Source organism: Scardinius erythrophthalmus (genome assembly GCF_964197995.2).
Source record: "Scardinius erythrophthalmus genome assembly, chromosome: 14".
Taxonomy (NCBI): domain Eukaryota; kingdom Metazoa; phylum Chordata; class Actinopteri; order Cypriniformes; family Leuciscidae; genus Scardinius; species Scardinius erythrophthalmus.
Genome location: NC_138234.1, coordinates 33,288,849 through 33,573,647, shown reverse-complemented (window position 1 = coordinate 33,573,647; position 284,799 = coordinate 33,288,849). Strand labels below are relative to the sequence as shown.

The following is a 284,799-nucleotide window of genomic DNA, read 5'->3' as shown; positions in this document are numbered from 1 at the left end:
TAGGATTTGAGCGTGCCGTACGCCAACGTCCATATTGATAAATCTCAAAGTCACCGTGGTTTTGGGTGTACGCCAGGTGTACGCTGGAAATTTGGTGTACGCACCTTTGATAAATGAGGGCCACTGTGTTTATTTTTGCTTTTGTCTTTGCATGCAGTGTTGGGGAAGCCATTTTGAAATTTAAATCAAGCTAATCATCATTTAAAATAGATCGTTTAAACTGAGTGAACAAGAAATCACAACCCTTTTAACTTTCATGGCGTCACATACAATATAAACACGTAAACACAAAACTGACGAAACTTAGAGTGGGATTTGATTTTATACATCAGGAACTAAATTATTCATGAAAAAAAGGTTAGAGACTGGGAGTTTAAGCATAATCCGTCGTCAGAGGAATTACAGAGATTTTTACATTTCTGCACTTCTTTACATTTGAATGAAATGTTGCAAAACTGTATTTTATTTATTCTTATTTCATTATATTAAGAAAGTGAATATGAGAATTTTTGACATTGGCTTTAGGTTATAATAAAACTACCTCTTTGGTTGCAAAATAACTAGCTACACTATCAGAATAGTATTATTTATCTGACAAAAAACAATGGCATTCTTAAAAAATTGATAGCATTAAACCATAAACTGATCAAATACAGCAATTAAAGTAGAGACAACATCCTAATTCAAATAAGATAATTAAATACACATAAAATCAGAAGAAATGAAATATTTCTATTGCTATAATTCAACAAAATAAGACATTAAATGTCAAGCATAGTGATAACACAAGTTAGTAATTATTTACTAATTAAATTAAATTAAATTAATTATCTGAATGAACCTTCCAAACGGTACTAGAAAGAAGACATTTTAATGCGTTTAATAACTGTTGTCTCGCTCAAGCATAAAACAAGAATTTGAAAACCTCATCAATTATGATGCCTATATCGATAACTATAATGATAACTATATTGGCGTCCACACCAACGGACGATTAAGCTTGGTTTATTATAAGCGCACGCTACCGTTATCTTCATAAGTTTCATGCTAAACCTCTTTAAAGTACAGTTGGATTCTGATTGGCTGTCAATGTTTTTACCGTTCACCAGCTGGAAAAATCGTTCTGAAAGCAATTCCAACAACATTGTACTTTTGTATCAGTTTAGACATCGCTATTCTCATAGAATTTGAATGATTATTAAAACTTTATAGTTATTGTTATTGCCATAGCTGTCGTACTTGATGTGAACAGACTTTACGCTAATAAATGTTGTTTTATTAGTAGTTGCGACTTTTAGTTAGTTTTGAACAAAGCCTTTGTTCTCGAGAACCTAGTTAATGCAACTGTTTGTACGCACCATTTTTCAGTTTCTGATTGAGGCCGGTGTCGGACAGCGAGCGCATGTGTCCCCTCGAGCTCCGCCCTGTGGCTCGCGGAGCCTCTGAGAAAGAGCTGCGGCGTGGAGGGGGCGGAGCCACAGGAGTGTGGGCGTCGGCCTGAGTGCCCATGTGTTCGCTGCTCTGCGTGGAGCTCGACGAGTCACTGCGTTTGTGCTTCCCCAGATTACCAATAGCCAAATATTCAGGCCCGTCGTCCAAATCCGCTTCCACACAATCCCGGAGGATCTCGGGCGGAGCGGGCGAGGCGGGTTCGGTGAGGGAGATCTGGGGGGTTCCTGCGTCCTGATGTCCTGTCCCGCACACCCATGGGGCACCCGGAGCACTGATGGACGGAGCAACATCTTCAACACAAACAAAGAGATTCACTGTGATTTTGAGGAATGGTCAAATTCGTTCACCGCAAGCATTGCTAACAGCCCACCTTCCATTCCCAGTTTTCCTCGCCAAACAACGGACTGTTTTCTGTCCGGGACATTTTTGAGTGTAAACAAGGCAAGCATTTAGTGTGGTAATGGAGGCACAGAGCGGCCTGTTGTTCTAGCTGTGAATCTGCTGACCTGAGCTGGTCTTGGAGAGGGGGGTGCTGGGAATCTCTGCGAGGCAGCTCTGGGACGAGGCGAGTCTTCGGGGTTGGGAGACGTCCGCTGGCCTCCAGCTTCCTACGGCCCCGGGCAGCAAACACAGACTCTGGCTCTTCAGCAAACACAACGGAGGAGACTCTTTCAAATGTGAGAGCTTGAAAAACACAAGAGACAGAAGACATTGACATACACTGAACAAAATTATAAACGCAACACTTTTGTTTTTGCCCCTATTTTTCATGAGCTGAACTCAAAGATCTAAGACTTTTTCTATGTACACAAAAAGCCTATTTCTCTCAAATATTGTTCACAAATCTGTCTAAATCTGTGTTAGTGAGCACTTCTTCTGTGCCGAGATAATCCATCCACCTCACAGGTGTAGCATATCAAGATGCTGATTAGACAGCATGATTATTGCACAGGTGTGCCTTAGGCTGGCCACAATAAAAAGCCACTCAGGCATACAGTATAAAATTGTTGATGGTTTAACTAACTTGAACTAACTGGCTCAGCATAATTCTCTTCAAACTGATGCGCCCACATTACAGTGGTTTAGCTGAAAGAGAAAAATGACTGTAGATTTCATTTCATTTATTTTATTTATAAAGTACAATTAAAACAACGTAATGTTGACCAATGTGCTGTACAGTCACACAATAAAATTACATAAATAAAATGTACTTTCAGACACAACAATGACTAACAAACATCTGTTAAGAGCCTCTTGCCAATTAACCTACTGAACCAAACGCTAGGCCTAATTCTAGCAAATGTAATTTCAGGTTTCGTTTAAAATAACCTAAAGAGGGAGGGAGTCCAAGATGTACAAGATGAAGAAAGATTGCGCTCATGCTAACATAGCGTCCCTTCTGGCGACACTGAGAATGCAACAGAGTTTTGTTGAACTAGGCACTGCGGTCTGACAAATTGAACAAACTGAAGCAAACTTCAAATCATGCATAATCGGTTGCAGCCAGAATGTGAACATTTCACAGCGCAAAAACACGATTTGTTTAAAGAAATTCTTAGTATAGTGTTGTGAATATGTTTTAAAGACGTGATGAAACGGAAGTAGTGACAGATCTTTTCTTCAGTTTTGTGACGCACATCCCAAGTGAAATGGATTATTAAAACAGGAAAATGTAGGGCGGGTGTTTGACTATCCACTGTTGTTGATATGTAGGCTATCAAAACTGAAGGCAGATGAACATGAGCTTAAAGGGGCGTGGCTTATCAGACTAAGGGGCCTTTTACGCAGCACCATTTTCAACTAAAAATGGAAAACTTTTTATGCGTTTTGGCCATTCATTTACACACCAGCGACGATTGATGGCCTGAAAATGCAAACCTTCGAAAACAGGTTTCAAAGTGCAATTTTAACGTTTCTTTACAAAGTGACATTGCCAACTACTGGCCACATACTGTAAAAGGACCAGTTTTTACATTTTGATTAAACCTTGAAAGGTTTTCTTTTTTTTAACAAAAATTAAACATACATTGTTGAAACACTCACAATAAAATCTATAACATATAGATATATAACTATCTTTATATGTCGCATTAGACCAAATAATATGTTCAAAATATGACCTGAATAATTGTTCTCAATAAACATGAAATCCAATAAACACACGTTGGTATACCAAAAGATTTCTGTCTGAAGAATTTTCTTTTTCTCCAAATGACTTAATTTCTTATTGGACACATTGATCTTACATCAACTTTCTCTGAACGGCAGTGAGATTATGGACCCTTTCCTATAAAACAAACACAAACACTGACTGTTGCTAATCCTACAAATGCACAAATATTATGGTATAATATGAAAACCTTTCTCAGCTTATTACAAAAGCTTTATATGGACTTTGGCCTCTATGAATCCAAACAAATTCATTCCAACTAGTGGATGAAATCCAAAACCATTGTTTGTTTGCTCAAGCAAAGTTATATATTACACTGCAGAGTCTCAAGTTTGTCAGTGCGAAAAAGGTGTCCTGAACTCTCAATCGTTGCTGTATTACAGCCAACATACGTTTAACATCTAATTAAACATTTAATCACACTGTTTTTCTTCAAGTCTAAAGTCAATTGTTTACAAGTTGAGTCAGTATTGATTTGTGACTTAAGGGCAATTTGATTTATATTCTCAGACACGAGTTTCCATCCCAGGTAGGAAAATGTGTTTAATAAAGAGAAGAACAAATATTTATCTTCTTTGTTACGCTTAATTACATCATCTAGATTCAGTGGTTCCCAAACTGGAGTATGCGTACAAGATGCTGAATTTTGCCGTTCATTTAATTCAACCCTGTCTTAAAATAACATGAGCATTTATTTCTAACAGGCATATTACTACATATATACTTACTATAGTAATAACAGTAAATTATGCATAATTACAACTAACCCTAAACCAAACCCTAACTGTAACACTATAGTAAGTACATGTAGTTAATATCACTCAGTCATTACTTATTCAAATAATTATAAAATAAAGTGTAACTAAAATGCATCTGAAAATCAATTTAAAGGGGCAAATATTGTCCCTTATTTTCCCCTGGTGTATCATTGTATCATTGCATCCATTAAAACTCATCTTCGATCACTAAATATTACATATTTAAAAGTTTGTCTTTGAAAACAAAAATCTTCATGCCTTAAAATAGCTTGAATGTAACTCTACACCCTTGCCTCATTTAGTATGCGAGGTTCTATGAATATGTAAATGAGCCCCGCCTCCACTCACTCACAGATCCACTCATTGACGATCACTAGTTTGTGACGTCAGAAACACCAGCGATTTCAAAGCGTGTTTTTGAGACTGTCTTTGGTTCACTGCAGTTTTAAAGGGAAAATACTCAGCAATGGTGTCGACTTATGAATTTGCACATGGTTTGTCTTAAAGCATATTAAAAACACCACATAGACATATAAACAACATTAAAAGCTTGATTTTCACCAGGTGTGACTGCAGTCTAAGTGGAAGAGACGGGGGACGCAGAAGGATGTGAAATGCCACTGTAACGAGTTTGGAAACCATTGCTCTAAATGCACATGCCTTTGAACAGAAGAATATAAAAAGTAAATGTAAAATGTCTGACCCTGACGGTGTCTATGAGAGCCAGCAGCCGAGGGTTATTCTGCTCCACCGCCTCCAGGCACTGGAACATGGCAGACACGTGCGGTTCACTCAACAGGAAGGCCACATCTACAGAAGATGACAATCATCAGTGCTATCATCAGAACCAAACCACACAAGTGATAATGATGTTTGGCAGATGCTGAGATACCATTGTAGAATTTCTGTGTGTTTGCCTTGTGTTGCAGCAGTGGTTTGAGCTGGGCTGATAAGATGTGACCTTGGAGACTGTGCAAAAGCCAACGCTCAGCTTTAAAACCCTCGCCGACGCTCTGAACGCCACTGCTCAGCACCGGCTCCAACTGACTGAACTGCACAGGAAGAGAGTCAGGCGTCACTGAAGATGTCAAAAATACCATTAAGAGCCTTATCAAGTGGGAAATATCCTTTGGATTGACGAATACCTGTTCTACGTGCCGGGCGAGATGAGGGCAAAGATACCGCACACACCACACGAAACGCCAGTAGTCTTTCTGTTTATAGTAAAGCTGCAAAACAAAATAATCAAGTTAGATCTTGCACCACAGTGTAATTATTCATACGTTAACAAAATTTATTTGGGAATTTCTGTTAATTTAAGTCAAAGCTGTTATAAAGATGAAAAACTGACATTAAAATAAAAAAACAATATAGGGAGGAAAAGACTATTGCAACATCCATTTCATGTTAACTTCCAAAAAAAAAAATTAAAAATCATGGATGAATCATTCACAATAAGTTCAATAACATGCATTCAGAAAAAAGGATACAGTGAATTCCAATTTCATGCCAACTTTAAGTAAATAAAAACTATTAGAGATGGAGGTTTCATGTTGTTAATCTATAAACTAATCTAATCTTCTTCCAGGTTGGAAAGGTCACAGAGGCCATTTCTAATCTAATGACAAAAAAGTAAGAAACATTCTTCCTCGTTTGATCCGCCACAGAGATATTCAGTGTCTAACAGTTCCAGGTAAATGAGGCTGTGGTTTTAGGACACAGTCCTGGGGTTTCCGCAGGACTTTCATGAAACACAGAGACATTTCTATCTTGTTTTTACAACACCTGTTCTTGTTTGAGGCCATGGCCCAGGATGTTGTTCATGTCCTTATGCAGGCGCTGAAGACCCCCATAGCGGGACCACACATTAGGGTTGTTGGTCGACAGCAGCCCTTCAACAGTCGTCTTTAGATTCGACAGAAGTTTCCAGTGTTCCCATCTGAAATGACACATATGTAAATTGCTACTACATAGGCTTATTTATAAACACATAGCATGCCTCACACTGCAATACTATTGTCACAAGAGTGTTGTGAAAAAGAAGTGCCCTTAATGTATTGAACTGTATTGAACAGATACGAATGCCTAAAAGGCATTTTTGTTCACTTTTAAAAGTACTACATAATTGATACTATAGTAAATTTATTAGTGATTTTGTGCTGATTTTATTAAAGTATTGTAAAAAACTGCTTAACAGAGTGGACAAGCTGATAACAGGGTGGACAGAATGATAACAGGGTGGGGACAAATTATAACAGGGTGGAGACAAATTATAACAGGGTGCAGAAAACATATAATAGGGTGGAAAAATGATAATAGGGTGGAAAAAAATTATAACAGAGATTCACAATGCATCGATTTATTGTCCCAGCCCTATAACAGAGTGGACAAAATTATAGAAGGGTGGACAAAATGATAACAGGGTGAAAAAAATTATAATAGGGTGGTAAAAATGATAACACAGGTTCACGATGCATCAATTTATTGTCCCAGCCATATAACAGAGTGGACAAAATGATAAAAAGGTGGAGAAATGATAACAGGGTGGAAAAAATGATAACAGAGATTCACAATGCATCGATTTAATGTCCCAGCCCTATAACAGAGTGGACAAAATGATAAAAGGGTGGGGAAATGATAAAAGGGTGGAAAAAATGATAACAGAGATTCACAATGCATCGATTTAATGTCCCAGCCCTATAACAGAGTGGACAAAATGATAAAAGGGTGGGGAAATGATAACAGGGTGGAAAAAATGATAACAGAGATTCACAATGCATCGATTTAATGTCCCAGCTCTATAACAGAGTGGACAAAATGATAAAAGGGTGGGGAAATGATAACAGGGTGGAAAAAATGATAACAGAGATTCACAATGCATCGATTTAATGTCCCAGCTCTATAACAGTGAACAAAATTATAAAAGGGTGGACAAAATGATAACAGGGTGAAAAAATGTATAATAGGGTGGAAAAAATTATAACAGGGTGGTAAAAATGATAACACAGGTTCACGATGCATCGATTTAATGTCCCAGCCCTATAACAGAGTGGACAAAATGATAATAGGGTGGGTAAAATAAGAACAGGGTGGAGACAAATTATAACAGGGTGGACAAAATGATAACAGGGTGCAGAAAACATATAATAGGGTGGAAAAATGATAACAGGGGGAAAAAAATTATAACAGAGATTCACGATGCATCGATTTATTGCCCCAGCCCTATAACAGAGTGGACAAAATTATAAAAGGGTGGACAAAATGATAACAGGGTGAAAAAAATTATAATAGGGTGGAAAAAATTATAACAGGGTGGTAAAAATGATAACACAGGTTCACGATGCATCAATTTATTGTCCCAGCTCTATAACAGAGTGGACAAAATGATAAAAGGGTGGGGAAATGATAACAGGGTGGAAAAAATGATAACAGAGATTCACAATGCATCGATTTAATGTCCCAGCCCTATAACAGAGTGAACAAAATTATAAAAGGGTGGACAAAATGATAACAGGGTGAAAAAATGTATAATAGGGTGGAAAAAATTATAACAGGGTGGTAAAAATGATAACACAGGTTCACGATGCATCGATTTAATGTCCCAGCCCTATGACAGAGTGGACAAAAAGATAAAAGGGTGGGTAAAATGATAACAGGGTGGAAAAAATTATAATAGGGTGGAAAAAAATTATAACAGAGATTCACGATGCATCGATTGATTGTCCCAGCTCTATAACAGAGTGGACAAAATGATAAAAGGGAGGGGGAAATGATAACAGGGTGGACAAGTGGTATAAAGATTGGAAGAATTTGATGATTTCCTATCGCTCAAGTACAACCAGTTACAATTTTCCTTTATTTTGAACTGGATTTAGATTAAAAACTATGGAAAAAAGAAATGCATTGCATTAACCGTGTTTGCATTTTAATACATTGTATTTTTAGGACCTGCATTTTTATGGGCTGAAATTCAACATGGTTGTATATTTAAGCTGTGAATATTTCAATTCCTAACATTTCATACACATTTTCATTATTAAAAAATAAGGGACTGTCTCTAAAGTTACAAACTGATGTGAAATGTTGAATTTTCGGTCGAATTTGAACCAATGAATTTGTGGAAGCAAAATAAAATGGACTGAAAATTGCCTAGTTGAAAATTAGAAGGAGTATTTGGAAGTGAAATCTGAATATGGATTATTGAATTTTTAATAATGAAAATGTGTGTGAAATGTTTGGAATTGAAATATTCACAGCTTAAATATACAACCATGTTCATGCAAGCACGGTTAATGCAAAGCATGTTTTTCAAGTTGTACAATTCAACAAAAGCTTTTTTGTTTCAAAAACATTTGCCATTATTTTACTTCCATGGGAAACAATATGTAAAACATTGCCAACGAAATTTAAATGCACTTCTTCAACTTTAAACATAAATTACACAATCACTATGTTCACTCTGTCTCTCTCTCTGTTGGCTCTTCTTCTGACATAAAATCAGCCAATGAGCAAAAACAAGCTAACACAGAAGGTGTTAGCTTGTTTATGATTAAATAATAATTATGATTAAATAATATTATAGTAAAAATATTATTTTTCTACTAACTTTTTTCATATTTCCCTTAACAGGATGGACGTACTAAGGTTGACCACATACAATTTAAAAGATAAAATTGGCAAAATCTAAAATATTTTTACTATAACACATTTTAATTTTATTGCAATAAACCTGCAATTAAGTGTCAAAAAACATTGCATTCAGTTCGCACTTAAGTATGTATATTTTTTTTTAAATACATTATTTCCATAATAAGTACTCTTGAAGTGTAATTGTTTTTTAAAATGTTTCATCAGGTTATTATGAGTCAAAATAACAAGAGTTTCTGTTATGTCATATCATATGAGTGTGAGTTTTTGGAGGCTCGTCGTGCAAATAACTTTGGAAAAATAACAGCATAAAATTTAATTTCGCGGTTACGTCTGCGATTTAACAGCTAATTGTGAGCGAGTCACAAGACTGTTGTTGTCATATGTTGTTTTTAAGTCGGTCTGCTGAAAACTGCTAGAACATACGATGCTGAATCGCACTATGAAGAGGGTCTGCCTCATTAATATTAATTAGGTCACGCTCCAACACTTGCGGGAGCGTCTCCCATTGGTTGATTCTGCAGAACTGACTGCCGCCACTTACTAATATCCACAGTTCAGCCAATCAGATGATAGCATTGATGAATAGCGTCTCGTGACGTGATTAATATTCAAAAGGGACGTCTATACCATAGTAGGATTTACAACTTCACTAGCCGGCTAGCTCATATGAAAGCTGCAATCGATAGCTTTCTCAGCAAACAAGATTGTTATTTCTCATATATCAGTTAAATGTTCTTAAATATATATATAAACAGGAGTAAGAGGGGCTAAAACTGCTTAGTTAAGCACAATAATCTCCAAAACTAAAGCTGTGGGTCTAGCTGTCAAACTCTGGACTACTGTACATTTCAAGCGTTTTTGTTTACCTGCGCTCTCCATCTTCCGCCTCCACGGATATGTCCATCTCCACCCCAGGGAAAGGCTCGATGTGGAGTTTAGGTCAGATTTAAGCGCTGAAAGTGTCCGGACAGGTAGTAGGTGTTTCCACTGGGCGTCCTGCACCATAACAAGATAGGCGGATGTGACGACAGAGATGAGCATTCTTGAAATAGCGGAAGCAGATCATCTTTTCAAAATAAAAGTGAAATGGAGGATGCACTATTTTGGTACATTTGAATGTCAATGTCAGGGTTCCTCATTTATGAACCCTTCGTGGTTCAGCTTCCTGCACAACTAGTTTGATAAGCTTTTGAATATAACCTTATATATATATGACAAATTATGGCTATTTGAGAAATGGCCCATATATTATTTATAACCTCGGTAAATGTAAACACCAGAAAAAAAATATTTACTAACAATTGAAAATAACTAAACAACTAAAATTCTGAATATGACTTGAAATAAATATACAGAACTAGTGAAATTTCCATCTAAACTAATACAATATTATTCTATGTGGAAGCCATATTTTATCTCCAGCAAAGAGAAACCAAGAAAAATCAAAACTTTAAAAAAGAACTTGAAACAGTTTTTCAACTTGTTACTCTGTTGTTACTCTGATGATGTTGTTATTGGTTTTTTATTGTGGCTTGTTATCTGTCTAATCCTGCTATCTGACCCTATCTTGACTAGGTCTCACTTGTAAAAGAGGTTTTAACCTCAATGTGACTTTCCTACTTAAATAAAGGTTTAATAAAAAATAAAAATAAAAATAATAATAATAATAATTAATTTTTCAAATTGGTTGTTCAAACAAATATTTGATATTGTCTCATGTGGACCACACGGTGGCGCTGTTCAACAATATTTTCTAAATGGTCTTAGGCGTGTTTATGTCAGTAACTTCAGCACGGACACTGAACTACAACAGGATATATTCCACGAGTCATGTCAAGCTGACACATGAAAATCAAGACATTTTAAGGCTCTTTGCACTGACAGTTAGAGCCAAGGGCAGGATATTTCCATTTCGCTTCTGGAGGTACAATTTATGTTAGGATTGTGCAAGCTGCAACCAGTCACTACATCAGACTATAATATAATATAATATAATATAATATAATATAATATAATATAATATAATATAATATAATGTAATATAATATAATATAATATAATATAATATAATATAATATAATATAATATAATATAATATAATACAGTAGTCAACATTTGAAGTGGATCAAAACCTTTCATCAAAGTTATTCATGAATTTTGAACAATACCCGTTCTTGACTTATGACAATTTTGATGAACTTTTTTGTTGCAGTTACGACCTGAAGCAGTTACACTTCGGGTGTGCATTATTTTCTATTATACAACGGATAGTTCCAGTCCTTGATTCTGATTGGTTGAGCCGTGTTCGAAGCCGTTGTAAATTACTCAACAAACATACATCTGTGACCGCATTACATTAGTATTACTGCGCAACTGGGATTCTTTGTTGCTGCATGTGTTGCTTAGCAACCTCTTTGGAACTACATTGCCTGGCGGAGGAATAAATAACGTTATATTTTTTTGTTGCTGGTGTTTATTTTATGAATAAAATAAATATTAAAATGAATATTTTTATGGAGTAACAGTTTTATAAAAGCAATAAGCTTAACTCCGCTCTGCGTCGTGCCTAACAACGCCACTTAGCTGTTCTAAATCCACTGTAAAACACGGCGTCAAGGGCTTATTGCTTAAATAATTAAACGAACCGCAGTCAATTATTCCGCTTATACTACGGTTTCCACAACTCAAAACATTGTTCGGGTGTATTTCAAGAAATGTCAGGTTTTGTCCTTTAAACGCTCTTGTGTGTGGGACTAATTCCCGTAGGACTAATTTCTGTACAGCCTGGCATCACCATCCACTGGCCTGGCATGAACTAATACGGTGTTTCTTCTTGTTTTTGCAGATCCGTGTGAACGGGATCGATTTGACAACGCTGTCTCTGCACGCGAAAATCGCGAACGAAAAACTTTTCTATTTTTAAAACAGTTGACACCCTGAGGGGCTGTTTACACAACACTTTACACAACACTTTTTTTCAACTAAAAACTGAGAACACTTTATGCGTTTTGGCTGTTCATTTACACGACAACAGCGTTTTGGCGGCATGAAAAAGCAAACTTTGGAAACGGGTTTCAAAGTGCAAGTTTTTGAAACCGATACTGTTAGTGTCTCCGTGTAAACTACCAAAACATGAATTTGCGAAAACGGTGATGTCATGCACATGTGTATTAGTGTTCATTCTATAGTTACATAGCGTTTCTTTACAAAATGACTTCGCCAACCTACTGACATAGCATGAATAATACAGCGCTTTTAAGTCGTTTTCATGCGGTGATCGTTTTGACAACGTTTTCATCTATAAAAATAATATTTTTTTAGTTTTTAGTACATTGTTGTCGTGTTAACGCACCCTAAAATTCATTTTCATTTGCCGCGTTTTTGGAACTCCAAAACTAAACGCTCCAAAACGCGCGAGATTCTTTTTCTGTACTTTTCATTTATCATTTAAAACAATATAATTATTTGTGTGTGTGTGTGTGTGTGTGTGTGTGTGTGTGTGTGTGTGAAACTCATCTTTAAAAAGTTAGCAATTCATGTCAGTTAATATGCATATTAAAACCAAAGTCTAACATCATGCAGGACAAACATTCTAAGTAAATCCTTTAGTGAATGGTTGGCTTGTAAAGGTAGGTGTGTGTGTGTGTGTGTGTGTGTGTGTGTGTGTGTGTGTGTGAGAGAGTGAGTGTGTGAGAGATGCACAAGAATATTAGAAAACATTTAAAATAGTCTAGTTCTCAATGGAACAGTAATTTATTTCTGACAGAAAACTAAACGTTTCAAAACAGCACATTACAAGGGTATTAAGATATTCTCAAAGGCTCAGTGATCAAGTACAATACATTTTGCTTGTATACTACATTTCCTTCAACAAAAAAAAGAAAACCAAGCAAACCTAACAAAAAAAAAAAAAAAAAAGTCAGACCAATGTCTTCTGTTTGGCTCAAACTGGGCAACAAGAGTAAAATAAAACATAAACCAGATCGCTGCATCAATAGTGCAAGAGGCACAAAAGACATTATAAACAAAGGACATATGCCTTATAGGTACATGACTTTAAATGATATCTGTGAACTGCAAACACTTTTGCGGCTTTTATTTATGATGACGACTGATTCTTTTGAAAGAACAGTAATCAGTGTAAACTACACCTGGGAATATAAATCGTAATTTATTTTGTACATTTTCTGCAATGTAATAAACATTTGTCTGTATATCAAGTTGTACAACAACACCATGCAAATGAAAACAGATGGCTCAAATATTTTTGTTTGCGCGTTGCAGGGACTTTTCACTTTCCAAGAGACCAAACATCGTTCACAGACTGCTTAAGTTATTTTAATGAAGAAGAGAAGAAAAAAAAAAAAAGCATGAGGTAAGAAAATGGTCTGATAGATCGTGTGCAGAACATGCTAATCAGCAACAAAGGATTGTTTGACGTGACGAAGTAAAAAATAAAAATGCGAGCGAGAAAATGTGCGAAGCAAAACGAATGTACACAGCTTTTCTTCTTTGGTTACAAATATGATCAAATTCACAGCTTCTTCCCCTCCCAATCCCAATCCCAATCCCAGATTTGATAAAGAATGTTTCAGAATTGAAAACCGGAATTTAAGTCCTCAGGGAAAGTATATAATAAAATCCAACAGAAAAAAATACTTGATAACTGATGCTCACCTGTACAACTGGCTATACTTATAATACTTTACAATCTATACACATGTACATTCACACCCCCAAACCAATTCACCTGTACAGGACTTGTGTGCATCAGCGACGTTGTTGAAATCACCTTTAGTGTTGGAACTGTGCCATGGGGACATTATTGCCTAAAACTTATTATCTTACATTTCAGAAACCCAAAGAAAGTTTCTATATATATATATATATATTTATTTATATATAATAGACCTCTGTTACATTGTTCAATTTACATTATGAAAATAGCAGCCCTCTAATAAATATATGCAAACAGTAAAACTAAACAGACGAAAGGACTTAATCATGCACGCCGGCTCTGGAAAACACACCAATCTCCCAAGCTTTTCCATGCTAGTTACCCTCCATCACTTCCAGTGTTAGCTTCCAGCTAACTCTCCATTTTACCGAACTCTCTCCCAATCGCCTGCACCAAACGGCAATCTTAAGAGCCGAACCAAATTTGCTTCTCCCAAAATGATTGTCTAATACTGGGAAAGCCAAGGAGCAAGGATAGTCGAAGCATGGCTCTCCGCAAGTGGCAAACGAAAAAAATCTCCTTTGCAGGTTTTTTTGTTGAGTTTTTATGCAAGTCTCCAGAGCCCTGTGAAGGTCTTCACGCCGTGGACACGTTGGGTTGCGGGGGCAAGGCCACGAGGTCGCCTCCTTCCTGCAGGACTGCGTTGGCTGGCGTCTGTTGGGGAGAAGTGCTTCCGGGGACGTTGTTCTGGGAGGTGAGCTGAGTCAACTGCTCCGTGTTGGCCAGGGACTTTAATACTGCGTTCTCCCTCTCCAGGACCGAGTTCCTCTCGTAGAGCTCCTTGATCTGCTCCTTCAAGACCTCCACCTCCTCGCGCACCGCGTACATTAGATGGCTTTTCACGAGGTCCTGGAGAGAAGAGCAGGACCGTGATTAGGAGCGCGCTTCGGATGAGAGCGCTTGGAAATGTACTTTTTTGTTTCTTATGGATTTGAAAAGCTTTTCAGCCAAAAATTAAAAATGATCCCATGATTTACTCTCCCTCAAGCCTCATCCCAGGTGTGCATGACTTTCATCTTTCAGCCAAACTCAATATGAGTCATATTAAGTAATATCCTGGCTCTTCCAAGCTTTATAATGGGAGTTTTTGAAGCCCAAAAGAGGGCTTAAATATGTTATGAAGTTGTAAATGTGGATATTTTTTACACAAATGCATGGCTGTGCTTCAGAAGGCCTTTATTAACCATGGATGTGCTTTTTTGGGTTTCAAAATCTCAGGTACCATTCACTGCCATTATAAAGCTTGGAAGAGACAGGATATTTTTTGATATAACTCTGATTATGTTCGGCTTAAAAGAAGAAATATATATATATATATATATATATATATATATATATATATATATATATATATATATATATATATATATATATATATATATATTAAGGGTGTCACGATTCTCCAAATCCTCGATTCGATTACATTTTCGATTCTAAAGTCACGGTTCGATTCGATTCTCGATTTGTTTGACTGTAAAAAAATTGCATCACAATAAGTGTATTGTGATTGTCACTAACATTTTAGTAACTAAACTGAATTTTATTAGGTTTAGTGACAACATGTTACAATGTTTACATGGTACAATTTCTGGAAAGCTACGCTTTTTTTATTATTTCAGTTCAATTCAATTATTGTGATTTGATTTAATATTGACTCATTTGGATAAATATTAGGTAGGCTACACAATAGGCTTAATTTGTCTCAAAAAAAAAAAAAAAAACTCACCTAATGCTGTAAACATACAGAGAGCCCTATCAGCTGGTAGTAGGCTATTATGCAAGGTAAAAAAAAATGCGTTTTTGCGTTTAACTTTATTTAATGATATAAGTAAAAAATATAATATGTAATACAGAACACATATTTAGCTAAATACTCTCTATAGCTATTTTTTTCTTGCCAACTACGTGCTTAGACTATATTATGGTCATTAAATGGCTTTCCTGAGGTAAATGTGACATAATTGTTCTCCAGCTATGTTATTGACCTCTTCACGCTGACGAAAAACACTGATTGATCGATATTATGTATGAGTAATAAACATTTCGGTAAGTTGTACTGTATCTTTTAACAGTGTTCATGTTTTTCTTTACTATTAGCTAGAGATCGATCATCGCATCTTCACGTGCGCTAGGGACCTGTCACGTAACATTTACAAGCGCCAAAACGGTATTTATTGTTTGAATTTTGTATTAAAATTGACAGAATCTGAGGGCTGAGATTCCTCTTTGCGTTGCGATTTTTCTGTGCGTGAGAGCGTGTGAAAAGTGTCAAATGCGTGTGTCTCACGGTGAATGCGTGAGAGTTTGCAGCTCGACTCGCTGCACTTCAACACGTGGGTTTTGGTTTTTTTTCGCTTCGGAAGCCGAGCTGACGTGACATGGGGGCGTGACAGCATCGACGATTCCATTTTTTTGATTCGATAATCGAGATTGAGCATTAATTTCGATCGATTTCGATTTAAAATAGAAATCGTGACACCCTTAATATATATATATATATATATATATATATATATATATATATATATATATATATATATATATATATATATATATATATATATATATATATATATATATATATTATATATAATCATAATCATTACATTTTGGGGAGTCGCATCACATGACCTTACAACCTGAACTAACCTTGCCTTGTCATGAAAACGTCAAATCATCTGAGATTTGTTGAACTTGACGCCGTCATGAAGGTCTTCAGGGGGTCATAAATTATCATCTCCTGACAAGTATTTTATTGACGTTTCTTTCCTTTATGCCTCAAGTAAAATAACATATATATATATATATATATATATATAAAAAAGAACTAAAATACTCACCATAGCTTGCTCTATTTTGTTATCGATGGCCACAACACTGGCACCAGAGGCACTGCAGGACAAAAACAAAAGACAATGCTTTAGATAAAGAAGAAACGAGTTTGCATTGGTGATCTCAATCTCAAGTCCTGTCAAGCAAGTTACAGCATATCAGTTTAATCACACTTCTAACGAACTGCCAACTATTCATGTGCAATAACTCAGAATTGTAAATCTAGATGACATTTCCTTGTTGTGCTTATCAGCACGTATCCTATAAAACCATACATTCAGTGGTACAAGATAAAAATCAGGGAATGCACACACATGTCATCGCTATACTCCATTGCCCATTAAGAAACATATTCAGAATTTGTGCATAAATAATGGAGTTATGAAGGTGTGATACTATATATATACCAGCAGACAGCTGATATCCAGCAAAATTCTCATTGTTCCTGATGTTTACAACACATTTAAGTCCCCCTTTGGTGAAAATAGTTTTTAAAATGTATATGTAGTGTTTTTAATATGCTTTAAGACAAAACATGTGCAAATTCATAAGCCTATACCATTGCAGAGTATTTTCTCCTTAAAACTGCAGTGAAAAACACGGTTTGAAATCGCTGGTGTTTCTGACTGGTGTCATCGACTGTATAATTCACTCTTCCACTTCTTCTGGATCAGTTTCTGGTTCAGACATACACTGTATAAGTCTGAATTAAACCAGTATTCCCACTTGCCACTGAGCAGCGTTTACTACAGTAAAGTGGGTCAGGTATTCGGAGCTGGTGTGAGTGCTTGGAGGAGTTTAATTTGCATATTCATGATTACACCTATACTGAATGAAGCAAGGGTTTAGAGTTACATTCAAGCTATTTCAAGGCATGAATGTTTTTTTTTGTTTTTTTTCACATTTAAATGTAATTTTGGTGATCAAATATTAAATTATTTACTAGAGGGACTTTAATTTAACTGCTGTTGTCTTATTTACCATACCTGGCACCATATTTACCATTTTTATAAATACATGTTAAATAACGTTTATGTTGGCAAAACAAAAGAGTGACCGAATTTAAAATAAAAAAATATTTAAAATAAAATTAAAAACGCTTCAATGTTGTTGTTAGCCTTTCAGACACGTGTTCTTGCTTTCAATCTACGCTAACTTCATCACTGAAGACGCGCGGCACATCATGTGTCATGAGCATTGCGTTAAAACAAGTTAAAACTGTCCAACTTTACACTTTAACTTCGAGTAGTTTTTATTTATTTTTTGCGATGGTCTTGAGTCTTGATTGCAATGCGCTGCGTGAGATCTAGTTTATTCAAAAACGTCAAGGCTTAAATGTAAGTTTTAAATAAATATACTAGTCTTAAGCAGCACGAGCACGTGTTTTAGTATAAGTTAAGCGTACAACTTTCAATACAAGCTTTTAGATGTGTTCATGAGTGCAATTAGTTCACGCTGCGTACGTGACATTCCCCTCATTCCACAATAAACCCAACATGCACGAGTCTAATATAATAATCATATTACATAGATACACCTTTCTCACAACTATGTTCTTTTACGTAGACATACAACTCAAATAAGTATAAAAAGTAAGTGTATCTTCGGAAAAAGCCACCCGAAGCACAAACACATCTCAGCAATAACTCAAGAGTCTACCTATATAAAACATCGCGCGATTTAATTCCGTTATGAAATCATAACATTTACCTGCATCGTGCCCTGTATGATACAAGTCTGGCGGAGTAAGTAGGAGAGGATCCGGGGGAGTACGGTAGACAATAGCTCATTTTGCAGCGCATGTTGGTGATCAGTTAGTCTCAGATGCAGAAGTGTGTGTTAGTAGTGAAGGCGCTCCTCAGGATTTAAGGGATCTGTGGTCTCGGGGAGGGGGCGTGGCTTCGGAGAGGGGCGGAGTCACACGTCTTCAGCACGTTCCACGCGTTTTGGTGTTTTTGGAACGCTGTCGCGCATGCGCAGAAGCGCCGCTTCAGTTTATGCCTGAACTCGCTCCTCTCTATCCTGCTTTCTTCATCGCGATTGTTTTATTAAACAAGATGTATATTGCACACAAACCATACAGATGACTTTTCAATGCATTTTAAGTAAAAACATTTAAACATCTTACAGTAGAAACATGAAGATTTAAGGGGAAAAAAAGAAAACTTTTATTTTCAGTACATATGCTTAAATATGTTTAAAAAGGAAAAGTAGATCTGCATCTCTATTTACACAGATGGTTAACATGCACAAACCTGAAATACATTTCAATTTGGTTTAAAGGTGAATAAACAGCATTCCTCGAATCTTACACTCATAACAGAATATAAACAGACACAAAAGGGTCATTTTCCTGGGATTCGGTGCCTTTTGTGTCCCCGTAAAGATCATGATCGTACTGCTTTCAAATGTTGAACAATATTAATGTTAAAGCTGTTTTAGTCATAAATAACACCATTTGAACTCCAAGCATATTGAAGTTGAACATGAGACATTTAGCAGCATTTTGAACCACCATATCAGCATTTCTCCTCGGTCCACCCTGTTATTTTTGAACACTTTCTCTATAAATTAAAGTATAAAAAAAAAATGTAATGACATTATATCATAAAGCTGTCATCACTTCTTTTGGAGGGAAATCAACTTGGGCGAGTGAGTGAGATCCTCGATAATTTTAACAGTCTATTTCTACCAATTTATCTTTCAAATTTGATGTGGCCAACTTTAGTACGTCCACCCTGTTAAGGGAAATATGAAAAAGTTAGTAGAAAAATCATAATTTTAATATAAAAATATTTTATCATATTTAATAAACCTATGTTAGCTTGTTTTTGCTCATTGGCTGATTTTAGGTCAGAATGTCCACCCTGTTAAATCAGAGAGAGAGAGAGAGAGAGAGAGAGAGACACAGAGAGTGAACTTATGTTTAAAGTGTAAGTAATGCATTTAAAGTTATTTGTCAAAGTTTTAATATTGTTTCCCATCTAAGTCCAGTTCAAAATAAAGTAAAATGGTAACTGGTTGTCCATAAGAAATCATCCGTCCATCCATCCTTTATACCACTTGTCCACCCCTGTTAAGCCATTTTTTTTTTTTTTTTTTTTTACAATAATTGTATAAAATCAGCACAAAAAAAACTAATATTTCAGTGACAATGAACATTTACAAGAGTATCAATATTTGTATTACATTAAAAAGTTAACCTTATGCTTCAATGCTTTTCATTTGTTATTTTTCTAACAGGGTGGACATTTTTGTTTAATAAATGGTTACATTTTATTTGAATATTTTTTCAAATGCTTTACATCACCCTATCATGACTAAACAAAAATTTCTTTATGATGGCCAAAAGGCACCGAATACCAGGAATGACCCAAAAAAACATGGAATATAAACAATGTTTTTCAATCAAATGTATCTGTACAGTGCATTCAAGGACGAGGACCACGAGAAGTCACCAGTCTCCAATTTAATTGAGTGCCCTCAGTGCTCCTACAAACAAGCTGAAGACTTTTCTGGTACACGACGTGCTTTCTAGGACTCATCCCGGAGTCAACTCCGACAGTAACAGCACCCTGATCAGAGAACTGGACCACAGGCACGTAAAACACACACATGCATGCAAACCCGAACATGCACACAATAAAGGCGTTTCCCAAAGTGCATCAAGTGCCTTTAACTTTCACAATCCTGTGCAACTAAAGCCAGCACGTTCCTTCAGGCTGTAAACTGCTGTCAAGCTTATCTCAGTCTACAAGAATCCTCCATTAAATGGCCGACGGTGATTAGAACCATTCATGTGTAAATCCTAATTTCATGAATGCATTAGCATTAGAGCAGGGACATCACTTCTGCTCTAAAGTTAAAGTGTGAAAGCTGCAATTAACCCCAAGTCGTCTCTGGTGGCCACTGCGTCTTTGTTGCCAAGAAGACTGGCTGCGTATGAATACTGCGTGTTAGTCTATATATACACCAACTGACTATATAAACCTTTCTAAATTTGGAGTTGTTTACCCAAATACGACCTTTAGGAAAGACTGTCCGGATTGTACACAATTACACAAGTTTCCACAAGATCCAGAGGTCTACTTTCTAGGAAACGAATCAAATAAATGCCTCATGCCTCAATCTCACTGAATTTGCACTATAGCTGTTGCCATAAAATGCAGTGGCTTAACTTGGAAGTCAGATCCCTAATCTTTCAAAAACTAAGTGGATATTCAAGTTTTTTTTTTTTTTTTTTTTTTTAAGTCATGAATTTATTTAAAAATACATACATGTTAAAATATTGAATGCCTCTGATGATTATATGGATTCACAACCTCTGGCACTTGATTAACAGACGCAAGTTGTTAAGAATTATTTGTACACTTTTTTTGCTGAGTTAGTTAGTATGAATTAGTGGTCGACCGATATATCGCCAAGGCCGATATTTTAACATTTTTCAAAGTTTTCCTGATTGGCCGATGTGTTGGAAGTGAGACTTTTATTTTGACGGCGCTCCAGACTTTTATTTTGACTGGCGGGTAAATTTGTGGCAATAGCCAACAATACATCATTGCATGGGTCAAAATTATCGATTTTTATTTTATGCCAAAAATCATTAGGATATTAAATAAAGATCCTGTTCCATTAAGATATTTAATAAATGTCCAATCGTAAATATGTAAAACATGTATTTGTGTGAGTGAATGCAGAACAGTTGCGAATAAATGGACAACTTTAAAGGAGATTTTCTCAATGTTTCGATTTTTTTGCACCCTCAGATTCCAGATTTTTAAATAGTTGTATCTCGACCAAATATTGTCCTATCCTAACAAACCATACATCAAAGGAAAGCTTATTTAATCAGTTTCCATATGATGTATACATCTCAATTAAAAAAAATTGACCCATTTTTGGTCCAGGGTCACATATCGGCTTTATATCGGCCACCCTGCTCTCTAAGATATCGGTCGGCCACTAGTATGAATGAGCATAACACACCTGTAAGTCTTGGGATCATGTAGTTCTTGCAACATCAATAGACATGACATCATCTTATCTCATTCTCAGCGCCCTGTTTTACACCGTAAGGTTTATGAGTGTGATGTAGTAGATTATATCTACATGTTGCATCGTGACTAACAAACACAACTTGAATTCCAGTCTGTTCCAGCTAACTTCCTCCTGTATAAATGACTACACTGGGGAAATTCAGGAGAAAAGACTCTGAAATTAGTAATAAAAACAAACAAGGATGTATGTGGAGAGGAACACGTACAAACAATTATTCTGAACTCAAAGGGAATTCATATAAAAATATATATATATTTCCATCTCAAGTCCAAACTTGTTTTTTAAATTTGTTTCCTCATGTTTTAATGCCACTCAAACTTTATTGCCAATTTCCATGGAGATCAACAAGTTGAAATACTATAGAAGAGCAATTTAAAAATGTATATAAGGTATTAAAAGTTCGCTTTGGACTATAATGGACTCAGGGTTGACGCGGTTCCTTCAGAGTGTTTGCTAAATAATATTTGCTAAAAATGAATATTTTAAGAGAACTTAACCCTCAAATCTACCAACATTTGTTGACCCCAGCAACAGAAACCCCCAGAATGTGATTCCTTCCTTCCTTTTGTAGCAATCATGTGCTAATGATATGATTAGTAAAAATATGTTAGCTGGACATTTGGTGCCAAGGACAAAAACAGTGAAATTAGTTTTATTGTCTATTATATTATAATTATCTTAAATAATAATAAATAAAGAATAAAAATAAGTTCATGTTTTATGAATTCAACTGTAGACTCATACTTCAATAATTTTTATTTTATTTTTTGTTTAAAAAGTTTGTTTCAATAAACCATATGTTCAACCAAAAAAACCCTATCTGTTTTCATTCATTTAAGGGTCACTGTAGCTGATGATTATAATAAAATGATTGTTTAATACAATATACCGTGAAACTCTCATACCGTTACAACCCTAAGTTAAAGCTATCTTTTTTTGTTTTATCAGCATTAATGACAGACACATATTAGGCTGCTGTCACTTTAAGAGCTAGTGCACGTTATACTGTTGTGCGTTCTTTATCAGCTGCTTATTTAAGACATTGGCCTAACCGACTGTGTTTACAGGGATACTCGCATATATTCATTTAATCAAAAATTCGCGGTTTCGATTTCGATTTTGCCGGGATTCAGGATGTTTGCTAACAGCTATTTCCAACTTCTTTTTATCCCTAAACGAAGAACGAAAAAGACCTCTGCTGTGAGTATATCAGGGCTTTTAAACATCACCGTTTCAGCCAGTTATTTTAGCCCTTCAAAAATACTTTTGTTGCCAAAATTTGCATGCATCTCTACGAGAAACTTTTAACTTGAGCACTTGGCATTTCAGAATGGCCTGTGGTGCGTGAGATGCTGCAAACAAGAAATAAAGATGCAAGTGCAACAGTCAAGCATATAAATATGAGTGTTAGGCCTATATAGGTATATAACAGTGTATAAGCATATATTTACATAGAAATACAATGGAAAAGCAGCGGAGTCAAATGAGAAACCGCGGTTTGAAATGCCGTGCAGTCGTTCAGAGGGTCTCTTCCCCTGTAAGGCATGTGAAGTTTATGTAATTCCTTCAGCTTTAAATCAAAGCCATGAGAGATTCATCCTCAACACCCATTTGCTGTAAACAAGTCCAGAGTCTTGAGAGACGCCGCTAATTAACTCGTTGAGCTGTTGCATAATGTTTTGGGACAGGACACAGCTGGCCTAGAATCAGTGACCTCCTACCGCTGGTGGACTCATGTGGATCAGCCAATGGTCCTGTTACGCCTCCATCCACACGCTCTACAACAGGCGCCTCCTGCTGTTTGCCGATGTGCATATAGTAGCTTAGTTAAAGCTTATTTAAATCTGCAAGCATTCATTGTTTAATGGGGACAATTAGGATAGATATGCTGATGAGTCTCAACACTATGAAAACACTTTTTCAACTGAATAGTCATTTACTCACCTTAAGTTGTTTCAAATCTGTATGAATTTCTTTCTTCTATTGAAGACAAAAGGAAGAGATTTTGAAGAATGCTGGTAACCAGACAGTTGATGAACCCCACTGTAATAAGTAGGAACTTATAACCCAACTTCCATAGTAGGAAAAACTATACCATCAACTGTTTGGTTACCGATACTTTTCAAAATATCTTCCTTTGTCTTAAATAGAAGAAATAAATTCATACAGATTTGAAATAACTTAGGGTGAGTAAATGAGGACAGAATTTTCATTTTGAAGTGAAATATTTCTTCAATGAATCAATCTAACATTGAATCATTTTGCTTGTCAAACTGTCCGACAACCCCATACACTTAGTCAGCTGTCAACAGTGCAAAAGGCAAATGTCAAGGGTAGTGACGTAAAGGCCAAGTATGGAATTTGTACATACTTGGAATTTCTACTCTGCATTTAACCCATACAAGTGCACACACACATTAGGGAGCAGTGAGTAGTGAACACACACACACACACAAGGAGCAGTGGGCAGCCATTCATAAAGTCAAGTGCACATACTCAATGCCAAGCACATGGTGTCCAAAAGAGGGGCTCTTAAAGGGGTATTTCACCGCTGTAAAGATGAATGTGTATTTAAATTGAGTCATTTATGTAGAAGAAATGTGAAATCATTTTAGAAGTTGGTGCCTTCTAGACTGAGAAAAGCCAGAAAATGTATTTTTTGGCTCATGTGGATGAACGACAACAACTCCCAGAATGCACTTGCCACGCCTACCGGCCACGCCTACCGGTTACAGAGGGCAGTATCGGAAGAAATGATACAACTAGGCTACTAGTCGACTGGAAACTGAAAAGACGCCGTTTTATCGTTATTTTTTACAGTCAACTCAACTTCTAAGAATACACTGATTTTATTGAAGCAAAAACCAATCTTAAGTAAAATCCTTTTCTTTAATAAAAATTGGATGTAGACTCTGGATTTGCTGTGAAGTATACAGCTTGTTTCTGTCAAGGTCTCCCAACAGCATATATCCCAGTTGAGAAATTGGCTATTTGCAGGATATTTTTTTTTACTTTGATTACATAACACAGTTCAAAGTTCTGTCATTAACCAAGGCTGGCTATTTTTAGAAGTAAATGCACAATTGAACTTTACCTGTTGGATAAAGCAGCTTCTTGATCTACTTCGGACAAGCTATAGAAACTAGTTCATATCTTTGCTCTGTTGGTTTCTTTTATGCAAAAATAAATAAATAATTAAATTACCAAAATTAAACAATGTCTTATTTGAACTCTGACTTTTAAGTGGTCAGCAATGTGCTTCAATTAGCCAGTCAATGCAGTTTCCTAGGACATCCGAGAGAAAAAAGGTCAAACCAATTCAATTATTCATCAGGTCCAACTGATTGCATAATCTGAATTAGTAAGGAAATCTTTACAAAAAGAGAAATGGGGGGTAAACATGCAGGATCACCAAAAAAAAAGTAGCTTCTGTTGAACCAAAACAGCGATATTTGGCAAACTGTCCAAATTGCTCTTTTCACTACAAAATAAGTAGACTGATAACATGTCAGGGTAAAATAAAGCACCATAAGAAGTTGAGTTATGGAAGATTTTCAGTAAATCACTGACTAGATTCATTGCATGGAGAAGGGCAGCTTGAACTTTCTGCAAAATATCTTTTTGTCTGGCAATCAAAGATTAGATTTTATTTATTTGGGTGAACAATCCCCTCAAAATAACTATTCAGGTCACACTTCAGATTAGGGTCCAATTTTCTCTATTAACTTTTGCCTCAAACTCCTAATTACTGCTTTTTATTGGTTAGTAAGGTTGTTAAGTTTAGGTATTGGTGGATTAAGTGATGCAGAATATGGTCATGCAGAATAAGACATTAATATGTGCTTTATAATTACTAATAAAAAGCTAATATGTATAGTAATATGCATTCTAACAAGCAACTAGTTAATAGTGAGAATTGGACCCTAAACTAAAGTGTTACCAATATTCTACATTCATTTGCAAATATAGGCTATTTTAATTCTGGAACAGCGATGACTCACAGATATAACTGGCGGAATCAGAATCACTAATAACTAATTATACAAAAAATGTAATGGCACTTGATGCAAACACATGAGTAATGAGTAAAAATGCAAATATTCTCAAACAAAAGCATTTTCATGGAAACTGCCTGTAACTAAAAGCCCTGGAGTGTTTTGACGAAGATAAAAGAGCAGGATAAATATTCAAATAAGACTTATCGCACGCTTCGCTTGTACCATAAATACTGTCAGAGAGACGTCAAACTAATGACAAGCATCAAACACACGAAACCTGTCCTAATGATTTATAAAAATTATTCTCATACTTTTCCTAAAAGTGCTGCAACCACCAACAAAGCTGTTAAATTGTTTTATAGTTTTGCATACAATATGTCAATTTGGTTCATCTAATTACAGACATGAAAACTGGTCAGGGGTAAAAAAAAAAAAAAGAAAAAAAAAAAGGCAAGAAGGATACGGCATATATATATATATATATATATATATATATATATATATATATATATATATATATATTACACATTTTAAAAAACAAGGTTACCAAAGTGCTGCATAAAGAATATATAGAAAATATAATAACACATATAAAATAATAAAACATAAAATATGGGGGCCATTTTAACGTATGGAGGCAAGAATTTACACAAAACTAGGGCTGCAACAAACAATTACTTTGATAATCGATTAATCTAACGATTATTGGAACGATTAATCGACTAATCGTCAATTATTTCGCTGACTAATCAGTAAGTTCGGAACGATTATTCAGCCTTTTCAATTAGTTAAAACACTGAGTTATACATATTCTAACTATAATATAAAAAAAGAAAATCACTTCAGCTTTTGAAATGGTTGTTTTAATGAACTTTGAGCAACTAAACAGGTCATTCTCTTTAAGTTTTCAGATTTCTGTCCAACTCAAATCACACACAAATGCATGCAAATTTAACATTGGTTAAATATTCGGTTCTCTTTCAATAGAAAAAAATAAACAAAAAAAATTATCAGCTGCATTACAGACAAACTTAAGGCCCTTTCACACTGGATGCGTAACGAAAAAGCGAATAGTTCGTGTGCGAATAGTTCGCGTCAAAACCCATCACATGAGCCGCGTAAACACGGTCTCTATCTCTATCTTTGACGATTAGCTTTCTATCCCAAATGTAGTTTAGCCTGCTAGCCTACACAGCACAGGACTATACAACAACTAAAACTATCACACAACATACTCACAGTCGTGATAACCGAGTTGGTTAGCAATGCTACGCCACACAATCATTGTCCTTGTAGTATATGATTGGCTGAAGTCTTTTCTGTCGCCGCAAAAGGAAAAAAAAAATCGACATCGAAACGGAAAAAAAAAAGTCGTTTTTTCGCCGCAGCACATTCGCGTTCGGTGTGAAAGCACTCATTACACAAACAGCTGATCAAAAAATAAAACCATCGCGCAAATTATTCGTGCGTAAAAATCGCATCCAGTGTGAAAGGGCCTTTAAACTGCAAACAATTATTATAAGAACACAATTTAAAAAAAATTGACAGCTGAGCTGACAGAGACATTCTCATTCACCTTTTAATTTACAGTATAAAAAAATAACTGACATGATATTGTTCATAACATCTCTTTTTGTAAGTCTTCATGAATATGGAACAAAATACAAGCAAGTGATAAGACTGTAATAACTAATAGTTATAATAATAAAAACAGCCCTGACTCCTAAGCTCGATCAAGCTTTATTCTATGCAAAAATAATCATCACATTACTGTAATTATATTATTATTGTTAATATTATTGCTATTATTAGTAGTATTGCATTCTCTAAAAAGAGATTTACTGCTAGTTATTTACGTTAGCTCCAGCTGGAGAACATTCACCTCTCACCGGCTCGTCTCGTGCCGGGTTTTTCCTCTTTAAGTGCTTTAACATGCATGTTGTGCTCCCACGAAAAGCAAGTTACGCTTTGCATGTATTGCACACGACAGTTTGGGATTAAAACTGGGACAGGGGGGGATTAAAAAAAAAAAAAAAAAACTTGACCAAAACCACTTATTTTTGTCGAATAAATGAGAAGACAACACATTACAGACTGTTTTTACGAGCGCTCATGCTTACGGTTGCTAGATTTCAATAATTTAAACCCCAGTCAGAGCTTTTCTGTTAAAAGAGCATGTTTTCTACCCGGTCTTTTCAATAACTGGCAACCATAGCTTTATATATATATATATATATATTAGGGGTTGCACGACTACTGATTTCTGCTAGTCGATTTCTTATCAAAACAATACTCGAGTTACTCGACTACTCGTCGTTCATGCTACTGTAAATGAAATAGCTAGATCTTATCAATAAACATTTATTAATTCATAGCCTAATGCAACAATTACATAAGTAAACTCTCAAAACATTATAATTATGACATTTCATTTTTAAATTTTCATGTACAAGTCTAAAGCCAAATAAATAGCCGTTCTTGCCTTTCATTTCAGACGTCTGCTTCTAGGGGCCGTTCACATATCGCGTCTTTTCCGCGTTCAAGGTCATTATTTCAAATGTAGGCGCGCGGCGAGCGCGCTCATAATGAAAGAAACATGGTGCGCTAGTTTTTCCAGGCGGGTTTTTCCTTCTCATCTCCAGAAATATATCTAGTAGTAAAGCTAATGCAAGGGCTAGAAATAAATGAATCCTTTGCTGAATGATACTTCCTCGTCGTCATCATGGAGAGCGCAAACTAAGATGGAATGTTTATCAAGATGTACTTATCCAGCCTATTCCAATGCCATTCCAAACAAATTGATTAAATCTATCAACCAAATTAATCTAAACTTCATTTGGAGAAACAGACCACATTATTTGAAGAAAAGCGATATGGTTAAAGACACTAAGGAAGGAGGACTAAAAGTTATTGATTTTGACTGCCTTAATGGAACCTTAAAAATAAATTGGTTAAAATCTTGGATCAAACACAGCAACTCCTTTTGGTATTGTATTCCAATGACCTTATTCATGAAAATTGGGGGATTAGAATTTCTTCTTAGAGCGGACTTTAGTGTTAACAAACTACCTATATCATTGTCAGAGTTTCACAAACAAATACTTTTGTATTGGAAAATGTTATACGTACATAACTTCTCACCCCACACATCTGTACTCTGGAACAACAGATATATTTTGCACCGCAACAGATCTCTGTTCTTTGAGGATTGGTATGGGAGAAATGTATGGTCTATGGCCGACTTAATGGATACCAACGGACATTTTTTAAATTATGAACAATTTTGCATCAAACATAATTTCAAACCCTTAAATTCAGACTTTACTAAATTACATAAAGCACTACCCAAAGGATTTGTCCTTCTAACAAGAAACATTTTGGCATATTACCCGATACAACCACAATTGGCCCCACTATCAATTCAAGGGATCTTTGTTTTGGATAAGCAATGCACCAATCACTTTATTAGAAATTGTTTTATTGATTTTCTTTATCCTAATATGCAAAATAAAAATAACATACTACAAAAATTTGATAAAGTGTCAATCATTAAACTAAGAACAGTGTATCTAACACTCCCTATACCTCCTAAAGTGAAAGAAACACATTTCAAAGTAATGAACAACATTTACCCCTCTAAAGAATTACTGAGACTTCGCTTTGGTATAGATGATAATACATGTACATTTTGTGAAATTGATGTCGAAACTACGAACCATGTGTTTTTCTCATGTAATGTGATACAGATATTTTGGTGTGATATACATAAATGGGTTAAGCAACAGATATCTTCATTCCCATCCTCTATCTCCTGTGATGATATAACATTTGGTTTGATATTACAAAGCAAGGGTGATGAGCTCTGTACTAATACAATTGTATGTCTAGCTAAATTCTTTATTCACAAATGTAGAATTGTAAAATCATCTCCAAATTTGTTGTTTTTTTAAATGAATTTAAGCTGTATATGAAATCCTTAAAAACTCTGAAAAGTCCTAAAGCACAAAAAATATATGATACCCTAAAACACTTCCCAACTGAGGTTAATAGCTGAACAATGACTGAATTCTCCCCTTATGTTGTTTTTTTTTTTTTTTTTTTTTTTTTTTTTATTATTATTTATTTTTATTTGAATGTCTCATCCTCATTCTTGTTACTAAGACTACATATATATTTACTGTTTGTATTGAGAGCTGCTCCCTCTGGCTATATTTTTGTTGTATCTTATTCTGAAGAAACTGATTTTATGCAGCCATGTTTGTTTGTAATTCTTGAAATTTTCAATAAAAAAAAAAAAAAAAAAAAAAAAAAAATCATGGAGAGCGCAGTTTGGTTGCATAGCGACGACAGACGCCGCAGGAGCGCAAGCGCTTGTAGGAGACAGCGGCACAGCCACGCGCGCTTTACACACGTTTTTAGACGCAATATGTGAACGGCCTCTTGCAGAGTTGGCCAATTACAATATTTTTGTCATCCTTGATGAAATTCTTCCACACATCTGACGTGTGTTGTCTGTTGGTGACGTTCGACATTTTTAATTCATTTATGGTTAATGGACGCTCGAGTAGTCGATTGTTTCCGACAGCGTCGAATAGTGGTTGAAGTAGTCGATCTATCGACTACTCGACTAGTCTATGCAAGCCCTAATATATATATATATATATATATATATATATATATATATATATATATATATATATATATATATATATATATATATATATATATATATTCATTCTAAATGATCTGGATGAAGCGCGGATGATCTGAAAACACAGACAAGTAAGGCTACGTATACATTAATCCGGATACATTTGAAAACGGCGTTTTCGTTTATAAACGCTCTCCGTCCACACTAGCGTTTTCAGGCATTTTCGGACGTTTCAGTGTGGATGAGAAACTTTTGAAAAACGCCTGAAAACGCTAAATTCACCTTTACTGCGCATGCGTAAAACCCCACAAAAGATCACTGATGTGATTCAGATGGAAAAATAAATGAAGTTCTCGCGCAATTCTTCTGACGGGATCATTTTATTTAGTAAAATATCTCCCCATTCACTGATGCGGTCCAGGTCGCACGCAGTCACCATATGTTTGGTCTAAAACGCTAAAACTGCTCTCATGTATTGCCGCAGGACAGCAAATGTGAGTAAATTCCGTCATCTTTGCAGGACTGTGATATGAAGAGTGTGCAATGTAGAATTATGTTTAGCAACAGTGTTAAAGTGAACAGCACATAACAGGCACAATACCGGTATAAACATGAACATCTATTGGTGCAATATACTAAATTTACGTCATCGTTTTTAAATTGATTTACATTTACTACAACGCAAAAACGCAGTTTTCAAATGTATCCACTTTGGAGTGCGTTTTCACAAAGCTTCGTTTTCATTAATAAAAACGCCGTCTCAGTGTGGACGGAAGGCCAAAACAGAGAGAAAAATATACGTTTTCAAATCTTGAAATCCGCGATCTTCATTTAAGATTTTCATTGAAAAGATTCTCACGACCCCCCACCAAATATTTTTTCATCGGATTTGCACAAATCAAGTAGGTGACACATTTTGACCCAAAACGGCGAATTTCGCCGAAAGGTGAGGAGTTTTCATGCCTGTAATTATGAAAACTCTGCAGAAATTCAGGTGAGTCACAGCACAATAAATCAGTCATTCAGACCTGCTTACAAATGCATACGGGTCACAAAACAAAAGGCCTTAGATTTTTGTTCAGGGCAATGGCTTGACTAGTGTAAACGGTTGAACACTGCGCTTCTGTGGGGACAGGAGCGAACATGTAGCAAATATCAAAAATCTGACATGAATACCATACCATCCTTCCCGCCAGAGTTATGAGTCACGCTAATGTTCAATCTCTCTGGCTCGCTGTCAGCACAACCCTCCCTTTGATCAAGAACCAACGACTTCTCAATCATAATCAAATGTCAATTTGTGCCTTTGAGGTTTAAGAAAGCCCAGTACTCAATGTACTTTAAAACCACATAAAAAAACAAATATATCAAAAAGAAAGAGAAATAGATCAACAAATGACACATTTTAATCAGACATTTACCAAGGACTCTTAGAGCCAATTACTAATCTGTTCAGGAGCTTAATTAAGGATGGGAAAGACTACATGACTTTAAGTCTGAACAGATTTTAAAACACTAGGCATCATACACTTGCACACTTTTTTAATGTTACAGAGGAAAAACGAGCAAGGATCACACACACTACCAGACTTTCAGGTCGTTCCGAATGCAACAAACTCATGCAAAATAGTTGGTAGTAAATGCATGAAAAATGGTGTTGAAAAATTCTCCAATTGGATGGAGACTGAAATAAATCTGTCCAACATACCAATCGTGATTTTCAATTAAACCTGTCAAGTCAAATATGCTAGCTCTGACATTTGGGAACTAGCGTAGACTCGCCCAGACTGTAAATCAGGGCAAAAATGTGGGCAAAAGTTGTGTATTCTGGGCTTTACTGAGGATACACATCACATATATCTCACATAGGCATTATTTGTCATATAGGTTATATTATATTTAAAATCTTATCAAACTAGTTCTGCCGGAAACTGAACCATGAATGAGGAACCCTGACATAGAGATGTGAAGTAACGTCATACATCCAAAGGTTGAGAAAATGTTTGCTGCAACACACTCCGGTCCACTTGATTTCTTACCGACACAGGTCAACCTAAATCACTCAAACATCTTCTTGATCAGTCCTTTCTTGTGTGTATGACGAGTGCCTTTAAAGATGCCAAAGCAAAACCTGTCAACAATGGACCATTTTCACATTTCCAGGGCTCTCAGAAGTGGAAGGAGTCATATTTGGGGTAGACTAGTGGTATAGGATTATCTATCAACAATGCTTGCTGGGTTCAAACATGCCACGATCGCGGTTATAATTTGGAAGTGACTGTCTCTTAATTTATCATGATATGATGGCTTACATTTCATTTTGTTGGTGTTGCGCGTCATACATTTTGCAACCCGGCCAGTTATCACCATATTCCACTGAAATTGAGCATTTATGTGTAATGAGGATTTGCATTTGATCACATTTTGCTTTAGTTTGGTGATAACTCTCACACTAACTGTGCTGTTTGCTTGTTGCATTTCTTGTCAAGGGTAGCAACTCGTGAAGTATTCAGTCATGAAAATACTCAGGCCCTGGAATGCTCAGGTAAGATGATGTCAAATTAAAACCTCCTTCTGTACGTGCTGTCTTGTCTTTGCTCAATTTAGCTTTTTATTCCCGTACACTGAAGTGTTGTCAAAAGTACCGACTTTTACCAAAATTTAGAAAATGAGACGATACCAGCATTTTGAGCGCTGTTGAACGGATTCTTAAACACCTGGTTGACCTTTGTGTTCACGTGCTCAACGTGTCTGTGATTGGCTACAATGGTCAACGTTTTCAAAGCAGGCGTCTATCAGCGGATCCCTAATATATCCACTGATGGACGGATCTGCTGATAGATGCCGCTTTCTATCGTTCCTGTGTGTATCTGTGTAAGCGCTCGGTGAAGAGCGTCAAGGACAACATGTTTTTGAAGCATTGATCATTGTAGCCAATCAGAGACATAGGCTATGTTGAGCGGGTGAATTTAATGGCCAATCAGAGACATATGTTGAGCGGGTGAACACAATGGCCAATCAGAGACATATGTGTTGAGCATGTGAACACAACGGCCAATCAGAGACATATGTTGAGCGGGTGAACACAAGGCCAATCACAGACATATGTGTTGAGCATGTTAGTCAGGTCCCAAAATAGATAAATAGCCCTGGATAAGATGCAGTAGGCATTTTTGAGGAAAAGTACTTCAAGTGTTGTTTCTATATGATTTTTAGGTGCTGAATCCATTTCTGCCGTATAACAAGTTGTAAACATCACTGTTTTGGCATAAACAATAAAAACAAAATGGCTGCCAAAAAAAAAAAGTTTTAATGCATTTGTTGCAGTTTAAACATTAAACATTAGAACTAAAACTATGCATTCTCAGAATATTAAAACATGTAAACAATGAAAAAACAACATTAACATGAAAGGGATAGTTTTTAATGGCTGCTGGAATTATGCCAAGGTACACTGGGAAGCATATATCAGTGGAAATATGCAATTATGCCCAGCCCGAAGGGGGGGACTTGGAATACACATGACCCCAGGGGGCTGCATATTGAGAATCACTGGGGTGTCCAGCTGCAGGTGGAATATTTCAAACCCAGGGGTGGCAAGGTAGCTTGCCGAGGGAAAGACACATGCTCAGAGAGGCTTACAGTGGACTACACACGTGGGGGTTGCCCAGAGGCCGTGTTAGGTGTCGCCCAGCCTGCAGATCTACATATGTCTGTTGGCGAGGCGCCATGCGCTAGAGCCCAAGAGGATGCCACACTCCGGGTGGAGCAGGCCGTCACATCAAGGGGGCATGGTCGACCTTGCTGCTGGTAAGCCAAAGCAATGGTGTCCACTATCCAGTGAGACAACCTTTGCTTGGAGAGAGCCTTTCCCTTCAGCTTCCCACCATGACAGACAAAGAGCTGGTCTGAAGTCCTGAAACAATGCATCCTGTCTATGTAAGTATGGAGGGTGCGTACTGGACAGAGCTGTGCCAAGGCTGGGTCTGCGTCCTCCAAGGGCAGCGCTTGCAGGTTCACCACCTGGTCTCGAAAGGGTGTGGTGGGAACCTTGGGCACATATCCAGGCCGGGGTCTCAGGATCACGTAAGAGTTAGCCGGTCCAAATTCCAGGCACGCTTCGTCACCCGAAAATGCCTGCAGGTCCCCTACCCTCTTGATGGAGGCCAATGCAACCAGGAGCACTGTTTTCATTGACAGGAACTTAAGCTCCACTGATTGCAGAGGCTCAAAGGGAGCACTCTGCAGGGCAGTTAAAACCACAGAGAGGTCCAAAGAGGGAACGAGAGGAGGGCGAGGAGGATTCAGTCTCCTCGCTCCTCTCAGGAAACTGATGATCAGGTCGTGCTTTCCAATGCACTTACCATCAACTGCATCATGATGTGTGGCAATGGCGGCACCATACACTTTCAGGGTGGAGGGAGACAACCTTCGCTCCAACCCTTCTTGCAAGAAGGAAAGCACGACACTGATCGGGCCTTTCGTGGGTTCTTTAAGTTTAGAAGAACACCAGTTGACAAAGAGGTTCCACTTCAACGCATAGGCATGTCTCGTGGACGATGCTCTAGTCTAGCGGAAGTGATGGTAGCCACCACCGCTGGTGGTAGGGTACTCAAACCTGCCTCGTCCCATCCAGGAACCACACATGGAGGTTTCAAAGATCGGGACGAGGGTGCCATAGGGTGCCCCGTCCCTGAGAAAGCAGGTTCTTTCTCAGAGGAATTGGCCAGGGAGGTGCTGTCGCGAAGAGTACTAGTTCTTGGAACCAGGTGCGGTTGAGCCAATACGGGGCAACCAAAATTACCTGCTCCTCGTCCTCCCTGATCTTGCGCAAAGTCTACGTAAGAAGGCTCACTGGGGGAAAACGCATACTTGCAGAGGCCCCGCGGCCAGCTGTGCGCCAGTGCATCCGTGCCGAGCGTGCCCTCGGTCAGGGAATAAAACAGGTCACAGTGGCAAGAGTCGTGGGAGGCAAACAGATCTACCTGTGCGTCCCCGAACTGATCCCAAATCAGATGAACCGACTGGGGATGGAGTCCCCATTCTCCAGCGAGAGGCCGAAACCGAGACATATCAGCTGCACGGTTCAGGTCTCCTGGGATATAAATGGCTCGAAGCGACCTCAGATGCTTCTGACTCAATATGAGGAGGTGGCAGGCGAGTTGCGACATACGGCGGGAGCGCAGACCACCTTGTCGGTTGATGTACGCTACTGTGGCGGTATTGTCTGATCGGACTAATACGTGCTGACCCCTGAGCAACGCACAGAAGCAGTGCAGGGTGAGACGTACAGCCAGCAACTCGAGGCAATTGACATGCCAAAGGCGCTGGGGTCTTGTCCAGGAGCCTGCGGCAGCATGTCCATTGCACATGGCGCCATAGCCCATTATGGAGGCATCTGTTGATACAACAACATGCCAGGAAACTCGTTCTATGGGCACTCCAGCCCATAGAAAACTGAGGTTCGTCCACGGGGTGAAGGTCTGAAGGCAGTCACTGGGACTCGGAGCGTGCCTTGTTGCCATGCCCACCTCGGGACTTGATCGCGAAGCCAAAGCTGAAGCGGTCTCATATGAAGCAAGACGAGCGACGTTACTGCGGCTGCGGATGCCATATGCCCCAGGAGCCTCTGAAATAGTTTCAGTGGAAACGCACTCTTGCCCTCGAACTGACGAAGGCAAATTAGCAGTGACTGCGCGCGCACGCACATGGCGACCGAGTCGATTTCCATACCGAGAAAAGAGATCCTCTGCACGGAGCAGAGTTTGCTCTTCTCCCAGTTGACTCGAAGGCCCAGACAAGCTAGGTGCCGCAGCACTAGGTCCCTGTGTTCGCAAACCTTGTCTCGAGAGTGAGCTAGGATCAGCCAGTCGTCGAGAGGAACAAGGGCTGCCTCGACAACCTTTGTGAAGACGCGAAGAGACAGGGCTAGCCCGAAAGGGGGAACCGCGCACTGGTATGCCTGCCCCTCGAATTATATATATATATATATATATATACTGGTATGCCTCATTTGCATATGTAAACATGACATTTCAGAAAACTTGTAATACAAAAAATGTCTGTCTCTATGTAAGTGAAAAACTGGAAAGGTTTTATGGTGATATCTATAACTTAAAATTTTTACCCTATCCACCTGTAGTGTTTTGGCTTTGAATAATGCACCTATTGTTTCAATGACAATTACAAGAAAATGGGACCCTTATTTCAATGTTATACGATGGATCCTTATTCAGGAGACATTGAACTTTCTAAAAATGTGGTATAACAACTTTTCCTCAAAAATGCCTACAGGGTTACACAATCTTGAAGATTCGGACCTGACTATGTGAACACAACGGCCAATCACAGACATATATGTTGAGCATGTGAACACAATGGCCAATCACAGACATATGTGTTGAGCATGTGAACACAACGGCCAATCAGAGACGTATGTTGAGCGGGTGAACGCAATGGCCAATCAGAGACATGTATGTTGAGCGGGTGAACACAACGGCCAATCACAGACATATATTGAGCGGGTGAACAAGGCCAATCAGAGACATGTGTTGAGCATGTGAACACAACGGCCAATCACAGACATAAGTGTTGAGCATGTGAACACAATGGCCAATCAGAGACATATGTGTTGAGCATGTGAACACAACGGCCAATCAGAGACATATGTTGAGCGGGTGAACACAATGGCCAATCAGAGACATGTGTTGAGCATGTGAACACAACGGCCAATCACAGACATAAGTGTTGAGCATGTGAACACAATGGCCAATCACAGACATATGTGTTGAGCATGTGAACACAACGGCCAATCACAGACATAAGTGTTGAGCATGTGAACACAACGGCCAATCACAGACATATGTGTTGAGCATGTGAACACAACGGCCAATCAGAGACGTATGTTGAGCGGGTGAACGCAATGGCCAATCAGAGACATGTATGTTGAGCGGGTGAACACAACGGCCAATCACAGACATAAGTGTTGAGCATGTGAACACAACGGCCAATCAGAGACATATGTGTTGAGCATGTGAACACAACGGCCAATCAGAGACATATGTGTTGAGCATGTGAACACAACGGCCAATCAGAGACTATGTTGAGCGGGTGAACACAACGGCCAAATCACAGATATATATGAAGAGTTCGGTTGCAAAACGCGATAAACGCCATTTTTTGACATTTGGATTTTATTATTGGAAATCACTGTTCAGATGTACCTTAATCTATGTGTGAATTGCTGCCATTAATAAGATTTAAAAATGTACATTTTAAGCCTACTACAAAATGTATTTTTTCACAAAACGCGATATCCGCCAGCCCAGTTTCTTTACAAAGTGCGATATAACGGTTAGGCTATAGAACGTTCAGGATGCTGCGCGAGCTCAGGATGTCAAGCGAGGAGAGAGTCACCGCCGGTGAAGTGCTCCGAGTTTGCTCAGTGATTTAACGATAATATCAAAACATAAAACACATATTTTTAAAAAGAGGATTCAATAGGCTACCTAAAAAACGTTTACCATTTAATTGTTTATACTGTAGGCGGCGAGCTGTCAGTCACGTAGGCTACGTCACTGATCAACAGCTGTCTGTCAGTCAGAGAATCAAAGCTTCAGAGTCAAGCTAACGTTATGGATCTGATCATACAGGTTTGGTTTTCAGCAGCGGTGTGGAAGGAGCCTCCACTCTTTCTGTAACAAGCTACAAGTCGTTTATCTAACTAACTTAATCTTACTTATCTAAATTGTAACCAATCACAAATAGTCCGAAGCTGTTTAAGGATGGTTGAAACGATAAACATCCTGCAGTTTGTTTGCTCTGACAGCTCAGCTAGCCAGGCAGCGCAAGGTTTTTTTTTTTTTTTTTTTTTTTTTTTAATGCCCACTGTCCCTATGTGAAACACAAGCATACAGACGTCCGTACGTTGTTATCCGACCTTTTCATTCAGGGACTGCCCTGGATTACTGGCACACGCCAGAGTCACATTATGTTTATTATGGCATTATGTTTTTGAATATTATGAATATTTACGATTAATTGATAAATTATTGTTAATTTTCCCACTGATGATCCAAAAGATTTCTTCAATGGTATTACAGTAGTAGAATATAGCCTATGGTGGATATATAGGAAAAAAAAAAATGTTATGTTGTGTATGTTCTGGCCAAAACTAACTCAGAATCTTATTATTATTAATCAATCTTTGTATATACTATTCCATATATTTATGATGTATTTTTTTTAACCAATTTAAGATGTTTAACAATGTTAAGATAAATATGTTGCATTTTGGCATGGTTTTTGACTTATTTATGAACTATTTATGGACATAAAATTAAATAATAAATATCCTGGATTTGAAGAATATTGTGTCCATGGCCTTCACTGAGCTCAAGTAATAGTTTAATGTACAAAAAATTGTGAATGAACTTGACTGTTGATGTCTTAAATAATAATGTCAAATAACCAACATTTCTCAAAATGAATATATCTCGTTTTGCAACGAAACTCTTCATATGTTGAGCATGTGAACACAACGGCCAATCAGAGACACATATGTTGAGCGGGTGAACACAACGGCCAATCGCAGACATATATGTTGAGCATGTGAACACAACGGCCAATCAGAGACCTATATGTTGAGCATGTGAACACAACGGCCAATCAGAGACCTATATGTTGAGCATGTGAACAACGGCCAATCAGAGACATATGTTGAGCGGGTGAACACAACGGCCAATCACAGACATATATTGAACATGTGAACACAACGGCCAATCAGAGACATATGTTGAGCAGGTGAACGCAATGGCCAATCAGATACATACATGTTGAGTGCATCAACACAATGGCCAATAACAGACATGTTGAGCGCGTAAACACAATAGCCAATCAGAGTCGTTTAAGAATCCGTTCAACAGCGCTCAAAATGCTTGAGGGAAATGCTGGTAACGTCACATTTTTAAAATGTCAGTACCGACTTGGTACCGAAGTCGATTCTTTTTACAACACTAGCGCACTGACTAATTTGCTAAACTGAACAGCCAATCAGAGTGATCTCTCTCACCAATGCTGATTCAACATGCTGAACCGGGCGAACTCCCGCTGACATGAGCCGAGTCGACGTGTGGAACACACCACAAAAACTAGCCCAACAGATGCTCATCGACGGCTGACCACGCTTGGTGCGTCACGGCCCTTTGACTTGAGCCTGAAACCACTTCAAGAAATGCCATGCTCACTCCATGCACACTCACGGCTGTCAAGAGTGCAATGTGATAGATACACACAGCGATCATACCCATCACTGATGGCCTTTGACCTGCCGATTGGAAAGGCTTGATAGAAAGCTGTGGAGGGGTTCCTTGCAGATAAAAAAAAGAAAAAGAAAGAGAGAGAGAAATATGATAAGTGATAAGGTAAAGTATAAATGTCAAAGGTTTTTAGGGGAAAGATCAAAACCAATTTGCTTTTTTAAAGCAAGAATGCCCCAGGGGCTTTCGAGACAAAGTTGAAATGAATGGCCATTCATATCTCAGAGTGAAAAACAGCACTGGCGTCGGAGCCACCAGAAAAAGCCCTGAAGGTTTCAGTTCAGCATGAATATGCCAAACAGAAAAAGCCAGAACAGCCTTCGAGTGAGAGACATGGATCCCGAAAACAAATGATCGCATTGATTAACGGCCAAGTTTATACAGCCTAACTAAAATGAGATTAATTCGATTTACTTTGGTCGATCATGCAACACACTGAATGTTACAAAGTGGCCATTATCCTGTGACCGGCAATGTCTTGAATCCTTTATTGATTTTCTTTTAATCAGGCTTCACTGGTATAAAAGTCCAAGACGTATGGAAAATTATAAAATCTAAAGCATCCATAAAACAAATCTGTTTAAATATGGTCTAGGACCAAACTTTTGGTCTAGAATACAACACTTAATAATTTAACATTTATAGTTACAAAAAAAGCTGTCGTATAGCAGCCACTAACTCAATAAAGTCTAGATAGAAACTATAATTTGTTTTTGGGAACAAAAAAGGTTCAGAAAAGTTTGTTTTGCATGGTTAACTAAACTGGGTTAAGAAAAAAGGGTGAACAACATCATACCTCATAATTAATACATTACCTTTTAATAATAATAAATAATAAAAACACCTTGCACATCATTGATAGGCCAAGACAGGCAAAACTTAGCCAAACTTCACATTTTGGAGCCAATTTTGAAGAAGAACCTGTGGATTTACTTAATTATGAAATTATGTTAAATGGAGATGCTACACTCTAATTGATACATGAAAGTGATTTTGCCAATTTAGAGCAATTTAGGCTAAATGAATAAATGTACTGATTAATAATATATGAACGTGCAAATGGAGGGGGGAGGCATTTTGCAAATGATTAGCGTGCAAATTGTTATCAATAACCAATATCAAACCAAATCAAAAAGTTAAAGGCTACAGCTTAAAAATTGAGGCACTTACAAATTATAGAAGAAACGAGAAAAAAAAAAAAAAAAAAGGACTTCATGGATTTGTGCTCAAATTCTGTTGAAATCGGCAAAGTTTCCATGTGTGCTGGAAAGAGTTGCATAAATTAGCGCCAAAAACAGACACAAATGCAGTAACACCAGGAAACTAGAAACCCTAAATGGATTATTAGTGAAATTCGCTCAAATTGTGCACAAAACAAACGCTCATGGAAATATTCTTTGATGTTTCCATCAAAAGATGACGAGTGACGGGTGGAATTGGCCTCAGGAAAGTGAAGCTGATAGAGGATTACAAAGAAACAGGTTTCTGCACACAGAGTAATAACTCTATAGCGCTAAAGACAATTAATTTATAGAAACATCTCAAAGTTAATTCAAGGAAGTGGGTTAAAACAAATACTCTGATTTGTTTTTCAGGATGTCAGCTAATCAACTGATATTAAAATAAAAGTGTCCATAACAGGGAGCCATAGAAATATAACCCCTCACAACCTAAATTAGCTTGAAACAAATAAAGGGACGAAGGTATAAACAGAGGAAGTGTTGTTAATGATAAATTTAAATTCACTTTATTAGTAACACTTCCTCATACTTGGAAAATCACAGAGTAACGTCCGGATTTTCACGTTTTTTTTCATCTATCTCATAAGAAACTAAATATATTCCAGTTCATTGAGAGAACTTGCAAATCCAAATTGCTGCTTCTCCTTTATCGGGCCAGTGTGAGCCAGGGCTAACAACATGCTGGACGGGTCAATGTCCTCGGATCTTGAGCACAGAGCCCAAAATCGATATTAATTAAAAAAAATTGTCCTTGCTTGTAGATGCGGTTGACAGAAGTTAGCCACTTTCATTCCAACAGAGGATGAAATGTGTCATTACCTATGAGTGTTGAGTGTCGTAATATCCCAAGTGGACATGTGGAAGAGACGTGCGACTGAAAGCACTGGAAAGCCCTCGCACTGCTCATATACTGAGAGAGATATAAGACAATAGAGCTGCACGATTCATCTTTAAAAGACTGTGATCTCCATTCAAACACCCACGCGATCTTTCAATCCGTCTGTCTATTAAACTTTGATAAAATCATATCATTCGAAGCTGTGTTGGCGCAGACCCAGAGCGAGTCGTCATGAAACCGTCTTTTCAACCTCATAGTATCATTATTTCTGTGATGCAATAGTTCAAATTATCACAGTAGTGGATAAAACTTCAAATATGAACACTGATGACTACGATAGCCATGAGAATCAGCTTTTGATAGAAACTTGGTGCTTAAAATAACGCATTTATCGATTACATTGTTTCGGCACCAAGTGGCGATAAGTGACTTTGTTGTTGAATCATTTATTCAAGAGAATGTAGTATTGTATGATGCTTCTGAAATAAAAGTCAGAAAGATTAATTGTTTTTGTAAATATGACTCATCTTATACATCATGTACAGTCTGTATAAGGGTAAGATTTAACTTTTCCCGATGGTCTAGTGTTAAAAAAATTGCAATATCTAAATCGCAATACTTGTAGAATCGCAATTCTTAAAAAAAAAATAATGAAAATAATAATAATAATAATAATAATAATAATAATAATAATAATAATTCGCAATACATATCATATCGGCACGCAAGTATCGGTGTTCTGTTCTTAATAACAAATTATAGCAAAAATGTAAATAAGCATTAAGTTTCCGTTTCAGAAGATAAAAGTGCTTTTCTTTTAGTCAGCATTTTAGTATTCTGTGTTTCAGTAATATGCATTATTTCTTATGTGTTTCTATTTGGGTCATGTCACTTTAAGATCGCGCTACTCTAAATGTCCTTTTGCATGATCCTTAGTTGGGAAGTGAACACTCACGCGTTTCGGCAGTTTGTTCGAGTGTGCAAAATTCACGGAGCTTCTATCATTTCTGTCTTCTCATTTCTGACGTAGCATCGTCGGTATGTATATTTTGTTTTGTGAGATTATTCGGGAAGTATTATTAGTTATTTTTGACTATTTTAAGTTTGTTAGTGTAATTTGAGGATGGTTTGAATGCACGTCGGCTATGTAGGCCTATATGCAAGCGCTCACGTGTTCGCTCACGTGTACTACGAGCTGCACAGTCAAGGTGCTATTATGTCCTATATGTAGTTCATATGTATTTCTTATTAGTTTTAAAATGAGTACAAACGAAATACAACAGTAATTGTACAAATTTTCCTTTATTCATGTGTAATTTGTCATTGCTCTTTTGTGTGTTGCAGTTTCACTATTTTCCTTGCAACTCCATTAAACCTGTGGAATTAAGAATTAGTCTTCAGAGTCTTGGTGTTGGGCTGTCAGGATATTAAGCAGACATATCAAGGACGGCACAATCGGTATAGTATATAATCGGGAGATAGGTGTATCGTCCCTGCCCTAAAAACTAGCTAGATCTCAAAATGAACATGACAGAACAGAACGCTTACAATAAACAAAACAAAATAATCCAGTGACAGTGATTTGTATCAGATTGCACATGCTGAATCAAACTAGTATTTGTCATTTCACATAAAAAGAGAAAATGCCTAGTCAGTTGCACCTGCTTCCATTTATTTGCGATCACAGGAATGCACAAAGCAACTCCATTAAGGTTGGGAATCCAAAGGCTAACACATTTTTTTTTTTTTTATATTGATCAAATATATGTTTGTCACATTTCTTTAGAAAGAGCGTTCTGAGGAAGTTAGCACAATCTCTCCCGTCTCACTATACTGTTCTCCTTTCAGCCAGAGCAACAGAGGGAGCTCACGAGCAGAAAACACAAGTTATACGAGTTAACCGCAGCATAACAAAGGCACAGAGAAGAGACTGATTAAATATGAAACCTAATAAAATACACGACTATAATCATACATGATTTGTCTACGATCTTCAAGTAGTCTCTCTCTGGTATTTTCCATAATGGTTAGCATAAGTAGCCTTTAGCTCGCTGAAAAATCGTTTATAATGTCTTAAATGTTGAAGTTAGCTGGTAGCCTGGTATGATGATGACATGGGAACTGAGCAGCGGTGTTGACCCTCTCCTGACTCAGGTAAACACCGCCTCTGGTCATGACCTCTCCTCAAGCCCCAGTTGGCCCGCTTTGGACCAAAGTATTCGGCGGGACCAGGCCACTGACCCAGAGGATGCCCCGGAAGTGACAGTGGAAACGCGACAGGCCCTGGTACGCACTAGCGCACCCGCTTTTGGCCCGACAGGGGAAACACGGCTATTGTGTCATGTTGCCTTCAATTACATTTTTTCAAAAATAATATTTTTACAGTGTAAATCAAATTTATATATGCAACGAAATTCAGTATTTTAAGTCCACCAAAGTGTGTTTAGCCAGCTGACAAGGCCTAGCCGTGAGCGCTTGAGAGCGTTTTGACAACGCAGCATTTTCTTTATTTAAGACGCTTTGCTTGCTATGATACCGAATATCCACAGAAGTGTTAATAGTATCTCATTTCAATCTATAGTTTCAATGTAAAGTATTTGCTCTGGCTCTTGTTTTAAATGATTTTGTCCCGTTATCATGCTTATTGTTGTCCTCTGTGGACGTTGTACTAGCAGAATGTGGCGATTGGTCGGTGTGGTATTAGTCCCGCCCCTCCTCCACTCTTTTACCTAAAGTTGAACAATCTTCAACTCTCGGCAACCGGTAATTCGCTCAGAGCCTCGTTGCGCTCCTGGCGTTTTAAAAACGCGGCGCTCCCATTGAAAACAACTGGAAGAATACGCCAGCCGCGAGAAAAAAACACAGGGCCTTAAATTGAAACTTAATCACACATTTGGATGTTTATCAGGCAAGAAGAAATTTCTCAAAACAAAAATCAGTTTTTAATCTCTGCCGTTTAATCTACAGCCTTCTAGAGTTTGGGGTCCTGATATCCTAATGACAGAAATCTCGCAAGTCCACTAAAAAAAGAAGTGGGCACACAGTCTAAATGTGTGTAAATTTACATTTCAAAATGTTTCGCATAAGGCAGCGAATCTTTGGAAGACTTTATGAGTCAGTTACAGTCTCAGCTGTGAGGTCAATGTGCAAGAGCACACCTTCCAAAACACGGAGGCATAATGGCATAGTATATATACCAACAAACCCATGACTGTCAGAGAGCCGGCGACGGGGCTGACTCACCTCGACATTACTGTGAGGAATAAGACATCAGCACCACACCTGCGATTCAAATGAACAAATAAACTAGTAACTAGTAATGACTACTGCCATTTCTCAAACAGGTGCAAAGCACAACAGCATGGAAATACGCCAGACCACACTCATTCTTCACAATCAACAAACTGCTAACTGATAATGACGGCACTCATGAGTCAGGTAAGTGTAGTTGCACAACCCTTGGCAGATAAAATCTACAACCACACAGGATTAAAAGAATAATAAACTCTCTTTTAAGTGAGAGAGACAAAAGTCTGTACTAGCTGCTCAAACTCATTCAAAGTTGAGCTATTCTGAACCCTGTAGCAAATCCTGAGGCGTTCACCATTGCTTCAACCATTTTAACAAGTCAATAAAATGATTCATATCTTCATATCTGTTAAAAGGTCACTTCCTTTTTCTTATGCTGTTAATAGGGGAACAGAAAGTGATGAGTGAAAGTCAAAATTATCAAGGGCCATTTCCTGGGTGTTTACTGGAGGAGGATATGCAAGAAGACCGTGACATCTCGCATCTTCATCAGTTAATGCAATAATCTTCAGTATCCATAAAAAAAGATGAACTAGTGAAACGCTGGTGTCTCTCGGTCTAAAAGGCAAGAGAACAGATTATTTGGAGCAAATTCCCCTTTTAATAGCAGACCTAAAATTAAGCTTTACACACATCCTCCAAAATACCAAGTAAAAAGGTAGTTTCCAGAAATCCTGGTGAATATAGGCTAACTGCCCATTTATGAGTGTGTGTGTGTGTGTGTGTGCATTTAAGACAAATAAAGAGGAAAAGCATATGAACTTCCATCAATGATGGTACACAGGCATTTTGAAAACTTACACTTCCTTTAAACACTTACTGTCTTTCCTTAAACCTCGAATTTATTTGCCGCCCACTGTGCAATATTTCCGAGCATTCTCAAAATAACACACAGTTCCTGCAGCTCTTTCTGCATCTTTGTTCCCTAATCTGAGCTGCACAAAAGTTAAAGTCAATGCAATCCAAAATAAAAGCCAATAGTACTGCGTTATAGTAGTAGTATTAATTTAGTTTGATTAAAATCAGCATAAAGTACAACACACATTAAAATGAGAACAGCACTTAAGAAATCTACTTTAAATTTTAGATAAATGGTTTAAATTAAAGGATTAGTTATCTTCAGAATTAAAATTCTGATAATTTACTCACTCCAATGTCATCCAAGATGTTCATGTCTTTCTTTCTTCAGTCGAAAAGAAATTAAGGTTGTTGAGGAAAACATTCCAGGATTATCAACGATTATCAACGGTTATCAACGATTATCAACAGGTTGAAGGTCCAAATTGCAGTTTCAGTGAAGCTTCAAAGGCTCTACACGATCCCAGCCGAGGAATGAGTCTGATCTAGTCATTTAAAAAAAAAAAAAAAAACACATTTATATACTTTTTAACCACAAATGCTTTTGCACGTTCGCTTTGTAAACACTAGGTCGGTACTTCCACCTACGTCCCGCTTGACCTTTCAATGTGTTTACGTAATGTGTGGCGTATCACAGCAAGTGCAAGGCAGGCATTTGTGGTTAAAAAAGTATATAAATGTTATTTTTTTTAGAAAATGAACGATGGTTTGTCTAGATAAAACCCTTATTCCTCGGCTGGAGCCCCTTGAAGCTGCATTTTGGACCTTCAACCAGTTGGACCCCATTGAAGTCCACTATATGGAGAAAAATCTTGAAACGTTTTCCTCAAAAACCTTAATTTCTTTTTGACTGAAGAAAGAAAAACAGACATGAATATCTTGTATGACGTTGGGGTGAGTAAATTATCAGGAAATTTTAATTCTGAAGTGAACTACTCCTTTAATTGTCATTCAAATCAAACGATAATGGAAATATTAAATGGCCTTATGCAAAGAAAATGTGTAGGCTACAATTTGACCTAAACCTGAGTATGTTACATGTTATCGACCTCTGAATTGTCCTCAAAAGCCTGTCAGGAATGGGGATGGCGTGTTGCGCAGCATCAGCACAGAATGTACAGATTTCTCCTGGATTCCTACCAACCGCTGACAGTAAACAACATCCATTAGCAGCATAACATCATGCAGATGTTACACATTTGAAGGCCTTATCAGTGCTTGTGCATAGACTGGGTCGCAGCTTCTGCACATCACAAGATAGGAAACACATGCTAACATCACCTAATCAGACTGAAAAAACAGCTCAACTTCTGCTGGCAAGCGCATGAGGAGGAAACAGTGGCATTGAAAACAAATCTTTAGGAACTGGACAGTATCGTTGCCACGATATCAAAAATTACAGCTTCGATAAGATACCCGACTAAAATAGCGCGATTACCAATGCTGAATCAATACCACAGCAAAAAACTAAAACTACAGAACAAGTAATTGAATAATATGACAACTTAAATTTCATTGTATCATAATCATAATATCAATCACATTCGCAAACCTTTCACAATTCTGCACCGGTTAGGCTAGGTGATATGACCAAAACGTTATATATTTTTTACGTAATTTTAAATCACAATATAGTTATTTTATTTTTTTCTTCAAATATATTTCAAATGATCTTTTACCTTTAAAGGGTTAGTTCACCCAAAAATTAAAATTCTGTCAGTAATTACTCACCCTCATGTTGTTCCAACCGCGTAAGACCTTCGTTCATCTTCGGAACACAAATATAGATATTTTTGATGAAATCTGAGTGCTGTCTCACTCCTCCATAGGCTTCTATGTGACCGAAACTTGCTGGCCCAGAAAAGTTATTAAAGAGATCGTTAATATAGTCCAAGTAACTACAGTGGCTCAATCTTAAGTATATCAAGCGACGAGAATACTTTTTGTGCGCAAAAACAAACAAAAATAACGACTTTATTCCACTATTCATTTCCTTCTCTCTGGGCCTCGTAGTGTTTTTGCGCTGCGCGTCTGTGTTGCACGTCATCACGCATCACACACATGACAAGCGTCGACCAATAGTGAGCCTACGTGGTGACGTGTAACACAGACGCGCTGCGCAAAAACACTACGCGAACCAACTAGAGGTCGAGAGAGAAGGAAATGAATAGTGGAATAAAGTCGTTATTTTTGTTTGTTTTTGCGCACAAAAAGTATTCTCGTCGCTTGATATACTTAAGATTAAGCCACTGTAGTTACTTGGACTATATTAACGATCTCTTTAATAACTTTTCTGGGCCAGCAAGTTTCGGTCACATAGAAGCCTATGGAGGAGTGAGACATGGCTCAGATTTCATCAAAAATATCTATATTTGTGTTCCGAAGATGAACGAAGGTCTTACGCGGTTGGAACAACATGAGGGTGAGTAGATCTATTTAACAGTAGCATTAAGAAATTAAAATGTAAAAAAAAACACACAGAAGGCACTCTGGCAATTTTACGGCAATTACCCGAGAATCAACGCGCTGTGTGAAAGGGGCTTAAATCACAGACAGCAGCAGGTTCATTAGGCTGCCGTCTCTTTACAGGGATACTCCACTTTTTTTGGAAACAGACTCATTTTGAGTTTTACCGTTTTCGAATCCATTCAGCCGATCTCCGGGTCTGGCAGTACCACTTTTAGCATAGCATAGATCATTGAATCGGACAAGACCATTAGCGTCTCTCTCAAAAAAATGACCAAAGATGTAACTACAGAAGAGTCAAGTTTTAAATAGGAAAAATATCGAAACTCTTTGGTCATTTTTTTTAGAAAGATGCTAATGGTCCTGTCCAATTCAATGATGTATGCTAAGCTATGCTAAAAGTGGTACCGCCAGACCCGGAGATCGGCTGAATGGATTCGAAAACGGTAACACTCAACTGTCAAATCTGGGGGAGTTGTAAAATGAGCTTATTTCCAAAAAAAGTGGAGTATCTCTTTAAGACCTGACGCAAGGATCCAATACATTAGAACTAGGGATGATCGGAAATCGGGCCCAATCACGTGGTTTCAGACTTGATCGGAATCGGACGTTACCTCCCGATCAGGACTCGGATATATATGTATATATATTCTCATTATTTTTTTAACACATCTATAGTTATGCAGTGGCACAGAGTTACGCCGGTTTCGCACTGCACGCGTTAGCAGAGCGTAAGCAGCGCAGGAGCAGTGCGTATGTTGAGCAGGAGCAGGACACGCGCGTTTTGCTTCCACACTGGCAGCGTTTGTCACGCGCGGCTGAACCGCGGGTTGTGTGCAGACAGAGTACTCTATAATGGATACGTTGGCATTGCTTTATTTCGTTTTCAAATACATTAAAGAGAAAAGACTTGTCAAGAAGCTTATTTTAATAATAATTTTATTTATATAACTTTTGGTTCATCTTTGTTTTTATTGTTCTGGCAACAAGTTTGTTTTTATACATTTGTTTTCTTTTTAAATTGCTGTTGGTCATTTGATCGACTGTTTAAAACACAATAGATATCATCAATGCACTTTTTGGATAAAACTGCGGTGTATTTTGGCCATGATCAACGCATTGTCACTTTAATTCAGCTCAAGCGGCGCAGCAAAAATAGACTCGGCGCCGAAACGATCGCAGCACTGCTGCTTCTGCTCCTGCTACGCGCTGCCGCGCCGCCTCTGCGTGCGGTGTGAATGCTCTAATCCAGGGGTGGGCAAACTTTTTGGCTCAAGGGCGACACTGGGTTTTAAAAATTTGACAGAGGGCCGGCCCAGTAGCAGATTATGAAACACGATCTCATGAAAGTGCGTATCTATACCACAAATTTTATTTCTCGTGCCATTTATATGCCAAAAAGGTTTTTTTTTTTTTTTTTTTTTTGCGTGCATGCTACACACTGTAAACCCCTTGGTTAGGATTAGGGGTGTGGAGTGCGTGCCTATTACACGCCATAAAGTGCATATCATATGCACGCGAAAACATATTATGCACTACAAATACAATTCGTGGTATTCACACTTTCATAAGATCGGGCTGAGCAAACAGACAATGTTGTGGCAATGTCTGTGCGAAATTCAACAACTGAGAGACGACATTCTGACAATACATTTTTTTATGCTAGATATCCCCCATTTAGCATGTTATGTTTTGATGTTAATTTTTAAAGATGTTAGATAATTATAGCCTATACTTTTTAAATATTGTTTATCCTTATTATTATTTAATGGCCTAACAGTAAATTAGAAACAAAACATCTGCAAGTGTACACTTAGAAGAGTAAAAATTACAGGTTACATTAATTCAACTTTATTACAACTGAATGGCAATTTGCACTTCCAAAAGTCATACATTTGTGGAAATAAACGAATATACAAATTTATTTTAAGAATAATAAAATAAAACATAAAAGGCAAAGGGAGATCAGAACATTTAATGAAAAAAAAAAACGGGTTCTGTACATGGCAGACAGGGGAGCGTAGTCGAAAGCCGGGCGATAAAGGTCGGTAAACGGAATCGGGCAGGATACATCCACAAATCCAGAGGAGCAAAGAAACTAAATAGCAGACAAATCAAAGGAAAAACTAAGGTGTGCAAGCGGTTACCAAACATTTTTTTCTCATTGAGTTTCCAAAAAAGGAAAAAACATTAACGTGCAACAAGTCTATGCGCTTAAGTCGCTGTCTGTTTGGTTTCCATGGTGACGCGTCATTGCTTGTTACGTGACACACCTCAGCCACAACAGCTCTGAATGACTAATGATCTGCTTTTATGTCATTTTTCCTTTTTTACATTTGTTAGCTATGGCATGCAATATCTGATATTCCGATTGTCAAATATATGCAACGCAATATATATATATATAACGCAAAGTATTGCAAGAAAAAAGGCAAAATTAATGCGATCTTAAGACAATTTTTTTAAATAGGCTACTCGGCGGGCCGGATTAAACAGCCTAACGGGCCGCATGTGGCCCGCGGGCCGTAGTTTGCCCACCCCTGCTCTAATCTGTGTGAACATGAGCGCCGGAAAAAATACGCGCTGCTTACGCTCTGCTAACGCGTGCAGTGTGAAACCGGCGAGTGCAGTTCCTAAAAGCACATTACTGGCTCTGCAAACACTGTGGCACTTTTATTTTTTTATTTGTTCACATGCCTGCTGGGTATTTTAAGTTGAGGTGCTATTTGTTTATATATTAGACTTTTTTTATATTTACTGTTGCACTCCAAAAGTGAAGAATTTATGTTATTTATTACTTGATTGTTCAAGCTACCTCACAGAAGTGCTCTGTTTGTTAACAGAGTTGTTGAATGTTAAAATAAGGTGAATTAAATAAAAAATAAGGAACATCCTGGATCTGTTTATCGCTCTTCTTTATTCTTTTTTTTATGTATTATAGAAGTATCGGATCGGGACTCGGTATCGGTAGATACTCAAAATCAAATGACTCGGAGGCAAAAAAAACCTGATCGGGACATCCCTAATTAGAACACACCTGATTTCTTTCTAAACCGTTTATGTTTATAGACATACCCGACTGTGTTTGTGGATACTCGCCAGGATGCGTATTTTAACATATTTTTGACCATTCAAGTGCAATAATAATTGAAAGAGAACCGAATTCACGATCACATGCTGTCTGAAAGGCAGCTTTCTGCGTGTGCTCCAGGCCTGAGCCCATAGCGCTTTAACCGCAATAACCGTTTTAAACATCAAACACGTCCCGCTCTTTACTTTCTCATGTGGCTCTTATTATTTAGACCGGTTTGTACCGTTTTTAATAGCAGGGCATCAACACAACAACTGTCCATAAGTGGACAGTGCATTGGGTAAATTTGATGTGAATTTTTTTTTTCTTTCACAAGGTCATTTGAGTCAGAAACTAATACTTTCCAAATGTTTTACCAATGAAAAGGTGACTGTAACCACAGGCAGCCCTGTATAAGCAAGTGTAAAGTGGTTTGCTGGACGGAAAACTAAGTGCAAACAGTTGATGCTAGGTGTTTCCTCTGAGCTATTCATGCAAAGAACGTTTAAACCAGCTAGTCAAGTTGAATTTTCAATTCCCCTTCACAAAGTCTCACAATGTTTTCTTCATTTCTATTCAGTGAAACAAATGAAGATTAGAAGCCATTGAAACCGTCATTGTTCTGAACTCAACTGACTTTCATTGTACAGACAAAATAGTTCCTATAATATTTTCTTTTGTGTTATGCAGAAGAAAGAAAAGACAAACACACCTGAAACAAGGTGATCAGGATTACTTCACTACTATATCTAGTGTAAAATAGGCTTATGGTATTTAGCTCTAAACGTCTGGTATTACATGATTTGAGTTTGTAAATAAATAAATAAATAAATACGAGCAGCGCTTCACAAACCTGTCCTGGAAACCTTTTTGGATGTCAATGCAATGTAAATGAGCTGCTGATTTTAATTGGGTCAGGTGAGCAAAGTTAAGCACATCCAAAATATATATATATATATATATATATATATATATATACATATACATATATATATATATATATATATATATATATATATATATATATATATATATATATAAAGAAAAACGGTAACACTTTACAATAAGGTTCATTAGTTAATGTATTAACTAACATGAACTAACAATGAGCAATACATTTGTTACAGTATTTATTAATCTTTGTTAATATTAGTTAATACAACCTTTGATTTTATTAATGTATTAGTAATGTTATAATTAATATTAAATAATATTAATAAATGCTGTAGAATTATTGGTCGTTCTTAGTTCATGTTAACTAAGGTAGTTACTACTGAACCTTATTGTAAAGTGTTACCAAAACACACACACACACACACACACACAAAAAAAACTCCACCTAGGACAAAATTAACTCCTGCAACAGGACATGCTTTCAAGTTATTCCAAAGTAAATATTAAACTAATAGTAAATAATGTAACACCTGCAAGAGCGGCAATAAAATGTGGTTTACTTGACCATTTAGAATTTTCTCTTGCAACTAATGTCAATAAAACTTGAGCAACATGAAGCATAAAGGTTTACCTGTCCTCATCCCCATCAATGTGAATAGCTATTCCAAACAGGCTGTTGACAGCAGGCGTGGGAAGCTGCAATCCCTCGGGATTCAGGGGTCTGATGGCATCTCTTCCCAGGAGAACCGAGCTCTGGAGCAGCAGCTCAGTCCTCCTCTGGTTCTCACCGGCCGGGCCGACGCCACCGGGAAGCTGGCTAAAGATAGAGGGGTTCGTCTGAGCCCCCAGTCCCGCTGCCGAACCGCTCGGGACTCCCTGAGGCTGGTTCTGCTGGGGCGGTACAACAGGGACCGGGGGCTGTTTTGGCATGCTCTGGGGGGTATTAGAGGCACTAGGCAGAACAACAGGCACATTTTGCACACCAGGGACCACAGCATGAGTTACTGCTGGCTGAACGAGCGGCACTGGTGCCTGTGAACCCGCAGATGTGGCTGATACGGTCCCTAGAGCGCCGCTGATGTTGGACTGGGGTAAAAGCCCCTGAACATCCACCGGCTGAGGAACTAATCCCAGCACATGAGTGCTTCCCGCTGCGGGAGTCAGGACCGGTGACGGGCCCTGGGTCACTGAAGAGCCAAGAGGCTGATTCTGTAACCTATAGTCAGCCTGGTTAGACGGGATAACAGTCTGAAGCATCTGGCCAGGTTTCTGTGCCTGTTTACCAGGGTAAAATGTCTGTGGTTGAGCTGTAGAAGGCATGCTGGGAGATTTAGCATGGGCATCCCCGAAAAGGTTCTGGGCTACAAGCCCTAATCCCTGCTGCAAAATCCCAAAAGTTTGCTTTTGAAGCTCCACAGGAGGGTTTGATAGTGAAGATACGTAACCACTGTCCGTATGCGGTTCTGTGAGCGCATTATACGCCGCCACCGAACCTCCTAGGCCGTCTCGGTCCGCGCTGTGGTCCGCAGTGACGGCGTGTTGTTTAGCGTTATCCGCAGTCCGAGCAGACGAGGAAGCATCCGTATCCCGCTCATAAAACTCAGTGCAAGTCCACCTACCTCGTTTAAAGGGTTCACCTGTACCATGATCCAATTTGATGACCCTGAAACGGGAACTGCAACCACTTACTGTAGCAGAACTGCTAACTGATGTTGATGACGCCTGGGACGCGCTGTTAGATGCAACTGAAGGTGAAGTCTGGGATGGGCTCATTTGGCCTGCTGTCCCACTGACTGCACGGACATTTGGGTTTACGTGAACCGCACTTGTATTACGGGAGCCAGGTAACGTTACGGCACCATCTTGCGCGCTCGCGGTTTCAGCGTCATTATGTAGCGGTTCGTCCGTCAAACTGACGTCACACGCCTCCGGCTCGAAATCGCCACCTTTGGACATGTCGTACATCTCAGAGGAGGACATGTCCTCAGTTCTGGACTCGTCCGGGTCGTCCAAACTCTCGGTGTCGTCCGTGATGCTGTTCGCCGCCACCTGCGCCTGCGTTACGCTCGTGATCTGGAAACAGCTCTTCTTTTTCGACGGCATTTTAGACATTTTGAAGCGCGTGAAGTGTGTCACTTCGACTTCGACACGTCAGACTAAAGCGTACAGCTCCAAGTTAAACGTAGTAACTCCTCTTAAATGAAAATGTCATGTAATTTTCAGTTAGCGTCACGCGCTAACTCAAGCTTCCCTCCGAGCTCCCGTCAGCGCGCGTGCGTCCTCATCGCGGCATTTTTAGTACTTTTAATCCGTTAAATTGAAACTCACGAAGCTCCAAACACAATGACAGCTTAATTCCAGGTGTGTTTAATCCCTCCAAGCCCGTCTCCGTGTTATCCGAGGCCTAAATGAAGGCCATGTCCGGGTGTGAGAGTTTCCCTCAGGCCGCTCGCGCGAATGAAACTCCAGTCGCTGGACACACTCGACTCTGAGGCGCCTTCAGTTATCAACACTCCCCCGTCTTCAAAAGCACATATCCTCCACGAAACACACTGAATATACATCTTGACACATGATAACACATGTTTACCATCCGCTTCTGGCGTTGATACAGTCTGTGGAGGGTAGACTGGGTGTGTTTGTGTGTCTGTCGAGCTAACGGCTGCTCTCTCTCTGCTGCTGTACACAAGATGGCTAACGCTACGTAGCGCACGCGCGGGACTATGGGTGGACTGCGCACAGGCGTGCGTAAGTGCGTCGGGAATACCGATCGCTACGCATTATTCTTGTTTTCTTGTCAAAATAAATGTCAGGGGGAATCAGCCGGCATAAATACTTTTTCCACCACATCCCAAAACCTTTTATTACACCTTTTCTTTGATAAAGTATCTGAATAATTGCTTTTTCTCATTTGTACAGTGATTTAAACCAGTACTGCAATATAATATAATATAATATATAATATAATATAATATAATATAATATAATATAATATAATATAATATAATATAACATAACATAACATAACATAACATAACATAATATAATATAATATAATATAACATAATATAATATAATATAATATAATATAATATAATATAATACAATATAATATAATAATTAGTGTTCTGTGAACAGTGTTTCAAATATGCACTGCAAATATTATAATATAATATAAAATCATATTATAGTAAAAACAAATCTGCACTGAAAATATAATATAATATAACATAATATAATATAACATAATATAATCAAATAAATATAATATAATATAATATAATATAATATAATATAATATAATATAATATAATATAATTAATATAATATAATATAATATAATATAATATAATATAATATAATATAATAATTAGTATTCTGTTAACAGTGTTTCAAATATGCACATATTATAATATAATATAAAATCATATTATAGTAAAAAAAAAATCTGCACAAATATAATAATATAATACAAAAATCAATATAATATAATATAATACAATACAATATAATAATTATTGTTCTGTGAACAGTGTTAAAAATCTGCACTGCAAATATAAAATAGGCCTAATATAATATAATATAGTGTAATGTAATATGATTTATATTATATTACGTTATGTTTTTTAAATGTTTTTAAACGTATATATAAAATTATATTATATTATATTTCAATATTTTGATTGTTTTGCTATTTACATATCTTACATTTCTGCCTTTTCTTCTGTAAAAAGGGTCATTTATTTTAGTTGTATAAATTCTGAGTCATACACAGGGGGATTTAGGTGGTTTATGTAAATTTGGTAAGCCAGATAGGACATCAAAATAGGTTTTCCGTAAGTTCTGCTGAAAACATAAATAATTTTTTTATTACTTCACTTTTAATAGACATTGAAGTAACCATTGCAGACCTGAGGACACGATTTCCAAAAAAAGAATGCAAATATATTAACTGATGTTATTCCATCTTGTTGCAGATTTATTTATTTTTGCCCAGTCATTCTTCAAGCATTTAAATCATGTTACGAAATACAACTTCGTCTTTGTTTCGCCTTTGGGGAAAAGTTCACGCAGGGGGCGAGAAGGAATGCAGCGAGTGCAGACAGAAACATATTTGCTGGAGTTTGTTTATTAGTTCAGCTCATTATTTTAGGCATGAGTCTATTCCAATAAGCAGAGGAGGCTGTGTTTGTTTTGCCTTTAAGTTTGACCATCCTCTCCGCTTCCCGATCCAAACACCGGTGGAAAGCGAGCGACACACTGAAAGAAACACTTGACAAGCTTTTTTTACATGAGAAGACGCAGATGTAGCTTTCTCAAAACTCCTTTCTAGAGTAAATAGTTGACTTAACGGTGAATCCTGATGTTTATAAAAGTTACAAAATATCAACAAAAGTTGCTTGGGAATTCGGTGTCACTCAGAAGTTACACAACAAGTGACTGTTTATTGTCTCTGCCTCCGTCCCGTGGTGAACGGGACACGCTTGTTGTTTTAGCTGGCTGTCCAAGTTCTCAAACGAGTTTGCATTTAGCCACACGAGGGCTTTGAGTCAAGCGTCTGAAGCAGGTGCTATTTGTCACGACGTCCAGACATACAGACTGTCTTTGTCTGCACTGCGGTCTCGTCCGGTTCATACAGCTTTTCCGAGATATGCAAAAAAAAAAAAAAAAAAAAAAAAAAAAAAAAGATAAAAAAAAAAAAGGTTTGAAGGGAATTTCTCTAAATTAAAATCTTAATGGGAAGTTGTTTTATTCACTGTGAAAATAAAATTTTGCTGTCTTAAATTTTTAAGTACCATTATTACATGGTTTGGTTGAATTCCAATGTAGGATGCGGTGTGTTATTTCATGATAACAGACCGCTGCGAACACACCGTTGCCATGAAAAATAGAGCGTTGCTATGGACGCGGAACGGACTATTTTCTTTAGCGGAAGTAATACAATCGTTTTTAAATCAATAAACTCCTTTTTAAATCAATATTTTGTGTCAAATTATTTATTTATTTTGTAGGTAGCCATGTAATAAGTGGGATAATGTATAGCCAGGCGGTTGTTATAGTGAATAACAACCCCTTCAGGCTGATTCAAGACCCCTCCGCAAACCGCCTCGCTACATTATCCCTTACTCAACTTAGATGTTTGAGTCATTTCAACTTAAATTACATGACTTTAAAAAATTTGTTTAATCTTGTATAACAAAAAAGTTGTCAAAACAAAATTCAATTTTGATCAAATTTTGATGAATTGACAACATGTGTTGTCATAACTTACTGATAATTTCATCAGTGTGACAACAGGCTGGTTCATTCTGGCTCGGAGAAGTTCGGAGAAATCTGGATGACAGCGTCGGGGTTTTTGACTTGTGTCAGGGAGTTTTTTTCAAAGGTGATGAGAGTGTTTGGTTAGTTTTAGGCCAAAGTTCTGTGGTTGTACATGGAAAGTGAACATCCTGTATATCTACTGAAACCAGACGTGGTTTTTGAGGAGTCCAAGTCAAATTTCATGTCTTTCAAGGCCAAGTCTCAAATCTCTTTTGATGATAGTGTTTTGCTTGCAGGTTAGTTTTACAATCTACAAAAATAACATTTTCTTGTTCATTTCCTGTAAAGTCACAACTTGATTCCAAGTCTGGACTTTCAAATGCACAGTATCAGCAGTAAAACAATAAAAACATTTTAACTAAATCCCACATCTTTGGAAAGGTTCATTGAACTTAGTGAGGAGGAATTCCCTGATTTATGATTTATGGAATTAAGTCAAAGAAACAAATCAATTAATTCTTGAAACTGCTGACACTTGCATATATATATATATATACAGTGCTGCTTGAAAGTTTGTAAACCCCTTGCAGAATCTGTGAAAATGTGTATAGTTTTAACAAAATAAAAGAGATCATACAAAATGCATGTTATTTTTCATTTAGTACTGTCCTGAATAAGATATTTTACATAAAAGATGTTTACATATAGTCCACAAGACACAAAGATAGCTGAATTTATATAAAAATTACCCCGTTGATAAGTTTATGAACCCTTGATTCACAATACTGTGTGTCATTACCTGGAAATTCTTCAGTTTTCCAGCATCTTTTGCATATTTGAATCCTTTCCAGTAGCCAAAAGCAGAGGGGTGAAAACTTTTTGCATCTGAAGATCAATGTAAATTGTATTCAATTTGTATTCCGGGAAACAAGCAGCTTCTGTTGCTTCCAACGGGCTGTATACTAAATGAAAAAAAAAAAATACATTATATTTAAACAAAGTAAGAAAAATGTGGACTCTTCATCCTGTTCAAAAGTTTTCACCCCCGGCTCTTCATGCATTGTTTCCACCTGGAGCATCAGTGACTGAAGATATGATCTCAAAATCATACAGTCACGGCAGGAAAGGGTTCAAATATGCAAAAGATGCTGGAAAACTGAAGAATTTTATAATTCATTTAAAAATTATAATACATTTTTATAAACGTTTTGTCTTGTGGACTATATGTAAATATATATATATATATTTAAAATATCTTATTCAGGACAGTACTGAATAAAAAATAACACGCATTTTGTATGATCCCTCTTATTTTGTTAAAATTATTCCCATTTTCACAGATTCTGCAAGGGGTTCACAAACTTTCAGGCAGCACTGTATATATATAAAAACTAAAACTCTCAGTAACTACACAATTTCCAGTTAAACCTAAATTTAGTTAATAGTTTAAAACACTTAGCCTAATTCAAGGCTGTTTTAAAATAGATTGTATTTGTGAATTATATTTTCTGAACTAAAATGACAAAATCATCATATTTTTGTTGTAGCTGTTAAATCCAATCCCACTGACAATAAACTCAACAATATAATATTGAAGAAACACTTGAACTACAGTTTCAATACGAGGGAATGTTTAAAAAATAGGCCTACATGTCAAGCTTTGAATGTTATTATGTTACTTATTAATTATTAAAATTATTATTATTATTTTTTAGAAAACTTTTTTTATATTTGGTATTATATTTTTGCTCTATTAATGAGCAGAAACCCATAACTCTGGTTTAATGGCAGGTTCAGTGGTGTAAATCAAGACAATTATAAGATGTCTTGGCAATAACTCTGAAATCCCTCAACATAGATCATATATGAGTTTACTGTTGCTAATCTGCACATTTCATGTAGTTATGCCAGCTTCATTCACAAGAGGTCGCTAGCGCAGACACAACTGAGCATCACTTTGTGTTTGAGAAAGCGTGGATATGGTCCCCATTCTGTTGACTGTGAGTAACTTTGCAACTACATGTCAACTAACTAACTTGTAATTAAATTGTATTACATTTTAAAATACTCCTAATCAGACTACAGTTATTTTTTTTATTGATTAGGCTGTATGTTATTTTCACAATGGCAGTAAATTATTCATAATTAATTTATTCTTCCGACTACTTCTAGTTTATATTTTAAATGTTCCTTTCTAAAATGTCCACTGCTTATATGCGTTCAGAAGGTTTTACAGGTTTGTGGAATCACACACACACACACACACACACACACACCATCAGACACTGGTCATGTGACTATCACTGAAAACTGAGTCGCACAGCATTGGATCACTGGATCAACATTTCACGTTTAACAAGTGTTTTCTCAACATTGAATATCTAGTCAGCTCCACATTAATTATTACTTGAATTATCTCTCAGTGAACCATTTACCCATGTATTACATGCCTTTGGGAGGAGTTTGCGTCTTTCAAACACATTAAAATCTTCAAAACATAGGTCTAATTCCTATATTAACATGCAATGCAAGGGATTCCCCAACTTTTCTGTCAGCAGCAATATATTTACTTGAAGAAACCCCAGAGATTTGAAGATAATAAGTTAGGTCAATAATAATAATAAAAACGAAGTTCGCGGTTCTCTGATGGCGGTTAATGGACACGTGACATGCAAGTAAACAATTTTTATTTTATTTTTTAGTTAATGTTTTATTTTGATTGTTTATTTTAAAATTATTTATTTGAATGTTTATGATTGAATTACTTAATAGCTTTTCATTAAACTTACAAACGTTCCATCACGAACCCCAGTCTGTAATGATAATAGTACGCTAATATTTAATGCACTTCATATTGTTGATACCAAAGAATGCAATATATATATTTTTTAGGGCTGTCAAACGATTAATCGCGATTAATCGCATCCAAAATAAAAGTTTGTGTTTACATAATTTATGTCTGTGTACGGAGTATAATTATTTTCTATATATAAATACACACACATGCATATATATATTTAAGAAAATGTGTTATTTAAATATAAAATATTTATATATAATATAAATATATATATACACACAGTATATGCATGCAAATATTTCTTAAATATTTACATGCATATGTGTGTATTTATATATAGAAAATAATTATACACCGTACACACACACATGTATTTGTATTTTATATGCCACAAGTTTATCTATTCAAATCAATGGGATAAATGAGTTAGGTCAAAAGTAATCTAAAAGTATACACGTTACCTAAAATGAGTGATCTAGATCGCATACTAACTACATTTTTTGTGTGTAATTTGCATATAATCAGTAAAGGACTACAATGTGTAAATAATCTACCAGCACTGGACTAGTAAAACGTTTTTTTTTTTTCAGAAGAGGCTTTGTTTAAAAGAATAACACACATAGCCCTTTATGGAAAATATCAGCTACTTTGTATATAAATATTTGCTTATGCATGTGTTCAAGCCTCTGGGAAATTATACTGCATTTGAATCGCTGCTTTAATAATCTTTACTTTGTCCCAGGCAATAACAGACCGATTCAAATATGAAATTAAGACAATTAAAAAAAAATTAATAAACATAAGCAGCTCCATCTACTATAGGGCGTACTAAAAATATAATTAAAATAAAATGTAGGTCCATAAAACGGACTCTGACTAATTGTGTCGTTACAGGATTCGCTCACAAGAGGTCGTAAGAGGCCATTATATTTGTGACAACATTTCAGAGCAATTCTGTTTTTTCACGTCTCACGTTTCATAAGCTTTACTTGTCAGTCTTTGATGTTATAAAGACGTAGAGCCAGCCAGAAATGATGTTAATGAACTCTATTGTTAATAAAATCTCTTCCACTATCCACATGTGTTTCATCCATCCTAACCAGATGTATTCCCCAGCTGTGTTGCCACTCAGATTGAAGCTCATATGTCTTGATTTCACGCTGAATATCAGTAGTGAGTCGGTGAGGCGTGTCTCTGCTGAATCACCGCGGTCACGAGGACAGGGCGCTGGCTGAGGAGCTCTGTAAACAAACCTGTTTGAAGGAAAAGACCCGAAAAGGTCATAAAAAGGCAAGCTAGGTTTACTGCCAACTGTAATACAATTAAATTAGGCATGAAACATAAGTTGATAGTATTTTCTTCCCTATTGTAACGTGTATACGAGTGAAAATTCTTCGCGAACAAGTATAAATGTAGGGAGGGACCACTGATCGATCTTTTAAATACTTAAATAATAATAATAATAATAATAATAATAATAATAATAATAAAGTACATTAACAACAATTATCATGAGGGAGGGAAAGTTATGGGGCCTTTTCACGGACTGTGATGACGCGTTTTAACGGTCATCAGCATCGTAGCCTAAATCCTGCGAAGTTTCCTATATTTTAATTTAAAAAAAAATGTATGTACATTTATAACACTATAGTTTGTATTATTTTACATTTTTATCTAATTAAAAAAACTAGTTAACGCTGCTGTGTGTGTGTGTTAGCGGTTAGCGGCTGTGGGAGTTTGACATCTTTTTCTCTTCCGGCTGCCATTATCAATCTCTCTGTATGTTTTTATTTTATTTAGTTTTTTACTCTTTTTGAAAGTTGTGAAAACACTATTGTGGAGTTTTATTTGGCTAATTAAGTAAATTGGATCACACAAAAAACTAAATAATAATATTTATTTAATGTAGTCTCTCATAGAAGTTTAACACAACTACAACGACTTCCGCTTCTGAGAACCCTGAAAATGTGAAAACGTGTCTATTTTGATTAAAGACTACGAGGACACATTAATAAAAAAAAAAAAAAACAAAAAAAAAACGATGTGCATATATATATATAAGAATCTACAGTTTTGATTTCACGGTGACTTTATAAGTAGTAGCCTAGTCCAAGCATCATGTTACTGTTTTCAGTATTTAAATAATATATTACACACATTAACTAACTTTCTCATACACAACGTGCCTTCTAAACACATTCGTCCAATCAGAGAAAGTATCAATCCGCGCACATGGCTTTGTCCTACTGGACCGCAGTGAGTCTAATAAGGGAGCCTACGCGGAGGGATATTTGAGGGACTACACCCAGAGTGCCGTACAGCCGGGACTCTTTACTGCTCAAACTCACATTAGAGAAGGGGGCGTGCAGGACAGGACGGGACTCTCTCTCTCTCACTCACAAATATACGGTAACCGCAAACTGAGGCCGCACAAGACTGTCAGTCCCGTCTTTTCAGAGCAAGTGTCGTGTGGGAGCGTTTGAAACCAGAAGGCGAACATGTCGTGGCAGAGCTACGTGGATAACCTGATGTCGGATGGCAGCTGCCAGGACTCCGCCATTGTTGGGTGCAACTCAGACTCAAAATACGTGTGGGCAGCCTTTGAAAAGGGGACGTTCATAAACATCACGGTAAATAAGTGTTATTAACACAACAGCTCTCTTTCTGCTGCATATGTAACGTTAGTCATTGACTGAAAACTGTGGCTGTGTTTCAGTCTGCCTCCCCAGACAGGGCTCGCAACGTGCCTCTAAACTGCTGTTTAGCTGGAGCTAAAGCGCAGAAATGCCGCTTAATATAACACGCATCAGACGCGGTTTATTTTACATCGCGTAAGTTAGAATAACGTGCGATTTTAACGAGTTGGTTTAAAAACGCGCCGAAATAAACCGTTTGTTAGAAATCCAGGGCCTGATTAGCTTGAGTGGGAATGAAAGGCTGGACAAAAGCAAATTGAACACCAGATGTTTAATTTGGAGATAATTTTTCATTAAGTATGAGTTTTTTTTTGTGTTTTATTTTATTTTTTATTTAGGCTAAATCCTGTCACTACATCATCGAGGTTAAATTGATCTATTCGTCGAGAAAACGCGAAATACAGGACAAAAACCGAGTGTCGCGCGTTAGAAGTTAAGGTTGAGGCGGTTTGAAGTTAAAGAAATGCGTTTTGCAGTTATAAAGAGGGAGGTGTTGTTAGTGCAAACAGGCCGATCAGCTCCTAGGATCACCAGACTGCGTTCTTGCACTTGTGTACGGGAACACACGGGTCATTCAGCCGCGGAATGTGCGTAAAGTCCTTCGTGAATCCGGGATCCTCGCAGTACCTGCCAGTCCAAGATGGCGCTCAATAAACGGGTGTTAATTCATCTAATAACAGGCTTATTTACACACCGTCCTGTGATTTCCCCAGCGTAATGGACCGCATTCAATGGCCGCTTATAAGGTTAAAATATGTAAAGATTCGTTTTACGTTGGTTAACAGGTTTAAGGGATCGCTCAAAAATAAAAAAAATAAATCTTTTAAATCAATATCTTACACTCATGTCGTTCCAGACATGTAAGGCTCGCTTTCTTCTGCACAATTCATTATAGTTTGTAGAATGTTGGTAACCAAATAGTTTAGGTGGCCATTGACTTTCATTGAATGGATTCTACATAAATTTATCAGAATAACATCTTTTATCTTAAACAGAAGAAAGCCAGTCATACAGGTTTGGAACAACATGGTGAATGATTGATGACATAATTTTCATGTTGGGCGAACTATAGTATGCAATAACAGATAGATGTATGTGTGTGTATAAAAAAAAAATATATATAGACACACACACACTCACTCACTCATGACATTTATTCAGATTCAGGTCTTTTGCGGGCTTCATTAAATTTTAATAGAGCTGTTTTACTCCAGATGCCTTCAAATGAGCCACCAAAGTTGATCATAACCGATGTCTATCGCGTATGCATATTATTGAAATCTAAAAGTTTTATTTTTCTTCTAATCACTAATATTCGGATATTAATACCCTGATAGCACAAGTACATCTCTGAGATGTCTGCATTTACATCTTTAAGATGTAGGCCTATTTTTTTTTTTTTTTAGAGTTTGCTCATCTGCAATAGGACATTTCCTATTGTGTAAGGTGTCATATCTGAGACATTTAGAAGATGTCTGTAAGATGTTTAAGATTTGTAAAACAGTTTTTTCTAAGACATTTAACAGGTGTTTTTACACCGCAGATGCTTTCCAGATGAACAGATCTTTATCAGACTTCTTGCTCACGTACCTGTGCTATCTGGGTGTGGAATGAAATGGCGATAATAAAAAGAACGAGCTAGGCTGGCTGATTACCTTAAAAGTCCATTTAGATCAACGTCGTTTCCTAAGTAGCTGTTAACACTTTCTCTGACAAGCGGATGCGACGAGACCTGTTTTCCCGTTTGTTCATGTGATGTTTGGCGTAAAGACTTTTGCGGGGTTCCTATGGTCATTGAATACCTGGAAATGTTAGTGGATTTTAAAACTGATTTGAAGGTTTGGGTAATTTCAAAATCAGTTGTTTTCTTGTTAGGCTCGTTTCTGAAACATTTCCTCCGCTAGAAATTGCTCTTGCTGAGAGTAATTCTAACAAGAACTGACAAGATGAAAAAAAAAAAAAAAAACTTGAAAGACTGGAAAAGTCATGGGAATTCAATGGTTATAAGGTGAAGGAATCCTTATACTGACAGTTTTAATGGGTTTTCACTATGGAATGAGATTGGAAAAGTTGTTGTATGCTTAATTTGAGCTTTCTTCCCTCGTAATAATTCAGTAAGGTGAAAGTTTCTGAGGCTCAAATGAATCAAGTTGTGGTTGTGAGGCGTCTCCATCCCAAAATTGAGTCACCTCATGTTGCTCCAAACCTGTACGACTTCTTCCGTTAGAGCTTGACGGCCTCAGGCAGTCACGCGGGTTGGGAATGGCATTCGGAGTGGGTTTTGCTGCTTAGTTTCCTGTGTTGCTGGCCAAGTATGAGTTTAAAAAGGCTTCTTAAAGTTAAAGTTAGTCCAGACTGTGTCTACTGCCATACCAGCGCTTCCGAACCTACTGGAAATAACATCAGCTGGCTGATTCTCACCGAAGAGTGGCTGATTTTAGTGGTTTGGCCTCGGGGAAAAAGGCTCGGTAGATTCGTAGTGAGCCAGAACAAAAAACAAAGCTGCTTTGATGTGTGATGAACGAACGACAATGAAACCAATAAGAAAACTGCACGTTCAGACTTGATCTGTCAGCATTTGACAAATAAAACCAGTGTCTAATGTGATTAATGCATTCCAGTTTGGGGGTTAGGCAGAATGCTTCCCAGATTTGTCGAGTAGAAGTTCCTTTTAAGGATCAAATAACCTCCGTTCAGCTGCGCTTTCGTAACACTCCAGAAATATCCTTTTAAATGTTCAGAGAACTCTAGAAATAAACATCTATCCAAAATTAATGATCAAAATAGAGCATATGAGTAGTTTGTCATTTGTTGGACGACCAATAGTCAATTGACTAGCTGTTGGGTTAGTCTGCATGACTAGTTAAGCAAAGGTCACGTAAACGGGTGTTCAGCAAGTTTTCAAGGTCAAAATCAAGTCATTTTAAAAGGAATCCACGTGATTTGGGAATTTCGCCCTTGGGAAAAATATTTTCCCACGCAGATTTCGCAACTGCTTCAAGTTGGTCACGCAAATTCACTGTTTCATGCGTCGCTACACTATTGACAATCGGCCTTTTTGCCCGCAAAATTTTGCTAATGTGAACGCACCGTAACTCTCTCCCCGCCAGCGTTTTTGAGGAAGGTTGCCAGTCAGTGCCAGCATTTAAGCTTTTCACAATTTCATGGCCCCCAGAGTATTTAGTTGTATGAATATCTGAATATGCGATATATTAAAAGAAAGAACAAAGCCTCTGCTTTTAAACAAAAAAACCTTCATGCATTCCTTTCTTTCTTTTTTTAATCCACACTTGAATGTTGGTAAGTTTCATAAAAAAGCAACATTTTGAATAGGAGATTCATTGCTCTTGAAGATGCGTAATAGCACCACCTACAGTATAACAGTGAAAACACGGATTGCCGGAAAATTCCGTCAATGGCGGGGAAAGAGTTAGTATGAGGTACATATTAGCCGTGTCTCAATTTCGCAAAAACTCCCATATATCACAAAGTTTGTGCTCGCATGAGGTGGTGTTTTAGGCAATTCGAAAAAGGAATATTTTGCAAAACTGCAAATGGAAGCATTTACAGGTCGCCTGACGTACGTAACAGTCGATCATTCTTTAACCTGTTAACCGTTGCCAGAGCGCGGGCGCACTGAAGCGGTTTTTTTTATAAATAGTTCAAAGTTACTATCAGATTTAATGTTATACCTTGACAAACTATACATCATTACAAAGATATAAGACTCAAGTTTCAGAATTTGACCACTATTGTATTCTGAGAAACTTATAGCGACAGTTATTTCTTAATTTGTGTCAGGAGTTATGAAATGAAAAAATGAGTCGATACCTTTGATATGAATTATGCGCGTCAGCCGCTTTCATTCATAAAAAAACTCCCGTGCCGTCGTCATGACAGCGATACACAAAACAACGTCCTTCCGGGCTTTTAGCTAAAAAATGTGCAGATTTGGAGAAATATTGATATATTCTCATAGGTTTACATCAGATTTCTATAGACAGGAATAATATTTATTGAATTTATACCCAAATGCGTCGATGTAATCATTATGAGCGTTTGTATACTCTGTTAATGCGTTTTCAATTCATACCAATAGCATGAGGGCGCCCTCGCCGCCCTGTGCACAGTATTAGAACATGAAGAAGTGCCATAATCATGTGACAATCCAGGAAGCCTCGAACACACACACAGCTAACAACAGATCGCGCTGTAACATGGAGAAACAGTCGTTTTGAAGACAATAAACATGTTTGCTATGATATTTGAGTTACCTGTGTTTTTCAATCCATGCCAGGTATTTCCATAATAATAGATTATATTTATAATGTAATGCTAATCTATATAGACTATCATTGTGCAGAACAGTATACAATAGTATATTTTCTGTCTGATTTTTTTATCTGAAGCCAAATTAGATCACAGAAAATTATTTAAAATACTCGATTTGCTTTATAAAGTAAGTTTATAAGCACAAACATGGTTTTAATCTCATAAATTGTCGTGTATTGATGGTGTGCTAAGCTAACATGCTAGCTAGCCCTAGGTGCACCTGCCACCTAGAAGTTATATTTTTATTATTTTTTGAACGCTTACTGAAATGTTTCTTTATTCAAGAAATGCATTTAAAACAGTTTAGAATGTAAGGGTGAACTTTGAGAAAAGAAATTAGTGACTGAAACCATATGAATAGCATGTGAATAGCCAGTCGTTAGTAACTAATGCAGACAAAAGAAATGCATATTTAGAGCCATAACCTGGCTGGAGAGGTGTGAATGTGTGCAGGGGGAGACTGAGACTGAATGGGGCTCGTTTGCACCACAAAACAATAAAGACAATATACTGCATAGATGGTAAGAAGATGACACTAAATATCAGTAGCATTTTAGCATCAAATCAAAATAAAGTCACATGACATGGTCTTGAAAAACATTTCACTAAATACAGAGTTTTGGACTTATTATCTTAAGATTTTAAACATAAAATGTTTAGACATGTGGCATTAGCTGTAGTGCATTTCTAGACTGCTCCAGGGCCAACTTCAATTTTATTTTCATGAGGATGTTTCATAAAAAATAATTTCTAATAACTTTACAAAACTTTGAAGCTATTTATAACAATTTTTGTCATTATGACAATAATTAATTCTACATTACAATAAACTGCCAGGTGTCAGCTTTCAAATGAGATCATACTTGTGCTTTTAGTACAAAGGGTTCATGAACTGTATCTGTTTCAGTTTGGGTATGTCATTTCTTGGGATTTTTCAAAAGTGGGGTTGCAGCTTAACAGGTTAAAGAAGGCGCGGTGTGTTTGGACAGAAGACGAGACAGAGTTCATTAAACTCTTAAAAGACAGAAGTACCATGGGAATGCTGGATTCTAAACAACAAAGAAATACCTCAGTTTATCAAGACCTTGATGCAGATAAACACCTCATATGAGCCGCCCACAAGTATAAGGGGCTTTACTTGCCAATAATGCTTTGTACACACGTCTACGTCTCTTTCGATTAAAGATGATGGATGGTGCGGTTGCTGCGATATATACGTAAACCTACTAGCATCCGCTGCCTTGATTTTTGGATTGACTTATGACGAGAGGAAAAAACATCGGTTAATGAAAACTTTCATTTCGCAAATTTTTTTTAGCGACATTTAGAAAATATCGCAAAAGTTTTGCGCAAATCTGTACAATTTTGTGTAGGGCTGAACGATCAATCGCACTTTACATGTAATCGCACTTAAATCGAGATGGCTTATCGCGATTTTAAAATCGCAAAGGCTGCGATTATTTTATTTTTTTCACAAACGCTGCTTTATCTGAAAGCACTGTGAGTTTGAGTCACTTATAACGTGCATTTGAAAACACGCGTCAAACATCTTTCCAAAACATGAGAAGCATTTATGAACCTCGTCCAACAACAGACAACATTTAATAACATGCATTTACTCAAAACTCACTTCATAACGACAGCTGAGCTCCTCCTTCTGTGAGATGATGTGCCTTCTTACACAGAATAAGGCAGTCGCGTATTTATAAGTCATGTTTAATCCAAGCGTTTCAATCTTCTGTTTATTCAGCTACAGCGATAGGGATTTCCTAGAATGATGCGCATTATCCTACTTCTGCGGAGGGGCACATTTAGCGTGTTTGCCTGAGAGCGCCCTCTGGTGTTCAGATGGGGCGGTATTTACTACCGATCAGCCGCACTCCACTGACAAGCTGCGCATAATCGCAGCCTTTGCCAAATCGTGTGCGGTTTTATTGCGATTAATCAGGCAGCCCTAATTTTGTGGTCAAAATCTAGTAATTTCAATAAATAGGCCGATCTATCAACGCGATCAGCGTTTCGTGTGAGGGCGATAAAAGGTTCCCCTCACATATTTCGTTCATTGGTCGTGCAAATTCACCACACTGACCAACAGAAAATGGCTTGTTTTATAATGACTTTGGTGTGAGCGGTGCTTCATGCATTTCACAAACGTGACGCCTCATAAAATCTAAATTGAGTTGTCCGGCAGATGTCAACAATTGTGTCCCGGCCTGTTGCACAATAGCAGCGAGTGTCATTAGCTGACCGGCCCACCATACTGACTTACAGAGGCTTTAGTGTAAAACTGCATAATGAACTTTTGACACAGTCTTCATGATTCATTGATGTCAAGTGCAAAGTTGATTATCTGCATGGATCTTTCCAATATTCATCTACCTGCCTTCCTGCATGTGTTGATTTGCATTTGGCTGATCATTAATCCACAATAAAATGTGAAAGACCAGACAAGAAGATGCAGTTCTGCAATTAATATTGTGTTTTCTTTCTAACATCAGCCAACAGAAATCGACGTCCTCGTAGGGAAAGACCGAGAAAGTTTCTTCACCCACGGCCTGACCTTAGGTTCAAAGAAGTGCTCGGTCATCCGAGACAGTCTCCATGTCGACAGCGACTGGACGATGGACATCAGGACGAAGAGTCAAGGAGGAGAGCCAACATACAACATTACTGTCGGTAAAGCTGCCAAAGGTACTAGTCCTTTCCTATATTCTTTCACAATTACCTTTTATTCATAAAACCTCTATGTATGTTTGTTTTCAAGTGTAGATGTTAGCCTTTCCTCAATATGAAATCATGCATTTTATCTGTTTCAAATACTATTTCATAAGTAGGGCTCTTTTAATAAGTGAAAATAAAGTTTTTAAATGGTTTGAAATAGTTTTAACAAGAGACAAATGCCATTTAAAGCCTTTAGAATTTGGTGTTGCAAAGTAACGGCAGGAGTTTGGGGCGGTAAAGCAAATCTAAAAGTAGCATTTCATTGACTAGCTAGTGATTTCACACGGTTGATCAGGAGACTTGAGCTCAGGTGTTGAGGAAGTGTCCGAGACCTGTTGAGGTACATTCCCTCTCGTTTGCATGCGTTTCTGCTAATCTCACACACCTCTTGGGTCTTTTGCACTTGACAAATGTGAAAGGATTTCCTGTTTTCTGAAAATAAAAATGTTCCTTCATGAATCAGTCTCTTTCATATTCCTCATGGCATGCACTGAGGACGGGAACTAAACCTGCTTTCCTGCATTTGATTGAAGCATTTTGATTTCTCATGCTTGCATTCAAATGTTCAAATGAACAATAAGTTAAATGTTTGGTCATTACTGGACCGACAGACCTAATCGAAATGGTAACACTATAATAACTTTCATTACATCTCAGTGCTGTGAAATTCTTGATTCACATTAATAAGGTGTTGAAGTTTCTTCACCACCAATGGATAGTATAAAAATGGCCAAGATGTTCAAGTAGAAAGTGCTTAAATTAAGTAGTTTCATTTAAGTGTTGTAAGGATGAAAACGTATGAGATAAAAACATGTACATCTTAAGATGTGGTGATCATGGTATAAGCGGGATAATTGATAATAAATGAATGCAATATTACCACCTCGGATGTGCATTCATTTTTAACAACTAATCAAATGAATAAAATAATTGAATAACTTAGCGGCCCGTCATCAATCATTACTTAAGTTATTCTCAGTCTATCTCTCTCTCTCTCACTCTCTCTCTCACACACTCTCTTTCTCTCTCACACTCTCTTTCTCTCTCACACTCTCTCTCTCACACACACTCTCTTTCTCTCTCACACACTCTTTCTCTCACACACACTCTTTCTCTCACACTCTCTTTCTCTCTCTCTCACACACTCTCTCCTCTCTCTATCTCTTACTCTCTCTCATTCTCTCACTCACTCTTACTCTCTCTCACTCTTACTCACACTCACTCACTCACTCGCTCACTTTCTCTCTCTCTCTCACTCTTACTCACACTCACTCACTCGCTCACTTTCTCTCTCTCACTCTTACTCACACTCGCTCACTTTCACTCACTCACTCTTACTCTCTTACTCTTACTCACACTCACTCACTCTTTCTCACTCACTCACTCACACACTCACTCACTCACACTCTCACTCACTCACACTCACTCACTCTTTCTCTCACTCTCTCTCACTCACTCACTCTCACACACTCTCTCTCACTCTTACTCTTACTCTCTCACTCTTACTCACACTCGCTCACTCACTCTCACACACTGTCTCACTCTTACTCACTCACTCACTCTTTCTCTCTCTCTCACTCACTCTCTCACACACTCTCTCTCTCTCTTACTCTCTCTCACTCTTACTCACTCACTCTTTCTCTCACTTACTCACTCACTCACTCACTCTTTCTCTTACTCTCACACTCTCTCTCTCTTACTCTCTCATTCTCTCACTCACTCTTACTCTCTCTCACTCTTACTCACACTCACTCACTCACTCTCTCACTCACTCTTTCTCTCTCACTCACACTCACTCTTACTCTCTCTCACTCTTACTCACACTCACTTACTCGCCCACTTTCTCTCTCTCACTCTTACTCACACTCACTCACTTTCTCTCTCACTCTCTCTCACTCACTCACTCACACACACACTGTCTCTCTCTCCTCTCTCACTCTTACTCACACTCACTCTTTTTTTCTCTCTCTCTCTCTCTCTCTCTCACTCACTCACTCACTCCCACACTGTCTCTCTCTCCTCTCTCACTCTTACTCACTCACTCACTTTCTCTCTCTCTCTCTCTCTCTCTCTCTCTCTCTCTCTCTCACACTCTCTCTCTCTCACACTCTCTCTCTCTCTCTCTCTCACACTCTCTCTCTCTCACACTCTCTCTCTCTCACACTCTCTCTCTCACACTCTCTCTCTCTCACACTCTCTCTCTCTCTCTCTCTCTCTCTCTCTCTCTCTCTCTCTCTCTCTCTCTCTCTCTCTCTCTCTCTCTCTCTCTCTCTCTCTCTCTCTCTCTCTCTCTCTCTCTCTCTCTCTCTCGATGGTCCTGAAGTGCCTCTCTCTCGCTTTATTTTTCAGACGATCAGTGCCACAAACCTGCTGAATGTGGGAGATGTTAATGAGTTATTAAAAGGTGTTACCAGTTGTAGCTAAATAAAGGCATTTCCTCTAGCCTGCAATCTTTCACTCTGCATGCCTCCTGTTATCTTGATCTCTGCTTTTTATTCTGTCCTATCTCAGCTTGTTGATCTTGGTTTGGCTTTTTTCTCCGGGGCTGGGATTTCCCTGTCCTCTTAACTTCCTTTCTCTGTCTTTCTCTTTCAGTCTTGGTTCTTGTAATGGGCAAAGAAGGGGTCCACGGAGGCGGCTTGAATAAGAAGGCATATTCAATGGCAAAATACTTGAGAGATTCAGGGTTTTAGCTTCTTTCTTTTTTTTCTTGATCAAGTAGTGAAATTTAGGGAGGGAAAAAATACAAGTCACCCACATTCCCAAAATAAGCTGTGAAGATTATTCCCCCCCACCCCCCATCATTGAAACACATTTAAAGTTTTTGGACATCATAATGGCAAGGAAGGGTAATGAATCTTGTGTCAACAATAACATCCCTTTTTTTGAGTTGGGGAAAGTTCTTTTTTTTTTTTCCCGCCCCTCAAGTTTGTTGATTTTTGTTCTTGTTTTTTTTCCTGTGTACTCCAGCATTGGTTATAGTCATGGGCAAGGAAGGTACCCATGGAGGGCTGCTCAACAAGAAAGCGTATCAAATGGCTGAATACCTGAGGAAATCTGGATATTAAGACACCTGCCCACCTATAGCTGCTCATTCCTACCAACACTAACCTTTCTTTTCTAGGAGAGATTTGCTTAATCATTTATTTGTTTTCAACTCTAATTTCTTTTTGTTCTACCCAAACCCACCCTTTCCCCAATCACTTTATAACCCCGTCCCATATATTTCCATTTATTGTGTTCATTCCCATTTTGGGACTACGTTCCATTGCTAAACATGATGCATTTAAGACAAAATGTAAGTGTCTCATTTCTGCTTATTCATGAAACAAAAACATTTTGGGTGTTTAGTTTGTTACCAAGGGCTTGAGCTAAACTCAGATTCCCTTTCCCGGATCAAATCCGGGAAAGGTCGACTGTATGCATATCTTTGAATGGACCTTAGTCTGGATGGGCGGCATTTTTAATTTGACACCAATTTTTATTAGCGCCAGATTAAATATGCCGTCTGCGCTAACAAATGTCCATTTCTTTAAGTTTTCCTCAACCCAAAGTTTGTCGTCATTGACGCCTCAACTCAACCTGTAGATGCGACACTTCCTGAATGACAGATTCATATTCTTTCCCTTTGTCGCACCAACATTCATGGAGTGGGAGGTCGAGCTCTTAAATAGTTGGCGGTCCGTCGAGTGCAGTAATTTTTGGGCTTAGGTAGCATTTTCTCCCATCAAAACCCCATATTGAATGTTCATGGACATTCCGTCATTGCACTTGTTTTGCTAGCTTATGTAATATATATATTTTTTATTTTCAAGACGACTGCCATTTGAGACAGTGGGTATCCCGGTGTAAGCGCTTGGAGTATACAGTTTGAATTCTTTCATTTGGACCAATTTTCGTCATTGCTTGGGTTATTTACACCAACAAAACACTAGCGTCTGGTCACAGATAAGACTTCGGTCTTGTTTTGCCAGCTCTTTCAGCACTTGAATTGAATTTAACCCATGAATGAATTGTCATGACTGTGGGATAAATTGCCTTCGAGTCATGTCTGTCCAAATGTATAACACTCCAATCATAATGTGTATTCTGTGCCATAATGTAGAGCGAATCTGCTGCTATTGATTCAGACAGCTTCCCAAATGATTCTATCAGTTCTTGGTTCAGGGGTTTTTAGTATCTACAGAAGTTCTGGCCTTGTGGGATATTTGTACAGGTTCAAAACCTCTTGACTATATAGTTCATTTCTTGTTTCCCTGTACTTTTTTCATACATCTTGGATACAGTCTGACATGTCTGATTTCATATGCATAAACCAAGAAATGCCATAAATTAATCTCACCACCTTGTTTACAGACAAATTAAATAAATCTATTCCAACCAAATTACTTGTCTGTTTCTTTTGCTTGCATGTTATTTTTTTAAAGGGGTCATTTTCATGTGGAATCTGTTTTTCTCAAAGTTAAAGTAGATCATAAACTAAAATATGCTTTGTACAAAAATTGGAAAATGTTAATGGAAACAAATTTGTTGTTTTATTGCACAAACCAAAAAAAGTCCTATTCTGCACACAAAAATTGAAAAGTTGGCCTTTTTCGTCAAATTTTCCCCCATTTTGTTGATTGTTGCATTAAAACAGAATTGGAAACTTTCTACTAGGCAATATTGGAGAATTTATGGAAGCTTGTTTCCGCCACAGAGTGAAAAATAAAAAAGGTAATTGCGACTTTTTAATCTCACAATTCAGACTTTTTTTTTCAGAATTACGTGATATAAAGTCACAATTGCAGGTTATAAAGTCAGAATTGTGAGATATAAACTATTCTAAAGGTAAAAAAAAGGTAAAGGTCTTTTTTCCTTAGAATTGGACTTTATATCTCACAATTGTGAGAAAAGATGTCAGAATTGCGAGATATAAGCTCGCAATTATGTGTTATAAAGTCAGAATTGCGTGAGTCACAATTGCGAGAAAAGTCAGAATTCTGACTTTATAAGACGCAAATGCGACTATTTCACGCAATTCTGACTTTATAACACGCAATTGTGACTATCTCGCAATTCTGACTTTATATCTCGCAATTGCGACTTTATAACACGCAATTACGACTTTATTTCACGCAATTCTGACTTTATATCTCGCAATTCTGAGAAATAGTCGCAATTATCTTTTAAAATGTTTTATTCTGTGGAAGAAACAAGCCTCCATAAAAATGTGATGTTCGATACAATGCTTTGAGTGTGTAAAGTAAATTTAAATTACATTCAAATATAATTTGTGAGAAGAAAGCATCCCTATAACCTCTAAAAGTGAACAGTTTTACTGTAGCATTACAGTGTCATTTTAACGTTAAAATTAGCTTTATTTAACAACAGAAAATTTAATAATCAAATTAGTCTTCACAGTATGAATTACATATACACTGATTAAAGCTACAAAGTTATCCAGTCAAGAGCAGTGAGTGATTTTCTCTTTGTATTTTGTTGTTTGATTAACATTAAGCACACATACAGAATCAGGTTTATTAAGCTGGTGTCACTTTACAATCGGCACAGATCCAAGATACTGTTACACGTGTGCTTTCTCTTTCAACTGTTTAGTCCACGTGAGACACAACTGACTGAGTTTATGTGAATACTCCCCAAGATCGCCTTTTTGACATGGTGTGTGTGTGTATATGGATAAGCTGCGGAGCTGAGTTCAGGATCAAGCGCTGTCCGAGTGGTGGCTTTCTGTGCTAATTGCATTTAATAACATTAAGTACATTTTGCATGTATGTAACAGTGTACTCTGTTGATCTAAAACTTGGAATTTTCGTAATCTTTAAAGTATTAAAAACATTATCGTAAGGCATGGCAACATGTACATTTGCAATATTTTGATGTATTGTGTAGCCATACTTTACCATACCTTCAGCCGTTATTTAAAAAAAATGTTAATAGGGCAACATTCTGCAATCTTTTTCCCCCTAAAGAAAAAGTGTAAAATGATCAAACTAAAATCAGATTTTTCACACACACAAAAAAAGAGATCATAAGCTAAAATGCGAATAGGGTGTATTGCACACAAATGGAAATTATTCATGAGAAGTTTTAATGCACAAAACAACATTTCTCTGAGGACCTTTTTTTTTTTGCACACACTATAAAACAGTTATAAAAAAAACGAAACTATTTCCCCCTTATATGTCCACTTATATAGCATTTATTTTTTTTATAATCTTAAAACCATGTGCCACTTTCCAAAATGATGGATGAGAAACGGAGACGAAAACAGCCAAAGGTGTAGTATTTTATTCATGAAGAGAAATGAATATAGACTACTTATAAACAAGGGTGAGCAGAAAGATGTATTTACAGTAAAGCAACATTAAAAGGCAAACAGACGTTGGTAACGGTTCAAAACGGTAATCAAAAACCTCCAACTCCTACTTACCCAACTTATTTCCTACATACAGTACATAAATGATGTTAGACTACACTTCGAGTGACTGATATTTAGAACGGCTCCACTGTTAATGATCGAACTAAAAGTGTGACATCAGTGTCAGTACAAGTTCAATAATAAAGTCTCATGGTGTCGTATAAAACATGCAGTTGTTCGCGGTCGGATACACGTCTGAGATGAGTTTGGCGTTCGGTCAGCAAGCACAAATCACATTCCCAGAGGTGACGCTCATCTGCGGAGGTTGGCAAAAATGTGCGTGATAAATTTCGCAGGATCTTTTGAAGGTGTGTGTGTGGTGTGTGTGGGGTGTGGGGGGGGGGATCGTGATTTGTAGAAAATTTCGCTGTATGTTAAACTCAGAACGATAAATCGTAAGTGATGGAGAAACGTATTGGAATCTCTTATTAAGAGTCCGAGTCGTGATTGGCTTAGGCGTCGGCCTCCATGTTGTCGGGACGCCCCTGTTGCAGCTGTACGACGACCGTTTCCACGGTGACCTCCTCGTCGCTGTCGGTGGTGTCGCTGTGCTCGTCGTAGTCCGACGACTCCACTTCGCGCTGGGATGGCGAGCCGGACATGGTGCCGAAGGAATGGGCGCTGGTGGAGGCCAGGGATCGCAGTAGAGGCGTGTTTTCCGAAGCTTCGTTCTCCTCGCCTCCGCTGTCCCCGGAGTCGGACTCGGACTCGGAGTCGCCGTCGGACGGCACCACTTTCTGCTTGCACACCGGACACGTCTTCTTGGTTTTGGTCAGCCACGGGTCGACACACTTGCAGTGATAGGCTGATAATTGGTGCAGAGAGAATTAATGCGAGAGATCCTGACAAACGTGATCTATATCTACAGTAGTCAACATTTGAAGTGGATCAAAACCTTTCAACAAAGTTATGAACAATACCCGTTCTCGTCTCAGGACAACTTTTTTTGATCCACTTTAAATGTTGACTACTGTAATTCGAATTAAAATGAATATTAAAGCCATAGTTCTTCCTAAAATTAAAATTAAGTCATAATTTACTCACCCTGGTGTTGTTCTAATGCCGTATAATAACGTCCTTCCTTCTTTTTCGGACCACAAAAGGAGATTTTTATTAAAAATGTCCCGCTCGCACTCATAATGGCAGTGAATGTGACCAGCATCTAGCTTTTTAAAAAAGCTTCAATCACCGAATGATCCCATGCAACTCAAGAGTGTTCTGGGGGTTTATGTATAAGTATGCCATTAAACCTCAAAGAAATTAAAACGTAATTATTATTTAATGAAAATCCTGACCTTGGTCTTCTGTGCTCGACTGAGACTCTATTAGCGCTCGAGTTCACTCCGACTCGCCCAGATTATGAGAAATCAATGCATCTTCTTCTCTGAGGTGAATATATCCGTTGTGTTCGTCGTGACTAGAAATTATCGCGTTCGCATCTGTCATCAGACAAACGTTCCTGTCCGGAGATATTTGACTATTCAATAGTCTTGATTTCTCACAACTTGTGTTTTTCTGGACCAGCAACGAGAACGTTTCTGAGCTAAATGAAGATAAAGGTGTGTTCTGGCGCGTTTATTGAACCAATCGGATAAGAGTAAATTGAGAGTCAGTGAGAAGCTCATGTGATTGGCTACATGGAGAAGGTGGACCCGCCCTCCTCTTCGCGCTTGCAAAACTCAATGAGTGAGAGAATCGTGCCAAAACGTACACGCAACTGTACAAATCGGGTTATTTCGGGAACTTTGTTGCCCCATGCACACAATAAGCCATTTAGACATTTGCAACAGTTTATATTTTTTACACAAACGCAATTAATTACGCTTTCGGTTGCAGATTGCTGTTCACAGGCCTGCAGTGCTACTGGCCATAATTGTGCGCAAAAACCGTGCCAAATGTGTAAGCGTGGAAAAAATGGAAGTATTTTGCGTTAGCATGAAGCTGCAGCTTCACAATACATGCATTACACTCACGGATAACAGTAAAATGCTGCAAATATTTTTTTTTTACACTTGAAAGGCGATTTACACCTTTACAAATCTTCTCTTGCGCATGCAAATTTAATTTACGCTTGCAATCTTGTGTACACTTTCACAAAACTTACCCTGCGCATGTGATTCTTTATGGCATCATTTTACCTTCATAAGAGAAGCAAATGGATCGCTGCGATTCATCGAAACAACGAACGCGCGCATGTCCCGCAGAGAAGCCCAACGGCCAAGATCAGGGATTTCATTGAATAATACATTAAATTTCGGTTTGTTTTTCACCTAACCCTCTCATAAACCCCCTGAACACTTGGAATATAAGTGTCGCATGCGATCATTCTGTGATACTTTTAACATAAAAATTCTCCTTTTATGGTCCGTAAAAGAAAGAACGACCCAATGCATTAGATTAGAACAACACCAGGGTGAGTAAATGACTTAATTTTCATTTTAGGGAGAAAAATCTCTTTAAAACTGAATATAGCCTACAGTGTACCGCAAGTAGTGTGTGTATATATAACTTTGAGTACATTTCATACGAGTTTTTCGAATTATTATTCTGAACTTGAATGTCCTGAGTCACATTTTCAGCGAATGCTCTGTGGCAACTCCATCGAAATAATTTAGTTAACTAATAATTTGGGTCATAGAAACAAACAAAAATCAGACACTGTTGATCGAGCTGAACTTGCATTGAATCCAGAACATTCCTTTAGCTGATATAAGGCTGTGAAGTCCTTCCCAAACTGTATTATTAGCTGATCAAGCGGCAGACACTCACCATGTGAGCAGGGCAGGACCCGGAGCTTCTCGCCCTCTTCATACTCATCCAAACAAATGGCACAAACATCATAGGAGTCACCTAGAAGACATTAAGAGACAGCAAACTGTAGATATTCATCTTTTACATTTTTATATTATAAAACACAACATAAAAATGTGTAATATGTTATACTGTAATGCACATTTTCACACCGAATCTCCAAATTAATGTAGAAACAAAGACGGCATGCTTTAAATATCTGATATAAGTTCAGAGAACTGCTACTGATGTCTTTATTCTTCTCAGTTTCTAGTGAGGAAATGAGTAATTATAGCCATTCAACTTTATAGTATATTTGAAAGCCATCATTTTATAGGCGTTTTAATTTAAGTTAACTAAAAATAAAAACCACATTTATATACAGTTATATAGTATATATCATTTTTGTGTTGTGTTTAGTAATATAGCGATGAATGAGAGCTGTCAGTCACCAATTGTTTTCACAACTACTATTTAAAACGTTTGGTATCAATATTTTTATGAGGATCGATCCTCTTGATGCATCAGTATCGCAAGTATTTACACTTTTCCCCGCACTTACACCGGCGTGCGAGACAAACACGTCACTGGCTTATTTTTGACAGCCGTAATTAATAAATTGCAATGATGTTTTACCTAATTTCACATCAATATCTTGACTAAATGGGTTTCTGATCTGCACGCTTGTGATCGCAGCGTTTCCTTTCAGATCCTGTGTGTCCTGGATCAAGGAAAACATTCCAGTCTCAATAAGTCCAGGAATTTGTCCTGCCCTCCCTGTGAATTCCTCTGCCTTTTTTCTCTTTTCTTTCCACCAATGAAGGAGCCACTCTGCCGATGGCCGGTGTTTATAGAAGCAGTAAACGGACACATTTTCTCGCGGTCTCTCAAACCAGCATGTCTGTGTGTGACCGTATATGGATACGCTTATATCTGTCACTGCAGGCTTTATTTGTGCTCACTGCTCTGGGGTTTGCTGAAGAGTTTACAGTGAAAGCTGGAGTGTAGGAGCCGGTTTGGATGCTACAGATATTCACAGTTTAAAACTGAAACATCTGAACACTTTGTGAAGCGAATGACCTTGCAGAGCACATTCTTCGTCCGTTCAGAACTGAGGTTTATGATTTAGGATACAACCTCCTCCTACTGGGTTACCCAGAACAGTGTTCGAAAGCCATTTCATAATAGTTGACTGCTGGGCAACATATCCAATATTCATCATGATATACTGGCGCTGACTTTATGGCCAGAGAAAATTAACCAACATTGATTTGAATTTGCGAATTCATAAGACATATTTGTGATGTATATTTGCACTAATCTGTGTCTAGTCCACTTTCAACCTCTTCTGTCCTGGTTTCCTTGATGGGCGGGTCTGTGTGTTTTTTTTCAGATCTTTCGATCTAATGAACGAAATAAGCTCAAGCAATTGTTAACACACCGGAGACGACGGAAAAACACACAGCAGTAGCTTTCGTTTCTGCTTTCTGAGATGAAGCCGAATGTGGCAAGTGTGTGTTAGAAATCAGGAATTGTGATCGGTACATGTTTCATCTTCAAACCAAACTTTGAAGACAAAGTTTAAAATGAAAATTATACCATGATTTACTCACCCTCAACCCATACTAGGTGTATAACTATCTTCCAGACGAACAAAATATGAGTTATTATTAAGTAATGTCCTGGCTCTTCCCAGCTTTATAATGGGAGTGAATAGAGCCTGAGATTTTGAAGCCCAAAAAAGCGCATCCATCATAAAAGTAAATCCATACGCCTCCAGAGGGTTAATAAAGGCCTTCTGAAGCACAGCCATGCGTTTGTGTAAGAAAAATATCCATATTTATAACTTTATAAACTATAATCACTGGCTTCCGGCAGATGGCCGTACACAAGTCTAGTTCCGGTGGAAGAGTGACCTCTGACCCGACGCATGACGAGTGACCTCTGACCCGACGTAGGGTGTAGGAGTAGCGAGAGGCGTCTACTCTCACCTAAGCTTACGCTACTCCTACACCCTACGTCATGCGTCGGGTCAGAGGTCACTTGTCATGCTGACGGCTGGCTCCTAGTTATTATAGCTATTTAAGTTATAAATATGGATATTTTTCATACAAAAATGTTTAAACTACGAAAGCTATCCGGTGAATGCGTTTCCAACTACCTCTGAAAGTGGGAAAGCTCAAACCGTTTTAGACCCCGTTTACACCTGTATTTAGTACTGTCCTCTTGTGATCCGATCGACCAAAACACATTTTGATACCCGGTGTAAACAGGGCCTTTGTTACGCTGGAATGGTGAGACAGCTACAGATTCTCAGGGTCTGAAATCCCCGAGCCGTCTTGATCTGCACGCTCTGCTGGTGGAGTGTGTGTTTCCGGTGCCTGTTGGTGGAGTCTGTGGTCCAGCTGCACAGGACACACACACTGGGTCAGCGAGGCGGAGACTGATGAATCAGCACTGCAGCGGATGAAGAAAACCAGCGCGTCAGCAGAGGAGGAGGAGGAGGAGGAGGGAACGAGGGTAAAACGTGCGTTTATCTGTGTGATGGGGGTAAGATGTGTCAGTGGGGTAATCTAGCTGACTGAGGGGATGTTCCCATATATTTAGAGAGGACTTTGGGGTAAGTTGCACCAGTGGATCAACAAACAGCTTCTCATCTAAATGCTGAAATTGTTAATGTTTTGAATACTACATATTCTCCTGGCTGGTTTTTGAAAATGTACACAATGTGCTCATTTAGTATTTATACTGTGAACATTATTTTCTTTCTGCAGAAAATACCTACACATACGAATACGTATAATTCCCTACTATATAGTAGGTAACAGTGTGTCCATATTCACAGTATTGATAAAACAGAAGGAGAAAAGTACCCGGATGACCAACTTCATCCGGCGAGATTCTGAAGTGCGCATTCAATGGCCACTTTACTATCCCATCAGGCCACGGGGGAGGATTTATGAATGCGTAACTGATGCTGGTGGGTCACATGACAACAAGAACATCACGGCTTTCATTCATACTCTAGAACTTTAGCTGTGTCCCAATGACACACTATGACACACTGGATGTTTTACACCAGAAACAAACACTGATGTACTATTTTATTTAATACTGTGAAGCTGCTTTGATACAATCTGTATTGTGAAAAGCGCTATATAAATAAAGTTGACTTGACTTGACTTGACACTATGTACTCGAGTCTGAAGCCCCTCCCCCGTCCAACATTACACACTTCTCTTTTTTTTTCAGTTAATTAAGCGCATGGATGGAAACTATCCCACAATGCAATTCAGTGATGAGGTTATGTGACAACTACTGCTTGAAATATTTATGGTTGCGAAATGCATACTGATAAATAGTAGGCCATATGTAGTGTACACTGCACAGTATTCAGTAAATAGGAAGCTAGAATTCAATTTAAAATCTAATATGATTTGGGGATAATTTCACTTTTCATGTAGAAAACTGTAAATATTAAGTTCAGCTTTTGGTTCAGCTTTCCTTAGGTCTCCAACTAGCACCACAATAAATAAGTTATATACTATGCTAATAAAATATGTTAAAATATAACAAAACGCTTTTAACATCAAAGGTCTCAATATAATAATAGTGTTGTAATATACGGGTATTGACGATAATTAGGATATTTAAAAAATGAAATGGCGATATCATGTTAATACACTCCAAAATTGTAGGTGGCGCTAGTGTGCCTTAACGCTGGTAGAAAACCATCAAAAAACGTTGAAAAAACAACAACAGTGTGTGTAGCTATTACTGCCGCAAAACAGCATGTCAGAAGAGATGAGACTACCTGTATCCGAAAAAATAGCTACAAACTAAAATTATAGTAATTAAATCAAAATGAACTATAAAGTTAGAAGAACAGCGAAGTCCATGGGCCCTATTTTAACGATCTGAAACGCAAGTAACTTTGTGGGCAAATCTAAAATGTGTTGGTCTGAAGTTGCTTCATTACTCATAGGTGTGGTTTGGGCGTAACGTGAAATAAAACAATCAGAGCGACATCTCACATTCCCTTTAAGAGCAGGCGCGCTTGTTCCATGGCGGATTACTATTATAACGGCGGATTCCTATTACAACGGCGGATTTGCCAGGCGCGCGCCAGGAGCGGTTCACAGCCGAGGAGACCGACGTTCTCGTCAGGGCTGTAAAACACAGAGAAGGGACATTGGGGATGGAGAAACCCACCCAAATTAGCTTCGGTTAAATAATTTGGGTAAATGTGTAAGATAAATGTATGCCTATTTTTTCACATCTTCATGGACACCACAATGATTTCGCTCGTGTGTTAATATTTTTCCTTGTAATAATGTAGCCTATGGTTTGCAAAAATGAAAACTGCTGCTTCTGTGTAGATGAGAGAATGAAAGTGTATGCGCGTTGTGCACACGCTACATTGATTATGGCCAAGCATGCGCCCTTAAAATAGCATATGAATAACATGCCAAACACACCACTGTTTCTCCTGGTCTGTGGAGGAATTGTTTTCTGAAACTGCAAAATCGCACCAGGGAACGTTTGCGCCGGAACACGCCTCCTCTTTTCGCTGAACCGCCCCCGGGAGCGCAAGTTCATTCCCTAGTTTACCGACGTGCGTCTGTGGAGGGAAAAGTCCGCTGTGCGTCGGGTGCAAAATAGGAATGACACATGCGTCGCTGTACAAAGTCAATTGCGCTGGGTGCAAGATAGGGCCCATGTCACTGGCGAACGTTACTTTTTTCAGAACGATTTTTTCCATCTGATTAATTATGAAAACATTGAGAACCAATAAGAATCCATCCCGAGTTTATAGAGCTTGAGCATTTAAAGCGACAGACGACAAAACTGCGGCACGTGCTTATAATAAACAGAATGATATCTTTTATTGGTGTGGACTCTAATTGTTATAATTATCTGTATAGTTATCGTTCTTGGTGTGAACGGGTCTTTAGTCAGCTCAGTCTGCAGAGTTTGCAAGCTTTTGAACAGCTTTGGTTACAAACTCTCTCTCCGCCTGCTTACACTCGTAATGTGATTCATTGGCCAAAAAAGAGAGTAGTTTAAACATCTTTGTTTTAGACAAGTTGCCTCCCTCATATCCATATATTTTGCATAAAAAGAAAACAAAGCCTGACTAACTTTAAACATGCGTCCAGTTGGCATTTACTCATAATGTGGTAGATCAATGATCCACATGACATCTGGTAAACAGATGAAATGGAAACAATTTCAAGTGACCTTCACACCGATATGACTCTCATCCGCTAAAGCGTAAAGCGCAGTATCTGAAGCGTAAAAGACTGGCATCACGAAATCTCACACACACCTTTCATCTAAAGGAGGATCCTGTAACCTAGATCCCTTATACTCAACAGCAATCAGTGAAAGTGACGCCTGACACCTTCTTCAGGAGGAACGTCTGCAGAATGATACTGAACGCATTATGAGCGAGCTGAACAGGATGCTCATTCATGCAGACACACACACAGTCAATGGTCACGGTGTTGATGTGGTTGTAAAAAGGATTGATGATTCACTGAGGTGGGAGGGGAATGCCACACTTCACCCACATTGGTCACGTGCCACCAATGCCAGGCTGTCCGCCCCGCACGGAAAATGCTGACGGCCCAGCAACATCAAAACACAGAGGCTAAAAGTTATATTTTGACAGTAAAGACATCATTAAAGTAATCCATGTGACTCCAGTGGTTAACCTCAGTTTTATAAAGGGACACGAGTGCTTTGTTTGCGCAAAGAAACAATTTAAGCTGTAAAATGCACATCAGAGATTAATATTTTGTATATAAAGTGGTAAATTGTGTTTTTTTTGCACTAACAAAGCACTCGTGTCCCTTTATAAAATTGAGGTTAACCACTGGAGTCACATGGATTACTTTAATGATGTCTCACTACCTTTCTAGGGTTTGAAAGTGGTAGTTGTGTAGACTGTCAATGGAGGGACAGAATTAAAATATCTTCGTTTGTGTTTTGAAGATGAACAAAGGCCTTACGGGTTTGGAAAGACATGAGGGAGAGTAATTAAAGGAACACGCCAACTTTTTGGGACTTTAGCTTATTCACCGTATCCTCCAGAGTTAGATAAGTCCATACACACCCTTCTCATCTCCGTGCGTGCCGTAACTCTGTCTGACGCACCCACCGCTAGCCTAGCTTAGCACAAAGACTGGAGGTAAATGGCTCCAGCTAGCATACTGCTCCCAATAAGTGACAAAATAACGCCAACATCTTCCTATTTACATGGTGTGATTTGTATAGTCACAGCGTGTACAAATAACAAGGTCAAATGAGACACAGCCATCTGCTAACCGTATACATATCACTCCGCCCAAATAGCAGTGCTTCGCCTTCTGAGAATATAGTTCCCAGTATGTATATGGTTAGAAGATGGCTGTGTCTCATGTGACCTTGTTATTCGTACACGCTGTGACTATACAAATCACAACATGTAAATAGGGAAAATGTTGGCGTTATTTAGTCACTTATTGGGAGCTGTATGCTAGCTGGAGCCATTTACCTCTAGTCTTTGTGCTAAGCTAGGCTAGCGGTGGGTGCGTCAGACAGAGTTACGACACGCACGGAGATGAGAAGGGTGTGTATGGACTTATCTAACTCTGGGGGATACGGTGAATAAGCTAAAGTCCCAAAAAGTCGGCGTGTTCCTTTAATGACAGATCTTTCATTTTTGGGTGAACTAACCCTTTTATATACACAATAAGAAGAAGAACATAAAAACACTGCATTTTCCAACCAGACAGCCATTTTAAATCAACTTGATTGGGGTCTCTGACATTTAATAAAAGAAAAATGTATTATCTCAATATTTTTAAAAATAATATTTATAATAATATTTGGCTTTGAAATGACTTTGGAAGGGAATTTTTCAGTATTTCCAGAGGAACTACAAATTAATTGTAGCTGAATTCATTTTAAATGGACAGTTTAAAAGAACTGATTTACTGACATGTATTTCTTCAATAAAGTTTAAATCAGATTCCAGTCCTGTATTTTTGTATGAGACATATTATGTATTTGACCTCTGAACCGCAGTGCATTCTCAGTGCTTGATCCTGTTTAATACATGTCTTACCTTTCTTAAACTTGTGAATGGGGAGTTTCTTCAGCTGGTCCTTGCGTAAGCGACTTCTCCTGGCTCTATGTCTGTCCTGTACGAACTTTGTGATCTGAGATTAAAAGGACGTAAATATGTCAGTCAAAACTAATACATTCAGTTGTTTTTATTACACACAATCGCAACTCACCATGAAAACTACAATGAGGATGAGGCAGATTCCAACGATGATGAGGAAGGGGATCAGGTAGTACTCCAGAGGCAAACTGAAGTCCGGCATGAGAATCACATGACCACTGAAAACACAAAGCAAGACTGTGTGTGTGAGACATTGCTTTTATAGATCCTGTAGATTTATATATGTAAGTAAACCTTTCCATTTTTTTTTCAGAGAATATAGCCTAAAAATTTAATGTTAGTAATGCTAGTTTGGAAAACCAATTTTGGGAATATTTTATATTTGCAGACTGTTTCTCGTGTCATATGACTGGTGGAGTGCCACCGCAGCAGATGTTTCTGTTAAGTAAGCATCAGAACAGTGAAGTATTCAGTAGTGAAATCTGAACCCTAACCCTTTCTCATAGATGTAATCCTCTTTGAGAGAGTTGGCCGCTTCTTCACCAATAAACACTGAAGGAATGTCGATCTGCTTCAGAATATCCACTGCAAAACAACATAAACATACAGATGTCCATTAAGACAGTAAACTCCACCAGATCTTATTCTGATTCAGTCTGATTCTTTAAACAAACCTTTGTAAACTTATTATTTGGAGTGCGTTTTAAAATTTTACAAGTCAATTTTGATTTTATCTCCACTTTAAAGGGATAGATCACTTCAAATAAATAAATGAACATGAGAATTTTCTTCGGCCCTCCTCCTCCTCCTCCCCAGCACCACCTGTCTAAATCTGCTCAAGATCAATCCTACTCTCCATTCTCTTCAATAAAACACTGTTCAATCTGTTTGGAGAGTTGCCATGAGTGAAATATGGTAATAATTCAGTAACATTATATAGTTCACAATACTGGAATTTATAACTTCAATACGATAACTTGAAAAATGTCAATATTCAATACCATTTTTGATACCATGGGGAAAACTGGCATATAGATATTTTTATCATCATCTCATAATTTTGTTGCAATAGCTGACACACACCACATGAAGGCTTTATATGAAACTTTAAATTTACAAAAAAAGCCAAGTAAACAGTCAATATTAAAAAATAAATAGCAAATGATAACACAAATAAATACAATAGAATAAAGAGACAAATGAAATGAACATGGCTTTAGGTTTTTCAGGTGGGTCTAACAGTAGTATTCAGGTAAGAAATACAACATAAAGTAATCAAATGCAAAACACTGGATAGTCTTCACTGTAAAAATTAAATACAGCGTAATGCCAGAGCCCGTCTACGGAGAGCCTGCCCACTCCATATTAAGTCCTATTGTACCGAATGTTGGTTGTAGTTCCACCAGAGTTCCACTGGGGGCGATCGCCATGAGTGCAGACTGAATGGGAGTCTATGGGGCTAGACGGCTAAATTTGTCTCTTTCACCCGATTGCCGTTGAGAAATCTCAGATTTGATTGTAGGTTTTGCAAGTTAAACATGGGTTATAGGTCGAAAGTTGAATGAACGATTACTTATGTCCTTTCAATTTCTTACAGGTTGAGTTGTTGCCCATAACACACTAGCATTCTGCTAATGAACGCTGATTGGTCAGTAAAGGACTGATTACGACCAGAGATCCTGCTTGATGGTCTTTTAAAACAACAAAACAGAAACTCTTCTAGCACGTGTGTTTACCTGTGTCAGCTGTGTTGTCGATGTCTCGAGAGAAAAGAAAGTGCAGAGCGCGAAAGCACCAGAGTGACTGAAGGATTGCCGTAAAGCAGTATCTCTGATCGTACGATGTGTGTGACGTCATTGACATTTTAAAAGACTTTTAAAGCAAATAAGTGACTCTAAAAAATCTAACACCCGGCAATGTGTAATTTCTTTGCATCTCCTTTCGAATACAACATTCAAATTACTAGACAAAAAATTATATCCTGAGAAAAGTGGATTTTGATGTGTATAGCGCCATAGACCTCCATTCACTCTGCACTCGTCCTGTGAGCGCCCTCATGTGGAATCAGAGAGGAACTGCAACCAGTTCAGAAGCCAGAAGTTTACCGAGAGTGGAGGTTCTCCCCTTATTAGACATTCTCCGGTAATGCTTACAATTAAAGTTACAAAAGTCAAGAGCAGCAAGTGATTTTCTCTTTGTTTTGTTCTTTGATTAACATTAATGACAGACATCAGCAAGTTTATTAGGCTGCCGTCACTTTAAGAGCTTATACTCAGATCCAATATACTGTTACACAACATGCGTTTTCTTTATCAACTATTTCCTTTCCAAAACTGACTGTGTTTACCTGAATACTCATCAAGATGGGCATTTTAACATCATTTTGTGTCAATTTGATCGTTTAAGCCATGGAAATGAACTCAATTTGGTACTCGCGAGCATTTTGAGAGGTTTTATGTGAGCGCCACTTATAATATATATATCAGTGGTCCACGCACTTTTGGTGTGCGCGCAAAACCAACGGGAATGACTAATGACATTATGTGAAATAAGAAATTCAGGACCTGTAACACCAACGACTATTTAACCGGAGCGAATGAGACGAGCGAGTGAGAGGAGGCGGGTGCGTGTCAACTCGCAGACGGGGAGAAGAGAGAACGAGAACGCACAGCTCGTATCAGTGTACGTATCGAAATATCGATATTTTTTAACATCACTAATTTAGATATATTTAAATGAGATATTTTGCAGTCTTAGTTGATATAATGAAAGTCAATGGGGTCCAAAGTTGTTTTGATACAACATTACAACGCGTAAATGATGAAAGTGAAACTATTCCTTCAAGAACGCTGAAGGTCGGTTCCTCCAGTTTGGCCTTCATGGCTTCGTCCTGAACGGCATCTCGACTTCAGAATTCATAAATACAGCAGCGGTTATTATCAGCACAGAGGCTGGGGTTTGTGAATCACAGCATTGTCCCACAGCAGAACACACGAGCTGTGTCTCTGCTACATGTTTTATGCATTCGTGTGCAGGAACTTACGATCATTGGATCCCATGCTGATTAAGTCATCAGAGTCCACATTGTGGACAATCGCCGCCTTGTAGCCGGCCTTCTGCGCATGGAGGACCTGAAGGAGGACGAGGATGAAGACAGAAGCATTGTGTTCAGACAAGCACAGGCGTCACACGCACACACGGCTCTCGCATGACACATGTATGGCTTGGTTCAGTGAGCCTGACGGTCAGAGAGGATTGGTGCAGGAGAGATTAACAAACTTGCTTTTGTCAGAGACATTTCAGCTCTGCCCGATTTCTCATCTTGACTTTGGTATGATGAATTTTAACAGCCTGCTTTTCCATCTAGGCTGTGCGAGCCTAAGCACAGTTAATGGGTTAGTTCACCCAACAGTGAAAACTCATCCTCAATCCTAGGTGTATATGACTTTTTTTTTATTTCAGCCAAACATTATAGGAGTTATTAAATAATGTCCTGTCTCTTCCCAGCTTTGAAATGGGAGTGAATGGAGCCTGAGATCTGAAGCCCAAAAAAGTGCATCCATCCATCATAAAAATAAATCCATACACCTCCAGGTGGATAATAAAGGCCTTCTGAAGCACAGTCATGCCTTTTTGTAAGAAAAATATCCGTATTCATAACTTTATAAACTATAAATCACTGGTTTCTGGTAACGCCCGTACGCGAGTCTAGTTCCGGTGGAAGAGTGACCTGACCTGACCCGACCAAGCGTGCCGCACAAGCCCTTAAAAGTGATGCCAAAACGTCTCGATCGCCCCCTGGTGACTGGTCCTAGTATAGGTCATAAGCCCCGCCTCCCCGTGTTATTCAACGGGACGTGAGACCAACTAAACAATTAAAAATTACACTTCAAATATCTTTTTTTCCAAAGGTGGTTTCTTTCATTTGCTGTAGTTTTTATCACGCTGATGTAAGTTCAAGTGTCTGTGTAAAAAATAAGTTGTTTTTTAGTTAGTTACGTGATGCGGTGGTGTAACGTCATGATTGACAGCTGTGACTGACAGGTTCTCTGAGCAAAGTAGTCACTGAAGCACCAACGGACTTTTTTTTGGGATCTTCGGAGGACTGAGGAGATTGTATTTACTTTATTTTAACAAGCCTCTTGTCGCACTGCAATCAATTTTTTAAAGGGGTCATATAATGGTACATGCACTTTTACAAGTTGATTGCACTGAAATGTCTGTTGGCAGTGCCTGTACACAACCATCCTATCATGATAAAAATCCATCCAGTGGTTTTGTTTTAATCTCCTTATATGTTTGACCCTCTCTGAAATCAAGCCGTTCGATATTGTGACGTCATAAGATCGTACGCCCCTCCCGCGGTGCTGAGTGACAGCCGTGTTTCAACACAAGACCCGCCCTGAGCGAGCTGTGACAGCCGTCATAGTAGTCCGCCATTGTTGATATGCTGGAGCAGAATGGCGTCTAAGCGATTGTGGTGTTCTGTTCTTAGATGTAATAAGGAACACAGCAGTCATTTGGATGTTCCTAAATCCGAGCCGTTGAAGAAGCAGTGGCTGAGTTTTGTTTTTGAAGCGATATGCCCAAAGGATTGACGCGGGGATTCCCTCACGGGGATTCCCCACGATCATCCGTGCTTTCATGTTTGCGCGAATCATTTCACATCAGACAGCTTCACAAACGAGAAAAAACGGATCGGTACCAACGTGTTCCTGCTGAACCTCCAGAAGATGTGAGTGTAATGTTTTATTAACCTTTATATTAGTATTTATATTAATCTTTGCGAAATTTGCAAACCTTGCTGCAGGCTTCACGATGAATGCATCTAAGGTTTACACTCAGGGTACATTACGGCATGTTTTCTATGTACGACATTCTCAATATAATTCATAATCCCACGTTTATAATGAACAACGCCTGGTTATTGTGTTAGAAACGGTGTACGCACAGAACAGAGGGGCGGGGTGAGCAAAGCTCATTATCATTTAAAGACACATGCACTGAAACGGCGTGCTGAAAACAGAGCTGTTTTTGACCAGGTAAAATGAGTGTTTTCTTACAATACTAATGAGAATTTTTAATTAAGGTATATTACAAACTTTTAATTTAGACCCTAAAGAATCATATTAGATTGTACAAAAATGGCATTATATGACCCCTTTAAAAAGTGCACTCAGGGAGAGTGCATTCTGCGAGAGTGAGGGCGGGGCATAGATTTCACAGCTTTACTTCCGGCTCACTACTGCGCGGGTCCGGTCCCGAGATCGCTACTGCGCGGGTCCGGTCCCGAGATCGCTACTGCGCGGGTCCGGTCCCGAGATCGCTACTGCGCGGGTCCGGTCCCGAGATCGCTACTGCGCGGGTCCGGTCCCGAGATCGCTATATATCGGGACTCTGGCGGCTTCAGTTCTCACCAATGCAAGAGAGCGAAGGGGTGTCGTCCATCTTTTTTTTTACAGTCTATGGACCCGACGCATGACGAGTGACCTCTGACCCCACGCTTGAGTGACCTCTGACCCCACGCTTGAGTGACCTCTGACCCGACGCATGACGAGTGACCTCCGACCCGACACGTGACCTCTGACCCAACGAGTGACCTCTGACCCGACGCATGACGAGTGACCTCTGACCCGACACGTGACCTCTGACCCGACGCGTGACGAGTGACCTCCGACCCGACACGTGACCTCTGACCCGACGCATGACGAGTGACCTCTGACGCTACTCCAACACCCTACGTCATGCATCGGGTCAGAGGTCACCCGTCACGCGTCGGATTTGGTCAGAGGTCACTCGTCAGGTCACTCATCATGCATCGGGTCAGAGGTCACTCGTCATATTTTGGAGGTCACTCGTCAGGTCAGAGGTCGCTCGTCACGCATCGGGTCAGAGGTCACTCGACGGGTCAGAGGTCACTCGTCGGGTCAGAGGTCACTCGTCACGTGTCGGGTCAGTGGTCACTCGTCGGGTCAGAGGTCACTCGTCGGGTCAGAGGTCACTTGTCACGCGTCGGGTCAGAGGTCACTCGTCACGCGTCGGGTCAGAGGTCACTCGTCAGGTCAGAGGTCACTCGTCACGCATCGGGTCAGAGGTCACTCGTCGGGTCAGAGGTCACTCGTCACGTGTCGGGTCAGTGGTCACTCGTCGGGTCAGAGGTCACTCGTCACGCGTCGGGTCAGAGGTCACTCGGGTCAGAGGTCACTCGTCACGCGTCGGGTCAGAGGTCACTCGTCACGCGTCGGGTCAGAGGTCACTCGTCAGGTCAGAGGTCACTTGTCACGTGTCGGGTCAGAGGTCACTCGTCAGGTCAGAGGTCACTCGTCGGGTCATGAACCAAAAGGCATGGCTGTGCTTCAGAAGGCCTTTATTATCCACCTGGAGGCGTATGGATTACTTTTATGATGGATGTGCTTTTTTGGGCTTCAAAATATCTTCTACCATTCACTCCCATTATAAAGCTTGGAAGAGCCAGGATATTACTCAATATACATACCTCCGACTGTGTTCGGCTGAAAGAAGAAAGTCATACACACCTAGGGTTGAGGGTGAGTAAATTATGCAGGGGTGATAGTAGAAAAAAATCCTGAGCCTGAACTTTTTTCTTTAGGAGGTAAGCGGGCCCCTAAGCCAAGATATATGCCCTGATTAACATAATTGTCAAGCGGGATCCAGGGGTGTGCTCCCCTAGGAGAACATTTTGATAAATAGTCCCTTAAATGATAGAGTCTTGTGACTTTTGTGGATATAAATGGACATCATTCAGACATGAGATGAACAAACCCAATACAAGCCTATATTACAGTAGCAGGTTTCAGTAAATCAAATTTAAGACCATTTTAAGACATTTTAAGACCATAAAGATTTAAATTTAAGACCTACGACGCATTGCCAAAAAAATATTCAAATTGAAGAATTTATTTTATTTCAATGAATTCAGTCATTGAAAAAGCATTTATTTAATTTACAGATAAAGCAATCACATTAGTAACCTTCCACAACCAACAACGCGTGTCAGAGAAACGAACAGAATCAGATTTTTTTTTTTATAGAAAATTGTACTTTGCATATTATACTGTAAAAAACACATAATTAGTTGATTTCAGTTGATCATAACTAGAGATGAAATAGCATGAACATTTCATTTCATGATTATAGTGTCAAAAATTATGACGTTATCACAGAATCCTGTAGAAAAAGTCCTAATACTAAACACTGAAATCAATTCACCAACCAAGTTTTATGTCGAAAACCAGCAAATAACAAATAAAATAAGCATCAATATGCACTTTTTGTTTACATAAACATTAAAATAATACCATTAAAAATGATAGCCAGATTTTAAAAGTGTCTTGCAACATGTTATACTAATGTTACACTATTTTTTTTTTTATAAAAAGATAAACCTCACATATTTCAGACTTTAAATGATTATTTATGAAAAGAATGAGTCAAAAAAAGATAAATTACTGACATTTACAATGCACTTTAGCTTATCTTTTATTATTAATAGTAAAATTAGGTCCGATTTTCCCGTGGCGTCTGCGCTCTCCACAACGACAAAAAAGTTTGAGTGAATAATGGATTTCCACCGCCGAAAAACATGAGAAAAACGAGCGCGTCGCTTCAATTATGAGCGCGCTTATTACCTTACCGCGCGCCTACATTTCAATGAACTTGAGCGCGCAAAAGACGCGATATATGAACGGCCTGTTGGCGAGCTACCTCAAATCAGGCCACGATAATTTTTTCATCAAGTTTGATCTACCTTTATCGACAAGTTTGGTGTCTTCTCCTGGCTTCATAAAGTTGCACTCCATGACTTTGGCTATGTTTCGCGCTGCCAGTGTGGGAAAAACATTCGTAGTGTAACACAAAACAAATTCGCACGTGGAGTGACTGCTGAATCTATCTGATTGGCCAAAACCCAAGACCAGCCCCTGCCTACCCTATTACCGATTGGCTGAAGTAGTAAGCACTGGTGTGGTTTAGTGAAAGCAAAGCGCCTCTCACGCGAACCTGATTTATTTTTATTTTTTTTCGCAGACACGTCTGTACGCCGGAAATCCAGCGTGGCGCCGGAGCGCTATCAGGCCTGATTATGGGATCATTTTGATTTTGATTTGAACTATCCCTTTAACTGCACCACGGCGGCCACTCATGGCAGGACTAAGAACTGCACGACTAGTCACTTTCAAATGCAAAACAACCAATATTACAACCTAAATCTCTGCAAAATATATTCCAGTGTAGTATAACTGTGTTTTATAAAGTCTGTGCTCTTCGCAGCGAGTCAGATTCTGGCAGCGCTGCATCAGTGATTAGTGAATGTTTGCGCAGACAAGAGATAAGGGCATTCAAGACATTCCTCGGAAATGAAAATCTATCACTCTCATGTCACGTGAAGGTCGCAGATATAATATCAGGAGCATCGAGTAGACAAACTATTTTAATGGATTGAATTAGAAAAATATTACTTTTTTACTTTTATTTTACCACCATTCTCTCTCTCTCTCTCTCTCTCAAATTCCACAGCGCTGTATATGATTAACCTGTCCAACGGTTTACTGTGGTATTGGAGAAATAGTTTGAGCTATATGCAACAGGCGTTACGTTTGGAAGTCGTCCAAAGTCCTGCAGGTGAACAGAAACTGTAGGCAGACCCTCTTGAAGTCTTTGCATATTATTTGCCAACAGCATGAAACGTGTGCGCACTGAGGCACGTCTTGAGGAGCGGGGGAGGATTTTGCATTTAGGAGCGCATTTGCACATTTGCATGCTTGGAATGTTTCTTTATTACCCTCGTTTGTATTTTTAGCAGCAGCAGTAGTAGGACATTTACAGTACAAGTTGTAGAACTTTTTTTTTTAAATACACAAACATTTTATAATTTATAATAGTTTATAATGTATTTAAAAGAAACAAAAAAATATATATATATCATTTGAGACAATGATGTCAGCAATATATAAATATATATATAAATTATTAAAGAAATATAATTATAACAAACAGCATTTAAAATGTTTCATTCATGAAGATACAATTTATAAAATGTATTAAGAAATTATTTTGAAAAACAATATATATATATATATATATATATATATATTATTATTATTATTATTATTTTTAAATGTCACTATAAAAATGAAATGTTTAACTGTATAAAAAATAAACATAAATGTAAAAAAATATAATTTATAAAAAAAAGTATAATGACTGAAATAATGAATAATTTATGAAAAAAATAAAATAATTTTAAACATCTGGCACACATCGTGTCAAATGATGATCGATCAGTCAAAACTGGCACAATGCCACATTAGAATTAATAATATAAATATAACATTTGTATTCATGTTGGTTTCGAAATATTTTTATACAATTTACAACAGAAAGATTTCATGTGAAAAATGTCATGTGGTGTAACCAATAAAAAGCAATAACACCTTTTCCTTACAATTTGAATAGATGAGAGAGTAAAAATATAATCATTATTATCAAAAACATCTTTAAATGTAAAAAGATTTTTTTTAAATGATATAGATAATATTTTTCATGATATATATAGACTATTAGCATGAAATCAGCATTGTTATTCTCAACTAAAACTATTAAAAATCATTCAGTAATTTAAATAGAGCTGAAATAAAATCAAATAGAAATATTAGATTAAAAACTTAAGTTCTAACTGAAATAAGTTCAAGTACTAAAATTACAATCTAAAACTGAGATAAAAACAATTAAAGATAAATAGAAATGTTTAAAAAAATGACAAAAGCACAAAAAAATTGCTAATTCAAAATATTAATTAATACAATAACACTAAGGTTCTATTAGTTAAACTAAAAATGAAAAGTACTTCTAAAGCATTTTATAATCTTAGTTTGTTAATTTCACCATTTACTAATACATAATTAACATCAAAAGATGACCTGCTAATATTATATTACATTACATAATCATTATAATGTGTATTACCTAATATGACAGTTGCATAGTTACATGCAGCAAACCCTAAACCAAAGCCTATAATCAGTACATGTAGTTAATTATCATCACTCAGTCCTTACATGTATAATTACACTGTAAAATAAAGTGTAAGTAAGATAAAGAAAAGCATGAAGTGGATGATGACTCAAGTATTGTGAAGGAAGTTACAGTACAATGAATCAGTGAACGTTTCCCAGGTTCTCAGAGAGAATTGTGGGGGAATTGTGTGTTAATATGTGTCTCCACAGCTCATAATGACGGTGAGAGACGCACCTTGATGTCGAAGTTGCAGTCGAAGCGCCGGATGAGCACGATGAAGGCGCTGGAGAGGTTGTCCCTCAGGGGAGGAGGCTCGATCGGCACGCAGCCGTTCTCGGGACGCGCACCAATCAGGAAACCCTGCGGACCACATCAAACCAAACTGTGTCAGCTCAAGAACAGCACCCTCTGCTGACACACACACACACACACACACACCACAGCAGCAGCTCTGCAACATTACAACATTATCAGTTCACACACTTCCAAACATGTTGCATGACTCGGCTCTTGTCCGCATTATCCGGAAATGCTCCGGCCAGCGGGACACCTCCTGTCTCTGAGGAACGGGTTATTGGGCCACGAGCACGGCCAGGCCTCGTGAGGCACATGACTGAGGACCAGGAGAAGTAGGCCACGAAAACACTCCACAACACAAGACGTCTCAACACATGAAAGACACCATTCACGCATTACGCTCTCACTGCACATCACAGGCTATCAGCTGATTTAATGATGTCACTTCCTTCAGTTGTTCATGAACTGCTGTTATCTAACAGGAAAAAGAAAAGAAAAGTACAGTCCTGCATGCACATGATATGCAATTATTACAGTAATTACAATAACTGGGTAATAACTATGTTATTAACCCTGAATCTACCCCTAAACATAACCTTCTAATACCAGAGCTTTCTCAGGGAAGTTCACTGAGTTCACGTACTGTAAAATAAAGTGCAGACAATAGACTTAAATCTTTAGGCAATTTCTAATTTAAAATATAAATTTTTCAGATTGTACATTATAATTGTGCCTAAATTCACTTAAAACAACTTTTTTTAGTTTATTTAGACAAAATATGGATTTTAATAATCAGCCATAATTATTATTAAATGATTATATTAAAAGAAAAAAGTAATATTTATTTTTCACAACTTAAATTTGTATTGTTATAATTTGTGATGTTTGATTTTAATGATGTTGTTTGTTTAAACAATTTTAATAATTAGCCATAACATAACTGTTATTATATTAAATATGTATTAATCAAATTAATTCTATTAAATTATTAAAAATGAATATCTATTTTTCATGCTTTAATTTTATTGTTGTGATGCCTAAACCTGTTTAACATTTGATTAACATTTGATGTTAATAATTTATTTTTAAACTTAATTAGACAAAATAGTATGGCATTTAAACAATCACTATAACAATTCTTATAATTAAATACGTATTAAATTAATTATATTAATTTTAAATCATTTTTCATTCTTTACGGTTTAATGTTGTGATGCCTAAATTCCCTCCTTTAAAACGTTTTCACTTTTTATTTTTTTAGACAAAATAGAAGTTTGAATAATTTGCAATAAACAACTTTATTATAATAAACAACTATATTAACTGCATATTAATTAAAACATTACATTAACTGATGAAAGATGAATATAGATTTTTCATGCTTTTAACTTTACAATTTAAATTATTAGATTTTCCCCCTTCAAATGTCGAGAAAAAGTGAGTATAACGATATACGGTAAATCAATGTTTATATTTATATATAATGTTTATATATAAGCCATCTATTGTTATCAGCCAAAAGATCATTATGCCATTATTAAAAAACTATTTTAAAATACTTACTAAATTATGTTCAATAATCATCAGCTGGAATTGTAAAATGAGTGCATTTCTAAAAATAAAAGATGCTATGAATTATTATTTTGTTATGCTTAAGTTTTTTGTTTTTGTTTTTCTTCTTAATTTATATATATATATATATATATATATATATATATATATATATATATATATATATATATATATATATATATATATATATATATATATATATATATATTTATATTTATTTTTTTTAATTTTTTTTTGTAGCTGTAATCGATTTCAGTTTTGGGATATGTCTAAGTTTTATAAATATTTATCATATTTACTTTTTATTTAAATTCAGGTATTTTGCCAATTTTGCCAAAAAGACAATTTTTCATCATTTTAGTTTTAGTAAACAATAACCAGCACATGTTCCACTGCAGAAAAGGCCCTAAAGCTGCAGATGTGGAGCCGCTGCCGTCAGGGGGAATATCTTCAGAGCCCAGCCACTTCTCCAACACAAGGCAGCAACAGTAACGGCCACAGAACGGGGTTTCAGGAAGTGGTCCAACACTACTTCCTGTTGCACGGGCGGCTCTCTGGCTTCGTAACGCCACAGGTTTGCGGCGGCTCCAGCGTGATTGACCAGCTCATGACTAGATTAGCATGTTCCCACAACAGGATTTTCCCAACAGGATTAACTCCCAACTCAATATTTAGACAAAACAGAGGACGATAAGTGTATTACGCGGTGTCCATCTGAACAGGTCAAAGGTGAACTCCGTTGCTTAGAAACTACTGTTAAAAAAGCTGGTTGTTGACCTCTAAAAAACTAAACTAAATCACTGGAATGGGGAAGTGGCGCAGATGTGAAGTAATGTGGTTTCTGACGGTTTTCACCAGCATGTCATGGGGTTTGGTGTCGCTCACATCAACATGTCATGTGGTTTGGTGTCGCTCACAGCAGCGAATCAGGAACAGAAAACGACTGCACATGTGAGCAGATTAGTAGGTCAATGACAGCATCAAATATCATACTTAAATCATATTTACTGTTGCTCTGCAAACTCTTGAGAGCAAAAACCAGTTATTTCAATGGGAAATGGTGCAATGAAGAATTTCCCAATGCAAATTTTGCACTGGGTTCAAATGTGACGAACTTTGACATGTAAATACCGGCACGTGGCGGAGCGGGTGCGGGTGGAGATTCGTAACCTAGCAACAGAGCTATATCACACACTGCATGAAAGGTAATACCCGAAAAAGCATTACAGGGGTGCTTTAAAACACGTCTCATCGATGTCTGGTGTCTTATTACAGTGTTTCCTTAAAGGGATACTCCACTTTTTTTGGAAATAGACTCATTTTACAACTCCCCCAGAGTTAAACAGTTGAGTTTTACCGTTTTCGAATCCATTCAGCCGATCTCCGGGTCTGGCGTTACCACTTTTAGCACAGCTTAGCATACATCATTGAATCGAACAGGACCATTAGCATCTCTCTCAAAAAAATGGCCAAAGAGTTTCGATATTTTTCCTATTTAAAACTTGACTCTTCTGTAGTTACATCGTGTTTCCGACGGAAAATGAAAAGTTGCGATTTTCTAGGCTGATATGGCTAGGAACTATACTCTCATTCCTGCGTAATAATCAAGAAACTTTGCTAGTGCAGCGGGCGTAATGATATGACGCAGCGCCTGAAAATAGTCCCCAGCTCGGTAACTTCCAACATGACCGGGACTAAGTTTGTCTAACCTATTAGACCTATTTTCAGGCGCTGTGTCATATCATTACGAGAGAGATGCTAATGGTCCTGTCCGATTCAATGATCTATGCTAAGCTATGCTAAAAGTGGTACCGCCAGACCCGGAGATCGGCTGAATGGATTAGAAAACGATAAAACTCGACTGTTTAACTCTGGGGGAGTTGTAAAATGAGCCTATTTCCAAAAAAAGTGGAGTATCCCTTTAAGATCGGCCAGTCAACTAGTCATCCGGGCAACTGATTTTGGAAATGGGAAGGTGTGCACGTCTTCTCTGATGGCGTTTCTGCTTTGAGGTCATCAGCTCTGCAGATGAGAGTGTGAGCGCAGCGGTTCTGGGTCAGTCATCTCCACTCCTCATGGGACAGGGTCAGTGCCGACACCAGACTCACTGCATCACCAACTCTGAGGTCTCGGGGGTCAGGGAAAAAGATCTCTCTTTAAATGCTAGCCCCCTTCTCCACTTCTCAGAAACACCCGACACTCGCAGGAACTCTCCTCTCATGCACATCTGGCCAGGGCTGTCAAGATCACTGACAGTGTGAACTTAATATGCATCTGATGAGACACTCAATGGACTGTTTTTAAACAAATATTGCACAAATAGACTTTCTTCAGGTTTCTTTGATGAATAAAGTTATTATAATTGCCGTTACCGTTACTTTTGATCAATTTTATGCATCCTTGTGGAGTAAAAATTGATTTACTCCAAACTTTTGAATGACACACACACACACACACACACACACACACACACACATACATACATAGTAGAAAAATGTAATGATCAATGATCAACAACACGTTTTTACATGTTTTACAATTTTCAACTTAATTTTTTCAAGATTTAACTCAATTTTAATGTAATCTAAGTTGAAATGACTTGAACATCCAAGTTGATTGTACTTAAAAATTTTAGACTTATATATATATATAAAGAATGGATTAGTATTTCCACGTGAACTTTTTTCAATATTTTAATTACATAAAACAATATTTATAATTGTGTTTAAAGGTCCCGTTGCATGCGATTCCATGTTTCAAACTTTAGTTAGTGTGTAATGTTGCTGTTAGAGCATAAATAATATCTGTAAAATTATAAAGCTCAAAGTTCAATGCCAAGCGAGATATTTTATTTAACAGAAGTTGACTACAAAAAACGGCTCGATTGGACTACACCCCTCTACATCCTGCATTAGTGACATCACCAGAACCGTTTCTTGACTAACCTCCGCCCACAGGAATGCTCCCTCAACTCTACTGGCTACTTGCGCACTTCTTATAACTTAGCCTACTGTGTTTACTCAGCTCTTACGGTGATTTTCTGAAGTAAAACTGACGCTTCATCTTTTGTGTGATGTACAATAAACTTTATTAAACTCATCAGTACATGTTTGATCATCATTCAGACAGCAGACTTGTGGGCTATTAATAAATAATGGATACATAGCCTACAAGCAGATGACAAATACGTTATAATAACCGTAATTAAACTACTAAACTATACCTGTTTCATCTCTATACAGCAATCTGAATCTGTAGGCATTATTGTCCGACTCGAAATGAACGCCGTTACTGAGAGTTTCTGATATTATCATCATTCCGTGAGATGAAATTGTCCTGACAGACTGAGCACGAGCTCATGAAGCTCCGCCCCCTGTGTCGTCCAGCAGCACCTCATTTGCATTTAAAGGGGACACACTGAAACGGATCGTTTTTCTGAGCCCCAAAAAATGTCAATTTAAACATGCTGTAAAAAATGATCTGTTGGGTATTTTGAGCTCAAACTTCACATACACACTCTGGGGACATCAGAGACTTATTTTACATCTTGTGAAAAGGGGCATAGAACGGGACCTTTAAGGTGATCTGACCAATGATGGCCATATTTCTGAACAGTATGCAAATATTAAAATAAAGGGTGAATTTCTATATTTAATTAAAACTTCCTTATGTGGATGACAACACTGTTACACATTTAACTGCAGTTGATAAAATATTTACAAAAGCAGGCAATTATGTAATAATCAAATCATGCCTACATCAGTCATGTGTAACCTCAGCATTTTTAATAAACCATATACACTTCAACAGTGAACTCAAAAATTCACCAGTGAAGAATGTAATCAAGCTGCAGATAACAGCAGATCATAAATGTCTGATCATAATGACCGGGTGTATCATTCAGCAAACTCACCTTCAGTCCTTCACTGGGCAGCCTGTAGCCAAACCGGGCCGGCAGGTCATCAAAGTTCTCCGTTTTATTGTCGAACGAATACTGAAAGACAAACGCAACCATTAATTATTGTCACATGGACATATGGATGTTATTTATGTAACCGTGTGTTTAACGGTCGCAGGACGAGTGTTATAAACGTACAGCTGATATGTCAGCCTCCACAGGCAGGAGATTGAGGAAGGCGAATATCTGAACCGTGAAAATGGTGTAGATCTGAGTGGCAGAGAGCATCAGCATCCCCAAAGAGAGCAGCATCTTCAGATCCGCTTCAGTTACACCTGCAAACACACAGAAACGTCAACAGGAAGTCCCCTTCAAAACCATTTCCTGTTTCTGAGGGCCAATTCCACCCTGTTTGTCCGTCCACAGGAAACGGATGGAAAAAATCCAGTTTATTGGACATTTTTAAGAGCCTTCTAAAAAACTGGGCACTGGTGAAATAATCCTTATAATATAATGAACTATTAGCAATTTGCTTGCAAAAAAAAAAAAATATATATATATTATAAACAGGGCTTGACATTAATAACACCCGCCAAATGTGGGTGTAACAGTCCCTCCTAATGGCCACTTTGGCGCGTTGAATAATATATACATTTTTCAATTGTAGTCTTTTAAAAAGGCACCTGAAATAATAAACGAAGTGCCATGTAATATTGTCAAAAATATAGATTTTTCGAATATCAACACTGAAATATTTGAGACGCTTCCAATACTCACTCATACAGCTCTCTTATGAATCTCTCCGACAGCGAGAAGATACACATAAACCCGCCTCCCCTCACTCACTCCTTTCATTTACTCCGGATGAATATTGTTGGTGTTACAGGGCTTTAATTTCGGCGAGGGATTGTGCATAATTTTACTAATTTCAGCAGATTTTGTGCTCACACCCAAAGTGCGCATGCATAAAGAGCCCTTTAAGCACTAAACTGAGCTCTTTTTCACTGCTTATTGCGCTTAAGCAGTGAAATACGCACAAAATAATGTCAAAATGCCGGTCTTGGTGAGTATTCACGTAAACACAGTGAGTTGTGTTTTAGATGAACATAAAGGGTTGAGAAAGAAAGTGCATGTGTAACAGTATAATGGATCCGTGCGTCAGGTCTTAAAGTGACAGCAGCCTAATATTCCCTCTGCAAAATTATCAGATAATATAAAAAATATCTACATGGCAGTTTTTCCCCATGTTATCGATGTCAAAATCGTGGCCAGTGAAAATGCTGGGTGGCTAATAACTTTGGAAAACCACTAGCGACATATAATAATTATAAATAATGTCAAGCCCTGATTATAGATGTATATATTTTTTGAGAAAGTTTCTTTTGGCCACATTTGCAGTTACAGGGCTAATGATAAACAGCCAAACCTTGACCCTTGTCGATTTCTTGCTCGACAATGGTGTGAATTTGAGGCTGAACTACCAAAAAAAAATCGATATTTTTGCAACGCCATTTGTTGTCGCGATCACAGGTAATCAACGCCTGTGTTTAGCAGATCACGCACTCCTATTCATCGCTGAAAACAGCAATACTAGCAAATAGGCAATGTACTAAACTGTGTTAAAACTAATGATAAACTAATAATATAATTAAAATTGTAATACAATATAAAATTCGGGTATTAAAAAGAGCTGGCCATCAAAGGGTGCGGGGCAAAACAGCTTATGTCATCTATAATTGTACTTTAGTACCTTTCATTTTTAGTATTTACTGCATATGAAAATACAGTTCATTGTACAATTTTAAGACTACGGATAAACAGACTTTTGAAGAAAAAACAAGTTTATTTAACCTTAAATAAACCCTTTTATGACATCCATTTATCTATTGTATAGTTTTAAATGATCTACTTTACATATCTGATCATGCAAAAACTTTCTTTTTATTCTATTAACAGCATATTGTACAAACATCGGGCTGCAAAAAATAAATGTTTACCCAAACTAGCTCGAACTGACTAATGTCGCAAACCACTTTGGTCTGTGATTGCATTAGCACGCTGGCTAACACACTTTAGCTTAACGATCTACTTTAAATCTAACGTTACATCACATTACCAAAGTCTGCACGTCAAGATGCCATTATAAAACATTTCGATGTTCACACTGACACGCAAAAGGAGAAAATGATCAAAGAGAGCCGAAAATAACCCAAACGACGTGACTGTGCCTCTATCAGCAAAGAGAAAGAGAAAATAAATAAAGCTAGAGGATAAAGCAGCGACTTACCATTACATTAGACTGTGCGCTTTGGTCCTGGTATATAATAAAACCCCAATGACATTACAGCTGAGTGAAATTATAGGCTTTAAACTGCTTCGTATGAGCTCATATGGTCGGCAGGCCAGACTGAATGTCAACAGTGATCCAAAAACACACACACTCACTCACACACTCCTGCTGAACGACACAGAGCGTCCTCTAGCGCACGGACGTGTGTATTCAATTTACATATTAAAACTAGTGTATGAAATGGCAAATGTAAATTATATAATTGAATTTTCATTTTGCACCAAACGTTTCACAAATGTAATGGAAAATGTACATTTAAATACGGCATATTACATTTCAAATTGAATATTGCTACCCATTTATGCTTCCATACTGGCCCGAGATGGTCTTTTGTGATTACTGGGAGACAGTGTTGGGGTTACTCGTTACAAGTTACGTAATCAGATTACTTTTCCAAGTAACTTTTAAGTAACTCATTACTTTTTCAATTTACAACAAATGCTACTTGTTCAAATAAGTAACACTAGTTACTTTTTCACATTTATTGACTGACAGCTCTCCTGTCCCCATGTTGAGAGAAATAAAGAGAGGTGTGTGTGTGTGTGTGTGTTCGCTGTGTAAACATGATGTTATTTTAGTTCTAGACTAAATGTGAACATGCATTTGCTCATCTCACTTGCACGAAAACATTCAGTATTCCTCAAAATGAACAAAAACAGTAAAATGACATCTCAGAAATTTACACAAAACTTTTATAATTAACTATATTAAATTACAGACATATACTTAATGCATTTAACCTCACTTTATTAACCAATGTCTTTGCTGCTGACCTTCAAGATCTAATTCAACCATACTAATAAGCACAAATTATTTTAGATTAGATTTAGAAATAAAAGTGTTGGACAACTTCTGTATCCTGTAATGCAGAATTTCAGCAGCTGAAAGTTTAGTTTGAGCGGCGCCCTCTATTGTACAGGCATAAATATGCATTTCCTTCAGCCTGAGGCTTGGTCATTTCACTTTTGGTGTGAAAGGGCCTTTACATTGCCAAAAATAGAACTTTTTTTGTGTCGTTATTAAAAAAACAATCAATGAAGCCCAGACCAGGTGAGAAAAAGTAACACAGAAGTAATGTATTCTCTAGCTGTTGAGCGTATATCGTTGCACATTCCTTATTGCAGTGCATTGTGGGATTTAATGAGTGCACTTGATAATGTCCACTATGGTTTCGAACACCACTACAAATGGCTGTCCACTCAAATAGTGCCCTATTCAAAGGTATAGGGGCGATTTCAGACACAGCCATTGAATTTTTTTGTTCTATTACGCTACACTTGTAAAAAAATTCTGCTCACTATAGTCACTATATATCATTTTCGTTTAGATTAAACAATTTACTTTTTACAGTTTTACTCTGAATCTTTCCCACGGCTTCTGGAACAAGAATAAATGAAGGGCAGGGCTTGATTTTCTTCCATGGGGAATTGATTTGATGGTTGTGGTTTGCTATTGGTGGATCTCATGTGATTGACAGGTTGCCCCGCCCTTGCGCCAGTAAGCGCATCATCAGCGAAGAGATGCAAAGAGGAAGTTGTTTTGATTCAAGATTAAGAAGAACATAAACAAAAAGAAAAAAAAAAGAGCTGCACAGATAAATAATTTATATTATAATATATACTGCAATATTCCATAAAAATATCTGAGAGAAAAAAAAAAAAAGTCCATTTTGATTTCATGGTGACTTTAATGAATCATTCAGCCTCAGAGGACCTTGAGTAAATAAGGACCCGAAACCTAAATAAGGTTTTTTGAAACCAACATTAAACTGTGACGTGAATGAAAGCCACAATTACAAAGTTCTGCATACTCACCTCTGAGAGAATATTAATACCTTATGATGGAAATACGCTACATTTTACATTTCTGATCCACTTTAGTGTAAAAAAATGTGTTCGCATACAAATGCAAACCGTAGTCAAGTGCATTCTGGGATACAGAATTCAAATTCTGCTAAATATAGTCAGCGTTAAAGTCACATACTCCTTACAGTGTACTTACTGTAGATATAACAAGATGCTATTCGCTGCGTCGCCAAGGTGTTTAAATATGTTTTATGGCTTTTTTATCATTTTATTTTGCTGTCGTTTCTTCCATTAGTAGTATTGTTGTGGTTAATATGTGCTTTAATATTATGCTTATTTTTCTGTATGTTCCCATTTTCTGCAATTATATATATATATATATATACACACACATATATATATATATATATTGTATTATATATTGTTTTTATCATATATATATATATATATATATATATAATAATATGGCTGCATCAGACAGACGTGAAAGAAGTTGATGAAAACATAACACTATTTTAAAACCCAAGATTCAGTGTCAAGCTTGTGTAAAATTATTCTCAAATCTTTCTTTTATTACAAAAGAAAGCGCTATACATAATTACAGCATTTCTTTTACAACAAGTATGCTTTAGTGGTTAAAATAGAGTTCACTTTCACCTTTTGTACTGTCAACTTAAATTTTAATCAAATTAATAAATTTTACTCATCATGTAATACAAAAACAAACCAAACAAACAACCTAATAAAACAAACCTAATTCTTCAGAAAATGGCACTGTAGAAGATAATGAACAGAATAAAGCAAACGTTTCATCCACAACTGGTGACGTTTCGCTAAAGGAAAGGGGAAAAAGAAACAAGATGCCTGTGCTTCACATTCAAACTAATATATACAGTCCACTGAATATATCCAGGGTGCAGAAACATTTTAATTTCATATGCAGCCGTACGAGCTACTTAAAGTAGGAAATCAGATTATGTACAATGAGGGCCATATACAGGTGGTACATTCAACACTTTCCTCTAGTGTTCACACAATTTCACAAGATAACAGCCGATAAAAACACCAAACACCCAGGTCATATTTCACTCAAAAAAATAATAATTAAATAATAGTACTTCGCATACAGTAAAAAAAAAAATATCATTGTGAAAATATGTCATGATAAGTGTACTTTTCCAAAATGTGATTATTACTAAGTGCAATATAGTAAAACAAAAATACTTAGACAATGCCTAAACACCTTATAATTTAATATCTCACTGATTTATTATGTTGTTGCATCAGAAATGAGCAAAAATGTGGTTAATTATCATGGAAATGTCCAAAAATATGTTGTGTTTTTCTTCCCTTCTGGTTGTGGAGTGAAATATGACCTGGCAAGTTCTTGAAGAGATTCGCTCAAAAACGTCATAATGGAAATCAACAACTCAAGAAATGTTCCCCCTGGATTTAAAACGCGTTAATACTGAATAAAACAATCAAACACTTTTGTTCTGGCCGCTTTATAAATCCCACACGCTTTTCCTCCCATTCTTTCTTCAGTTTACACTGGTCAAAAAGAAAAACAATCACACACACACACAAAAACAGTGTGCTCGGGTCCACAAACCGAAAATCCCCGGAGAAGAGAAACCGTCATTCCTGAAACTCTCGGTATTGCCGTGGTCCACTTAAATCCGATAAGCAGTACGACGAGAAAACAAGGCTTTACGCTCCACGCTCGCAGTGTGTGTGGAAGAAGAGACCCGTGGACGCCCGCCAATGCCAATGCCGCTTTAAAAATCTGCAGAGAGAGACCAAACGCATATACAAGCAGACATCGTCGAGATATACAGCCCTTTGGACGTTTCAAGAAACCAAATCAAATATTTGGAAGAAGAAAAAAAACTATTAAGAGTATGGTGATAAAAAAGAAGAAATCACATACAATATTAATATGTGGGTGCACGTATAAACAATTAAACTACATTGTCTTTAATTTAAGCAAATTCAGTGAAAATAACAGTTTTGAACAAAACTTGCCATTCTTGTACCTAATAGCAGATCCATCACATATTTCGGTGAACTAAATAAGCCGTGAAGCAGCGCGAGTCCGTCTATATCCCCCTGTGATTCTGCAGCACCAGCGTTTACGGTACGTTGTCATGCAGAGCAAACGTGAGTCAGTGTTTTTCTGTTACAGCATCATCAACAAGTGGCTAAAGCTTGAGTTTGCCTGAAGCCTTGAAGCAGAAAAGTGGACTTCTGACAGCTGGACTCGTCCAGACATCCACAGGTACAGTATAGTTTGGCACAGCATCACGACAGCCATCTTTACTATAGATCCAAATTATAGCAGCATATTCAAATAATCGGATCGTTTTGAGATACCGTAAAACTGCTAATTGAGGAACAAAGGCCATTCAGGATGTGATGAGGGCGAAAAATTATATTTTTAATATAGACATGATGTACTACAGTGGTATTCAAACTGTAGACGGTGAGTGTCGATGGCAGTGCAAGAGTGTCCAGCATTGTTTTCAAGGCAAGTTTACTCATTATTTCACCCTCATGTCTTTCCAAACCTGCCGATTCATGATGCTTATAATCATTTAGGCTGTTTAGCTCAAACTAAATTTGACAAAGATAATTAAATGGAGAGAAGGTCTGACACGGCAAAATAAGTGTTAAAAAGGTTTAAAATGACATGAAGTTTGGAAAAAGATTTGGTGAAGCATTCCTTAATGACGCACGAACAGCCATTAAACCCACAGCGAACTTCCTTCACAACAAACTCTTTTTTTTTTTACCTCAAAAGATTGCGATCTTAAAAGCGATCTCAAAAATGAATGATAAATCAGATCAGATGAGGCGTTCCCAAAAGAAAGAAAGATTCAACTGAAGATTCTTCAGCTGTGGTACCGCGAACAGGCTTGTATCTTTACTGAAAGTGAACATGATCGTTTTCCACTGTCCGACGTCAGAGTCTTTCGGCAAAAAGGTGAACACCCAGCAGTGATAGTGCAGACGTCTCTATGAAATACTGACGTAAAGTTGCGTGTTGGTGTGAACCAAATATGATCTGTTATCTCACTACCTACCAAAATGAGTCCATGAGGAGACGCAATCCTCCTTCAAACGTCCTGTTACGCCTCAGTACTCCTGTATGTATGGGTTTATGAACCCCACGGCACGCAGCAAGGCAGTAATAAATACAATGGCAGTCTGATTGCATGGCATGAGTGATCCCTGGAATATCAGTGAGTGAACAGACACACTGGCCTCAGTCTCCCTTGGGATTGTCCATGTTCACCACCCGCAGCTCCGTGAGCGTGGCGCCGCTGCTACCCGTGGGCTGCTGGTTTATCAACATCTGGAACAGCAGAGACACAACTGTGAGAGGAGCCCAATCAATAACACTTTCCTGGCCGTCAATCATCTACAACTGTGTTTCAGTGCTTACAGCGGTTACAGTGTTTTTAGAAAAGTCAAAACAAAATTGGTTTGAAAATATAATGTTTCATGTTTTGAGAATGCCAAACCATTACAAGAATAAAAGGTGAAATGTTTGGAAAATAAAGGCATTTTGTTACAAGAATAAAAGCGTAACATTATGAGAATAAAGGCATAATGTTGTGAAAATATAAAAATGTAACAAGAATAAAGGCATAATATTATAAGATAAAGAATCCTAACATTACAAGAACAAAGTCATAAATGCTACGAGAACAAAGGCATAATGTTACAAGAAAAAAATAAACATTACAAGAATAAATAATGGCATTGTGTAAAAAAAAACGTAACATTGCAAGAATAAAGGCCTAATGTTAATATTGAGATAAAAAAATCATAACATTACAAGAAAAAAATCATATTATGAGATAAAAAAATCATAACATTACAAGAAAAAAATCATAATATTATGAGATAAAAAAATCATAACATTACAAGAAAAAAATCATAATATTATGAGATAAAAAAATCATAACATTACAAGAAAAAAATCATATTATGAGATAAAAAATCATAACATTACAAGAAAAAAATCATAATATTATGAGATAAAAAATCATAACATTACAAGAAAAAATCATAATATTATGAGATAAAAAATCATAACATTACAAGAAAAAAATCATAATATGAAATAAAAAAAATCATAACATTACAAGAAAAAAATCATAATATTATGAGATAAATCATAACATTACAAGAAAAAATCATAATATTATGAGATAAAAAATCATAACATTACAAGAAAAAAATCATAATATTATGAGAAAAAAGTCAAATTCTACGAGAACAAAGGCATAATGTTACAAGAAAAAAATCACAATACAAGAATAAAGGCATTATATTATGAGCAAAAAGGCATTGAGTTACAAGAATAAAAACGTAACATTGTCATAACATTATGCCTTTACTCTTGGAATGTAATGTTTTGTTTTCTTGTAACACAATGAATAAAGGCTTAATATTGTGAAGTATAAACATTGCAAGAAAAGAAAAAAACTACAATATTTCAAGAAAAAAAAATCTTCTTTGGTATTAGCTAGAATGTTTCAGAAGCTCCTTTGACATACAAAACCCAATAAGCGTTTAGATACAATGCAGTTAAACTTACAGAGAAAGCTGGACAAGTAAAATTACACAGTGAACAAAAGTTTCATGTAAAGAAATGCTCACGGTTTTAATATATTACCGAATGAAGCGGAACGGCTGAAACTGGGATCTGTACAGTTCCTGGAGGTCCTGTGAGAAACATCTGAGGAACTGCACCTAAACACACAACCAACAAACAACACAAACACAATAAAAACACTTTTTAACAACAGTTAATGGAATTCCCATACTTATAATATTTCCAAATCGATATCTTTTCATTATGCCAATTCCAACGAGACATTAATACACCGATACGCACGTGCATCTGTCCGACTGACCTGAGTCTTGGGCTTGCGTGTGGGACACGTGCATCGCAGTGTGCGACTGTGGGAAGGTATTGAGCACAGTCAGGCCCCCGTCGGCGAGGCCAGAGGTGGATGTAGCATACATGAGGTGCGCTCCAGGGTACATCATGTGACCCGCCACTGAAGAAGGCACTGAGGACGTGACTATAGTAGCAGTGTGGCTCACTGTGGGGGTGCAGAAGAGACACAGATGATGTGTGACTGATCGACAGTATGGAGTCAGAGAGGAGAGAGGAGGCTGTTGCAGTGAGTACCGGCGGAGCTGCTGGAGGTCTGGCTGATCTCGGGACTGCTGTCACTGCTCTGAGGACTGGGGTGAACCTGGATGGCCTGCAACTGTTGAGGCATCGCACCACCTGACACACAACAGCAGAAAACACACACACACACACACACACACACACACACACACACACACACACACACACACACACACACACACACACACACACACACACACACACACACACACACACACACACACACACACACACACACACACACACAGTGCACTTTTAATACCAGCCATAGTTATATACGTGAATGAACTGCACACCCGACAACTAAAGTTTATAAAATGTAAACTTAAAAAAAAAAGCAAATATTACATGAAAAATGTAACCTAAAATGATATATATATACAGTGAGGCAAATAAGTATTTGAACGCCCTGCTATTTTGCAAGTTCTCCCACTTAGAAATCATGGAGGGGTCTGAAATTGTCATCGTAGGTGCATGTCCACTGTGAGAGACATAATCTAAAAAAAAAAAATCCAGAAATCACAATGTATGATTTTTTAACTATTTATTTGTGTGATAAAGCTGCAAATAAGTATTTGAACACCTGAGAAAATCAATGTTAATATTTGGTACAGTAGCCTTTGTTTGCAATTACAGAGGTCAAACGTTTCCTGTAGTTTTTCACCAGGTTTGCACACACTGCAGGAGGGATTTTGGCCCACTCCTCCACACAGATCTTCTCTAGATCAGTCAGGTTTCTGGGCTGTCGCTGAGAAACATGGAGTTTGAGCTCCCTCCAAAGATTCTCTATTGGGTTTAGGTCTGGAGACTGGCTAGGCCACGCCAGAACCTTGATATGCTTCTTACAGAGCCACTCCTTGGTTATCCTGGCTGTGTGCTTCGGGTCATTGTCATGTTGGAAGACCCAGCCTCGACCCATCTTCAATGCTCTAACTGAGGGAAGGAGGTTGTTCCCCAAAATCTCACAATACATGACCCCGGTCATCCTCTCCTTAATACAGTGCAGTCGCCCTGTCCCATGTGCAGAAAAACACCCCCAAAGCATGATGCTACCACCCCCATGCTTCACAGTAGGGATGGTGTTCTTGGGATGGTACTCATCATTCTTCTTCCTCCAAACACGTTTAGTGGAATTATGACCAAAAAGTTCTATTTTGGTCTCATCTGACCACATGACTTTCTCCCATGATCATCCAAATGGTCATTTGCAAACTAAAGACGGGCCTTGACATGTGCTGGCTTAAGCAGGGGAACCTTCCGTGCCATGCATGATTTAAACCATGACGTCTTAGTGTATTACCAACAGTAACCTTGGAAACGGTGGTCCCAGCTCTTTTCAGGTCATTGACCAGCTCCTCCCGTGTAGTTCTGGGCTGATTTCTCACCTTTCTCAGGATCATTGAGACCCCACGAGGTGAGATCTTGCATGGAGCCCCAGTCCGAGGGAGATTGACAGTCATGTTTAGCTTCTTCCATTTTCTAATGATTGCTCAACAGTGGACCTTTTTTCACCAAACTGCTTGGCAATTTCCCCGTAGCCCTTTCCAGCCTTGTGGAGGTGTACAATTTTGTCTCTAGTGTCTTTGGACAGCTCTTTGGTCTTGGCCATGTTAGTAGTTGGATTCTTACTGATTGTATGGGGTGGACAGGTGTCTTTATGCAGCTAACAACCTCAAACAGGTGCATCTAATTTAGGATAATAAATGGAGTGGAGGTGGACATTTTAAAGGCAGACTAACAGGTCTTTGAGGGTCAGAATTCTAGCTGATAGACAGGTGTTCAAATACTTATTTGCAGCTTTATCATACAAATAAATAGTTAAAAAATCATACATTGTGATTTCTAGATAATTTTTTTTAGATTATGTCTCTCACAGTGGACATGCACCTACAATGACAATTTCAGACCCCTCCATGATTTCCAAGTGGGAGAACTTGCAAAATAGCAGGGTGTTCAAATACTTATTTTCCTCACTGTATATATATATATATACACATACAGTACCAGTCAAAAGTTTGGAAACATTACTATTTTTAATGTTTTTGAAAGAAGTCTCTTATGCTCATCAAGCCTGCAGTTAAAAAAAAAACACAAAAAAAAACCAGTAATATTATGAAATATTGTTACAATTTAAAATAATGGTTCTTTTTTTTAATATATTTTAAAATGTAATTTATTTTTGTGATGCAAAGCTGAATTTTCATCGGCAAGTACTCCAGTCTTTGGTGTCTTATGATCCTTCAGAAATCATTCTAATATGATGATTTGATACTCAGTTATTATCAATGATGGAAACAGTTGTGCTGTTTAATATATTTTTTTAGGAATACTTTTTTCAGGATTCATTGATGAGTAAAACGTTAACAGCATTTATTCATAAAAACAGCATTTATTCAAAATAAAAACATTTCTGACAATATAAATCGTTACCATCACCTTTTATCAATTTAACGCATCCTTGTTGAATTAAAGTACTAATTTCTTAAAAAAAAAAATAGTTAGTTCTCAAACTTTTGAACGGTAGTGTATATTGTTACAAAAGATTTCTATTCTAAATAAATACAGTTCTTTTTAACTTTTTATTCATCAAATAATCCTGAAAAAAGTATCTCAGGTTATAAAAAAAAAATATTAAGCAGCACAACTGTTTCCAACATTGATCATAAATCAGCATATTAGAATGATTTCTGAAGGATCATAAGACACCAAAGACTGGAGTACTTGCTGATGAAAATTCAGCTTTGCATCACAAAAATAAATTACATTTTAAAATATATTAAAAAAGAGAACCATTATTTTAAATTGTAGTAATATTTCATAATATTACTGTTTTTTTTTTGTTTGTTTTTTAACTGCAGGCTTGATGAGCATAAGAGACGAGCATTTTTAAATATATATAAAAATGTAGAAATAGTGCCTCACCGACTAACTGAAATAAAATAAGTTAAGCTGAAGTACTAAAATCATTCAAACTAAAACTTATAAACTACCCAGCAAGCAATTTTGTGTGTTTAATAGCCGTCCACACACAGCCCAGACGTCTAGGCTAAAACAAGCCACGTCCAAGTGATCTGAAGGTGCGGGCGCTTCCTATTGTGTGACGTGTGCGCAGACTGTTGCATAGATATATACAATAGAAGCCGCCTTGGCTACGCCAGTTCAAGGAACGAGGCGACATCTAGTGTGTATATATCTATGCAACAGTCTGTGCACACGTCACACAATAGGAAGCGCCCGCACCTTCAGATCACTTGGACGTGGCTTGTTTTAGAGCTAAAAACGATATAAATACTGTTCGTTTTCTCACATAAACCGCTCGTTTCGTGTCTTAGGCCATCAATGTGTACTTATGATGGGGAATTGTTTAATTTGGACGACGGGGAATTGTTTTAATTTGGACTCTGTGCATGCTCTTTGAGGGGGTGACCATAGACCTGCATGATATGACTGACAGACAAGAACGGTTTGACCTAAAAATATCAAAATTGAAACTACTGCGGAAACAAAGACACCTACATCTTGGATGCCCTTGAGGTAAGCTAAAACATACCAAAATTTAATTTCAAAGTGAACTATCCCTTTAAAATGCAGTATTTTAATGGTTTATTGCAAAATTATATGAATTAATAAATAATTTGTTTATTTTTACTCACAAACAGTACATCACCAATAATGGTTTATATTTATAATATATTTTTATATAAACCATTATTGGTGATGTACTGTTTGTGAGTAAAATTAAATAAAACAAATGTCACATACGTCAAACTCGTTACATTCAACTTAATATTTTGAAGAATCCCTTATTTTTTGCATTAGTTGTGTTACTTGCAATGCCACCACTATAAGAAAATAATTTAAGAAAGCTGTAGCATGCAAATCCAACGCACATTAGCAGCCCCCACAGTGAGTCGAGTTTCCCTCCAGACACCCACACACACACACACACACACACACACACACAGAGAGAGGGTCTGAGACACACTGACCTGTAAGCGAGACAGCGGCCGGCAGGCGGAAGAGCGTGGCCTGAGCAGCGGGTTGTGTGTGTGCGGGGACAGCGGAGGAGGAGGAGGAGGTGCTGGTGCTAGTCATGGCGTGGCTGTTTTGCGTCTGTGGACACTGTATGGCCAGAGAGTGTGTCTGCAGCTGACTGAGAGGAATAGTGTGTGTGCCGGGCGGGAGAGAGGCGCCTGCGGGACACACAGCGACACCCTCAGCAAGCCACGCAGAACTCGCATGTTCAAGGCCTAGTCACACCAAGCATGGGCTCCAATTCACTTATTCAATACATTTCTTTAATATTTAAAAGTGTTATGCTGCAAAATGATAACTTGCTAAGGATTAAATTCATCATAATTATTTAATGAATGAAGCACACATAAAATGTATGACAAAGCCCTAAAACGGGGAATTAATAATCAGCATAACCGCAATTATATTTTAGTCAATTAAATAAAACTTATCAACTCGGGATATTAAAATAAGCATATTTCAATAAACCTCTTGATGCTCTCAAACGAGCGAGTCAGATCTTGAATACGGTGTATAATCTTAGTCTTTGATGTAAATGTTTGATATGTGGGTCAGTGACGAACAAGAACGTTTACGATCAAAGTTTTAAATTCTTAGTTTAAAATGTAATATTTATATTTATGTTGGTTTCACATGGTTTTATATTATTTTATATAAAGTAAAGTGGTGTGACCATCAAGCAAAAGTACACATTTTTCCTTGCACTTTTACTGGATGTGTGAGTGCACACATATTGATTATTAATTAGATTTTTTTTTTTTTAATTCAGCTTTCAAAGTATTCTTTTTAAATATTATGACACTATATATCCTTCAAAACCATCAAACATTAAGCCTTAAAACTTCTTCAAACTTTCTGGTCAGGCTTTCTCAAGTTAACTTCAAAGTTTGTCTTATGATATTTAATAATACTTAAATATCATTAGGTTTTGAGTCGCCGCACTACCTGAATTACCCTTCCCTCGTCATAAAAAGGTGATATTATATCTGATATTGTAAGGGTCTATGATATATGTCCATGACACTTTCAAGCTGTCTGCACCACAAGACTGATTTGGCTGACAAAAGTTTTTTTTTTTTTTTAAATAGCAATATTTTCCAAGAAAAAAATAACAAGATTATATGGAAGCTTGTTTCCGCCACAAAATAAAAAAAAGAAAAGATAATTGCGACTTTTTATCTCACAATTGCGAGTTTACATCTCGCAATTCTGACTTTCTTTCTCAGAATTGAGAGATATAAAGTCAGAATTGCGTGAAATAAAGTCGCAATTGCGTGTTATAAAGTCAGAATTCTGATATATAAAGTCAGAATTGCGAGATATAAAGTCGCAATTGCGTGTTATAAAGTCAGAATTCTGACTTTTTTTCTCGCAATTGCGACTTTATATCACGCAATTCTGACTTTATATCTCAGAATTCTGACTTTATATCACGCAATGGGAGATATAAAGTCAGAATTGCGAGATATAAAGTCGCAATTGCGTGTTATAAAGTCAGAATTGTGAGATATAAACTATTCTGTAAAAAAAAAAAAAAAAAGTCCGTCTTTTTTCCCCCCCCTTAGAATTGGACTTTATATCTCACAGTTCCGAGAAAAGATGTCAGAATTGCGAGATATAAACTCGCAATTATGTGTTATAAAGTCAGAATTGCGTGATATAAAGTCAGAATTCTGAGATATAAAGTCAGAATTGCGTGATATAAAGTCGCAATTGCGAGAAAAAAAGTCAGAATTCTGACTTTATAAGACGCAATTGTGACTTTATATCTCGCAATTCTGACTTTATATCTCGCAATTCTGACTTTATTTCACGCAATTCTGACTTTATATCTCCCAATTCTGAGAAATAAAGTCAGAATTGCGAGATGTAAACTCGCAATTGTGAGAAATAAAGTCAGAATTGCGAGATGTAAACTCGCAATTGTGAGATAAAAAGTCGCAATTATTTTTTAAAATGTTTTATTCAGTGGCGGAAACAAGCTTCCATAAGATTATGCCAATCTATATAAGGAGGATTTTTTTTTTCTTCTTAAAAGTGTTACTGAAATTTTTTATCTATCTAAAACTTAAATTAATTAAATAATTGATTTAAATGAACACACACACACACACACAGAGAGATCAAAATAACTTTAAAAACACCAACCCTCTATGATAGTCAAGCATATTCGTCATTTTAACTGAATTTAGGACTGGAGGTGGTGCTTAAGATATTGTTGTTCATTTATTGTTTCTGTAAAAAAAAAAGTAATTGATAATAGTAGTTATTATTAAAAGATAATCCTACTACTAACTCTACTACTGATAATGACAATACACAACAAGTGAGTTGCTGGGTTCATGAATGTTAATCACGTTTGTCAGCGTTCGCTCGAACTGATTTGCTGAAATTAAAACAGGGATGAGCGCCAGCCAATGAGATTGCCGTTTGCGCATTAGTTTCGGAGAAACTACCTTGCTCTTAAAAGCTGAATAATTCCAGATGAACTCCGGTATTTTGAAAGGAAAATACAAACAAGAATATCGTTTACATGTAGCGCATTGATTTTGCGCGGTATGTAAGACTCTCTCTCGCTCTCTCTCTCTTTGCGTGTGAGAGAAACACACTAGAGTGTGTCACACTAGAGCAGGGGTCGGCATGTAACTTTGGCCGTGGGCCAATATTTTTTTAGCCAGTAGATGGCAGGCCAGCTACACAGAGTAGGCCTATGGATACAAATTAAATATTCTTATATAGGCCTATAATCGCGGAATTTGATGGGTCCGTCACCGTCCGTGGACCATTCGTTCAATCGTTTTTTTCAAATTAAAACCAAAAATAAAAAGATGAAAAACGACTTGTTTTTCCATTATTTATTTCCTGAACTAAAATGAAAAAACTAATAATGACGGGTTTTCTGATTTTCTGATTGTGCTCAGATCAAAAATAGAAAAAAATAATTACTGGATTAGACAAATTTTAATTTTGATTTTTAATTTAACACCTTAGGCATATATCAAGGAAATCATTTTAAACAGATCAAGTAGGCTACTATTGTGGTAACAGATTACAGCCATTTTAATAAAGGTGTGGATAGCAATCATGCCTCATTCGCTTATAGTTCAACTTTTGAACTTTATTCCTTTTTTTTTTTTTATTCGGGACACACTCATACACACCTAAGGTTTAAGGAGGTCTGCGCGGGACTGTTTTGTTTTCGTCCTGCTCCCACAAGGTTCTATTCAGCAACCGCTTAAAATACACTCTGTGTTCACCCGCTTTATTTCCCGACCTGACGGGTCCGCAAAATTTAGATCTCGTTTCCATAATCTCACATTCAAATGTCTCTAACGAAAAGGAGATTAAGTAGCCTATAATAATTATAAATGCTATACAAAAAATTGTGTTCGTGTCAATATAAATTAGGCTATTTTAACATTGTAGCCTACTGTCAGTAGAGAAAAAAAATGCCACAGAAAAAAATTATGAAATATAAATAACAAATTAAATAGGACAAAGCCTATCACTCAAATTTCTAAGCAACATAAACGAAAATCATATTGCCCTACTGGCAAATGAAGTAGGCTATTTTCTGCCGAACTATTTCAAACATCCTTGCAAAAAAAGAATGTTGTTGACTGACAATGGTTTCCAAACAGCTCCTCAGAGGTGTAGCCTACAGGTGGTCAGAATTAAGTGCGGATACGCTGTCAAAAGATGTCGGGAGTGGGCTATTGTCAGTCAGACCGCACGCTCAAGTAGGCCTACACCAGGGTTCCGACCGCAACCGTCTTTTGACGCGCGAATGGATACAAAGTGGTCAAGCGTATAACTAGACGCGGCAGGCGCGAATTTGACGCGCTATTCGCGTCCGGTGTGAACGCACCGTTATACTTTAAAATTTAATCCCGCGCCGCATGATTCCCTACGGGCGTTTCACACAGTGAGTATGCGGCGGTGAAATCGCCGCACGACTACGGCTTTTCTCAAGTAGTGGAAGAGTTTTGTGCAGCATTTAGGACTTCCAAAATAATCCGGCGGGCCAGAAAATATTGCTGGCGGGCCACTTTTGGCCCGCGGGCCGCCAGTTGTCGTTCCCTGCACTAGAGTTTACGGTGTGTCAAACACAGGTACGCTGAGCTCAATTTGAAATACCAGTACAGATCGCTTGATGGAGAGCGAAACTCTCAAGCGCTCAGTCAGTGTTCAAGCGAGTGAAAATATATCTATGCTAAACTTATACTTGGCATCTAACACACACACACACCGGCGAGTAAAATCTAAGAATTTATCAGCCAATGGCTAATGATTGACATTATTTAGTCACCCAGAGTGAAATTTACTCACATTGTAGAGGGTTGAACAACTTCCTGAATTGAATTTTAATGATTTTTGAATCAATACATCTGGATTACCATTAATTTCATGTAAATTGTCTAAATATGTTGCGAGTTTCTTAATGATTGGATTTGTTTGTTGCATCGCTCTTGATGTGAATAGGCCTTTACACAGACGAAACCAGTTGGAAGCAGAATTCAAAGTGAGCAGGCATGCAAGCAAGCCAATAAGTTCATGTGCATTAAAACACGACAATGTCATGCAAGCTGATGCAATGCATCATGCAACCCATCTGGAAAGTCAAATAAGAGTTAATCTGGACTAATCTGTAAAAGGAAGAAGTAAAACAAAGGCACGACTGAACGCAGGCCCGCACCTGGCATGAGCGTGAATCCTGTGGGCAGCTGCATCACGCCCGCGGGAGAGCTTTTGAGCACGGTGCCGTTCGCGCTGGACACGCTCTGAGCGCTCATGGGCCAACAGGTGGTGCCGGACAGCGAGGGGACGCTGCTGTGAGTGTGTGTGTGTGTGTGCATGGCCACCGAGGAGGAGGAGGGAGAGGAAGAGGCCGAGGACTGTGTGGTCGTGCTGTTGGTGCCTCCAGGTAAAGTGGCAGAGGTGAACGTGGGCTTCATCATTTCCTGCAACAACAGAGGCAGAAATTAAAAGATTTTAAGGAACACAAATTTAGAGGGACAATAAATAATCTTTTTGTGTGTGTGTGTGTGTGTGTAGGTGTCACATTGCAACATAGATATGCTCAAATCGGCATTTATTTGTTTATAAAAATAAGACTGATACTAGTGCTAAAGGGCATTAGATAACCTCACTGATAAACTTTTAATATTTAACATTAATACGTTTAATATTTGAAGTTAACTTGACAAGTGGCATATTTGTGTGTGTGTAATCTGTGTATATACACACACACACACATTTAAAATCATTAATGCATAACAGATAAATAGTGAATAAATTGGTAAAAGTATGAATCAAACTAACATTTGTAACTATTTGAATGCATTTTAATTATACATGACGCATTATATAATAAATATACTCAAAATATTCAAAAATATATTATATAATGTTAATGGATAATTATGTTTGAGTAATTATGCAAACTGTTTTGTGACAAAAAGCAGAACCATTTATACATTACATAATGTAATGACGCCTATTTGTCAAATAACACTTCACAAATGAAAGGTACTTCATCTTTTTGTTATTATCTGGAACGCATTTATTTGAAACTCGATGGACACAAACCAAATTATAGGACTACTCATAACTAAATGAATGAGAAGTCTGGGATCACTTTCATAATACAGGGTTCGTACAGATCCTGTAAAAAGAAATTCCAGGACTTTTCAAGCACTGCTTTTTTGGTTTTCAGGGACTAAAATCCGAGACCTCACTTATCAAATAATATCTTTAGTATTTTTACAACTCAAATTACAGATATAAGGTATCCAAAATACAACTTATAACGCATTTAAAAGTTTATAATGGCTATTTTTGTTCAATAAATAATATTTTATATTATAATTTTGCCGTACTTCGTATTATCAAGTTAATTTTGTGTGAAAACATTGTATTTTTAGTTTTTTTCGAAAAAATATATTGTATTTTAAGTAAGTAAAGCACTTTTTAAGTACCTCTTCATAAATATGGCTGTTTTCAAGGGTTTTCCATAACTTAAATGTCGAAAAGTCGAATTCAAGTACTTCAAGCACCTTGTACGAACCCTGATAATATGAACGAAAACATCTAAAACTTTCTATAAAAGATAATCTTTTGTGGTCCACAGAAGAAAGACATAATCATAACATTAATGTCATGTCACAGAGTTTTCCTGTGGTGGACCAGGAGTGATTGACCGCAGCAGAGCCTGTCGTGTGATAAAGGCAATTGTGTCACGGCTATCCTGAGAACGGCAGCTGCCTTCGCAGGAAAACAGGTGTCCACACAGCGAGAGAGAGAGCGCTGCTATTTCAGGCAGCTCTCAACAAAACCCACCGAAGGGGGACGACGGATCCGGCAGCCTGCGAGCTGGAAAACATTTTCTTTTCGCCATCAAAAGAACAAACAGCCAAACTGAGCTTGACTGAGAGCTAGAGCAGATCTGATCTGCATTTAGACAATCGATAAACCATTAGCGTTTTACGATTCTTGATACAACAGCAAAAATGAATATGAAGTAAGCGTTGTTAAACAATTGGATATGAACGCCCTCTCAAGTCAAAATATGAATGCGATGAGCTAATAATCACAACTTGGGAAGTAGGAAATTTGTAACGTTAACGTTAGATATTGTTTGGATGTATGGCTATTGATAGCTAGCTAAATCAATGCTAAAAATGCTTTAAGTTTGAAAGTAACTGATCAAGTTTAATTCAAATTAAACTAGTTATCTTGTTAAAGCGTGCTTATTCTTAAGTAGGGCTGCACGATTCTTGCTAAAATGTGGAATAACAAAAAATTGTCTCTTTTCTTTATTTTAGACCCCTTAAAGTGAATAATTTTAAAGCTTTATGTTGTTGAACATAAGAGAACATTACAATAATAAAGAACCTGTGCTTTTTGCTCCAATTGGCACAGTTCTTGGCCAAGAACACTAACCTAGTGGTATTTTGAGGTGTCTCCCTTGTCTTTCATGGCTAACTCGTACTGTATTTTGTGGTGACGTTTGAGGTGATTCCTGTCAGTGTAATTCAATTCTCTTTCGCGACTTATCGCGCTTTTAATATTTCTTTTCAATATAAAGCACATTCTGCTCTTTTCTTTCTCTTTCATTCATGATTTGTTATTAATAACTTTAAACAGAATCATCAACTGAAATCTGCGCGGATTATCAAAAATACGACATTTATAGGACATAAAAAGTGCAAAAGTGAAAGTAAAAGCACAGCAAAGCACCCGTTTCAATAAAAGGATATTAAAGTTTATATAGCCTACTTTTACATTTACGCTGCTGTTCTAAAATGATTTTCGCCATTAGCTTAAACAAGCTGCTTGAATCCCAGTGCAGGAGCTGTAGGTTACAATTTACCACAGAAACGTAGGCGGTTAGTTGATTGCTGTGGTGACTCGTCATACTCGCGAAAACTCGTCATACTACGCAAAAACACTACGTTAACTCACTTGAGGTCCAGAGAGAAGGAAATGAATAGTGGAATAAAGTCGTTATTTGTGTTTGTTTTAGCGCACAAAAAGTATTCTCGTCGCTTGATAAACTTAAGATTAAGCCACTGGAGTCACTTGGACTATATTAACAATGTCTTTAATAACTTTTCTGGGCCAGCAGTTTCAATCACTTAGAAGCCTATGGAGGAGTGATCAGCTCTCAGATTTAATCAAAAATATCTTAATTTGTGTTCCGAAGATGAACGAAAGTCTTACGGGGTTGGAACAACATGAGGGTGAGTAATTATTGACAGAATTTTCGTTTTTGGGTGAACTAACCCTTTAAGAAATGAGATCGCATTTATGTTTGAATCGAGATCGTGATTTTTTTTTTCGATTAATCGTGCAGCTCTATTCTTAAGGTTGGCTGCATTAACGGTTTAATGTTTGTTTTTTTCCCTCTTCACATTAATGTTATAGCCTCTGCCCGTCGATCCTGGCACGAGACCAGAGTGTCAATCCGTTCATAAAGAAAAAAAAAAAAAGGAAAAATGATGGAGGAGAGGCAAGATGAGTGCCACAGGTTTGCTGCCTTCTCCTACAATGGAGGCTCCACAGTGGAGGTGTGTAAGCTGTGAGCTGTAACTTTACTGTTAAGGTTGTTGGCCAGATGTCTAGGTCATCTCTTAAGTTAGCATAGATAATGTTTTTAAATGATAAAACAAGGCTATTTTTATGTTTTGTGTTCTGGTGATGTCAACTATAGGGAGATGATAAGGGCCTTAAACCCCAGATATCAGTTTTCAAGCATCATCTACTGCTGGGGACATTATCAGTCAGAAGCGGGCTTGAACATACTGACTTCATTTTGCACTAAAACTAGGCTATTAGAACTTTATTAAATCTACTTGCACTGCTTTTTTTGTGCAAGTTACATTTTGTTCCTTTGTGCTTTTTTTGGTTCCTTTGAGCACTAGCTCAGGAGATAATCTGTAAAATAAATCAACAAACTGGAAAAATAAAACCAAAGTTTTTTTGAGACAACTAAACCAAAAAATCCTGCCCAAACTGTGACAAAGGAAATGATCTTGTGCATGTCTGTGAGCAAAAACCCCTCAAATGATCTGCTAAAAGCATTGATTTTATGTGTTAGGAGGATCCCATTCCCATGATGACTTTTCAAAATGAGCTTGTCATCAGCTCAACAAGTTGAGGATCTGCTTTAAGCAATATTTTAAACGGAGGTTTGGTTTTCTAATTCTGCATGCTCACTCACTACTTGCCCTAAATCAGTAGAGAAAAGGGGGGGATATGTCATCCAAATTTGAAAACAGCTGCAGCTTATGCGGAATGTGATCAGCCATGAGCCAAGAAAGTGTACTGGGAAAACCAGACTATATAAGGACATGTAGACAGCATCTAATCCTTATCAATGAGAGTTGGACATTGTGAATAATAGACACTGCCATGCAAAGACGTGCTCGGGGTGACGCAAATGCTCTTAAATGTGGGCAAAACTGGCATTTGCATGATAAATACTGATAGTAGAAAAGGGGTTTTGGGTGAAAGTTCTTTCAACATTAAAATGAGCTATTGTAGTCTGGAAAACCGAGACCTACAAAGGTCAAGAAACACAGGAATGGGAAGAGGTTTCCACTTAAAGTGAAACTCAAATGATGGACCAAGCTATGGAACTATAAAGGATGATTCGCCTTTTGATTCGATTTCAGTCAACTAACCCATCAACCAACTAGTCTGAGACTAATCTAGACTAAACTAGATTAATGAGGTCAACTAGAAGGTTTTAGATTTTCTTCTTTAAACTTCAGATTGGACGTAAATCTGTTGCGCCACGCATCCCGAATCAAGTTTTCCACCAACTTTCAAAACATCCAGCTATTGTGAACAAAGCGTCTTACGTGAACAAGTGACAAGTGTCTGGTCTGCGCAATTTGTTGTCCTGATCATTCTTAAGATGATGCATCAAATGAACATGTTAACTTTTTACCACCAACTTTCACGTTTCTACCAACTACTACATTTTCAAGATCTCAAGACCCATTGTGCTCGACCCATTCTTGCCATCGTGAACAGAAAATGCGTCTCAAGTGAACACCGCTTACAAAGACGTCTAGACTGTGTCTTGTGAACAACAAAAACCTACTTTTGACCACCTAGTCGATTAAACAACTCGCTGACTAGTAGATTGAAAATACGTGGTAGAAACTCTGTACCTTTGGCTCTGTGAGACCATCGGCCTCTGAGACCTGGTAGGTGAGATCCGTCTCCTCGAACCCCGTGGCACTCATCCGCTGGTCTGTCGAAGGGTCGGTACGGGGTGGAGAATCAGGGGAGTTGAGGCAGGTCTGGATGAGGGCTTTACCCGTCTCACTGGTGATCATGGGCTGAAGTTTCCGCGTGGCAAATGTGTAGACGTGCCCCGTCTCGCTGGCAACCAAGAGCAAAACTTGCGTCCCCGTTAAGGTGGACAGTTCGTAAGCCTGGAAATTGAGAAGAAAGCAAGATAACAATAAGATCTTCTATTCTAAAGTGACATTTACTTCACCACTGGACACTAACTGGTAAACTTTAACCTCAACTCTATAGGCTAATAATGATAAAAAACATCACAAATGTTGTGAAGTGTATGCGCCAAATAAACTCTTGTGGGACGCAATGCAGCTTTATTTGTGGTTCTTGAGGTAAGTAACAATGAAAAGAAGGACGAGAGGTGATGACAGCAGCCCAAGCAAAAGAGATAAAAGAACTGGTAAGAAGGGATTAACTGTAACTAATAAGTTAGTCACTAGAGAACCTACTGCAGGTTGCTATTACACTGCAAACTAGGCCGGTTCTCAAGATATGCAAATGCATTAAAGTCTAACGGCAGTGGTAACCTGATCAGTCATCTGGCCTATTTCTGCTGAGACAGGAATGAATGACAATTGAGGGGCCAATGACAAATGAGTCAGAACAGATGAGGAAACTAACTTCAACTGAGACACGGAAGACATCAGAAAGTAACAGAGGAGGGGATATATGATAGTGTGATATAGTAGTAGAGAGCTATAGAACTAGTACTTGTAAAGTAGAAGGCTATAAATGCAGTACTAGCATGTTAACTAGTATTGGCATAGTACTTGTAACAGTATAGTTTAACACCACAGTGTTAGTGAACTACATCAACATGGCACCAGTACAGCACTGGTGTAAGTATAGTGGTTTGGCACTACTAGCCGTAAAGTCAACATTTGAAGTGGATCAAAAAAGTTAATCAAAGTTGTCCTGACACCAGAACGAGTATTGTTCTGGTTTTGATCCACTTCAAATGTTGACTACTGTAGTATGAGTACAGTACTAACACTAATATAGAGGATTAATAAAGGTATACTGGTTCTAGTATCAGTTAGTAATGCACAATCAGTACATGTATATAGTGCTAGTAATGGTTCAGTACTAACATCTGTAAATATAGCAATGGAGCAATAACAACATTAACATGTTGATAAAGTCCTAACAGTTGTACTGTACATAACTAGTGTATGGTGTTATAGCACTACGATAAGTAAAGTAGTATAGTACTAGCCGTATTGGTATAGTACTTATTACAGTATAGTCTAACACCAGTGGTATAGTATTACTATGAACACAGTGGTATGGTACCCATATTCGTGAAGTACTAGTACAAGTACAGTACTAGTTTACGTATAGTTTTAAGGCACAAGTAATGGTATAATTGTACTAGTAACAGTATAGTATGAGTTATCAGTATATCGATACGAAGCTGGTAAAAGTATAATACTAGTATGAGTGGTGGTACTAGAATTGGTAGAGTACTAGCAATAGCAGATTGAATTCAATTGTTACGGCACTAATAATGGTGTGGTACTAGTACGGTTCAATAGCTCCATCAAAATACACTATCAATGATACAAACCTAGTGTGAGTAATATAGAGATAGTATCAGTATAATAGTACATTATGTATGGAAACTTTACTAGTATCAATAAATGGCAAATACACAAAAAAACAATAATATCGGTTCCAGTTTTAGTATGAGTAATAGTTTAGCAGAAGTCACTATCATTATAGTGGATGCTGATAGTAGCATGTTACAATACTAGAGTCAGTAAATTGCATATAGTACAAGTATTGATACAGAATAATACATTACAAGGATACCATTAAATAGTATAATGGTACTAGTATCAGTGCTGTGCTGTTATAAGTTGATAAAGCACTAGTAGTGATATAGTACTAGCAATAGTAGTACTAGTATTTCTACAGTATTAGAATCAGTATAGTAATATTAATACTAGTAGTGTGTAAGTATACTAGTACAGCACCAGTAGTAGCTGTAGTACCAGCATTAGCATAGTGGTTTAGCACTAGTATTGGTGTCGTATATGTTCAGGTTGAACGTACCTTCTTCATAATGCCAGTCTTTCTCTTGCTGAAGGTCGTGTATCTCCTCAGCTTGTTGTCAATAAACTCCATCTTAATTTTAACCCGTCCTCGCGTTTTCTTGCCGGGTTTTGCACCCGCCACCCCGCTGGCAACTCCTCCATACCCCGCCGACAGTGCAGCGATCGCTCCCGAGGATCCCCCGACCTCCATCTCGCTCCTCTCCCGCTTCACTCCTCTCCTGTCCAGCACGGGACTCTCTTCATCATCCCCGGAGTCCGAGTCTCCATCAGAGCCGCTCAGCACTGCCTCGACCGACGGCCTGTCGTCGTATCTGCCCCCATCGGGCAGGTTTATGGAGGAGTTCACCGCCCCTAAAGCCCCAGATGTGCTGCCCACCTGTAGATGGGTCAAGCCTGTGCCGTTACCTGAGCGTCCAGCCCCCCTGGCCTTCCCGTTTCCCCCCAACATCTCGGAAACCCCGACCCGCTAGCAGCACCACTGCAGTCTGCGGTAGATGTACGTTAACCGTTAGCAGATCTCTTCACTTGATACCGAACTTAACGTTACCCTGCATATGCTAGGCTAAGAAACATTAGCTCAAATAAGCACACAACTCGGACTAAACGAGAGCTATCCTTAGTTTAATTCCTGTATGAAAGTCGTCTTGTTAACTACAAAAACAAACCTTTCAAAACTAGCCCTTTACGACCATCGTACAAAGTTTACAACGTATAGTTTCCGCCTACAGTCCATCAATCAAACCTCAACTGAACTTACGCCACATTTGGAAACGACGAATCGCGACCACGCAATGTACCTCCGCGAACAGAACTAGTTACCAACAGCAACGCCGATATCACGCTTGATATTTCACGTCGAACACGTAAATTACGATGTTTTGGTTGTATAGCGATTTCAATGTTTTTTGGGAGTGTAAAGGATGATTCCGCGCTTATTTAGGGAATTTAACTCACGAGGACGTTCACCCACAGATCTACTTTCCTCCATATAAAGCGAGTCGATGTTTCCTTATATGGTGATGGCTGTCCATGTATGGTGAGTCACAGTGCTGCGCTGCGATTGGCTACGCAAACCGCTCCGACTTTGTGATTGGTTCAAATCTGATTTGGCAGACTGAAAGGGCTGACGTCATACACGGCGAACTGGCTGTTCTTGGACCTTAGACCTGAACATTAATATTACCGACATTTCTGGCGGCAAATGTGTGATAAGGTAAATCAAAATTACTTTACTGTCTTTTAAAACAAAAACTGCTTTGTGAGACTGACCTGTCAGATTTCAGCTCTGTGAGAGCTGTGTAAATGATGCGATACTCCGTATAACCAGCAGATGAAGCTGTTACATTAACTATTGGTTTAAAGTTACACTAAACTCAGGCTTTTAGCGTCTCACCACGCATTTAATTTGCTTACAACTAAAACATTTTTTTACACATTTATCAGTCTTCCATTTTAGACCTTGTACAAGCACCTTTTTGCTCTGACAATTACATTGTTATTGCTTTATGATATACACGCTAGCTGGTTGCAAACTAGAAAATCTTTTGAAATATCACCCTTACAAGCTATATTTTAAAGGTTTTGCATTGGGGCCCTGTAAATACAAACATTTTACACCAATATTACTAAAGTAGTATAGCCTTGTGCAAAGTTTTAACCGACCAAACCTCATGTTTCTCACATAAAACCACCAGAAAGATGACTACCTAATAACATATTCTCATTATTCAATGACAATAAGTTAGCCATAATAAGTTAGAAAATGACTTTATATTCTACTTTAATGTTTTTCGAATTTTCTTATAGCTCTCCACAGATTTTTTTTGTGTGTAGACACTCAACATTTACTTCATAGCCCACTTTTTCTTTTTTATACTTTGAAATCTAAGCAAAGACATGCAGTTCATGTATGACTTACATGCTTTCTGTAAATGAGTTGGCTTTCAGCGTGTAAATATTCTTACAGGAACTGCTCAACTATTGTCATGACAACATCACATAGTTATATATTCCCATCTGCAACCGCAGGAGGTAATAACTGCAGATGAATCTTGGTGGTCCTCTTAAACTGTTCCAGTAATATACCAAACTGACCCATGCATGTTATGCAATACTAACAAAAGATTTTTCAACATGAGCATTTTCTATTCTGGTTTGTTTTGACACAGATGTATAGATTATTATTATTTTTTTAACATGAAGCAAACGAATGAATAAGCATATAAAAATGACACAATTGTTACTGAATTTATTTTTATTTCCAAAATCTTTGCAGCCGAATAAATGGCACAAAGGCTAAGAATGAGTAAAAAAAAAAAAAAAGTGCAACTTGAGAACATACTGAAAATACAGAAACATAACCGATAGGTGCAAATCCAATTAATTTTAGTTAGTTAGACAATTACAAAGACCTTTGTTGTCCTCACTGAGCAGAAACAACAGGTCCACACCAATTTAGATAAAAGCAAAAAATGATCTCAATAAGAGAAAAACAGGGAGCATTCACCATGCGTGAATCAAAATAATGCATGTTTGATCATACGAAAACAGATAAGGACTTGCAGGCATCCATATTACATTACAATACTTAGTCAGATCTCTATGGAGCCAACACAAAGATTGTTTGCCAGAATAGTTTCATACACCGTGGTGGTGCGCGACCCATTCCAGCCTCACCCACGACCACGTCTCTGGGGGTGCTGGGTGTGACGCAACGCTTTAAGTAAACGGTTGAAGTGTTTGTCACAGAACATGGACACGAAACACTGCAGAAGATCAAACGCTGCTCTGGCAGCCGTACAGACATGTTAGGCAACAGTTCCATTGCTTATGCGACCCTAAACCCTTGCCAGCAATTTCCTGAAAACATCACTTCTGTTTCCAAAACATTATTGCCTTATTCTCATAGGATAGGAGGTCATTCCTGCAGTATTTGCAAGGCGGAGGACACATTCACAGATTTCCATTAGCTAAGGATGCCATTAGATTACGACACAAACTGTTCCACCTAACTATATGCAGTTCTGTTTGCCTTATCCGCATGTTCCACCTATAAAACACTTTTTTTCTCCCCAGCTAAAGTCAAATCTAGTAAGGAATCTATAAGCACTTTTTGATAATTACATTCTGATTTGACTTATTCCATGTACAAGAAACGTAAAGCTTTGATTTATTGATAGATTTAAAGGTTGGTTTACTCAAAAATGAAAACTCTGTCATCGTCTGCATGTCGTTCCAGACTCTTATGATTTACTTTCCTCTGAGGAACGCAAAAGGAGAAGTTTAGTAGAATGTTCATGCTGCTCTTTTCCATACAGTAATCGCGAACGGGGACGGAAATTACACACACAAAAAAGCACAATAAAAGAAGAGCATATGACTTGTGCACTAGGCTATATTTTAAGTCTTTAGCTTGGGGACTCGAGCACCCACGGGGAAAACACAAGATATTCCTCCTCCACCGTAACCAAATCGATTGAGATTCAGGAACCTCTCTGATTGGTGGATCTCACATCGGGTCCCGACAGGTCATAATACACACAATTCTACCGTTATATTTAACATTACAGCATAACAACCTGTCACAAAAGCTTGTGCTATCTGTTTTTTCCACGATAATAAATTGCATTTTAAGTAATTAACTCCAAAATCATCAGGTTTTTATCAGCAAGAGAGCGACCCGTGACAACACTCATGGAAAGAATATGTGGTTTTGTTTGGTTGGTTAGATGTATTTGTTGTTTCTCTTCGTGAGACGCAAATAACTTTAGTGTAATGAATTCATCAAGCGCACCATCGCACGGAAAAAAAGACCGCAGGCCTATTCTTGAAAAACTAACACCAAGTATAATTGAGTATTAAGCAACGAGCATGTTAACATTTTTAAGGGTCATTTGTTGCGTATGTGTGCGTTTCTCACGGAAACAGAGGTGAATAGAGATGTGTTTAGGCTATATATGGTTGTAAATGTATTTGCACTTGGGGTTATGGAGCGTGGACACCCACCGGTAGAAACATAAATTGGCGCCTGGGTTTTGAAGCCATATGATAGTTTTGTGTCAGTAAGGGGTCCATTCACATGGAATGTGTTTTTGTATTCCTCTATGTTACTTTTCCATTGTTACTTCTATGTAAACATGTGCTACCTACATTGATGTCTTTGGCCATTGAGCTCACGTCTTGTGTCTTTTAAACATGACACTGCACTCTAAAAATGCAGAACTGAAGTTAAAATAAGTTCAACAACGTTGGTTTTTCCCCCCATTCCATTGCCCACGTATTGCATTTTTGCAATGTGTGAATGGCCCCAAACAAGCCAAAAGTTATGGTTGGTAAATGCGGCATTTGACGTAACGAATTGTGACACCGATTTGAATATGGAGAGCTTTGAGAGCTGTGGTGGAGGGAACAATTTCAGTGTATAACCTACATTTTGGTCTTTTCAGAAGACTTGCAATATAGCTGAGCTTTTATGGTGTGTTTTGTCATTTTTTGGAGCTCCACAGCTTCTGTTTCCCATTGACGTTTAATGTATGGAAACAAGCACATGGGACATTCTGCTAAACTTCACCTTATATGCTCTGTAGAAGAAAGAAAGTCAAAAAGTAAGTAGGCCTAAATGATGACATACTTTTCATTTTTGGGTGAACTATTCCTTTAAAAGACTGACATGGATCCATGCAGCAGAAAATCCCTCTTACTATCAAGACAAAGAGTAACCTATAAGTGCTTTTCAGAATGAAACTTGAGCAACCGTGTTTTTTTTTTTTTTTCTGTTATCCAGCTGTGTTGTTTTTCTCGGTCTTCATGTCACCCTCTCAGACCTTGTCTTTCATTTTTCAAAGTACAAATTACTTGAAAGCTTCAATAAACCAGACAGCCTACTTTTTATGATTAGTAAATCAATTCCTGTTTGAAACCCAGTAAATATGCAACTATCTAGACCAGTGGTTCTCAGCTGGTTTTGCTTCGGGGGCCCACGTTTTACACCGGACTCAATACAGTACCATGAAATTTATTATACAAAAGATTTGTCATATAAAGATAAACATTCCAATAGTAATGAATCTATTAATTGATTTAGAATTGGTTTCCATCTATGATCCATTTTTGAGTTGCAACTAACCAGTTAAGAACCACTGATCAAGGCCAGGTGGCCATGCTGTGTTGAACATTTTAAACATAGTAAGCTGCAGTACAAACATAAAACCAAGGTGCTGATTCAGTCAAACTAGATGATTTAGAAAGGGTATGGACCCACTATAATAGTGAGCCTCAGCAGTGAGCTGGAACGGTAGCTCAAGGCATTACTCTGGGTGACCATCTCCAGATCCACAACATGTTCTCTAGGTCCAGTCAACGGTTTGGTCATTACCAACATGGCACTTACATTACTGGAGCGCTGAAAGACAAAGAGAAAGACAATCACTAGAGAGACTACACCACAAGCAAATGTTATTAGTCAAAGTGACACATTTTATTTTGAATATAACTGTTTTTTATATATATATATATATATATATATATATATATATATATATATATATATATATATATATATATATATATATATATATATATATATATATATATATATATATATATATATATATATATATATATATATATATATATATATATATTGGTCTTGACAAAACATACGACTATAAGTAATCTGATGTTGTGGAGTGCTAGATTTTGCACTGACCTTCAACCCTGTAACATTCAACCACACAACATTTTAAATGTAACAGGGTTGGTCCTAAACCTGTTTTGGAGTGTCATGGGTTCAAAGTGAGGTAAGTAATCTCTTACAGTCTCTGTATTTTTTTATTTTTTATGTAATGTCATAAACCCCAATTATTGTTCAACCCTGTTATGGGAAAATAACAGTGATCGTTTTTTACAGAAAAAAAATCTTGGCAAAAAGCACAAGAACAACTGACTAAATAATCAGAAGTTTTGCAGTGCTAGAATAGGTCGTTATTAGACCTTTTTGCACTGATCAACCCCAAAACATTTTAAATGTAACAGGGTTGGCACTAAACTGGTTTTGGAAGTGAAATGTCATGGGATCAAAGTGAGGTAAGTATCGCTAACAGTCTTTATCAGTTTTATATTGTTTATAGTTATGTTGTCAACCCCAATTGTTCAACTCTTTTATAGAAAAATAACAGTGATCTTTTTTTTCTTACAGAAACAAATTCTCAGCAAAAAGAGCAAGAATACTGACTGTAAATGTTGTGCATTGTTAGCCATTATTAGACCTTTTTGTACTGATCTTCAACCCTGTAACAATCAACCTGAATGCATTTTAAATGTAGCAGGGTTGGCGCTGAACCTGTTTTGGAAAATGTATGTCATGGCTTCAAACAGAAGGAAGTATCTCTTACAGTCTTTATATGTTTTTGTTTTGTTTACAGTAATATTTTCAAGCACAATTGTTCAACTCTGTTATGTAAAATAATAATGATTAGTATTATACAGAAAAAAGGCCATTAATGGACTTTTTTGCATTGGTCTTCAACCCTGTAACATTCAAACCAAAAAACATTTATTTTACAAGTTTGGTGCTAAACCTGGTTTGGAAAAGGAATGTAATGAGTTATAATTTGAACTGGTAAATATCTCTTACAGTCTCTACAAGTTGCTTTTATTATGTTTACAGTTATACTGTCAAGCTCAGTTGTTCAACTCTGTTATGAAAAATAAACAGTGAGAGTCTTTTACAGAAAAAAATGATTAGACCTTTTGCACTGATCTTCAACCATGTGTGTTCAACCTAAAAAAAAGTCAAATGTAACAGGGTTGACTTAAGACCTGTTTTGGCAGAGAAATGCCATTAATATAAATAGGAAACTATCCTTTTTTTATGTATGAAAGGCTGTAATCACTGATTTAGGATTGGGGTAACTGTTTAAAACATCTTCCACTGAAAAAATTGTCACGTCTTACCCTCAGGTAGAATTCTCCTCCCTCATTGCCGGATTTGATTGTGAAAGTGTTTACCATATTGGGGTAGACACTGGTAGCTTGAATCTGGAAGATATCCGCAGGCACTGAGCGGTCGGAAAAGATGCTCATGTACTTGTAGACAATGACAGGCGGGAGTCCCCGGCAAACATTTGGCGACTGGCACCGACAGCGACTGTTGGTGGAGTTAAATGGTTAAAAAAAAAAAAACATTTTTTTATTGCAACACAGCATGATTTTATTAGGACTTTTGACACACCCTTCTCCTGTTTTCACGTATGGCTCACGGCAGGGGTTTCTGGGATAGCAACGGAATCCTCCGTAGTAATTCCAACACATTTCATCTTCTCTGCAGTTGTGTGCTGCTTCACACTCATTTACATCTATTAACAGGGTGGAAAAGGTCAATGAGCAACTTCAGAAGCCACTTCAGGAACGGTGAACTAAACTAAATGGAATCTACCTTGGCACATCCGCGTCCCTTGGAGCTGGTATCCCTCAGGACACACACAACTGTATCCTCCAGGCTGATTCACACATTGGAACTGGCACATGTAGTTTGAGAAATCACACTCATCGATGTCTGGAAAACACAAGTATATTGCTAATTATAGCGTAACATTCCTGGATGTTTTCAATTGAATGTCTCTGGACCACATCTCGATAAAAATTACTTTTTTATTTTTACTACACTACACTAACAACCAGAAAGTGTCCACATGCTTTCTGTCTTGATGTGAAAATAATATATGGATAGTTTTATCATTTTTAACTTTAAGTCCCATTCTCACTAGGGATGATAACTATATTGATAATGATAACTATAAAGTGAAATCACTTTAAGAAGGATTTTTTTTTTTCAGCTGATGAGGAATACAATCATTGACAGCCAATCAGAATCCACACAACTTTAAGGAGCTTAAGCATTTAAGGCAGCAGATGACAAAACTGCAGTGCACATGGTTCACTATTTTTCCATCAATGTATTTATATATAATATTTCAGTGCAAAGTAGGTTGTTATATGAACAATATATAAGACAATTTTAAATAACCTGTCATAACTTAATCTCATTTAAATGGCTATTTCACACATGACGTTAAACCAACAAATGTTCAATATCATATCCTTCCGTTTGCAAGCTGGCAATATGCAGGTTAGTAGAAGTAATAGCAAACCTACACTGAATTTTGTGTTTTCTGTGTTTGATATCGTAATACCTATATTTCTTTATGAATTATAAATGTATAATCACATAATACTCAATTGTCCACTGGTCATTAAAATCATTAAGATATGACATAATATACATGGGGGAAAATACATTGTGCAATGTTACTGGCATTGAAATACTGTTTGATTGTGAATGTGTTGATCTGATTGGCTACAACAGGATAGTCTCGATGTTAGCAACTCCCTCATGCTAAGAAACTGAGATTCACCTCAACTAAATGAATCGAATGTCAGTCGGACGTTTGTAAGCATATTACTGTGAATGCTTTACTCATTTGTTTACATATGCTTAGGGAAGAGTCGTAATTGTTGTCTTTGTTACTAGGTTAAAAAATATACAGGAATATTCGGATAAACTAGCATGCGATTAAAACAAAAATTAAGTTTATAAAGTGTAAAAAATGCTTTAAAAAATAACCTTGGCAGGAGACGGAGTCTGAAGCCAGTTCGTATCCGACTTCACATTGGCAGAGGTAAGAGCCAATCAGATTGTAGCACTGATGTTGGCAGGGGTTTGAAGTGAGACATTCATTCACATCTGTAAAAAGAAAAAAAAAAGTGGAAAGCAATTGAACATTAATGACAAATGATAAAAATCAAAAATGCAAGTGCATGAGTAATAAACAAAATAACTGCTGGCCTGTTAATGCAATTCACTCCCCATTTAATTCAGTTCCTCAAATATAACACTAATAACACCACTTATTTAAAACAACAGGTAGTATAATCCAAAACACACATCTTTTCTGCACTCCTAATCATTCTTTGGTATGTCTGGCGAGATTTCCAGCTTAGTTCTGGAGCGCAGAGAGTGTCCTTTCACAGTGTGGGGGCCATCATGGGTGGTCTGCGCTTATCTGCCAGGTTTGGTCAAGTAACTATATACAAAGGCCCAAGAATAGCCCAGTTTTCTGTGATTCATATACAGGCTATTGGATGTGCAACACATGTGAGTGCAAAACCTCCTTATCCAAACGAAAGGACATTCAGGGAGATTCCTCCTAGTGATCTATTTGAAGCATTAATGTGAGAATAATGTCAACGCACAGATCCGAAGCCTCCCGGGGGGCCTCTCGTCGACTGTTTCCAAAGCTTTTACTGACCAGCGTTTGGGCCCTTTCAGGGAGTTCAGCACTGCTGATAGCCAAACTGGCCGATGCACACTGGAAAAAATGAGGTGCAAGACCTCGCAGGCGAGAGTTCAGACAAAAAGCTTGCAGTTTTCTCGCCCACCTTTCTGAGAGAGGCACACCTGGAGTCTGTGATCACCCACATGATGTGATTTAATTCCAACAAACTGGTGTCAGATTCCAAAGGAATCGCTGCCAAGGCACTTCTGAAAGAGACTGGCCGAAAATATGTAAACATCGAAGGAAGGCCGACTCTCTTTGCGGGAAGAGGCCCAAGCTAATTGTTGACTCATTTTAATGGGCTGAGAGATGCATGTCCTGACCTATACTTCCTCAAACAACTCCACATAACCTGTTAGCTGTTTGATTACAGAAAGAACCAGTTATAATACAATGGTTGGTGCACTAGTCTTGGAGACTAAGTCGTGTTTAAAGGTACCAGGTTGATGCAGTGATCACTTCTGATAAAAAAAACTTCACACTGGATTAGTCTGTAAGGTTAGTGTCATATATATGTATATGTATATATATATATATATATATATATATATATATACATATATATATATATATATATATATACATATATATATATATATATATATATATATATATATATATATAGTTTTTTTTTTCTCAAATAATTCAGGTTGTAAAATGTCATGTGGTTTTGGTCCCCAAAAATATAATTAAAATGTATTAATTAATAAATAAATACTTTTTTTACTTTAAAAATGCATTAAAAAAAAATCTTGTGTGAAAATAATGATTACGATATGTATGCTCAAATGAATTCAAGGTATAATGAAAATATATTATTACTTTTTGATGTCACCATATGACATTTAAATAGAAACTTTTCTTGAAACTGGTATGAAAGCTGCACCAGCTATGTTTTGCTCTTAAACAGTATGATCCACCAGAAAGACCAAAAACCAAACCAATGCTAACCAGTATAAACCAACTCTGACCAGATGCTGATTTCTCCTGAACTCTTCAGCAGGAGTGGGAAATACAGCATATGGAATCCGTGCTGCTCATAGTATCTAATAAAATGATTTAAGATTGGGAAACAAATGTATTACTCTTTTGGGATGAAATGTTAGTTGGCATGTCTTTGCAATTCATGTCTTTCAGTCTCATCTTGAATGGTTTATGCAACCTAAATTGTTTGCTTCTAGCACAGGGATTCTGCATGCTCTAACACGACTGAGCCATCTATCAAGTTGGGAAAGAAAAACATCATTAGCACACACACAAAAATTGTTTTATCCACCAGATAGAAGAAGACAGACCCAGAGGAAGCAGATTTCTGGCACTGCATCCTCTGAACAGATACAACAACATCCCAAAGAGTGACACAACACAATGACTTCCCAAGGGGTCAGTGTTTGGCTTGTTAGTATGGTCTTGTTAGATTTCAAGTGCTGCAAACTTATTAGTTATAGGCTAATAAGCTACTTTACATTTCGCTAATAACTTTGGAGCTGTGTGGGACAGAATACGTTTTCTCTTAATTTTAAAAACTGTAAAACCTATTTTTTCAAACACATCCTATGCCATAAAATTTTGGAGTTTATCATCTAATAGACAAAAATATATTTTGCATGAGTAAAACGCAAAGTATATCTCATTTATACACTTTCAACTCCTTCTTGCGGACGTTGTGTGATGCAATTTTCATAACCAGCCATTGTGTTTTCCAATACAGTGTTTTCACTGTATTCCAATGAAATTCCAATGCAATTTTCCATTTTATCAGTCAATTTTCTGTACCATAGACTGTAAAAAAAGATGGACAAAGCCCCTTCGCTCTCTTCCACTGGTGAGAAGTGAAGCCGCCAGTGTCCCGATATGGCGCTGACATCTCGGGAGTCTGCGCAGTAGCAATCTTATTTCGATTTTTTAATTAATTATAGAAATTTAGATATTAAATATTTAGCTCCAATCTCCTCAGTCCTTCAAAGATCCCGAAAAAAAGTCTGTTGGTGCTTAAGTGACTACTTCGCTCAGAGAACATGTCAATCACAGCTGTCAATCATGGGAGGCGGGGTTTATGACCTATACTAGGACTAGTCACCGGGGGGCGATCGAGACGCTTTGGCTTCACTTTTCAGGGCTTGTGCGGCACGCTTCTGTGCCATGTTGCCACCTTCATGTGACGTATGCTGCCAGCTGTGTCACTTCCCTGCCATTCACAACTCCTCTCCCGTTCTATATAGTATAGGAAGCACATGGTTTCGAACAAATCAACAGGAATAAACAGCAGCCAATCAAATTTAAGCAGACATTTGAAATTAACTTTTAATTTAAAGTACAATTTTAATCCGTTCAATGTGAAATTTGGTATACATGTGCAGGGTGTCCACAAGAAGCTTTGTACCAAATTTTGTGAGAATTGGACACAGGGTGCCACTGTAATACATTTTTAGCGCAATTTTCCACCGGACAAAATTGCGCTTGTTAACTCATGATTTCTGTTCTGTGCGTCTGTGCGCACCAATCTTGCACTTCTATCTACTCCTCAACCAGACCACCTAGAGACTTCGGGTTTTCGGCATTATGTTAAGGAAGGTCTAATCTCGGGAACGCACAAAAAAAATCCAGGAAAAGATTTACTATCTCTTAGTGTTGTGATCCCATGAGGTGAGAAAATTGCGCTAAAACACTCACTGAGTTTTAATTACTTGTTTCTCCGTGTGGCAGAAATATTTTTTGGGGAGTTTTATCTAATTTAAGGAATCCTTCTTTTTTCCAAAATGCGTAGACACTTAAAAATAAAGGTTCCAAAAGAGGTTTTCACAGCAATGCCATAGAAGAACCATTTTTGTCTTGGCGTGAAGAACATTCTAATAATCAGAAGAACCTTTTTCCACATAAAGAACCTTTTGTGGAATGGGAAAGTTCCATGGAAGTTAAAGGTTCTTGTTAAACCATTGATGCAAATGAAGAGCAAGCGTTTCGCCCGATATAGTGCGAAGTACAGACCAAAAAAAATTGGGTGCCCGAACACCAGGACAACATTTTGAAATTTAACACCAAACTATTTTACGATCTTTAAACTCCATAATCACAACAAATACTGCAGATAACCAAGCAGACACAGCTATTGCTCACCTCTGCAGTAGTTCTGAGAGTCTGGCATGAAACCGACACCACACTGGATTGTATGTGTTGCGCTTTGAATGACTCTGGAGTATTCGCCCCTGTAATTGGGGGCTATCCCGTGCTGAACATCTCCTCTTTCCACTGGTGGGGCAGTAGTGGGCTCTTCCTCGCCGTTACTGACGATTATCTGAGCGTTGTGGGGTAAGCAGAGGTATCCACCAAAATGGTTGACGCATTTCATGCCCCCTTTGCAGGCGTCCTGCACTGTCTTGCATTCATCTATATCTATGTGTAGAAAGGCACATGATTAACATGATTAGATATTATGGTTTAACATTAATGCTTGTACTAAGACAACTGATTGAGGGGAATAGAGTTGTGTTACCTTTACAGATTTGTTTATCAAAGTCAAATTCATAACCTTCAGTGCACTGCAAAAGAAAAGAAAATGTGTAAGAGGCAAGAGATCATAAATATGGGGTCATAATTAATGATAAAAATTGGTTTTAGCAAGATACCAAAAACTGATGGCTGATTAAAAATTCTATTAAAAATCTATCCATCCATCCACCCATGCATAAACCAAACACAAAACAACATACATATACAGATTACTGATGTGAAATTTATGTCTATGTCTATCTATCTCTCTTGCTCCCTTTTTTGTCAGCGGAATAATCCGCACAGCTGATTTGGCACATGTTTTATGCCAGATGCCCTTCCTGCCACAACCAAGCACTGATCTAAATTTTTGAAATTAAATAAATACATATAAAACACAAAACAAAACAAAAATACAGCTGGAAGCAGCCATTGAGTGGCCCAGCACGAAAAAAGACATGATGAATTATCCACGGATGGCTGGGAGCATCAGATCGACTGCAACAATGAGTAATTAAAGACATTTTTAGATTATTTACCAAATGCAATCATTTGATTTAATTGCTTATCACTTTTGACCAGTAGGTGGCGCTGAGGTGACAATAGCTCAGTTTACTTTAAATGGACGCTTTTTGTTTCAATTGAAACGAAATCACTCCATTTGATGAATCCGAACATAGTGTTTATTATTTAAACGCTAAATAAAGTGATCGTGTTGATGTGCGCATTTAGTGTTTACATGTACTATCGAATGGATTAGAAAAGTTTTAAACCACCCCTTACAGTCCGAATGAAATTTTGATTTGGCCATTTTCGGATTTGGCCACTTCATTCCACCTGACGGGGTTACATGTGGCTTTTTTATACCAACTGTGCAACTAGTCTGATTACAAACATGTTATTAGGGCCCATGTAAACGCAGCTACTAAATGATATGAAGATGCTCTGAGCCTATTCAAAATGGCGGACAACAAGTTCGACCGAATATGGCATAATTGTTATCATCGTTCTTGGTATGACTCAAAGAATCTACCAAGTTAAAATAAGCTAAAATTAATCAAAAGCTATTAACATTTTTTGAAATTTCATTATAAATTTTGACCAGAAGGTGGCGAACTTCCAAAATGTATCTTCAGGGCATGGTGCCGACGACCCACACTGAGTTTCGTAATGATACGCTAATGTGTTCATAAAATACAGCATTTTGCAATACAATTAAAAATGGCCACCACCCAAAATGGTCAATATGGGATCAATTGGGTATCATTCGACTCGGTATGCTGCACTGAATCCAAAGAGATAAGTTTTTGAGCAAACCGTTCAGAAGTTATAAACACAAATTTAGGCATTTTTCATATCTCCTAACCTAGTGCTGTGCCAGAACGGTGCATGTAGCCTCTAGTCATGCTTGTGAATGCATGTACCAAGACTCATCCCGATAAAGTGTTGCAGAGACATGGCCTCACGTTCATTTTGTCGAATTCGAAATACTAAACACCATCATGGTGACACACATGACACTCAAGTAATGCAATAAACAGTCCTTTGACAACATTAGATGTAACTAATGTACATAACTGATACAAAAAAAAACTAAGAAGAAACAGTAAGCCTATTTCAACGAAAATACATCAAATGTGAAGTGTCATGCAGGGAATTATGGGAATGCCAATTTATGGTTCAATGGTACAATGACTTCCAAAAACTTTTAATTGAACAGTATTTACTTTTCTGTAAAATTACGTTAAATGTAAGGTTAGATCTATTACATTTATTCACTGTATTACTGTTAACCAATTAACAGGTTTTTACTGTCGTATTTATACAGTCATTTACCGTTAAAATCACGATTTTTTTTATAGAGTCGAACGAGTTCGAAAAAGTATGTTTTTCCGTAAAATTCTAAATGGAAATATTTTCATGCTGGAAAATCAAATAATTATGTGCCAAGAAATCAGAGTTTTTGTCTCTTGCCCGGATGGTTCAAAGGTTATTAGCATAAACATATTTGGACAGTTGGTGGCGCTAGAGGGATTGAGTTAGAGACTTCAAATTTGGTATGGTGACAGTTCAGACTGTCCTCTATCTGTGTGCCAAATTTCATAACTTTCCCGCAAGCGGTTCTATGGGATACCATGGAAGAATAATGATGAGAACACTAACGGAAACAATAGCATACACACCTTGACACATAAAAACAAAGCAAAACACAAAACAATAAGCAGCTGTTATGTGTTTTGGACTACTTGCCATGTATGTGACAGGCTCCTGGGCTTCAGCTTCCTGAGACACCGCAAAGCGGACGGCAACACTCAAACACAAGCAGATCCCGAGCATTGTGACCTGCAACACAGGGGGAAAAAACATGATCACATTTTCATAAATCACCGTCATGCGCCTTCAAACGCATCTGCACTGTTTCCACCGAAACCCCAATTACATTTCATCCGTGCTGCAAAGGTCACATTGTTTCGTTTGAATACAACTGCTGTTGACGCTGGCTCAGTCCTGCAGAAACTTGGCAGAGTCCTCCACAAAACAACAGTGTGCCCGTTCACCCACTTCATAAAAGTAATTATGCCATGGCACATTTTTAAAAGTAACACATTGTCCTTGTGCAAACCACCATATCCGGCATATCTGAGAGTCGACCGAGGCATCAGATCTCATTTCAACACTGCGGGAAATGTTCTTGACAAATTCACTCTTGTAATGTTGAATTTAATGGGTTTCCCCGAGGATGCGGATCTCTGAAGCTCGTTCTGAACCTCCCAGATTGTGTCAGAAAGAAACAGTTCAAATAAAACACAAGCAACAGTAAATCTACAGTACAAGGCTATTACAGCGATTTCAAAAGTAGTGCAACCGAAGGCATGTACCAACTAGTACTTAGACACCATATTTATCTGACAAAGCCCTCAAGCAACCTCCAGTTGAAATTGTTGTTTTCTGTTCAAGAAAACCTCCTATTCGTGTAATCATGCTTTCTTTTGTTTCCGTGAAGACCAGCAGAAGTCCATTCCCATTCAAAAGTACTAAGTATTTGTGTAATATAGCAAGATTCTTTATGATGTGAAACACTAAAACTCGTAGTTATTTAGCAAACCGTTACTATAGTTATCAATCAAAATGATGTAAAAGTCAAGTCATGGAGTTTATAATGCAATGCAAAAACAATATACCTTAGACAATAGGATTGTCCCCATCTTCCCAGCAGTCCTAAGTGTGTGTGGAGTGAGAAGAGATGCTTACCGTGTGTGTGATTTATCCCTCTGTGAGTTGAGGAGCGCTGGAGTCTCTCACACACGAGGTGCCTGCGATCATGTTCTTATAAGAGGCAGGTTTTTCTCACAAGCCTTTTCAAATTATGTTTTTTCTCACTGCTACATTCTTGTTGGGATATAATGGTAGTGGATGTGGCTCCACCTACTGCTAAACGCTCAGACCTACAGTAACACATCTACAGATGCAGATACAGCAGCCCAGAGAAGGGAGAGGAGCGTCTTGCTCATGAAGAACTATGAAGTGATCTTAAATGCTCATTTATCTGCATCATATACGTGAACGAAATATATCAGTTGATAATCAACTTTTGATTTATTCATTCAATTCCGTTTCTCTAAGAACGTCTGTAATTAATATAAAATATAGTCTGTTTATGAAGAGGAAAATCTATACCAATAATCAAGAATTATATTATGATCATGTATATTATACCATGGTCATTTATATGTATCATAAAAATCTATTAAATTAATATGATTTAATCTATAAAATAACTTCGTTTTTTTCTTTCTAAGAAAGCTGTTTTTATTTATTTTTTATTAAAATCTAAAATGAATTAACAAAAAATAAAAATAGTCTGTCTATGAAGGGAAGAGAAAAGTCTTACCAATAATCAAGAATAATATTATGATCTTAATAAATATCTATTCAATTAAAAAGATATAATTTAATCTATAAATTAAATTGCTGTTTCTAAGAAAGCTGTATTCATATATATTTTTAATAAAATCTATATAATTAATGAAACATTAAAATTAAATGAAAGATTAATAAAAAGAGACATTTTTTTATCTTTTTTTTTTTTTCATGCTACCAAGGTTTTAGAAATAAAATCTGCTTTTCAAATCCTTTAGCATACTGAAGTATGATGGTGTTACAGATGTACATTTTGGACCGAACCGCTCGCTATGGATTAGTTTTACGATCTCTTGGTAGTTGCGAAGACTGTCAATGGAGGGACAGAAAGCTCTCAGATTTCATCAAAAATATCTTCATTTGTGTTGCGAAGATAAACGAAAGTCTGACGGGTTTGGAACGACATGAGGGTGAGTAATAAATGACAATTTTAATTTTTTGGTGAGCTATCCCTTTAAATATCTCTATAAATCCATAAAAGACTGTTGATGTCATTTCATAAAAATGATTTGTTTTGTTTTTTTTCTCATAATTTTTTTCCCTCCCATTTCTAAGACTTTATTTTATTGATTTGGGTATTTATTTATTTTCATAAAATGTACTTATGTTTTAAAACGTTACAACATCGTTGTCACTTACATGTCGATGTCTGTCTGAGAGCTGTCGACTGAAAGAGCCGTTGACATGACTAGCAGATTACATGAGACCTATAATTGACCTTTATCTTTAACAATAATAATCAATTTACTCATTTAATTTGAATTATAACGTATGTATTATAAATTACAACGAGTCATTTCAGTAAGCGAGCCCCGGACGTGACGTCAACACATGGGCAGGGTTTCGGCTCCCACCGGAAGTCAGCCGAGCTAAATCACTGGTTAGCTTCAAGAGTGATGGGACAGCTACAGTAATTCATTTACTCGGGTATGAACATTTTATTGAATTTAGTCATTTAATCTAATATATTCCAATTAAAAACCCCACCTAAAATTAACCGCTGGAATGTTAGTTATTTATTGTGTTAAACACAAGCTAAGGGAGTCAAGCTTTGATTCGTAGCATGATCATCCCATATGGAGACTATAGTGAATTATCATTTGATAATATTCATCTTGAATAACTGCATGCCTGTTTGCAAGTGATTGTGTTTGAACTGCCAAACGTGTCCCTTTAATCAGTATAATGCCTGGAAGCTACATGCTAAAGCTAAACTGTCAAAACATGCATGTAAACAAACTGACAGCATCAGTTTCAAAACATCATGAGTTATTTATGAGTTGTTTCAAACTTCAGGGGAAGATATGTGTTATCTTTGATATTTGATATTTGTTGTGACAGCTTGATTGTCATATTAATGTGCCTGTGTTTGTGTAGTTGCAGTTGTAAGTATGGCTCAGACTGAGAAGAAGACAGGACTTCTGAGGAGAACCTCCTCCTCTAAGAAGCCGCTGAAGGAGAAGGTGGTGCTCATGTATGAGGAGATATTTGCGGTGAGCTTTCATTTGAATCTTCCGAATTATGTTTTTAATAAAATCTAAAAAAAAAAAAAAAAAGTCTGTCTATGAAGGGAAGACGAAAGTCTTGGCAATCATCAAGAGTTATATTATGATCTTAAATACTATGAAGTCTATTAAATTAAATCAATATTTTAATCTATAATCTAAATAACTGTTTCTAAGAATGCTGTTTTTATGTTTTTAATATAATATATAATTATTAAAATAGTCTGTTTATGAAGGGAAGGGAAAAGTCTTACCAAGAATCAGTAATTTTAAAAAAAATTATAATTGATCCTTATCATAAAATATATAAAATTAAAAAATATAATTTATCCTGTAGAATAAAATGATTATTGATTTATTTATGTTTCTTAACACAGCGTTTTTTGTAAGAATGCTGTTTAATATTATCAATAACAAAAGTTTGTTTATGAAAGGGAGATGAAAGTCTTACCATTAATCAAGAATTATATTATTATCTTAAATACTAGTTTATCCTCATATTTATTAAGATTATTTATCCTTATTTTCTTAACACATTATATTTTTTAATGAAATCTGAAATTAATCAAATTAAAAAGAGTGTCTGAATTCTGGACAAATCTATCAAATAAATAATTGTATAGATTAAATCTAAGACTAACTTTTTCTAAGAAAACTTTTGATATATTTATAATAAAATCTGTAATTAATAGAAATAGAAATAAATAATACAATAAATTATAAAAAAGAGACATTTTATTTTATTTTCAGTGCTTGCATTTGCATGTACTTAGAAAAAAAATCCTTTAAACAGTGTGAAATTATAACAGATGATCAATGTGGAGATCCTCATTTCTTACCAAATGTAAATATTATAGATTGTAAACACAGTTTTTGCTCTTTCCCATCAGAAAGAAGACCCTACCAAGAACAACCCTCGTTTCTGGGATGAGCTCTTTCTGATGAAGGTCACTGGTCACACAGACGTGTTTGCTCTAGACTGATGTACAACACCGTTCTGTGAATAAGTGGACGATATGGGTGATGTGTGTGTATCTGCTGTGTCCAGGTGAATCTGGAGTATCTGGAAGGGAAGTTGGAGTCTCTGGATGGGGATGAAGTCATGAAAGTCAAAGACAACATCAACAGTTTGTTCCATCACTGTGTTCAAGCCCTGAGCGAAGAGCACCAGATCAAAGTAGTCAATGCACTCCAGGTAAAATCAGTGCTCATTAATGAAGGAGTTCAATCATTCATAACCCATATATATATATATATATATATATATATATATATATATATATCAGTTTTTTCTGGTCTCCAAATAAAAATATTGTCATTTAGAGTCATTTATTTGCACAACTACTGGTCAAAATAACAAAAAAAGATGCAGTGTTGTCAGACCTCGAGTAATGGAAATAAAATAAGATCATATTCATTTTTAAACAACACAATACTAATGTTTTAACTTAGGAAGAGTTCAGAAATTAATATTTGGTGGAATAACCCTGATGTTCAATCACAGCTTTCATGCTTTTCATGTTTTCGGCTTTGTTTGATGGCTTGTGACCATCCATAAAATGAATATGAACTTATTTTCTTTCCATTATTCAAGGTTATTATTCGTTTTCTGCAAAAAATGCTCTAAATGACAATATTTTTATTTGGAATTTGGGAGAAATGTTGTCAGTAGTTTATAGAATAAAGCAAAAAAGTTAATTTTGACCCAAACACATACCTATTAATAGTAAAACCAGAGTTTTACTGAAACTGATCATTTTGTAGTGGTCTCTTAATTTTTTCCAGAGCTGTATATATATATATATATATATGTAGCATTAAGAAAATAAGGCGTATTTTGTGGATCATTTAAATATTTTGTATATAATATTATTTTCATGTCACTTGATTTATTTATTTTTTTGCCCCAATACATTGTATTTTAAAAATGCCATTCTCATTACAAATGTAATGATATTATTTATACATTATGGTATAATGGTAGTGTTTGTTGTACTGATTTCACTTTGTTCTTTTGTGATTTTTTATTTATAGTATTGAGAATATATATCGAATAAGGATCACCATTGAGAATAATAGGAATAACAAACAAACTCAAAAGATAAACATCTATACACATCATTTTGCATTTATGATAATGATAACTAAGTGTGCTTAATTATCATAAAAGTATTAATGGTGCTAAAAATACACTACCGTTCAAATGTTTGGGGTCAGTAAGATTTCACATTCTCATTTTAAATGGTAATAACTTCACAATATTACTGTTTTTACTGTATTTTTATTAAATAAATGCAGCCTTGGTGAACATAAGAGACTTTTTTTCAAAACATTAATGTTTGTTATATATATTTTTTCTTTAGATTTTTAGGTTTAAACTTGACCTGTTGGAAACATAAAACTGTGTAGTTGTGAAATCAGCTTTTGTGTTTGGAGACACACCTTGCATTCATTTTCTTACTGAACACATCATCGAGACACAATGAAACATTTGCTTTTAACCTAAAGATGTGAATGAAAACGACTACAAATTTCTCTCCGCTTCTTCAGACTCTCTGTGCGCTCTTTAGAGGAGTTCACCAAAAGAACAAATCAGCCACAGGCTTCGACATCATCAACATGCTGATGGGCTTTGACAAAGCAGAGCTCAGGATGAAGGTCAGTGGTTTGTCCCACATACACGTGATCTTCAGCTTTGAGTTTAAGTTTAAGTTGTGATGTGATTGTCCACACAGGAGCTAATGGAGAGCCTGGACAGTCTGCTGTGTGGCGACGGGTCAGAGAGTCTGAAGAGTCTGTGTCTAAAACTGCTGCTGTGTCTGGTCACTGTAAGATCCACACATTCATGCTCCTTGTACAAAACCTGCTCGCTTTCGTTCTCTCACTTACAGAAAATCATGTATACGCACACCTTAGCTGGGAAAAGCAAGCAAAAACGGTCCTTTTACAATGGAAGTCAATGGGGGAAAGGCATTGGACCAAAAATAAGTATTAAAATACACAAAGTTTCAGAAGTATAGCAAATATTATATATGTTCATTGTTCACATGAGACTAGTGTGATTATAATATCCTTTTTTCTGCTTTGAACTGTACCCTCTGCTGTACTTTCCCCAAAGGCTTTCAGTTGTTAGTGTGGGTTTTTATAATCAGTAGACGCGTCTCCATTACAGATTTGCGCAAAACTTTAGCGATTTTTTTTTCTCTAAATGTCAACAAAAAACTATTGCGAAATGTTTCCATCAACCGATGTTATGCGACTAAAACTTCATTTTTTCCTCTCGCGATCAGTAAAATCATTCCCAAAAACCATGGCAATGGACGTTGGTAGGTTTATGTACTATATCCCAGCCACTATGGAAGGAATATCCTGCCAAATTTAAATAAATAAATTAAATGATTAAAATGAAAATTAAAACCATATTAACGATTTCATTACAGAAAACAGCACGCAAAATATGTGACAAAATTGAGAATGAAATTAAATGATTTCATTTTCACAGTATTATCCCTGTCAAATTGAAAAATAAAATGCAATTGGTGATTTCACATTTCATTTTCACTACAGTCTCGCGGCAAAACTGCCAATATTAAAATGAAAAGCCAAACATGAAAAAGAAACTACAAATACAGTTTTTATAATGCTCTTTAGTAATGCTCACGCAATAATAGTGACACAATTCAAATACAAATGTAAATTTTCGTTTTCATTTTAATTCCTCTTTTATTTCAGTTTTCATTCTCGTTTTCATTTTCAAAGACAACCTGCATGCAAATTCTATGTTAATGAGTGGGTGTGGCTTATTCTAGTAACGGCGCTGAGACACGCCTTCTAGTAAGTCATCGATGTCCCGCATGAGTTGAATGTGTGAAACGAAATTATTTAAATGTGATTATATTGTAATCGAGACGACGAGATATGGCGAAATCTGTTAGGGAGCTTTTGCGGGAAGCTGCCGCAGCATTAGAACATGGAAACAACCAGCCTGACCATGTTAGTTATGATGTTAGACTCAGACTAGACCATAATCGACGATGAGGTTCATTCATGTATTAGGCTGTTTTGGAAATTCAACTATTTGGGTGTACAAAGGTCTTAGTAACACAGTTTCTACAATAATTATAGCCAGACATTAATACCCGCTAGCTTTAACCGAGGACCTCGGCCAATGTTTCATATTCGCGTCGTGCCTAAGGCCGGCTACACACTGGCTGCGTGGCGTGAGCGTGGCGTTTCTGAAGCGTGTCAGATGCGTGGCGGCTGCGTCACGTTTTCTGTGTCTTTGCACACCAGAAGCGTATGAAGGTAAAACAGTAGCAAAACTCGAGAGCTTGCTAATTTGAATGTGAGAACTTGTAAAATTAATATTTGTATTTGTAAGTTGAAATTTATACTTGCAGCTCTGATGTGAAAAGCTGCATCTATCGATTTGCACACACAGACAATACTCAGAACACCTGTGTTTTGAATTCGAAGTTGCAGATTAATAGTTACAAATGTGTAAAGTGTCATTTACACAAACAAAATGACAGGCACAATTGTGTACTACACATTTATCTTTGTGCTTTAGTTCAGTTTCGTTGTACAACCACAAGTCGGCACTCACAACCTCTCATATCTGGCAGTACAGCTTCAAATCCTAGCGCTTTGACTTTTGCTACTCTTTTTGCGATATGCCTGTAGCAAAACTCACTCGTGCACTTGTAAATGCAGACTTGAGAGAGCAGAGTCGGGGGCGGGGCTGGGGTCGGAATGAAGTCATTTTATTGGTCGATGCCTCACCAATGAACAACGCCAGCCACAATGCAAACATTTGTATGCATATGTATCAGCTATTTTTTAAAACGCTTGGAAAATATTTTTATGAAATATCATTAGCTTTACTGGAATAGTTTTACAGAATATGAACGCAACGCGTTTAATTGAGACAGTGGTATTAAAAGACCAAACAGGAAACACCATAAAGCATACAGAAAAAAATTGAGCACAGAATATGAACGCAACGCGTTTAATTGTACGTTTTCCTCGAACCCAAGAAAACACTTAATGAGGCTTAATGGACCAACAGTTATAAAATAAAAATTAAAAACAATAAAAAAACACATAATTTGTTACTTTATTAATAAAACAGGCAGCAAGTTTATTTGCACTGAACACACATTTGCTTATATATATATATATATATATGAAGAGTTCAGATGCTCGTATATTTAAATTCAATAATTTCACTTAAATGGCAGTGAAGATTACCTATTAATTATCATTTAAGTGAAATTACTGAACTTAAATATACGAGCTTGATAAAAATGATCATTCTATAAGAAAATTTCAAATGGCATTTAGAGGCTTTTGCATCTGAACTCTTCATATTTATATATATATATATATATATATATATATATATATGTGTGTGTGTGCCAATTCCATTGCAATATGAAAATGCACCTAAATTATCTGATAAGAATGTAAAATGTATACCTTAATATGCAATGTAAGTCGCTTTGGAAAAATGTAAATGTTTTAAATATTCACCCTAGCCTAACTGTTGGACACACAAAAACAAACAAAACATAAATAAATTATATATATATATATATATACGTACGTGTGTGTGTCTTTTACAGTCTATGGTATATATACCATATATATATAGGGCATATATATATATATGGCATACGTCATATGTTTTACGTCATATTCTGTGCTCATCTGCTTTTCTGTAGTATGCATTATAAGCATTGTGTCTACTGAGTTTGATAATTTCGTTTATTTATTTTAATATCAGTCTAATGCATTAAGCCATGTTAGTGTTTCAGTGCACGCGGGTTTCGTGACATCATCGAACTCCCATTTCATTGGCTAGGTGCCAACCAATAAAACGGCTCCTTTGACCCCCCTCCTCCCGCCCTCCTTTCCCTCTCACCGCTTCTGAGTTTCAAGTGCACAAGTTAGTTTTGCACCTGATATATCGCGAAAATAGTAGCAAAAGTCAAGGCGCGAAATTTGAAATTGCAGTGACAGATTTGAGAAGCTGCAAGTGCTTAATTGAGGAAGTACCGCGAATGTGAACGTAAGATTAAACGCAAAATATATATTACAAGTTTGTGTCTGTCGTTGTATTTCTGTGAATGGCATTTTACACATTTGTGTCTACTTGTCTGCCGCTTCAGATTCAGAATACAGGTTTGTGACTATTGTCTGCGACAGTAGCGTAGCCAGAAAAGAGACTCTGGGTGTGCATCTGAAAATCTGGGTGTGCCACATTTATTGTCAGATTACTGTGCAAAAGTATTAACCATAACCACATAACTATTCCCCACATAACCATAAAACTTTATCAAATATAACTATACATTACACTCAGGATCACCAATAAGTCAGTCATAACATAGCGGCTGAAAAAAATTCTCTGTCGTTTACAGTGTTCGCATTCTGTCAAAGCTCTTGGGGGGGGGGGGGGTCTGTTTATTTTGTGGGTTGAGCTCGGTACCTCTAGGGGGGTCCGGGGGCATGCCCCCCCGGAAAGAAAATTTTGTACATTTTAAAGATAAATTCATTAATCTGGTGCACTTTGAGTCACCCGAATCTGCTGTTAAAAATAAATAATCCACCCGCCAACCTCCTGAACCTATGATATTCTCTGATTTAGATATCTGCATCTGATTAAGCATGATAATATGATAAAATATCACACTGAAGTAGGCTGATTTAAAATTAAGATTTACTTAAAATAAAAGTTATTCTTTTGTCAAAATTACATTTCCAGCCAAAACAGAGGCTTTACTCCCTTCAAAATTAAATTGTCAATGTTTCATTACATCACTGTTGGAAAACACTCTTATCAGAATCTGATAAGAGTGTTTTCCAACAGTGATGTAATGAAACATTGACAATTTAATTTTGATCAGAATAATTTTTTTTTTAGCTTTATAAAGGACATTTCTTTCCCTAATTTTTACTCTCTATACTATTTCCCTACTCAGGGAACTGAGGTTACGTTAGTAATCGAGTAGGCTACGTTATTTCTTATTTTATTTTTTTGATATAGAAAATTGTTTTAATCAGGGCATTTATTCGGTTTGGGCAATTACAATTCTCTTTCACTTGTCCTTTAAAAAAAAAACACACGCACGTCACGTGTCCCGGACACCAGCGTTATGGCACCATTTGCTGTGCCCCTGTCCCTGAGTATGATTTAGAATGTTCAGTGACGTTACAGAACTGCCAGATTCAAACTATGATTCAAACCTGAACCAAACTTCTTTTGCGCGTTGGCTGGCGCTGAGCCAGAGACGGACGCGCTCAGCGCTTGTCATATCACAACTAATATGCAGTGTTTTCAACCACATGTTTATTTTATGTTTCAGACATTTAAATACACATAAGTACTAGTAAAACAATACATTTGCAGTTTGTAAAATACACACTGATGTCTATGGAAGCGGCAATAAGCCACTTACTTTCATGTATTTCGGGAGAAACTGAATTCAGGTGCTGTAAATCCGGCTGACAGGACTCTCTGAACTGCAGCGCTCATCTCGTTATAGATCAAGATAATTTATAAAGTTTTTTAAACGAAGAATCGGAATATCAGATAGTTGACATGGTAAGCAAGTTTGTGAATATTTTTAATAAAAAAGGAAAAACGAAATAAAACGAATAGCGATACGTCTGTTAGTTATTGTGGCTGCGGTGTGTCACGTGACATCACGCCATGGAAACAAGGTGTCAGTTAAAATATTTTTAACTTACGCGTGCCGTGAAAGGGTTGATTTAAAAAAAAGTATATTCTACATAAACAACAACAGCCCAAGTTTAGTAAAACATTTTTTATTGAGACTATAAAAATTTATTCTGCATCCATTTTTAGGTGTGCCAGCTGCCACTGTGGGTGGCACCGGCACACCCTGGCACACCCGTGGCTACGCCACTGGTCTGCGAGTGCAAATTTCAACATTCAACTTCAGATTTTTATTTTACAGGTTTTCACATTGGAGCTGTGAGTGTAAATGTTCATGTACAAGTACGAATATTTATTGTACAAGTTCTCAAATTCACATTTACATGCTCTCGAGTTTTGCTACTGTTTTACCTTCATAGAAGCGTGTCTGACGCGGCGCTGCTGCTGCTAGGTGACATATTGGTGACATGGGGAGAGAGTTGTGGAAGAAAGGCCTATACTTCATGTTAAACATAAATATATAGCAGCAAAGACAACGTCGGCAGTGTTGACGGCAATATAGACTATAGAATATTTCGTTCTGTATTGACAGGTGCAGTATTTGAAAATCGATAATATTTTTTCAAATTGCATTTATATTTGAATTTATGTCAAACCCTAGACACTTTCAAACATCAAAATGACATTTATTAATATGTATTCGTGTCAAAATGTCATATAAACATCTTTTCCTATTCAATTTTGCCTGGAAACGCTTCCAAGACGCTTGCGTGTCGCGTGAAAAATAGGCGTCGGTTCTATTTCTAGCAGGCACGCGTTTTCCGCGCGGCTCGAGCCGCGCCTGAGACGCGCGTGTCACGCACGCAGTGTGCAAGCTCTAACCTGTTAACATGGGAGCCGAAATAAAAACGGACACGCCACGCAGCCAGTGTGTAGCCGGCCTAACAACGCCCTTCAGCCGTGACTTATTCAGATACAGCACTAGCCTAGAGTACCTTATTGCTTTTATAAAACGGTTACCACGCAATACAAATATTAATCCCGAAACATATGTATCTATGCAACTATCATGAAGTAAAATGTATCACTAAAAGCCAATTCATTCCGCTGGAGAAAAAAAAAAAGTCCCTGACAGTGACCATAAAGCAACAGACGAAGTTACATTATTTCTCCATTAGATGGAGACAAAGACTGTCTTAATGAGTGAGTCAGTCAGTCAGTAGAGAAGACTTTTGAAATGACTCAAACTTGAGAAGAAAGACGCAACTGACATGACTATAAGCACGGACAACCCCTATTAACTGTTAAAAGTACAAGATATCACACCGGACATTCAAACAGATTTTTTATTATGAATATATAGGACTGACCTGAAGGAAATATCTAGCCTAGGCTACTGTAAATGCAGGTACACTCGCTTTCTCGATCTCATCCAGAAGTTGTTACTGGAAATGAAAATCAGCATTGTGATTCTTTTAGTACACAAACTTAAAATAACCAAAAGACACGTAACAGCGGACAGATATACAGGCTAGTGCTGTATCTGAATAAGTCACGGCTGAAGGGCGTTGTTAGGCACGACGCGAATATGAAACATTGGCCGAGGTCCTCGGTTAAAGCTAGCGGGTATTAATGTCTGGCTATAATTATTGTAGAAACTGTGTTACTAAGACCTTTGTACACCCAAATAGTTGAATTTCCAAAACAGCCTAATACATGAATGAACCTCATCGTCGATTATGGTCTAGTCTGAGTCTAACATCATAACTAACATGGTCAGGCTGGTTGTTTCCATGTTCTAATGCTGCGGCAGCTTCCCGCAAAAGCTCCCTAACAGATTTCGCCATATCTCGTCGTCTCGATTACAATATAATCACATTTAAATAATTTCGTTTCACACATTCAACTCATGCGGGACATCGATGACTTACTAGAAGGCGTGTCTCAGCGCCGTTACTAGAATAAGCCACACCCACTCATTAACATAGAATTTGCATGCAGGTTGTCTTTGAAAATGAAAACGAAAATGAAAACTGAAATAAAAGAGGAATTAAAATGAAAACGAAAATTTACATTTGTATTTGAATTGTGTCACTATTATTGCGTGAGCATTACTAAAGAGCATTATAAAAACTGTATTTGTAGTTTCTTTTTCATGTTTGGCTTTTCATTTTAATATTGGCAGTTTTGCCGTGAGACTGTAGTGAAAATGAAATGTGAAATCACCAATTGCATTTTATTTTTCAATTTGACAGGGATAATACTGTGAAAATGAAATCATTTAATTTCATTCTCAATTTTGTCACATATTTTGCGTGCTGTTTTCTGTAATGAAATCGTTAATATGGTTTTAATTTTCATTTTAATCATTTAATTTATTTATTTAAATTTGGCAGGATATTCCTTCCATACAGCCACTGCACTGGCCATTATTATTAATCAAAGGAGATGTATGTGTGTTTTCAAAGCATTAATGGTGAGTAACGACCCTTATTATACTTGTGAGCGGCACATATGAGGAGTTTCTGGGTGTTTCTCCCTCATATCTGCTTCGAGGTCTTGATTGTGGCATTTATTTGAGGTTTAGAATCCATTATTCCTGTAATTCTTCTGTCTTATATGAATTTAATAAATAACTCGGTCTCGTATTCTGTCTGTCATCTACGTCAGGTGACCTGTAAATGCGCAAAAACTGTTTCCATTGCAGTTTTGCGAAATATTTCTTTTTCGAATTGCCTGAAAAAACACCTCATGCGAGTGTAAAAACTTTTTTGTGATAAATGCGAGTTTTTGCGAAATTGACGTGTTTCCATTGGGCATATTTTCAATTCGCAATTTCAATTTGCGCAATTTGAAGAGTAATAGAAACGCGGCTATTGACTCTAACTCTCATTAGATCATTAGTAGACTTGGGTTAGGATTCGGGTTAGTAGAATAAGTTACTTATAGTCAGTAGAATGTCTAAAGTAAACAATGTGTTAGCAGTGTAACTAAGTAATGTAATTAGTTACATTTTAGGGAGTAACTCTTTACTTTTAGAAGTATCTTAAGTGTTTTTTTTTGTCTTTTAGGTCACAGATAACATTAGTCAGAACACCATACTGGAGTATGTGATGATCAACAGTATATTTGAGGCCATTCTGCAGGTAAATCTGCGATTGCTTGCGTTATGTGTGGCGTAATTTCTCAGTGTTAATAGTGCACCGTTTTCCATCTCATCCGCCTCTTTGTGTCCAGATTCTGTCTGACGTTTCCAGTCGATCCCAGCATGGCTATGATGCAGTGGTGCTTTTAGCTCTACTGGTCAACTACAGGAAGTATGAGGTGAATGCACACAGGACACTTTCAAAATTCACTATTTGTAAAAGAACAATAAATACTCAAGTGTTTTAGCACTAAATATCTGAAGCACTGATTGTAATATTTCTGTGAGACTCATTGTTTCCTCTGTTATATATATAGTCTGTGAATCCGTACATCGTCAAACTGTCAATAGTGGATGACGAGCCGACCCTTGATGTGAGTGATTAGGCAGATTCTTTGAATTCAAGATGGTTATCGAGTCGTTGTAATGTAGAGATCTAATGTAATCTTTTCACAGGGCATGGGAATGGTCATCCACCACGCACTTACAGACTACAATAGGTAACATCACTGTAAAAAATGATATTATCAATAAGTTATGGCAACGTGTGTTTTTACATTGCTTTAACACATCAAAATAAGTTAACTTTTTATGTTATACAAGATACAAGTCAGTTTAATGTCATTTAAGTTGATTGTACTCAATTTAAGGCAGCAACTTTTTTTTACATTAAGTAACATGCAATGCAATCTGTTATTTTGTTTTTAGGAAACATTTGTATTAACGATTTCATGTATTCTATCCAATATCCACAGGCAGTATAAAGACAAAGAAGAAGAAAACCAGGGAGGGTTTTTCTCTACACTAACCAGCATGGTATAAACCTTCTCTGTCATTTACTCATGTCTTTCCAAACCCGTTTGACTTTTGTTTTGTTTTTTGGGGAACACTAAAGGAGATATTTTGCAGAATGTCCTTGCTGCTATTTTTTACCATTCAATGAAAGTGACTTTGTAACTACAGTTTTATTATAACACTTCTTTGGTCTACAGGTGGGCAGTATGTTCATCGCTGACGCAGACGAGAAGCTGTCAGTGCAGTAAGTAAAAACTAAAACACCTTTAAAGGGATGGTTCGGAGTAATTTCAACCTAGGACCCTTTGCACCATGACCTCGAGCCAAACACCCCCCCAGAAGCCTTTTTCCCTTGGATGAACATTATTAAAGTTAGAGCTTATTTAGAGATATCAGCCGAATGGCTTAGTGCAGGCGCTAATGGATCCAAGGCTGTATCTTGTAAATTACCCCACTAATAATGCCCAGAATGGCACCAAACTTCTACAGTTGTACAAATAGGTTCTGTACTCATAAAACGAGGCATTGGAAAGTTTGTAAGTACATCAGGAGTTTATTTAAATAACACTTGCCTGATGGTCCTGGCCCGTAAAAGTCCTGGCAGTTTTTTGGTATATCCCAAAAAAAATCTTATTTTTTCTGAAGTGTTGACAAGTTAGAGTTAACTAATAATTGTTTAGTTACCAACAAAAATATGAGTGCATTCCTGGAACTGGGCGTCGTTACACTACATCCTTATGCACCGCTTTCTGCCAGGACTTTCACGTGCTTTTCCCAAATCACGGAAGTGACGTCGACGTCCAGGTTAGCAGTCGCATGAGCCATCAAGCAAGTGTTATTTAAATAAACTCCTGATGTACTTACAAACTTTCGAATGCCTCGTTTTATGAGTACAGAACCTATTTGTACAACTGTAGAAGTTTGGTGCCATTCTGGGCATTATTAGTGGGGTAATTTACTAGATACAGCCTTGGATCCATTAGCGCCTGCATTAAGCCATTCGGCTGATATCTCTAAATAAGCTCTAACTTTAATAATGTTCGTCCAAGGGAAAAAGGCTTCTGGGGGGGTGTTTGGCTCGAGGTCATGATGCAGAGGACCCTAGGTTGAAATTACTCCGAACCATCCCTTTAACTGGTGATCACAAAGAAAATAGTACCTAAATTGCAATTATTTTTCATATACACCCCCATTCAAAAGTTTGGGGTCAGTAGGATTTTTTTTAATGGGACATAACTCACTCAGTTTCTGCCAATCTCATGTTAATCTTCAGTACCTATTGAGAAGTATTGCATCCTTTGTATCTCCAAAGAGTCTTTATTTTTTGGGCCATGTTTAGCATGTGAATCCAACTCTTTAACAGTGTAATAAGTCGGAATGCATGAAATGGCATTAGACATCCCCTTTAATGTGTTTGAAAGAATCTCTTATGCACAGCAAGGCTGCAGTTATGATGAAAAATCTTTCCCTTCTTGTATTACATCGAATGCTCCACGTGTCTGATGACTTTATTGTCCTTTAGGACTAACGAAGCCATCCTGCTCGCTCTGTATGAGGCCGTACATCTCAACAGAAACTTCATCACTGTTCTCGCGCAGGTCAGCACTACTCAGTGACAGTGCATTGTTCATTACTGTCTTTTATGCTCTGGTGTTATTTTACACTTGCATGTATACATTAATAGGCCTATGCTATACATTAAGAGGTCGTGGATTATTTTCAACAGAGTCATCCAGAGATTGACATGTCAGCAACCCCCGCTGCTCCGGTCCCGGCCTCTCCCACAACCCCGCTGGGCACCACACCGCCCTCTCTGGACAGTGAGTTCTGTGAGATCTCATTTACTCGCCCTCATGTCAAAACCAAACGACCTTCTTTCTTCTGCAGAACTCGAGAGTAGAAGTCATGATGCAGGCTGTTGTGATTGGTCTAATCTGCTCTGATTGGTCAGACGGCCCAGTCTGTTGTGATTGGTCAGATTGTCCAGTCTGTTGTGATTGGTCTACTCTGCTCTGATTGGTAAGACGGCCCAGTCTGTTGTGATTGGTCTACTCTGCTCTGATTGGTCAGATTGTCCAGTCTGTTGTGATTGGTCTACTCTGCTCTGATTGGTCAGATTGTCCAGTCTGTTGTGATTGGTCTACTCTGCTCTGATTGGTCAGATTGTCCAGTCTGTTGTGATTGGTCTACTCTGCTCTGATTGGTCAGATGGCCCAGTCTGTTGTGATTGGTCTACTCTGCTCTGATTGGTCAGATGGCCCAGTCTGTTGTGATTGGTCTACTCTGCTCTGATTGGTCAGATTGTCCAGTCTGTTGTGATTGGTCTACTCTGCTCTGATTGGTCAGATTGTCCAATCTGCTGTGATTGGTCTACTCTGCTCTGATTGGTCAGATTGTCCAGTCTGCTGTGATTGGTTTACTCTGCTCTGATTGGTCAGATGGCCCAGTCTGTTGTGATTGGTCTACTCTGCTCTGATTGGTCAGATGGCCCAGTCTGTTGTGATTGGTTTACTCTGCTCTGATTGGTCAGATGGCCCAGTCTGTTGTGATTGGTCCACTCTGCTCTGATTGGTCAGATGGCCCAGTTTGTTGTGAGTGGTCTTCTCTTCTCTGATTGGTCAGATGGCTGTCTGTTGTGATTGGTCTACTCTGCTCTGATTGGTCAGACGGCCCTGTCTGTTGTGATTGGTCTAATCTGCTCTGATTGGTCAGATGGCCCAGTCTATTGTGATTGGTTGCAAATCTGTTACAAAGCTATGCTGGTTAATGCAGGAAGTAAGACTGTAATTACTGATGACTTGTTTCAGGCAGTTCAGAATCGGTTCTTTGTTTTGGGAGACAATAGACCTTAGTCAGGGTAGTGCCATTTTTAATTTTGTTCAATCGATTGTACTTTTAACAACATACCCATTGTTCAGCTGATGAAACGTCTTCAGAAGACAAAAACTAAACAAAACAGTTTTAAAAAGTTGTGAGTTGTGAAAAATGACATAATGTAGGATCTATCCCTCGTTTTCATCTGTGTTAACTTCAATATGGCGTCTAACCTGACTAAGGTCTATTTCTCCATTTATCTGCACTTTGATCTTTGAAACTTTTGCAGACCTTTACATTCACAAACAGTTTCATTACACAATACATGAAAAGTCATATCCGAAAAAGCATGCATTGCTTCATATTACTTTCAGTTGCTGTTATATAATAAAACAAACCACTATTAAATGGTCATAGCAGTAACCAGTAGGAAGGTTTGTTTGAATAATAACATGCTTTGAGCTTTTGGTGCCTTCAGTCTGTGTTATATAGTAGAGCAGCACCACACTTCCTTAAACTAACGCCACGCTTACATTTGCCTCTAAATCACGTGTCACTTGTATGCTGCTTTTCGCAATGCATCCTTTTGAAAACTTGATTTCCATTAGCTGAATGAAATATTAAATCCTCTCAGATCTGGCAGACTGAAAATCCCATGGTGCATGTGGCGGGTTCTCATGCTTGAATGGGCCAACAGAGCTCTATTATCTATAATCATGATGGCACTGATTACTTGGTTGGTCCAAAAAATGCACTATATAATTACCTGATCTTAGTTAAGGACCATTCACACCAAGGACAATAACAAGAGCATTTAAAGTGTCAGACGACAAAACTGCAACACACACTTATAATAAACAGATTGTTGTACGCTGGTGTCTGCGGTGATATTGTTATTAATATCATTACTATTGTAATCGTTAGGGTTCTTCTTCTTATTATTATTATTCCGCTCTGAAAGTCTATGGCATTGGCAGCCCATGGAACCGTTTGGTAAAAAGTTATGAAATTTGGCACAATGATAGAGGAGAGTCAGAACATTGACCACAGCAATTTCGGAGTCTCTAACTCAATTCCTCTAGCGCCACCAACTGGTCAAAAATGATAAGCAATTTATTCATATTGCATGTGATTTGATTTTTTTTTTTGCATTTTTTTCAGCCATTTTGACTGAAATAATCTAAAAATGTCTTTACTTATTGTTACAGTGTTTTTCTGAATCTCCCAGCCATGCTTGCATGTCCTTTTTGTGCTTGTTCCCAATAATATCTGCTCGCAGATATAGTTTTGTTGTTGTGTTCATTATTGTCTTGCTACATTCTCTAAAATGTGGACTTTCTAATTAATACTACATACTTTCTAATTAATACTTTTAGTGTGTAGGAGAAATACACAAATTGGGGCGAATGATCATTCTCAGAAATGATTCACCATTCTTTCATTCTCTCTTGGCAGTGATGAATAATCCTGAGCTTCCTCTGGACCCGAACTTGCAGACAAGTAATCTTCTTATAACGTTCCTGAAATATTCCTCCATCATAATGCAGGACACCAAAGGCAAGATATCACTTTTCCTGTACTCAACGTTTTCCAAAAGCCTAGTGAGCTTCCTTGCTGCCTACAGCCTACCTAGGCAGCAAATGGAACTGGTAGACTCAGCTAACTATTGACTTCAATGGAGTTTGTTGTTAGCATGTTGCTAAGCTAATGACATGATACTCTTATAATCATAAAAACAAAAAGTACACACAGTTTATAATAAAATAGTCAATTTTTAATTGGTATTTGATTAATTATATGTATTACCTTATATCTATTACCAGCATTTTTCTTGCTGCTTCCACCATTTTTGATTTTGGAGCTTGTTGCAATGCATTATGGGATTGCATTCTTTGCAAAGGATACATGCAGTCTTGCATTTGGCCGAAAGAATGTGTCACAGAAGGCAACATAACTCTACCTACTATCTTTTTTTTGGAACAGCTTCTGAGTTAATGCACTTAATGCCTTAAAATGCTGCCTACGTAGGGAGCTCACTAGATTTTGGAACGGAGCCATTTATTTATCTTATTTTTAGACCATGATGTGCACAGCTTACAATAGTTTTTCTCTGTATATTCTCAGATGAACACAGACTCAACAGTGCCCGACTGTGCCTCATCATTCTGACCTGTATAGCTGAGGTATGTTTCTTTTTTTGTGTGTGTGTGTGTGTGTGTGTGTGTGTGTGTGTGTGTGTGTGTGTGTGTGTGTGTGTGTGTGTGTGTGTGTGTGTGTGTGTGTGTGAACGATTCTCTCCTTTGACCGCTTGTCCTCTCGCTATCTGTTTAATAGGACCAGTATGCCGATGCCTTTCTCCATGATGATAACATGAACTTCAGGGTCAACTTGCACAGAATGGTAAGAGTCTCATTTCCCAGGTCTGTAAATGGCAGAATCCAAATGCAGCAACGATGTTTCTGGCATACAAAACAGCCAACTGCCTGACCCCATGTTACATCCAATCCATTATTAAATGGTGCGTCCCAGCCTCACTGCTGCGCTAAATCCACTTAAAACGCTCCCACCTGTGCAGTCTAACTCTTATACTTTTGACTGAAATCAACCTTGTCCAAGTCAAAAATGTAAAATAAATAAATAAATGAAGGCCATACATTGAAAGTCAATGCTGTTTGGACTGGTTGAAGTCATATCTTAAATATACCGGTCTCTTACTGACATCACGTGTGTTTCAGCCCATGAGACACCGGAAGAAAGCCGCGGATAAGAACGTCCCCTCCCGACCTTTAGTGTGTGCGGTTCTGGGTGAGTCGAGTGTTCAGAACTAGGGATGATTTTATGATTATATGTGTAATTTTCTGAATGTTTATATGAGTATTCCTTGTCTTTGCAGATCTGATGGTCGAGTTCATTGTTACTCATATGATGAAGGAATTTCCTATGGATCTCTATGTGTGAGTTTCTATTTAATATGTTCTGTATGTGCGTGCGTTTCTATGGGAGTGAGAGCTGGAGAAAGAGATAACGAATACTAATGAATACCATAGACAATGAAACGTAAATGAAAAATATGGAAATTGTTTGTTATTTTTATCCCAGTGTTCATTGTCTTTGTGGGTTTTGGTTCAGTTTCTGTCGTAGGCTGTAAGGACCTTTGAAATAACTTTGAAATTACATTTGGCGATATGGACCCGCCTGGAATTACGTTAGCCGTGCGTTTACTGGAAAATAATTGCACCCCTTAAACCGTTTGTTAACCAGAATCAAGCATTCGGCAGCCCTGTTGGATGAGCTGTTTTAAATACTGCAGTGCTTAGATAAATGTGGATATGGTGAGAATGAATTGTTTTATTTATTTTAGGCGCTGCATTCAAATAATTCACAAACTGATCTGCTACCAGAAAAAGTGCCGAGTCAGACTGCACTACACATGGAGAGACTTCTGGTCAGGTACGATCGTTACAATGCGAACAAAAGGCAGAAGTGTTGAACTTAATATTATTATTATTATTATTATTATTATTTTCTGTTCTTTATTTTTTGTTTAGCTTTTTCTTTGTTTATTTTTATGTTATGCCTTTTCTTTGCTTTTGTTTTGTTTACATTTAGGTTTTTTTTTACATTGTTTTATTTTTTTGTTTTTTGTTTTATTTTTTGTTTTGGGTTTCGCTTCTATTGTTGTTTTTTTACAGTGTTTTTTATTGTTTTTTGTGTTCATTTATTTATTTATTTTTTGTTTTGTGTTTTTTTTTTGTTCATTTATGTATTTATTTATTTATTTATTGTGTTTTTTGTGTTCATTTATTTATTTATTTGTTTTATGTGGTTTTTTTGTTGTTCATTTATTTATTTATTTTTTCTTTGTTTCGTTTTTGTTTTTTACAGTGTTTTTTATTGTTTTTTTGTGTATTCATTTATTTATTCATTTTTTGCTTTGTGCATGTGTTTATTTCTACATTGTTTTTATTTATAATAAGAATAATAAAGAAAAAACTCTTTGAATATTTCTCTGCAACCCCTTATAATGAATCTGTTAATGATCATCTAAATCTGTGCTGGCAGTCTGTGTGGGGTCACAGGTCAAAATAGTCTTCAGATGGCTCTGTTGATTTGTGTTTTCCAGCTCTCATTAACCTTCTGAAGTTCCTGCTGTCTAATGAGACCATCCTTCTGGCAAAGCACAATATCTTCCAGCTGGCTCTTCAGGTAAAACACACTCACTATGAGCGGTACAGATACACTTGGGGTTCACATTTCACACTCTAGGAACCTTTACGTTTTCTCACCTTTCCTGACGTCCTCGTTCTTTCTTTGTTTGTAGGTGGTGAACCTCTTTAATATGTTCATCACATATGGAGACACGTTTCTGCCCACCCCCAGCAGTTACGACGAGCTCTATTACGAGATTATACGCATGCATCAGGTGTTCGATAACCTCTACTGCATGGGTAAGTCACCACTTCAGTCCTGCTGTGTGTGTACATGCTCATTTTTACCCATAATCCCTGAAGCACTAACCTGATCTTCATGACGCCTCAGTGTTGAGAGTCTCCACCAACGCTGGCCAGTGGAAGGAGCCCGCTAGTAAAGTCACGCACGCTCTTGTCAACGTCAGGTAAAACCCTTACATTAACATCTTTTGAAATGGACAGGTTTATTGAAACTATCATACTTGATACATCAGGTGTTTATGGCTCATTATAGTGAGAATTTGAAGCTCATACTTGAGGAGAAAAACACATCAGTTTTATTCAGAGGCCCAAACTGAGCAAAAATGTGCAATTTGAGGCAAATGCTGATATTTATATGGCCAAAACAATATGATGAAATTGTAAAATTACCCCTGAAAGATCTTTTAATTAAGTCATTATTGTGTTAGATGAGAAAAGCATTGAATAGACATTACAAAAAATAGCTTTAGAAAGAAATATTTTGATTCGACAGAATTTATCACACATAAACCTTTAAGGCTACAATGTGGCCATAATGACATTTAGGTATATTCATTCAAATGGCTGATTCATTCAGGAATGAAGCAAGGGAGCATCTTTATGAATGGCTCACTGATTCATCGATTCGTTCAAAACTGCAGATTCATTCACACCAATGTATGTTGATCCAGACTCATGTTCACACATACATTTTTTGTTTATTGAACTGTTGTATAAAATCAATATCACATTTGCACTCGTGCAGATATTCAGGGGAAAAACTTGCTTATGTGATATTGCTAAACTGAGATGAACAAATAAACATTCCTCAAAAGCCTGATAATCATATTTGATAGTCACATTTTGACATCACTTTTCTAACAAATAATGTACGGTTAATTGTGTGAAGCAAAGTTGCTTCAGCCCAGTAAGTGAAATATTAATAGCATTATGAAAGTTATCCTCACGTTTACTTTATAAAAATCAGTAAAGATTTCACCTCTAAAGGACACATGAACCACCTGGACGTTTGTACAATTATACTAAAAGGCCTTTTACTCGCTAAAAAGTATAAACTATCAATCAGACGACAGATTGTGTTGATAATTTAGAGGCCATAGAAGTTGTATATCAAATATGATACAGTAGGCTGCATAGGGTTCATTTTAAATAGTTTTCATAATAAATATTGAGATGATTTATTTCACTCTTTGTTTAAATGATCAGTTTTTTAAAATATAATACTTTTTGTAATTAGCAAAAATAATTATAACATTTTTTACATTGAAGGACTTTCTATAAAAGCCATAAACATGACTATAAAAGAAACATTTCAGATAAAGATATTATTGAATATTTAGTCTAGTACTTATATTAATTTGCATACCAGTCACATGTATGTTATAAAGATGCTGGATGAAATCATGGACTGCTTTAGTTTAAGCCTATGACTAACCTTCAGAGCTTTGGTATTGTGTGCGTTTCTGTATTATTTGGTTTGGGGCGTAGTGAATAAATTATTGATTTTAGAGTCTGAGGTAATGTGGAAGCGTTCTCTGGGCTTTCAGAGACGTCACCATGTGTTTGTGCCGCACAAAAGAAGTCGACCGTTGTTGTATTTTTAAAGCATACATAATGCAAAGCATTACAGCAGAATATTTGAAAGAACCACACCTTTGAACTTCCATATAATGCTACCTTTTATTCTCACGCAGACATGTGATAGGACAGCTAGCGTGGTGTTTTTCAGTGCAGGTCACATACTCAAGTATATGAACTATATCTCATTTTGCCTGTTTTTCTTTGCTTTTGTACTTTCAGAGCAATTATTAACCATTTCAATCCTAAGATTGAGTCGTACGCTGCTGTGAACCACATCTCGCAGCTCTCAGAAGATCAGGTAACTGAAGAAAATTAACTTTTAGCCTAGTATTTATTATAATTCTATTGTTACTATAATGTTGAAAACAAGACATTAAACATTTTTAGAACAAAAGGACTATAGCTAGCTTTTTATGTATCTAAATACATCCACACTTTATTCATGTACCTGTGTACTGTGGCACGGCATCTAGTCATCCTGTGAAATGAGAGAATTGGTGTGGAATCTGAATAGGAAAAAAGTGTCTGGATGAAAGCCCTCTTATAGAAGAGCTGTTCATCGGGGCCGTCACAGGTGTTTGCGGCCACAGGTGTGGCTTAATTACCCTTTGATCTGTTGGGTAATGATGCCATGTGCTGGAAGTGAGGTCAGTTTTACAGATGGTAATGCCAGCTGTCAGTCGCAATCCCAAAATCTCTTCTCTTTTATCTCGCTGTGCCAGATGCTTCCACACGACCTCTGTCTACCCTCTCTGGCTCGCTTCGTTTAGTTGAAGTGCATGGGTGTGTGTCTTTCCATCAGCCTGTCCCAGTCAAATTCCAGACCAATCCACTTTAAAATCACTGTTCACAATGTGACTTCAAACTGCCTGTAGTTTGGGAAAGCTAGAGTATCTTGCCACAATTACCACAGAAAACTGCTTTGATTTGTCTCTCATTTTGACTAAGACGGCTGTTGGACATGGTGCCATTTGCAAAGAGTCTTGGAGCATCTAAACCTCTCTGAATATAATGAGAAATTCAATAAAAAAATATAATTTGGGGTTCTCTTGTTAAATATCTACCAAAATAATCTTCCAAAAATGTACCAGAACCTACCAAAATATAGATTGTTTTCCCCCCCCCCCAAGATAAAATGTCAGAAAATATTAAGTATTATTTCCAAAAAGATCATTACAGTTTTAATAATGTTTATTAAAATGTATTAAAATACCATTACATTTAATTAAATGATTTTGTAACATCAATTTTAAATACAGGAATAAAATAACATAACATAACGTAAGATTTGCTTTATGTACAAAAATAATAATATATATTTCAAAAGTAAAATTCAACATTTTGAGACTCTAAAATATGCTTACTTGTCAAATACAGGACAAAACAACAACAAAAAACTTTATCTAGGGCTGTTTGACTGCATTAAAGCTCTAATTCATAATGAATTATACAACCACAAACGCTTTTATGCAGTCAAGGAGCTTTAGATACAGTTTTTTGTGTTATTTTGTCCTGTATTTGACCATCTACAAGCAAGCAAATATCTTGTTACATTTTATAAGATGAATGCAAAGTTTGCAATTTGAGTTCTTGCTTGGTCAGCTGATATTTAGAGAACAGTGCGACGGAAAGCGCGTGCCATTTGTGGTGGTTCGTGTCTGTATCAGAAGTCATGTGATCATTCCAGTGTGTTCCTGTAGTCCTATCAGACATTAACCACATGTCTTTTGACCATTGTTATAACATAGATAATATTCCATAGTCTTCCAAGTGGATTTGTGTCGATGCTTGTTAACACTTTACAATAAGGTTCATTAGTTAACATTAGTCAATGTATTGACTAGCATGAACTAACCATTAACAATACATTTGTTAATTTTTTTGTTATTATTTGTTAATGTTAGTTAATAAAAATACAGCTGTTCATTGTTAGTTCATGTTAGTTGACAGTGCATTAACTAATGTTATCAAGATTTGAAAAAAGTATTAGTAAATGTTGAAATTAACATTAACAAATATTAATAAATGCTGTATAAGTGCAGTTCATTATTAGTTCATGCCAACTAATGTAGTTAACTAATGTTAACTAATGAACCTTATTGTAAAGTGTTAGAGTTTTTGTACATACTGAGGGGACAGACGAAATTGTGATAATCGATGTGGAGCATAGAGATGAAGTTGGGTTAAACCTGTAAGATTTCCTTGTACTGTATGTGTGGTTTATGTCGTTCTCTGCCCTGTAGGTGCTGGAGGTGGTACGGTCAAACTACGACACACTAACCTTGAAGCTGCAGGACGGTCTGGATCAGTTTGAGCGTTATTCAGAGCAACCTAGAGAAGCGGGCTTTTTCAAGGAGCTGGTAAGCTTTTGAGTCGCTTGGCAAGCTACTTCCTTCCTTTGGTTATGTTAACTTGTCTGGTACAGTATACAACACCGTACAATCACAGAATAGGAGAGAGATCGTGCTTTGAAGACAAATACACTATTCTCTCCGTCATATCTGATGAAATCAGCCGGTTTTCTCTACATTAGGGCTGTTTTGGACTGACTGATTGCATGTATTTCGCTTACTTTACAGGAGATTATGGTTTAAATGATCTGATCGAAAACATAACATTCAATCTCTTGTCCAAAAACCTGGTTCTTTTCGCTGATTTAATGTATTGATTGAAATTATGAATCAGTCATTTATTTATTTTTACCACTATGTAATGAAATAGTGATGTTAATCGAATTATAAATGTCAATTCATGATATGTAAATATATCACATTCAACATATGTAAAAACTCTATATCACATTCAACTGTGTACATCAAGTTATCAATGCTGGAATTGTAAAGCCAAACATTTTGGTGTCCATTTTAGGAACACTTTTCCTCCTTAACTGAGCCCACTTTGCCCTTAGGAACACATTGCTGCGTTAAATTTTAATGTAAAGTGAATTTATGACCACACACACACCTGCCTCAATGCTTTTCTTTTCATTGTGGCAGGATATCAATTTATTTGATGAACAGATGCTGTTTTTCTCTCCTAGGTGCGCTCCATTAGTCTGAACGTGAGGAAGAACGTGTCTCTAAGCACCATGAGTCAGGATCTTCTGCTGAAGGAATTCTCCTCTATATCCTGAATCAACAGCACCTTTGACCTGTGTTTAGGACCTTCATACTGACATTTCTATCACCCTTTACATCTGAGGTTTCTCAATGTTACACGAGATTTTCCAGCGGACAGATCTGGATTTGATCCCCAGACTGTATTATTGATGCTGTGTGTGTTTGGTCGCACTCAGAACAGACTTGTATTGGCTCAACAAAGCAATCAGCCCATCTTTGCACAATGTGTGGTATTTTCTTTTCTTTTCTTCTTTTTTTTTCTCCTTATATTTGTGGTCTGGTGTTGTTTCAGTTGATTAAACTGCATATTCTTCATTGCCTTAGTATAAAACCGATCAAACCATTGTGCTCACACAGACTTGCCACTTATTTTAGTCATTTTCTATATACCGCTTTTGTGTCCAGTCGAGTGAATGCACACAAAATAACCTTGCATGAACCTGAAAAAATGTCTGGGTCATCAATGATATATTTAAAGGAAAGAAAATTATAATTTGCATTAATAAAATGCCATTAAGATTTTTATTAAGATTTGCACTCTGACATATTTTCATGACAATTAAAAAATGTTCTCAAAATTCTCAGTACCGTAATGCGAAAAGAATTCACATTACCGTACGGCAACAAGAAAAGAATTCTCATTCCATAATGCAAAAAGAAAAGAATTTCCATTACCATAATGCAAAAAGAAAAGAATTCTCATTCCGTACTGCGAAAAGAAAAGAATTCACATTACCGTACGGCAACAAGAAAGGAATTCTCATTCCGTAATGCAAAAAGAAAAGAATTCCCATTACCATAATGCAAAAAGAAAAGAATTCCCATTACCGTACGGCAAAAAGAAAATAATTCACATTACCGTACGGCAAAAAGAAAATAATTCACATTACCGTAATGTGAAAATAATTCACATTACCGTAATGCAAAAAGAAAAGAATTGCCATTACCGTAATGCAAAAAGAAAATAATTGTCATTACTGTAATGCAAAAAGAAAACAATTCTCATTACCGTAATGCAAAAAGAAAATAATTCTCATTCCGTAATGCAAAAAGAAAATAATTCCCATTACTGTACGGCAAAAAGAAAAGAATTCACATTACCGTAATGCAAAAAGAAAAGAATTCACATTACCGTAATGCAAAAAGAAAATAATTCACATTACCGTAATGCAAAAAGAAAATAATTCTCATTTCGTAATGCAAAAAGAAAATAATTCCCATTACTGTACGGCAAAAAGAAAAGAATTCACATTACCGTAATGCAAAAAGAAAAGAATTCACATTACCGTATTGCAAAAAGAAAATAATTCACATTACCGTAATGCAAAAAGAAAATAATTGTCATTACCGTAATGCAAAAAGAAAACAATTCGCATTACCGTAATGTAAAAAGAAAATAATTCTCATTCCGTAATGCAAAAAGAAAAGAATTCCCATTACGTAATGCAAAAAAATATGTAATTAATTAAAACAAATTTAAAACATCATAAATACAGTACAACTCATACAACTATAATTCATACTTGCAATTTAAATATTACAAAAAAAAATTGAGTGTGAAATTTGCTTAATTGTCATTAAAATTTCACAATGCAAGAAAACCTTAATGTTCCTAATACAGGTTTCATTTTCATGACATTCAAGCACCTTTCCTATAACCTTTATATATTATTATAATGTGACAATCTTATTCTCATTGTACCATAATAAAGTAATGATAATTATCCTGCCCTTTTTAAATTTAAAAACACATACTCCCATAATGCAAACTTAAAATTGTACTTTGTAATTTAATTCATATTTATCTTTATTATGGTAATGAGACTCATTTGCTTGTCATATTGAAAAAAATCACATGGGCATTTTTTAAGCAAAATATAATTTTCTTATTCTTTTAAAAATGTGATTCGTGACCGTTTTAATGAGATCCACCCTTGAGTATGAATGCATTAATTTTATAAAAGACTGACAGTCTCTTAATTTTCTTCTCTCAGTATTCCCCAGTATTGCAAGAAGTTTCAGTGCGCCATCATGAAAACATATGAAGTTGCAGTTTAAAAACAGCTGTATATTGAGTTATATTGTAACTGAGCAAAAAAAAACAAAAAAAAAAAAACAAATGTATTAATTTCACACACTGGAAAGATAATTTCTGGAAAGATTGTATGAGACCAGTTCTAGAGAACCTGCTGTCGGTTTGGATTTAGAACATTCTAGAATACAAACCAGTTCTACTATTAATAAGTCAGAATTTAAATCAAACCATGGAGGATAACTACATAAAACAGACACGTTTCAAAGAAATTCTTTGTAAATTCTTCCTGGGCTTGGTTTCTAAATGAGTATTTGACTTCCTTTGCATTAGTATTATTTATGGGTGTTTGTTTCCTAATTAAATCTCATTTTGTACAACATACACAATGATGGCCAGTGTCTTGGTTTGAGTTTCGGTGAGCACATTGTAGTCTTCTAATAAATAATAAAAAAAATATTCATTGTCTATATTTTACGTCTAAAAGAAACAGTTAATAAGTTAAACTCCTTTCCATTTAGGATTTATTCCTTGAACTGCTGAGTTGGAGACATTTGTGTGTGGCAGTGAGATAAAAGAGCTTTTCCTTTTTCCTTTAAAGGGCATATGCTATAAAAAGATAACATTATCTGCTTAAATGCAAGTTATTGTGGCATTTGAATACATCATGCATTAGCTGGGTGCAATTTGGGCTCAAATTAGGTTCACTTTAGTTAATAATTTGTTAAAGAGGTGGTTGATTATGATTTCACTTTTCTAACTTTAGTTAGTGTGTAATGTTGCTGTTTGAGCATAAACAACATCTGCAAAGTTACAACGCTCTAAGTTCAAAGCAAAGGGAGATATTTGCTTTTACAGAAATCGCTTTTTAAGGACTACAACAAACGGCTGGTTGGGACTACACGACATTCCTCCAGGGTTAGTGACATCACCAACCCTAAAATTTACATAAACCCCGCCCCCGGGAACATGATTTATAGATTATCTTGACAGAATATGCTAATCAATGATTAGAAAGATAGTTAACTCCACATCAGCTACATACATTCAAACATAAACAAAAAAGTTTTTGAAATTTTCAGGACACAAGCTGTTGTAGCTCCGCCCCCTGTGCCGGGAGCAGCAGCTCATTTGCATTTAAAGGGACAGACACAAAAACTGCATTTTTGCTCACCCTTAAAAAGTGAAAACTTTAACATTCTAAATAAAAATATCTGTGGGGTATTTTGAGCTAAAACTTCACATACACACTCTGGGGACATCAGGGCCCGTATTCATAAAGAATCTTAATGTAAAGAGTAGCTCCTAGTGACAAAATTCTAAGAAAATTCTTAGAAATGTGGGCGTTTACTCTTAAATTTAAAGAAAAAATCCTAGTAAAGAAAAAAGTAATTCAGAAAGCATCTTAACCCTTAAAAGAGGTCTTAAGGTCAAAATTGTTAGGAGTACGGACGAGGACTTTTAAGAGGCTTAAGAGTTTCTTTAGCAGAGGAGAAAATGGCAGAAAGACAAAGAAGGAGAAGAAATGTGTTGCAGACAATGGATGACAATGAGTTAATAAGACGCTTTAGATTAGATCGTGCAGGGATCATGTTTGTGACTGATCTTTTTAGAGACACGCTAATATCTCCGACACAGCGCAGAAATGCCATAGCGCCCGAAATGAAAGTAATCACTACATTACGATATTTGGCAACTCGGAAAATTCCATGTTTGATACATTAAAACCAACATTCAAACCACCATTTAAATAGACATGCCAACAATCAGTGTAATTAGAAAGAGTGGAACAATTTTTATCATTCTAAGCCAAGCAAATACCTTATAGGAAATCAACAGCATGGTTAATAAAATAAGGATTTATATATATAATGTGTGTGTGTGAGAACGGTCAAATAGGAAAAATTGCGCATGTAATTTCAAAGTGAAGGCTTAGAATAGACCCTATACTTAAAATCACTTTTTTCCCCTTCTTGGACAACCAGCCAATCACAGTCTTCAAAAGATTGTGTCATACATAGCAACGGGGTCAACCCCGCCTTCTTACTAAGATAAAAGTTTTTGTCTTTTCCTTACTCAGAGTTGCTCTCAGATCAGTCCCGAATTGCTCTTAAGCTAAGACTCCTACGTAAAAGTTTTTAAGCTAAATAAAGAGTTTTCTGAGAGGATTCTTAGAATCTTTATGAATACGGGCCCTGAGACTTATTTTACATCTTGTGAAAAAGGCATTATACCACCCCTTTAATTCAAAATTCAATGAATTTTCGACATAACTGTAATTGAAACTCTATTGAAATTACTGGATCGCATTTTCCAAACAACAAATGCGACCACAACTTTAGTGCAACATGTTATCTATGGAACACAGTAAAAAAAATAAAAAAAACGAGAGACTAAATTTTGACGAACCAATGAACATTGATCACAGACTGATCTCTCATTACCTCATGTCTGAGGAGATGGATGGGTGTATGGTTCAGTTTCTCTCAAGAGTCCTGTGTTTGGACGGATTTCCTGAAAAGCTGCTTAGAGACCGTATCCATTGGCTTAGCTAAGGCTGAATTGCATAAAATCAATGTTGATTTTCTTTCTTTAGGCTTATCTTGCCCAACCATATTTCCACTCTTCAATCTCTTTATTTTCTGTCTCTATCTTCATTCTTGCCTTTTGTTTAATTTTTTCTTTCTTAAACTTTTTAACTTCCTATTCAGCAATTTCTTTTGCAACTGGTCTCTTGAAGGCACATGAATCATATTAGATCTAAACTGTGAAAAATTGCTGTAAAATGTACAGTAACTTACTGGCAATTTTGGGCAAGTCTGTAAATTAACAAGAGTACTTTAAATCATCAACTACAATTATACTGTAAAAACACAGCACACCTGTAAATGACCCAGATAATCAGAGACTACAGAGATGAGATCAGGTCACTACTTATTATGACATACTGTATTAAATTAATGAAGACATCATCAATACACGGCCAACATCACCAGATCACATCTGCCATAGAAAATTTGTCCACACAATTACAGCAAACAGAGAAAAACTAAAGGGTCAACAGCCAAACTAAAGCAAACACTGATCACCATAATGATGACCGCAAACGATTCTCAATAAGAACTTCTGCAGACGTATGACAGACATAAAGTCAAACTGGTTAGTAACTAGATGTACCGCATCGCGGTACAAAATATGACCGCCGCTCAGGCCTGCACTGGCTTTCCACAAAAATAAATGACGTGGAGTAATTTGGCTGTATTGCGTGTTTATGTATATACCTAAAAAAAGTAATAGTATGTGCATGTCTGTCTGTGTGTGTGTGTGTGTGTGTGTGTGTGTGTGTGTGTGTGTGTGTGTGTGTATATGTGTGTGTGTGTGTTTGTGTATGTGTGTGTCTGTGTGTGTGTGTGTGTGTGTGTGTGTGTGTGTGTCTGTGCGTGTATGTATGTGTGCGTACATGTGTACACGTGTGTGTTTGTGTGTGTGTGTCTGTGCATGTGGATTTGTATGTGTGTATGGGTGTGTGTGTGTCTGTGCGTGTGGATGTCAGTGTGTGTGCATGCTTGCGTTTGTTTGTATTCCTGCATGTGTGTGTGTGACAGTATCATCCTAAACCAGCAACCCTTCGCTCAACAGCACCATCTACAGGCCGATGAGTGTACAGTCACTAAATGTGCACATAAATGAATTTATTTTATACCCCCCCATGGATGAAATTCTACAAAACTTAGCAGAGGATACCCCCAGAGGATGTCAAGTTAATCATACACATGAAATATGGTGCAGTTCTGAACATCTCAACTGAAGATAGGGGCGATTAAAGCAGAATAATATTGCATTTTCATTTTTTATGGGAGGGGCGCAAATCACAAATTAGTGATTATGGGCTAGGTTGATGTGGGCCCTTAAGAGCAACATACCATAAAAATTTCTTCATCCTCGGTGCCACGGTTCAGGTAGTTATTTAGGAAAAACTGCATTTTTTGGGGTTTGGGGGGGCCCAGCGCGGGGGGGGGGGAGTGCCCCCCGGGGACCAAACGAAATTTTTCCGTAGAAGTCTAGTGGGGCTACATGCCCACCAAATTTCATGTTCCCCGGTGTTTCGGTGTCCCTGGTATCGTTGACGAAAAATTTACGGGGGCCCCAGCGCGGGGGGGGAAGTGGCCCCCGGGGACCAAACGAAATTTTTCCGTAAAAGTCTAGTAGACCAACATACCATAAAAATTTCTTCATCCTCGGTGCCACGGTTCAGGTAGTTATTTAGGAAAAACTGCATTTTTTGGGGTTTGGGGGGGCCCAGCGCGGGGGGGGAGTGGCCCCCGGGGACCAAACGAAATTTTTCCGTAGAAGTGTAGTGGGGCTACATGCCCACCAAATTTCATGTTCCCCGGTGCTTCGGTGTCCCTGGTATCGTTGACGAAAAAATCAGTAAGGTGACGAAAAAAAAACAAAAAAAACTTTGACAATCCCTATATGACCGCTTTCGCTAGCTACGCTAGCGGCGGTCATAATAAGTGAAGCTGCATGTTGATGTTGAGTTGTTCAATCCTCTGCTGAGATCTAGAGAAGTTTAATGTATTTTATCTTCAGATGATTTCATCTAAGGCTGTGGCTGGAAGTCAGTGGTTTACTGTAAAATCTAACGGTCTAATTCACTAAACGAAAAAAAAATATAATTTCTGTGAACTTAATGATTGATCATGAGAGTAAATGTTGAACAGAAGTGTTATTTTATGATATATGGCGATATGTTAGTGTTTAATGATCTGTTGGGATTTAAAGGGTCCTAGTGTTATGACCAATTTAAGACAATCAGTTTCCTCAAATGAAATGAGTTAACACAGGTTTTAGTGCATGGTATTATGATTACAGTAAGATACTGTAAAGTAGATGAGAGTAAAGAACTGTAAATTCACAGCTGATCTTGTTTTGCTGTTTTTATAATTGCAGTTGACGATTTACGGTACTCTTGTTAATTTACAGGTTTGCTGGAACCCAAAATTGCAACCAGTAAGTTACAGTAAATTTTTTACAGTTGAAAAAACAAATGGCCAACACATAAACAATATATTGTTCAGAATCATAAAGAAAATTCTGAACATAAAAGACGAGAATGGATGCAGGATTTAAATAAAGACATTTCATTAGATGAGTGGGGTACAATATGTTTAAAAGCACAAACTCAAACTATAAATACTCGTTTAAGACTATTACAATATAACTGGATAATGAGAACTTATATCACTCCTGTAAGATTAAATAAATTTAACCCTAATATTCCTGACTTGTGTTTTAAATGCAATATTTACCAAGGCACATTTTTTCATTGTGTATGGGAATGTGTTGAGGTGCAAAAGTTTTGGAGGAAAGTTACTCATTATATATCTCAATTTACGACTACCCCTATATCTTTAAGCCCGATAATATGTATATTTGGTATTTATGTAGACAATTATTCTCTGCCCAACAAAGAGAAAAAATTGGTGGATTTGTGCCTACTACAAGCCAGGCGTTCAATTGCCCTTTGCTGGAAGGATACAAGTTGTCCTTCCCTTGGACTTTGGCTAAAAAACCTGATTTCCAGTTTGGCCCTTGAGAAACTAACATATGTTATTAAGGGAAAGTCTTCTGAATTCTACGAAATTTGGGATATGTTCTTGAGATTTGTCAAAGAAGGTGATATTGAAGAGGCTATAGATGTGTGAAGTTGTAGTAAATGCTTAACAGAAGTGTATAATTTAAACCATTGTCTATGGATTTATTTATTTATTATTATTATTATTTTTTTATTTTTTTTTTTATTATTATTATTTATTTATTATTTTTACTAACTGCCTGGGTTATTGGGAAGGGGAGGGTTGTGAGTAAGTTATATTTGTATTTAAGAGGACTATATCTGTTCTTTTGTTAAATGTGTTGTAAAATTCAATAAAAAATATGTTTGCAAACAATATATTGTTGAGGGATATTTGCTGATTTCTAAAATGCCATCGACACATTTTAACGCTAAGTCCATGAATTATATAAAGCATTATATCTAAAATAACTCTATCCCATCATCTAACTTAGATCTCCTTGTTGCAGTTCTTAAAAAGCTTTTTATTACAACATGTAGGGCCTACAAAGTGCATACTTTGTGCGCATCAGAGGAGCATTGACTCAGTATTTTATTATTAGAGCATCTGAAATGCTCATGATCAAGAATCTGTGCTGTCAGCCCACGTCCTTTTCTTTGCTCTCATGTTATCAGACTTTAAATGGATAAATATAAACCTAATATTATATCAGAAGATGTGCTTACAGATTCATAATCATCCTAACAGTTATATATCCTAACAGCATTATGTCATTAATTTAGCTTTCTGGAGAAGATAAGAGAAATCTTTTTTTGGAGAAGTACGGTTTAAAAATAGTTCAAGACAAAAAAAAAATCATCCTTGCACTACAGGCTCTGGCTTATGAAATATTAAATATGTGCAAAATTTCGAACCACAAAAATGATTTATTCATATTATTTAGACATTTGGAAGACAAGAAAAGAAAAGGTATTTAGAAGATTCATCTATGAAAGCATCAGTTTGGCTAATTTATGCTTTTGATACAAACTGCTTTTCATTTGGATTATGCCAAAAATATACAGTGCAATGCTGATTTCAGAAACTGCTGATTCGGAACACTTAAAATCACTTTTGATTTGGAATGCTCAAACAATGATTTTGGAAAAAAACATTTAGAATGTAGAAAAAATGTTGCAAAATTGGGAGCCTTTTGATTTGGACTGTATAAAAAATGTTTATGATTCAGAATGTGCTCAAAAATGCTTTTGATTTGGAATGTGTACTAAATTATTATTTGCAAAATGCCAAAAAAATGCTTTAGATTTGGAAAATGTTACTCCAGAATGCAACATATTTGATTCTGAATGCACACCAATTCTTCGATTTGGAATGAGTAAGTATTATCTGGAAAAAGCCAAATAGGCTTATGATTTATAATGTGTAAATGTGGAATGCCGAAAAAAATTCAGAAAATTATTTTGTAGAAAACAAACAAACATGCCTTTGATTCAAAATGTGTAAAAATGCTTTTGATTCAGAATCTGTAAAAACCTATTTTATTCAGAAATAAAAATGCGTTTGATTTGTAAAGTGTGCTAAATTATTTAGAAAATGCCACACACACACACACACACACACACACACAATCTTTAGTTTTGGAAAATTTAATTCCAGAATGCAACATATTTGATTCTGAATTCACAAAAATTATTATGGAGAACTAGAAAGTATTATTTGTGGCATGCAAAAAGAAGTTTAGATTTGAAATGCACAGAAATGTTTTTTTTTTTTTTGTGGCAGAACAAAATAAAATGCTTTTGATTAGAAACTAAAAAATAATTGATCCAGAAAGAGACAAAATTATTATTCACAAAGAGCCAAAACTACTTTTGCTTTGGAATGTGCCACTGCTGGTGCTGGAATGTTTTGGAACGCGCTAACATGGTTCTGATTTGATTTGGAACGTGCCAGTGATGATGATGCCCAAACATGCTGTGTGACTCAGGCTTGGAGACACACAGTCCTGATTCACTGAGCAATTTCATTCATATTGCAGTAGGGCAGAGCAGATGGCAGTGAGGCGGTGCAGAGACTCTTTTATAATAACACAGAAGAACTGTCTTTGATAGTACAGTCATAACAGTCTACACATGTTCCGCTTGAACGAACCGGATACTGGAGCAAAGTCAACCCTGCGCGCAGCTGACGACCGATGGGAACTTCTAATGGAAATATAACAACATTATTCACACTCTAAAGCTCTGCATATACATTACCTGGCTTTATTGGCAGGTAATGCAATAGTGTTTCTCTCTCTGACGGGATTGGAGGTATTTATCTGAGTGTATTCCGTGCGAAGACGACATGAAGGTGAGATCTAGAGATGAGAGTTTGAACACTACTGGAGAATGCGAAGGGTCCAGCGACCTGCTCACTGGTGAGTGCACTAAACATCACACACCAATGACACGAGACACTACCACGACGACGAACTATTTATATTTTTCTCAGTTCTCGGATAAAGTTTGCTGACGTTATGCCCAACAAACACTGACTGACATTTTAGTTGTTTCGTTTAGGTTTTCACTTTTCAAAAATACTTTCACCGCCTGATTTCCCATGTATCGATGTCACATCCCTCAAAAAAAACTGTTAATGTTACAGTTGTTGTGCGAATGACGCATTTTAATGAGAGATATTGCAGTTTAATCACTTTACGCTTCACCGTTTTAATGTTGAAAGGCAGTTTTTGCATAATACATGCTGCGCTTATCCAGATATTATTTAGATTAGCATAATTTCACTTAACTGTAGCCTAAATTACTTATTTAACTTAACAGTGTTAAATTAGTCACGTTTTGTGTTTCATATTTGAAAGAGACTTCCTAAGAGACACTGCAATAGCCGACCTGGGTATCGACATTCTGTGACATGCTAAACTCCATCTCAAGCTATGTTAAAAAGCATGAATTATTTTATATGATAATTATGTCGTTTTTATGACCTCAGTTTTTGCAACACTGCAGTGAAATAAAACTACTTACACTGGTGGTGACCAGTCACAGCATGTGAAATATATATTTAAACTTAAGTTAGCAAGTCAGCCTTGCTAACTAAACTGCTAACCAGCTAGATAACTAACTGAACAAATTAGTATACTAGCTTACATACTTTACAAATAGCTAATTTTCTGTGAAATCTGCAACAGTAACAAACTTGATAATATATCTACATTCAGTTTTAGATTTGTTAATTTGCAGTAAAATCACTAAATTAACAACACACTTACCAACTATCTTATTAAACTAATTTACCAGTCTACCAACTATAGGCTATACTAATACTAATCCCCCAGCAAAGTAGGCTATTAAATCACTCGACCCATTTCATGCTAGTCATATCTCATATCTTGTCACAACAAGGCTTTATAATATGGCTTAAATAATTGATAAAGTATAGTCAGTTATAGTTTAGTGAGACCTCCTCTTTGTCAGTGTCACAGCTGTACCGTTGCCTAAAGTCAATCTATAATGTTAATATAATATTCACTGCAGTGTCTCAATAACTGAGGTCATAAAAACTGCATAGATGGACGAACAGATTGTCACGTAACAAGAAAGGTGTCAATAAACGAAATGCACGCAAGTTGATAAGGAACATTCTCTTTCTCCATAGCAATCGGTTGTAGGCTAAGCCAAGTGATTCATTATTTCATTCATTCGTTAAATAAATATACATGAATGTCCAAAATGGATCTGTGTTTGTGAGATGACAGCTGACGATAACTTCCCGCTATAACCACTTGACACCGCTGCTATTCCTCCACTGGAGCTTCCTATTCAAAACATAGGATCCTAAAATCCTAAAGCTGGCCCAGTCAACAATTTAATGTCACAGTGATCTCACCATGAGCTCCCAGGATACTCACGATGTGGTCTCAACGTGAGGTCACAGTGTTTGCTAAAAGTGTAACCTCACAGCTCTGTGCTCAAACTGTGAGCTCACCACGTGAGACCTCTGTGATATCATTGTGTCAAACTCTCATTCTGTTCGTTTGTTTAGTGTGAATTCACTGTGATCTAACATTTCTCGACAATATGGAGACAGTATGGGAGTAGCTGAAATCACTACATAAAAATCATGATTCATCAATAACTTTCGTACTAAAATATATTCTAAATTTACGAGAAAATGTTGGAGCAACTGAAATCACACATACACAAAAGTCATGATTAATCGATAACTTTCCTGTTAAAATTGACAAAAAAATATGAAAAAATACTCTGGGTGGCCATGTGTTAAGATGAAATTTTATACATATATATAATGTAGCCTATGTCATATTAATCTGCCATTTAGACATTATTGTTATGCATAATAATAATAGGGAATAGGCACACTATTTATCAGTGTATAAGTGACCTCAATCATTTGGTGAAGCATAGTTTGTTCAGTGTGTTGATGTTCATAACCTGAAGTGGGGCAGTGATGCTTGTGCGCATGCGCTGTGTGTTCAGCGTAGCACTGGTTTTGTTTGTTTTTCCATCCCAGTGCTCTGGAGAACCAGGTGTTTGAAATAATTCACAGAAATGAAGTGACATGAACTCGGTTGATGATAGATATGCACATAAAGCTCAGTGCCAACAGTAACAAATACATTCAGTGAAACTGATTTCAGGTCTGATCTGAAAATAAGTTATTTAATTTAAATTTTTTCTCTGAATTTTAGTTTGATGTTTTATTCATGACTCATTAGGATTGGTTTTAGTGAGTGTGGTTTGTTCCAATGGTCCACTTTGATACTTTAATAACTGTCTGTGTTTGCGCACTCCAGACAGGCTATTGGTGCTCTAGTTAGGACTTTTTTGCAGGTTGCAGGTGTTTATATGTGAGTCATGATTCATTCAATCCTGTCACAAATAGCAGTTGTATAGTACTGTGTGCACCACTGAGTTTATTTAGACAAACACAAATAAGTATTAATAAGTGCTAATAATAAACAATATATTACTTCTGTTTCACTTAAAGTAAAGTAACACAGCCAAATTGGTTTTCCATATGCAACTTTGACTTGAGGGAGGTTTCCAGTTAAAAGTTCCTACTGGGAACTAGGACTTTCCTACTTTTGAGGACAAATGGAACACAACTACGATGTTGCATGCTCATAATTATATTACAACCAAATTACCAGCTCATGTGGTGAGTACGGTCTCTTAAAGTTATAAGATAACCAAGAACATTCCAGTTACATAGGCTACTACTTATATTCGTAATACTTTGGTAATAATATGACGGGAAGTAACTGCAATGTCATATGTCTGTAATTTCATTACTATGAAATTAAAATTCTTTTAAAATGTTCTTATAATTAGAATTTGAAATTATACGTCAGTCACAAAACTTTAATTTCCCTTAAGAATTTAATTTTTTCTTTTCATCAAAGCTGGAGATACGGATGATAAGCAACTATCTCTGTAAGTGATTCAGTCATTCACTCAACCGATTTGCTAAAATTCATTCAGGAACGCCACAGCAGTCCCAAAAAACACTGAACGTTCCCCTAACGTTCCCATATGGTTATTTTTTGGAAACCACATAAGAATGTCCTGGGAACATACTGGGAATGTTAGGGGAACATTGTCCAAACCTACAGGGAATGTTTTATTTATGTAAAGACAACTTTTCCTGGCTAACCATCAGAGAACATTATGATGTCTGTTCTGGGAACATTAACATTCCCAGAACACTCTGGGAAAAATTGTTTGCTGTCAACTGTCTGTCACAAATGGTTGCAGCAAGGATGAGTAGATGCAGGAACTAGTTGCAGCAGTAACATTTTAGTAAACAATAAATCAAAAAACCAAACACTCAGGAGATTATTAGCACACAGAACAACCAACTAATATAGACGTAGAACAGACAAATGAACAAGGGAAACTCAGGACTTAAATACACTGAGGTAAACGAGGAAACTTAATGATCAACTGGTGAACTTAATTAGACTAACAGGTTAACACAGGGAAACTAGGGCTGTGTCTGAAATCGCCCCCTATACCCTTAAATAGGGCACTATTTGAGGGGACAGGCATTTGTAGTGGTGTCCGAAACCATAGTGGATGTTAAACTCATTCAATCCCACAGTGAACCGCAATAACATGTGTTAAACCAATGTATGCTCAGCAGCTAGAGAATACCCATAATACACTGTGAGAGTCGTGTGCTGAATGAATTCACGCGTCTCGCCAGGAGATAGCGCCGCCATACCAAACCGTGCTAGTCCAACGTAATGCCATACAGGTATAAATTCCTTTTTTAATTGATTGTTGAATTGTTTAATTACCATTTATACATGCTAGTCTCCATGACAGAGTTCAGGATAAATCTTTTCATTACTACTGGAGCTGCCAGTTTGCTACATTTCAATTAATTATTAAACAGCAAGCACAAACTATGCAAAAGCGGCAGCCCTTCCGGTGCACTCAGTGTCCGAATTCACTCACTCGTTTTCATTCACTCCTTCAAGTGGACTATATTAGTGGAGTAATGTTGGGAATAGTAAATGAGGGTAAAGGGGCATAGGTCAGGATACATATGGCAGGAAAACAGAACCAAATCAAAATACAATGAACAACACAATTCTGACAGTACGCCACCTCCGGAAAGACGCGTCCTTGCACCATAACAAGAAGTCCAAAAGAGGAGGGAGGGTGGGGAGGAGGGGCTGGCAAACGGCAGGACATCAAAGGAGTTGACGGAGGGAGAGACCAGGGTGGCAATGACAGTGGGAGGAGCCAGGCAGACCCAGAACACAACCCAGAGGAAGTAGCCATGGTGGAGGTTTGGCTGATGACACCAAGGGGACTACTGATGGAGATGTAGCCAATGGTAGTGTACCGGAGACGGAGCCACAGCGATGAGATTTAAAGGTGGAGCCGGTGGGGCCAAGGGCAGAGGCGAAGCCAGCGGGAACATGGAACCGAAGGGGTGGAGAGACGGGACAGTAAGTCCGTGGAGCAGGCGGGGTGATGTCTGACCAGGGCGGAGCCGGAGGGACGAGGGAGCCTGGTGGAGCCGCGAGGATGATGGTCTCTGGTGGAGCCGAGGGAGGGAGGAGCCAAGGAGAAGCCGGAGGGACAAGGGAGCCTGGTGAAGCCACGAGGATGATGGTCTCTGGTGGAGCCGAGGGAGGGAGGAGGGACAAGGGAGCCTGGTGGAGCCGCGAGGATGATGGTCTCTGGTGGAGCCGAGGGAGGGAGGAGCCAAGGCGAAGCTGGAGGGACGAGGGAGCCTGGTGGAGCCGCGAGGATGATGGTCTCTGGTGGAGCCGAGGGAGGGAGGAGCCAAGGAGAAGCCGGAGGGACAAGGGAGCCTGGTGGAGCCGTGAGGATGATTGTCTCTGGTGGAGCCGAGGGAGGGAGGAGCCAAGGCGGAGCCGATGAGTCCACAGGCCAAGATGGAGTGACGGGATCAGTGGCTGAAAGCGAAGCCGGGGGATCCACTTTACAGGGTGGAGCTGAAGACCAGAAAACCAGAGGTAAACCCACAACGTGGAGAGGTGTCAGAGGAGGAGTGGAGGCGGGGCTGAGGAACTGGCTTTTTGAAAAGGAGGCAGGAGAAGGAGGCTGGGCGGGAACAGGAGATTCTGAACTCGGCGGAAACACAGGAGATTTTGAGCTGAATGGGACCAGCGGGTACAGGAGATTAAGGTAAACATCCTCTTCTAAGTCACCACATAAACAGTTTGCAGAGACCAGATGCAGCTCTCCCTCAGTGGTGGGAGTGTGGGCGGGGTCTTCCTCCATTCCCTTGAATTCTACCAGTACTCCCATAACGTCATACGGTGTTGCAGACTCACGCACCTGGTCAAACTTGTTCGAAGCTCGGGCTGCAGGGTGATGACTGGCTAAGGCATCGCACGATGCTCAAGCTCTCCGTCTGCGCTGGATCCACTACATATCCACACCCACTCCACAAACTCCACAAAATCTTCCCTTTGACCATCCACTGGAAGGCGTGCCTTGGACAGCGGTTCGGATAGCGATTCAAGTACGCCAGATTGATAAAGTCCCGGGCATTGTCCTCCAATGGACGGTCCCCTGCTCCAGGCAGAGTTACTGGAAAGCTGGAAAATCCATATTTCAAAATGAAAAAGAAAGAAGAAAAAACCGCTGCAAAAAAATATTCTCAATATTATGTCCAAAATCAAGTTATTTGATATTAACTTTTATTACGGTTTTATTATAACGGTTGTATTATAGTAATTCCACTCTGTGATCTGAATATCAGAACAACAACACTCTTGCTTGTGTGATATTGCTTTTATCCATGTGATTGAATGGAAGGTTAGATACTTCTTAGAATTGTGAGATATAAACTCTCAATTGCAAGTTATAAAGTCAGAATTGTGAGCTGACTTTTTTCTCAGAATTGCAAGTTTATATCTTCCAACTCTGACTTCATTATTCGCAATTTGAAAGTTTATATCTCACAATTATGAGAAAAAAAGGCAGACTATTTTTTTCTTGAAACTGCGAGTTTATAGCCTGCAAATGTGACTTTTTTTCTCCGAATTGTGAGAAGAAAAGTTAGAAATGTGAGATAAAAAGTCACAATTACCTTTTTCATTTTTTAATTCCATGGCGGAAACAAGCTTTCATAAGATTCATGTGAGGGAGAAATTTTCCTGTGCGGATTTCACATTTGATTAAAATTTGTTGAACTGTTACTCGAATTCACCATGTTTATCAATATATATAAAACTGCTTGGTTTGGCTTTTGAATAAGTGGTGCTTCATGCATCGCTACACTATGGACCTACTGCACTTTGTCCCGTGAAATCTCACCGAAGTCTCAATTTGTCCCAGTTCTATGGAATTTACACACTGATATCAAAATGCCATGTCCAGCACACTCAAAAGGGTCAAAGAAACAGTGTGTGTTAAATTCAATTCTTCAGATTCAGTGATCCGATTCATTTTTTAATCAAAGCCAGAGCAGCAAACTGTGCCAACTGACTGTGACTGACTGCCATTTTGTGAATAGTTTTGTGTCCTTGTAATGCAGTTGATTTACAAAGCACTTCTGCGTAGCTAAGCAGTTGCCTGTGTTTGCAGGTAACCCTCCCTCAGGCCAGAGGAAGAAGAACATGAAACAGCGCTTCCTCAAGCTCCTGCCCTGCTGTCATGTGGACTCAAACCCAGCTGTCAGGCAAAGCAAGTGACCCACTGTCTGATGCTTTCCTTTCTGTGCATTCTTTCCCCTTGACTGATTAGACATATTTCTCTAACATAAATTCAGTAATTTGTATGTTTCTTTAATGTTTTCATCTGTTATATAGACAGCATTGAGGAGGATTTTGAGATTGCTACCGTGTGCTACAGGCCGGATAGTGTGGATAAACTGATGGAACTGACCAAGTTCACCAGAGCAGAGCTAAAAGTCCTCTACAGAAGTTTCAAAAATGTAAGAAACGTAATGCCTTTGTAAGGTCCTCTCCAGTTTGGCCTGTTAATAGACCCAACAATAAGGGTGTGTTCACACTTGGCATGTTTGGTTTAATTAAAGCGAACCCTTGTGCGATTGCTCTGTAAGTGCAGTTAATTTGAACAAGTGTGAATGCTGCCTTCCAAACCCTGGCTGCGCATCAAACAAGAGGATCGAGCCACTTGAAAAGGGACCCCGGTAATCCAGAGTTGTCACGGGAGCACAAGTTGAATTTGCTCAGCGAGTTACTCTGGCGTCGAGTAATGATGCTCATTAAATATGCCCTTGTATCCGAGCTGCACCAATCACATCGGGTTATCTGATATAGGCGGGCCAGAGGCGAGCTAAAGATGACGACAGCGCTGTGACGTCGAAGTCATTAGTAAACATTGCAAGATGGCTATGGATGAACACCAGTTGTTTGAAACGGCTTTGGCCGCTACAATGAACGAGTTAGACTTGGCTTTTTATCTAAAACAGGAACAGAAGACGGCGCTCGAATCGTTCCTTTGCAAGAAGGAAGTTTTTGCTGTTTTGCCGACCGGATACATTAAGAGTCTAATCTACCTGTTAGCTCCGCTGGTAGCTAAGCGTATGGGGCTTGTTGTGATTGGTCGTAGTGTTATCCAATTGCGTGCAGTGAGATTTTCAAATGCATGCTTGGTGCCGCCCCTCGAGCTGGGTGATTTTCATTACTCGATGCCACACCATTAATCTTTCAAATTTGGGTCTGGATTTCCAGGCTATTGAAACGAACTCTGGTGTGGTTCGACTGAGAGATGAACACTACATGGACTAAAGACATCTAAACAAACCAAAAACCAGACGTGGTGTCACAAGATGCGACCCTAAAAAGGACAGAATGCTCAAGCATACCTGGTTCTTCTCATCATAGTTCACACATACAACAAGTGCATTTAGCCCGGCATACAGCATTGTTTATACATTTATATGCAGTTTTTACCGTTTTTTCCGTTGAAGCCATCAGCCGTTATTTTTAAAAATCATGTTTAACAGCAGAATTCATGGTGTGAAACTACATTACCCATGATTCCACCAATCAGAGAGTCACAACCAGCAAAATCGACCAAAAGAGCTCTTAAGCTCCGCCCACTTCTGTTATGAATTTGGCATGGAGGCAGAAACCATTTGCAGGAAGTTTATTGAAAGCACACAGCAGACAAATCCAAATTGAAAGGGAGATGTAGTCGAAATTACAGACAGAAATTCAGTAACTTGAAAACAATCCAACCAGGCAAACAAAGCAGAAGGGCAATCCAACAAACGACATCCAAGGAAACCGACATGAAGGTCAAAACAATAGACAAGAACAGCAGGCAATGGAAAACACTTGGCAAGGCAGTGGAGACTGGCAATACTTTGCAAAGTGCAGTGGCATGAACATTGCTATTTATACATGTGGCAAACAGGGATTAACCACCAATGAAACAGTCCATGATCAATACTTGGGAGAGGGCTCCCTCCAGTGGCCGGGTGAATGGGAGTTAGCCTCAGTATTTACTGTACAACTCCCATGAAGCACTGGGAATTATGTAATCCAGTCTCCATACACGCTCAAAATTCTTGTTTTTCTCTATGTAATCTCTATATAATATTTATAAATGAGTCTCCATCGTTTTTATTTCGATTATGCTGTTTGCAATGCTTCATGGGATTGTAGTTCTTTCATTTTTTTTTGTAGTTCCATTTTCTAAAACCGTTAAGTACATAGTCTTGTACCTTTGTCTTTTTCAATCAAAGTTTGCAACGTTGTGATTCACCTTGTAGCTGGTTGGTTCATGCATTGTAATTCTTTAACAAAGACATTTGTGAAATCCCTATGGGAGAAATGAATGGAAGAAATACTGGGAATCAACGCCACTGAAAAACTGGGCGGGCGCTAATGCACTCTATTAAACAGGCAAAAAGAATGTTACTGTACCTTTAAGACTATTAAATATATTGTAAATATGTAAATATCCTCTCAGTATATTTTTGTTTATGAGTATTTTATTGTGCCTTAGGAATGTCCCACTGGAGCAGTAAATGAAGAGACTTTTAAGTTAATCTTCTCTCACTTTTTTCCTCAAGGAGGTAAGTGAATAAAGCATGAAGGTAATTCAATTAAATTAATTTGTTCCAACACTTTAATTAATCAAATTTAGACCTGGCCTTCATAAATCCCTCTTTTGTTTCTCAAATTAAGTCTGATGTTTTACGCTCAATCTTTTGCAGATTCTAGTGCATATGCACATTTCCTGTTTGAGGCCTTTGATCGGCGCAGGAACGGAGCGGTTAGTTTTGAGGTCAGTTTGCCGTTTATTCATATACATATTTGAATTCCTTAAAAACCATATAGTAATATACAATTGTTATGTAAAAAGTAACCTCAAGTCAATTACATGGATTTTATGCTTTTATTGTAAATTGTTATCTTCTCATAAATCTGATTTTGTGACCAAATCAATAGATGATTTGCTGTTATTATCATAAATATGTTACTTATTTCTCATTGGCTGCAGGACTTTGTGGTTGGCCTGTCCAACATTCTGCGTGGGACCGTCACCGAGAGACTGTGCTGGGCCTTTAGTTTGTATGATCTCAATAAAGATGGCTACATCACTAAAGAGGTATTTTATGTTTGATTTTTATTGATTTTAACCTTTATTTCGGGCATTTAGCCATCCATTGTGAACCCATTACTGTTTTCATTCATTTATTCTGTCTGTTTTAGGAGATGAATGATATTATGAAGTCCATTTATGACATGATGGGGAAGCATACGCATCCGTATATGAAGGACAGTGCACCTACAGAACATGTTGAAAGTTTCTTCAAGGTATTTTCAGTGTTACTACTTGATTCTAAAGTAATGTTCCCATAATGTTCGCAAAACAATAAATAAAAACGTTTGCATAAACGAGAAATTTTTTTTTTTTTACATTTAAAAAAAGATATTTCTGGAGAACATCCAGAAATAACTTTTTCATAACTTAATAGGAACGTTAGCAAAACGTTCTTAGTATTTTTTTGTTAGCTGGGAGCCCATGAATAAAACTAATTATTGTTATTTAATTTATATTTGAATTATTATTATTTCTAATAATAATCTGCCACAATATAGGTCTCTAATTATTGATTGTTTTTTCCTGTTTGCACTCAGAAAATGGATCGCAACAACGATGGCATCGTCACAATAGAGGAATTCCTGGAATCGTGTCAAACGGTACAAGGGCGACACCAAAAACTAATTATGATTTCTATTTTTTTATGCTTTTGGTATTAAAAACTTTTTGTTGATTGTTAATGTGACTACTCATTATAAAGTCAAATTAACATTCCAAAATGCATTTTAAATTAATTAAGCTGATACCTACATGACCTGTAATGATATTTAGTATGTTCTTTGTTTTGTATTTTATCTTTTTACCAATTGTTTTCATTTTTGCTCAGGACGAGGCCATCATGGAGTCCATGCATATGTTGGATCATGTAGTTTAGCTCTGCATGATGATATCTGGGAAATATTGCTGAACAACAACAGTTTTTGGTCTGTTGTGGTGTCTGGTCTGCTTGATGACTTCCTCCATCTTGTATAAAAGACTGACAGTGAACCCCTGAACTGGTGCAATATGAGCATGCCACGTTATTTCACACCCTGAGGATGAAATTATGTCTTTAAAGATCAACTGTTATGCCACTGTCTTTGCATTTTTTTACATATATTTTTAAATATAATGTGATTAGATATTTTAAGCCAGTTCATAAAACATAAAATGCACTTAAAATGTGAATCTTTCAGTTTGTAATTTGTCTGTCACTTGTAATTTGTTTAAAGGTGCTCTAAGCGATGTCACGCGATTTTAGGCCAAAGCATGTTTTGTCACATCCAGCAAACATCTCCTCACTATCCGCTAGCTGCCTGTCCCCTGAACACACTGTAAAGAAACGCGGTCTCTGTAGACAGCCCAGGCTCCACAAACGGCAACAAAAACAAACTGGCCCAGCCTGGACCACGAAACATAACAAACAGTGTTCCAGCCAATAACCAACAAGAATGATTTGGGGGTGGGGTTTGGGGGGTTAGTGCGTGTGCACATGAAGGGGGGTGTGTAGAGTGGAGGAGAGAGAAGCATGAAGAGGGAAGTTAGCTAGAGGAGAGATGTCCTAGACAACGACTAACGTTAAAAATGTATATTCTTGAGAATGTTGATATGGCCGACACATGACCAAAGAGACGACGCTCCGATGAACAAATAACAAAGAAGAGGGAAAAGGAGAAGGAACGCGAAGTCCCGAATTTACATCGGAAAAGTGTTCAAAAGGTGGCGATAACTCCGCCGGCGGAAGGGCTTCCAATCCGACATTCAGGAGGCTCTGTTTTTGCCGGACAGGTGCGTAAATCCAGTTTGTTTTCAGGAAGACTGTTTCAGGAAGCACGGAAGGGAGGGGGAGGGGACGGGATGAGGAGGAGGGAGGGTCGAGCTAGCCTCCGTTCCATATTTCGAACGTCAACAAGAAGTGACGTCACCCAACATCGCTTAGAGCACCTTTAAGTGCACTAACATTATATAATGTCACCATTATCTCTCAAGAATGTGTGAAAATCCTATAAGCGCAACCTACAAAAATGATTAATGTCAGATGTTATTTACTCATTTGTGTTGTAATACATTTCTTAAGATTATTGTAAATATATGCAGAGCAATTTTCAATTATCAATGGAATTTGACATATGAACTATGCAAAAGTGGGACTGTTGTTGGTAGATTCGCAGTGGAGCGTTGATTAAATGTTTTACATTCTCATAAATTCATTTATGTATGATTTTTATTTATTCCATTAATGCAGTTTATTTCTGATGATAAGACATTTGAACACAGAAATCGCATTACTTTACATTACTTAAGCAATTTTACCTTTATATGTGTTTTAAACATTTTTTTTTTATTGACCATGCAATCATTTATAGACTATTGTAAAATTCTCAGTAGATGATGCATATTTCATGCGATTTTTTTTCTTCATATTTCTGCCAAAATCAGATGTTTAAGCTGTCAGAATGTGTGATGGTCCACCTTTTCAAGTTTGTTTTATTTATTTATTATTTAAAATAAATGTATGATTGCTATGCACAGCAGTGTTGATTGCATTTCTATAAATGCTCACAAAATCCCACTTACAATACTTGAATGATACACCTAAATGTGTCAACATTTTAGCAATAAAAATAAATAAATAAGAAATAGTAATGTATAAATATAAAAATAATATTATAACATTGTAAAGGGTCACTTTTTATATATTTAAATAACAACCTCCTGGCTGCAACAGAAGACCGTCTTTAGATGGCTGATCCCAGAACTGTAGTGCACACTGCGGACATTTGAACGGACCAATCAGCGCTCAGAAAACCCGCCTGGCTCCAGAGCTCCTCCCACTTTCCCCTCACTGCCCAATCATGATTAAGCGTCGGTTAACGCCTCAGCAGCGGCGGATTCAAACTGAAGATGAAAGATGGCCGCGGAGAAAGATACCGATGTAAATAAACGAGACAGAAGGTAACCAGTATTTATTTACCAAAAATGTTCGCTTAATATACAAAGTCTGAAAATACAATAAAATATGTAGACTTTTGAATAAGAGCAAAGAAACTGCTGGATAGGAGCAGTGAGGTAGAAACGTAGTGTCTTATACGAAATGAATTGTGACTGTTACAGTGTGAAACGCAAATAACACTAAAAATAACATTGTAACAACAGTTCCTGACACATAACCTGAGTTACTGTAGTTATATATAGAGTTATAGAGATACATATATCGACATAGTCGTAACTTTGAATGGGCATAAACGCAAAATACCATGATATTCTTTGAAGAGCCGTATACAATCATGTACATTTCTTTGCAAAACGAATGTGAATCTTTCTGGGTGTGATAGTACCATGGTATTACCATCTGATGAACAATCACTGTACCTTTCACTGCCATCGAAACTAGAATGAAATCAAGTGACACTGACAGTAGGATTCAGACAGACTCTTACATGTTTTTTAAGCGTTTTACCATGTTGATGCTTGGTAAAGTCAAATGCCAACTACATAAAAAGACCAATTATAGAAGAACAACCGATCATTTTATGATAAAATGACAACAAAATGACATCCTATGCTAAAATCCAGTCATTATGGAGTCTTTTGTGTATTAAAATCCTCAGAATCACCATCATATCGTTAACTTACTTGCTCTCAAGTCATTTGAAAGTTCAAGCTCTTGATTCTTCATTCAAGGCTTCCTTCCATCACCAGTTTTGCTGAATAAAAGGACAATTTAGGCTATATATGTTCATTTACAGTTAATGGCCTTCAAAAGAAAGGAAAAAAATCTAGTTTAAAACGCAAATGGCAATTTATACCATTTTGAAGTTCAAATTCAACTTGATGTCATTGTGGTGTAAACCATTAAATAAAAATGATATTTTCCTTACATCTTAAATACATATGAGTGTAAAGAAATTCATTTGAAATAGTTTTTAAATATATGTTTCTATTTTAAAAGTTTTGCTCAAATATCATTAATTATTAAATCATAAAATTGGATAGTTGCTTTGCACAATGTTTTACATCGCCTTGTTTTATTTAAATTATCAGATTGATCTCGACTAACATTTTCTGTGTTTTCCTGCGGGTTTTTTTAAGCACTACGTGACAAATATTAATAAAAAGTAAATATAAATATCATTATTTTCCACAACTTTAATGTAAATTATATGGGCCTGTTTTATTATAATTTTTACTATCATATAATATACAATTCCAGGTAAACAAACACGTATTAAGCTTACACTGTAAGTGACAGAATACATTTGTTAATCACAATTATTTGTATTAAAGATGCACGATATATCGGCCAACACATTGGTATCTGCCAATATATGTTAATTTTTAATGTGATTGTTATCGGCACAATAAGAAAATTTGGCTGATAAAGCCGATAAATTTCCTTCAGATGAGACACTTGATGCGCACTGTTCGCCATGATGGTTTTGAATCGCTTGAAATATGATTGAAATCACTTCAAAAAGGAAAATACAGTTAAGTGTGACAAGTCTGTCATATCGGCTACATAAAATTATAATGAGAACGTTATAATTGTGTTTGAGACATGGATTTTAATGGTGAGACTTTCGTTTTTGTAATCAGGCTCTCAAAAATTTAGATAAAAGATTTAGATTTATTGGCCAATATATCGGTTATCGACTTTCAAATAAGAGTTATCGGCCAAAATGTTCATATCAGTGCATCCCTAATTTATATTATATTATTAATAAATGAACATTTAGGTGAACTATAAAAATGGGCCATTAAGTCATGCTTGTGTGTTCACAGGGGCACGGTGTGCAACGTTGTGAACAGTCATGAGTCAGAAACGGACGGCGGCGGAGACGGTCGGCCGCCCATCATCTTCAACCCAGACTTCTTCGTGGAGAAGCTGCGTCACGAGCGACCCGAGGCCTTCACCGAGCTGGTGCTGAGCAACATCACGCGCCTCCTCGACCTCCCCGGAGCCGAGTTCTCACAGCTACTGGACGAGGAGCCCAAGACTCCCAACGGCACTGCGGCGGGAGGCTTCTTCCGCTCCTTCAACTTCCTCAAACGCAAAGGTCAGGAGGTTCTGGGGAGTTGTAGCTAGTTTCCTTGTTAAGCTTTTTTCCATTTCTGCCTGCATAAATTATTCCTCATGCGTTGGACAAATTGTCAATATGCCTTGGAGCTCATAATGGAGGCGCCGGTGATTCTTCTGCGGGAAGACTTCAGACTCTATTGACTGAATCTATTGAACAACCTTCAGAGTGAGAATTGGATCATCTGTTTTAGGAAGTTCTCTGATCGCTCCTCAAGATAGTTTCCTGCCGCCGGCTCCTGCTATTGACCGGCCAGCTCTAGATTCATTACCGGCTAGCCAACAGTAATGGGTGAAACAATGTTCAATGTGTGACCAACAGTGTTTCCAAATCAAAGGAAGACTCTAGTAGAAGTAATTCAACAGTTATGACCCTAAATACAATCTTAACCCTTGTGCATCCGTAAAGACATTATTGTCTTTTTCAGTTTTTTCATTCTTTTTTATAACTTTGCCTGTGTTATAGCCAACTGCATACATTTTGGCAGCATACATTATTTTTATTGGAATTTTTCTATTTCACCCTCATTTCCTCTCATAAATCTGTAGGTACACAAAATAGTTCCACTTAAGACCTCAAGGACTAAAATGTCCCCATTGAAACTGATGTAAAAATTATGCACTCTTAGTTAATAGGCCCTCATTCTGTTGGCAAAGCTTCAAAATGGAAACTTTTACTATTTTTTTTTACAAGATGGCGTCAGTTTCGGCTTCTAAAACAAATACTCTTTATTTTGCTGTTTTCTGCTTCTGTGTATAATGGAACCGATTGGATGAATTATGCAGCTATAAGTGTGTAGGTGTGTTGGTATGGATTAGGCCTGTCGCGATAGTCGATAAGTCGATTAATCGCACGATAAAAAAAATGAGCTCGATAATTTTTCCGGCCGCGATAATTCCATTTGCATGCTTGTTTGTTTTCCTCGTCTCTCTCTCTCTACCAAAGAGACTGGATGACCACTCTCGGTTCTTTAGCGTAGGAGGAGTGAACCCTCTTGTTGTCAGTTGCATGGTCTTTGTGTGGGGAGGCGGCGGCGCGGCACTTGTCAGTCACATGGTCTTTGTGTGGGAAAGGCGGGACTGTTTGCGGCTACTGCCGGGAGAGAGAGAAGACGCTAGTTGTGAGTTGCGACAGCGAGCCCGATCACATGAAAATGCATATCTATACCACGAATGTTATTTCTCGTGCCATTTATACGCCAAAAATAGTTTTTGCGTGCATATGATACGCTCTTTATGGCGTGTAATACGCACGCACTCCTCACCCCTAATCCTAACCAAGTATTTTCAGTGCGTAGCATACACACGCAATAAAGTGCGTCTCCGTCTTCCCGACAGTACACAATCACTTGACAAAGTAACAGGAGGACAAAGTAACAGTGCAAAATTGTGCGATATGGCTTGTTGAGGCTTTTTTTTATTTGTTTACAAAGGTCCTAACTGTCAGTTTTGCCTGTTATGGAATGTATCACCATTTAATAATGTCTAAAGCCTAATGTTTAATATTTTTTGAAGTGCAATTTTGTTTCATTTTATATATTAACAGACATTTATTTTGTTAACAGACACTAAGAGTCCATTGCTTTCATTGTTTTTGGTTGTTTTGTTCATTTTTTTGGATATTTAAAATGTTTTCCGTTTTCAATGTTTAATATTCTTTAGAAATAAAAGTTTATAGATCGTTGAAAAGGTGTACCTGCATTATTATGCCATTATAATTATATTAAATGAAAATGGTCTCAGAACGACAATATTATCGTTTATCGCGATAATTTCTTGGACAATTTATCGTCCAGCAAAATTTGTTATCGTGACAGGCCTAGTATGGATGTCAGAGTGTGGTGTATGTGTGTACTAAAATAATTGTGTGTGTAATATTTGAGAGAGAATAAAATCTGCTGTACAGCAAATGAAATGACAAATCTTGCTGGCATCTAAAAAAGTTTGGTTCTGCACCCAAACAAGATCTTTCTAAAAGTTTTTTTTTTTTTTTTTTTGGATATGAACCTCCAATTTTAAACACGACTTGTTTAGATGTATGGCTTTGATTTTCTAGCAGTTTTTGAGTTCAGCATGTTTTACTAAATATATATTTTATATAAAATAATGTTCATAAATAATATTCATAAACCGTACAACCTTACTTTTTTTTTATTTCAACAATAATCTGACAATCTGTCAAGGCTCCTCTTTGAAATGAGATTAGAAATAAGTCTGTGCGCAAAAGCTTCACAGTTTTGTCCTCTAAGGCCCTCAGGATATTACTGTTTTATGGTATATTTTTATCAAATAAATGTAGCCTTGGTGAGCAGAAGAGACAGACTTCTTTCAATAACTGTAGTGGACCCTTGAAATGAAAAACAACATGATGCATAAATTTGGCATTTTACATAAAAAAATACATTGCATTTATTTTCAAGGTATATTTAATTTCATAACTCATTAGGTTTATCATTAAATGAGTATTTAACATTTTAAGTGAAAGTATTTCAGGCCTTATTTATGTATGCATTTCATTTTGCTTTTATTATTAATTGCAATATTCCATGACACATTTAATAATTTCATTATATATTGAAATCCCTCTATAATTGCACTGAAGACAATGTAAATTATTAAAATATTTTCAGGAATATTTGTATTAAGCTGACAGCATATTTTCCCCCCTCTAAGTAAAGTTAAGTTTATACAGCTGAATAGAAACATTTTGATGTCAAATTTATTATTTATTTAGTCGTTTTTACAACAAATAAAGTATAATTTATACAGGGAATATTGCCTTCAAATTCCCAGTGAGCAAGCTAAAAAAACAATGATTGGAGAGAGGTTTCATTGTAAAACTGATTCACATCTTTTCTTTGTTTCACAGATAAAGGTGTTGTGTTTGGCATGCCCCTCACGGAGGAAGGAATCGCCCACATTTATCAACTCATCATGTACCTCAGCAAAAGTAAGTCCAGGATATTTAATCAAGAACAATGGTCCGGTCACGTTAGCGAAATTACGCCCCAAATTTTTGTGTTGATTGCTTTTAAAAAGGATTTGCTTGTGGAATTACACTGAATAGCAACAAATGTTTGCATAGTTAAATCAATGCATGTGCAATGTCAAGTAAAACAAATGAACTCAAACACGCCGTGCTTCATCTTTTTTGCTGCTTGATACAAAAGGAAAAGCAAAAAAAACAATGTCATAATCGTGCAGCCATAGTTCGCGCTCGTTTTTGAGCGTTTTTTTCTACGCAGATGTAGGCCTACTGCCCTACAAAATCATTATTTATTCTTCTGATTAGAGCTATATAAGTTATCGGATCCTCTTCTGTCATTTTTTTTACTTTTTTACTTTTTTTTATTTTTATCAGAATGATGTGAAACTTGGTAAATGTTTTGGCACTTGCTATGTTAAAAAAATGGGCATGATTCAAAAAGGTTAAATGATCCTGAAAAAAATAGTCACACTTGTGCCCCTCGCACAGTCAAAAATGAGAAATGCGAGAGAATTTCATCTAGTGGAAGCGTCTGGTACTGCGCCCAACACTATCTTACTGAAAGCTAATTTCTTGAGATATCAACCTCAAAATTGGAACACAACTTGTTTAGACTTAGGGCTTTGGATTTCTCACAGTTTTTAGAGTAAAACATGTTTTGAAAAAAATATATATTTCATATTAAAACTTATTTTTTTGTATTTTTCATAACTATAAAATTAAACTTGTTTAACATTTTTTTATTTTTTTTACTTTTCACTTCAGCAATAATCTTCCATGTGTCTTCTTTGAAAAGAGCCCAAACTTAAATCTGTACTCTAAAGCAATATAAATGTATGACAGTTTTCAGGTATATGCTCAAAACGCGAATGCATAACTGCATAAATATAATTTAGTATCATAAAAATCCCCTAAAAAAAAAAACGCTATTGAACCAAAATATAGTACGTTCATTTCAATGAAATAAAAGAGCACCAGAGGGTTAAGTCATCTGGTGAAATTGTTTTCATATGGCAGTATACTGTACATCGCAGAAAATCTAAATATTGCAGTGTCCGTCTTTTCCAATATCGTGCAGCCCAATAAACTACGCCGTTCGGTCTGGTTGTTTCCCTGCAGATCTGCATGTCGAGGGTCTTTTCCGGGTCCCTGGGAACAGCCTGAGACAGCAGACGCTGAGGGAGCAGCTCAACGGGGGGGCCGACATTGACTTCGCCTCCGGTGGCTTCCATCCCAATGACGTGGCCACGCTCCTCAAAGGCTTTCTGGGAGAACTGCCCGAGCCCCTGCTGACGCAGCGACACCTACACGCGCACCTGAAGATCACAGGTCCGTCCGCTTCCCCAACACCTCACTCACGCTCCCTTCACACTTCCTGACGGAGCTCCATCTGCTCTTCTCCGCAGAGCTGAACCTGTTCGACGAGCGAGGGAATAAGACGAGTCTGCCGGATAAGGAGCGTCAGATCGAGGCGCTGCAGCTGCTCCTGCTCCTGCTGCCCACGGCTAACCGAACGCTCCTCAAGCTCCTGCTGGACCTGCTCTATCACACCGCCAAACAACAGGACAAGAACAAGATGTCTGCGCACAACCTCGCTCTCATGTTCGCCCCACACGTCATCTGGCCCAAGAACGTATGGCGTTGGTCTCCTTTATTTAAAATTGTTAAACGTCCAATCAAACGTCATGTTTCATGTGTTGCTTTCTGCAGATGAATGCCAGTGACCTTCAGGAGAACCTGCAGAAGCTGAACAGCGGCATGGCTTTTCTCATCAAGCACTCACAGAAGATCTTTCGGGTACTTTATCCTCTTTTCCAAATGCAGCCTTTTTATCTGACACAACATTATTATTTAGTACTATTTATATATCTATTATAGTTTTTGTTAATATTTTGAATGAGCCTTTTCATATTTTCAGTTTATTTTAATTTTTAATCAGTTTGTTTTTTTTATTTTGTTATGTGCTTTGATCACTTTTATATATTTTTTACAAATATTTCTATTTAGCTTTAATTTATTTTTATTTTTGTTTATTCATTTTAGTACTTCAGCATAAACATATTTATTTCAGTTAGTTGCCAAGGAAATATTACAAATTTTGTTCGTCAGGTTTATCATCGCTAACTGAAACCAAAACTATTAAAAACTTTTCTGTAAAATTGAATAAATTGAACAACTTGCATTAGAACGGTTGCCGTGGCAATAAGCGCTTCGTTGGAAACGCGGCCAGTGTTGCGGTGAATGTGCTACGGTTCTGCTGGGAACTATTTTAGCTGCTGAAACAGAACAAAAACAGTCAATATTACGTCAATGTAAGTTACTAATACTAACTACTTGTTTTTAGAGCTAAACGGTCATATGAAATCAGTGTCACATTTTCACTCGGGATGGTACTCAGGAAAACGGCACTCTTGGTCATGTGATGTTGCTTAACTTTATCATATGTTTTAAATGAAAAACTCCACATTTTGAATGTTTTACCGCAGTACGTTTACTGAGTTTCTTTTGGATTCAAAAAATGTCGAGCCTTGACTAGTTGAAGTTTTTCATCTCTGATTTTTTTTTATTCAGCTTTATTTCAATTCTTGAAGACAATTTTTAACAGTTTTAGTTAACAAAAACACCACTGCCGTGACGTTTTCATGATGTTTATGTGTGAAATGAAACGGTCTTCTGTTGTCTTCTCTCATGTCAAGGCACCAGCGTATCTGCGGGAACACGCCAGACTTCAGTTCGCCAACACCAAAATGATTCACTCCAAGGTTTGTGCCGTTTATGCTCCTTCTAAAGCCAATCTAAGCCCTGATTAAACCATGGCTGCGTTCACACTGTCAGTCCTATAAATGCACTGGTGTGAGTTCGCTTCTGGACTGCAGTTGTCTGTGAGTGAGGTGATGCTCCTCTCTCTGGCTGTAGGATGATCTGGAGCTGCTGGCGGTCAGCGTGTCTCCTCTGGTGACGGCGTGTAAGAGGAGCGGAGCACGAGTGGGGCTGGACTCAGAGAACCACACAGAAGAGGCGCTCAGAGAGCTCTATCGACACGTCACCGACAACATGCCGCACTCCGCCAAGAAGAAGAAACTCATCCGACAGGTGAGAGCACACGGCTCCGGCAGAGAATGTCTAATAAGGGGAGAACCTCCACTCTCGGTAAACTTCTGGCTTCTGAACTGGTTGCAGTTCCACTCTGGCTCCACATGAGGGCGCTCACAGGACGAGTGCAGAGTGAATGGAGGTCAATGGCGCTATACACATCAAATCCACTTTTCTCAGGATATAATTTTTTGTCTAGTAATTTGAATGTTGTATTCGAAAGGAGATGCAAAGAAATTACACATTGCCAGGTGTTAGATTTTTTACAGTCACTTATTTGCTTTAAAAAGTCTTTTAAAATGTCAATGACGTCACACACATCGTACGACCAGAGATACTGCTTTACGGCAGTCCTTCAGTCGCTGTGGTGCTTTCGCGCTCTGCACTTTCTTTTCTCTCGAGGCATCGACAACACAGCTGACACAGGTAAACACACGTGCTAGAAGAGTTTCTGTTTTGTTTGTTTCTGGTCCCGCTGCGGATGACACGATGCCATCAAGCGTGATCTCTGGTCGTAATCAGTCCTTCACTGACCAATCAGCGTTCATTAGCAGAATGCTAGCGTGTTATGGGCAACAACAACTCAGCCTGTAAGAAATCAAAAGGACATAAGTACTCGTTCATTCAACTTTCGACCTATAACCCATGTTGAACTTGCAAAACCTACAATCAAATCTGAGATTTCTCAACGGCAATCGGGTGAAAGAGACACATTTATCCGTCTAGCCCCATAGACTCCCATTCATTCTGCACTCATGGGCGATCGCCCCCAGTGGAGCTCTGGTGGAACTACAACCAACATTCGGGACAATAGGACTTAATGGCTCCGGCTTCATGTCTTCTGGGAGTGGGTTGATCTGTTTTATCACAAATAGCTAAATTGTGATTTTTATTAGCATTATACCAGTGATAGTAGATTCATTGAGGTTGCTTTTATTATTAGTTGTATTATATTATATAATATATATATATATATATATATATATATATATATATATATATTATAAATGTTTGCTGTAATAAGTTGAATGGTTTTAAAGTCGGTCACTCTATTTTAATCAGAAATTAACATTTATTTATTGTAACATTTACAATAAACATTTATTGAAAAATGTTGGGAATTATATTTAAAACCATAGCTTATAAATATTGCATGGTATCATATAGTTCTAAACAATAAAAATAATTGCTGAAAAAAAAAAATATATTACATTGATTTTCCTTAAAAAAACAAAACAAAAAAACAAAACATTTCAACGCTTCGGTCACTTTTGACCACAAAGGTACCAGATGGGACCCAAAAAATGAAGAGGCTCAGAGAGGGACAAATGTATATTTATACTACTAATAATAATATTATAGTAATGGCAGCAGAGCCTTGGAAGTGGCTGTCAATTTTATTTTGTTAGTGTACATTTTTGTTTTAGTTATTTTGTGATTTATAAAAAAGAAAGAAATTGTGCCTATTATTATTATCATCATTATTAACACTATTAAGATAATAATACGTATTAATATTATACTTATGGCAGCAGATTCCTTGAGATGGCACTTGTTATTCTGTTAGCATACAGTTTTGCAATAATAATTTGAGATTATTTTTAAAACCAAACAAAATAATTCATCAATATTATTATTATTAATTATTTGTTTGTTTGTTTTTTGAAAAGTAAAGTAGATCATGTTATTATTATAGAACATAGTTTTTTTGCTATAAGTAGTGATTTATTTATAATTTGTGATTTATTTAAAAACAAATCATGCTTATTGTTGTTGATTATTATTATTATTATGATACTAATGGCAACAGAGGTGTTTTTTTTCTGTTATTGTACATTTTTTCGTTTATTGTGCATGTTTGAAGAAATGTGTTTTTGATTCTGCTAGCACATGTCTGCTGTGATCTGCTTTCAGCTCGGCAAGCAGTCGACCCCCGTGACTCCTGCCAGCGAGAACACCACTCCGACCAGTAAAAAACACACACGCTCGCGCTCCTTCGGCGGTCTCATCAAGGTCAGATCACTCTCTCACACACACACACACACACACACACACACACACACACACACACACACACACACACACACACACACACACCATGTGTCCTCTAACTCAAAGCCATACAAGCTTTGCTAGTTTAAAGGGATTGTACTATAAAGTCACACTGTAGCAAACCCACCAGTCCAGCGCTTGGAAGAGTGTGTGACGCGGGTGTGTGACGAATGCTGCTGTGTTTAAACGCAGAGGAAGGTTTTGGGGAGCCAGCCTGCGGGGGACAGGAGAGGGCGAGTGACTCCTCCGGGGAAGGAGAACCTCAGCTGTGGGACAGAGAGCTGAGGAGGAGGAGGAGGAGGAGGAGGTGAGCACCTAAACACTGACTCTCGCTTTATTTGGACATTTGTTTTTTTGTTTTTCCCAAAATGTTTTATTTTATTTATTTACTTGTTTGTTTAGTTTTTTTTTTTTTTTTTTTCAACAAAACATAAGGTGTGAAATTAATTTTATTTTCTTTGTTCTATTTTGTTTTTGTTATATTTCAAAAGTTACATATATTTATTTTTGCTGTATGATTTTTTCTTTCTTTATTTTTTTTATTTTGTTTACGTCTTTTTTTTTACTTTTTTACTTATTTTATTTACTTTTTTCTTTTTCAAAAGATTTTTTTATTAATTTTTTTATTTAAAGTGTAATTTATTTGTATTTGTTTTAGTGATATTTATTAATTTTTTTTAGATTTTTTTTTTTTTTTTAGTTTTCTTATTTAAAGTGTCATTTATTTTTATTTGCTTTGTTTTTGTTTTATTTCACAAGTGATATTTATTTATTTTGTTTTAATTACTTATTTCACATGTGTGAATTGGTTCTAAATGTAATATCTATGTAACTGTGTTGTTTTTGTGTGTAGTGTGAATTCAGCCCGAACAGAAGACTTCATCCTAAACAACCAGAGGAGATAGTTTTATCCTAATTATTTTATTTATATTTTTATATTCTGAATTGTTTTAACATACTAAATGTTGGGACTAATTTTCATTTAATGTGACACTTTTTTTTTCTTCTTCTTCTTTTTTAATCCACTGCAGAGTTTTAAAGCGTTTCATCAGGTGTGCATGGGTAAACCACTAGTCAGTTACACTGGGAGTTTCTAACTGACCCGTGATGATAACACTTGCTCTTTGAGCTCATTTATTTGCAGTCTGTATATGTGTAAATATATGTGTGTGTGTGGAAATGTGTGCTGATATCTGTGCCGTACGCTAATCACACACGCCATGCTGTAATCAAACGTCAAGAGAACGATTGACAACATTTACTCACAAAATTGCATTACTGTTATTTACAGCGACTGGTATTTGTTTACATATATATAATTGTCTTAATAACACTGTGAACATTCGAAATATGACATTTTGTGACTGGAACAGGACAACTGTGATTTATTTTAAACCTTTTTTGTTGTAAATCATCAGCAGTTTTCCATGCAATTTGAGGAGATTGATGTATTTTTGTACAATATTTAGTGGTTTTTCATAATTCATATGGTGAGAAGTGCACGAAGCTGTCATGTTTCTCAATGAAAAGCTGTTACGTTTTATTCCTAGGGGTTTGTTGCGTGTCAGGGGTCTTTGTGATGTGTTTTGAAGGTTTGTGTAAGTTAGGAGTGTGGGATTATGGGAAGGATGGTAATTGGGGCTGTGATGTGATCAGCGGGAATGTGCCGTGTGTAAGTTTGTGGGAATTAAAGGATGTTGTGGAAGGAACTACTGTTAATGCTGGTTTGGCTTTGATCCTGTCATGTGTTACTCCTCAAAGTGATGTACATTCCCACATTGTAACTGCTGAATTACTCTGTCATTTTTATTAGTATTTGCCATTTTAATACACACATATGGCTTTCAAAATCTGTATTTTAAGCCTAAAATGTTGCAAAAGAGACAGTTCACCCAAACATGGAAATTCTGTCATCCATCTATTTCTGGCCCTAATTGACTATACTACTAATTGATATATTATGGAAGTCAATTAGGGCCAGAAACTGTTTTAATTCCCTACATTCTTCAATATCATGCAGGTTTTGAACGACTTTAGGGCGAGTAAATGATGACAGAATTTCCATTTTTGGGTGAACTGTCTCTTAATGTTTGGAATAACACCGGTAAATAAACTACACAACCCATCTTTTAACATGGTACGAGCTGTGTGAAGTTTAATGTAGGGTGCTGATGATGATGGACGTTTACAAATGTAGAAATTTGAACAACTTTTCACAGTAAGAGGCCGTTCTTAAAGTGTTTTTAGAGCTCGATGTCTATTTTTATTTTCAGTTTTTGCTTGTAGGTGCCAAAAATGTATCATTTGCATTGTGTAATTGTTAAATGGGATGTTTTGTGTAATTAGTGTGTGTGTGTGTGTGTGTGTGTGTGTGTGTGTGTGTGTGTGTGTGTGTGTGTGTGGAGATGTGGAAGTTGGGCAGGTTTTGGCATGGACTGAAAAATGTTATGTAACAAACTGGGAAATTCATTGATTTGGCATAAACCACTTTTTTTTTACACTTTCAGATTAAAAGGTTTATATTTTCCTTTTTTTGACTTTTTAATGTTACAGTAGTTAAAACTGGAGGATTTAAAAAAAAATCTATGTGATCTGTGAAACATTTGTTTTTTGTACGTGATCGGCTGTAATAATGGGTGCTTCTGTGTATTTCATTTTTTTATTAAAACTTTTACCAGCTGAATTGTAACTTGTTTTTTTCTGTACGACTAAGATGGATGGATGGATAGATGGACAGACGGCTAGATAGATAGATAGATAGATAGATAGATAGATAGATAGATAGATAGATAGATAGATAGATAGACATTAGATAGATAGATAGATAGATAGATAGATAGATAGATAGATAGATAGATAGATAGATAGATAGATAGATAGATAGATAGATAGATAGACAGACATTAGATAGATAGACAGACATTAGATAGATGGATAGATAGATGGATGGATGGATGGATGGCTAGATGGACAGACGGCTAGATAGATAGATAGATAGATAGATAGATAGACATTAGATAGATGGATGGATGGATGGCTAGATGGACAGACGGCTAGATAGATAGATAGACAGACATTAGATAGATGGATGGATGGATGGATAGATGGACAGACGGCTAGATAGATAGATAGATAGATAGACATTAGATAGATAGATAGACATTAGATAGATAGATAGACAGACATTAGATAGATAGACAGACAGACAGATAGATAGACAGACATTAGATAGATGGATAGATAGATGGATGGATGGCTAGATAGATAGATGGATGGCTAGATAGATAGATGGATGGCTAGATAGATAGATAGATGGATGGCTAGATAGATAGATGGACGGCTAGATAGATGGATAGATAGATAGATGGACGGCTAGATAGATAGATAGATGGATGGATGGATGGATGGCTAGATAGATAGATGGATGGCTAGATAGATAGATAGATGGATGGCTAGATAGATAGATGGACGGCTAGATAGATGGATAGATAGATAGATGGACGGCTAGATAGATGGATAGATAGATAGATGGACGGCTAGATAGATGGATAGATAGATGGATGGCTAGATAGATAGATGGACGGCTAGATAGATGGCTAGATAGATAGATGGACGGCTAGATAGATGGATGGACGGCTAGATAGATAGATAGATAGATGGACGGCTAGATAGATAGATAGACATTAGATAGATAGATAGACAGACATTAGATAGATAGATAGACAGACAGATAGATAGACATTAGATAGATGGATAGATAGATAGATGGATGGATGGATGGATGGCTAGATAGATAGATAGATAGATAGATAGATGGATGGACGGCTAGATAGATGGATGGATGGCTAGATAGATAGATAGATGGATGGACGGCTAGATAGATAGATAGATGGAAGGCTAGATGGATGGATGGCTAGATAGATAGATGGATGGACGGCTAGATAGATGGATGGATGGCTAGATAGATAGATAGATGGATGGACGGCTAGATAGATAGATAGATGGACGGCTAGATAGATGGATGGATGGCTAGATAGATGGATGGACGGCTAGATAGATAGATAGATGGACGGCTAGATAGATGGATGGATGGCTAGATAGATAGATAGATAGATAGATAGATAGATAGATAGATAGATAGATAGATAGATAGATAGATAGATAGATAGATAGATAGATAGATAGATAGATAGATAGATAGATGGACGGCTAGATAGATGGATGGACGGCTAGATAGATGGATGGACGGCTAGATAGATAGATAGATAGATGGACGGCTAGATAGATGGATGGATGGCTAGATAGATAGATAGATAGATAGATAGATCGATAGATCGATAGATAGATAGATAGATAGATAGATCGCAAGATCGCAGTTCCAGGGCTCTCCACTAGAGGTCACTGGAGCTCAACTCATAACCGGCACTTGCGCTGCTGACAGAAATATGACTGTATCACGATTGTCGTTTGGTTTGTATTAGTAATCATCACAAATATACTTGAAGTAATTTCAAAAACACAACTAAAAGATTTCCGCTTTCAGAGATAAATGATCAGATTCCATGAGCGGTGAGTGTCCTAAATAAATCCACTCGCTTTGGCAAGCAGTTTGTGGTGAGGTATCGGAACAGTTTAGTTATTTTCAACCTTTTCTTTTCATCATCGGTTATTTCCCTTTCTGCAGAAGAATTTGAAGATAATTTTCATCAGTTGGAGGTTTAGTTAATTTCATACTCGGTCTGTGGTAAACGGGCTTTATGTGATAAACTATCAGATTTGCTTTCAGAAAAATGTCTGATTTGCTCTATATCGTTAAAAGTACATTTTACCAGTTTACTTGTCTGGTTTACTAAATGGTTGATTTATATTTTCATCAAACAATGCAAATAAGACAAGCCTTTATGTAATGTTTAAAAAGGTGCAGTTTATAGAGATATCTTAAACAGTTTTGTTTGAATATTATAGATATTTCTCGATTGATTACATTTTAAACATTAACGAAATTGTTTATGTATTAAAGTGTAAAATACACTTTATTATTAAGCAAAGTGTCCTGAACATTAATCTAAATGCAAATTTAAAATATGATATTTAAAACATTAATAAAAACTACCAAGAACACTAAAAAAAAATTTTGCATATGTCTCCACTGTCTAAACCTAAACTTTACTATGATAATATAATTAAATCTTTCTAAAATCAAAATTTACTCCATATCCCATCTATGCTTTAAATATTTAAATATTTTTTCCATAAGAAATCAACAATACGTCATATAAAATACACCTTTAGTCGTGTCCTCAGGTTTTCACTCAGTCCTGTTACCCTGTGTGTTACCCATCATCTGGATCGTTTGCAGGCCATGAGAAGACCAACAGTAAGTCCTCTCATTTTAATTTCTGTATATTTTCTGAAATTGTAACTACGACTGAGAAGGTCAATCTAAACATATTGTCCTGTTACCTAAATTATGCCTTCAATATTAATTGTTTATTTAGAAAAAAAAAATTAACTTTAGGTAAGTCACTAGAATTTGCTCAGTGTCCTTATGCTGTTAACATGTACGCCATGTGGCAATTTGTCATGTATTTGCAATTTTTTTGCATAGAAACTCAATCCTGTTACTTTCCATCCTGTTACTCATGAAAATGACAGGACTGATAAAAGTAACAGGAGTGAGTATAGTCCTCTAGTTTGTTGGTTTAATAGTGTGAATATTCACTTGATTTTTTAATTTTACATTTGAAATTACTGAAGTTGTGGACATTTAGGATTAGTTTTACAATGTGAATACCATACTTAAAGGAAGCCAGTCCACCACTAAGTGACTTTTTGCCTTTTTCTTATCTTTTGTAGAAGATGGAGAGAACCGATACTATGCAGTTGCCAGAAACACCCGCCCATGACATCCTGCAAGGGAAGGAGCTCTCTTCTCCTATCTCTCCTTCTTTCTCTTTCCACCTCCTTTGCTGTGAAGTACTACAAGCACATAGCACATCCCTTCAACACAGAAATCTCATGAACACACATGGTCATGTACACTATCTCTCTCTTACACACACGCACATACATATGGACGCTCATTCATTCCTGCTACCAATTGTTCATTCCCGTCACCCAGTATTTATAAAAAAAAAACGCAAAGCCATTTTTTCCCTTCATTTTAAAGAAGAACCAAGCCTCAAATTTATCAATTGTTTTATAATGTAATTTATTAACACATTTAGTAACACATTTTTCTTTCCTGATTACACTGTGTTCATTCCTGTTACCCAGTGTTCATTCCTGATTACACTGTGTTCATTCTTGTCACACACTGTTCATTCCTGTTACCCAGTGTTCTTTCCTGATTACACAGTGTTCATTCCTATCACCCAGTGTTCATTCCTGATTACACTGTGTTCATTCCTGTTACCCAGTGTTCATTCCTGTCACCCAGTGTTCTTTCCTGATTACACTGTGTTCATTCCTGTCACCCAGTGTTCATTCCTGTCACCCAGTGTTCATTCCTGTCACCCCAGTGTTCATTCCTGATTACACTGTGTTCATTCCTGTCACCCAGTGTTCATTCCTGTCACCCAGTGTTCTTTCCTGATTACACTGTGTTCATTCCTGTCACCCAGTGTTCATTCCTGTTACCCAGTGTTCATTCCTGTCACCCAGTGTTCTTTCCTGATTACACTGTGTTCATTCCTGTCACCCAGTGTTCATTCCTGTCACCCAGTGTTCATTCCTGTCACCCCAGTGTTCATTCCTGATTACACTGTGTTCATTCCTGTTACCCAGTGTTCATTCCTATCACCCAGTGTTCATTCCTGATTACACTGTGTTCATTCCTGTTACCCAGTGTTCATTCCTGTCACCCAGTGTTCTTTCCTGATTACACTGTGTTCATTCCTGTCACCCAGTGTTCATTCCTGTCACCCAGTGTTCATTCCTGTCACCCCAGTGTTCATTCCTGTCACCCAGTGTTCATTCCTGTCACCCCAGTGTTCATTCCTGTCACCCCAGTGTTCATTCCTGTCACCCCAGTGTTCATTCCTGTCACCCCAGTGTTCATTCCTGTCACCCAGTGTTCATTCCTGTCACCCCAGTGTTCATTCCTGTCACCCCAGTGTTCATTCCTGTCACCCCAGTGTTCATTCCTGTCACCCAGTGTTCATTCCTGTCACCCAGTGTTCATTCCTGTCACCCAGTGTTCATTCCTGTCACCCCAGTGTTCATTCCTGTCACCCAGTGTTCATTCCTGTCACCCCAGTGTTCATTCCTGTCACCCCAGTGTTCATTCCTGTCACCCAGTGTTCATTCCTGTCACCCAGTGTTCATTCCTGTCACCCCAGTGTTCATTCCTGTCACCCCAGTGTTCATTCCTGTCACCCAGTGTTCATTCCTGTCACCCCAGTGTTCATTCCTGTCACCCCAGTGTTCATTCCTGTCACCCAGTGTTCATTCCTGTCACCCAGTGTTCATTCCTGTCACCCCAGTGTTCATTCCTGTCACCCCAGTGTTCATTCCTGTCACCCCAGTGTTCATTCCTGTCACCCAGTGTTCATTCCTGTCACCCAGTGTTCATTCCTGTCACCCCAGTGTTCATTCCTGTCACCCAGTGTTCATTCCTGTCACCCAGTGTTCATTCCTGTCACCCCAGTGTTCATTCCTGTCACCCAGTGTTCATTCCTGTCACCCAGTGTTCATTCCTGTCACCCCAGTGTTCATTCCTGTCACCCAGTGTTCATTCCTGTCACCCCAGTGTTCATTCCTGTCACCCAGTATTCATTCTTGTCACACATTGTTCATTCCTGATTACACTGTGTTCATTCCTGATTACACTGTTCATTCCTGATGACACTGTGTTCATTCCTGATGACACTGTGTTCATTCCTGATGACACTGTGTTCATTCCTGATGACACTGTGTTCATTCCTGATGACACTGTGTTCATTCCTGATTACACTGTCTTCATTCCTGATTACACTGTGTTCATTCCTGATGACACTGTGTTCATTCCTGATTACACTGTGTTCATTCCTGATTACACTGTGTTCATTCCTGATGACACTGTGTTCATTCCTGATTACACCGTGTTCATTCCTGATTACACCGTGTTCATTCCTGTCACCCAGTGTTCATTCCTGATTACATTGTGTTCATTCCTGTTACCTGTTGTTCATTCCTGATTACACTGTGTTCATTCCTGATTACACTGTGTTCATTCCTGTCACCCAGTGTTCATTCCTAATTACACTGTGTTCATTCCTGTCACCGAGTGTTCATTCCTGATTACACTATGTTCATTCCTGATTACACTGTGTTCATTCCTGTCACCGAGTGTTCATTCCTGATTACACTATGTTCATTCCTGATTACACTGTGTTCATTCCTGTCACCGAGTGTTCATTCCTGTCACCGAGTGTTCATTCCTGTCACCCAGTGCTCATTCCTGTCACCCAGTGCTCATTCCTGTTACCCAGTGTTCATTCCTGTTACCCAGTGTTCATTCCTGATTACACAGTGTTCATTCCTGATTACACGGTGTTAATTTCTGATTACCCAGTGTTCATCTAAAGAAATACAACTTGCCTTCATATATAGTGATTTTTTTTTAGTCACAAATATAAATTATTTCAAAATTTAACCAACCATTTCTTTAAAATAAGCACTTTCTTAAGGGGAAAACAAAGGAATTAATTGACACGTTTTTAAACGGCACATGAGTTTTGGTAACAGGACTGAGAATCCATCTTCTGCTTAGAAACTTAAATAAAGTCATATGAGATTGATCAGTACACATTTTGTATAGTTAAATATGGGTAGTACTAGATTCAGTGTTGAAAACAAAAAGATAAATAATAAAATTTAATTTTGAAGAGTTACTTGCAAATGGCACTCATTTAGTGGAATGGCCCATATATGTAACCGGTCATATATGATCGATTTAATTGTGTTAATTACAAATAAAACAATTAATTGATACTTTGCAGTCACGTGATATCTGGCGGGCAACAAACGAGGTTAGTGCATCCAATCGCACAACAACTATCTGGCATGTCGTGTACACCTCAAAACACCAACTTTTGTATATTAAAACTGGCAACGTCCTGGCAAGATCCTTGATTAGTTTACTGGTTTTTGTTGCTAGAGAATGACGTTCTTGCCCGCCAGCCAGTACAACTGACGTCACGTGCAAAGTATCAATATAATACAGGAAAAACAGTAATATTGTGAAATATTATTACATTTTAAAATTGCTGTTTTCTATTTCAATTTATTGTTAAATGTAATTTATTCCTGTGATCAGCATCATTACTTGTTTTCAGTGTCACATGATCCTTCTGAAATCATTCTAATATGATGGTTTGATGAATATATATATATTATGTTCATGAGCCATAGTATGCAATATTTTTGTCCTTAAGATGTAATTCTGCAAAGTCTTTTTGTTCTTGTGTTTCTGCAGTTCTTCCTCCTCTTCCTCATCCAGACCAGCAGAGTGTAATTACCCAGAGGATCATCACCTCTCTGGATTGCAGGACTCCCGTTACTGGGACTGTGTGTGTTTCTCTCTCTCTTTGTGTGTGTGTGTGTGTATATATATATGTGTGTGTCTCTCTGTGTGTGTGTGTGTGTGTGTGTGTGTGTGTGTGTGTGTGTGTGTGTGTGTGTGTGTGTGTGTGTGTGTGTGTGTGTGTGTGTGTGTGTGTGTGTGCATGCGCCTGAGTGAGTGAGTGAGTGAGTGAGTGTGTGTGTGTGTCTCTCTGTGTGTGTGCACATAAGTCTGTGTGTGCGTGTGTCTGAGTGAGTGTGTGCGTGCGCCTGAGCGAGTGTGTGTGTGTGTGACCGTTAGAAACCGTTGGAGGGTGTAATATTGACGGGGAGGAGTCAGAAGCTGTGATTTGTAGGTCCTTTGATGGATGAATCCTGTATGTGAATGAGGGAGAACGCATGTGGGAGATTGTATGAGTCTTTTTTTTTTTCCAGAGCTCTACCCTGGAGGAAAGAAAGAAAGAGAGAGAGAGAGAGGGGGAACCACTGAAGAAAGACAACCGCGTCACAAAGACCAGACAGAAAACAGCCTGGAGAGAAGAAAATAACAAGTAATCTTGTTCCTAAGGGATCTGCGGTCTGTTATCTCCACTTATGTTTCTTTCCTCGTGAGTGTTTTAAGAGCTGATGCTTGTCCTGTAGTTTATGTTTGGGCATTTACAGCTCCAGTAGAGGTTCAGACCCGCGTCTTTAGGCTTTGGTTTGGAGATGCCGGTCAGGACTGGCAGTCTGAGCGCTGAACTGATGGTTCCCGGCTGTGGTTTGTGTGTTTGGGGTTTGTTGAGCGCCCTTCTTCTCGCGGGTCACTCGGGAGCGTGTCCTCCTCACTGTTCCTGCACGGGCACCACTGTGGACTGCCATGGACTCGCATTCAGAAACGTGCCACGAAATATACCAAAGAGCACAGAAAGACTGTGAGTATCGTGACAGTGTGCGGGTTGTGTCTGTGTCATTGTACGTCACTAATGCATGTGCATGTTTATGAATTCATGAATAGTGTAGGTTGGCTTTGATCATCTTTTTTGGGGGGGGCTTAAACATGATATATTTCATGTGCTGATACTTATAACTTGAATCAGCAAAGCACATCTAGTGTTATTTTAGGTCTACGATACTCCAAAAGTTACATCTGACAACTCAAGGAAAGTTTTTAAATAAAATAAGTTGAAGTTGATGTTGATGTACTAAATTCACCAAAACTAAAACGGAATAAAAAATTAAAGTTAAATTGATTTTTTTTCCTTATGACAAAAGCACATAAAATGTAAGCATTAAAACTGAGCTAATATAACAATACCAATGAATGTAGTTGTAGACTTGAAGATTATACATGTTAAATGTGTTAAATGTTAAATGATAAAAATCACTGCTAACCTTGTCTGTGCAAAATTAAATCCAATCTCCTGTCATGACCATGTAATAAACGTAAACTCAGTAAGATTTGCATGATGTGCTTAGGAAGTCCAGAAATGCACTGTTTACATAGAGAAAAATCTATTTACAGGAATTATGTCAGTAACAACAGACAAATGAGCACAGTTGTTGTGTTCTGGATTTGTTTACAGTATCAGCCCTTAAATTATGCACCGGCTCTGTATATGAGCATGTTTGTGTGTCTCAGAGGTTAGAGTATCTTGTGACAGAGTGTGTCCATCAAACCCTGTGTGGATCAAAACATGTCAAATGTAACTGATACCACAGGACATAATATCCATTGATTTAGAGGATGTAGTTCCGGTTATCGTCTTCCTCAATTGTGCTTTCGGATCATATTGAGATGTATCAAATGTTTACTTGCTGAGATTGTTGCGTTATGTAGCAGTGCTTCATATTGCAAGTCTTACACTTAAAAGCAAAAATAGATTCTGTCATGTTATTCCAAACCAGTTTGACTTTCTTTCTTCTGTGCAAAATCAAAGAAGATATTTCAAGAATCTCTCAGCTGTTTCTGTGGATACAATGGAAGTCAATGGGGTCCAAAAATGTCACGCTCCAAAAAGGTAGCGTAAAAGTGAACCATAGAACTTTCATTCAAGTCTTCTGATTCACTTTGTATGATGGATACAGCAAATATAAGTAGTTATTAATTCACAAATCAATTCAGAGCCCCAAATCAAATATGGCAGCATGTTAGCGACATCAAACCCCATTGGTACTTGGGTAATGGCATTAAGTCACGTGGCATGCAGGATTACTTTTACACTTCCTTTTATGTCCTTTATGGAGCTTCAAAATTTTGTGTCCCAATTTATAACACAGACAAAAATAACAAACATTCCGCAGAAAAAAGAAAACCAAACCGGTATTGACAATCATCCGACTTTCAGAAAATAATGACAGCATTTTTTTTTATTTTTGGGTGAACTATTCATTTAAAGTATCATAAAAGTAGCATATGACTTGTGTAAGTCTTCTAAAATCATAAAATAACTTTGTTGAATGCCGCATTTGGACATTTGGTCACTAAGGTGAACCCAAGAAACCAAATCATTTTCAAGAAAGAATCATTCTGGGGTGCATTTCCCGTACAACGACGTAACTCGCCGCTTAACTACAATAGTACGATGCATTGTTAAAGAAATCAACTAGCTAGTCGCGACTGTTTCCCAAAACCGTATTGTCGCAAAGTGGTCGTTCAACCACGTTGATGATGTCACGCAGGTGTTGGAGTAATAACTTCTTTTAATGAAACTGTTTGAGATCGAATTAATGCTAGATGTTTTGCTATAAATTACAGACATGGCATCTGAGGACTATTTCTCATTTTTCTCAGTTATTTTGCTTTATTTCCAGATTCAATCATAGGCTCGTTCTTACATAGTAGAGCACGTTCACACATGCGTTCAAAAACACTGCTTTAAATCTCTTGACAAACTAAAAGATTTAAATGACATTTGTATGTATTCTAAATAAAAGACACAGGTTATCCTTAATGTCAGCTTGCTTATTTGGCTCAAGATAAGGATTTATTGAGTTTATTGGATTTATATCCACATATCATGCAAACAAGAAACTCTGCTTCTAACCACAGGTCAAGAGCTGTCGTTCCAACCACACAAGTTTGCGATGCTGTTTGCGAATGTTCAGTGGAACGATGTTTTCAGGAAACACTGACTTGTTGAAATATGATGATAACGACGGAACTTGCGAACATAGTTGGATAACGATGCTTGTGAATTAGAATCTGATTCATTAAAAAGATTCAGTAGAACAATTCGTACATTGGACATTGCTACTCTAAGCATAAAGGTGATGTCACATTTGCTAAATCTCATAAATATTTTTGCAGGCAAAAAAAGATATTTGATGTATGAATCACAGCTCACACAGAAGTCACTTGCAAACCAAGCAGGTTTCTGTTGGTCAACAGGGCTAATCCACGCAGGCAACTTGAACCCGTTGTGAAATCCGCATGGGGGAATCTTTCGCCCTCATGGGAAATTCCAGATCACTGGATTTGACTGGGTTTTACCCGTGAAATTAGCTAAACACAGTAAATGTGACTGCACCTGAACACTAGCACTGTTTCCTCAACTGGAATGATGTTTCAAGACCAACAAACAATTCAGAAACATCCCGCAATGAACAATGAAAAGGCATTTAGATAAGGTTCAATGTGTTCAATCCTGTTGAACAATTAGCAGTGAAAGCAATATTGATAAAAGCCAGCAGCTCTATAGTGAGGAGGACATTCCCTAGGCGATGTGTAGCAAAGAGAGTCATTTATCAAGGAGACTGCACTAGCCAAATAATATCCCCCATGGTCCCCTGAGCTTTGCCCCTGCAGTGGTAAAGAATGGCGCTGTTATTTGAGTTGACTGGAGGGATGGAGGGAGTGGGGGGTCGTGAAGGAGGGCAAAAGCTAGCTGAGGGGTAGCAGCGCTCAACATGATATCACTGGCCAATAATAGAGTTCAGAACGGACAGGATATCTGTGTTCAAGCTGTTTTTGCCTTTTAAATTAAATGAATTGAAAGTAAATGTAAACTGACTGATTAGATCATCTAGGTAATGGGATCTTATATCTCAAATGTTATGTAAAAGAGCTTAGCTGTTCACAGCAGATCGAATCAGAAGTCATTGTTAGGGGCCGAACTCTGAAGGTTGCATAGTTGCATATGCCGGAATGGGTAACAGGGTTGAAAATGTAACCTAAATTAAACTGTCACTTAGTAGATCTGAGTTAAAATAATGTCAACTTAAATAAATAAATATACTTGTATAAAATAAGAGGTTGAATATGAAGTATGGTTGATTGTTAGGGGTCGAACTCTGACGGTGCATAGTTACAAATGTCGGAATGGACAACAGGGTTGAAAATGTAACCTAAATAAATCTGTTACTAAATGGATCTCTGCTAGTTTGGGACCAATGTTGGTTTCTAGAGAAATAAAGTCCAATAAATTATATACATTGTATGTGTAAACTTGGCTGTTCATAAGATGTTGAATCCGAAATATGGCAAATTTTTAGGGGCCAAACTCTGAAGTTTGCGAAGTTACAAATGCCGGAAAGGGTAACAGGGTTGAAAATGTAACCTAAATTAAACTGTCACTTAGTAGATCTGAGTTAGAATAAAGTCAACTTAAATAAATAAATATACTTATATATAATAAGAGGTTGAATCTGAAGTATGGCTGATTGTTAGGGGTCGAACTCTGACGGTGCGTAGTTACATATGCCGTAATGAGTAACAGGGTTGAAAATGTAACCTAAATAAATCTGTTACTAAATGGATCTCTGCTAGTTTGGGACCAATGTTGATTTCTAGTGAAATAAAGTCCAATAAATTAAATACATTGTATGTGTAAACTTGGCTGTTCATAAGATGTTGAATCCGAAATATGGCAAATTTTTAGGGGCCGAACTCTGAAGCTTGTGTAGTTACATATGCCGGAATGGGTAACAGGGTTGAAAATGTAACCTAAATAAAACTGTCACTTAGTAGATCTTAGTTAAAATGAAGTCCAATAAATTAAACTATATAAGAGGTTGAATCTGAAGTATGGCTGAAGTAGGGACTGAACTCTGAAGGCGCGTAACAGGGTGGGTAACAGACTTCCAAGTAACAGGGTTGAAGATTTAGCCTTAATTAATATATTGTTTCAATGATCTTAACTAGTTTGTTAACTAGTCCTTGACTTGATGCAGTCAAGTGTGTAAGTGCTTATGTAGGGGCACCGCTAGGGTTTCTGGGCCTCTCTATGCCCCCTTTCTGACCAGGGCCCTTAGAATCGTCCCAACCTTCCCCCTTTTACAGCGTCCCTGTGTTTATGTAAATGCCAGAATGGGTAACAGGGTTGAAAATGTAACCTGAATTATTCTGTCACTTAGTAGAGCTTAGCTAGTTTGGTACTAAATGTTGGTTTATACAAAAACAATGTCCATTAAATTAAATGTATGTTTCAGTGTAAACTTAGCTGTTCGTAAGAGGTCAAATCCGAAGTATGCCTGATTGTTAGCGGCCGAACTCTGAAAGTGCGTAACAGGGTTTCAAGTAACAGGGTTGAAGATTTAGCCTTAATTAATATATTGTGTCGATGATCTTAACTAGTTTGTTGCTGGATTTTGTTGTCTACAAAAACAAAGTCCAATAAAATATTTGTTTATTTTTAATGAGTTCATGTTCTTCTTGCCATGATGTAAAAATTTTCCATTTTTCTAGTAAATAGTTAAATGTATTTGTTCTCCACCAGGATTCAGACTGACCAGATTTTCTGCTATTGTCAATAAAAAAAAAAAGATTTGCAACAAATGACCATAAAAAAAAAAAAGATTTGCAACAAATGACCATAAAAGTTACTAAGAAGGATTTTAATAATCAAAACTGTTTTTGTTTAACACACCAACAAATCAGACTTTTTTAGACCCCAATTGTAGTCATTAACCCTGGTGGATAAAATTAAATCTACTAAGCCTTTAAACTTGTAAAACTGTTAATTGTTCTAATGGTTTACAGTAATATTTCAGATCTGTTTCCCTGAGAAGAAAAGTCAAATCCATCTCAAAGGTTACTTGTTAATTAAATTCTAAAAATAAAAGTTTTATTTTTTTTGGTCAAACTAATGCTTATTTTACTAATACATTTTCTCAAGATTGCTTAAGCTTCATAATGAACCTCTGTAGATGCATGAATTACATGTAGACACTTTATTACCACAGAACTGTGCTGGTGGAAATTAACATCTACTGGTTATGTATACTGACAAGCTATTAGCTTCTTTTTCAAGCACTCAAAGAAAGTGTGGAGATGAATAGCAGATTAAGAGATCAAGCTGCTTTTGTGTCCAATTTTCCACATTAATGGTCCCAGTGTTGGCCGCAGATGCTGGACTAATTAAAGGATTAAAGGAGTCACCTTATTCACTGCCCTGATTGGTCACACCTGGGCTCTTTTCCACAATAGTGCCATTACAGCCCGTGTCCCAGGTGACATCAGTGTACATGTGTGCAAATGTATATTTCCACTACAAAAGGGGCAGTCTGTCAGCGTTCACCTCTTAACAATGAGCGTAACCCTCCTTTGCATGCACAAATTATAGCCTTTTATGGATTTTTATTTCTATTTCTTAAGGTTTATATTTATTCAGGCCTGTGTGCTGGTGTCCAGACAGAGTAGAGCTACATTAATCTCATGGTTGTCAGGGACAAACTATTGAGGCATTAATAAGATCTCCTTTTGAAATGCGCAAACTGAATTATAAAAAATCTATAGTTATTGTCCACCTCTTTTCATTTCCATTTATGATTTGTTCCCTCTATACCATATCAAATTTCTTTTCTGTTCAACCCTCATTGAGTATTAATACATTTATTAATATATATAGGGTTGCATATTATATATAATCACAGGGTGTAACAGGGTTGAAAACATCTAAACTAAGCTAATTTGGGGCCAAATTTTGGCTTGTAGTTTACCAAGAGTTAAGAAAATATTAGTTTGGTAATTTTTCTTAAATAACTTTGCGATAAATTTGGTAACAGGGTTGACAAATGCGGTCATTACTACACATAGTAAATTTATAAACTAATTATTTCCTTTAACAATTTTTATTTTTTAAAACTACAGCTCATTGGGGTGATTAGCGATTTTAAGGAATGCATTCGTTGTACGAAAAACTGAAAAAGGTCAAGACCGTTATTCATTTTAAATTAATTTATTCATTCATTTTTCACGTTAAACATTTTAAAAATGCATTTATTAACGCTTATATAACGAAGAGAAAAAAATAATAAAACCTGGACATTTTGAACATTTAGACAACTTTCAAAAATAATGTTAAATAACATTAACAAAACTTTCTTAGATCATAAACGTGTTAGCTGGATAATCATATAATTTTTATTATGCTATTACTGTATTATAATTAATTGTACTGTATATGAAGGGTGCACGAAGTTTCCATTCCCTATGAGTGTTGTATGACTTTTAAGCACATTGTAAAGAGATTTCTGCAGTTGATTCATTAACTCATTGACATAGGTATTTAAAACGATGGACAAGTTACAATTCATATTTCGTTTGTGATTAACAATTTCTCTTTCTTTTTGCTTTTAAAGGGACTTGAACACAAACAACCTCACACATATCGGCAAGGATGACTTCGCTGGCCTCAAGCACCTCCGGATTTTGTGAGCTTTACTTTTTACAATCTTATTTCTAATGTATTTTCTAATTTATAGAGTTTCAAACGTTTAAATAGACATTTAGAAATGCCACAAAGAGGAAGAAGAAGCAGACAAGAGCACATTTAACATGTAAACAACAATTAACAAGCAAACAGTTTTATTGTATTTTAATTACAGTTTGTATGCTGTTAGTGGGTGGAATCTGTGGCCTTTCTTTACTCTCCCCCATCCTCCACTATGAACTGAATATCTTTTTAACTTTCACTATGCATTACTTTATCAATCTGTACAGGCACCTCATGGACAACCAGATTGTCTCTATTGATAGAGGAGCCTTCAGTGATCTGAAGGAATTGGACAGGCTGTGAGTTTAAAGTCACATATTTTCATTCTCTCTGTAATACAGTATTCTGTTTCAAAGGCTTTGATATTATAATTATAGCGTTTAACCCTCAGGTTATGTTGAAATTGGCTAATATTTGGGCTCCCAGAAACCCCAGTGGTGTATGTGTCAAATTAATCATAGTCATTTTTTTTTTAAATTAACCTTCATTTTATATATATATATATATATATATATATATATATATATAGAGAGAGAGAGAGAGAGAGAGAGAGAGAGAGAGAGAGAGAGAGAGAGAGAGAGAGAGAGAGAGAGAGAGAGAGAGAGAGAGAGAGAGAGAGAGAGACCAGGTTAAGAATATCTAAACTAAGCTGGTTTTGCCTAATTTCGTTTACCATAAATTTCTTCTTTTTTTTTTATTTTTTTTTTAATAATTTTACAATATCTTTGGTAACAGGGTTGACAAATTCAGTCAACACTACAATTTGTGTAACTAATTAGAAACTGGCTAAAAAAAATTTCCTTGGAAAGCTACATCATGTTGGGACAATTAGTAAGTAATCTTCAAACTGGGTTTCCTGAATTGTGAGCCGTATGTCTTTGTGCTTCCCTCAGGCGTCTCAACCGAAACCGTCTCCAGCAACTCCCAGAGCTCCTGTTCCTGAAAAATCCCTCTCTCTCCAGACTGTAAGTGACTATTTCCTTATTAGGAATCCATCAGGAAATGCTTGAGATGGAACAAGCATGCAATGGCTAATTTGGCTAGCTTCTACCAAAACAATGTGTGCCTAAACACCTTTTACATGTTAAACAAAGCACCCGGTATTGTGACTTCCCGGACAATCACGTCTTAATAAGAGCTTAGGTTAGTTAGCTGTGCCTAGGCGAAGAGTTTTTATATTTTAATACAGATACAGTAAAGTCTTCACTCTCAGGGGCAGTGGGTCAGAAAGACGGTTTACCCAATGTTTTTATGTGCTATGTATTTATTATGCTATATTTATTAGCTTATCCCATTGTTAGCTTAGCTAACATGCTAATGCCAAACTCAATTGGAATCAACCCTAGTGAAAAAACTACACATTAGTACTTTTAAAAAGATTACTTGTTACAGAAATAATATACTTTAAAAGAATACTCTTCAATGTGATGTGTTCAAACACTTTTGTACACTTATATGTATCTCTGTATGTAATTTCTTAATTCTATTGTATTCGAAATATGACAATAATCTTGTTAATTCGGCTAGCTTCTACCAATGAATTTGCACCAAAACACCTTTGAGATGTTAAAAAAACTCTTTGTTTAGCTTAGGTTAATTAGCTGTAGTTGGGTGAAGAGTTTTCGTTGTTGAATACAGATACAGTTGGAAAAGTCAGGGCCAGTGGGTCAAAAAGGGAAATATGTAGGAATGTGTGGGAGTCCAGAAAGAGGCGTAATGGGTGTGAACAAATAGTCAGAGACAGCTGTGTTTGCTTGTTATTTGGTTGTTTGTTCATGCCATTTCACACGTTGCCTCATTAGAGAGTTGCCATATGGATGTGGCGCGTTCAGTCAATCTGCCTGCGAACACCCCCTCCCACCCACACATGCCTTTAGGGAAAGATGTCTACTATTATAAATCAAATTCGCAACGTCTTTTTCCTTCGGAGACACTCTGTATGGTAAACCTCGGGAATATTGGTTTATGATAATATGGGTCATGATAGAAATCATTTCTCTTTCCATGTTTGGACATTTCGTGGAGTGCACTTAAACAAAGCAAGATCTAGTTCATTAAAAAAGTAATATTCTCCTAATACTCAAAGATTCATTACTAATTGGCACCTTGCTGGCATTCTCCACGCACAATTAATTACCACAGTTACTTAAGAGAGGAAATAACAGGGGTGATTGCTAATTATGATTAGTTTCAAATTAATATGTAGATTTTTCCTCAATCCTGTCACTGTGGGTAGCAACATTTTTTAATTTGTGCTAACCGGGTGTGAACTTATCTAAGAGTGTTTATGTTACGTACCAATGGCGATGAAAAGAAATGTCATTCCTGTCTCTTCCACCTCGGGGATTGTCTTAATTTGACAGGATACCGTGGCGTGAAGTGCTGCGTTTCAAAACCCAGTGAGCTGCCTATCAAGAGCACTTTTTTAAGACACATTTTAAGGCACAAGAAGTGCAGAAAAATTACAAGTAAATTTCACGAACGATTACAGAGAAACGGCAAGTAAATGCATTAAATGTGAAATTTTGAAGTAGAAATTCTGAAATAGTATTTTCTTGTAAAACATACTCCAATAATCTTTGTTTTGTTCACATACATATAGCTTTCATTTTTATAAGTTTAAAGCATAACAAGTGCACTTCAACAATGTGTCACCAGAGTGGACTCTCTTTAAGCACATTTAAGTGGCCTTTTATTTCATTAATATTATAATATCTTTATTTATTTTTAGGTACTGTTAAGATTTGTAGGAAAGTACAGGTGCGCACTCAATACAATTAAGTGCACTTCTTTGGAAATTGAGGGAATTGATATTTTGTTTTAAGCCAAAATCAACAGCACATTGTTTGTAAATGAGTTTGAGTTTTGTGTGCTGTGTGTTTATGATGCTGTTTATTAGAGTATCTCATTGTTAGCTTAGCAACATGCTAATGACAATCTGCGAGCAGCTCTGTTAGGTGATATTTAAATTCATTTAGTGTTTCTCTGAGTGATGGATGTGTTTTGTAGTGCTAGCAGTGAATGTTATATCAGCGTGACATTATCAAAGAGGCGTTTTGCGTGTCACAGCAGACAATGATCTGTGTTGCTTGCTATCAATTTTGTTGGTCTTGAAGGAGTCATTACGTTGAATGATTTTTCTACATTGTTACATAATGGCCAATAAACGGGGCCATTTCACAGAAAAATTCATGAAAAATTAAGCAATAATGGCTCAATGAACGACTTCTTGCAGTTCACTGGCCGGTCACACCAGATGTGCTTAAGTTAGACATTTGCCTAGTTGTAGCGCAATGGTGACGTGAGGAATTATTTATGACAGTCTATTGAATTATTGAAAATTAATGCACACCCAAGGTTGTAATGTGAAGCAGGGTTCAGTTTGATGTTCCTAAAATGCTCTTGTATGTTGAATATCACTTAACGGTGTGCTATTACGAAACACAAGTTAACAAAAAAATGAAAAATATGTAACAATTTAAAAGATGCAATGATGGGTACAAATTCATTCTCATGCTAAGACATTTTCTCTCTGTTTACTGTTTCTTCGCCGTCTTTGAGCTCTGATGAATGAGTTTTTGCCTTTGCTAACATTTAATATCCCTCAGTAAACAGTGCGTCAGACACAGAAAGACAAATGTAAGAAAGACGAGGACTAACAAAAGAAAACCAGTGTGGCTAGTCGCAGTCTCTTAGATCTCACAATTTGTTGCTCATCTTCCCCTCTCAGGCCTCTATTGTCCTCGTTGTCTTACCCTCTTTCAAGGGCTTTCAAATAAAAGATCTGGAGTGTAATATTTGCAGAGGTTGAGCAGTCTTACTATCCGTAATGTTTGCCTTCACTTCTGGATGTTAGCCAGGTTTAAACCGCAAACTGAACATCCTTGGCAAACAGCGTTGATTAAAGGCGGTTACCAGGAAACCCTGCGCCCCCACTGAGAGGTTATTCTTCCCAGAGGTTTCTGCTGGTTTTTCTTCATTTTTCAAGGATGGATATGAGTGCAAAGTCAGAATATGTTTGAATCACTCTGACGTGATACAGAATTGGCCGTGTTACATGTAAATAATGGAAAGCTGCATTGCATTATCATGATACTTTTGCTGCCGCCTTGCGTTTGGGTTCTGTATATATTCAGGGTTCAATGCAAGTTAAGCGCAAACGACAACAACTACTAACAGCTTTCTCCAGCGCAAACCCTCTTTTGGCATTAAAAAACTGCTGTCAGGATTTATTAAAGACACGCATTGAAAAATTAGTGCTGAAAAGGCACAGTTAGTTTTGCGGCTGACCTTATTGCACATGCATTTGTAGGAGTTTCCCTTTCAGGCGCAACATTTATGGGAGGAGATGATTTAAATTAATTTAAATTTAGATTTTCTCTAGTCTACTGGTATTTGCGGCATTATTTACAGCCCCCCAAAAAGCATGTCTTAAACCAGACGCTAATTTGTGCTGATCTTGGTAGATTACGTTGGTCATTATGGAAATGATCCGGCTGCGTCTGCATTCTTAAGTTTGCTTGTCATCATTAGATCCTGCGCTGGACTTTCCACTCCCGTCTGCACTTTTTTGGTTTTGCTACTCTTTAAAACAGAGTTTTTTTATGTTAACAGATTGGCGTCATTCATTCCCATTCAAAGTGTCAGATTCTAGCTTTTAAAAGGAAAAGTAGTGGAAATCAACATTTTTATGACCATGATTTCGATTAAGATTAGCTCATTTAGCATATTTTTTTAAGTCAGATGAGTTCCTTTAGACTATAGAAACAACATTCAGGGCCCTATTTTAACGATCTAAGTGCATGATCTAAAGCGCAGGGCGCAAGTTCACTTAGGGCGTGTCCGAATCCACTTTTGCTAGTTTAACGATGGGTAAAATGGTCGGCGGTCCCGGCGCATGATCTAAAAGGGTTGTCCCTATTCTCTTAATGAGTAATGGGTGTGTTTTGGGCTTTACGTGCAATAAACCAAACAGAGTCTCATCTCCCATTCCCTTTAAATGCCAGTTGCGCTCGTTCCATGGTGGATTCGCTATTTACATGACAGAATTTGATAGTGGAAAGACCGAAGCCGTCTCCAGAGCGCAAACGGATCTGCTCGTGCACGAGGTAAAAGTGCGCAAGCAGACCATCAACGGGACAAGCCGGATTCCACCATATCTTTATGTACACAATAATAATCTTTTACATTGTAATCCTTTTATTTTAAATATTTGGCATGTTTGTGTGCTGCTGTGTCCCTGTGTGTGTAATAAGCAGAGTGTACGCGCATTGTGGACCCATCTATAGGCGCACATTTCTAACGCGCTCTTTAAATAACAAAAAAAATATTGTGCCATTGACTTTAGACTAGGTTTCAGTTGGTCAATGGATCAGTCTATTTCTGTTCCTCAAAATAGCAACGCACCAACAATGCACCAGAACATACCTCATTTTCAGACCAGCAGCCCATGGGCGCACAAATGCATTTGCTATTTAAACAACGTGGTGCAGGACGTGAAAATGATAACTGCGTCGGGCTGAAACTAGCAAAAAACACTTGTGTTGCGCTTGGCGCTGCATTGCTCTGGGTGTAAGATAGAGCCCTCAGAAAACATTAGCATTTTACCTAAACAGTTTAACTGAACTGAACAATAATCTAACTCAGGGGAAGGTTTGAAAGCTCAATTGAGACATACAGTAAGAATGCGGAGCAGCTTCATCCCTGAATCTCCTGAGGAATGTGTGAGTTTATACCAATATCTCTTGCTTTGGTGTTTTGACACATGAGATTACTGGGGTCTTTTTCTCAGATAGTTCTCTGAGTGGACCTGTAACCAGTGGACAGCCTTTACAGGTCAATGAAATTGGTTGCTCTCTGGAGCAGAAAACATTGCTTACATTAACATGAGTGACAATGACAAATGAGTTTAATTAACTCTGGAACGCATATACAACCGATGTACCAGAAAGTGCACATGTGGGTCAAATATGACCAAATTTAATTTGGTGCATTTTTTAAAAAATAAACCTTTATTTATTTTATAATAAACAACATATTTTTAAAGTGTAAAATAACATATAACAGTATTTTTATTATATTAACACAATCATGATAGTTACATTGCATTATTACATACAGTATATTATATTGATGTAAAATTAAGAAAATTAAATTACCAGTGCAATGAAGTGTAATGCATTAAATAATAATAATTTTGACCCATATATACATTTCAGGATTAATGGGACAAACTGCCTTTTAAAATGAAAAATAGTAACAACATGATGATAAAAATGATCAAAGACAGCTGAAATGAGCTATTTCTGTGATTTCTTTGACCATATTTGCACTGAAAAATAAAAGACATTGGACACATGCCTTTCTAGATCCACATTCATTTCAGAGTTAGACAGCTGAAGGTTTTGTGTTTATTTTTATACTTTATTACGAAAAAAAAGACTCTTTAGTACTATTTGCATGATATTGAAGTTAAAATATTCTGCTATATTTATTAGAATCTCCCTAAAGTTTAACTCTTTCCCCGCCAGCGTTTGACTAGCCACCACTATCATTTTTTATAATTTTCACAAAAAACTTTCATGCATTCTTTAAAAAAAATTTTTTATCAACACTTGAATATAGGTAAGTTTCTTTAAAAAAAAGCACAATTTTTACTACAAATTCTGAGAAAATCACTTTTTTCCCAAATACTTTTTTCCCCAACGTGCATAAGCAATGCTTAATGCTTTATTGAGTGTTTTGATTCTGTACTCTTTCATAAGTTGTGTAATTGCGCCCCTCATCGTAAAACAGTGAAAACATGGGAAAAAAGTAAATATATATGCTCTTATATATGCAATCTCTCATTCCTTCACACTGAATTTCACACTCCATTACAGATTTCTGATCGTGTATCTGGTTCGTTGTTGCTAAGTGGCCTGACCTCTACTGGAAATCGTGCTTTACCAAACAGCGCTAATAATACAGCTAATGCTCAGCGTCTTCTGTTAGCTTTTAGCTTTTTACTGCTTTTTACTCTTTAAACTAAGAAAATGAGCTTTAATGTGCAGAACGCTTTGTTTGTCCTGAAGGACCATGAAAGGCTTTCATCAAATGATGACTGTAGCTTGAACCAATTGCGGGGAACTTAACAACAGTTTGCAATTGCAGCAAAAATCACATGCATTAGGAAAAGGTCACTGATGGCTTTCACATGGAGAGAAAACAGATGAAATGACATTTAGGAATCCAGATGTTCTTTTATTAAATGCCAATTTCCTTAGACAGTCTACAGAACAGCGCTGAGCATGACTAGATATGAAATATATATAATTTTCAAATCCATTTCAAATCCACATCAGTGGGATTGTGTCATGCTCACTTTATTTCTCAGCTAGAGAGGCTTTAGAGAGGCTTTATTTTTTATAGTTAAAAGTCAACGAAGCAGCTGTTAAATCTCAAGAATGTCTCAAACTGTGCTCAGATTTGCCCAGATTTATCTGATATATACTATCACGGAATAGTTAATGAAAATAAAGTAACTTGTATTTATGCTAATTTCGATAGCATGTGAAGGCAGTGTTAAACAATGATCATTTTTATTTGTGGATAAACTATAGGGTACAACAGTGCTAAAACTTTTTGTCGCAAGTCTGTGATTGGTTATGCTGTTTTTTTGTTGTTGTTGTGGTTTTTATTGATGTTTTCTAACATAAACTTGCAATTCAGTTGTATTTTGCCTGAATAAATATTGGTTTAATTTAATTTCACAAACTCTTTTAATTAGGGACTTAAGTGAGAATGTCATCCAGATGATACCAAGAAGAGCATTTAGAGGAGCCACCGACATCAAGAACTTGTGAGTTAAAGTGCACACAACTTTAATAATCTACACGTGCTTCTTTTCATTTTCCCAATAACATTTTCATTTGAACCTTTCACTCATCAAAATGTTTTGTGTGCCTCTGTGTTGCTCTCAGACAGCTGGATAAGAACCACATCAGCTGCATCGAGGACGGAGCGTTTCGTGCCATGAGAGTCCTGGAGGTCCTGTATGTACTGACCTTTGTGTTGTAGAGAAAGTAAATGAGTTAATGCAGTTTATTGTTTGTCAAGTATACATACAGTGTGTATGGATTATATATAACCTGGTTTTTCTTTGGTTCTCCTCCATAGCACACTGAACAACAACAATATCAGCACCATCCCCATTTCCAGCTTCAACCACATGCCCAAGTTACGCACCTTGTGAGTCCAGACCTTTTATTTTCTCACATACAGTAGAAGTTTAAATCAATTACCCAAAGTATTGGTAGTTATAATAGTGATTCTTGCATAATTCGGTTAATGAGGACTAATATCCCTGTTGTTTCCTCAGCCGCCTGCACTCGAACAGTCTGCGGTGTGACTGTCACCTGTCGTGGTTGTCTCAGTGGCTCAGACAGAGACCAGCGCTGGGACTTTACACTCAGTGCAGTTCACCACCCAACCTGCACGGACTCAACCTGGCCGAACTGCAGAAGAAGGACTTCACATGCTCTGGTAAATCTGCCCGCCGCCTCTTTTTAGCTGTTCATGCAACATTTACCTTCCAGGGGTTCGTTTCTATTAAAACGGTTAAATTTTTTTTAAATTAAATACATAAAAAATGTTAAACTTTCTTTTTTTTTGGTCAAGATTTTGACTTTTTGATTTTGACTATATAGTATTATGATCACATTAACAGTGTCTTCACTGTAAAAAAAAGTATATGATCAATAAGTTATGACAACATATTTTTTTACATTGCTTTAATTCATTAAAATAAGTTAAGAAATGTTCAACATTGTTTATGTTATACAAGATTCAACAATTCTTTTTTTAAGTTAGTTTATTGCAATTTAAGTTGAATTAAACATCCAAGTTCATTGTTCTTAAAAAATATAAGGCAGCAACTTTTTTACAGTGTTGGAGACTTTTTATCATAACTGTGTTTTTTATATTATTTTTATATTAAAAATTGAATAATAATATTTATATTATTCAATTTTTACTACTATAATCTCAACAAAGTGTGAAACAATCATAAACCATTTCAATATTTATTATGTGAAAACTATATGTTTTGTTTTACTCAAATTATGACTGTCCCTAATTTGTGGCATCATTTCCACAACAACCATCAATTTAGCTATTTTTTTCAAGTGTTAGTGTTACTTGTTTACTCTCGGATATTTTTATTGAGCATTATTTCTGATCAAGCTGTTATTTTATATAAGAAATGTAATGTAAATATGTAATTTTGTGGCGTAATTTCCACAACAACCATCAACACTTAAAAAGTGTTACTTTTTAATTATTTTAATTGTGTACAAGAAATTACCAACATTTTTTTTTTTTTTTTGTCATTTGTCTTTTTTATATAAATAAAATGCTAAAAATTTCATCCTAACAAAATGGCTGATGACTTAGTCTTAGCGAGACAAATAATTCAGCCATTTTATTACAAAAAAAATTATTACCACCACTTATTATTATCCATTATTTCCATGGAAATGACTTTCAATTGGTAACACTTTACAGTGAGGTTTCATTTGTTAACATTAGTATTAGTTTGTTAAATAACAATGAAAAATACTTCATAAGCATTTATTAGTCTTAATGTTCATTTCATCATTTACTAGTACATAATTTAAAATAAAAGTTGTATCTGAGCTAACATGAACTAACAATGAAAATGTGTATTTGTATTAACTAATGTTACATTGTATTAATAATGCACATTGATTGTTAGTTAATGCATTATACTAACTAATGGACGCTTATTGTAGTGTTACCCACTTTTTGGTTTAGAAACATGATGGTACATAAAAAAATGTGAGGAAAAGGGAAGTTTAATCTCTAAAAAAATACAAAAAGTTGTGCCCCCAATTGAAGAAACTCAAGCAAACATTAAACCTATCAATATTGTGTTTAAGACTAATATATATAATGTTTCCTTCTTTTCCTGAGGTATTTTTGATTCCAGTCCTCAGCCCTGTGGCCTTGCGTCTGGCTCCTGTCCCCCAATGTGCACTTGCAGTAACAATATTGTGGATTGTAGAGGAAAAGGTCTCACGGCGATTCCAGCCAACATGCCTGAAAGTATGACTGAGATGTGAGTGATTTATTTACTAAGAATATTTGAGACGTTTCTTAAGGATAGATGAAGCCTGTTGGGTTTAAATTATTTTTCTGTCAGGGGCAGATACAAATGTGTAGGATGCATTGATTGAGATGCGATAAACTTATGAGCCACGAGAGGCTTGTGCCAGTTTTCCCAAGGTTAAAGGGCAGGTGTGAAGAGAAGTGCAGAAAATTGTACTTAATGGTAAAATCCATTATGCTTCAAATGGCTTATTACTTTTATTAAGCAATGCTCACTAAATAATTACATAATTACAAAAAAATCCAGCATACTTTTAAAAAGAGCACTTATTACGGCAGTAAAGTAATGTTTTTGACACTTAATTGCATGTTAATTGCAATTAAATGAAAATGTATTTAAATTGATATTAAATGCAATTAGCTGCATTTTAGAGTCCTTTTTAAGTACATCTTTATATGTAATTTCATAATTACTTATATTGCCTTTGAATTATGGTTAAAATGTACTGCCAGTCATTTATGGTAAACTAAAATATACTTCAATGCAATTTCTATTGATATTGTATGTCATGCATTTAAATACATATCTGTAATGATGAAGTTTAGTATATAATTTGGTATTTAAAATGTATTAACTTTAAATGTAATATGAAATAAGTACTTGGTTTTAAATATAGTGTGCTATAAAGTTACTAAATTACTAATCAAGTACTTTACATAAAGAAGTACACTTATTTTGAAGTATTGACTTACATACTAAAGTTGTAAGTCAATACTTCAAAATAAGTGTACTTCTTTTAAGAACGACAAAAGATTATTAAAATTTAAAGTAAACATTTGACATTATCACAAAGTTCACTTTTTAAAAGTGCACTTAAGTGTGTTAAGAACATAGGCGGATGGTGTACCAAATCCAGGGTAAGGATAGATGCGCTTCTTTCTTAAAAACACATTTAATTCGAATATCATGAAATGTGTCGCCTATCACCAACCTGCACATCCCAGCATAAACACTCTTGATAAATTATGTAAGGGTTAATGCCCGACGAGGTGTCCATTATCAGGTATTAATGGACGACGGCGAGGCGTGAACCGTCCGACACGCAGCGGAGTCAAAGTCCATTAATACCTGACAATGGACACCTCGAAGGGCATTAACCCGCTTATACCATGGTCACTTACGAAAGAAAGAAATATTTAATCAATTAATAATACTTTAATGTGTTTTAGAGTAAAAATCGTGAGGGTTTTTATTTATTAAGTCGAGCGCACTATTTAATATCTCCCGTATACAGGCGTTGCCAAGGCAAATTGACGGGACGCCTTTCCTAGGTGTACATTATCACTTTTTAATGGACACCCTGCAGCCAATCAGAATCGAGTATTCACCCAGACCATGGTATAATTGTTAATAAAGTGTTATTTGTTCACAAACCGCTATCATTTGCACAGAAAATCAAGCATACTGTATGCGTGATTTGGCATGGCAGTCAGTTCGAATAATAAATAACCATTGCCTTTCCTAATGCAGCAAAACACAAGTTTTCTATATTATATATCGCCTAAGAAGCGTGCAAAGAGTTTTATAACACGTGCGTGCAGAACTCAACACTGGACAGAAACGTCTTGAGTGGATTCAAACTTAAACATGTCTGATTGGCCATTGCATTTAAGCACTCAACAGATATGTTCTCAACACTGCAAAATACTGTACGTTGTAAATAGAAACCTTTGACGCTCTCAAGAAGAGCGCAATAACTACGGGCCAGATTTACTAAACAGGGCAAGTTAGCGTGAGAGTGCAAGTTCAGCGCATGATCTACTGACGACACGCAAATGATCAGTTTTGGGAATAGTTACTTTTAAAAGTAATGCGATGCAATATTACGTTACTCCCTAAAAAGTAACTAATTGCCATAGGAAATAATTTGCGTGAATAGGAAATTAGGATGTGCACATGAAAGGGTAAGCTACCAGTTTTGGGGAAAGTCACGTATACACTATTGCGTTACTCCCTAAAAAAGTAACTAATTGCATTATTTACATTATGGAGAAAAGAGAGAATTCAGTACTTTAAAAAAAGTTTAAGCAAACTAATTAAACTGAAAAGTAATGTGCATTACTTAAAAAAAAAAGAGAAAAAAAGAAAAAGAAAAGTAACTCAAATACTAATGTGTACATTTATAAAGTAACTGTTACTTTACCAAAAAAAAGTAATCTGCTTACGTAATGCAAGTTACTTGTAAAACACTGTAGGCTACACACTATCAGATTTTAGAGCCAGAACAATTTGTTTTATGAAATTATATTTTAATATACTATTGCAAACTCATACATACATTTTCACTATGCAATATGTCAATATATCTTGACTCTTTAGCTTCACATCTGGTGAGATTTAACCTTCCTTGACCCGCATGGGTGCGATCGATGGTGTGTGTCTTTGGCATTGACCAGTGCTAAAGGTCGTACCCTTCACAGAACAGTATCCATGGTAATAAGGAAACCATGGGGACACTAGTTGTAACCGTGCTAAACTGTAAAGCTGAGCATCTAGCCTCTGCATCCACTTGACCAGTTCTCTGCTTTTCTCTCTTTCAGACGATTAGAGCAGAACGGTATAAAGTCTGTTCCTCCAGGAGCGTTCGCCTCATACAAGAGACTGCGCAGAATGTGAGTGATCAGCCGTAGAAAGCATTAACCACAGTGTGAGCTTTAACACAAACAAGCTTCAAGCTAAGACATTTACAAGGATCACTGTGCGTGCAGTTTTTTTCACAGCATGTAATTGAATAATGGAATAAATTCCTTTAGGATTTTATGAAACAGAGGTTTGTTTCCCCCATTAATAACAGCCATTACATTTTGTGTATTTCATAATTCTGTATTTTACTCCACAGTGATTTGAGTAATAACCAAATATCTGAAATAGCCCCCGATGCGTTTCAAGGCCTGCGCTCACTCAACTCACTGTAAGTGTACATTTAAAATTCCTTCACTTTTTTATTGTGTCTGTTTCATGTGTTTACATGCCTGACAATAGAGGGATGATAATCCTGTTGAAACAATTCAAATACTTATTCTGACTTGAATGATTTTAAATGTAAATATGATTACACTTCCACTTCCTAGTCTAGTGATGTGCTTCCCCATCAAAGTGTTTGTCAAACATACAATTGAACCAAGCGTTGTTATAAACTACAGAGAAAACTGCTCTACGTTGATACGTCTTTAAAATAGAACCTTTTCTTTATAAAAATATAATCCTCTCATCCTCAGTAGCTTCTATTATCTGTGGGGTCCCTCAGGGCTCTGTTTTGGGGAAAGTGTTATTTTCATTATATGTTCTTCCTCTTGTTTTTTATAGTATTTCGTATGTTTTTTTTTTTTTTTTTTTGTGCTGATGATACCCAGATGTATTGGTCTCTAAAATCTGGTGATGATATATCTGTTAAATCACTTTTGAATGTCTAAAAGACTTAAAATACTGGATGAATAATAACTTTCTCCAGTTAAATCAGAAAAAGACAGAAATTATAGCCGTGTAAATAATATAGCAATGAGCCTAGGACCTCTGTCATCTATTCTGCATAGTCATGTCAAGAATCTGGGTTTTATTTAAAGTTTGAAAGACTTCAGTTGGGAAGAATAGTTTCTTTCAACTGTGAAATCTCGCTAAACTTAAATCTGTCTTATCTTTCAGTGACCTGGAGAAAGTAATTCATGCTTTTATTTCTTCACGTCTTAATTACTGCAATGCTTTGTACCCGAGTCGGTCTTCAGAGGGTACAAAATGGTGCAGCAAGGTTGCAATAATATAATATGCAATAATATAATATAATATGCAATAATATAATAATATAATATAATATAATGAATAGTTTTAGCAGTCCAGGCGTTTCACTATATTTAAATCCACATGTTATTCAAACAAGCTGTATGTCACAAAGCAGAAGCAGAGCTAGAAATAGACATTGCAAGAAAATGACCCAAAAACTCGAAAATTGGTGTGCTTTTAACAGAACGAATCAGAAAATTGAGGACCAAGTCTAAGCTCTGATCGTAAACCCATAAACCCACTGCTGCAGAGGCTCATAAAGCCCATAGACATCATACTGTACAATAAAATTCTGCAACAAAAATTGTTGATGTGAACACTACTGGTAATGTGTGATCATACAAGACTGACCTATAAGAAAAGATTTACACTGAAGAGGCAGCAGCATTTGGTGCAAGTATTTCCAAAACAGGAAATTTCATTTTCAACCATTATTTTTTAAGGAGTGGAAAGCCTTCATAAACTAGCAACGACACCAATATGATTAAATAATTTAATGTATTAATAATTAAAATTACAATAAACAAATGCTCTGCAAAGTAATATAGTTCATTATCCTGACTGTAAGATACGCTGCACTTCACACATGAAAATTTAATTTATAATCCCAAATGCAAATTTTCATTATTATTTGCTAAATGAATTGGCCCAGCTGTGTTCACATGATTGTTTTGAGAATTACATATCCATTTATTCAAATCTGTAAAAAACAGCCTTCGTGGGGTGTACATTATACAAGCACTCATGTATATAATCATTTAATCTGCATATGACTGCTACATATATTTTCAACATGTTAATGTGTGCGAGCTTATTAGTTCTGTTGAATTATGCATCATGTTGCACGGAGAGCCCTATGTAAGCGTGTTATGGGAACATCTCACCAGGGGTCTGATGTAGAGAGTGTGTGGTTTTTGTAAATAAATGAATGTCTAGCCTCCAGCATATATATGCCTTACATGATTCGACTGATTGATGAGGATGCATGCGATTCAGCTCATTTGGAGACAGATTCTTAATGTACTGTACATGTTCTTTGTGACTTTTCTAAGCAATCAACTTAACTTTAACTTTAACTTTAACTAACTTTAATAAATTGGACAATAAAATCTCGTAGACTTACGTTTAGTCATTTAGATCCGGTTAGTCTGATTCGTTTCTTCTAATCGGCTCTTCCGAACAGTTCATTTCAGTGAATGGTTCAAAAAATTATTTAGCAGTTCATTCAGTAAAAAGATTTTACATTAGAATGATTCATTCATGAATCGGAAATGATTAATATAGGAGGAAGTCAAATCTAAAATTAGGCTCAGATTAACATTTATTTATTTACGTATTTAAGTATTTAATGTCCAACTCATGAATGTAGTGTATTGTTCTATTGAGTCAGACCTTTTCAATTAGTCATTTGAACTGGTTCACAACTGATTGAACCGTTTCGGTTCAAAGAATTGGTGAGTTGTTAATATGACTCATTATGATGTCTAAACGATTTGTTTATTTGTTTTTCTTTGTGAATTAATCATTCAGATTGGTTTTGTGAAGCTTGTTCGTTCGTTCATTCATTCATTCATTCATTCATTCATTCATTCATTCATTCAGCAATGTACAATTCATGAATGAACTATTCTATTAAGTGAGTCATATCTTTTCAGTGAATCAGTTGACCCGGTTTACAAACTCGGTCTGAACGACTCATTCACTAATCGGTTCTTGGTTCAAGGAATTAGTGTGTTGTTAATCCAACTCTTAATGAGTCTGTCCAAAAGATTGGGTTCTGGGAGTCGTTGACTTGAGAACCGCTTGGACTGATTCAGTCTAATTTGCAAATGAATCGCTCTGACTGGTTTTGTGAATCAGTTCAACTGATTCATTAGAAAGATTTGATTAATTCATGAATCAGGCATTACTTATATTGGAAGAAGTCATATCTAAAATTAAACAAAGAGATGGTTAACATTTAAGTTATTCATTAATTCATTCATTCAGCAATGTCCAACTCATGATTGAATCTTTATTTTGATATGTATCTTCAGTGAATCAGTTGAACTGGTTTACAAGAAATGGTCTGAATGATTCATTCACAAATCGGTTCTTGGTCCAAGGACTTTTTACCAAGGAGTTGTTAATCCATCACATTACAAGTCATACCTGTCCAAAAGATTTGATTTTGGAAGTCATTAGGTGTGTTCGACTTTAGGTGTGTCGAGTACTTTGATGTCATACACCATACATGTTGTCATTCATATTTATGACTTGAGAACCTCTGATTCAGTCTAATTTGCAAATTGGATCGCTCTGACTGGTTTTGTGAACCAGTTCAGCTGATTCATTAAAAAGATTCAATACATCAGAATGATTCAGTCATGGATCTGAAGTTACTTATATTGAAGGAGGAAGTCATATACCAGAATATCATCAAATTTCACACAGGCATAAAAATCAGAAAATGCAAAAATCTTGTTCAACCTAATAGGGCTTTGTGCAGACCTTTTGTGTTTGTGGCAGTATTTAAATTTATGTGTAACCTTGCATCTGTTTTCAAATGAAACATCAGCACTATTGTATCTCATGTTCATGTTTTGTTTCTCAGGGTTCTTTATGGAAATAAGATTACAGATCTGCCTCGGGGAGTTTTTGACGGATTGAGTGCATTAGAGTTACTGTAAGTACTGAAACGTGTGATGTAGATCACCTCTGATGCTTATGTCAATGCAAAATTACCACCCACATGAAAAATGTCATAACGGCGCTGCTTAATGGGCCGTGAATAAGGCAGCACACTGAAACACCTTCATCCAGACAGTCATTGTAATGTTCTAGGTGTCTGTCTTTCTTTCTTTCTTTCAGACTGTTAAATGCCAATAAAATCCACTGTGTTCGTGTCAACGTTTTCCAGGACCTTGAGAACTTATCTCTATTGTCCCTGTACGACAATAAGATCCAGACTCTAGCCAAAGGCACATTTACTCCTCTGAAAGCCATCCAGACTCTGTAAGAGACATTATATAATGAACATTGAAATAAGCACATACTGTATAGTTAAGAGGTTTTGTTGTTCACTTTCTTTTCAGTCACTTAGCTCAGAACCCGTTCGTCTGTGACTGTGGTTTAAAATGGCTGGCGGACTTTTTGCGGTCCAATCCGATTGAGACCAGCGGCGCGCGATGCTCCAGTCCTCGACGGCTCGCCAACAAACGCATCAGTCAGATCAAGAGCAAGAAGTTCCGCTGTTCGGGTAGAATACACAAACACACTGTGCAATTATTTATAAATTATTTTGTATATTTACATTCATTTATAACAATTTATGGGTCATTTTTCGGGTAATTGTGTGGTACTGGTGTCTCCGAACAACACACAAATAGGTTGAGTGAATTTTTACATATTTTTTTTAAAAAGACATGCTTTACCAACAAAAGAAGTGCAACCAAAAATCTAAAATTCATGTAAATTTGAAAAAGGTGTTCGTCCGATGAAGGCCTTGACAATGGCTGAAACATCACACGTTTTTTAATCAGTAGAGTTGGATTTCTTTAAGAGTGAGTGTTGAAGATTTACATAACTCATATAGACAGTCAGATGTTTCATTTCTGAACTAGTCACTGTTGAGTGAATGATTTAATGATTTGCTCATAAAGGCAGTCACTTGTTTAGTTTCTGAATGAATCAGTGTTTTTGAACGAAATAGTTGAATAAATAATTCACTGACTCAATCATAGACAGTCACTTGTTTTGTTTATGAATTAATCAGTGTTTTTGAACAAGTCAGTTAAATCAATGATGCATTGACTCACTCATATAAACATCACTGGTTTCATTCCTGAATGAATCAGTGTTTTTGAACAAATTTGGTTTGTAAATAATTATAAGTAAATATAAGTAAATAATTCAATGATTTTGAATGACAGACACTTGTTTTGTTCCAGAATAAATGTTTTTGAATGAATCAGTTGAATGAATGATTCATTGACTGAGTCATAGCCAGCCACAGATTAGTTCTTGAATGAATCAGCATTTTTGAACAGATTAGTTAAGTGAATGATTTAATAATTCGCTAATAAAGACAGACACTTGTTTCATTCCTGAATGAATATGTTTTATTAACAAATCAGTTGAATGAATAATTCAATGTCACATTCTTATAGACGTTCACTGGTTTTGTTTCTGAATGAATCAGTGTTTTGGTAACACTTTACAATATGGTTTCATTTGTTAACATTATTAGCCAACATTAACTAACTATGAGCAATATATTTGTTACAGAATTTATTAATGTTAGTTAAAGTTAATAATACAGTCATTCATTGTTTGTTCATGTTAGTTCACACTGCACTAATGTTAACAAATACAACTTTTAATTTTAATAATCTATTTGTAAATGCTGGAATTAACTGAGATTAATAAAGGCTGTAGAAGTATTGTTCATTCTTTATTTCATGTTAACTAAAGTAGTTAACTAATGAAACCTTATTGTAAAGTGTTTCCAATGTTTTTAAACAAGTCATTTAATGAACGTCATCATTCAATGAATCACACATATAGTCAGTCACTTATTTAATTCCTGAATTAATCAGTGTTTAAGAAAAAATCAGTTGAATGAGAGATTCAATGATTTTTTTCATAAAGACAGTCACTTGTTCCTGAATGAATGTTTTTGAATGAATCGGTTGAATAAATGATTCATTGACTCAGTCATAGTCATTCACTTGTTGCCACCTACTGACGTAAAGATGTAACTGCAGAAAGAGTGACTGAACATCACACAACCAAACAGACTTAAGTGTAAATGCCAGTATAATAAAGAAGATCTTTGGTTTCAATCTTTAAAGGGATAGTTCACCCAAAAATGAAAATTAGCCCATGATTTACTCACACTCAAGTCATCCTAGGTGTATATGACTTTACCATCAGATCAGAGTTATTTTAATAAACACCCTGATGCTTCCTAGCTTTATAATGGCAGTTGCTGTTTCTGTTTTGAAGTCCATCAAAGTGCATCTATCCATCATAAAAGTGCTCCACACGGCTCTGGGGGGTTAATAAAGGGCTTCTGAAGCGAAGCGATGAGTTTGTGTATGAAAAATATTAATATTTAAATTTTCTAAAGTAAAATAACTAGCTTCCGGCCAGACGAACATACGGATTTGACTTAAGTCTAAGCGCAACTTATGCAAGTAATGCGACGTTCTGTTGATATTTACGATATGCCATGATGCACTACGCTACTTCTGACGTCATAAGTTGCGCTTTAGGCGTAAGTAGACTGCATATGTTCGTTTGGCCGGAAACTAGAATTTTACTTTGTTAGTGTTAAATATGTATATTTTTCTTACACAAACTCATCGCTTTGCTTCAGAAGGCCTTTTTAACCCCCCGGAGCTGTGTGGAGCACTTTTATGATGGATGGATGCACTTTTATGATGGATAGATGCACTTTTATGATGATTAGATGCACTTTTATGATGGATAGATGCACTTTTATGATGGATAGATGCACTTTTATGATGGATAGATGCACTTTTATGATGGATAGATGCACTTTTATGATGGATAGATGCACTTTTATCATTGATAGATGCACTTTTATGGACTTCAAAACAGAAACAGCAATTCACTGCCATTATAAAGCTTAGAATAGCCAGGACATTTTTTTATATAACTCCAATCGTATTCGTCTAAAAGAAGAATGTCACATACACCTAGAATGACTTGGGGGTGAGTAAATTATGGGCTAATTTTCATTTTTGGGTGAACTATCCTTTTAATTGTCCAGCTTTAGGTCTCAAATCTAGATCTGTGCTGTCTGCATGTTTTTATGACTGCTGTATTTTCTGTTTTCTTGCATGTGTTGCCATAGCAGCCAAGGAACAGTACCACATCCCAGGTAAGTTGTTTCTGTATCTCCTTTAGACCAAACAAAAAGCTGTTTTTGAATGTGACTAAAAGTAATAAATGTGCAGCAAACCGAATAATGGCCCATTTATACTCTCCTGTGATGAATGGTGTTTCTCTGAAAGCATCTTTATATTTGTCTCAGGCTCAGAGGACACACGTTTGAATAAGGACTGCAACAGCAAGCCTGTCTGTCCACCCAAATGCCGCTGTGAAGCTACTGTGGTGGACTGCTCAAATTTACGCCTAACCAAGTTCCCAGAACACCTTCCACTTTCTACAACTGAACTGTAAGAGAAACACTGAACAAAAAAACAACAATTACAATATGGTTTTGACTTGCTCCTCATGTGAAGACTGTTTAAGGTAGACTGTATTACTGTGCTGCCTTCTTTGTGATAACTCCATTTGTCCTGTGTGAAAATGGTGATCCCAGAATGCATTGCGACAAGCTCAGTGAAAATATCCATCCAAGATTGCGGATGAAGCAACAGAAATGTTGATTTTAAATATAATTCTTAAAGTATCAAAAATGATTGATAAAAAATAGTGGTCTGACTGTAGCATTATAGTATCGCATTGTTAGCTTAGCAACATGCCAACTCTACGTTTATTTCATTTTCTTTCTGTCAGACGTCTCAATAACAATGACCTCTCTATCCTGGAGGCAACAGGACTCTTTCGGCCCCTCACACATCTCAAGAAAATGTGAGATTGACATTTGTGTACTACATAATATGATGAAGCAATGCCAAAATACACTGTATTACTTAACTGAACTGGACAGTAAACTAGTTTTCTGTGCACTTCTCTCACAGAAACCTTAGCAACAATAAAATCACTGAGATTGAGGATGGAGCTTTTGACGGTGCATCTTCTGTGGTTGAACTTCACCTGACCGCCAACCACCTGGTGTCCATACGAGGAGGGATGCTCCGGGGAATGGAGGGATTACGCATGCTGCAAGTGTCCTTTTCACTATCATTTCTGCCACAGCATTTCTAGCACTCTGAGAAGAACCCTTACCCTAATTTATTGAATTGATTGAATGATTGGTTGATTGGTTGGTTGACTGATTTATTTGTTGAGGGGTTGGTTGGTTGGTTGGTTGATTGATTGATTGATTCATTGATTGATTGATTGATTGATTGATTGATTGATTGATTGATTGATTGATTGATTGATTGATTGATTGATTGATTGGTTGGTTGATTGGTTGGTTGGTTGGTTGATTGATTGGTTGGTTGGTTGATTGGTTGGTTGGTTGGTTGGTTGGTTGGTTGGTTGGTTGGTTGGTTGGTTGGTTGGTTGGTTGGTTGGTTGGTTGATTGATTGATTGATCGATCGATTGATCAATTGGTAGTATGATTAATTGATTGGTTGGTTGATTCATATAATGTAGAACTGCACGACTAATCTAAGTCAAAATCAAGCTTTTAATGTTGTTTATATGTCTATGTGGTGTTTTTAATATGCTTTAAGACAAACCATGTGCAAAATCATAAGTTGCTGAGTATTTTCTCCTTAAAGGGTTAGTTCACCCAAAAATGAAAATTCTGTCAGTAATTACTCTCCCTCATGTCGTTCCAACCCCGTAAGACTTTCGTTCATCTTCGGAACACAAATTAAGATATTTTTGATGAAATCTGAGAGCTGGATCACTCCTTCAGAGGCTGCTAGGTAATTGCATCTGCCGGCCCAGAAAAAGTTAGTAAAGACATTGTTAAAATAGTCCAAGTGACTACAGTGGCTCAACCTTAAGTTTACCTTAAGAATACTTTTTGTGCACAAAAAAAACAAACAAAAATAAAGAGTTTATTCAACTCTTCATTTTCTTCTGCGTGGGCCTCTGAGTGAGTTCACGAGAGCGCCACGACGCATGCGATGATGACGAGAGATGAGAAGATGACGCAGATGGGTCTCGATGTAGTGTTTAAAATGGTTCTAAAGTGTGCAGTTTCAAGAGTTTTTTCAAGAGTTTGTAGTTTTTAACACATTCTTACTGATACTTTCAAGACTATTGAATTTTTTGCACTTTCAACAAAACCTCAATGTTCCATCTATGCTAACCACAGCTAGATATCATGTCAAATCAGCAGAATCAGCAACAACAATGTAGATATATCACAGAAAACCAAATGAGTCCTCTTTATTGTTCATAACTGAGAATTAATTCAATACCTCAGCTGTAAAAGGATGTTAATATGTTTGTATTTAAGCTGTCTATTTATTTACAGTATTATTTACACACAGTTCTTAGTTCTGGATTTATTTTCATTGTTCCTCACAGTCACCCTGAGGCTACTCTCTGAATCCTTCTTTTCTTTCTGTCTCTGTTAGGATGCTCAGGAATAATCGCATCCGTTGCATCCACAACAGCAGCTTCTCAGGCCTGCAGAACGTACGTCTGCTCTCGCTCTACGACAACCAACTCGCCACGATCATGCCTGGAGCCTTTGACACGCTGCCAAACCTCTCCACCCTGTAAAAGACACTGCTTTTTATTAATGTATATCTGAGCTTAATATGTGCTTTATGTTAATCTCCATGATCTTTTCCAGAAACCTGCTGGCAAACCCTTTTAATTGTGACTGTCGTCTGTCCTGGTTGGGAGAGTGGCTACGATCTCGTCAGATTGTGACGGGAAACCCTCGCTGTCAGAACCCAGCTTTTCTTAGAGAGATCCCACTGCAGGATGTGGCAAAGCCAGACTTCCTCTGTGACAAGGGTAAATCGACTCTTTGGGCCCTATTTTAAGGATCTAAGCGCATGGTCTAAAGTGCACGGCACAATCGCACTTAGCGTGTGTCCGAATCCCCTTTTGCAACTTTAACGACTGGAAAAATGGTCGGCGGTCCCGGCGCATGGTCTAAAAGGGTTGTCCCTATTCTCTTAATGAGTAATGGGTGTGTTTTGGGTGTAACGTGCAAAAAAACAATCAGAATCTCATCTCCCATTCCCTTTAAATGCTAATTGCAGATTTGCTATTTACATGGTGGAATTTGCAAATGGAAAACTGAACGCTTCTCTAGCGAGGAAACGGATTTGCCCGTGTGCGAGGTTAAAGCGCAAGCAGATCATCAATGGGACAAGTCGGATTCCATCATATCTTAAAGGGGGGGTGAAATGCTCATTTTCACTCAATCTCCTGTTAATCTTGAGTACCTATAGAGTAATATTGCATCCTTCATATCTCCAAAAAGTATTTTGTTTTATTATATTTTTAATTGAAAGAATGGCTGTACCGAGTCTTTCCGGAAAAAAACGAGCGGCTGGAGGCGGGCCGTGTGGGCGAAGCTAAAGCTGTGCTAACGCGCCGAGCTAACAACACACAGAGACATTTGTTCAACAGTTTTACTCACCGTTCCAACACACGACCGCGAACCTTTATCATTGTGACTGCTCGATCCTTAAGCATTAGACGATCTGGGCTTTGTTTATAAAACAATCATCGTCGAAATGCAGGGAACAACAGTCTTACACAACTCCGTTTATGCTCAGGAAAACTCCATCCACTGGTCCCTTAACGCTGGGTTCTTTGGGAATCTGTGCAGGGTTGTCTTGCCCTGGCAACCAAAAACACACTTCTTTGGTGACACTGACTTCCCAAAAGCCGGGCAGGGCGCTTTGATGGCGAACTGCTTTCACTCTCTTGCTCTGGTCTTCGAGTGCGCGCGCGGCCGCGATCTTACCGGAGAAGTGCCCTTAGGACCCATATAAGGAAATTCCGCCCTCTCTTACGTCAGACAGAGCCATACTCGAAAAAAACTTTCCGAAACTTGTGACAAACCGGAAGGACAATTTTTGGAACAAAAATACTCCTTCAAACGTACAACTTAACTTTTGAAACTTTGACCATGTTTAGCATGGGAATCCAACTCTTTAACAGTGTAAAAAACTCAGTATGCATGAAACAGTAATTCACCCCCCCTTTAATGTTGACAATAATAATCTTTTACATTATAATCCTTTTATTTAAAATATTTGGCATGTTTGTGTGCTGCTGTGCATCCCTGTGTGTTTAATAAGCAGAGTGTATGCTCGTTGTGGACCCGCCTATAGACTCATATTACTAATGCGCTCTTTAAATAACAATTAAAATTTCGCGCCATTGACTTTAGACCAGGTTTCAGTTGGTCAATGGATCAGTCTATTTCTGTTTCCTCAAAATAGCAACGCGCCAACAATGCGCCTGAACACACCTCGTTTTCAGACCAGCAGCCCATGGGCGCACAGATGGGCGCAAATGCGTTTGCTATTTAAACAACGTGACGTGAAAAAGATAACTGCGTAGGGCTGAAACTAGCAAAAAACACGTTGCGCCGCATTGCGCCGGGTGTATAATAGGGCCCTTTGTGTCTTTTATATTTGAGTTTATCATTGTCTCTTCGTCATTTGGCAGGTCGAATGTTTTTTTTCATTTGAAAGTATTCAATTTAATATACCATACTATCGTTTTTATTTATGACTGTATTTCTGAATATACCTGTTCCACACACTCTTCCAGCGATGACTGAAGACGACAGGAGCTGCGTCCCTAAGCCGCAGTGCCCAGAGGAGTGCACTTGTCTGGAGTCGGTGGTGCGCTGCAGCAACAAACACTTGCTCGGTTTACCCCGTGGCGTCCCACACAATGTCACTGAACTGTGAGTCATGTTCGGGTGGGCGCAAGGGCTTATGCAAACGCTGTCGGGATTCCTGTCTGGCTGTGTTTGGACGCCTCATGAACTCTCTCTGTCTCCATAGATACCTGGATGGGAATCTGTTTGCTGCGGTTCCCAAAGAGCTCTCAGCGTTCAAACACCTGCAGCTGGTGTGAGTGTTGACCTCGGTTCACTCCTGCACTGCCATGCTCAGCCACTGGGGGCAGACTGTGTCTATATTCAAGATCAAGATCAGATTCAGCTTCAATGCTATTGTGCAGTTAGTATTTAAGCAAATGATAAAGTTATGTAATTTAAATAAAATAATGGTGCATTATATATATATATATTATACATGTGCACACACATGTATATATGTAAATGTAATATTGTTATAAAACTATTAGTTTTAAACATTATATTATATAATAATATATATACATCATGAGTGATAATAACAATATTATTATTATTATTATTGTATAATAATACACTTGTTGAGATATAATCATTCTATAATAGGACACTATTATTATTATATAATTTATCATATACTCTTACTGTATTATATAATATTATATACATTGATTTATTACTACTTCTAACAATAATTATTGTTATCGTTGTGATATATAATATTATATAATAATATATATAATATTGTATACCTTAATAATATAATTTTACAATATATATACATTAATAACAACAACAACAACAACTAAAATAATAATAATTGTATTATTATTGTGTTTCACTTGATGATAGTACAAATAATGACAAATTATAAAATGAATTCTAATTAAAATAATAATGTAAAAAGTGTAAAATAATAGTGAAAAAAAGTATATTTTTGTATAAATAATATAGAATATACAAATATTATTGCACACTTTAATAATAGTAATTGCAATATTATGTAATATTATATACATGAAAAATAATAATAATATTCTATTGTAGTTATTATTGTGTAATTTTTCACTTGATACGAATATAAGAAAAGGATTGAATAAATAATTAAACATTAATAATAAGGACAATAATAAGAACAATAAATAACACTGGAATTTTTTTTTTATAATGTTTCACTTAATGACAGTACATGTACAATATCTTTGTGCTTTATTTCAGTGACCTGAGCAACAATAAAATCAGTTCCTTGTCGAACTCGTCTTTCTCCAACATGAGTCAGCTGACCACACTGTGAGCCTGAAACACACACACACACACTTTTCCACTGACTTTTCCACTGTTTCTATAATCATCTGGCTTGTGTTGTGGTGATTTACAGCATCTTGAGTTATAACGCCCTGCGCTGTATCCCTCCTCTTGTGTTTAAAGGACTGTCCTCTCTTCGACTGCTGTGAGTTCCTCTGGAAACACTTCTATTGTCTTACAGAAATTCATGATTTTATGATAGTGAAAGCAGTGTGCTTTAACAGACATGTAGATATAATCGTTTGACCTCCCCTCAACCCACACAATTTCTCCTCGCTGTTGTCAATTTTTTTGCAGATCTCTCCATGGCAACAATATATCTGAATTACACCAAGAAATCTTCAGAGATGCTGCATCTCTATCACACCTGTGAGTCACACCTGTTTTGTCTCTGTACAGATACATTCACACATGCACATGCAAAGACGAGCGCTTCTCGTCCGCACTTAAAGGTATATGGCAAAGTTTAATCATTTATTATGTGCTTTTGTCATTTCTATTCATTTTTATATAACTTTCAGTTTTAGAAATCTTTAGTCATTTATTTCAGTTAGTTGCCAAGGCACTACTTATCATTTTTGTTGAAAAGTTTATATTTTCTTCGAACATATTACGCCTGTCAAGTGATTCAAATTTTGTATCTAATTAATTACATGATGTGCCGACTAATTAGTTTAATTAATCGCAAATTTGGCTGATAAATTACTCCCAAAAGATCATTTAAAGTCATTATTGTGTTAAATGAGAAAAGCATCAAATAGACATTACAAAACGTAGCTTTAGAAAATATATTTTATTTGATTCAACATAGAATTTATTACACATTCTTTTTCAGAAGCTGCATCTGAATTGGTATTTAGATATATTAACAGACCGTTTATTGCAGCTGAAATTAATTTGAAATGAAATGACACTCTAAAAAAGAAACTGAAACTGCCAGTAGGTGGCGGTAAATGTGTTAATGAGCAAGTCATTGAGTCTTTCATTAGTTCGATTCATTCAAACGGCTGATTCATTCAGGAATGAAGTAAATGGCTCAATCATTTTTTTTCGTGTCATTTAATTAATTTTTATTTAAGTTTTTCTTGTAATTTTTAGTAATTTATTTCAGTTTGTTGCCAATGCTTTTTTGCCTTTTGTGTTTACGTTTTTATTTGATTTATTTTAGCTTTATTTCAGTTACCGAAAAATATTTTTAAAAAATTTAATGTTTCCCAGAAGTATTTATTTAAATTTTATTTGGAAATTCTAAGTGCTTTACATAAATGTAATAAAGAAAAAAGAAAAAAAAATAGACATTAAAATTAAGTTTAAAATTATTTGTCAGTTTTATTATTTTTTTCTTCTTCTTTTTATATAGCTCAAATTATTTTTATTTCAGTTTTAGTCATTTTTAGTATTTCTTTTCAGTTAGTTTCAAATGTTTTTTTTTTATCTAATATTTTTATTTTTATTTTAGGATTATTTCAAGTTATTATTATTTAATTTTTAATGTTTCCATAAGTAATTGTTTTATTTAGAAATTTTAAGTGTTTACCTAAATTTAATAAAGCAAAAAAAAAAAAAAAGTATAAAAATGGACAATTTTTTTTATAAAATATTTAAAAAACAATGTAAATATTTTTTTAATTAATAATACGGAAAAGTATAAATAAAAGGACATTTTACAACCGCCAATATGTCGAAATTTGCATTATGGATAAGATGCGAATGCATGAATTTACTGTCAAACAAATACTCGCCATGTCCGCCACTTCATTTGTTTTGCACTTTACATCCACATGTGTTTTCTGCGATTAAATTTCTCAAGGGCCATTGGGGCAAACCCGCTGTACTGTGACTGTCGGCTGCGTTGGCTTTCTGATTGGGTGAAAAGCGGGTACAAGGAACCCGGCATCGCCCGTTGTTCCGGGCCGCGGGGTATGGAGGGAAAACTACTGCTCACAACACCAGGCAATACCTTCCAATGCACAGGTGGGTGAAAAACATCAGAGAAAGAAAGGCCATTTCCCTTCAGGATGACGCTTGAGAGGTCTGATCTTCCTCAGGTCCCGTGGATCCGTCTGTGTCTGGGAAATGCAGCCCGTGTTCTTCAAACCCCTGCCAGAATCAAGGCCGGTGCCACGACGACCCCGTGCATCAGTACAAGTGCAGCTGTCCGCAGGGTTACAAGGTCCTGATCATACATTACTGAGAAGTGCTGCTAAAATATTCCAGGTTCAATGCATCGACAATATACCTGATATATTATCAATTAACAATCATTTAAACTCGTCCCCAAATAGAATTCACATGAACTTTAAAGGTACCAAAATTTTCGTTTATGTTTTTTCGTTTTCTAAAGTTGGTGTTTCTGAATTGTCAAAACACCTCTCAAAATGCTTGCTACAAATGCAAAAAACGCAGAAAATCAAACCCAATCCGAATTGGCAGTGTGTAAACGTGATTGACACAACGTGAGGTCGTATTTATTTATTAACGTGCAAAGATTTCGGACGACAATTTTCGGACCTTTAGACCAGGGGTCGGCAACCCGCGGCTCTTAAGCGCCGCCCTAGTGGCTCCCTGGAGCTTTTTTAAAAAATATGAAAATGGAAAAAATATTTCTTGTTTTAATATAATTTCGGTAGGAGGAAAAACATGACAAACATTCTTAACCCTTTCGCACGTACGATCACATCGGTTGGTGTGATTAGAACGGTCAGTGCATGACGTGATCAACTGCTAAATTCAAATGTGCTCTCACGCGTTGGCTGGCGCTGAGCCAGAGACAGGCGCGCTCGGCTCAGAGCTGTCATATATCACAACCTTTCAGTGTTTTCAACCACATAATGTTTATTTTAGGTTTCAGACATATAAATACAAAAAAAAAAAAAATACATTTAGAGTTTGTAAAATACACACTGATGTTAAAGGAAGAGGCAATAATAATCCTTTTCCATTATAATTAGACACGTTTTATTCATATCAGATACACATTGTGTAAGTAACTTTAAAGTTTACTCTATTCTTCTCCCAGTTCACCAGCCACTTACTTTTATGTATTTCGGGAGAAGTGGATGAATTCACATGTTGTAAATCCAACAGATCCGATTCTCTGAACTGCGTCTGCGGCACAAACTAAGATGGCGGCGCCCATCGCGCATACAGCTCAACTAACGCGATCGTTATAAAGGTGTTTAAACAACAAAACACTTCCAATTGCATATATTTGACAATCGGAATATCAGATATTTCATGCCATATCTAACAAATTTGTGAATATTTTGAATAAAAAAGGAAAAATGACAAAAGCAGATCATCATTCATTCAGCTCTGTTGCTGCTGCGGTGTGTCACGTGACACGCAATGACGCGTCACCATGGAAACCATAAAGTGACACATTCTAAATAACGGTCGCCTTGAAAAACTCACGTGTCAGTCAGAACATTTTAAACTTACGTGTGAAAGGGTTAAAGTTTTTCAACGTTGTAAACATAATACACGAATAAATAAATCGAAACATAATACATTAAAATTATAATGGAAGTTAAACTTAAAGCACGATCGTACAGCAGAGTAGTCACGTGGTGCGTCATTCTCTCCAGGATGCGCTGCAGGGAAAATAAACATAATCATGAACGCTCACTATGTATTTGTAGCCTACTTATCATTTTGATACTAGGGGGCTAATAACGCTAATATAGACACTTGCAGCATGTGTTGCCTTCATTATAAGGCTTATAAGGCTTTTAATTTTTTGCGGCTCCATACAGATTTTTTTTTTTTTTTTGGTCCAGTATGGCTCTTTCAACATTTTGGGTTGCCGACCCCTGCTTTAGACAGACGCCAGTCACCGAGCGCCACAAACAAACTCCGACACTGCTGACATAGTGTAAACAGTGCAGCACTTCCTGGTTCTTTCAAAATGCTGCCTCACTATCCACAACTTTCCTGCGAGTCTTAATGGGCGTCGCCATGACACTCGATACTTCCTGTTGCCGGTATCTCAGTTCCGGTTCAGCGTAACGCTCAATGAAGCTTGCACACAAGGGATACTCGCGTCGCGGTACAAACGGGTGAAACTGATTACTGACAAGTAGTAATGCTGACAGATAAGCAATGGCTCCTTGTGGCTCAACGTGTACCGTTGTCAGGTGCACAAACAACACGCGAAAACTGAAGGATTTTATGAATGGGAGTTGTTTCCAACATAAACGGACCTCGATCTACGCAGAAAGAGTGTTTCTTGTAACGCTACTTAGAAAAAACTGCAGTACAACCGTATATATATTTTTAAGTGGTAGGCTATGTTTATTGTTTTCAATAATGTGAAAATTAATTCGAGAATTAACTTGAATGTGCAGCAATTTGTACAAATAGAGAGTATGTAGGCCTACTATATTTGTTGTAGCCATTAAATAAGAGCATTTAGTTACATATTTGTTCAAATATTATAATGTAATTTTTTCCATCTATGTTGATTATGAAAAGTGAACACCATGATCATCTTCATCTTTGCAGCAGACACTGACAGAAAAAACTAGTTTATTAATAAAAATCAATGCACGCGTGTCACCGGATTTACAAATGCACATCTTGCTTATTGCACGCACACTCGGCACACATTTGATGTCGAAATAACGAGATATTGTGTTGAAATAACATTATTAATAATAAATCTTTAATAATATTTGATTGAATGCCGAATGTTGTGCTTGTTCAATTTAATAAAATTAATACTTTAATTGTGATCATTAAAATAATTGAATATTAAATATTAAGTGGCCAATTTTTGCTCATTTATTAAAAGTATTTATATATATAATATATATAGCACCCCCTCAGCACACGTTAAAAAATTATCTGGCACCGCCCCTGGTTATAACGGCCCACGTATTAAAAATGATTGGGTCTAAATTGGGCTCGGGCTCATAATTACAGTTAATGTGTCGGGCCGGGCTCGGACACAACGGGCTCAGGTAGGGTCGGGCTTGATTTTTTGGGCCCGATCTAAGCTCTACTCCTCATTATCCAAGCAAATTGTTTGGGCTTGTTGAGGCTTTCTGTTAGCAGTATCTTCAGGCTAAGGTAAACCGGAAGTTCGTTACCGGCTTGTTCTACGTTGCCATAGCGATCACGGGAAAGGTCAGAGTTCGGGAAAGTCGTGGATTGGTCGGCTGCTGCGTCAGCATCACACGCATGTGTCATGTGACCAGCGTCGGCCAATAGTGAGGCGTCAATTTTCTAACGTTTTAATTCTAATATTTCGTTATATTTATTTTATTTCAGTTTTGTTTAAATTTATGGTGGAAATTTTTTTCAAAAAGTTAGTAGTAAACTAGTATTTATATTTTATTTCAGCCTTATTTCAATGAATAACATTTTTTTTTAACAATTTTAGTTAACAATAACTACATAAAGCCGGTTAACCCACTCACAGGACTACTTAAACCCATAGACTTCTCAAATCAATTAAATATCTAAAACAGCACACATTTCTATAGAATATAAGCACCAAAAATGCCCCATATGAATGTTGTGCCCTATAGACTTCCATTGAAAGCATATTATTGCAAAAACATTTTCTTTTTAAAGTAGGAATTATTTTTTTGCAGTAACTTACAACATGCCACAGATTCTATATGTGTTTAATTGCATTGGATGTTAAAGAGCATTAATAAGAACATTCCTTGAAAAGTCTGTCTGCTGCATGTTGGTATTTATAGGGTAAAAACTGTGAGGTCTCTGTCAGCGCTTGTGAATGCAGTCCATGTGTAAATGGAGGCACCTGTTATAGCGAAGAGGCTAGAAAAGGCTTCAGGTGAGAACACACACCTTGTTATTCTGTTGACGATTAAAACAAGAAACATGAAGTTGACTTTTGCACGTCTGTCTAGTTGCATGTGTCCCCTGGGATACGACGGTCAATTCTGTGAGGTGGATGTTGACGATTGTGTTGATAACAAGTGTGAAAATGGCACCATCTGTGTGGACGGAGTGGGAAACTACACCTGCGTCTGTCCGCACCCCTTCTCAGGTACATACTGATATTGATTTATACTGACCCAGTGATTCATATGGACAGATTGTCCTTGCAGATAGAATGTGATTGGATTGGTAAAGAAAGTGTGAATGTGCATTACAGGGCCAAAGTGTGAAGAGTATGAGGAAGATCTGTGTTATCCTGGCCAGAATCCCTGTCATCGCGGCTCTACTTGTATACCGACCGTCACAGGACCGAAGTAAGTGGTAGTTGTGCTGCTGTGCTTTTAGCTTATTGTTATTAGCTTATTGTTATTGTAAATATGGTGTGCAATATTACACGTTATCACCTTGGGTTGCAACCCAAAAATGGTTGCATCCCAATTCTGGGTTGCGACCACTGATCTATACAGACTGACTGGATAGCTCATGACGTCATAAACAGTGAAGCCACCGCGCCGCCATATTGGTATTCCCTAGTGAGCTCACGCGTCCTATTGAATCAATAGGAAATTTTATGATTTGACTGAGAAAACATTGCCTAAGGAGACACAGTTTTTAAATCTAAAGTCTCCCTGTATATTCTCACAACGCAAACATCCTAAGCATTTAAATGGGTATTTGTTTAAAGTCGGGATATTTTTCCTGCTTATTAAAAAACGGCAATTTCTTTGCAAAAGGAATAAAAAGCTGTACGAGAACTAGTCAGCCTTCACCGAAGAGCTATCTTCACAGGTAAGAAAACAGTTTGATAATATTAATTAAATAGTGAATGCTACAGACCTATATTTTAGACAGTTACAACTGTCTGTCACACCACGTTCTACCGTCCACAGCATTACTTGATAGACAAAAATAGGACAAGAATGAGCATCAAACAGAAACAATCCGCTTACGGTGTGTTCGAGACAGAGCGCATTTAGGCCACGCCCACACCCAGGGGGAAAACAAACCAACCGTCCCCATTGACTTTGCATTGCGAGAGGCTGCCTCCTTGTCATTTCTTGCTTCTAACAAAAGACAGAAAAATGCCTAAAAGCTGCTGTGTGACAAGGTGTACAGCAAACAAGCTAAAAAAAAAAACAGAAATAAGTTTTTATTAGCTCTCGACCCCAAAAAACGAGTGTTTAGGACATAAAATAAAATAATTGAATATTAAATATTAAGTGGCCAATTTTTGCTCATTTATTAAAAGTATTTATATATAATAGCACACGTTAAAAAATTATCTGGTGCCGCCCCTGGTTATAACGGCCCACGTATTAAAAATGATTGGGTCTAAATTGGGCTCGGCTCATAATTACAGTTAATGTGTCGGGCCGGGCTCGGACACAACGGGCTCAGGTAGGGTCGGGCTTGATTTTTTTGGGCCCGATCTAAGCTCTACTCCTCATTATCCAAGCAAATTGTTTGGGCTTGTTGAGGCTCTCTGATAGCGGTATCTTCAGGCTAACGTAAACCGGAAGTTCGATACCGGCTTGTTCTACGTTGCCATAGCGATCACGGGAAAGGTCAGAGTTCGTGAAAGTCGTGCCGAGGCAGTTAAACAGGGCGCGCGCAGCTCTTAAAGGGGACACACCTTATTGCCACTCGTTACAGCTTCTATCTGACTGAACAGGGACCGGTATACAGGGGCATCAGGCTCAGGATCAGTGAGTGAAGAGACTGCTCTGCGTGAGTGGTATTTACGACAGTAACGTTAAATACAAGTAGTCCACAGCGACTCTAGGGGTCGTTGTTTGACCAAAATGGAAATCCTACATAATGGGGCTTTAATGTAACGGTAAACGGAGTCTGCACGAAGCTCTTTTGAAGCTGTCAAATGGTTTCGCTATTGCAGACTTATCGTAATTGTGATTATTGCTGCTCTGAGGTTTCTTATAGGCTACTGTTGACTGTTTTATCGTTGTTTTTGAAGAAGCAGCAGCAGCATTATTCTTGCCTCGGAGAAAACAAAACGGGCATAGCGACAATTTTGCATATAAATTATTACTTATAGGGCTTGAATTACAACCTTTGGGCAGTTTTTCCTACATCCTTTTGTGAACGTCGTTTTACACTTGTTTACTGCACAGCGGGTCATCTTAAAAGTGCCGTCGGAGCTACCAATCTCTGTATAACGGGCGTTGGAGCCCTCTGCTGGTAGGGAATCGTAAGATGGCCGCTCGAACACTTCCGGTGGCTTCACTGCCTACTGGCAGTTTAGAACGTGATGAGCTATCCAGTCATTATATAGATCAGTGGTTGCGACCCAATTCTGATGTGGTTGCAGACAGCTGGGAAAAACAAATAATAAAAATGCATATAAAAAAAAGATAAAAAACATATAAATTAATAGTATATATATAAAAAACATGCACTTCCGGGTCTGTATTATTTTTTGCTCACCAAGGCTGCATAAAAATAGTAATATTGCAAAATAACTTTACAATTTAAAATTACTGTTTCCGTTGTGAATATATTGTGAAATGTCATTTATTCCTGTGAAGGTAAAGCTGAGTTTTCAGCTTCATCACACATTTAGAAATAATTCTGATACGCTGATTTACTTACTTACTTTACTTACGCCTACTGCCCAACTTTGGGCATAGGCCACGAACAAGGGCTCTCCAGTCGTCCCGGTCCTGGGCCAGCTTCTCTAACTGTCCCCATGTGTGGCCAGACCTCTTCACATCTGCATCCAGATCACGGCGCCAGCTGTTCCTTGGCCTACCTCTCTTCCTTTTCCCTTGTGGGTTCCAAAAGAGGGCGTGTCTAGCTATGCTTGATGCAGGCTTGCGAAGGGTATGGCCAACCCATCTCCAGCGTCTTAGGAGGATCTCTTCCTCTCTTCCAGGCTGCTGTCCTGTTCGCTGCCACAGCTCCAGGTTACTGATGGTGTTCGGCCAGCGTACCCTTAGGATTCGTCTGAGACAGGTGTTAATAAAGGACTGGATTTTCTTCATGGTAGTGACTGTTGTTCTCCAGGTCTCTGCACCGTACAGTAGAATAGGCTTTATCATGGCGTTAAAGATCCTGATCTTGGTGTTCCTAGGCAGCTCAGAGGATCCCCAGACTTTCTTCAGCTGGTGGAAAGCTGCCCTTGCCTTTCCAATCCGCACCTTCACATCCGCCTCTGTCCCCCCCAACTTGTCGACTACGCTGATTTGCTGCTCAAGAAACGTTTCTGATTATTATCGATGTTGAAAACATGAATAGAACGTTTAACCCTTAAATGCATGCATGTTTTACCAATCATTATTACATTTTCAGGGCTTTAGCGACCCAGGTCTATATCTTACATGGATGGATCTCTACCTGTCACGATAATATAAAACTCTCCTGAAATTAAAGGAACAATTGGAGCTTGGAATGGTTCAGTTTGAGCAGATGTTTCATACCATCATCACTGTCCTCGTCAGAGCTCATTTCCCCAGTATGTTCAGCATCTGGCTCATATTCACCATCTCAGACATATTCTCAAAACTATCATTTTCAACATTTTCAAAATCAGTATTTTGATTCACCATCAAGTGACAGTGACACAAATTTTTTATTGCGTTCACGACTTGCTCTGCAGTAAATCGCTGAGCCATTTCAAGTTTTGCTGATCATACTACTTTTTCTTTTGTTTTGTGCCTGCGGTAACTATGAGTGAAATGTCACTTCCCTATTAATCAGTCACGTCAGAAATGAACTGACGAATTGGGATCTTGCCTGAGAACCAGTCACCTTGGAGTTTAACAAAACGAGCCAATAGACACTGGCAAGTGTCTATTGACTGTCTATTCGGGGCAGAGCGTTTCGTCATTTCTGCTCTGCAATCATTGGTACGAGTGATCTATAAACCCGGAAGACGCTCTCCAGATGGGGCACCTTATGGCACCTGGCACCTGACCTCTGGATCCTCCACGTGTGGAGGTGAGGAATTTAGGTGACCTACCCCCAACGGTGGTAGACACTATCACTTCAGCGAGAGCATCCTCTACAAGGTGCTGTTACCGCTCTGAAGTGGAACCTGTTCATTGAGTGGTGGTGTTCTCACCGAGAAGACCCCAGAAGTGCCCAATCAGATCAGTGCTTTCCTTCCTGCAAGAAGTCTCCCTCCACCCTCAAAGTGTATGTTGTGCAAGTCTGTGGGAAAGCACGACCTGATCAGCAGGTTCCCGAGGGGTGCCAGCAGAAGGGAAAGACTGTCTCCAAGCAGAGGTTAACCCACTGGTTAGTGGATGTCTTGGTGAATCAGGACCACCCATGCCTCCATTGGGGTGAGAGCTCAATCCATTTGGAGCGTTGCCTCCTCCTGGGCTTTGGCTTTGGCACCTCCCTGGCAGACATTTGTAGAGCTGTGGGCTGGGCGACACCTAACAAGTTTGCAAGGTTTTACAATCTCTGTGTAGAGCCTGTGTCCTATTGTGTACCTGCTACAAATAGTCAGTAACACTGAGGACCTGCTCGGTGTCTCACTTGCAGCGCAACTTCCCTCTTAGAATCGGATAGGTGTGCTATTTGCTCCACAGGTGAGTTTCCCACCTGGCGAACCCTGTTTGGAGTTCCTCCCCTATGGGCAATCCCACATGTGTATTCTTCCACGGTATGGCTTCCCTATTGGCGAGCCTAACGTCTAACGTGACTGACTGATAGGGAACATCTATGTTACTAATGTAACCCCATTCCCTGAAGGACGTCATTGCCACGATTCCTGTGCCACCGCTGAATGGCCGGGACACACCGCCTCGGCTCCTCAGCGCAAAACTTAACTGAGCGAGCGCACCGCGCTTCCCTTTGCTGGGCGGGGTTCGCGAAGCAAATCTCACTTGCCAATGTCCATTAGCTTGTTTTGTTACACTCAAAGGTGATTGGGCTCTAATGTGAGATCCCTATTCATCAGTTTACATCGCCTCTGTTCACTCTTTCAGGGAACGGGGTTACATTAGTAACCTAGACATTCATCATTGTGTATCACACATTGCCACTTTGTGAAATAAAGATTAATTTAGTCATCAAAGATTAAATTATTGTTGTGCAGAAAAAATATACTTGCACTGTTACACACCTCGGGTCGTCAGTGACCCTGTACGATTTTCTTTTTACAAAAAATGAATTGGAAAACGGCATTCTTTTATAATTTTTTTCTTGTTATATTGTTTATAATGAATTGATTGAGGAATACTAAGAAGGTTGATGTCTAACTTGAGGAGGAGGGTAGGGAATGATGTCCATGGGTCACTAAAGACCCGAGGAATGCATTTAAGGGTTAAAAGAACAACATTTATTTGAAATAGAAATCTTTTGTAACATGATTAATGTCTTTACTGTTAGTTTTGATCAATTTAATGCATCCTTGATGAATAAAAATATTAGTTTTTTTATTTAAAAAAAATAACTTACTGACCCCAAGCTTTTGAATGGCAGTGTATGAATACAATCATATAATTAAGTATTTAGGAGAGCAAACTAAATAGCTTTTTATCAACTTTTTAAAGTGAGGAGAAAATTATTTTGATGAAAAAAAAACATGAATATGAAAAAAAACCTTTCTTTCACCCAATGAATTTTAATTTTCCTCCTCCATTTGAATAGCTCCATAGGAATGTGTAATTTCTATTCAAAATCCTGTTTAGCAAATATTTGCTGTTGGTGTGAATAGTCCTTTCAGCTGAAAAGCATAATTTTAAGGTCATTCAAATAATGAAATAAATGGCATTTATGACCTTTAATGAAAACAATGTGTGTTTGTGTGTTTAGATGCATCTGTCCGCCTGGTTTTGTGGGTGATGACTGCAGTATAGATTTTAATGAATGCGAGGGGCATTACTGCCAGAACGGTGCACGGTGTGTGGATCATGTGGCGGGATATACATGCGTCTGTCCACAAGGTTACAGGTGAGTCAACACCTGATATACTGTGTAATGATGGAAATTATCTTATATAACCAGTTTAATTTTATTGCCCTGGTTACGTCATATGAAAGACTAATACAAAATGTATAATATAAAAACGTTAATAGATAACATAATGTTTTATATTTTTATATATATATATATATATTATGTAAATATAAATATAATATTATGTTATAATATATTTGTTTCTATTTCATATAAAAATATTCAATAGATATTTTATAAAATAATATTAAAAAAATATATATAAAATAATGCTACAAATGTTATCCACATTACTGCAGGATTCTATATAGATTTTTTATATATATATATATACAGTGCAATGCATAAGTGAATACATCCATGCTAAAGTTGACTAAAAAGAGGAATAAAAAATCATTCTTAAAAATAAAATCTGCCTGCCTCTATGGGAATTTAACATAGGGGTGTACTCACTTATGCACCCTGTATTTTAAGGAAGAACATTTATTTATTTACGATACATTATTCATTCACAAAGAAAATTGGTGTCCTTAAAGGTTGGATTTTTCCTAATGTTTTAAATTAAGGCATTAAGTTCAATTTCCAAAATATGATTTTTTATTCCTCTTTTTAGTCAACTTTAGCATGGGTGTATTCACTTATGCATTGCACTGTATATATATATATTTTTTTATATATTTTTTTTTTGGGCAGCAAAAAAAGCATCACAGTGGTATAACTGTCCTGATATCATAATAAAGAACAAAATTCTTGAAGAAAACCTTAAATAGTTTGTTATAATCTTTTAATATTATTTCTAATTTGTTAAAATATGATAATTAAATATGATTAAATATAAATATAAAATATGATAAATATGATTAATTTGTAGACTTAAAAAATAAAATAATAATAATTATATATATATATATATATATTATTATTATTTATTATTATTATTATTATTTTATTTTATTTTTTAACTCAAAGTCATGTGACCAACATTCAGAAACATGCAGGGAATAAAAATTAAATATCTGATAATTTGACGTTTTATGACAAATAAGATGAATTCATGTTGTATAATGTCATGAGGTGTGACTCTTTGGTTGGATTTAAATGTATTGCCATAACAGCTTCACAGACTGATTCAACAAACAATACAAACATTTGATCAACTGAAAAAAGACTGAGAATGATGAATATATAACTCTATTGTATACAAGATTTTTCCAATGTACTTGTGATAAAAATTGGGTCAATCTTACAAAATAAGTCCTTCAAATTTTGTCCTTATCAAAAACTGGGCAGACCAAAAACATTATATATTAACAAGATAGTGCTTTTCATGCAAAACATCTTCCAAAAATGGCAAAATACACCCATGCATTTGGTCCATTACATTGAAAAATATATGCAAAAACTTTTCCAACATAAATGATTACATTTTAATACGTGTATTCAGTAAAATGTGTTATTATTTTTTACTCGACGGTTACACCATATGACAGTTTTAGAGTATTTAAATGAAACCTTGTCTCAAAATGCTACAAACGTTTTCAAAACTGTATGAAACCAGTATGAACATAAAGTGAATTTCTAAGAACTTGCAGACTGTTGTTTTGAGAGATTTTCCCCTTTCTTCATCACGTCAGTGGAGCTGTGATTTCTGTGCTGTGTGTTCTCTGTGGTCTGAGTGACTCAAACAGTGAGTGTTTGGTTGCAGTGGTCGGTTATGCGAGGCGTCTCTCTCTCCCCCCTCCGGCTGTGAGTTGTTGCTCTGTGAGAACGGCGCCCCCTGTGTGGAGAGTGACGGTACTGCAGTGTGTCAGTGTCTCTCTGGATTCGGGGGCCCGAGCTGTGAGAAGCTCCTCAGCGTTAACTTCATCGACAGAGATTCGTACCTGCTGCTCAGCGACGTCAAAAACTGGCCTCAGACCAACATCACTCTACAGGTACAGCTAACCGTTCATTACATAACAGAGATCATTCGATCATTGTGAAAATAAATGAATGTGCTATTCTTGTGGCAGGAATTAATGACTAAATTAATATCTCAGACCACCTTTCTTGCCCTGCATCTTAAACTTTGCTGTTGTCATGACAGTAGCATCTACTTTGTTGGCTGTGCATGAATTAAAAATTCTTGTTGTCATGTGTTTCCAGCAGTTGCCATACTGTGTAAATGACATGACACGTCTATAAAGAAACAAATATATATAAATATTGTAAATCTATGCACATAAATTTATATTTAATAATATATATATGTAAATAAATAAATAAATATAGCAAAAATATGCAAACAAATAAATAAATATGGCAAGTAAATAAATAAATATTGCTAATATATGCAATAAATAAACATGTAAATAAATACATAAATATTTAAAATAGATGCAAATAAATAAATAAATATGTAAATCAATATGTAAATGAATAAACATTGCAAATACATAAACAACATGTAAGTAAATAAATATTTAAAACAGATCAAATTAATAAATATACAAAGTAAATAGAAAATCATATTAGAATGATTTCTGAAGGATCATGTGACACTGAAGATTGCACTAATGATGCTGAAAATTCAGCTTTGATCACAGGAAAAAATTACACTTCACTAAATATTCACATAGACATTTTAATTGTAATAATATTTCACAGTATTACTGTTTTTACTGCATTTCAAATAAATGCAGTCTGTTAAAAACATATTTTTAAAAATATGAAACTGTAAGCTTTTAAATAGTAGTGTACTTAGAATATTTGAAACAAAAAAGGTGCATTTGGTGTCAAACGTTGGTGTTTATTGCGCCGACACTCATAAAACTCTCTCTCTCAGGTCTCCACAGCTGAGGACAATGGGATTCTTCTCTACAACGGCGTCAATGACCACATCGCTGTACAGTTGCATGAGGGACATGTCAAAGTCACCTATGATGCTGGAAGTCAGTCGGGTAGCACCATTTACAGGTGCAATAAAGACCAAGCTCATGTTTTAATATAAGAAAATCTCTGGTGTAACTCACTGCCTCACTGACCTGTTTCCACAGCTCTGAAATAGTGAATGACGGACAGTTTCATACCGTTGAATTGGTCACTTATGACCAGATGGTCAACCTTTCAGTTGATGGAGGGCTTCCTACTACTCTGGACAGCTTGGGACACGTCCAACCCCTCACCAGAGACGCCCCACTATACGTAGGGGGTAAGATCTTCATCCATACCCATGCATGCTGGCCATATTCCCTTCTTTCATCTCTAAATGCATGTTTTTTTTTCCCATCAGGTATGCCTGAAAATGCGCAGTCTCTGTCTTTTAACCAGTGGCCGCCTCTTAACGGATCCAGTTTTCAAGGCTGCATTCGTAACCTGTACATTAACAACGAGCTGCAGGACTTCACACACACCCAGATGAAGCCCGGAGTGGTGCCGGGGTGCGCGGCCTGTCAGGATCTGCGATGCGGGAACGGCGTGTGTGAGCCGGACTCTGGCGTCGGGCCCGTGTGCCACTGTCAGCCGGGATGGGGCGGCCCGCACTGCGATCAGCCCCTGCTGGCGGCCGCCACCAACCCCTGCCAGAAGAACAAGTCAGTACTCGTGCCTTCATGTGCACGTCTCACATTAATCATGTTATACAATCATTTTAAATTAGCGGTCAAGGTTAAAGCCTAAATTATATATCTGCCTAATATTATATATTATATATTAAATTATAAATTATATATTATTAGCCTAGAAATATATTCTTTCTAATATAATATAATATAATATAATATAATATAATATAATATAATATAATATAATATAATATAATATAATATAATATAATATAAAAAGTGCTGGGCAACGATTAATTGCATCCAAAATAAAAGTTTGTGTTTACATAATATATATGCGTGTACTATGTATAATTATTGTGTATATATAAATACACACACATGCATGTATACATTTAAGAAATATTTGCATGTATATACTGTGTGTGTGTATATATATATATATATATATATATATATATATATATATATATATATAAATATTTTATATTTATATATATATATATATATATATATATATATATATATATATATATATACGTACATACATAATTTGTATTATATATAAATATTTTATATAGAAACTTATTTTGGATGCGATAAATTGTTGCCCAGCACTAAATATAATATAATATAATATAATATAATATAATATAATATAATATAATATAATATAATATAATATAATATAATATAATATAATATATTTAAAGTGATTATATATAATATCAGACATGTTTAATGAAAATTTAGGTACAAATATTTTATAGATAAAAAAAAAATGTTATGTATTTTATATAAAATATGTAAATCTATATTTTTTATTTTAAATATTATGCTTTTCCGTTGAATTTGTATGTCTGGGAGGTGTTTTGAGGTTGTTGGAGCACTGAAATCATATGAACAGGGGTAAAAATCAAGAAATCAAGCCCAATTCTGCAGGAAAAACCGCCGACTTGACCAACACTCTCGAAAGCCTCCATTTTCAGTCCACACTACAACACGATAAATGCGTCTTTAAAAAGAACACGTACGTCTGCAAGATGTCTGTTGAAGATCACTTCATCTGGAAAGCATCTGCCGTTTACTAACATCTGATCATCAGTTTTGCATACATTCTAAATCATAAACATCTAAAAGACATTTTCTAAACGTCTATTTGACATCTGACAGGACACGTCCTATAGACGTATCGGAGATGAGCAAACACTCTTAAAAAAACGTCTTCATGATGTAAACACGTGCATCAAATAGACATCTCCGTGATGTACGTGTGCTGTCTACTTCAGAGAGCATTTTCAAAAAGCTTCGTATTCGTTGACCAAACCGCTGTCTCGGTGTGGATGGACGGCCAAAATGGAGAGAAAAAGATGCGTTTTCAAACTGTTTGAGCTACAGAAATGTAAACAAATACCTTTGGTAAAATAATCCATTAATATGACATTAATCACCGTAGTACCACTTTCACTCGTATGCAGTTTGTAACCATGCTAAGTCCCTCTCTCCCCTCCTGTTAGGTGTGTTCACGGCACCTGTGTCCCGGTGGACCTGCAGTCGTATCGCTGCGAGTGTGTGGACGGTTTCCTCGGCCCGCTGTGCAGTCAACAGCACGCTTGTGCCGCGCTCTCATGCCAACACGGCTTCTGCGAGGTGTCACAGGCGGGGCAGGCGCAGTGCGTTTGCGACAGCGGTTACAGCGGCCAGCTGTGTGACATTGGTAAGTTACGCTGCTTATTTACACAACAAACCATCATCATAATCAGTGTTGGGGAAAGTTACTTTGAAAAGTAATGCATTACAATATTGCGTTACTCTCTTAAAAAGTAACTAATTGCGTTAGTTACTTTTTAGAAAAGTAATTTTTTGCGTTACTACTTTTCACCTGGGCTGGGCTTGTTTTTTTATAACAAAAAAGTTATATTTTGATGCAAATGTAAAGACCCTTTCACACAAAAAGTGCAATAATAAGCTTCAGGCTAAAAGGAAATGCAAATTCATGCGTGTACAGTAGAGGGCGCAACTCAAGTGCTGCAGTTCTGGATAACGGAAGAATAGGATGCAGGAGAAGAAAGTTTAACACTTAGTTTACCAATAAAAACAACATAAGTAAAAAAATCTAAAACGTCATTTTTGCTTATGGTTTAACTGAATCATCGAAGGTTAGAAGCAAGTACATTGGTCAATAAAGTGAGATTAAATGCATAAAAATATATGTTTCATTTAACATAATATCGTTATTGGAGGTTTGCAAAAATTATTTAATGACATAAGTAAAAATATAATAAATATGTTATATAGTGCTCAGCACAATCTCGTCTCTAGCTATTTTTTCTATTCAATTAACATGCTATGGTCATTAAATGGCTTTTCCTGAGGTAAATGTAACGTCGTTATGTGACATAATTGTTCTCCTGCTGTTATATTGACCTCTTTCCGTGGTTGAAAAACACTAATTGGTCGATATTATGTATACTTTCGGTAAGTTGTACTGCATCTTTAAATAAAAAAGTAACAGATGATCAGTTCACGTGCACTTGAACTGAGGCGCTCAGCGATCTGTCACGTCACATTTACAAGCGCCAAACGTATTTTTGTCTGAATTTCCTAATAAAATTGACGAAATCTAAGAGCTGAGAATTAGTTTAATATTTAAAGTAGGTTACCTCGTAGCTCCGCAGTTTTTCTGAGCGTGAGAAAATGGATGTGTGGCGTGAGAGCATGTGAAAAGTGTCAATTGCGTGAGTTGAGTTGGTAGCCCTGTTCTGATTATGCATTTCACTGATTTTGAATATTGAATATTGAATCTTTTTTTTGTGCAAGTGAGATGAGTAAATGCACGCTCACATTTAGTCTAGAACTACAATACCCATCATGTTTACACACAACGCCTCTGCACTTCGATTTGTGGACAGGAGAGCTGTCAGTCAATAAATGGGAAAACAAAGTAACTCAGAAATGTTGTTGTAAATTTTAAAAGTAATGCGTTACTTAAGTAGTTACTTGAAAAAGTAATCTGATTACGTAACTCATGTTACTTGTAATGATGAGTTACCCCCAACACTGATAATGACATTATTTGAATATACACTCTGCTTCCAGTGGCTCCTTGCCAAGGCGAGTCCGTACGGGACTTCCATCGGGTTCGGCGCGGCGAGGTCCAGTGCCGGAGCACGCAGCCGTTGTCCTGGGTGGAGTGTAGCGGCGGGTGCGGGTCGGATACGGGCTTCTGCTGTAGCGGATCCAGGGTACGACGCAGACGCTACAGCTTCCAGTGTGACGATGGCAGTTCCTTCTCACAGGATGTGGAAAAGACAGTCGAATGCAGCTGTGGAAAGTGTGTGTAGTCATTAAAGATTAGAAACAGACGGAAGACGTTGGGGGAAAAAAATAGCGTGCATTTGTCTCTGTGTACCATGGAGCATAACATCTGTTTAAGAAAATATAACTCTTGCATGTGAATGATGAATTATGGGCATTTTCTTCTGAGTTGTGCAGTCAGAATTATTGAAAGTAAAAATCTAACAATTGGATTAAGAATACAGTTTAACAAACAGCATGTTATACAGGATTTATAGTATTTAATATAATTGTAAAATATTTGTTTAACATTAATTTTGATTGTAATATATACGGTTTTTAATTTCCATATAGTATTTTTGTATGTTGAACACCAAAATTGGTGATGTACAATTTTTTACCTTTTAGTCTGTTTTCTACCCACATTTGTTTGATAATGTAGTTGAGGCTGCTTTTTCTTTTCATTTAATGCAGTGTTTTTGTGTGCAAGTTTTTCTATTTATTTCATTAAAGAGTTTTGAACCTCTTTAAAACACACTGTCAAGTAAAACCAAGCCTTTTTGTTTCTTAGGACTGTTGAAGTGATTTCATCACATTTTTATTTAGAGTGTTTCGTTCAAAAATATTAATATTAGCAATAATGCACTGGGTTATGTTTTAAATAATTGGCTAGTTTATATGTCTATTATATACGTCTAGTCTACAACATCATCACAAAGGCAAAACCTGAGTTGTGGTGTGATGGCATACTAGCCTACTGTAAATGGCCACCACTAATACACTAATAAAACGATCATTTATAGAATATGGTTTAATCGAAAGATTTTCTCATGTTTGGATCCCATGTTGGGATGTTTAATATAAAAATAACCCGCGTAATCATGATAGTTCCATTTGCAAGTGCTCTGTCGAATTTCGCGCCCTTTTCTACCCGCGAACATTCGCATTCAAACCACACGTCGGATGGTCGGAACGTGCGTCAACACCGTTTCATCGCGTTTATTTTATTCAAACTTATTTGTGGTAGCGATGCCTGATAAAAGGTGTGTAAATTTCCCTCTCCACGTCACGTGAAGTGATGTATTGATGTACACTTATTCCCTGTGCCGTTTGTAGTCCCTTTGAGCTGAACATGCTCGCTTAATTCCTTCGGATTGAAATCTCGCTTAAAATGGAGTATCCTGTGAAGTCCACTTTGAAGGCGACTTACGGTCGAATGGAACAAAGAGTGGACACTCCTAGTGCAGAGAAGAGAAATATTACGAGTTAAAAATAAAAGTGAGAAGATGACAGAAGGCTCAGCAGGGCGACTCTTTACTGAACTACAGGAAATCTGTCACCAAACCCTAATGGACCTGAACACACAGGCGATTAATAAAATGACAGGTGAGTAAGGTAGCTTTAAGCAAGCTACAAACAGTTATGAGAAAACCATTTGAAATCTACACTTTCATGTGTCACTCGCATTTTTATTTTTTATTTTTGGTCATAATTGCTCAATAATTACACTTAATGTGAAAACTATGACATTCTAAAGAAGTTTAATTTATTAACAGGCTCAGCACACAAACTTAAAAAATAAACCCAAAATTCTAATATTGTTGTTAAAACATAGGCCTACCCATAACACAAATCAGTATTCATGACGCAACATGGTACGCATGGATTGCGTCATGAATACTGATTTGTGTTATAGGTATGTTTTAACAACAATATTTGAATTAATATTAATGTGAAGTTCTGAGAAAAAAAAAAGATTTATTTAAAGTCACCATGAAATCAAAATGGACAATTCTTCTTATTTTTTATTTATGGAATATTGTGGTATTTATTATTAATGATTTATCTGTGTGCAATAGGGAAGAAAAGACTATTGCAACACTAGCCATGTGGAATGTTGCAATCAAGCCATATTGGAGAGACCATATTTATGAGCTGAATGCACATGAATGTCACCAGAATGTCTTAAAGGGGTCCTATTATGTTTTTTTCTTCACTTGTTCAACTTTAGTTAGTCTGTAGTGTTGCTGTTTGTAACCTTGCAGATCTTTTTTTGTGCTCAAAGCTCACACTCCAAAGGGAGATATTTTATTTAACAGAATTAACTTTCCAAGAACTACAATGAACGACTCGTTTGGACTACAACACGTTTTTTTCAGGGCTTTGTGAAGTCATAATGTTGCTCATTTAAATAATCCCCGCCCATGGAATATGCAAAAAACGGCGTGAGGCCTGGTTGAGCTGCTGCTATGTCAAAGAGATGCTGTTTTTTCCACCCCGTTTCCAAAACTCATTTGTTTGACCTTCCTAAGGCTGGCGAACTTAGAGTGGTTAAAAGTTATGTTAAACTGTTCCTGAACATTATAACCACAACGGTTAGCCTATATGTGCTGCACATTTCGAACTGCTTCCACGATGCAGGCTAGGCACAATAGCTTCTCCTGCAATGGAGCATTTCCACTTTGTCGGGACAATCTGTTGTTTGTGGATCACAAATTGTAAGTATGTTTTTTTATGTCTAGTTGCGTTTTCTATTAACAGTTCCAATTATAAGTTTTATGTTTTTGCTACGATGTAAACAAAGAGCAAAGCTTTGCCTCCGCTCGCCTGCTAGCCAACATTAGTGTTGATATAGTGTTTACTGTAGCTTTTGTGAGGCTGTTCACCACCCCTTAGGAAAAATACCCAGGGTTTTGTGATCGATTACTGTTTGTATTACCGTAGTTTTCAGACAAATATCACAATTAAATGGTGTATAACATCGCATCTAAAATGTATAAGAAAATTACAAACAACAACAACATACCACTCTGAAACGTCCTGTAAAATCTGTGCTTGCAAAGTCCGTGCATGAAATCCGTTCTGGACGATCTTCTTGTTTGTCAAGTCTGAAATAGGCTTGAATTGGTTTGAAATTGACGGCATCCTTAATATTTACGCATGAGCAGATGAAACTCGCGGTTACGGTAAGAGGCGGGACATTTCCCGAACATGCGCTATGTGGTGCCAATCGCAGCACACTGGACCAGCTGACCAATCACAGCACACTGGACCAGCTGACCAATCACAGCACACTGGACCAGCTGACCAATCACAGGACACTGGACCAGCTGACCAATCACAGGACACTGGACCAGCTGACCAATCACAGCACACTGGACCAGCTGACCAATCACAGCACACTCTGGACCAGCTGACCAATCGCAGCACACTGGACCAGCTGACCAATCACAGGACACTGGACCAGCTGACCAATCACAGCACACTGGACCAGCTGACCAATCACAGCACTCTGGACCAGCTGACCAATCACAGGACACTGGACCAGCTGACCAATCATAGGACACTGGACCAGCTGACCAATCACAGCACACTGGACCAGCTGACCAATCACAGCACACTCTGGACCAGCTGACCAATCGCAGCACACTGGACCAGCTGACCAATCACAGGACACTGGACCAGCTGACCAATCACAGCACACTGGACCAGCTGACCAATCACAGCACTCTGGACCAGCTGACCAATCACAGGACACTGGAACAGCTGACCAATCACAGCACACTGGACCAGCTGACCAATCACAGCACACTGGACCAGCTGACCAATCACAGCACACTGCACCAGCTGACCAATCACAGCACACTGGACCAGCTGACCAATCACAGCACACTGGACCAGCTGACCAATCATAGGACACTGGACCAGCTGACCAATCACAGCACACTGGACCAGCTGACCAATCACAGCACACTCTGGACCAGCTGACCAATCGCAGCACACTGGACCAGCTGACCAATCACAGGACACTGGACCAGCTGACCAATCACAGCACACTGGACCAGCTGACCAATCACAGCACTCTGGACCAGCTGACCAATCACAGGACACTGGAACAGCTGACCAATCACAGCACACTGGACCAGCTGACCAATCACAGCACACTGGACCAGCTGACCAATCACAGCACACTGCACCAGCTGACCAATCACAGCACACTGGACCAGCTGACCAATCACAGCACACTGGACCAGCTGACCAATCACAGCACACTGGACCAGCTGACCAATCACAGCACACTGGACCAGCTGACCAATCATAGGACACTGGACCAGCTGACCAATCGCAGCACACTGAACCAGCTGACCAATCACAGGACACTGGACCAGCTGACAAATCACAGCACACTGGACCAGCTGACCAATCACAGCACTCTGGACCAGCTGACCAATCACAGGACACTGGAACAGCTGACCAATCACAGCACACTGGACCAGCTGACCAATCACAGCACACTGGACCAGCTGACCAATCACAGCACACTGCACCAGCTGACCAATCACAGCACACTGGACCAGCTGACCAATCACAGCACACTGGACCAGCTGACCAATCACAGCACACTGGACCAGCTGACCAATCACAGCACACTGCACCAGCTGACCAATCACAGCACACTGGACCAGCTGACCAATCACAGGACACTGGACCAGCTAACCAATCACAGCACACTGGACCAGCTGACCAATCACAGGACACTGGACCAGCTGACCAATCACAGCACTCTGGACCAGCTAACCAATCGCAGCACACTGGACCAGCTGACCAATCGCAGCACACTGGACCAGCTGACCAATCACAGCACACTGGACCAGCTGACCAATCACAGGACACTGGACCAGCTGACCAATCATAGGACACTGGACCAGCTGACCAATCACAGCACACTGGACCAGCTGACCAATCACAGCACACTCTGGACCAGCTGACCAATCGCAGCACACTGGACCAGCTGACCAATCACAGGACACTGGACCAGCTGACCAATCACAGCACACTGGACCAGCTGACCAATCACAGCACTCTGGACCAGCTGACCAATCACAGGACACTGGAACAGCTGACCAATCACAGCACACTGGACCAGCTGACCAATCACAGCACACTGCACCAGCTGACCAATCACAGCACACTGGACCAGCTGACCAATCACAGCACACTGGACCAGCTGACCAATCACAGCACACTGGACCAGCTGACCAATCACAGCACACTGCACCAGCTGACCAATCACAGCACACTGGACCAGCTGACCAATCACAGGACACTGGACCAGCTGACCAATCACAGCACACTGGACCAGCTGACCAATCACAGGACACTGGACCAGCTGACCAATCACAGCACTCTGGACCAGCTAACCAATCGGAGCACACTGGACCAGCTGACCAATCGCAGCACACTGGACCAGCTGACCAATCACAGCACACTGCACCAGCTGACCAATCACAGCACACTGGACCAGCTGACCAATCACAGCACACTGCACCAGCTGACCAATCACAGCACACTGCACCAGCTGACCAATCACAGCACACTGGACCAGCTGACCAATCGCAGCACACTGGACCAGCTGACCAATCACAGCACACTGCACCAGCTGACCAATCACAGCACACTGGACCAGCTGACCAATCACAGCACACTGCACCAGCTGACCAATCACAGCACACTGCACCAGCTGACCAATCACAGCACACTGGACCAGCTGACCAATCACAGGACACTGGACCAGCTGACCAATCACAGCACACTGGACCAGCTGACCAATCACAGCACTCTGGACCATCTGACCAATCACAGCACACTCTGGACCAGCTGACCAATCACAGCACTCTGGACCATCTGACCAATCGCAGCACACTCTGGACCAGCTGACCAATCGCAGCACACTGGACCAGCTGACCAATCACAGCACACTGGACCAGCTGACCAATCACAGCACTCTGGACCAGCTGACCAATCACAGCACACTGGACCAGCTGACCAATCACAGCACTCTGGACCAGCTATCCAATCACAGCACACTGGACCAGCTGACCAATCGCAGCACATTGGGCCAGCTGACCAATCACAGCACATTTCGTATTTTGGAAGGAGGGGATTCACCGAAACAGGACTTGCGTGCCGCGTTTGAGACAGACTGAGGAGAGAGAGGTGCTGTAATAATGTAAAACGTGAAAAATAATGTGTTTTTTGAACAATCAAACATTAAAAGCATATTCTAGTACACCTCACAAGCAAAATCAAGACTTCGTAAAAGGGCATAATAGGACCCCTTTAAGCCGGTCTCAGACTACAGGAGTATTTAATTCATAACCGATTATGAAATCTGGTTTTATCACGCACATAAGGAGAATCTTTACAGATTGAATTCTCTCAAATTTCAAAGATTTGAAAATCGTGGCGCATCACACACACACTGCAAGATATTAAAATGATCATGCCAGAGAGAGCACGTCATGTGCGGAAGCGGATGTAAAGAAGATGCTCTGGAGAGCATCAGAGGTTTCTCTTTACAATGTGTTTTTGCAGCATTGAGCAATGTAGCCAAACACAGAGATATCTGTTGATTTCTATAACGCTAAACGCCAGGGTTTTTGTCCAGTGCTGAGTTCTGCATGCTCACGAATCATCTTGTAATAAACAAAAGTGTAGATTGCCTGTTTGTCTGTTCTTCAGGGAGAACCTGAGGTGAGATACTGGAGTATGCTAGTTAACGTTAGCCTCTACGGCTAAAATGTTTGCTATTTCTAGGCAACACCGTCAGCACATTAGCTTATAGCGCTAGCAGCTTTCTACACTCACCTGGTAGGTTCATCACAACTGAGGACGATTTCTCCCCAGCTCTTCTCTTTGTCAGTATGGTTGTGGTATGTTTTTGAAGAAACGTTTTACAGGCAGTGGTGTTGTTGCCACACTTCCTCAAACCGTCCTTTCATTGGCGCTGTCCAACGGACCCGTACGGCAGCGCTTCACGTTTCAAGGTTTCAAGTTTCAAAACTTCTCTCATTAACCTCCGTCTCCTTTGTCTCTCATTGGATATTGTGAAAGTACTGACGTAATCATAGTCATAATCATTCTGATTTAAAATCCTAAATATAAAGTGTTGCCAGGTCCGCTGTTTTCCCGCGGAATTGGGCTGCTTTTTTACAGTGTTGCCGCGGGTTTACGCGAACCAAATTGAAGTGTTTGGGCTAGTTTTGGCTGTGATTGGGTGGGTTTTGAATAGCGATTGGGCTGGCTTTGTTACGCAAACCTGCCAACCCTGCCCCGATGTGTCTGTGAACAAATCGGGAGGTTCAAGATTTGTTTCAGGCGGATTTATGCCCGATTTACCCCTCCCAACATTCGGAGAAGAAAAGAAATAAAATCGCGTCCAGGGCATCGGTCGGTTCCGATGTTCGGACCAGATTATATGATAATATGAGGCGTTTACATATCAAATTTTAAACGCGTTTACAGGCATTTAAACCTCCCAATCTGCTCGCAGACACATCGGGGCCGCCCCGACAATATCAAACATGTTTGATATTAAGGATTTTAAATCGGGATTGATTACTCCAGTACTTCCACAATAGCCAATGAGAGACAAGTCTACAAGGAGTGAACTTTTAAAATGTGGAAACAACAGGACTGCCTTTATAATGTCTCACAACACAGGATCCATTTTGTTTACATCCGCTTCCCCATGAGTGGTGAATCTGGCATGATAATCTTAAACCCCTAATATACTTCAAGCGAAATCAGAAAACGAACTGATGTGACGTCATTGAAAATGGCGATTACATAATAGCTAGGTGTGGCTCTGAGGCTCCGCCTTCTTTCACGTGGAAATCTTTTCTGGTTCATTTCTCCTGTTCAGTCCGTCAGACGTCCGCGAGTGAAAACATGAACACACTGGAGAGCTTCATAGTTGAATTTATACCTCTGATAAGATGAGACACTAAAACTGTTTTTCATGTTTAATACGGTAAAGCTGCTTGATTTTAAGCAATCTATTGTATAAAGTGCTATATAAATAAATGTGATTTCATCAGGACTTTACCAGAGTGCCAAATTGTAGAGCTTGTGCAAACATATCCACATTTCGATGATCAGATGCTTTTTTAATGCTTCATTAAAGTTTTATTGTGTGTTTATTTTGTTATTGAGAGGAAAGCGCAGCACTTTTTATTGTTTTATAAATCTGACAACTTTTGTGCCTACGCAAAATCTAGCTTTTGGATGAAATCTACAGAAGGTTTTATACACGAGGCCCCTGTACTCTTTAAATAAAGACTTGGGGTTTTCTTTTGGTGCGTTCAAGTCCACCTGTAATGTCGTAATTACAACTTCCCAACTCATAAATATGAACTTCCCAGGAGGACTGCTTTCTTTTCTCCCTCTCCCAAAGCAGTTAGACTGGTGAAGGTGCGGTCACATTTACCGTCCTGCTAATTTTCAGTCAAAATGTAGTCATTTAAATAGAAAAGCGTAATATTTTCACTCACGGATTTTGCAACATGTTCATGTTGGTCACTTGTATTTGCCATGTTGACCAACAGAAAGTCACTTTGTTTTAAAAGTGTATTCTGTGTGAGCTGTGCTTCATACATCACTTCGCTTTTGACAACATTTTGTAAAAAAAAATCCAGCAAAATGTTGTTAATGTGACCACAATTTAGTGACCAAAAGTGATTTTGTTTTTTATGAGCCTACAAGTTCGATAAAACTATCAAAATATGAAATATTTTTAATTTTTTTAACATTTTAAATATAAAGGAAGAACAAATCACTACATTTGTTAAGATATTTACTATTTATCTGACAAAATTATTTGGCGAAAAGGGAAAAGGTTTTATTTTACCATGCAATTTTTTTTTTTTAAATGCATAGAAAAACACAAAGCTCACACAACACATAATAAGTTATTAATTTCATTGGTTCTTTTTCTTTCTTTCTTTCTTTCTTTCTTTCTTTCTTTCTTTCTTTCTTTCTTTCTTTCTTTCTTTCTTTCTTTCTTTCTTTCTTTCTTTCACCATATGAACTCTGTACACCGCTATTTTTAACAAGCCTCAACTACTCACAATGCTTCAAATTAGCCCCACTAACCTCTGCACTACAGTCCTCTAATCCAAGCTGTCTTAATGATTACAGACCTGTTGGTCTAATTTATGTTGCTATGAGCATAGTTTAATAACCTTGACTTTATATACAACTGGGGGAGGCGATCATCTTTGTATGTTGGAAATTCAAAGACTGAAGCTTTTTGCTTCTTTGGAACAAAAGACGATATTTTTTAGAGTCATTTTTTTAATCCATACAATGTAAGTCAAATAGCTCCTATGTTGTCTCCAAAGATGAGAGAATTAAGCGTTACATGTTAGCGAGAGACTAGTATGCTAGAATCACTTTCCAGGTGTATCTGCGCTAAAGTTTATCCAATTTTAAACTCTGATAAAAAAATAAAAAAACACATATAAGTGCATGCTTCCTTAAAATAAAAGTTCATTCATCTGGAAAAGAAACTTTTTTAAACAATTCATGTACGTGCTTTAACAAAAACATGGACTATTACAGTGCTTGGCAAAGTATTTATACATCTTAATATATCAAATTTAAAAACAAATACCTTTCAAGATCTATCTTAATTTCAGTCTTTTTAATGCCATTTTGGATAATAAACAGTCAACTAAATAAGACAGAAATAGATTTATTTCTTGAACGTGCCTGTGAGAGTGTGATGATCTTTATGACTAAAGACATTCTTTGTGAATTGTCCTTAGTTTCTTAATTGAATCCATTTTCTGCGGTTGTTATTCAGTAATGGGGACACTTGCTGAGCGCTTGCAACTGTGCACAGTAGGAAAGGCTCTTTTATTATGGACCTGACCTTTCCACTCACTGACACATGTCAATTTAAAACAATGCAGACCCTTAGTGGCTAAGTGTAGTGTGGTAGGATTGTTAAAATATGGTCCAATCAAAAATGGGTGATGTGAAATGATTTCACTGATGTAATGTGTTTAAGGTCACCGTGCACAGTACACAACTCTGAGATTAATCTCAAATGGTGTAGCCATTTAATATATCTTGGTGTTGCTTGACTGGTTATTACCTAAATGGCACATTAACATAATTGGAAATCTAAAAGGAAAGAGAGCAGCCAAAATTAAAAGTTATTATTAGGCATGTACCCTCGATCTCTGACATAAAGTGACATGCACATGCAAGTGATTTTGGAAAATAAGGGCAAATAATTTGGAGAGGACATTCACATGTTATGGGCAAAGAACTATTTTTATTTTGCATAACAGAGTTGAACTATTGAGATTGACATGGCCAGGATAAGCATTTATAATAGTGATTAAGACGATAACATTAACGATAACAGTCACAGCATTTTTTAGCACAATGTACAATAATAAATGTGTTGAAGTGCAATTATATTTCAGTAGAAGTTCAACTGTAATGCAGGAAAAAATAACAGTGATGAGTTGTTTCCGCAACAGTTGAACTAATGAGATTGATGTGGCCAGTATAAGCATATATAATATAGATTAAAGGGGTGGTTGATTATGATTTCACTTTTTCAACTTTAGTTAGTCTGTAATGTTGCTGTTTGACCATAAACAACATCTGCAAAGTTACAACGCTCAAAGGTCAAAGCAAAGGGAGATATTTTCTTTTAAAGAAATCGCTTTTTAAGGATTACAACAAACGGCTGGTAGGGATTACACCACATTCCTCCCGTGTTAGTGACATCACTAACCCTAAAATTTACATAAACCCCGCCCCCGGAACACGATTTATAGATTATCAAGACAGAATATGCTAATCAATGACTAGAAGATAACTACACATAAGCTACATAAATTCATCAACTAACCATTCAGAAATGTTGTCTACATGTTGTCACTTCTTGAGTCTCTCCAGTTTGAACATAAAAGGCTAATAGTTTTTGAAATTTTCAGTGCATGTCTGTGTGAGTGCAAGCTGTTGAAGCTCCGCCCTCTGTGCCGGGAGCAGCAGCTCATTTGCATTTAAAGGGACAGACACAAAACGAGGCGTTTTTGCTCACTCTCAAGAAATGACAACTTTAACATGCTATATAAAAATATCTGTGGGGTGTTTTGAGCTAAAACTTCACATACACACTCTGGGGACATCAGAGATTTATTTTACATCTTGTGAAAAGGGTGTTATACCAACCAATTCAATTCAATTCACATTTATTTGTACAGCGCTTTTCACAATACACATAATTTCAAAGCAGCTTTACAGAAAATGCATGAGTCCACATTACAATTTAGAGTGATCTGTTATCAGAGGTGACTGTCTAAGTTATGCATTTCAGAAATGTCAGTTAGCTAAACATTTATTAATTTAAACAATGTAATAATTTAAGGCAGAAACAATGAGCTCATTAAGTAATGAATACTTGTTTGTTAACAAATGATTATGACATTTAGAAAAATGTAGCATTGGTGCATGTTGATTCAGAGTTTGCTTCATCTGAAGTCTTTGCGAGGGTTGGCACCGTCTCTTCACAAGTGTTGGCCATCTGAAGTCTTCATGATAGGCTCAGGATCCAAACTAGAGCTGACAAACTCTAGTTTCCTCAGGATGGGCATCCCGAGATAAAACAGAGAAGCAAATAGAAAATAATTAGCGTAGCTGCTGTTCATAACATTAAGCAAAAATAATCATGTGCCTTTGATCTGATATGATTGGAGTATTAGGTTATGTGCATTATGTGAATGCTTGGCTAAAGAGATGCGTCTTTAATCTAGATTTAAACTGGAAGAGCGAGTCTGAGCCCTGAACATTATCAGGAAGTCTAATCCAGAGTTTAAGAGCCAAATGTGAAAACGCTCTCCCTCCTTTAGTGGACTTAGATATCCTAGGTACCAGAAGCCCAGAGTTTTCAGATCTTAAAGAGCGTGATGGATTGTAAGGCGATAGAAGATTAGTTAAAAAACACAGGAGCTAAACCATTTAGGGCCTTATATTTTAGTAGCAAAACTTTGCAATTGATACAGAACTTAATAGGTAACCAGTGTAGAGATGATAAAATTGGTGTTATATGATCATATTTTCTTGACATGGTAAAAACTTTAGCAGCTGCATTTTGGACTAATTTTAGTTTGTTTATTGAGGATGCAGGACAACCAGCTAGTAAAGCATTACAGTAATCTAGTCTAGAGGTCATGAACGCATGAACTTTTCTGCATTAGAAACAGATAACATGTTTCGTAGCTTAGCAATGTTTCTGAGGTGGAAAAAGGCTGTTTTTTATCATATGAAATATGATTTTCGAAAGACAAGTTGCAGTCTAATATAACACCCAGGTCTTTAACTGTAGAGGATGAAGTTACAGTACATCCTTCTAGATGCAAATTGTATTCTAAGAGATTCTGCGTACAGGTTTTAGGTCCAATAAGTAATACCTCAGTTTTAGCTGAACTTAATAGAAGAAAATGACAGGTCACCCAATATTTTTATATCTTTAACACTCTCTGTCAACTTATAATTTAGAGAATTCATCTGGTCGTGATGAAATATATAACTGAGTATCAACGGCATAACAGTGGAAATTAATTCCATGTTTTCTTATAATATTACCAAGTGTCAGCATATATATTGAGAATAGCAGAGGTCCTAACACAGATCCTTGCTGCACTCCATCATTTACTGACAGTATCTCAGATTAATGATTTAGATAATGACAACATTCTCAATGTCTTTAGGTCAACTCTGTTATGGGGGGTGGGGGGTACTTTTTTTGTCACAAAGTACTACAGTAACGACTGCAAATAATGTGGAGTCGTTCCATGATATTCCAGTAGATGATATTTCAACTCCGTTATGGAGCTTAAAAATACATTTTTTCTTCCCGTTACAGAGTTGAACTAGGCAGGCAGTTTTATGCCAGACATAATGAAAGACTGTATACAGTATAATCGTATGCTTATATTTGCCTCATCAGGCTGTATAGTTAAACTCTGTTATGGAAAAAAATGCAGCGATCATAATATAAAAATATTGACCAATATGCGCTGATCTTCAACTCTGCAACCTCAAACCCTGAAATTGTATGAATGCTACAGGGTTGGTACAAAAGGAGAAGTGTAATGTAATTATAGATACAATTTGTGATTGATTACAAGACACATAATCTATAAAAAATGAAATAAACTTACTTTCTGTGACAGGGTTGAAATAATGTTTTGATCATGAATAATTCATTGAAAAACCCTTGTAACTAAAATTGAGGGTTGGGCTGGTCACCCAAGAAAAAAGATTTCTGAAACTATATTAAAACTATATATGATGTGATTAAAAATGTATATGTTTTATCAAAAAGCAACAGTAGAAGCATGCAACTGCACAATAAAACATCTCCACACGTCGTTTTCACAACAAAAATTTATTAGAAGAATAGTGGTTTTCATAAGAAGGTTCTAGCATCCAGTGAATACTAACTTGCACAATGTTACAATTAAAATGTGTTGAAAAATGGCATTTTTTTCCTAATGGGTAAAATATAACCAGTAAAACTCCACACATGCACAAAGACGGATCTAATCAGCATTTTGCTTAACGGTCAATGCAAATAAAAAGTAAGAGAAAACTTTTTTTTGTTTTGTTTTTAAATTAGACCACAGAAAATCTAATCAGTTTTTTTCTTTTCATTTTTTTTCTTTTTCTTTTTTTAAAAATCACATACATTAGGAGACAGCTTATTATTCATTAGCCCAGCTCAAAAATAAGAATTTGCATTCAAACGGAAAACAAAACAAACAAATAGTGCAATCAAACAAAAATAATTGTGATCCTCATAAGTGCTCTAACACGGACATCGATAATAGTCTAGAATAAAAGTCAAACACACAGTACAAAAAAAGAACAAATTAATATACATAAATAAATCTACAGTACAAGAAAATATTAAACTATACAATGTTTTTGTCAAAGAGTAAACAGTATATATTGAAATGAGGTCTATTCTAGTTTTGGAGCGCCTGTCTTCCAACAATTGGACTGACTCGGAGGAACCAGCGTGTTACAGGACAAGATGCCATTTCGTAAAAAGCACTCGTTTCGATCTAGATGGTCTGAGGTATATCGAAAACAGAGAAGATTCGGAAAAAGCAGCACATTTTTCCACACCGGCAAACCTGCGCGTTTTAAAAACCTGTTCCGTCTCGTATTAAAAGAGTTAACATGTAAGTATTTCATTTTTTGCCTTACATCAGGCCTGAACTTTTGAATCCAAGCCCACGTGTGGAAAACAACAAAACCACTGCCAATTATCAGGCATCATGATCTAAAACACACGACGACATGAACAACAGGAATGTTTTCAAGGACTGCAAATCTGAAGGAAAACAACAACAAAAAACTCAACACCGAGACTAATTAAAGAGTAAATGCTGCCCTTATTCTTCACACTTACCTCTGCGCTAAAATGATCAGGCTTTAAAATACACCATTCCTGTGCTCGTCTTTCTAATAATCTTTATGATCAGTAAAACAGCCACACATCCTTCGTGAAGTATCTGAGCTTTTTTGACAATAATAGTAGGCACCTAAAAGCTCAAATAAAACATATTGAGAGGCAGTTTCTTCAGGCAGTTTCTTCGCTGAAATACTTACATGCTAAAAGCAGAGACCGAAACTACCAATTACTGACCGCAAATGTGAAAGATCAGGCCTGGCGTTGTAGAGGTACGTCTGTATAGGCGTGCTGAAACCGGTCAACCACTATCATTGAGGGGTCTGAAGTGGTGTTTGTCGCTATAGTGTTGTATTGTCTTCAGGCATTTGAGGCACAGTGTGTGCAGAGGAAATTGTAATGAAAAGTGTTGCTCTTCACCTGAAGTTTCAGCTTGACATTCATTTAGTATATTGTACTTAAGTCTGGATACAAAGAATACAAAAACTAAAAAGGACAGAGGAAAAAGAAATTAAGTGACAACGGGTTAAAAATGACTCGTCATGAGCGACCATTTTCTTTTGCTCAATTTGTCAAAAAATATGTACGTTTTTTTTTTTTTTTTCCTATTTTAACAGATAGGCCGCAGAATCTAGAGAAAGTACCTGAATAGATTGAATCAGTGTCGTTTGTCCCTGAGGGATTCGTAGTTGTGGCTTAATAATAGGATTTAAGATAAATAGAGAAATGCTTTTAAGGAACGTATTTTTCTATCTTTTCACAGATGATCAAGAAAACAACTACTTTGTCTTTTCAGGCTTGTCTTTTCAGAAATCGCATGATTTAAGTGTATAAGAAAATGCATGAGTAAAAAGCCAAAAAAATTAAATAAAACCTCAAGCAATTCCACACACTCATACAGAACCAGCACACAGCCACGGAGACGTTTCACTTCGCACGAGAAATTATAGTAGTAATAAACATCATTATCGTTAAGAAAAAGTAGTTGCAGCAAAGCACACCCAGGGCGCGTTTCCTCATCGCCACGAATGAGGATGATTTTAGGACATCGTCCGATAGATCCAGTGTTTACAAATGATTTTGACCATCCGACTTCTAAACTTAAATTCCATTTACACGTAGCAAGCAAAAATAACAAGCAATACCGTAAAACTTGGCTTATAACCATTTTTTTTCACGGGGAAAATCAATTTACATCACCAAATGATGTAACAATAAATACTTTAAAATCACTCCGGTTTTTCAACCAGAAAGAAAAAAAAAAAAAAAAAATCGAATCGCGAAATTGGTTCGAGACTATATACACATCCACCTTAAAAAGTTTGCGTTTCCTCTTAATATATATATATATTCTGTTTGTACAGTATTGTGGAAAAACACAACTGTTTGCACCACTGCAGCGTTAAGATGCCTTACAATAACTTATGTTTTGTTTAGCTCAAGACTAACTACCATTCCAGTATGTCTACGAAAAAAAGAAACGTGTGAGCAAATGAAAACGAACTGTACAAATGCCGTATACTGGAGTCTAAATATACTGCACTGAAATGTTTGTTCCCTGAATCAAACGAGGAAGAGATTTACATCTCTTTCCAGAAGATAAGTATATAACTATACAGAACATTATATACAATGCACTGTGACTGTTGAGTGTATATATATATATATATATATATATTTAAGAACACATTAATATAATAATCTATAGCTTGTCCTAAAGTATGTATAGGTACATAAAAAGTTAATGTGTTAAGAGTTTCAATTTTGTATTATTTTTCCCCCTACATTCAGTTTAGCTGATAACGAAAACGAATGATGAAATTACGCCCGACAAATGCGTAAACTATGGCTTATGTTCAACAGACAACCCCTAAAAGAAGACAAAGCCCACTTTATCACTTAAACGTCTGACTGATTTTGGCTAGCCACACTTGGAGCCAAAACTTAATTTACGTAATACGAACTACACTACCTTAAAATTTTAAGTTTAGTCAACTCAAATATCCATTTTGTCACAAACTTAACATTTTAGGTTGACTAAACTTAAAATTTAAAGGCAGCACAAACCCTTTCTTTTTTCTAAGTTGAAACAACTAATTATTTTTCAGTGCAGAGCAAAATCTGCAAGAAACATGGTACTTTACCAAAAACGTCTGATTATAACTGTTACTCTGAAATGGACCGTCTACTACTGAGTCAATGTCTTCCCTTCCTAAAATGGCATTCACACTGTCATGATGAAAACGCTGGAGGTCACGAGGTCGCTGCACTGTTGGTTGCTAGAAGACGACGTTTCTACTCAACCACAGTATCCAACTGGATCAGGTGACCAATCACAGTCCAGACTCCCATTGGTTGTCACCTCATCACTACGCATTTGCATAAAGTTGAATAGCTCAACTTTGTTGTAGTGCTGGGCGGTTTGACCAAAAATCAACATCACGTTTTTTTTCTAAATTATACCGGTTTCACGGTTTTTACCGGTTTTTTTTTTTTGTGTTTTTTTTTTCTCAAGCATGATGGGTGTTTACCACATTTTCTACTGAGTGAGAGAGGAAATAGTGCAGTAGATTTACTTATAATGCCCTATTTTATTGTCATGAGTGAATATTATAGAAAAAATCCACACTAATATTAATAATACAGGTTTGCAAGGCTGTTTACAAAGAGGTGCCAGCAGGACGCGCTTTAGGAGCGGCAGAAACAGTGGTTTCCCCGGTAACGGCTGTACACAAAGCAGCAACGCTCATAAACACTGCTTTATCAGGAAAGATAAAGAAAGATTCAATCGTAATAACAAAGAAACTTTTCTAAAGACCGTCAGTTCACTTCAGATACGTTAATACAGTATAAAAACACGCGCGCCGCAAGAAAAAAGACTCTCACCCCCACACGTCTCGTGCCCATTCTAGTCAATGCTTGTGTTTCAGATCGAAGCTTCCCAGAAGCGGCTCTCCGCGCCGCTTCGCTAAATATAGGCGCCTGGTCTATTTTGACGCACCACGTGGAGGACGGAATAAAACCTTGTCGCAGCTGTAATGCGCCGCAGACGTGTGTTGTAAATGAGGAGTGAGACTGTGTCGCGCAGCGCCGCGTTCCGATTAAAGCGACATACACCGGTTTTGCGGTATATTAAAAATTCATATCGTAACAAAAATAAACACCGGTATTCGGTATGAACCGGTAAACCGCCCAGCACTACTTTGTTGCATCATCAACAGTCTGATCATGATGCCTCAAATCGCCAACTCTCGCCACTTGCAGAGTCCCGTCAGTGTGAACGCCGCCTAACGTTGTCAAGCGCACGGGTGAATGATGAACGGTTCATTTGTTCCTGGGACTAAAGAACAGACATGAAAAGAAAGCAATGAAACCTCCACAACATATAACGGGCAGTGAAACGATACAATAGAAGAAGAAACGTCCAACAGACATGAGAGAGGTGGGGAGGCAGTGAAACAGGGCTCTATCTACATGTGGAGGCTGTCAAGATTTACATGGATTTATTATCTGAGGTATTCTGCGTTGTAAGGTTTTTTTTTTTCTTTTAGTTGAAACATCATCACACATTGTACAGACATCAGAAACAAAATAGGTCTTTGTGGCCTTGTGGGTCCCGAGGGACCAAACGAAAGATCTAAAGTTAGAGCGTCCATTTTTGTTTCCCCAGGTAATTCGTACTTTACAATCCTCGCTGTTAATAAAGCACTGAACTAAGGATATTTGGCTGAATCTTTTCAAAATGCAAAAAGGCGGTCTGATAAGGACGTTGAGTCGAGTCGTCCGGCTGTTGGGCGACCTGCTTTCTTGGGCCTGCGACAACAAACTCACTTTCAATGGGACTTAAATCACGAGTATTGCCTTCACCACTCAAATCGTTTCGTATTGCAACAAAAATCAAACGTTTTTTTTTTTTTTGGACCACTACACTATTAAGAGGGGTAACTTCTCAAAACTGGTGAAAGAAATGGAACGTAAAGGCAAGCGTTTTTGATCAAAGTTTTAAAATCACAATATCAACAGTATTAAGAAATATAGAAAAGGTATCAATCTTTAGCCGAGCCTAATCATTCCAGTCTCATGCATTAACCTGAGGGGGGTTTACGGGAGGAGGGATCCAATCGTCAAACTACACTGAACGCCGAACCTTTACAACGTTAAGACTCCACTCTGAAAATGCTTACCAAACTTTAAAAAGTACTTGGAAATATGAACAGTCGAACAGATAGCAAAAGGCATTTTTGCTCCATAAAGCTTCGACTCCATTCATTGGAAAATCCCCCCAGAAAAGTGCAGCACAGCATCCCGTCAAGAGATGAGATGTGCACCATAAACGCATGAATGCAAATGCGATTGCAAACAAAGATACTGCCCACAGACTGCATTTGGCTTGAATTTCAAGGGCACAAACTCATATGGTATGGAATGACTACACTGAGATTCTCAAGAAAAAATACACGTAATGACAAATTCCCAACTTTAGAGGTGATCGGTCGACCTGATATTCCTCCCAAACACTGGACTTAGAAGCAGTCAAGATGCATAACTTCGGACCTTTTGGTCCAAAAAGAGCCATTACCTCGATCATAAATGTGGTTTATTAGGTACACATATGTGCATGCGGAATGTATAACTGCTTTCCGACAGAACGGGACCGTGACTTTTGGAACGACGAGCCAGTGTTTTTCCGTGCATCTGAAATGCTACATACAGTACGGCAGGTACGCCGATCAAACCGCAAACACGTTTTTTTTTCCACAACCTGATTGGCAAAAGCCTTTAGGGACAGTCCGTCCCTCAAGATACAAGTCATTTTTGCTTTCCTACCAAAATACTACCTAATGTCAAAACCATCTGCAAGTTGAGGTAGCAAAACTAATAATCCTAATCCCGCAGAACTCAATGGACTGCAGGGTTGAAACAGTCATGAATGAGATTAATGGTCAAGAGCAAATCCAGGCATGAAACTCCTTGCAATGCCAACAAGATCCAACACGCACTCTAGTTTGGAAATATCATAACTCCCAACACGTTTCAATCTAATATTCTCTTTGTGTCCCGCCAAATAATACAGAAAAGTTACTAAAGAAAGAAGAATTTGGTCTACATTTGAATGTAGGCGCTATGGTAGAAATCGCATATAAAATACTGAGAATGCACAATCCAGGTATAAAATAAAAGAACAAAGAATAATATGGATTTTGCCTCAAGAAACCGGTAATTAGAATAGGCACACCTTTACTTGTGAATGATCTTGCAAGATTGTCATGGCAACACAATGGCAGCCCTTTATCAGCCAAAAGCTCTCAAGGTCTTTAGAAGAACGCTGACTATTTCATCAAGCACATTTTCTCCTTTTTCGCTTTCACAGCTCTGCTTGACCTCTCATTGAGCTAGCATTGAGTGTATTAAGAACAACGACTTCACTGTCATCCATACTAATGTTTCATTGTGGAGACAGTAGAAGTCTGGTGTTGACTTTTCATGGCTCTGTTCCATATAATTCACAGTTTCACATGCAGGAACATCTCATTTCAAAGATGAAGTGTGTATTTAAACATTTTTCTGTCCGTGTTTCTTGCTTTCAAAACATTGATCTTTTTGTATGAGCATCTAGCGTAGCAACATTGGTTCAACCAATAGAGCGAGTTCGGGGCGGGATTATCTGTTTGTGGACCAATGGCACACCGGACGAGTGTTTGTCAAATAATGTTTGCCATTGCGCTAGAAATGACACACTTCACCTATAAATAAAATGAAATAAAATGCATTTATTTTTATTTAATTGCATTAATCAAGCCAACATTGATTCAATTCAGTGTAAGAAAACGAATATATAGATTGTAAGTCGCCTTGGTTAATGATTTTCGATTGTTGTTACCAATTATCAATAGGTATCATCGGCTCAGTATCGTTTCTATTAATTAGTAAACAATGTTTATTCGTGTAATGGTGATTGAATGCGGTGACGATTGAACACTGCAAGACAGGCACTCCGGATGACACCAAAATTAAAAGTTCAATGAAATGCATAATGTATACAGTATCATGGTAAGTTTGACTATTCTGAGCTGAACTGTCTGTGCATATTCCATCTTTTTCCTCCGAGACATGTTTCTCTAGGAGGTTACATTCATTCAAAACATGTCTTTTACCACGGCGTGTGCTGCACCATGACAACTGCTATTTTAAGCTATACTGCTGATCTAAATCTAATAAAATATTCAACTTATTTACTTGACATAATGCTATTTGAATTGCAAATGAAGAACAAATTGGTGCTAAAAACTACTTGATATGATCACAAACTCAGAAAACTGTTGTGGTGCAAGTAACTCTCAAGTGCATAGATTGACAGTCCGATTGATATCTATAATTAAACTGGACTACAATGCTTGCCGACAATTTGTTTTTCCCAATTCCAAACGTTCTGTTGAATAAAGGTGTGCCTATTCACTTCAATTCCACTAAAATCCATAGAAAACAATAGTTAAACTTGAAGGAATTGCAAATGACAATATCATTCTGGGCTTAACTAATGGTTTGAACAAAAAATAAAAAATAATCCAATCTCAAAATTCAACTAAACATCTAGTATGTATTTAAA

General features: G+C 37.3%; 10 protein-coding genes across 25 annotated transcripts in view; 5 read left to right on the top strand and 5 right to left on the bottom strand.

The window, feature by feature from the left end:
- rubcn (rubicon autophagy regulator) overlaps window positions 1–10,053 on the bottom strand; it is a 26,414-nt gene extending 16,361 nt beyond the window's left edge. Inside the window, exons 1-7 of one of the 3 annotated variants that reach the window (XM_081385123.1) lie at window positions 9,897–10,053; window positions 6,166–6,319; window positions 5,526–5,609; window positions 5,273–5,432; window positions 5,084–5,190; window positions 1,959–2,136; window positions 1,359–1,742 (exon numbers count right to left, since the gene is read on the bottom strand). In XM_081385123.1, the coding sequence (XP_081241249.1) occupies window positions 1,359–1,742; window positions 1,959–2,136; window positions 5,084–5,190; window positions 5,273–5,432; window positions 5,526–5,609; window positions 6,166–6,319; window positions 9,897–9,934 (1,105 nt within the window). In that variant the 5' untranslated portion in view covers window positions 9,935–10,053. The remainder of the gene's footprint in view (window positions 1–1,358; window positions 1,743–1,958; window positions 2,137–5,083; window positions 5,191–5,272; window positions 5,433–5,525; window positions 5,610–6,165; window positions 6,320–9,896) is intronic. The other 2 variants (XM_081385124.1, XM_081385122.1) reach the window with 2 other exon arrangements.
- A 4,148-nt stretch (window positions 10,054–14,201) lies between these two features.
- Window positions 14,202–54,996, bottom strand: tsc22d2 (TSC22 domain family 2). Of its 3 annotated transcripts, none has more exons than XM_081385126.1 (4): window positions 52,932–54,996; window positions 39,612–39,674; window positions 16,609–16,660; window positions 14,202–14,617 (listed from the first exon to the last, which is right to left on the bottom strand). In XM_081385126.1, exons 1-4 carry the CDS (start codon window positions 54,410–54,412, stop codon window positions 14,345–14,347), a joined length of 1,869 nt encoding a protein of 622 aa, XP_081241252.1. In that variant the 5' UTR covers window positions 54,413–54,996; the 3' UTR covers window positions 14,202–14,344. The 3 variants fall into 3 exon arrangements, with proteins under 3 accessions (XP_081241252.1, XP_081241253.1, XP_081241254.1); XM_081385128.1 differs by having other exon boundaries at window positions 14,477–14,617; window positions 39,568–39,674; XM_081385127.1 differs by lacking the exon at window positions 39,612–39,674.
- Window positions 54,997–62,535: 7,539 nt separating this feature from the next.
- Window positions 62,536–74,493, top strand: pfn2b (profilin 2b). Of its 2 annotated transcripts, none has more exons than XM_081384562.1 (3): window positions 62,536–62,992; window positions 69,889–70,081; window positions 73,082–74,493. In XM_081384562.1, exons 1-3 carry the CDS (start codon window positions 62,861–62,863, stop codon window positions 73,177–73,179), a joined length of 423 nt encoding a protein of 140 aa, XP_081240688.1. In that variant the 5' UTR covers window positions 62,536–62,860; the 3' UTR covers window positions 73,180–74,493. The 2 variants fall into 2 exon arrangements, with proteins under 2 accessions (XP_081240688.1, XP_081240689.1); XM_081384563.1 differs by having other exon boundaries at window positions 62,656–62,992; window positions 72,707–74,493.
- Window positions 74,494–76,250: 1,757 nt separating this feature from the next.
- Window positions 76,251–104,784, bottom strand: rnf13 (ring finger protein 13). The gene is made up of 10 exons (XM_081384561.1): window positions 104,583–104,784; window positions 102,494–102,630; window positions 102,311–102,391; window positions 96,763–96,888; window positions 89,537–89,624; window positions 86,988–87,078; window positions 86,606–86,711; window positions 86,434–86,527; window positions 79,302–79,382; window positions 76,251–77,337 (listed from the first exon to the last, which is right to left on the bottom strand). Exons 2-10 carry the CDS (start codon window positions 102,605–102,607, stop codon window positions 76,985–76,987), a joined length of 1,134 nt encoding a protein of 377 aa, XP_081240687.1. The 5' UTR covers window positions 102,608–102,630; window positions 104,583–104,784; the 3' UTR covers window positions 76,251–76,984.
- A 2,209-nt stretch (window positions 104,785–106,993) lies between these two features.
- srfa (serum response factor a) lies at window positions 106,994–129,871 on the bottom strand. 8 transcript variants are annotated; one of them, XR_014031576.1, is made up of 9 exons: window positions 127,569–129,871; window positions 125,378–125,644; window positions 120,394–120,658; window positions 115,652–115,855; window positions 111,657–111,758; window positions 111,376–111,567; window positions 111,135–111,211; window positions 109,534–109,805; window positions 106,994–108,236 (listed from the first exon to the last, which is right to left on the bottom strand). XR_014031576.1 is itself a non-coding variant. In XM_081385102.1 (8 exons), the coding sequence occupies exons 1-8, from the start codon at window positions 128,016–128,018 to the stop codon at window positions 109,716–109,718; spliced, it is 1,647 nt and encodes a 548-aa protein (XP_081241228.1). In that variant the 5' UTR covers window positions 128,019–129,871; the 3' UTR covers window positions 106,998–109,715. The 8 variants fall into 8 exon arrangements, 4 of the variants coding, with proteins under 4 accessions (XP_081241228.1, XP_081241230.1, XP_081241229.1 ...); XR_014031577.1 differs by lacking the exon at window positions 115,652–115,855 and having other exon boundaries at window positions 106,998–108,236; XM_081385102.1 differs by having other exon boundaries at window positions 106,998–109,805.
- LOC308702329 (EGF-containing fibulin-like extracellular matrix protein 1) lies at window positions 129,799–143,776 on the bottom strand. Of its 2 annotated transcripts, none has more exons than XM_081385107.1 (9): window positions 143,647–143,776; window positions 142,645–142,737; window positions 140,399–140,444; window positions 140,023–140,298; window positions 136,194–136,313; window positions 135,006–135,125; window positions 134,802–134,925; window positions 134,525–134,717; window positions 129,799–132,971 (listed from the first exon to the last, which is right to left on the bottom strand). In XM_081385107.1, exons 2-9 carry the CDS (start codon window positions 142,729–142,731, stop codon window positions 132,810–132,812), a joined length of 1,128 nt encoding a protein of 375 aa, XP_081241233.1. In that variant the 5' UTR covers window positions 142,732–142,737; window positions 143,647–143,776; the 3' UTR covers window positions 129,799–132,809. The 2 variants fall into 2 exon arrangements, with proteins under 2 accessions (XP_081241233.1, XP_081241232.1); XM_081385106.1 differs by having other exon boundaries at window positions 143,577–143,670.
- A 1,362-nt stretch (window positions 143,777–145,138) lies between these two features.
- On the top strand, window positions 145,139–171,877 carry armh3 (armadillo like helical domain containing 3). The gene is made up of 26 exons (XM_081385125.1): window positions 145,139–145,242; window positions 145,693–145,808; window positions 146,711–146,767; window positions 146,869–147,015; window positions 148,371–148,478; window positions 148,556–148,648; window positions 156,573–156,647; window positions 156,739–156,825; window positions 156,964–157,020; window positions 157,103–157,146; window positions 157,402–157,462; window positions 157,639–157,685; window positions 158,964–159,039; window positions 159,168–159,261; window positions 161,711–161,812; window positions 162,380–162,438; window positions 162,590–162,655; window positions 162,991–163,060; window positions 163,149–163,209; window positions 163,617–163,705; window positions 164,379–164,461; window positions 164,577–164,703; window positions 164,795–164,870; window positions 166,507–166,585; window positions 168,531–168,647; window positions 169,328–171,877. Exons 2-26 carry the CDS (start codon window positions 145,707–145,709, stop codon window positions 169,418–169,420), a joined length of 2,070 nt encoding a protein of 689 aa, XP_081241251.1. The 5' UTR covers window positions 145,139–145,242; window positions 145,693–145,706; the 3' UTR covers window positions 169,421–171,877.
- Window positions 171,878–178,953: 7,076 nt separating this feature from the next.
- kcnip2 (Kv channel interacting protein 2) lies at window positions 178,954–191,618 on the top strand. 3 transcript variants are annotated; one of them, XR_014031467.1, is made up of 10 exons: window positions 178,954–179,436; window positions 186,113–186,211; window positions 186,337–186,461; window positions 188,507–188,576; window positions 188,718–188,788; window positions 189,005–189,112; window positions 189,217–189,321; window positions 189,646–189,708; window positions 189,936–190,298; window positions 191,028–191,297. XR_014031467.1 is itself a non-coding variant. In XM_081383885.1 (9 exons), exons 1-9 carry the CDS (start codon window positions 179,364–179,366, stop codon window positions 189,981–189,983), a joined length of 762 nt encoding a protein of 253 aa, XP_081240011.1. In that variant the 5' UTR covers window positions 178,954–179,363; the 3' UTR covers window positions 189,984–191,618. The 3 variants fall into 3 exon arrangements, 2 of the variants coding, with proteins under 2 accessions (XP_081240011.1, XP_081240012.1); XM_081383885.1 differs by having other exon boundaries at window positions 189,936–191,618; XM_081383886.1 differs by having other exon boundaries at window positions 178,975–179,436; window positions 186,128–186,211; window positions 189,936–191,618.
- A 356-nt stretch (window positions 191,619–191,974) lies between these two features.
- Window positions 191,975–204,978, top strand: arhgap19 (Rho GTPase activating protein 19). The gene is made up of 11 exons (XM_081384170.1): window positions 191,975–192,043; window positions 193,871–194,145; window positions 197,035–197,115; window positions 198,271–198,480; window positions 198,558–198,784; window positions 198,862–198,948; window positions 199,848–199,913; window positions 200,068–200,244; window positions 202,159–202,257; window positions 202,489–202,603; window positions 203,150–204,978. Exons 1-10 carry the CDS (start codon window positions 192,000–192,002, stop codon window positions 202,579–202,581), a joined length of 1,359 nt encoding a protein of 452 aa, XP_081240296.1. The 5' UTR covers window positions 191,975–191,999; the 3' UTR covers window positions 202,582–202,603; window positions 203,150–204,978.
- Window positions 204,979–212,202: 7,224 nt separating this feature from the next.
- Window positions 212,203–264,714, top strand: slit1b (slit homolog 1b). The gene is made up of 37 exons (XM_081384299.1): window positions 212,203–212,753; window positions 219,400–219,471; window positions 219,761–219,832; window positions 220,427–220,498; window positions 227,302–227,373; window positions 227,495–227,566; window positions 227,691–227,762; window positions 227,893–228,056; window positions 229,506–229,650; window positions 232,242–232,313; window positions 232,541–232,612; window positions 236,072–236,143; window positions 236,329–236,472; window positions 236,553–236,716; window positions 239,342–239,365; window positions 239,519–239,663; window positions 240,007–240,081; window positions 240,192–240,335; window positions 241,714–241,857; window positions 241,935–242,101; window positions 243,881–244,019; window positions 244,120–244,188; window positions 245,151–245,222; window positions 245,311–245,382; window positions 245,535–245,606; window positions 247,048–247,211; window positions 247,286–247,410; window positions 250,946–251,040; window positions 251,117–251,256; window positions 251,365–251,461; window positions 256,929–257,066; window positions 258,778–259,006; window positions 259,897–260,027; window positions 260,108–260,262; window positions 260,344–260,644; window positions 262,132–262,331; window positions 263,714–264,714. The coding sequence occupies exons 1-37, from the start codon at window positions 212,548–212,550 to the stop codon at window positions 263,956–263,958; spliced, it is 4,614 nt and encodes a 1,537-aa protein (XP_081240425.1). The 5' UTR covers window positions 212,203–212,547; the 3' UTR covers window positions 263,959–264,714.
- The last annotated feature ends 20,085 nt before the right edge of the window (window positions 264,715–284,799 follow it).

Bases quoted from the DNA above. Each gene is read 5' to 3' on its own strand.
- tsc22d2 (XM_081385126.1), bottom strand. From the start codon at position 54,412: ATGTCTAAAATGCCGTCGAAAAAGAAGAGCTGTTTCCAGATCACGAGC. The intron at 39,675-52,931 runs GTAAACCTTTAT...TTTATCTGCAAG, and splicing joins ATTGATGGGGATGAGGACAG to GAACCCCTCCACAGCTTTCT. The intron at 14,618-16,608 runs GTGAGTATTTTA...TCTTCTCTCCAG, and splicing joins ACAAAATAGAGCAAGCTATG to GACCTCGTGAAAAGCCATCT.
- pfn2b (XM_081384562.1), top strand. From the start codon at position 62,861: ATGTCGTGGCAGAGCTACGTGGATAACCTGATGTCGGATGGCAGCTGC. The intron at 62,993-69,888 runs GTAAATAAGTGT...TTCTAACATCAG, and splicing joins GGACGTTCATAAACATCACG to CCAACAGAAATCGACGTCCT. The intron at 70,082-73,081 runs GTACTAGTCCTT...TGTGTACTCCAG, and splicing joins TGTCGGTAAAGCTGCCAAAG to CATTGGTTATAGTCATGGGC.
- rnf13 (XM_081384561.1), bottom strand. From the start codon at position 102,607: ATGCTGCTCTCTTTGGGGATGCTGATGCTCTCTGCCACTCAGATCTAC. The intron at 89,625-96,762 runs GTGCGTCTCTCA...GTCCTCCTTCAG, and splicing joins ACTGCAACTTCGACATCAAG to GTCCTCCATGCGCAGAAGGC. The intron at 77,338-79,301 runs GTGAGTGTCTGC...ACCAATTATCAG, and splicing joins GGTCCTGCCCTGCTCACATG to CCTATCACTGCAAGTGTGTC.
- srfa (XM_081385102.1), bottom strand. From the start codon at position 128,018: ATGTTGGGGGGAAACGGGAAGGCCAGGGGGGCTGGACGCTCAGGTAAC. The intron at 111,568-111,656 runs GTACTCACTGCA...GCACCCCCACAG, and splicing joins GACCTCCAGCAGCTCCGCCG to TGAGCCACACTGCTACTATA. The intron at 111,212-111,375 runs GTCAGTCGGACA...TTGTGTGTTTAG, and splicing joins CACGCAAGCCCAAGACTCAG to GTGCAGTTCCTCAGATGTTT.
- LOC308702329 (XM_081385106.1), bottom strand. From the start codon at position 143,600: ATGGGGACAATCCTATTGTCTAAG. The intron at 140,445-142,644 runs GCAAGTAGTCCA...TTTCTTTTGCAG, and splicing joins AGGAGCCTGTCACATACATG to TGCACTGAAGGTTATGAATT. The intron at 134,926-135,005 runs GTAGATTCCATT...CCCTGTTAATAG, and splicing joins AGGGACGCGGATGTGCCAAG to ATGTAAATGAGTGTGAAGCA.
- armh3 (XM_081385125.1), top strand. From the start codon at position 145,707: ATGGCTCAGACTGAGAAGAAGACAGGACTTCTGAGGAGAACCTCCTCC. The intron at 156,648-156,738 runs GTAAATCTGCGA...CTTTGTGTCCAG, and splicing joins TATTTGAGGCCATTCTGCAG to ATTCTGTCTGACGTTTCCAG. The intron at 168,648-169,327 runs GTAAGCTTTTGA...TTTCTCTCCTAG, and splicing joins CGGGCTTTTTCAAGGAGCTG to GTGCGCTCCATTAGTCTGAA.
- kcnip2 (XM_081383885.1), top strand. From the start codon at position 179,364: ATGAAGGTGAGATCTAGAGATGAGAGTTTGAACACTACTGGAGAATGC. The intron at 188,577-188,717 runs GTAAGTGAATAA...AATCTTTTGCAG, and splicing joins TCACTTTTTTCCTCAAGGAG to ATTCTAGTGCATATGCACAT. The intron at 189,709-189,935 runs GTACAAGGGCGA...ATTTTTGCTCAG, and splicing joins TCCTGGAATCGTGTCAAACG to GACGAGGCCATCATGGAGTC.
- arhgap19 (XM_081384170.1), top strand. From the start codon at position 192,000: ATGGCCGCGGAGAAAGATACCGATGTAAATAAACGAGACAGAAG. The intron at 198,785-198,861 runs GTATGGCGTTGG...TGCTTTCTGCAG, and splicing joins ACGTCATCTGGCCCAAGAAC to ATGAATGCCAGTGACCTTCA. The intron at 200,245-202,158 runs GTGAGAGCACAC...ATCTGCTTTCAG, and splicing joins AGAAGAAACTCATCCGACAG to CTCGGCAAGCAGTCGACCCC.
- slit1b (XM_081384299.1), top strand. From the start codon at position 212,548: ATGCCGGTCAGGACTGGCAGTCTGAGCGCTGAACTGATGGTTCCCGGC. The intron at 232,613-236,071 runs GTAAGTGTACAT...TTTGTTTCTCAG, and splicing joins CTGCGCTCACTCAACTCACT to GGTTCTTTATGGAAATAAGA. The intron at 260,028-260,107 runs GTGCAATAAAGA...CTGTTTCCACAG, and splicing joins TCGGGTAGCACCATTTACAG to CTCTGAAATAGTGAATGACG.